We start from the raw sequence: 276,101 nt of genomic DNA on the forward strand, positions 1-276,101 counted from the left end.
CGTAGCACGCTACAGTGATTGTGGGGCCTAGGACACGTGTGATGCTGTAATTAGGGAGGGAGCCAGGAGGACTGTGAACGCCCCCCCCCCCCACCATGCCCGCCTTGGCCTCTGGGGGGGGGGGGGTGCTGGCAAGGTGACCTCAGAATGTTACTATAGGGTGATGAGAGCCAGGCAGACCTCAGAGGAGGAAGCACTTAATAAACGACCCTTTCTAACAGATGTGTCTGCATTAAATGCTCTCCTATCTCCAGGAAAAATAAAGCCTTAGCTCAATGGTGGGTGAGCCGCACTCCGCTTTGACCACATCTGTGCCTTCATTCCCCGCCAGCCAGCGTACTTGCCCCGTGGGACGGGTGGCACCCAGGTAGCTCTAGGCTAATCCTGAGACCTCTTCAGCCCTTGTTCTATATGGTCAGAGCAACAGCGAAAATGCAGTTGGAGAATAGATGGAAACAAGGCAGTGGATCCCCGGCCTGGATCCCATGAGGAGCACACGAAATGCACATTCGTGGAAATGTCTTCCGTGCTGAGGAGAAGTGGAATTCTGAAGTTCCCTGTGCTTCTGAACAGCCACAGCAAGGCAGTAATTTCAACTCACTTGAAGGAGACTCGGGGTGGGGTGTAGGCTGTCACCTGGGGATTTTTAGTTTTTCAACCAAAAAGAAGTTTGATACAGATTGTGCCCAAAGTTTTTACATTCAGTAGCTGGGTAACTTGCAGTTCTCCAAATTTACACGGCCAAAAGTTAGCACTTTGGAGAGTGGGCAGGTGGAACATATGTTAACTCCTGAATAAAGGGTGCAAAGAACCTGGAATCTTCCTGCCTAGCCTTGACAGACACACAAACACAGTTATCTCTAGAGGGGAGGGCGAAACTTCAAGGTCTGCCTTAGAACAGCAGCAGTAGTGTCCGCATAGTGATTTGAGGAAAGTCCCTCCTGACACCAGGTGTGTGGGATCCAAGGAACTAACTGCTCTCTTGTCAGGGACTGAGCTAGTTCCTGATGAGCCCACACGACTGCTGGTTTCTGCTTTCAGACTCTGTGGGAATACAGACTTCCATCTGCAACAGGTTTGGTGCGGGGGCGATGCTGCCACTGCAGGCCGAGCCACCCCTGCCCTCTTGGCTGTCTGGAGCACCTCTGGCAGGGCAACCCTGCCACAGTGCAGTAACTGGACAGAGAAGGTGCTAATTACCCTGATTGGGCTGCTTGGGTCATAGTGAGTACTTCACTTTGGTCCCAGGTTTCAGCACTTAAAAAAAAAAAAAGGAAGTACCTTCCCTGTTCTTCACAGGGCCTCAAATTTCCCTAACTGACCCCATGGTTCTAGGATCTCATTTGATGAGTAGGGCCCTTGTTAAGGACCTAGTGACAATTCACACCTGGCTGACCCAGTGGCTCTTGAGGCCACCTGTTTAAGGGTACAATACCCTTTCTGATAGGGCATTGATCATCTGTTGTCTGAAGGTTTGAGGCCACCTGTTTAAGGGTACAATACCCTTTCTGATAGGGCATTGATCATCTGGTGTCTGAAGGTTTGCTCCCCCCCCACCCCCCAGCCATGACCAAAACGAGGAAGCAGAGCACTGCTCATGGAAACCATTTGTTTTCTCCCCAGGTCATTTACCCACACATCTCTCCAGAAAGTACCACATGAGACCTGGAAATGGACCTCAGGGGAGAAGCCCGACATGGCCTAAAGGTGGTGGCAATGAGAGGGATTTCAACCTTGTAACCTGGACTTCCCTAGGAGAAAAAGTGGTCAAATTGGCCCATGTACTTGGCATTAGATGTACCCAGGTTCTGACTGGTTGGTGGGAGCTTTGATACAGCAATAAGTCCCACCCAATAGTCACAAGTCAAAATTGAGATAATCATTGTCTTCCTGTGGCTAGTCCCAAGCACTGCCCACAGTTTTTTTTCTTTGTTTTTTGTATTTTTCTGAAGCTGGAAATGGGGAGAGACAGTCAGACAGACTCCCGCACGCGCCCGACCAGGATCCACCCGGCACGCCCACCAGGAGCGACGCTCTGCCCCTCGGGGGGGGGGGGTCGCTCTGCCACGACCAGAGCCACTCTAGCACCTGGGGCAGAGGCCAAGGAGCCATCCCCATCACCCGGGCCATCCTCGCTCCAATGGAGCCCCGGCTGCGGGAGGGGAAGAGAGAGACAGAGAGGAAGGAGAGGGGGAGGGGTGGAGAAGCAGATGGGTGCCTCTCCTGTGTGCCCTGGCTGGGAATTGAACCCGGGTCCCCTGCATGCCAGGCCGACGCTCCACCGCTGAGCCAACCGGCCAGGGCCATTTTTTTTTTTGGTTTTTTGTTTGGTTTTTTTTGCCCACACTTTTGAGTAATCACACTAAGGGCTCTACCATGAGGGACTCGTGGGGGTGAACTGATAGTTGTCTGGGCTGTACACTTTTTTTTAAGGGAAGCACAAATGCCAGCTTCTAACGTGAGCACACCATGGATGCCTGGTAGGGAAGGAAATGGGTTTATCCCCATTAAAATTGGCACTAGGGTTAATAAAACATTTAGCTATTTGTCCACAGAGTATGATCAGAATCAGAGATATGTTAGTTCTTCCATAATTTGATCTTGCCACTTGGATTTTCGAAATAAACAGTGTATTTTCGGCAGTTAAAAAAAGACGCTTGCCCTGGCTGGTTGGCTCAGCGGTAGAGCGTCGACCTAGCGTGCGGAGGACCCGGGTTCGATTCCCGGCCAGGGCACATAGGAGAAGCGCCCATTTGCTTCTCCACCCCTCCACCGCGCTTTCCTCTCTGTCTCTCTCTTCCCCTCCCGCAGCCAAGGCTCCATTGGAGCAAAGATGGCCCGGGCGCTGGGCATGGCTCTGTGGCCTCTGCCTCAGGCGCTAGAGTGGCTCTGGTCGCAATATGGCGACGCCCAGGATGGGCAGAGCATCGCCCCCTGGGGGGCAGAGCACCGCCCCTGGTGGGCGTGCCGGGTGGATCCCGGTCGGGCGCATGCGGGAGTCTGTCTGACTGTCTCTCCGTTTCCAGCTTCAGAAAAAAAAAAAAAAAAAAAAAAGACGCTCACCTGAGCAGCATAGTAGAATCAATCGAGTTCAATCATGAACTCTCTTGGAAAGCTTTGGATCAAGGTCATTTCTACAGTTATGGGATCACCTGCAGCCTGCTCATGCTTCATTTCCAGTACACGAAGAAATCCCAGGGGCGGGACCTTGCCTGTCGTTATGGGTTGTGGTTAGGGAGACAATAGAAACGTTTAGTGATTGGCATTGGAAAATCACTTTATCAAGTTATCACATTAGCAGAGACTTCCCCAGATATTCATCTCATGTTGTAGACTGTCCATTCACATATACTTGCTGAGCGCTGGGCATTGATGTCGTATGCCCAGGAAAGACCAGTGAAAACCCAACCAGATCCCTTCACTCTCCTCCCATTCTTAGGGGGAAATGGCACACAGAGCACCCTCCCTGCAGGAGGGTGAGGGCTACAGGTGCTAATGTGAAGGAAGCCCCTCTGGTTTCCTCCCCATGCTCTGTGTTGGGTGCTTTATGGGAGCTGTGATCAGTCCACACCATGGCAATGCAGTCAGAGGGGTGGGTGGCTCAGGACTGAATGTGGCCATAGATTTAAAAACTCTAGGAACTATACCTCTGAGCATCTTTGAAGACACAGAAGCTAGAGTATCTTTGAGGCCAAAAGGGTAAATTGGGGCTGGGTTCCCAGGCACCTGTGAACGGCAGGTACAGGATTCCGGAGGCGAGTGCAGGGCTCCAGGTCCAACATTGTGTAGCAGGGACACTGTGTATTCAGACAAAGGTCAGAGTGAGTCAGGCACATGGGCAATTGGGTTTAAGATCAAAGACATTTGAGATAAAAGGCGCATCGACTCTCCTCGATGCAGGCAGACTGCTTCAGCTGTGGAGAGTGGAGTGCTGAGGCTCTCTTGTCCCCTCACGGATTCCACTTCAGATCGAAAAACAGGTCGGCTTCCCCCCAGGGATTTGTGCTTACAGAGTGCAGTGAGCAGCCAGGCCCCTGTTGCCATGACTCAGAGGCCTCTGAATGCCCTTTTTGTCCAGCTCCTCACAGCCAGGCAGGGCTCAGGGGTCCAGGAGGAAAAGCTGAAACGTGAGAGGCCTTGGCTTTGTACTTTAGGTTTATTTTGGGATAATGATAAAGGCCATGAATCCCAAGGGATGCCAATAGAGCCAGGCTGCGCTTGATGTCTGAATGGGAGCCCAGAACAGCTCCCAGAGAAGGGCCCTGGGTAGTTGCTGCAGGTTTCTAGGCTGCTGGTGCAGAGGATAAGAAGGGAGAGGAGATCCAGAGCATAGGACAGGACACTGAGGTCCCATAGCTAGGCCAGGAGGACAAGAGGACACCCCAGAAGACCACCACAGATTGGTGTCTAATGTGGGGCAGGACCAGGAGAAGGGGACTTAGGGGATTGCTCCGCACTGAAGACATTGGGGGTCATTTACAAAGTCTGAACTTATGTTTTGAACAGGGAATCCAGGGTGGTTACAAACAAGGGGACCACTCAGTGTGTTGCTCACACACTGGCTGTAAGGACGTCTCCATGTCCCCTGCCTTCCTCACAGCCTGCTGTGAAGCCAGTCTTCACTGCAGCTGACATCTCTGTGAAATTATACAAGTAACTACCAACCCATTGGCTATTTTGACATGGTTTGATGTTCACACACTGGCCCCCAACTTAGTCCCTGTCGCTGGTCTTTCGTTTATCGTCAAAGAAGGGTGGGCTAGCCCTGGCCAGGTAGCTTGGTTGGTTAGAGCATCGTCCCAAAACGTAGATATTGCTAGTTTGATCCCATCGGGGCACATATAGGAGCAGACCGATGTTCCTGCCTCTCTCTCCTTTCCTCTCCCATTAAAATCAACAACAACAAAAAAGGTGGCCTATTTATCAAAAACTCACATATCCCCCCCCCCTTTTTTACAGAGGGCAGCACACCATACATTCTCTCCTATGCACTGCTTTGCACCTGTCAGTGAGGGGGTGGGGGGGGTAGTGCTTGGTATCAGCTTGTGGAGCTCTGTGTCCCACTGGTGGGCACATTCGCAGCTTAAGCTCCCCGAGGATAGGGTTCTGTTGGCTTAATGGCTGCTGTCCCAAGCAACTTGGACCCTTTAAGAGAAGCATTGATACCTGATACTGGCCCTTTAACAGGTATGCATTGTAGATTCTAAGAAATGCACTGAGGGCCCTACTAGGTTGCTCAGTGGATAGAGCGTCATCCCAGTTCACTGAGGTTGCTGGTTTGATCCCCAGTCAGGGCACATATTGGAAGCAATCACTGAGTGCACAACTAAGTGGAACAAGGAGTTGATGCTTCCCTCTCGCTCTCCTTTTCTCAGATCAATGGGGAAAAAGAGAAATGGACTCACTGGGTCCAAGGGTATATGAATCCATTATTTTAATAAACTCTATCAAATGGCCCTCCATAGGGGTTATGCCAATGGACACTATCCCACAGCTCTTTCATACATATTTTTAGAAATTCCTCTTTGTTTTTCATTCTGGGTACATTTCCTCATGTATAAGATGCACACTTTTGGGGAAAATTTGGAGTCTAAAAACTGGGCACGTCTTGTCAACTTCCCTAGCCTCCATTTTCTCCATCTTTCTTTCCTCGGGGCCAGGGAGGGAACCTTGCCGGGCCGGATGTGCGCTCTGTACTCAATAAAGCCGTCTGCTATTCCACACTTTGTGGCTCTACCCTCTTCCTTCCTTCTTGGCGGGGAAAAATACCTTACATTTTTGGTGCCAAAAACCTGGAAGGAGTTAGAAGTCTGCAAGGACCACTCCTTTCTCCTCCCCTCCGAGAAAGAACCAGGAGAAAGAACCAGGATCTCCGATCTCCAACCCACTTCGGCACACGGTGCGGTAAGTCCCCTGCCTCCGCCTTCCTCTCAGTTCTTTCTGAGACTCCCTGTCCGAAACTGTAGCTACGTCAGGGAAGTCTTTTCTGTCCGTCTGTCCGAGTGAGTGTGTGCTTGTGGAGACCTCCCCAAGCACATCCACTTTCGTCCGTGGCTGGAACTTGAGTTTTTGGGACGCTAATGCTCAGGTCTGACCACTCTGAGAACTGAGGGGAGCTGTGAGGGCACAGGAATTTCCCTCCCTAAGGAAGAAGAAACTGTTCTTCTCCGCTGTGGCCAGGCCACAGAACCCACTCAATTAGCCTCCTGAAGGGACTTTCGGTGTTAACACCCTCACCAATTTAACTATCGCCAAAAGAGCTGGGAACTGATTGGAGATCTCTTACATACACGGCTCCTAATTATTCACGCACCTGTCCTTAATCTCTGTGCTGCCTGTTCCACTGCGCAGGCCTTTTTCTGGCCAGAGAAACCTCACCTAAAATCTCCACTCCTAATCTTTCCTTCTCCGCGGACTCCAAACTCTCTCTCCCCTCCCTTCGCAAAAACCTGTAAAAAAATAAAGAAACAAACAAACAAACAAACAAAAAACCAAACTGGGCACGTCTTATACAGTGGTTGTGGCATTTCAAATGCCATAGATGGAACTGAGGATGAGGCAATATATGAAGACAGTGATTCGTCATCAAACACAGATGAGGACAAGCTAATGGATGGGAGTTTTGACAGTGATGAGTTGTATGAATTTTATGATGAATAAAACTTGAGTTCAATAACTTTATGTAATACTTTTTTTTTTCAGATTTTGGGCCCCCAAATTAAGGCGTCTTACACATGGGAAATACGGTAACTCCTATTTTGCTCAGCCTACTGATGAAGGCATTCTTTATCTGTTACCATGCTCTTGTCTCTCATATTTTTTATCTGTGGTATATTTTCCACTGGAGACATCAGCCATAGTTATTTTAAATTCTGTGTTTGACAGTTCCAACATCTGGGTCACATCTGGGGCTGGTTCTTTTACTCGCCTTGTCTTTTAAGAGTGAGTTGATTTTAGGCCCTGTCCAGGTAGCTCATTTGGTTAGTGTCAGCCCAACACACTGAGGTTGTGGGTTTAATCCCCGTCAGGAGACATACAAGAATCAACCAATAACATCAGTGAGTGGAGAGATGGATCGATGTTTCTCTCTCCACCTCTCTTCCTCTTATCTAAAAATCAATTAAAAACATTTTTTAAGAGTGGGTTTTTTCTTGTTTTTTATCTCATAATTTTTGATTGAATGTGAAACATGTGGACCAGAGGAGTCTGAGGTAAACTGTGTTAATGTCTCTTGTATGGAGAGTGATTCCTGCCCCCATCCTGGTGGTCTGGGCTGAGGTGAGTTTCTTCCCACCCCCCTGGGGTAGATGGCTCTTCCTGTAGACTGCCCCCAACACAGTGGTTTTCACTGTTGCCTTGAGGGCTGCCCACCCACTGTATTAAGGCTTTGGTTTCCTAGGAGAGAAGGGTCTAGTGGAGTGATGCTTTTCTGGCAGAGGTGACTTTTCCAGGTTTGACAGCTGTGGGAGACCCTCATGAGTTCCTGGTGGAGGTGTGGTGAGAAACTACGAGTGGGTATAGTGGGCATAAGCTCCTTGTGGTGGAGGCTCCTGAGTTTGTCCTCTTATACTACCCATGTGTGGCTGTCAGCAAGTTGCGCAGACATCTCATTTGAATTCTTCCCTGTGCAGGTACACCTGGTGTCTGCGTGAGTGCTGTACTGCGTGAGCCAGTGCTTTCGGCCCCTCTTGGAGGGATTCTTCCCAGAGATGTTAATTAGGCTACTTGCTTTTAAGGTATTCAAGCAAATGCATTACTTGAGATTTATCTTTTTCTTTTCTTGTTTTTAGGGAGGAGTGATGCTCTTTCTAGCTTTCCCTGTCCTAGATGCTGCAAGTGAAACTCACAAGGTGATTTTAAATAAAACAAAGGCAGAATTTTTTTCTTCTTCTTTTCCAAGTGAGAAGAGGGGAGATAGACACCTGCATGCGCCCTGACCACAATCCTTGTCTGGGGCCAATGCCCTGCCCATCTGGAGCCATGCTCGCAACTGAGCTATTTTTAGCACCTGAGGTGGAGGCTCCAGAGCCAAACTCACTGCCTGGAGCTGATGTACTTGAACCAATCAAGCCATGACTGCAGGACGGGAAAAGAGGAAGAGAAAGAGAGAGAGAGAAGGGGGAAGAGTGGAGAAGCAGATGTTTGCTTTTCCTGTGTGCCCTGACCAGGAATTGAATCCAGGACATTCACACGCCAGGCTGACACTCTACCACTGAACCACCTTGCCAGGGCCTAAAGGCAGATTTTTTTTATTTTTCTTTTTTGACAGAGTCAGAGAGAGGGACAGATAGGGGCAGACAGACAGAGAGATGAGAAGCATCAATTCGTCGTTGTGGCCCTTAGTTGTTCATTGATTGCATTCTTATATGTGTCTTGACTGGGGAACTACAGCAGAGTGAGTGACCCCTTACTCAAGCCAGCGACCATGGAGTCATGTCTATGATCCCACGCTCAAGCCAGCAACCCCACACTCAAGCTGGTGAGCCCATGCTCAAGCTGAGGACCTTGGGGTTTCAAACATGGGTCCTCTGCATCCCAGTCCCATGCTCTATCCACTGTGCCACCACCTGGTCAGGCAGTTCCCTTCTTTGCTTTGGGTCTAAATAAATTCTGTCACTTTGAAGTGCAAACCGGTCCCATGGCTACCTGGAACTGTGTCCCCACCTGCATAGCAGGTGGGCTGACTCTGGTCTAAGAGCTCAAGGTCAAGCTCTTAGGGCTTCCTTGTCCCTCTCAAGGTAGATGCTGATAGGCCTCTTCTGGCTCACCCCACAGTGGGCTCAGCTTTGTTCAGAGGCTCGTTAACCCTTTCCTGAGCTGCCTCCTCCCCTGGGCTCCTGTCTGCAGAGCAGTGGGGTTCATAGCATCCAGCATTTTCATGTCACTGCTGCCTTACTCGTGATTCTGTTCGTCGCTGCCATTGACGGGTGACTTTGCTGGGAGGCACACAGAGTGGTAGGATTTAAATGAATTGTGTGTGTGTGTGCACGTGCCCACACATGCCAAGCTTCATTATATGGCTTTTTCTAATTGAGATTCGTGGCAGCCACTACACAAGGACGTCAGTACAGACTCCCCATTCTTGCCTGCACCCCTCCTTGCCTCTCCCACCACCTCCACTTCTGTCTCATAAACTGTGCTCCAGGAGTTGGAGCAACCCACATCTTTCCTTAGCACAGATGTTAGCTGTTCCCAAATGGTGGGCTGTCTAGATATTGCCCTCAGGGAAGGAGCACTTAGCATGAAATGGGGTCTCTTCACTAGCACGTCACCTTGGTGGGTCTCAGCCTGCTCTCAGCTGCAGGTTAAACACTAAAGGTCGCTCTTGACCAGGAACACAGTGCTCTGGCCTTCCCCCCCCCTTCGGTGGGAAACTTGCCGGCATCTGTCAGACTGGTTTTACAAATGGAGAAACTGAGACTGGAAGGTTTTCTTTGTCTTGTTTTCCTCTCTGAGCAGTCTGAGCTTACAGGAGAGGGTTTCTTGAATTCTACCCCTTCAACTCTAATGCCATCATTTCCTGGTTAGGAGGTCACACTGCAGCACAAAGTACCTCTGGCCACCTCGTCCTACAACACAACCTCTAAGGGTAGAAATGCAAAATATTGGTGGTCTCACTGATGCTACAAGTGCCCTGCTGCATAGCTGCAAGAGGCATCATCTGCAGCATGCACTTGAGCCAGGCAAGACACAGCCAGGGTGGCAGGTGTGTGGCCTTGGGGGAGGGCAGGGTGTCTGTGCATAGCATCCCTCCAAGCATCAGCTGGACATGGCTTCCATGTGCTGGCAAGTTTTATAAAACCCTTTTATTTTTTTAATTTAATTTTTTTTTAAAAATATTGATTGTAGTGACAAAGGAAGGGAGAGGAGAAAGAGAGACAGGGACATCAATCTGCTCCTGCATGTGCCTCGACTGGGGATGGAACTGGCAACCTTGTGCTTTGGGACCAACCTAGCCATCTGGCCAAGTCTATGTAAAGCCCTTTTATAACTTCACTTCGTTAGAGAAATTTAATGGTTACCAAGAATATGGACCTATTGCCTGACCTGTGGTGGCTCAATGGATAAAGTATCAACCTGGAATGCTGAGGTTGTCGGTTCAAAACCCCAGGCTTGCCTGGTCAAGGCACATATGGGAGTTGATGCTTCCTTCTCTTCCCCTCTTCTCTCTCCCTTTCCCTCTACTGTCTAAAGTGAACAAATAAAATCTTTTTTAAAAAATGGAACTATTGTGTCTATACTTTGGAATTTGGCAAGCTTTAGGAGAACACAAGTCTGGTTTTATTGTTAATTAAAGTAATTAAAATAATCAGGACTCCATCCCAGTCAGCAGCGTGAGGAAATAAGAAAGAAGCTTTTCTCGGAGTGACTCATGGCTAAAGTGGAAATGGTGTTCTCTAAAGTTTAATAGACTCCCCCTCAAATAACCTCAAAGCTGTTGAAAACAGGCAGCTTTTGGTGTGGTCTGGGGTCTCTCTGAGGTAAGGCCTGGGTGGGAGGGGGAGGGGCAGAACTGCGATACAAGACTGCTAACAGGACACCCTCCCACCCCCACCCCCACAATGTCCTTTTATTAGCCTGTTGTTCCCTGTGGTTCCCTAGTCATCGGAATTCAGAGTGTGAGGCTCCGAGAACTCTCATGCGGACCTCACGGGTTCTTCGTGTTCACGTCCCACACCAGGCCCCGTTCTCTGTGTGTCACAATAAAGAGCGTGGCTGTCCTGAACCGGACCTGAGCAGTCAGCACGGCCCCCCGGCGGGCAGACGGTCCAGAGGGGGCTTCCCTCTCAGGCAGAAAACCGGCGCTTTAGCTAGAGAACAGGACGGCTATCCCGGACGGGGTGCACGTGGAGCCACCTAGTGGTCTCTTCTGCCCTCAGGGCTTTGAAGAGCCCCCAGAAGCAATTGATTTTAGATATAAAAAAAAGGCTTGCAGCCATTTTCTACTGGCTGGGCGTGGGGATCAGGGTCTGCAACAGACTCACCCTTGTCCCCAGGATTTCCTGCCACCTTGGCCAATGACAAGGAAAAATTCTTCCTTTCTGTGCGAGTTCTTGTCCATTTCCATAGAGAGTGTAATGAACTAAGGGACACCCCCACGTGTGCTAGGCAGAAGTGTCAGAGAGAGAGGAGGAGCAGGAGAGGCAGAGGCCGGAGGAAAACCTGAACAGTGAGCCTGAGCTGAAAGCTGGCCTGACTCAACCCTCTGTGAGATCATAGAAATCGAAATCTATATATATTGGTCTCTGCCCCTATTCCTGGCAGAGCTCCTGAAACCCTTGTAAATTCCTAGCACAGGACCATCTTTTGTTCTAATGAGGCAGTCTCTGGGCGGCTCCAGATGGCTTCTGGACTGAGGCTGGTCCCCAGAGAGACCCAGCCATGATTAGAAGCTTGGAATCTCAGCCCCACCCCCATCCTCCAGGAAAGGTGGGGGGAGGTTGGGAGTGGAGTTAACTATCGATCATGCCCAAGTGAGGAAACCTCTATAAAATCCCAAACGTGCGGGGTTGGAAGGGCTTTCATTCCAATGAACACATCCACTCCGGGAGGCTGACGCGTCCCAGCTCCATGGGGACAGACGCTCTGGCACTCAGGACCCTCCCAGACCTCTACCTGGTTTACCTTCATCTGACGGGTCACTCGGACCCTTTACCATATCCTTGAAAAAGCTGGTGAACATATTTCCTTGAATTCTGTGAGCCGCTCTAGCAAATTATTTGAACTGGAGGAGGGAGTCATGGAACTCCCCACCTTGTTGCCAAATCAGGCACAGGTTGTAGGGAACGGGGGAACCTATGATTGAGAATTGGCTTCTCCAGCTGGTTTAGCTCAGTCGGTTCAGAGCATCGTTCCGTTGAAACGACAAATAAATGAACAAATAAAGTGAAGCAACTACAACTTGATGCTTCTCATCTCTGTCCCAAAACAAACAACAAAGCAAGACCGTTCTTCCCACCTGAGGTGATAAGAAAGCCCGTGTCATTATTTGATGGGCCTTGTACAGACGACTGCGGGACTCCCCACCCGGAGGGTTCCCCCTGCTTCGACCCCCGCGTGTGCGGCTCGAGGGTGGTGCTGTGCTGCCCACTGGGGGGGGCCGCGCACGCGTGGCCAAGAAACTTACAAGTCAAATGACACGAAGCATGGAGTTGCTGGGTGTCACTGGCCGCCCCGCTGTTAGGTCGCGCGGAGAAGGAAGCCAGGCCAAACGTGAGGCTCAGACAACTTATTGGGGCGCCTGCGTTCAGAGGGGCCGAGACCCTAAGCCGCGCGGCCGAGCCGACCCAGGACGGGGCCTGGCGGTCTTCCCTCCGCAGAGCGAAGGCTTCTGTTACCTGTGGCGGCTAAACATGGGGGGGCGGTGGTGACAGCCCGAGGCCTGGTTCCAACGCGCGGACACAACCCCGGTCTGTCACCGCAGGTCGTTCTGGGCGGCGCCCGCGGGCCGACCTCCCGTTCTCGGGTTTACACCGATGGTCTGAAGGACGCCGCCTGCGATTTTTAGCGTCTCCCCGGGCTGGAGTTTGTCAGGCTTTCTTCCTGCCTCGCTGTGCGTCGCTGGGCAGGAGTGAAGCAGGAGGGATGCCGCAGTTTTCTCTCAAGCAATGCCGTTTTGAACACGCCTCGCTAACCGCCAAAGCCAACAACAGCTCCGCCTAGCCGGGTGTCAGGCGTTTCCCGCGCTCCGGCCACTGAAGACTGCCGCCCCACGACGCCTCGTCCCGGGCCGCCGACAGCCAATGGGAGGGCGGCTCGGGCCTCAGCCAATCCCCAAGGGGAAGGTTGTGCGAGCCTCAGCCAATGGGAAGGCGAAGCGGGCCGCAGCCAATGGGAAGACGGTGCGGGTCGCAGCCAATGGGAAGGCAGCTCGGGCTTCAGCCAATCCCCAATGGGGAGGCGGTGCGGGCCGCAGCCAATGGGAAGGCGGCGCGGGCCGGACGTACGGAACTGCGGCCGGGTGCAGCGTTCTCGCTATGTCGGACTCTCGCGCTCTGGACGCGGCCGCAGACCCAGGGCCCGGGGGTCGCAAGAGGACATGGTCCGAGCTGCTAGGTAGGTGGGCGCGGGGACCCCGGGCGTAGGAGGGACCGGGCGGAGCGAGCTCCCCTCCGATCCGCGCCTCCTCCAGCCCGACCCGGCAGGCCCCGGTCCTCTGCTTGCAGGCTGCCTTCAGCCAGCTCCGGGCCCGACCCCTGACCCTTCTCGTGACACCGACCCTCCGAACTCTCGGCGCCCAGGCTCCCTGCCCGTTCCGTCCCCGGGTGGTTGTGTATATCCGGCGTGGCGTCGGGAAAGGCTGTTCTGCGAAGGGGGTGTGGTGCCCCGGGAGCGCCCGTGACGGTGGCGTATGGCCTGGGCTCGGCGCCGGGCGCTCGTTTTCGATGGGACCGGGGTCAGGTCGTCGGCGGGGTCACTGAACGGCACTCACGTTGTCTGCACCGGGTCCCGCAGCGGGCAGGGTCAGGAAGCAGAAGGCCGGTCCGGAGCGGGGACAGCAGGTGCAGGCGGCCGCCCTGCGGCTCCTGAGACGCCATCTGAACCTGAGCCAGCTTCTACTCGAGGTAAGGGGCAGAGCCTGGCCGGTGCGGGGGACAGGAGCTCTCCACGGGAGGCGCCTGCAAAGCGCGGGAGGCCTGGGAGGACCCCTCCTAGTGCTGACAGGTAAGGAAAAAAATGGGGCGCTTAATTCTGAGAAGTCTCTAGAAAGCTCCACTTGCTGAGTCGAAGTCTTTCCCGCACACACCGCTAGCTTCTGTGTGCTTCCAGGTCGAAGGCCCATCCTCTGCAAAGCAGCATCTCGGAGGGTGGATGGACGAGTGGGTGGACCGCGGCAGCTCCAGCACGCTCATCGGTGAGTCAGCCGCTGTCTTCCTCCACACCGTGTCATCAGGAGTTCTCTGTAACATTCCGCGATGTGCTCAGGAGAAGCAGAGATCAAACTCCCAGGGTAGGGGGTGCTCTCCTTGCACGTGAGCCACCTGGAGGCAGGTGCTTGTGATTTGCATGGGGAACGTTATGGGTTTGTTACTTAAAAATTCGGTTTGACTCACTTGGGCCAGAAGGAAGCATGTGTCTCTTGGGAAAGGTAGATAGTGGTGCACTCAGGGGATGGTGGAAACTTGGGAGACAGGAAGCCAGAGAGGTTTACTAATTTTGTTGATGTTTGGTTTCTATTGAGATAACTTTAAACAGTAAGCTTGGTAAAATATATTGACTTTTCTCTGCCATATCATGTTTAAATTTGACAAGTTATACATTTTTCTAGGGAGCCTAGCTAAGCCACACTTACCAGCAAGAGAAAGAGACAGAAAGACAGGAAGAGAGAGATGAGAAGTATCCATTCTTTGTTGGGGTGCCATAGTTGTTCATTGATTGCTTTCTCATATATGCCCTGACTGGGGGCTCCAGCTGAGCCAGTGACCTTGGGCTCAGGCCAGCAACTTTGGGCTTCAAGTCAGAGACCTTTTTGGGCTCAAGCCAGCGACCATGGAGTCATGTCTATGATCCCATGCTTAAGTTGGGGACCGCAAGGTTTCAAACCTGGGTCTTCAGCATCCCAGGCCGATGCTCTATCTACTTTACCACCGCCTGGTCAGACTTAGCCATACTCTTGTATGGACTTTAAATCAGGAAATAAGAACTTGCTTAAGAAGCCCTTATCTTTGACCACAGAAATATAAAGAGACCTTTAACTCAAGGATTTTTTAGTTTTTCCTGCTGAAGATGGTGACTGCCATACATACTGGTACTTAATAAAAGAGAAAAAGCCTTGTAAATAAAAAGAAATAACTTTCTCATGGAGACACTAGAAGGACATAGCTAGAAGTTAGTGTTTTCTACCTACTGTGAATTTTTATTTTATTTTATTATTATTTTTTGTATTTTTCTGAAGTCAGAAGCAAGGAGACAGTCAGACAGACTCCTGCAGGTGCTGGACCGAGATCCACCTGGCATGCCCACCAGGGGGCGAGCTCTGTTGCAGCCGGAGCCATTCTAGTGCCTGAGATGGAGGCCACAGAGCCATCCCCAGCGCCTGGGCCAACTTTGCTTCAATGGAGCCTTGGCTGCTGGAGGGGAAGAGAGAGACAGAGAGGAAAGAGAGGGGGAGGGGTAGAGAAGCAGACGGGCACTTTTCCTGTGTGCCCTGGCCGGGAATCAAACCTGGGACTTCCACACACCGGCCTGATACTCTACCGCTGAGCCAACTGGCCAGGGCCTTTCTTTTTACTTTTTACATGGATTTGAGATGGGAAGGGATAGAGAAGCATCAAGTCATTGTTCCACTTAGTTGTACACTCACTGGTTTTTTTTTCTTGCACATGCTGTGGCCAGGGGTCAAACCTGTTATCTCCGTGTGCTGGGATGATGCTCTATCCACTGACCCACCCAGCCAGGGCCTCTACTGTAAATTATTTCTTCACTACAGTAGTTGGTAGTTCCTAATAATGTCATTCGGAATCTATAACTACTGTGAGTGTTTCCAGTGATATATTGGTATGTACTACAGCATCCTATATTTCATTAAAAATATTTATTGATTTTAGAGAGGAAGGGAGAGAAACAGAAAAGTCAATCTGTTCCTGTATGTGTCATGACCAGGGATCAAACCCGCAACCTTGGCATATTGGGATGATGCTCTAACGAACTGAGCTATCTGTCCTGGGCCTACGTAGTTTTAAAAAATTAGTTTTGGAAGTCAAATAACTTAAGGTACTTATAGGCACCGTCTGTTTCCAGGCTGCCCAGTGTTTCTTGCTTTGAGTGCAGACCAGAGGCTGGTGGCTTCCTATGGGCCCAGCACCCAGGTTCCCCTTGGCAGCCCCAGGACAGCACATCTGTGCCTTAGCTGCCCACAGGTGCATGGCATAATATTGGGAAAACACCCATTTTCCACTCAGACATTGTAACATTGGTAGGAGCTGATCTGTCTTTGATGCTGAAGTAATTAGGAAAACAGGAATTCATTAAGAGTCTACTGTAGTTCTTAATTTATTGTGCTCCTTTGGAAAAGATGATAAAATTTTTAGTCAGAATGTATCTGCCAGCCCTGGCCGGTTGGCTCAGTGGTAGAGCATCGGAGTGCAGGAGTCCCGGGTTTGATTCCCGGCCAGGGCACACAGGAGAGGTGCCCATCTGCTTCTCCACCCCTCCCCCTATCCTTCCTCTCTGTCTCTCTCTTCCCCTCCTGCAGCCAAGGCTCCATTGGAGTAGTTTGCCTAGGCGCTGAGGATGGCTCTGTGGCCTCTGCCTCAGGCGCTAGCATGGCTGTGATTGTGGCAGAGCTACGCCCCAAGATGGGCAGAGCATTGCCCCCTGGTGGGCATTCTGGATGGATCCCGGTCAGGCGCATGCGGGACTCTGTCTGATTGCCTCCCCGTTTACAACTTCAGGAAAAAAAAAAAAAAAAAAGAGTGTATCTGCCAAGCTCCCCTGTTCTGTGTCCCAGGAAACTGAAGCATGCATATGCAGTCATGGGCTTCAGTTGTCCTAATCGAGCTGCTTCAGTCTGATGTCGTCTCACTCAGGACCTTGTGTTTCCTCTGGAGATCAGTTCTGCCTTCAAATAGCAATTTTCTGTGGTGCTACAATTTAAAGGTGTTTTAAAGAATTCTTCTGTCTTAGATTTTATAGTGTCTTTCTTGTGTTTTGTGTTGTCTGAAGGCTCCGCTTTGCAGGATCGAGCCTCGCGGCTAGGGATCCCGGTGGCGGTCCTGTCCAGCCAGACGGTGGCCTCCAGCTTTGTGCAGATCTGTGAGGCGCGTGCTGAGCTCTCTCACGGGGTGCTGCTGGACTCGGAGCAAAGAGTAAGGCACGGCACGATGCGGAAACTGGGCTGCTCTCACTTACAAGCTTTGGGGGAGACGGGGCATGTTATGTTTTGGGTATTTGCCCATTTTTAAAAAAAACTTAACCTCTCTTTACAGAAGAAACTGTCTTCCTTGTTAGAAATCGCTGGGCATTTATTAGCACGCAGTATGTTCTCCCGTCTCTCCTTCTGTCAAGAGCTGTGGAAAGTACAGGTAAACCTGAGGCTGTGACTGACTCCAGGGTTTCCTGAGCAGTGTCCTGTTGTTTGGCTGAAGCCAACAGGACTCCCACATTTTTTTAGGAATCCCACCAAGCACCTCATTAGAGAGTGGAGAAAAGTGTTCAGCTGCCTCTGTATGGGAGGGAAGTACCCCCACACACTTGTGTTAGTGTTCACAGGTGCAGAGAAGAGGGGCGACTGGGAATTACCCCCAAACACTGTGTTAGTGTTCACAGGTGCAGAGAAGAGGGGCGACTGTTTCCGGATGGTTGGGAAAGATGCATGGAGCCCAGGAGGAGTGCGGTTTCTGGGAGACGGATGTGTGTGAAGCAGGGTGGCTGAGGGACAGCGTGTCTGTGCTGCAGAGGACAGAAGAGAGATGGGGCCAGACCTCAGAGGGCTGTGCCAGGGGAAGAGTGAGTTGTCCTGGGAGCTATGAGTGGCCTTGAAGGATTCTAGAAGAGATCAGCATGTCCCTTCACATTTTGGAATCTGTGTTGACCACAGTGGAGAAAGCTCTAGGAATGGGTAGTGAAGCTAGACTGGGCGGGTCCTGTGTGAGCCTGCATGTGGTGGAGGCGGGCACAAGGAGGGGAAAGACAGCAATGTGCGGTGTTTTAAAACTGTAGTGGGTGAAACACGTTTTAGGCTGTGCTGTTACTCGACTTGAATTTTCAGTAGAGCTTGGTGGTTAAGAACACAGGCTGAACATTCTGTAGGAAAATGCAGCATGAATAACACTTATTTTTTCAGGATTCTTTGTTGCTCGAAGCTGTGTGGCGTCTTCATACACAAAACATCGTGAGCCTACAAGAGTTCCTGGAAAGGTAATGGTACTATAACATTCCCTTAATATTACATGGCTTATTTTTTTGTAATCTTGTATGATTTATGTATCAAAGCCAAAAATTGCCTGGAGAAACTTACAGCTAACCTTTGAACAGCATGTGTTTGAACTGTACAGGTACACTGATATGTGGATTTTTTTTTCCCGGTAAGTGCAGTCAGCCCTCTGTATCCATGGGCTGTGTATTTAACCAACTGAGAGGTTCATAAAACAGTATTTCCAATCTGTAGCTGGGATTCTGCAGATGCAGTCGGCCAGCTCTGTACATTGTCAGGTGCCACTTTAATGGACTCGAGCATCTGCAGATTTTGGTATTGGTGGGGTCCTGGAAACAGTTGCCTGTGAATAGCAAGGGACAAAGACATTTGGGGGAGTTAAACATTATATACGATTTTCAACCCCCATGTTGTTCATGGGTCGACTGTACTTCATTATTTAAAGAGGACGTTTTTGTTACTGAAGTCTTATTATGCATAGTCTTAGTAATGTTATCTTGGTATAAGATACATCATGTGATAAAGTATTTTTAAAAGTTGAAAAGATGTTCGGGTAAATATGGTTGACAGAATGTGTTCAAGTACTTTTATTTCCTCCTGAAATACCAACACTCAAAGGGATTTTATAAAAAGGCATAACTCATGAAGATGGGAGGGTGTGGAAGAGGACGTGAAGGGAACAGTTTGGAAGCAGCGGGCAGATGAGTGATCAGACTGGATGTGGGCTAGTGCTAAGCCAGCAGTCTGGAAGAAGGGGAACCAATCCAGTTTATTCTTTCTGCAGCAAAGACAGTGATTGATCGCCCCAGGTGCCTCTTGATGTAGGAGTGAAGGAGAGACTCCTTGATTAAAAGCAGGTGCCAGCAGCACTTAGATCCTTAGATGGTCGCTTCCTTGCTCTCGGTCGCTGGGCAGTTACTCCTCCTCTAGTCAAGCAGGAGGCTGGGGTCTGCATGTTTTTCTCTGGTCTGGAAAAACGACATTTCGTGTGGAGGATTGTCAAGCGGATCTGAAAATGCTATGTTGAAACCACTGGTGGTGGCACACATGGGCCAAGTCTGGTTCTTAAGTTGGGTCTTTATACCAAAAACATTGCTGGTGAATCAAAGAAGGGGAAAAAATGATAAAAGCACTAGAAGGAATCTTAGAATTACTCCTTGTGACCTTGAAGTGGGGGAGGCCTGAATGCTCCAATTAAAAATGGACAAAGCATTTCAGTAGTCAGTTTTCCAGAGAATTTGTGCAGGCAGCCAAGCACATAAAGATGCTCAGCACCACTGGAGATCAGGGAGAGGCACACCTACAGGAGGGACAGGTGAGGGCCCTCCCTGCCATTAGGGCTTTGCAGACCACATGGATCGTCACACGGATTTTCCTGCATGGCTGATCACCTTGGTGACAACCTACAGACTATAATTGATGCTATCTTTTCTTTTTGGTCTGATTGTTAGTATGAAACTTTCTTTCCCCTCCCAACAATAGTGTGCTATTTCCAAAAAAGGAAACAACTTGAAATTGATTGTTTCTGATGTTAGCAGCAGGCACCCCTGACAATTTCCTTGTCAGCTGTGACTCTTGGCACAGAAAGCTCAGGGTTGTGAGCTTATTCTCAGTGTCCTAAAGAGATGGGGAAAGAGAACTGCCTGCTGGCTGTGGAGCAGTGGGACAGGTGTGCTGTCTGCTTGTGTCCCCAGCCACGCAGACGTGGAGGCCGTGGAGGCGTGGCTCTTCAGGAACCTGCACTGTCTGTGTGAGCAGGACGTGTCCAGTCAGCATGCGGACATCGCCAGGGATATGCTGTCTGGTAAGTTCATGATGGAGGTGAGTTCTTGGGTAGAATTTAGGTCAGCTTTCTGCTGTGAGGATCTGTGGGAAGCAGAACAGGCCCCCATACCCATGGTGTGTTAATCTAGTATGAAATCACCTTGGGCCAGACCTGTCATGGTGCCTTCGCATTTAACTTGAGTTATGTGCAAAGTTTGGTAAGTCAGCGTGCCGACCCATTGTGTTACCTGTAGCTGGTGTGTTAAGTTAAAAAAATGGAGATGGGCCCTGGCCGGTTGGCTCAGTGGTAGAACGTCGGCCTGGCGTGCAGAAGTCCCTGGTTTGATTCCCGGCCAGGGCACACAGGAGAAGCGCCCATCTGCTTCTCCACCCCTCCCCCTCTCCTTCCTCTCTGTCTCTCTCTTCCCCTCCCGCAGCCGAGGCTCCATTGGAGCAAAGATGGCCCGGGTGCTGAGGATGGCTCCATGGCCTTTGCCTCAGGTGCTAGAATGGCTCTGGTTGAGGCAGAGCGACGCCCCAAGATGGGCAGAGCATCGCCCCCTGGTGGACGTGCCGGGTAGATCCTGGTCGGGCGCATGCGGGAGTCTGTCTGACTGCCTCCCCGTTTCCAGCTTCGGAAAAATGCAAAGAAAAAAAAAAAATGGAGATGATGATTTGCTGAGTGAGGACACATGAGCCCCCACAAGGGGTGGCAGGAGCTCCCTCAGCAGCTCACTTGGGGGAAGTGAGTCCCAGGCCTGTGCTGATGGAGGCACAGTTTCACCCCCACAGAGGATGCATCACAGGAGACAGAGCAGGGGAGGAGCGCTTGTTACTTACAAGGGGGTTGCGGACAGAGGTCACTGACTTCCTGGTCTCAACTCTAATTTACCTTACAAGGTGGTCCAGGAAAAGTGAGGTGGGTGGGAAATCTAAGTTCAGTCCTTATCTAAGTCCAGACTTGGTGTGAACAGGTTTGTCTTAGGCAGCAACTCAGAACCAGTGTCTTCACCACCCAGCCTTCCTGGGCTGCTCTTGGAGTGAGCCCTGCCCTGCTGCTCTCCAAGCCAGTAATCCCTGTGGAGTGAAATCAACATTCAGATGTTCTTCCCAAAACTTTATGAGTCCTGAGTCCTTAATTCAGCCCCAGGTAGTTTAAGTTTAAGTTGGAGATTAAGTAGGAAATCTTTAATTTTAGCCTTATCGACTCTTACAACTATTCAGGATGTATGAGTCCACTTCCTGCCTCATCTCCCAGCATGCAACGCTCGGGGTTCTTCTGTAAAGCTTCCTGTGTTGTGGTGTAGGAGAGGGGCTGGAGAATTCCCAGGAAACCCTTAGAGGCTACTTTTTTTTTTTTTTTTTTTTTGTATTTTTCTGAAGCTAGAAACGGGGAGAGACAGACAGACTCCCGCATGCGCCCGACCGGGATCCACCCGGCACGCCTACCAGGGGGCGACGCTCTGCCCACCAGGGGGCGATGCTCTGCCCCTCCGGGGCGTCGCTCTGTTGCGACCAGAGCCACTCTAGCGCCTGGGGCAGAGGCCAAGGAGCCATCCCCAGCGCCCGGGCCATCTATGCTCCAGTGGAGCCTCAGCTGCAGGAGGGGAAGAGAGAGACAGAGGAAGGAAAAGGGGAGGGGTGGAGAAGCAGATGGGCGCTTTCCTGTGTGCCCTGGCCGGGAATCGAACCTGGGACTTCTGCACGCCAGGCGGACGCTCTACTACTGAGCCAACCGGCCAGGGCCGTAGAGGCTACTTTTTAAAGAGAAATCCCTTACTTATAAACTTGGTTCATTCTAAGTACAGTGGACCCTTGAATGATGCAGAGGTGAGGGGCACCAGTGCCTTACAGAGTCAGATCTGAAAACCGACGTGGGCCCTCTGCATGCTTGGGGTCCCCATCTTGGATTTGGTCTGAGGTTGGTTAACTGGGTGGGAAACCTGGGAGGGCTGCCTGTGTGTTGATTGAAAACAGGCGTGGTTAAGGGAACCTGTGCAGTGCAGACCTGTGGTTCAAGGGTCTGCTGGGTTGGGTTTGGTGAACACTTAATGTGCGGTGTCTGGTGGGCAGTGACCTGCAGGGCTCCTCCGGGCCAGGAGCAGAGTGTCCTCACCGCTACCTGTGGTTCCTTGCCTGCAAGCCCCTGAAGAGAGTGCCTGTGACGCCAGGCTGCTCAGAAGCCACAGTGTATGTAAATACTCTGTTTTTGTGGTTTTCAGATTTTGTGCAAATATTTGTTTCGAGGGGATTTCAGAAAGATTCAGTTCCAAGAAATGTGGAGGCTGAGCGGATACCCCAGGTAGGAGGGAAAATGAAGGAAAGCGTCCAATGGTTGCTGAATAAGCACCGTCCCCAAACCCAACTCCCCATGGTGTTCTTCCTTGGACATCTCTGGACCAGTGAGTGCCTGACCTCGTGATCATGAGATGTCCCCATAGTGTTCCTCTCTGGTCCAGTAGGTGTTAGAAGTGAGAACAGGTCATGATCTGCTCCCATGTCTTCTGGTTTCCAAAACTCAAGGGCAGAGGTGTTCACCATGGCCCAGAACCCGGGCCTGTGCTTTCAGATGAGGGCAGGGGCACTAGTTACGGGGCGCAGCCAGGGCAGCCTCAGTAGGACCTTTCTGTGTGGACAGCACCTGGGCCATCCAGACGTGCCAGAGGTGGGACTAGGGGCCACTGGGATGTGGCTGGCCCTGGGCAGTCTAGGGGCATCACAGTGGACACTTCCAGAAAGTCTACCTTTCACTCTCTCTGGTGTCCTCAGTGTTGGGATAGATTGTCCTCAGTGTTGGGTGTCCTAAAAGGAAATCTCAACAGGGCACCTCTTTGAAAAGTCAATTTTGTATTTGACTATTTTCAGTGGTTTTCAACTTGTTGTGCCGCCAGTATTTTTAAAACACGCAATATCTAGCTGTTTAGTCCAGGGCATGGACCTCTTTGTCCTTAGATGGCCAAATAAAAAATAACAGCCAACACAACAATAGCCGTCTGCTGTGAATGAATCAGAATTGTACCTATTTTGTCAGAGCACCAAAAATATATCTTTTTTCATGCCACAGAATTTTGGTAATGAGCTTGTGCCACAAGATGAAAAAGGTTGAAAATCGCTGCTTTCGAGTAACACTAGCTTTCTAGTGTGGTGTGGGGGTGACGGGTGCCTCTGTTCACAGGTCGCTGTGGCCGTCCTGCAGAGGATGCTGCTGTGTGAGTGCACTACCCTGGGCCCCCGCCGGGAATCACTGTGTGCTCACCGGGAGCTCCCTCTTTTCTGCCTTTCCAGTTCAAGGGTTTTACCTGTTTGTATATGCCTCCTATCGAGTCCTGGTACTGGTAAACCCTTTCTTAATTGTCATTTGGTACTAACTTATCCTCCACTCTTTCTCCTGGCTCAGTTCCTCCAGAGCTGTGAATGGTAACATTTAACAGTGAATTGAGGAACATTTCATTATCTACACATTTTGATTGGTTTTAAAGGCTTCACTGAGATACTTGGAAGCCTGGCGGTCTCGTGCCGTCTGGGGCTTACATAGCCTGGGAAGTCTGTGACTTCTAAGTGGTGGGCTCTTACCAAGGAGCTTGTCCAGAAGCACTTAGTCAGGGGTGGTTTTTGATGGACGGTGATGACATGCTGATGTCTGTTTTCTCTCCATGCTCTGGCATCAGTCGCACTTGAAGCCTTGGCTGCTGGCGTACAGGAGGAGTCCTCAACGCACAAGGCAGTGCAGTGCTGGTACGTTCTCGGGTCCCGGGGTTGGTTCCCGCTAGGTGAGAACTTCTAGGTATTTTGGGCACTCCGAAATACTAACGGGTGATGTGTGAGCACACTTCCTCTGCTGTTGTGTTGGTGTCAGGAGAGATGACAGGAAGAGTTGCTGAGTTTGAGCCCTATGTGTGCCAGACGCTCAGTGCAAGGCTTGGCATAACCCTGCTGTCTGATTCCCATCTCACAGAAGGGGACCCTGAGGCTTTGCAGTGTTGGCAGTGTGCTGGGCCAGGTCCCTGATTGTGGGCCCTCCATCCCAATGTGGTTCTTTTTTTTTTTTTTTTTTTTTTTTTGTATTTTTCTGAAGTTGGAAACAGGGAGGCAGTCAGACAGACTCCCGCATGCACCCGACTGGATTCCACCCAGAACGCCCACCAGGTGGCGATGCTCTGCCCATCTGGGGCGCCACTGTGGCGACCAGAGCCAGTCTAACGCCTGAGGCAGAGGTCATGGAGCCATCCTCAGTGCCCGGGCCATCTTTGCTCCAATGGAGCCTCGGCTGCGGGAGGGAAGAGAGAGACAGAGAGGAAGGAAAGGGGGAGGGGTGGAGAAGCAGATGGGCGCTTCTCCTGTGTGCCCTGGTCGGGAATCGAACCTGGGACTCCTGCACGCCAGGCTGATGCTCTACCACTGAGCCAACCGGCCAGGGCCTCCAATGTGGTTCTTGCTGATCTGTCTGACCTTTCCTCTGTTTTGCCCGACGGTGCTGCTGTTGCCTTCTTGTGGTTTTCTCTTGTTGAGACTACACGTCCTGGATTCTCTTTCAAGGCTGTGGCACGGTGGCCTGGCAGAGAATTACAGGGTTGTGAAAAGGGCAAGCCTGTGAGCCTCTGAGCTGGGCGCCAGGGCCTCACAGTCCAGGGCCGCTTTGCTGGACAGAAATGCCTTTGCTGAGTTGTTTGTGTGCATGGCAACGACGCATCAGTCAGCTGGCAGGGTGACGTTTGGGTCCTGGCAGGCTTCTCCTTTCCTGAGATCCTCTTTCTGCTCCGTTTGCAGGTTCAGTGGATTCAGTGGACACACGTTCCGCAGTATAATTTCAACAGAGTCTCCAAAGAGGTTTTTCAGGCACACGCTGACGCAGATACTCACTCACCAGCCTGTGCTGAAAGGTGGGTCCAGGGCCCAGTGTGTTTGGGTGCCATTGGCCTCCCTTGACAGGAGCATAGGCCCCATGGTGATGCTCTCCGGCACTTTGAGGTCACGGAGGACACTTGATCACAAAGTAACGTTCTCAAAAGCTTAGAATTAAAGACAGGTAGAAAGAAAAACTCATCCTTCTCGTCACCAAAACAGAAATATCTTTAATACGAAATCTTTCTTATGGATTTTTCTAAGTAGTTTTTTTGTTTGTTTGTTTGTTTTTGTTTTTTGTTTTTTTTTACAGAGACAGAGAGTCAGAGAGAGGGATAGACAGACAGGAACCGAGAGAGATGAGACGCAACAATCATTAGTTTTTTCATTGCGGCACCTTAGTTGTTCATTGATTGCTTTCTCATATGTGCCTTGACCGTGGGCCTTCAGCAGACCGAGTAACCCCTTGCTCAATCAAACCAGCCACCTAGGGTCCAAGCTGGTGAGCTTTGCTCAAACCAGATGAGCCCGCGCTCAAGCTGGCGCGCTCGGGGTCTCGAACCTGGGTCCTCCGCATCCCAGTTCGATGCTCTATCCACTGCGCTATCACCTGGTCAGGCTCTAAGTAGTTTTTTGAAAACAATTCAAAATTCTAAGGTTCTGTTTTAATGTCATGTTTCTTTTTTCTTTTTTTTAAGCAAGAGGGATAGACAGGCAGGAAGGGAGAGATGAGAAGCATCAACTCGTAGTTGCGACAGCTTAGTTGTTCATTGGTTGCTTTCTCATGTGCCTTGACGGGGGACTCCAGCTGGGCCAGCAGTCTTGGGCTTAAGCCAGCGGCCATGGGATCAAGTCGGAGATCCCACACTCAAGCCGGAGACCTCAGGGTTTCGAACCTGGTACCTCAGTGTCCCAAGTTGATGCTGTATCCACTGTGCCACCACTGGTCAGGCAAAGCAGCTTTTTATGACTGCTGACTTGAGTTTTCTTGTCTGTTCTCGTGGCAAAGTCTCTGATGCTGTTCAAATGCAGAAGGAGTGGAGCTTCGCGAGGACCCACCCTCTGCTCACCGGCCTGTACCGCAGGGTGAGTTGTGGGGACAGGTGTAAGGGGCCATCGAGATCTTCCACAGAGCTTGTGGTTCCAGTCCTTGTGGAGTGAGCCTGAACTCTCAAAGCCGTCAGCCAGTACTGACGACTGCAGAGAGGAGACAGAAGTGTCCCATTTCAACTTTGTGTCCTGTTCTGCAGGAAGTGGGAGTGTGAGATCCCGCTTCTGCCCAGCAGGGGTTTGGTCTGACAGCCCCGGGTGCTTTGTTTCAGCTCTTTGTACTCCTGAGTCCAGAGGAGCTGATCGCCCACTTACAGGAAGTTCTGGAGACGCACGAGGTGAACTGGCAGCACGTGCTGTCCTGTGTGTCCACACTGGTGATCTGCTTCTCTGGAGCACAGCGGCTGGTAACTGGTGCGCTTTTATGGGTGTCCTGGTGTGTGTGTGTGTGTGTGTGTGTGTGTGTGTGTGTGTGTGTGTGTGAGAGAGAGAGAGAGAGAGAGACACACACACACACACACACACACACATACACGTACTGTTGTAGGCAAAACCCCAGCACCTGGGTGAGCCCATGGGCAGAACCTCAGTGAGGACGGAAGGCGCCCTCTGTCCTGGGGACTGTGCCCTCTTTCGCTCTGCCTGCTGCTCACGTGGTTGCCGTTTGGCTGCCTCTCCTCAGTTTCCAGTCCCTAGAGATTGGCGCTGGGCACGCGAGACAGAACCGGAACTGCTGCTCCGCTGCAGCACGCACACATTTTATTTCTGCCGGTCGCTTTCACCTAGATTGGGTGGCCCGCTTGCTGGCCCGTGCGTTCGAGAGCTTCGACCTGGACAGCATGGTCACCGTGTTCCTGGTTGTGCGTCAGGCTGCGCTGGAGGGTCCCTCCGTGTTCCTGTCCTATGCAGACTGGTTCCAGGTGTGTTACCTTTGCTGACCAGCTGGTGTTCCCAGTAAGTAGTTGGCATGTTCCCCAACTTGCCATGGTAAGAGTTCTGGGGTCAGCTCTGCAGAGACGACACCAAACAAACCCATACGCACCTTGCCTGCCCACCCAGGGCCTGGCCCCTTCCCGGGTTGCCCCTCACCAGCCTTATCTGTCAGGAAGAAGTAGAAGCATGAGGCCGCTGCCTTTGCAGAATGTGGTGGCCGACCGTTTCCTCGTCAGTCCAAGAAGGTGCTTTTCAGGGGCTTCCTGGGGTCTTTGTTTCCTGCCTGCAGAGACCAGGTTTCTTGGGCTCTGGGAGAGTCTGTACCATACCTGGGGCAGGGGACATCTCTTGGACATCAGCTCAGGAGGTCCGACACGTCTAAGTCTGTGATTCTGTAGGAGCCTAGTGTGCCTTTCCACGGAGTGCTCACCTGCCTGCAGTTCCCAAGGGTGGCCGCTCGTCACGGCCTGCGGGAGTCTGGCTGCTCTGTCTGGTGTGTGGGCAGAGGACGGGTCTTGTGGTCTTTCTCCACTGTTTTATCCGCTCGGCACGGCCTGCGGGAGCCTGGCTGCTCTGTCTGGTGTGTGGGCAGAGGACAGGTCTTGTGGTCTTTCTCTCCTGTTTTATCTGCTGCTGTTCCTTCTGTTGACTTGTGCCCCCAGGTCCAGGCCGTTGGCCCAGGACCTCTCAGGAATGTGCATGGGGTCGATGGCAGTGTCCTCGGGACGCTGAGGGACTGTCCCCAGAGCCCCCAGCACTTCCCTGTGTTTGCTTGTCTGCCTGTGCTGAGAGCTCTGCCGGGTGTGATTCGGTCACGACCAGGTGTCCCCAGCCCTGCATGGCTCAGTTCTCAGGACAGCACAGGGCATTGGGGAAGGCTGCACTGCTGTGTCAGGGTTTTTGTTTTGTTTTGTTTTTTAATATCAATTTTATTGTTCCACTTATTTATGCATTCATTGGTTTATTCTTTTTTTTTTTTTTTTTTTACAGAGACAGAGAGTCAGAGAGAGGAATAGACAGGGACAGAAAGACAGGAACGGAGAGAAATGAGAAGCATCAATCATTAGTTTTTCGTTGCGCGTTGCGACACCTTAGTTGTTCATTGATTGCTTTCTCATATGTGCCTTGACTGCGAGCCTTCAGCAGACCGAGTAACCCCTTGCTGGAGCCAGCGACCTTGGGTTCAAGCTGGTGGGATCTTGCTCAAACCAGATGAGCCCACGCTCAAGCTGGCGACCTCGGGGTCTCGAACCTGGGTCCTCTGCATCCCAGTCCGATGCTCTATCCACTGCGCCACCACCTGGTCAGGCTCAGGGTTCTCTGTTTTTCTTTGTTTTGTTTTGTGGGGTTTTCTTTCCATCTTTTCAAGTCAACTTTACTGGGGTATAATGTATATAAAGTGTACTCAGTTTCAGTGAATGGTTGGATGTATTTGACATTTATGCATATGTTCAATGTTTGAAGTTCTATTTTCATCTTTTTCAAGAATCCACATAATTAGACCACTGTGGTGGCAAATTTGAGCCTCTGGGGTTGGGAATATAATTCTTTGCTCCTCACGATATGTACTTGGATATAATTTTCCTAATAATGAAAAGAGCTGCTTTTTTTCTGGAATGATACTAAATACTGCTATTACCCCAGTCTGGGGGTATGCGTGTTATTTTACATAACATCTCAGTGAACTGTGGCTCTGAGGTGGTGGTTCACTTCTGTGCCCATTTTCATTGTAGCATTGAGGCTCCTTCTCGATTGAGTGGGTGTTGCCAAGTCTCGAGACCATTCTGTGTAAATGGGTTAAATGGAGAAAAGGGACCCGCTGGCCTTGAGGAGCATAAGGTGGGAGCAGAATGGCAGTGTGGGGGTCCCGTTTTTATCTAATGGCCTCTGCATCTGTCCACCCCACTGAGGTGTTCAAGAATCAAATTCTCTTTGGGAAAGAGTTGCCGCTGGTCTCGTGGTGATTAAATAGTGACCACAGCGTTGAAAGCTCTGCCAGCCTGTGCTGTGGCAGCAGGCCTGGCTGCAGGACCGGCTGCAGGACCTGGGTTGTGTGGGGTGACGTGTCTGGTTCTCCTTGCTTGCTGGCAGTCCTTGTTGGCAGGGCCAACATTTATTAACCCCACAAAAGCCCTGGCTAGGGTACCTTAGTTGGTTGGAGCACTGTCCCTATACACCAAGGTTGCAGGTTTGATTCCCAGTAGGGGCACCTGCAGGAATCGACCATTGGAATGCATGGATAGGTGGAATGGCAGATTGGTGTTTCTCTCTCTCTGTCACAATAAAAAGAATCTCCCCCCTAGAAAAATTTCCATTCCCCCAGTCACCCCAGGTGTTCTCAGTTTCTGGAAGGTCTGCTTGTTTTGCTGTGATCAGGGCTCTGACCTGAGGGATGCCACCTCCTCTGTGGTGATCCTGTTCATGCAGACAAGTGTGGAAGTTGTGCTCACAGCTGTTGAAGTGGTTTTGTTGGGTGGAGGGAGTATGCTTGCCAAGGAGAGTTAGGCAGTGAGTGACTTGTGCCTCTGACGTTCATAGGACATCATAGTGACTATTTCAGCCCACTTCTTCAGTCAGGGCATCCCTGTGACATTCAGAAATTGTGTGAACCAGGGCTTTGTGGTTTCTTTTCCAGCAGCAGTTTTGTTTTTGAGGTACTGTGTTGATAGGTCCCGGTGTGGACAGAGGGGCATCACTGCCCATGCCTCGTGCCCATCTCCTTCCAGACCTCCTTTGGGAGCACAAGGAGTCACCACTGCAGCAGCAAGAAGGCGCTGGTCTTCCTCTTCAAGTTTCTGTCTGACCTTGTGCCCTTTGAGGCCCCCCGGTACCTGCAGGTGAGAAGCTAGCTGCCACACTTGGGCCACGTCCTCCTCAGTCCAAGGATGTACTTCTGAGTAGGTGCCGGTTAAACGATGCAAATCAACAACAGGGATGTTGGGGTGCACTTGGTGAAAGGCCCCAAACCAGCCCCTTGTCTGTCCCTGGGTGGTGGACTTGTAGGACACAGCCACCGCCCTCCCGTGAGGCAACTCGAGAGCTGGCGCAGGAGAAGGACCCCACTTCTGTTGTTCAGGGTGACGCATCTTCACACTAAAGACTCATCTAGAAGGCTGTGCCCTGAATTGCTAGTGGCCATTAACTTCTAGGCGTGAGAAATCATTTTTATAGGAAGTCTGTATTAATCTCATGATTAAAAGATGCCCTTTCTGTAAGCCTTCCTTTTTATTTGAGAGAGGTGTGCAGAGGAGCTCCTGAGGGTCAGAGGGCCCAGTGCTGCCACAGGACCCTTGCCTGCCCCCTTCTGAAGGCGCCCCTGTGGATGCATGTGGGGACCCTCACCCTGGATTCGTCCTTCCCACCTTCTGCTTTTGCCAACCTGGTCTTTGGCTAGTTTTCTGACTGCTTCATCAGTGCAGACATCTCCCTGGAAGTCAGGAACAGCTGACAGGCTGATGTCCTGCTATGTTGTTGGCTATAGGTGCACATTCTCCACCCGCCCCTTGTCCCGAGCAAGTACCGCTCCCTGCTCACAGATTACATCTCACTGGCCAAGACTCGGCTGACTGACCTGAAGGCAAGTGCTGGCCTCCCCTCCACCTTCCCCTGTAGCCACCGTGTCCATGTGGTCCTCACGTTCTCCTTCGTGTCTTGTCTTCAGGTTTCTATGGAAAACATGGGGCTGTATGAGGATTTGTCCTCAGCCGGAGACGTCACAGAGGTAACTTACTTACCTTGGTGCTGCTGCCTTGGGGGTGCTCTGTGCTCACCAGGCACAGTCTTATTTCCTGGGACTGAGTTTAGCGCTTGAGCCTTTTCTGTGTGGGACCTGGTGTCTGGTGCAGTTGGAACCTGACAGTGACACCAAGGAGCTTGTTCTGGAATAGCCACACTGTTCAGAGCAGGAGCGGGCGGTCACTGTGTGCGGGAAGGGTTGCCTCTTAGGAGAGCTTCATCCACATGGGTTTGAGTGTAAGAATGGTCTGTAAAAACAGAGAGGAGGGTTAACTGCATGCATCTAAACCAAATGTCACATGGTCATGTAGTATGTGTGTTTTTTAAGCCGTTTTATTAAAGAGTTGTGAATTGCTGGAGAGTTGTTACAGAAGCTGTTAAAGTGACTGTTTTAAGTACTTAATGCATTTCTCTTTTAAGGTTTATTGCTGTACTTCTTCCAAATGTCAAAATTTAGTCTTCCTTCTCACCTGGAAATCTTTAGTTGGAGACTTTTCCTGTCCTTGAGGGGCAGCAGCTTGGAACGGCAGGAAGGACACCTGCAGACAGGGTGGCGGTGGCTTCCCAGCAGGGCCCTGCGTTCACTGGGCTGCTCGCTGGTCTGACTTGCTGAGGGCAGAGAGAAGCCGCTGATGCCTCTGCGTGGTTCTGAATGTCCCCGTGCCGTGCATCGAGCTCGGTCCCTTTTACCTCAGAATGACAAGTCTCTTAAGTCTTGTGTTTTGTTTTCTTCCTCCTGCATGGAGCCAGCCCCACAGCCAGGCCTCCCAGGACGTGGAGAAAGCCATCCAGCTGTTTGAGCACACAGGGAAAATTCCCGTGGCTGTCATGGAGGCCAGGTAGGGTCGGGCTGCTCTAGCTGTGTCCTTGTCTGTTTTCAGAAACACATGCAGCAGGGTGGTCACTTGTAGGGAGACCCAGGAGTCCATGTGAATGTCCCAGCGATGGTCCTGAGGCTGACTGGCATGGAGTTCTGCTGTGATGTGTGGTTTCTTTAGAAAAGCATGCAACACCCGTGATCCAGCCAACTGGTGGGCTGAGTGGATTCCACAATGTTCAGAGGGACAATGGTTTATATTAATACTTTATTGGTGACCAGTGTGAAGTCAATACAGGGCGTCGAATAGCAAAATTGTGTTGAATTTGGTACGATTCCAATACTTCTTAAATTCTGATTGCTACCACTGTGGGGCAGCTTTATTTAAGGTATTAATTCTGAGAAATGTCCCAGTTACTGGGATTTTAGATCAGCTCCAAGGACAATGCTCACCTTGACCTGAAGTGGCTCTTGTGGCTTTGGATTAACCCAAATCCATTGTCACACAAGGGGTCAGAACAATGTCCAGATTCCCTAGGACACAAGTTGTCACCAGCACAGACGACCCTTTGCATGAACTAAGACTTATTTATTTATTTATTATTTTATTTTTTTAAGAGATAGAGAGAGAGTCAGAGAGAGGGATAGATAGGAATGCAGAGAGATGAGAAGCATCAATCAGTTTTTCGTTGTGGCACTTTAGTTGTTCATTGATTGCTTTCTCATATGTGCCTTGACCGTGGGGCTACAGCAGACCGAGTAACCCCTTGCTCAAGCCAGCGACCTTGGGTCCAAGCTGGTGAGCTTTTCTCAAACCAGAGGAGCCTGCGCTCAAGCTGGCAACCTCGGGGTCTTGAACCTGGGCCCTCGGCATCCCAGTCCGACGCTCTATCCACTGCGCCACCGCCCGGTCAGGCTGCATGAACTAAGACTTAAAATGTGATAAAACATCATAGCCATGAAACGAGATGACCTATTTGGTGCTGCTCTCTGTGTGGAGACTTACCTTGTGTGGTGTCCACTGAGGTGTCCTGATGCTTCTCTTCTCTTCTTCTCTTCTGTGTTGCAGCATATTCAGGAGGCCCTACTACGTGTCTCACTTTCTGCCTGCCCTGCTCACGCCTCGAGTGGTCAGTATGCGTCTTCACGAACTTGGGACAGAGGTGGCAGGGAGCAAGGACATCCCCGTCTGCATCTCACTGGAATCTCGTGTTTCCTCTCATAGCTCCCGAGCACCCCTGATTCCCGAGTGGCCTTGATCGAGTCCCTGAAGAGGTTTGCAAGGACATTGTTTCTAGTAGGGTTTTGACGATGCAGAGAACTCGGGTCCTTTTGTAGGGATGTGTTTTATTTATAAATACTGGTTCAAAATTAGTTGGTTAAAATTTTTAAAAGAAGATTTTTATTAACACCACTTAACATCATTTTTCAATGAACGTTTAGGTGATGTGTAGGTTTGGGAATTAAAATGTTATTGGTACAAAATCATTGTGAAAGAAGAATTTATGCCAGCTTCGTTTTGGCATTTGCATGGTATAGCTTTTTAATTTTTTGACCCTGATTTCTAGTTTTATCAAAGTTCAATATGGATGCAGAAAAAATCATATAGTTCTAATAAAATTTAAGAAAAACAGCCACCATCCACCCTTCCCTGCCACTTCTTTCTCTGTAGACAGCTATTTTCAACTCTTAGTTGATTTTTTAAATTTTTCTTTATATCTCTAAATAGGATTTTTATTTTGCTACTTATCACTTCTGTTTTAGGAAATATCAATTGATTTTCCACTATGGAAGGTGAGGACCTAGCTTTTTTCCGTTAACACAATTAACTGTTTTTTATGTAATAGTTTTAAAAAGCTCTACTCTTTGTTTCTTAGGGTATATAAATACTGTTCAGAGTTGACTGTTAGGAATCTGGTTGTTTTCCTCTTTCCTCTGGAGTTCCTAGTGGTCTTTGACTCACTTGTACACTCGGCCAGTTGTTTGGAGAGTCTTTCATTCACAGTCAAGTGTCCAGCAGTTACGGCTGGAGAACCGCGTGCAGAGCCTCTGGCCTGCTCCGGGCTGTCAGCTTCTGTCCTTTGAGCACAGCTGTCGTCCGTCCGTTCCCCCTTCGTCATCACCGGGTACCTGGGAGTGTGCTCCGTCTTGCGATAACCCTTCTCTTTTCTGTGTCTGAGCTAATCCTCTTGTTTTGCTCCTTTGCTTTGGCGGAATGCATCCTGTTGTGTTCTTCCTTAAAGGAGAGCTGGGAGGTAAAAAGAAATTCTGACACCTTATTCAGCCCTTGCATTCTCTAGGTAGTTTGGTTGTGTATAGAAATCAAGGCTGGAGGTTGTTTTCCCTCCGGTTCTGGAAAATATTGCTCCATTGACTTCTAGCTTCCAGTGTTGCTGTTGAGGCATTGAAAACCCAGGATTTCTGGCTCTGTACCCTGTGGTTTTCACTGGAAGCCTGCAGTGTCTTGTTTTTTCACTGTGTTCTGAAATCCTATAGTAATGTGTTTTGCTATTGGTCTCATTTCATTTTTTGGCTGGGCACTTGGTGGGCCTTCTAATTTGGAAATTTATGTCCTTTGGTGCTCAGAAATTTTGTCTATATTAAAACATTTTGTTATGAAGAATTTAAGACAAATGTAGAGAGAGTAGTATTTATCACCCTGCTTTAATAGTTACCAACAAAAGGCCAGTTTCATTTCTTCTGAGGCCCTCAGCTCACCCACCCACCATTCTGGGTTATCTTGAAGCCAATGCAGGCACTGAATGCTCCATCTGAGCTTGTTTCACTGCAGGTTGTAACACTTAGCTTGTTTCCTCCTGCTGTTGTTTTTCCTCTTCTTGGAGCTCCTGTTTTTCAGATGTTAGACTTCCTGATTGTCTTCTAATGTTTTTTCTCTGATGACATTTCACGTATCTGGGGTTGTGGGTTTTTCCTGTCCTTCCAGTTCACCTGCCTGTCCTGCCAGTGAGGGTTGCACTCTGCAGTGGGCGCTCTTTTTATGGCTCGGTCCCATCATAGCTGCCATGTTTGCCTTGCCTCTCCCAGTACCGTCTTTTGTTCTCTCTGAATTTCTCCGTTTCCTTTGATCTGTGTTGGTGTTTATTTTTTAAGCTAAAGGCTTTCCAGCACCCGGTCAATAGGTGGTCCCCTCAGTTCCTGCTCGCAGGTTCTGTTCCCTGCCTCATTTGGGGTCCCCCGATGAGATCGCACTCGAGAGCACAGCTGTGCCCTCCTTCTGTGTGTGTCATTGTCACGGTTTGCAGCACTGGTGGGTCAGCTGCTCTCCCGCCTCATGGCTCATGTGGAGGCTTCTTATCCTGCAGGCTGTGCGACTGTCCACACATCCCACACGTGCTGCTACTCACGGCTCCTCCTCTGAGGACGACTCCATGGCTCTCGTCCATGGACTTGTCGCTGTGACCTGAGACAGTGCCAGCTGGGGGTCCTCACTTTGCAGATGCCCATAGGACTTTCTCTGTAATTCTTTGTAGTTTTAACCACATCTGGGTGATCTTGTTTGTATAATTCACTAAAAGTAATATAAGTTAACTTTTAAAATTTGGAAATTTTTGAAACTTGAAGGAGAGAGGTAAAAATCATTTCTAATCTGTGCCCAGTGGAACCACTGCTGGTGGCTGTGAACCAGTGAGGACGGTGGACACTGCAGTGGTTTTTCTAAAACGGTTGTAATGTACAACCGTGTAACTACAGCCACTGCGTCGCACACTTGTGTTCAGTGGTTGATTTTGGAACAGTAAGCTTGGGAATTAGCTCCTTATAGTTGACTTGATTTTTATGTTTTGTTTTGATCCAGAGCAGATAAAATCCCTCCATCTCTGTACTCCACCTACCGCCAAGCCTGCTCTGCTGAGGAGAAGAAGTCAGCAAGTAAGGTTAACAGGTTCTCGGTCACGAGGTGTGTCAGTGACTCCTTGGTCAGTGCTGTCTCGGTAGGTTGTGCTGGCTCCGGCCAGAGCTCTGGATTTAGACTGCCCAACCTGCATCAGCCATGGGCCAGGAGGGCCGGGCGTGACGCCATCGTCACAGCTCTGAGCCTGGAGGCCTGATGTTCCCCGAAGGGGTACATTCCTGACGCAGTGTGTGCCATACAGAATCCACTCTGCTGTCTCTGTGCCCCATTGGGGTGGGGCGGTTTCTCTTTCCTGTCCTGGCTCTTTCCTGTCAGGCTCTAAGTTCAGGAGATCCAGGCCTGTTGTCGGGACTGGTCTGTGACAGCTTTCTGACCATGTGGGTGGTTCTTCTGTGTGTAGGGGGTGTCTTTCTGCTTCTGGGAACCGACATGGACCGAGGTCCATCTGAGGATGTAGAGGTGAGATATCTGTTCCTGACGCAGCTGGGCAGACGTGGAGGTGTGGTCCTGCCCACCTGTCCTGGCCACTAGCAGGGTGGCCTCTGCTGTGCCATCAGGCTGGCTTCCCAGAACTGTCAACGGAAGCAGCTTGTGTTTGCTGGTTTCAGCCCTCTGACATCTTCAGGGCCGGTTAGACTCCTGGGGTTCTGTTTGCTGGAACCCCTGAGCGGGTGAAGGATGAGTGTCCCCGACCTCACACCTGTTAAGTGTAGTACTGAGAACAACAGCTGTACTGGGGGTGTGGCCCCGGTCCCCCTCACCTGGCCCTGGGTCCCCTCACCCAGTCCCCCTCACCCAGTCCCCCTCACCCGGCCCCATGTCCCCCTCACCCGGCCCTGGGTCCCCTCACCCAGTCCCCCTCACCCGGCCCCAGTCCCCCTCACCCAGTCCCCCTCACCTGGCCCTGAGTCCCCTCACCCAGTCCCCCTCACCCAGTCCCCCTCACCCAGTCCCCCTCACCCAGTCCCCCTCACCGGCCACAGTCCCAACTTCTGAGGGCACTTAGAGCGTCTTGTGCTGCACAACTTAACGTGAGGGGCTCGAACAGGAGCCTTAGGTCCTGAGTCCTGGTGTCGTGTGGAGAGACCTGTGTGAGTTCTTGGCACCTGCAGTGTCTTCTCCAGTCACACCAGAATTGAACTTGTCATGCTTTAGAAACATGATTTTTCTTCTTTTCTTTTTTCTTTTTTAACATCTTATGGTAAACAACAATATAACAATGTCGCCTAAAAGTTTGAGAAGCGAGCAAATCGTCCTTGGTGACTGCCTCCTGCCCATCCTTGCTCGCTGTGCTCGTGTGCTTCCATCAGGCACAGACCATGCTTGGTCTTCAGCTTGTTTATAAATGTTCTGACTTTTTATATGATAGCACGCAGCCTCAGGATGGTTTCGTTTCTGCCCTGTGGACAGAGGGACCAGCAGATGACATATTCGGCTGCGTGTGCTTTCTGTCTGGTCTAATTGTTAAAGTCATGCCCCCAACCCTGCATCTCTCAGCTGCAGTCCTGGGAAGAAAGCTGGAACCCGGCTGTGCGGAAGGCTCCCTGGGACTGCTCACAGCTGCACTACGAGAGCTCAGAGCCGCCCTCACAGACCCCGCCCAGTACGATGGTGAGGATGGGCAGTGGGCGGGGCTGTCCACACTGGGGGTTCATGAACTCAGTGGCTGGTCTACCCCCTCGTGGCGGTAGTGGCCAGGGCTTATTCCTGTGAGTCAGCGTGTGGTGGTGAAGCCTGACCGTGGAGCTGACTGGTGTCGAGGGTGTGGCCTCCCTTCAGACAGGATGGGAGACCCGTCGCTCAAGCTGTCACAGACCCTTGGCAGGAGGTGACTCCTGCTGTTTGGCATCCCAGCAGGACAGGGGATGGAGAGGAGGGTGGGTGACGTTACCAGGCGTGGGGTTTTGCTCGTCCCAGTGCCCGAGTGGCCGTGACACTGAGCCCTGAGCTTTGCTGCTGTGTGAGTTGTGAGTGTGCTCTGGAGGAGGGGCCCGGACAGTGCAGAGCCCACAGTCGTGCACAAGTTCATGAAAGAAAACACTGAGCTCCAGCTTTCAGGCTTTTGTGATAGAAAATGCAGAGTCCAAAACAATAGGCCGCATTGTTACCTAGTAAGTGTGACAGACTTTATTTATTATGAATTCATTTTATTCGGGGAGGAAAGACTGCTCCGTGAGAGCCTTGCTGAGGAAATACTGAGGGCTCTGAGTTCCACAGCCTGCCGGGTGCCTGCAGGCCTCAGCTGCAGCTGTGCTGCGTGCGCGATGGGGTTGGGAGTGTGCCTCTCAGAGCGGTGCTCCAGCGGAACGTGGTGTCCAGGGACCCTGGGGCCTGGCGGACCACAGAGCTCCAGTAGAATGGCTGGAAGGGCAGGTCAGCCTTGTTTCCAAAGCCCCAGAGCTTCCATCTCTACGCGGTGTGGTTGGCCCACTAGGCACCCACCTGCCCTCTGGTGCCTGGAGGCTGTGGTGTTTGCCATTGGCACACACAGTGGCAGCTGGGATGCGAGCACGCATTGGGGAGAGGTGGCACGTGATTCAGACAAAGAAGTTAAATAACTGGCGAGGTTTGTGGTGGTGATGTAATGGGTCAACCCTGACACGTGCAGGGCAGGCGTGGTTGGCCTCTGCCGTACCACATGGTCCCCTAGTCTAGTCACTGCCACCTGCAGTGAGCCAGCCCTGGGTGCAGGCAGGCTTCTGCGCCCCCATCAGCCCCCTGGGCACCTCCTCCCCGCACCTCTACTCACCTGACTGGGCTCTTCCGTTTGCAGTTTTATCTGCGCAGGTTGCAGTGGTTTCTGAAAGGCTGAGCTCTGTCCTGGGCCACAGTGAGGACAGCAGCAGCTCTGAGGTCTCGAAGATCCAGCTCAGTGTCCTTGCTCCCAAACTGGAGCAGCGGGAGCAGCAGGTGCGTGTGGGACACCGGAGCTCAGCTGTCGCTCCTGCTGGGCTGTGCTCAAGAACTGAAAGCCCTTCTCTGCACTTTTTCTGCTACGGAAAGTGTGTCCATGGAGCAGACGTCAGGGTGCTCGGTACCCTGCCAGTGTGTGCAAAGAACATGCAGCAGAGGCCGTTGTGGCCCCAAAGCCTAAAATATTTGCTCTCTGCCCTGCTCTGTTCTGTAAAATCTCATGAGTGGAGATTGCCTGATAGCACCTGGCCTGTCATGTTCCCAGGACTGGGAGTGGGGATTCTGTCTTCTGTCCTCTCCAAATGCAAGCCTGTCACTTGTGTTTATGATACAAGACCTGGCACGCTCCTCTCTGGGGCACTGGGCCCTCAGTGACATCTCTTCTCTCAGGTCGTGGATCTCCTGCTGACATCTTTTTGTCAGAACCTAATGGCAGCCTCCAGCTTTGCCCCACCGGACAGGTAGTCTGGGTAGTTAGAGCCGTCCTGGGGACGGTCTGGTGCTCTGGGTGGGCCTCCTTTTGGAGCAGAACTCTCTATGTTCCGTGATGACAGTGGCCATCAGTTCCTAGTTCACTGGCTTCCCGCTGGTGGGGGGCTATGCTGACGTTTATCCGGGGGCGAGGGGAGCTGTGTGTGACAGAAGTCGAGCATTGCTACAAGAGGCTCTGCTTTTAGGGGAGCACCCGGTTCCTACTAAGGCCTCCTCTGTCCAAGGGCTTGTACCCAGACCCTGGGAGGGCTGTGTTGGATGGGGACAGGCCATTGTCTCTGTAGGCAGGGCTCCTGGGCCGCCCGTTTTGTGACGGCCACATGTGGACGCACGCTCCTTCCTGCTGTGCTCGCCAGACTCTGCCAACTTCTCCGTCACCAGGTAGGGCTGCTGCCTCCCTACAGCTGGGAAGTGGGTGCCGCACCCTCCCTCCTGCAGAATCAGTTTTCTGTCCCGTTTTAGGGCCCGAGCCTGAGTGCCTCGCATGTCCTGGGGTTGGCTGCTCTGGCCGTCCACCTTAGTGAGTCCAGGTCTGTGCTCCCGGAGGTTTGTGTGGGTCCTCCTGACCCCGCGAGGGGCCTCTCCATCCCTGAGTTCTTCGACAGCCTCCTGACTTGCCGGTCCAAGGAGTCCTCACTGTTCTGCCTCAAGTGAGTAGCTTTTCATGGTCCTCAGTCACTTGTCTCCTCTGTTGAGAAAAGCGCAGATGGGACTCACAGATAGTGACGATTGGGCGTTTTGGTGTTTATTTTTCCAGAATCTTGTCTGTATGTGTTTATGTGAGAGTGTTTGTTTCTGTTTCTAAAAGTGGAGTCACAGACTGCACTAAACTGCATGTAACGTTGGCACTAGACTGGCACCCTTGCACATTGCTCAGTGTCCTTCGGGCCAGCGAGAGAAGCTCTGTTATGTCTTGGGTTGCAGCCTCTGGTTAGGTTCCTGGCTCCCTGTGCTGAGCAGCCTCTGCAGCTGTTTCTCTAGGTAAAGTCCCTACCTGTGGAATGCCTTGTTCAGAGGTAAACTCATCTTATAGGGCCTTGAGACCCATCATCCTGTAACTCAGGGCCAGCTTACACCCCACAGGTCCCTTAATGCAGTGGTCCCCAACCTTTTTTGGGCCACGGACCAGTTTAATGTCAGAAAATATTTTCATGGACCGGCCTTTAGGGTGGGACGGCTAAATGTATCACGTGACCAAGACAAGTGTCAAGAGTGAGTCTTAGACGGATATAACAGAGGGAATCTGGTCTTTTTTTTTTTTTTTTTGTATTTTTCTGAAGCTAGAAACGGGGAGAGACAGACAGACTCCCGCATGCGCCCGACCAGGATCCACCCGGCACGCCCACCAGGGGGCGATGCTCTGCCCCTCCGGGGCATCGCTCTGCCGTGACCAGAGCCACTCTAGCGCCTGGGGCAGAGGCCAAGGAGCCATCCCCAGCGCCCGGGCCATCTTTGCTCCAATGGAGCCTCAGCTGCGGGAGGGGAAGAGAGAGACAGAGAGGAAGGAGAGGGGGAGGGGTGGAGAGGCAGATGGGCGCCTCTCCTGTGTGCCCTGGCCGGGAATCGAACCCGGGACTTCTGCACGCCAGGCCGACGCTCTACCACTGAGCAAACCGGCCAGGGCCGGAATCTGGTCATTTTTTAAAAATTAAACATCATTCAGACTTAAATAGAAATAAAACGGAAATAATGTAAGTTATTTATTCTTTCTGGTACCGGTCCGTGGCCCAGGGGTTGGGGACCACTGCCTTAAGGCACCGGTGTGCCAGGCCTGGGGTGGGCCCGTCTCCTCCCATCTGTGCCGGGGTGCCTGCTGAGTCAGTGGTTTGGAGCACGCAGGGTGGTAGGTGCTGAGGACAGGTGGGTATGTCGGAGTGAGATCAGCTGCCCGGGTTGGGCAGGGCTTCCTGGTGGGAGGGCTCTGAGGGGCAATTGTTGGCTGGGCTGGGGTCGAGGTTCTATGACAGAGCTGACGAAGGGCGTGAGGAGTGGGAGGGACAAACAGCGGAAATGCTGCCTCAGGCCACTGCCCAGCCGACGTCCACATTGTCCACACCAGGAGGCAGAAGGGCCAGCCCCCACCCTGTCCCCCTCGTGGGCGTTTGGCAACACTGACATGACAGCAGTCCCCACTGGAGTCAATCCTGTAGGCGCCCACTTCCTTGCCGCCTTCCTGACTTCCTCCGGGCCCAGGGTCAGTCTTTCCTCCTCTGAGTCTCAGCCTACAATGTGGACAGAGCTCAGACCAGACAGATGTGACCTGGGGCCACTTCCCCAGTGCTCAGAGCTGAGGCCGAGGGTGGACGCACAGGCCCCCTGGTTTTGAAGGCACACTGGGTGAGATTTACACTTCCCTCTCATCCCTTATGGTGCAGGTCACATTTCTAGGTTAGAATTTGTTTTCCATTTTCAGATTTTGTACTGCGGCAATTTCTTACTCTTTGTGTAAGTTTTCTTCCCAGTCACGTGATGCTTGGTGCAGCTGCTTCTCTCCAGGCCTTATAAAAAAGGTGGGTCTCAGGTTCCTTTTCTCCGTCCTCCTGAGTCTCCGGGCTTTATGCAGGGTTCCCAGGCCCGTGGCCATTGTTTATCAGACTGGCTGCTGGGGCCAGTGCTGCCTTTTCCTCCTGTTCCAAGTTAGAAGGAGAGGTGCAAGATGACAACTTCACGCATTCCTCCCTTTTTAAAAAGAAAGACTGATAGTTATAAAATAGGTAAATTAAAAGATAGCCTGACCAGGTGGTGGCGCAGTGGATAGAGCGTCGGACTGGGATGCCGAGGACCCAGGTTCAAGACCTCAAGGTCGCCAGTTTGAGTGCAGGTTCATCTGGTGAGAGCAAAAAAAGCTCACCAGCTTGGACCCAAGGTCTCTGGCTCAAGCAAGGGGTTACTCAGTCTGCTGAAGGCCCACGGTCAAGGCACATATGAGAAAGCAATCAATGAACAACTAAGGTGTCGCAACGAAAAACTGATGATTGATGCTTCTCATCTCTCCATTCCTGTCTGTCTGTCCCTATCTATCCCTCTCTCTGACTCTCTCTGTCTCTGTAAAAAAATAAAAAAATTTAAAATATATATATAAGTTTTCATTGAAAAGTGTCTTCCCATTCAAAGAATTCCAGATTTCCTCTGGAGAGTTCCTCCTGTGAGTGCTTGTTACACTTACTAGGAGATGAGAAATTTTGAGTGTTAGAGACCTTAAATGTTAGCAGTGCTGAGGTGGCTGCTGCTCCTGCAGAGGTTTTGGGAGCATCGCCTGTGAGGTTTGAACTTGGCTCTCAGTCAAGCTCTGCATTAGGATCGACTGAGACGCTGTAAGAGCCCTGACCGGCTGGTGTTGGTGTGGGAACTTTGTCCCAGGTGCCAGTTAAAAGCACTGGACGAAGAGCAGGGGTGGCCCCAGCAAGGAAGTCCCATCACGCTGTCTAGTCCCAATTCCTGTGTGGTCCAGCCTACACTTGAGAAAAACGGGGGATGTCTCACCTCCTAAAGTGCAAGGGGGTACAAATTAACACGCTGGCCAGGCTTTGCTCCTCCAGCAGATGCCCGTGCCGGCCAAGGCTTGGCGGCGCCGCCCTGTGGAGGGCGGGTCAGTCCCAGCCATTCTGCGTCCAGGCATCAGCCCAGGGAAAGCCTCCTGTGCGCCAAGGGTTTCGAGTAGGTCTGCTCATGGAGGCGCTGTCTGTCACTGGGCGCCCCGCATGCCCCATGAGGGAAGGGCGAGGCCCCCGCAGGTGACATGGGGTCTCTGCGCCCTGCTGTACACAGCCAGGTTATTACTGAACCTCACAGACACATCCCTGTCTCTTTTCAGTTTCAGTTTGTTGTGCTCAGACTGTTCTCAGAAGCCCGAGGCCCTCTCTCTGCAGAGGACACAGGCGGCCTTCCCTGGAGGCCCTTCGGCCTGCCCCCCGCAGACTGGCAGCGAGCCGCCCTCTGTCTGTGGAGACAGACAGCCTTCCAGGAACTGTTGAAAGAGAAGGAATTTCATGTAGGTCCCTCTGCCCTTCCCTTGCTTCTCACCTAGTCCCAACTCCTGGGTTTGTGAGTACAGATCTGGGGCCTGCAGATGTGGTGGACAGGTAGCTGGCCTGACCTAGTCGTACCTGAGCAGCCCAGATGTGGCTTTGGTTGAAATTGTCATTGGGATCATTGTAGCGTCACATGCAGGTGTAAGAAATCAGAGAGAAAGATGCCTGTGCTATTTGCCCGGCTTCCCCCAACAGGAACATTTTGCAAAGAATTTTAAGAGTGAGTAAAACTGTTTCAAACGTGTGCCAGGCTCTGATTTGGGGCCGGGCTTCTCTGAGCACAGTCCTGGGAGCCTCGCCACTCTAGCCAGTGTGGCCCTGCTGCTCCTCTCTGCTTCCCTTTCATAACTTCTTATTTCTTGGGTGTTTGCCTGCTTGTTTTGGTCTTGAGAGAAAAAAAATAATCAATTGTTTTATTTTCTCAATTCTTTTATTGTTAACCATATCATTTATACAAGAGTAGGTCTGACAGTCTTGTTTAATGTGGGAAGCAATGATGTGGGGAATAGCCACACCCACTGATGGCTGGTGCCTCCCCTGAGCCTCTGGGTCACTGTCCTAGCCCTGGGTCATCGTAGCCCTGACCCTGGTTTAACCCTATGCATGTCCCTGAGCACTGCTGCTGTATGTTGCCTGGCTTTGGCCCTTACACCACTGTAACGTGTTTCTGTGACATGCTTTTTGACACTTAGTGTTCGATTCTAAGATTACTCCGCATTGATATGTGGAATTGTTCCAAGGACTTGAAAATAAGAAGTACGCTCCTGTGAGTGTTTGAAGCACAATGTTGTTGCGGTGCTGTTGAGCGCTGCCACAGGCGCCTGCTCACCCCGGCAGTGTGCTGGGGCAGTCGCTCCAAAGGCACCGTGTCCCCGTTTCAGTGAGCTTCACGCTCCCTTCACAGTGAGCAGCAGACCAGCTCTTCATCGAGGCCTGCGGCTGACATCTCAGTCCAGCAGTGGAGGTGGTCAGAGGGGGCGGTATTCTGACCATGTGAGGGTGCTTGCCTGTGGGGTGCTGGTCCACTGGAGCTGTGGTTTCTAGGTTCCCTCTTCATGGTGACACTCAGGTGGTCCTCTTCTCAGTTAACTTACAGGGACTGGGTGCAGCAGGAACTGGAAATTCAACCCGAAGTGGATTTTCTTTCAGGGATGGAAAAGTAAGTGTTTAAAGGGTTCTGCCCTTCAAAATGTTATACCATCTTCTACATTGTCTTAAAGTCTTGAGTTTTGTCGTATCTTTAACATAATGTTCAGTTTAGCATATTACCTATGAGCACAATTTCATTCATTTCTTTTTTTTTGTTTGTTTGTTTTTTGTTTTTTTTTCTGAAGCTGGAAACGGGGAGAGACAATCAGACAGACTCCCGCATGCGCCCGACCGGGATCCACCCGGCACGCCCACCAGGGGCAATGCTCTGCCCACCAGGGGGTGATGCTCTGCCCCTCCGGGGCGTCGCTCTGCCGCGACCAGAGCCACTCCAGCGCCTGGGGCAGAGGCCGAGAAGCCATCCCCAGCGCCCGGGCCATCCTTGCTCCAACGGAGCCTCGGCTGCGGGAGGGGAAGAGAGAGACAGAGAGGAAGGAGGGAGGGGTGGAGAAGCAAATGGGCGCCTCTCCCATGTGCCCTGGCTGGGAATCGAACCCGGGTCCCCCGCACGCCAGGCCGACGCTCTACCGCTGAGCCAACCGGCCAGGGCCTCATTCATTTCTTTAAGAAACATTGAGCTCCAGTTTGCTAGACACTTCTAGAATGTTCTAGAAACTGGGGGATGCCTGGTAAATGAGACATGTCTCTCCATGTGGCCCCTTCTCCCCTGATACTGCTGACTGGTCACTCTGGTCAGGGAACTGCACAGAGCTGACACCCGTGTGGGCCTTGGACAGTACTTGTCTACGTGAGACAGCGGATTGGCGGTAGGCATGTGCTCTGAAGACACCAGGCAGGGCTATGGGAGTGCGTGCCCAGAGAAGGGGCAGCAAGGGCAGCAAGCACACTCTCCCCAAGGTGTGGACGGAGCTATAGGATGTGGTGAGGAGCTGTGATGGGCCTGCCCACATTGTCTGCTCAGGGGTCCCGAGCATGTTCTCAGCTGGTATCTGCTGGCCCACGCGGCCACCTGCCACATGGGAAGAGCACAGGCAGCCCACTGAGAAGGCCGAGGGCTGGGCATGTGCCCAGTGGAGCACCAGCTGTGAGGGGTGGCTCTGAGAGTGGGTCAGTCAAGGTCTGCGGGCTGATAATAGACCATCAGGAGGTCTGGTGTGCTGCTCTGGGCATGGAAGTGGGGTGTTGACAGGGCCTGTGGGTTTGGGGATGCAGGTCAGGGAGGGCATGGGAGTCCAAGGGGGGAGCTGAGGACAAGGGTCAGCCTCGGCCATCCCCCAGCCCCACTGTGCTTTGTGAGGTCAGAGACACTTTCCACTCACATGGAGTGCCACACTTGTTCTGTGGTGTCAGATTTTGGATGGAACAATACAGAAAGTTTGGAAAGGAAAGGCTGTGGCAATGGAAAGAACAGCTAACTGCTTTTCCCAACAACGTGGGTTTTGTTTCCTTGTGCCAGGCCAGCTTTGGGAGGGCTTTGTGTACATGCTCACACACCCTGCCCTTTCTGGCCTCCTCTCTCCAGCAGGAAAGGAAGGGGTTCTTTTTCTGGTGTGAAGGTTTGTGACCGTTTAATGCATCCTGAGCTCACTGCATGTGGACATTGTGTTTGCACCTATTCTGGGGTTTTCTGTTAATTACTAGAAATAGGCCCTGGCCGGTTGGCTCAGTGGTAGAGCGTTGGCCTGGCATGCAGGAGTCCTGGGTTCGATTCCCGGCCAGGGCACACAGGAGAAGCGCCCATCTGCTTCTCCACCCCTCCCCCTCTCCTTCCTCTCTGTCTCTCTCTTCCCCTCCCGCAGCCGAGGCTCCATTGGAGCAAAGTTGGCCCGGGCGCTGAGGATGGCTCTGTGGCCTCTGCCTCAGGAGCTAGAATTGGCTCTGGTTGCAACAGAGCATCGCCCCCTGGTGGGCATGCCGGGTGGATCCTGGTCAGGCGCATGCGGGAGTCTGTCTGACTGCGAGTCTGTCTGACTGCCTCCCCGTTTCTGGCTTTGGAAAAATACAACAACAACAAAAAAATTACTAGAAATACTTGGGTGGATCCGCACAGTTCAGATGGGGAAAGCAGGGGCTGCTCACGGGTGTCCTTGCCCACTCATGTTCGAGTGGGAGTGTCTCTGCTGTGTTTAGTTTGTCCTCAGACCTCCCTGTGGGCAGCTCTCCACATCTGGACACCTGTGCTGTGGATCTGGGGCAGCTCACAGCACCCTGGGAGGACTCCTCTGCCTCTGTTCCCAGCTCAGCGGGTGTGGGTGGCCCCTGAGGGGTTCTTCATTGGTGGTTGAGGGCCTTCCTGCAGCCCCAGGCCGCCTGGTCCCAGCTCTGCAATGCTGTGCCCCTCACCGGAGCTCACGTCTCGCTGCGGGGGCCCCTGCTTGCAGTCATTCTCAGTGCAGACCTGGTGTTTGCTGTGCAGGTGGGACTTCCACCAGTGGGCCATCCACGAGCACTTCCTCCCCATGCCCGCCGCCGCAGGGGGCTGCGATGGAGACCTGGAGACCGCGTGCACCGTCCTTGTCAGCGTGCTCATGGACTTCTGCCAAAGGTCAGGAATGCTGATGCCAAAAGGCATCTTTTCATTTCTGTAGTTCTGAGAATGTTTTTATTTCCCTCAGTTCTATTTGTTATCCAAAGCACAATTGAACATACTTCGATAGCAAGTCTGAGTTTATTTGAAATAAAGGCAAGCTTACTGAACCAGTTTCTTTTGTGTACGTTTGCCAGTGGCAACGACTTCATTTTTCTGCTTTGCCGCCTGAAATTTAGGGTCAGCGAATGTGGTGAGAGGAAGGAGGCATCTTTGTCTTGTCCCTGATCTTAGGAGGAAAGTTTTCAGTTTTTTGTCATTTGGTGTGAGGTTAGCTGTGTGGTTTTCATAACTGCTCTTCTCTTAGCTTGTGGAGTGTTTTTAATCTTGAAAAGGGTATTGAATTTTGTCCAATGCTTTATCTGCATCTATTGATGATACATGGTTGTCTTTTATTCTGTTAATATGTGTATTGTATTAACTGTTTTCTGGATGATGAACCAAGCTCGTGTCCTTGGGCTAAGTCCCAGTAGGTCATAGTACAGAACTGTTTTTATAGGCTGCTGGATGTTGCTCGTATTTTGTCACAGAGAGTTTGCCGTTGATGACTGGGACTGCACGCCACTGTGGAGGCAGGAGGAGAAGCAGGAACGCTACAGAAGTTATGAGATACTCAGAGGCTTTTGTTGTGTTTTTGTTTCAGTTCAAGGAGTTACGGCCATTCAGAGAATTCTGATTTGGTTTTTGGTGGCTACAAGGGAAATGGGGATGTTTTTTCAAGATTGCAGGTGAGTTAGATGTAAAACTTGGTATGCTCACTATGTTAAGCCATCTGTTACTGAGGCATTTGTAGTGAATATCCCTGATGGGTTCCAAGGCAAATGGAGCATGGTGGCCCAGACCCAGAGGGACAGGTGCTCTGTGAATAGGCCCAGTGAACATCATAAAAATACAGAAACCAAAGCTGTAACTCTGGAACCGTCTCCAGGCTTTGGGACACTTGTGAAAGTAGAGGCAGTTAAGAAAATACCAACTCTGGTAATAAAAAGCTTGCTACCCCACTACCTCCTGCTTCACTCTTGGCTGTTCCACTTGGGTGTCTAGAAGTAAGATAAGTGGCTCCACCGGGCGGAGGGCCAGCAGTGCAGTGTCACAGGGTGGGCTGGCACCTTCCCGGGCAGCGGGGCTCTCTCACCCAAGCAGGGGCACCCGGAGAGCAAGCACACGGGGCAGTCAGCGTGCCGCTCTCCTCGAACCTGCCCAGGCGTGAAGGTCAGGCCCACGGTGACGTGGGGAGCCTGCCTTCAGAGGTTCTGTTCTGCAGGGTTCTGCGTGTGGACGTCATGCTTCCTGGTGGCGTTCCTGCTGACTGTCAGTGCCTGGATTTAGGAAATGGGCTTGACGGGGAGGCTGTGGAGGCTGTGGTTTGGAACACTGGGGAAATTGACTTGGAAATGAGTGACAATCCCACAAAAAAGAGACCCAACTGCCTCAGCCCCTCACCTTGACCTCTTGCTCCCCACATTCATCATGACAGATGTAAAAGGAGGAGTGACCAGGGGTGTCAGACAGCTGAGGCCCAGGTGACTGGTGGGGCAGGGATTCGCAGGCTGTGCGGCTGCTCTTGGCAGGCCCCTGAGTGTGGGAGACTGCATGTGTGCACTCAGGTGTCCATCGCATGCCTGCGGTGCAGGTCCTGACCTGTGCGATGCACCCTCCCGTGAGTGCCCGCACATGGTACGTGCAGAGTGAGAGCCAGTGACTGTGGGTGAACCTGGGCAAAAGGTATTCTTTGTACTATTCTTATTTTTGCAATTTTCTAATGATTTCAAGTAAAAAGCCTTCTCCCACTTACCCCTTTGAGCTGCTGTGAAGAACTCTCGCCTAAGCTCATCTCAGGGTCCTGATTGGAGCAGACAGGACGTCTCGGGGACTTTCTGCCTTCACTTGTGGGAACAGAACCACCAGAACTAGAAACGAAAGTGCGTGACTGTGGCGGCCTTGCTTTTCCCTAGGAGATGGCTGCTGACCTGGAGCAGGGCCTGGCAGTGTCCTCTCGGGGACACTTCCTCTTCGGAGTTTTCCGGAGACGGCTCCAGCCTCTGGCAGGCAGGTGGACCATGGCCTCCCACCTCCAGAGACAGCGGGAGCTGCTCATGTACAAATGGTAACAGCACCTGTCACTTGTGCCTGTCCCCCCGACCCCAGCCTGTAATGTGGCATCTTCTCAGGGTCCCGTGGAGAGCAGGGCCCAGAGGTATAAAAGTCACTCTAGAGCAGAGGTCTCAAACTCGCGGCCCGCAGACTAATCCACGAACTACAGTTTCTGGTCGTTTTGTGACACTGAAAAGTTGCGTAACAGTTGCCTTTTGTAGACCTAGTGCGGCCCACCAAACGGCTGTGATCTTGCTCTGCGGCCCACATGCTGAGTTGAGTTTGAGACCCCTGCTCTAGAGTATAGCCTTCCTGCTCAGGCTCAGAATCCCTCTGCTGAAGATGTAGCTGAGAAAACTGTTACAATAAGGAAGACCGTGTATGCTCACAGCGTGTATAATGGGGTCGTGTGCCAGAGTCCTCCAGTTACAGGAGCTGCTCAGACTGGTGCACCTGCTTCTTGTGCAACTTAAATGAAGGTTTTGGTCACACCCTGAGTGTCTGGCCTGGGGTCCAGGTGCTCAGCACAGCCCCAGGCTGGGGCTGGTGGGGGCTGTAGACAAAAAACCCTGTGGTTCCAATAGTGAGTGGGAGTGAGAGGTGGTTCCTTATGGCCCTCAGGGCTGAGTTCCCAGGAAGCCACTTGAGGCTGTGCCTCCACCCTTGACATGCTGCCTCCACTCAGGATCCTACTTGGCCTCCCTCCCTCCGTCCTCATCAGCGTCCCCTGGGCAGAACAGCTGGCCACTCCCGACTGCACCGAGTTCTTCCACTTGGTCAACTTGGAGCTGGTAGGTGCATGCTCGGGACATGGGTGAGGCACGATTTGGTCACTGAGGCGTGGTTCCAGCTGCTCCCCCACCTCCTGGGTGCCCGGCTGCCTGGAGTCCCCTGTGTCAGTGCCAGACGTGTGGGGAGGCGGTGAGCAGGGAAGGTTCCAGGATAGTGTGTAGCCAACCCTCCAGTGCCCACGGTGGTGTTGAGAGCGGGCAGCGGTCCCTACAGCCCCACCTGAGAGACGCCGACCCTGTCCTCCCACCAGGGGCTCCTCTCTCACTGGCCTGGCTTGTTTTGCAGAGAAACTTCTGTTGTCATAGAGGCGCCCTGACGCATGACATCACTGTCCACTTCTTCAGGGTAATGCCCTCTGCCTCCCACCTGGCCTGTGCAGACCGCCTAGGCCGGGTCCCCATGTCCAGTGCTGCTTGGAAGCCAGTCTTCAGGGCCTGGGTTCACCTGCAAACAGCTCAGCCGTGGTACGCTCTCTCCCGCAGGGGCTCCTCAATGCCTGCTCCCGAAGCCGAGACCCCTCGCAGACGGCCGACCTGACCCTGACCGCCTGCCAGACCCAGTGCCCCTTGCTTCTGACCTCTGCCCTGGTAGGCCCAGCCGTCCTTCCAGGCTGTTGTCTGTTTCCCGCTAAAACCTCATCCAGCTACTCGGGGGTGAGCGGGGGAAGAAGCACGTGTCACAACACGGGTGGGTGACAGGCCCAGCGCCTGCCTCAGGCAGCCCAGGAACCTGGACGTGTAGAAGGAGCACGCCCTTCCTGCGTGTCTGGGCGCTTGTCCAGTCACCGCCTGGGCCGTGCGGGCCGAGGTTGGCCAGCAGCAGCCTGTGCTCTCCTCTGGGTGTGCTTTTGTGTTCGCTGCATCTGCCATCTTGGTTGTTGTCACAGGACGGAGAGCAGAGGTCCCCTCAGCCCCCGCTGGCTGTGCTGGTGCGGCCGGTGGGGCCTTCGCTGGCTCTCCTAGCACCCTGACAACACGGCTTTCTCACCCCCTTTCCTATCTCACTGGTGGGATTCTGACACGAGCTGTGTGGGACTCAAACTCCCTCACGGGGTAGTGGTGGGGTGACCTGTCCTGTTTTAAACACCAGCACTCAGTGGGGGTGTTGGAGCCCCCGCTGAGCCCTCAGGGAGTGTGGCTGGCTCCACACAGGCACCGCCTTAGGCACGGCCTCCATCCTGTGTCCTTGGCATGGGGATGAAGGTGCCTCACGGAATGGTTCTGAGCCTCTCTTAAATGGCTCGCATGAGATCTTGCCCTTGACCTTAAGAAGCATTAGATAAATGTGAGCCAGGCTGGGGGCTGTTGGCTGGCAGGGTCGACATCTCTTGCCCAACCTCAGTGGTCACAAAATAGTCACCCTGATCTGTTTGTGACCTCTGTCTGGCAGCTGTGGTGGCCACGCCTGGAGCCCGAGCTCCACTCTCGGTGGAGGGGCCTCCAGAGCCCACTGCCCCGGGCGTTGCAGAGGCTGTGTGAGGCCTGGCAGTTTGCCAGAAGGTAGGTGCTGGCTGTGGGATGTGGGGAGGAAGTTGTGGGCAGTTTTTGCTTGTTTAAATGAGAGGAGGGGAGACAGTGAGACTCCTGCAAGCTCCCTGACTAGGATCCATACGGCAACCCGTCTGGGGCTGATGCTTGAATCAACCGAGCTATTCTCGGCACCTAAGGCCAGTGCTCGAACCAGTCAAGCCTCTGGCTGTGAGAGGGGAGGAGAGAAGGGGGAAGGAAGGGAAGAGAAGCAGATGGTTGCTTCTCACGTGTGCCCTGACCGGGGATCGAATCCAGGACTTCCGCACACTGGGCTGACGCTCTATCCACTGAGCCAAGCAGCCAGGACCCTGGATGATTTTGTTTTGGAGGATCTGCTCTGTTTATCTCTGGACACCTTGGGGTGCTCAAGGCGTGCCTTGTGGGCAGGCTGCGCTGGACCTGTGTGAGAGAGAAGCACAACTAATCTGACGGGTCCCTGAGTGGAAAGTTCAAAAATGTTTTGGGAAAAACTGATTTTAGCCTAAGTGACTGATTAAACCCTGGTTAGGTTTCCTGGCCTGAGCCAGCAACCTGGGTTAGCCCACCCTCCTGGGACTGCTGGGCGGATGCTCTCCTGCATCCGACTGGATGTGCGGTGCTGTGAGGTCGTCAGAAGGAAGTGCCTCTGTCCAGACTCCTTACGTCTCTGACTTTATTTCTGTGTGCACTTGTGTCTCTCTGCAGGGTCAGGGGTGCTCAAAATCTCAGAAAACAGCAAGTCCTGCCCACCAGTCTAATTCTACAGAGCAGATACAGTTCCTTAAACCACTGCACTCTATTCTATTATTAACTTCCAGCCGGTTTTTATTTATTTATTTTACAGGGACAGAGAGTCAGAGAGAGGGATAGACAGGGACAGACAGACAGGAATGGAGAGATGAGAAGCATCAATCATCAGTTTTTCATTGCGAGACCTTAGTTGTTCATTGATTGCTTTCTCATATGTGCCTTGACCGCAGGCCTTCAGCAGACCGAGTGACCCCTTGCTCAAGCCAGTGACCTTGGGTCCAAGCTGGTGAGCTTTTGCTCAAACGAGATGAGCCCGCGCTCAAGCTGGGACCTCAGGGTCTCGGACCTTGGTCCTCTGCATCCCAGTCCGACACTCTCTTCACTGTGCCACCGCCTGGTCAGGCTCCAGCCGGTTTTCAACCTGCTGGAGAGTCTCTCAGCAGTACTGCAGTCAGCAGGGTCCGAGTCGCAGACTGTGGCATGGGCCTTGGTGTTCCAGGCAGCTGGAACCAGGTGCCTGGTCAGGCCTTGCTGCTCCTCGTGTCCAGGGCAGAGGCATGCTGCTAGGATGAGCCCGTGACAGGCTGGGCCCTGCAGACTCCATTTCTGCTGACTGAGCCCCTCGCCGCTCACCTGAGGTGGGCGTGATCCACACCGTGACAGTGTCAGGAACAAGGACCTTTGGTTTTCAGTGGCGACTTGGTTGCCAGGCTCCTGTGGTGACACACGTCTCTTCCTCCCAGCTTCCTGTCCCCTGACACAGAGCCCCCGGACGCAGCACCCCTTCCCCCGGGCCTGGCCTGGGTCTCCGCTGCTGCTCTGCACTTTGCCATTCAACAAGCCGGGAGAGGGAGCCTGAGGAGAGGCCTGGAGAGGCTGCCCTGCCCCAGGGAGGAGGCAAGGACCCTTCCCTACCCCCCTCCCTTCCCTTCCCAGCAAACCCGGTCTTGGTGCTCTGGTCAGTGGTGTTTCTCAGCTCCTGAATCAACTGAGCTTTTCCAAGGACAGACAGGAAGTTTGCGCTTTATTTGGAAGTAAAAGTTACTGAGTTTAAGGGTTTTTTGTTTTTTAAATTAATTTTAGAGAAGGTTGGATAGCGAGACAGAGGAATAAAAACATCTATGTGCTCTGACCGTAATCAAACTTGCAACCTTGGTATATCGGGACAATGCTCTAACCTCTGGTCGGCAAACAGTGGCTCACTAGCCACATGCAGCTCTTTGGCCCCGTGAGTGTGGCTCTTCCACAAAATGCCACGTGCGGGCACTACCTCGATAAGGAATGTACCTACCTATATAGTTTAAGTTTAAAAAATTTGGCTCTCAAAAGAAATTTCAGTCGTTGTACTGTTGATATTTGGCTCTGTTGACTAATGAGTTTGCTGACCACTGCTCTAACCAACCAGGCTCTCTGGCCAGTGGAACTTGTGTCCCTTTCCACAGCCTTGGTTCCTCTGTAGCATCTCAGCAGGGGCTGAGACAGGGCGGGTGGAAGGTGTTCCAGGCCAGCGTCTTGAAACACACCCTTTGGGAGCCGGGGGACCCATCTGGACTCAGAGCACCTGCCTCTCTGAGTTAGAACAGAGCCAGGGTCCATGTCTCAGCTTAGCAGGTGCCTGCCTGCCTGGCAGCTACATCAGTTGCTGAGCCAAGGTATCTTTGTTAATTATAGTTTAAAGTAAAACTACAAATAAGATTCTCCCATGATTGTTTTCAGGTTATTTTTGTCGGATGGGATTTGAGTAGCTCCAAAGCCTTCAGGCCTGGTGTACTGGGGGACACGGTCCATAGAGACCCGACCCAGCCTGGGTGCACCCTTGGGGTTGGGAGAGGTGGGATGGAGCCTGTGGACTTATCTCCAGGGTTTTACAAACACATCTAACCAGGAAGCCTGGGACAAGCCTGGGCTGGTAGCTCACTGCACAGGTAAGCTACCTGCAGCGGAGGCTCACACACCAGGGAGACCCCTGGCAACAGCCTAGTCTAGAGACAAGCACAAAAATGACCCAGTCAGTAATAATTTACCTCCATTAAATTCCCTGTTTAAAAGTGACTGGAAGTTTTTCTGAGAAGATCCCCTTACAGGAAAGGTGCGTGCCCTGGACATGGAAATGGTGATGAGGGGCTGTGGGTGTTTTACACCTAGAGCTGCTCTGTGGGGACAGCCTGGTGCTTCATGCTGCAGTGTCCCTGCCTGTCTTTGCAGCTGCTGGTTGCCCTGTTTTTCTTTTCCTTGATGGACCTGCTGTCGTCACACCTGACCCCACAGGTGCGTTGTCCCTCATCTGCTCAGGAAGCCTCTCCCTGTGGTGCTTGAATCTCCACGTCCCCGGGTGCCAGCTGACCTCCTGAGTCAGGATGGGGGGGAGGGTCTGGAACTTTCCCCAGGTTTCTCAGGAGTCCTGTGGTCACTGAAGTGGGAACCCCTCAGCTATAGGCCTTTGTTTTGATGTCAGAACGTGGGCACCCAGGGTCTCTGGCCACCTCCCACTGCCTGATCCCCCTCCGTCAGAGGCCCTAGGGTGACAGTCTCTGTAGGTTGTCTCCATTTAAGACTTCTAGTGTGAACAAGGAAAGGCTCCCTTCTGTGAGAGGGCCATCCCTCTTCCCCACACGCCCCGCTCTACAGACACTGCTGTCTGAGGTGTGCTCCCTCCTGTGGGTCACAGGCTGTCGACTCCCTGCGGGCTTTGGACGTCTGTGCAGAGATCCTGGGGTTTTTGCAGGAGAAGAAAGTGTCCTGGCTGCCACTCTTCCAGTTGACAGAGACAGGTAAGATACTCATGGAGCTGACTGTAGATGGGTGCCTCCTAGTCACCTGCCGTTGTGAGGAGCGCAGGTGATCCCGCACCATCGGACTGTGACCCCTGACATTTGTCTTTCTCTTCAGAAGCAACTTTCAGATGGTTTTCTTGTAAAGCATATAAACCCCTAATTTCTTGTCAGGACAAAAGCAGTGTAAGCTTGTTTGAACCACAAGAGTTTAGTGGAGTATTGAGGTCCCCAGGGCAGTGTTGGCCGTTGTTTGGGGAAGTCCACCTGCCTGGCCCCCAGAAGCACAGGAGGTCCTTTGAGGACACCAGTCCTGGGGGAGGTGTCCTTGGATGACCGTGAGCCCCTCGGGTTGCAGATGCCGGCCTGGGGCGTGTTCTCCTGCGCCTGTTCCCGGACCAGCACATCAGGCTGCTGCCCGTCGCCTTCTACAGGTAACTCCCTGCTGCTCCGGTCCGGCCACAGCGCCGGCCCTGACCACTGTGGGCCTCGACGGGAGAGCCAGCCTCTCACTTCCTGTGCTGACTGCACTTGTCTCTGGGAGGTCTGTGTCCCCTGACATCCCGTCTTCCCTTCAGCCTCCTCTCTTCCTTTGATGAAGACGTCCTCCTCCAGGACGGCGCCTTCCTGCGCATTGCTGTGGACATGCACCTGAAGCTGTGCTGCCTCTTCGTAGCTGGGGAGACAGGTGCACTCTCGACCGCAGCCGGCAGGAGCCAGCAGCTCCAGGGCCAGGCAGGTGCACGGACGGGCTGTGTCCAGGCTCATGGGGCAAGCTCTCTGGGGCCTGAGGCTGGAGATGGCCTGTCCCAGCACACATGTGGGCACCCTGACCGTGCCTCTGCCCGTCCTCTCTCTAGGGCGACCCTGTCAGCCTGATGATGAAAGCTCGTCTTTTTCTACTGCAGTTGATACCTCGGTGCCCCAGAAAGAGCTTCACAGGCATGGCAGAGGTAACACAGGATGCCTCTGTGATGTTTGTTTTTAAATTTTTTTGTGTGTGACAGAGAGAGGGACAGATAGACAGACAGGAAGGGAGAGAGATGAGCAGCATCAATTCTTCATTGTGGGTCCTTAGTTGTTCATTGATTGCTTTCTCCTATGTGCCTTAATGGGGGCTACAGCAGACTGAGTGACCCCTTGCTAGAGCCAGCAACCTTGGGCTCAAGCTGGTGAGTCTTGCTCAAACCAGATGAGCCTGCGCTGAAGCCAGCGACCTTGGGGTTTCGAACCTAGGTCCTCCATGTTCTAGTCCGATGCTCTATCCACTGCACCACCACCTGGTCAGGCTGGTGTTTGTTTTTAAATCCCAATCACTATGTAAGCACGAGGATGTGGAGGTCCAACACTTGGCCTTGTGGCTGCCATGGCCACTTAATGGTTGGCTGTGGTCACTAGCTGCCCTCTCCCTATGCCCTTGGTGTCAAGTCTGTGCTAAGCCCGGTGTTTTCTTGTAGCTGCTGGCCACTCATGGAGACTGTGACCCAGAAGTCAGTGCCGCCCTCCGGAGCAGGCAGCAGGCCACGTCAGACACTGGCCTCTCCCAGGAGCCCTGTCTCTTCTGATTGGACCCACATATTCACCACTCCTGTTTTTGTTTTTTTCCTGAAGTGAAAAGTGGGGAGGCACAGAGATAGACAGTCCCGCATGTGCCCGACTGGGATCCACCTGGCATGCCCACCAGGAGGCGGGTGCAACGGAGCCATTCTAGTGCCGTAGAGCCATCCTCAGCGCCCAGGCCAACTTTGCTCCAATGGATCCTTGGCTGCGGGAGGGGAAGAGAGAGAGAGAGAGAGAGAGGACAGAGAGGGGGAAGGGTGGAGAAGCAGATGAACACTTCTGTGTGCCCTGGCTGGGAATCAAACCCGGGCCTTCCACACGCCAGGCTGACACTATCACTGAGCCAACCAGCCAGGGATGCACCACTCCTTTGTAAATAATTTATTATGAGCATGATGTGGAGCTCTTGTTGCACTAAAAAGTGGATTACAAATCTCTTTGATTGCTTTAGTGGGGTACAGGAATCAATTTAAAATTTACATCTGGCCCCCAGCTCAGTATTGATAGGAAAATAAACCGCTGGTCCTGGAATGGACGCAGAAAGGTGACCTGGGCCTGGCACTGACCTCCTGCGTTCCAGCACAGGGTGGGGTCCAGTGTGGGGGCTCCAGAGCGAGCAAGACTGTGCTGCAGCTCTCATGGGAGGAACCACGAAAGTCGTGTTCAACCCCATCCGCCACCTGGTGAGTTCAGGTGCTGGTGCGCCCTCAGGTGGGCTCAGGCTTCACGGCCTGACTCTCTGTGGTCCTGGGTGGTGGCTCCAGGGGCAAGGTCTTGTCCTGGGTCTGTGTCAGAGGATGGACCATAGACATGTGCACATTGAGGTTGTGAGCCTTCTCGAACCGCCGGCCACACTGGTCACAGGCAAAGTCCAACTCCGTCTCAGCCTTGTGTTTGGTCATGTGGTACTTGAGGGATGCCCGCTGCCGGCACTGGAACCCGCAGACCTCACACCTGGAAGGCAGAGGAGAGTGAGCAAGGACTTGGGCAACAGTGTGGCCACGAAGCAGCCCTGACCCACACTTACTGCAGAGGCTTGGCTCCCGAGTGCCGCATCTGGTGAACAAGGAGGTGCTTCCGCTGCTTGAAGGTCTGTCCACACTCGTCACAGATGTAGTTCCGCACCTCTGAGGACAGACAGGAGCACAGGCTCCAGTAAGGCCCACCCTCCTGGGATCCCTACACTCGCTGCCCGAGCAGAGGAACTTGCTGACTTAACTGTACTCAGTTGAAATATAGTGCTGACACAATTTGTTATGAGTCCTCTAACCTGTGGCTGGGGCTCCCTCTAAATCTGCTGCACATTTGAAGCCTGTTTTCTTAAACATCACAGAAGGTCTCCGTTTACTGAGCACAAGTTCTTAGCAGAAGTCACATTGTAAGGTCTCAGCTTCTACTACTGTCACCCCCACATTGAATCTACCATGGAGCACCTACTTTGGAAATCAGTTTCTTACACTCTCGATCAGAACATGAATGGTGACACTTTCCACCACCAATTCCACCCCTGGATGTGCACCTAGACAGTGGCCACACATCATTTCACATTCTGCCCGCTCACCTACCAATATCTGAACTAGCCTCTGATGGCTTTTCCCTGTCCAGATGCAGTCCACCTTGATATTCTGTGCTGTCTTCGAGTTTTAAAAATGGTTAATCGTTGTGACCCCTGGTGTCTAGACTGAGACAAAGCTTGAAGACTCAGGATTTTTGTGTCAGGAGCCCAACACACACAAGAACACTTAGAGCAAACACCTCTGGGAAATGGTGTCATTGAAAATAAATGCGACCCAACAATAGAGGGGACAAATATAAAGTAAATCACATAGAATTTTCTCTAGTGGCTCATTTTTACAAAGTTAAAAAATGGGCAAAACTCTTAATATTTGATGTGAGTAAGCTAGTCAGTACAGACATGGGGAGCTGTCTTTTCAGGTGGAGTGCAGGTTTGGGAGCTGCCCTCTGCAGAAGCAGCCCCACGGCAGTCAGATGTGTGTGTGCTTCTCCTGTTTTTTGATCTGTGGGTTGTATGGGTCACACCATTAAAACTGGAGGCAAGCCATGAAACCCCATGCTTGAACCAATAAGAGGGGAAGAGAGATGAGGGGTAGAGGGAGGGGAAGAGAAGCAGATGGTCGCTTCTCATGTGTGTCCTGGCTGCATATCAAATCCAGGACGTCTGCATGCCACACCAGGCCAACACTCAACCCACTGAGCCAACTGGCCAGGGCCTACCTGCTCTGCTTTTATTTCTTACCATTTCTACAATGCATGTGGCTTCCTCTTATAATTCCCAAAGCATGCTATCTTTTAAAGCAATTTAAAAAACCCACCACAGCTTGACAGTGGATAAAGCCTCAACCTGGAAATGCTGAGGTCGCTGGTTCAAAACCCTGGCCTTGCCTGGTCAAAGTGCATGTGGGAGTTGATGCTTCCTGCTCCATCCCCTTTCTCTCTGTTCTCTCCCTCTCTAAAATGAATAAATAAATATATATTTAAAAAATTTAAAACCCACCACAATAAATGTACAGAAAGGCACTGGAATTTCTTTGCTGCTAGTTCTACACTCTGACCAACTAAGCTGTCCTGTGCACCTCATAGACACATGGCCCACGAGGCCCTGAGACGTGGACCCTGGGAGCTGCTCCCACGCGAGGGGCAGGGCACACACCTGTGTGAATGAGCTTCACATGCCGCTGCAGGTAGCGGTCGATCATGAACACCTTGTTGCAGCCAGGGTGGGGGCAGGGCCTCTCGCGGACCTCCTCGTGGTGCTCCTTGATGTGCTTCTGCAGGGTGGGCAAGGCCCTGAGTGCGCAGCTCAGCTGGGACAACAGCTCGCCCACCCTGCAGCACCTGTCGCCTCCCATGGGCCCTGCCCAGTGCCCTTGAAGGAACAGATCTAGCTATTCCTCACTCGGGATGGGTGCTTTCCCAAGAGCGAAGGCTGGTGCACCCTCCTCCATGGAGCACGGTGACAGTGGGGCTGCTCTGTGTCCATTTCCCCAGGCTCGCGGGCGCCTCCCCCGGCTCCCAGAGCACCTGCCTCACCTTCATGCCGTCGGCTCCTCGGTACACGGCTGTGCAGCCCTGGTAGGGGCACTTGTAGATGGGGGGCAGCTCCTCCCTGCAACAGAGTGCACCGTGGAGCTGCTGCCTGGCCACACAGCCCCGGGGCAGCTCCCCCGGCCTCACCTCTCACAGCGCAGCTTGTTCTTCCAGCCCGGCTTCGGTCCTGGCTTTTTTCGGATTTTTGGTTCTTCAGGCTTCTTGGCTTCTTTGCTTCCGTTCTTCTTTCCAGAGACCCTTAAGGAAAAACGGTGCAAGATGCAGTGTGTCCAACCTCTGTGCGCGGCTCTCTTTCCTTCGGGTGCTCTCCTCCCACGGGAGAGGCGGGCTTTTTCCAGTTTCCCGGGCTACATGCTTCCATCCCATGCTAACTGAGGGACCTGAAATGGACCCTGTAACCGAGTCCAGAACAACTCAAGAGGCAGGCCCAGTATTGCCACCTGGGGAGGGCCAAATGTAGGACGATGACCACAGCAACTACAGGAGTGGGTTTTCAGGACTGAAACCTCACTCCCTATGCCTAACATCAAAACTAGTTTGGTGACACCATGGGAAATGGTGGAGTAGGGGAGCTCCACGGGTCAGTCCTTTCACTAGAATAACCACTAAGCTATAAAAAAAGGCCAGAATCGACAAGGAACTCTGGACCTTGATGGGAGACTCACAGCAACCGGGGAAGTCCCTGAGGAAGAAGTGCTGTGTCTGGGAAGAGAGCTATGTGCTCCACCAGCGGCCCCTCCAGGGCCTCAGCTCTGCTGCTGGGGCCAGGGTGGGTGTGAGGGCTCGTCCCCAACAGTGTGGGTCATCAGCCCAGACGCAGCAGCAGCTTTCTGCAGGGTCGATGGGAGGATTAGAGTCATGTACACTTGTTTTCCTCTTTGGACCCAGACATTTAAGGAACTCTGTCAAAAACAGGAGTGTCTGGGGCCCTGGCCGGTTGGCTCAGTGGTAGAGCGTCGGCCTGGTGTGCGGGGGACCCGGGTTCGATTCCCGGCCAGGGCACATAGGGGAAGCGCCCATTTGCTTCTCCAACCCCACCCCCTCCTTCCTCTCTGTCTCTCTCTTCCCCTCCCGCAGCCAAGGCTCCATTGGAGCAAGGATGGTCCGGGCGCTGGGGATGGCTCCTTGGCCTCTGCCCCAGGCACTAGAGTGGCTCTGGTCGCGACAGAGCGATGCCCCAGAGGGGCAGAGCATCGCCCCCTGGTGAGCAGAGCGTCGCCCCTGGTGGGCGTGCCGGGTGGATCCCGGTTGGGCGCATGCGGGAGTCTGACTCTCCCCGTTTCCAGCTTCAGAAAAATACAAAAAACCAAACAAACAAACAAAAAAACTAGGAGTGTCTGGGGCCACATGTGACAAGCCATGGCTGACATCATCCTCAATGATCAGAGACTGGAAGCTTCCCTCTGAGATCAGGAACAAGAAAATAGTACTGGGTATCCTAGCCAGAGAAATTAGGCAAAATAATAATAAAAAAAGCCACCTACATTAGAAAGGAAGAAAAATTGCCTCTAATCACAGATGACATAATCTTCTATGTAAAAACTAAAGAATCTACATACAAAATACATTCAGTAAAGCTACAGGGTATAAAAGTCAACACAAATACCAGTCCTATTTCTATAAGGCAACAACAGGCAACCCAAAAAAGCAAATTAAAATTCATGCAGTCACCGCCTAGTCTGTGGTGGCGCAGTGGATAGAGCATCAATCTGGAACGCTGAGGTTGCCAGTTCAAAACCCTGGGCTTGCCTGGTCAAGGCATATATGAGAAGCAACTACTACGAGTTGATGCTTTCTGGCACCCCATCTCTCTCTCTTACAAAAATAGCAATAAAAATCTTTTTTTAAAAATGACCTATTAAAAAAATTCATGCAGTTATATCAAAAAGAATAAATTTCTTAGGAATAAACTTAACCCAGAAGGTGAAAGACTCGTACACTGAAAACTACAGAACACACTGATGAGAGAAATTAAAGACTTTAATAAAAAGACATCCCATGTTCATGGATCAGAAGGCAATGTTAAGATGGTAATGCTTCTCCCAAAACAATCTACAAGTGCAATTCCTAATAAAATCCCGATGGTGATTTTTGAGAGGAAAAAATTTCTAAGTGTCACACTGAATTTCAAGGGATGCTGAATAAGCAAAACAATTTTAAAAAACAATGTTGGGGGCTCATACTTCCTGATTCCAAAATTTACTACAAATTTCTGAGAAAACACCCTCCCAAGTACAGACTGATTTTTGACAAGGCTGCCAAGACCATTCAGTGGGGAAGGGACAGTCTCTAACAATGTAGGAAAAGGATAATATCCACAAGCAGAAGGAAGCTGGACCCCTAACACACACCACATACAAAAATTAAACGGATCAAAGGCCTGAATATAAGAACTAAAACTATAAAGCTCTTAGAAGAAAACAGGAATATCTTCATGATTGTGGATTTGGCAATGGTTTCTTTTTTTAATTTTTTTTATTTTTTTTACAGGGACAGAGAGAAAGTCAGAGGGATAGATAGGGACAGAAAGACAGGAACGGAGAGAGATGAGAAGCATCAATCATCAGTTTTTCATTGTGACACCTTAGTTGTTCATTGATTGCTTTCTCATATGTGCCATGACCGCGGGCCTTCAGCAGACTGAGTAACCCCTGCTCGAGTCAGTGACCTTGGGTCCATGCTAGTGAGCTTTTTGCTCAAGCCAGATGAGCCCACACTCAAGCTGGCAACCCTGGGGTCTCGAACCTGGGTCCTTCTGCATCCCAGTCAGACGCTCTATCCACTGCACCACCGCCTGGTCAGGCGGCAATGGTTTCTTAAATATGACAAATGCACAGGAAGTGAAAGTAAAAATAGGTAATCTGGACTTCAAAATTAAAATTTTTGTGCACCAAATGACACTATAGAGTAGAATGACCCATTGAATAGGAGGAACTAGCCTACAGCTCAAGAGCAAAAAGACAACCCAATTAAAATATGGGCAAAGGACTTGAACAGACATTTCTCCAAAGATATAAGCATGTGAAAAGATGCTCAACATTACTAACCAGTAGAGAAATGCAAGTCAGAATGACGAGATACCACTTTCTGCCCATTCGGATGACTATTAAAAAGGAAAAGAAAACAATGTTTCAAGGATTTGGAGACACTGGAACACTTGTGCACTGTTGGTGGGAATATAAATGTGCAGTGAAAACTGACTACAGCAGCTCCTCAGAAAGTAAGACGTGATATTACCCCGTGACTCAACAGTCCTACTTCTGAGTATCTACCCAAAGAATTCAACACCAGGACTCAGATATTTGTACACCAGTGTTCAGAGCATTACTAACAATAACCAAATTTTGGTGAAAACCAAAAACAGTGATGAATAGATCAACAAAATATGCTCTAGCCATATAATACAGCAGTGATTTTTTAACCTTTTCCATCTTATGGCACATAAACTACTAAAATTCTGAGCGCAAAGAAGGTATAATTTTGATTCATTCACACTGGATGGCTATTGTGTTGGCTGTTGTCATTTTTTAATTTTTAATTTAATTTAATTTAATTTTTTTTACAGAGACAGAGAGAGGGATAGATAGGGACAGAGAGGCAGAAAGGGAGAGAGATGAGAAGCATCAATTATTAGTTTTTCGTTGCACATTGCGACACCTTAGTTGTTCATTGATTGCTTTCTCGTATGTGCCTTGACTGCGGGCCTTCAGCAGACTGAGTAATCCCTTGCTCCAAGCTGGTGAGCTTTGCTCAAACCAGATGAGCCTGCGCTCAAACTGGCGGCCTCGGGGTCTTGAACCTGGGTCCTCCGCATCCTAGTCCAACGCTCTATCCACTGTGCCACCGCCTGGTCAGGCCTTTTTTTTTTTTTTTTTTAATTTTACTTATTGTATTTTTAAAATATTAAGTATTCTATAAGTACTTTTTGTATTCATAAAATTTTTTTAAATTTACTTATTGATTTATTTTATAAATACTTTTTGTATTTATAAAAATTTTATTTATTGATTTTAGTAAGAGAGAGGGACAGGAACATTGATCTATTCCTTTCTATGCCCTGACCAGGGACTGAACTGGCAACCTCTGGACTTCTGGATGACACTCTAACTGAGCTGTCTGGCCAGGGCTGTTGTCATTTTTTTATTTGGCAATCTAAGGGAAAAGAGATCAGTGCCCCTGAGTAAATAGGTGTTGCATGTTTTAAAAATTCTTGCAGCACACAGGTTGAAAAATGCAGCAATACAGTGTTATTCAGCAATAGAAAGGAATCAAGTTCTGTCACAGGCTACAACATGGTGAATCTCAGAAACATTCTGTTGAGAGAAGCCAGTCACAAAAGGACAAATATTATATAACTCTACTTCTACGAGGTTCCTAGAATGAGTGAGTACCTAGATTAGAGATTGTCAGGGCCTGGGGAAGGAAGAAGTCATTGCTTAATGGGTAGTTTCTGTTTGGGATGAAGAAAAGTTTAGAAATACTGGTGACTGTTGTACAATACTGTGAATGTACTTAATGCCTCAAAGCGTACTCTTAAAAATGGTCAACTTTAGCCTGACCAGGCAGAAGCGCAGTGGATAGAGCGTCGGACTGGGATGTGGAGGACCCAGGTTCGAGACCCCGAGGTCGCCAGCTTGAGCGTGGGCTCATATGGTTTGAGCAGAGCTCACCAGCTTTGACCCAAGGTTGCTGGCTCGAGCAAGGGGTTACTCGGTCTGCTGAAGGCTCGCGGTCAAGGCACATATGAGAAAGCAATCAATGAACAACTAAGGTGTTGCAATGCGCAACGAAAAACTAATAATTGATGCTTCTCATCTCTCTGTTCCTGTCTGTCTGTCCCTGTCTATCCTCTCTCTCTCTCTTAAAAATTTTTTTTTTTTTGCCTGACCAGGTGGTGGCGCAGTGGATAGAGCGTCGGACTGGGATGCGGAAGGACCCAGGTTCGAGACCCCGAGGTCGCCAGCTTGAGCGCAGGCTCATCTGGCTTGAGCAAAGAGCTCACCAGCTTGGACCCAAGGTCGCTGGCTCCAGCAGGGGGTTACTCGGTCTGCTGAAGGCCCACGGTCAAGGCACATGTGAGAAAGCAATCAATGAACAACTAAGAAGTCGCAACTCGCAACGAGAAACTGATGATTGATGCTTCTCATCTCTCTTCGTTCCTGTCTGTCTGTCCCTGTCTATCTCTGCCTCTGTAAAAAAAAAATAATAATAAATAAATAATTTTTTTTTTTTAAATGGTCCAACTTTATGTGTATTTTACCACAAATTTTAAAAAAGTCCTGACCTGTTGTGGCACAGTGGATAGTGACCTAGAACACTGAGGTTGCCGGTTCAAAACCCTGGACTTGCACGGTCAAGGCGCGTATGAGGAGCAACTACGAGCTGATGCTTTCTGCTCTTCCCCCCTGCCTCTCTCTCTAAAATCAATAAATAAAATCTTAAAAAAACCACTGTCTTCGTTAGTACATTAGTATAGTGGTATCCCCATCTGCATTCGGTGTGCTTTACATCCTTTTGGCTTTGTGTGTTTTATGTGGCCTTTGCTGTAATACCAATAAAAAACTTACTTTCTCTTAAAAAGAAAAAGAACTATAAATAATTATTCTCTTTAAAGAGTACATTAAAAGAGCTGTTTTGATGCCTAGACAGGCTTCTCCTCTGCTTGTCTCTCTGACACCGGGCTGTGTGTCCCCTGCTCCCTGGCCTCTACCTCCGAGTGGCACAGGCCCCCTGTCAGAGCTGCACTGTGACTGTGATTGGCCATTTCCTTCCCACTCTAGACCACTCGTGTATGGAGAGCCCGTGGGTTTCACAGGGGGGTCTCTGCAGCCACGGAGGCCGTGCAGGGTTCAGTGCAGCTCGCTGACTCGGATCTCTCCCCAGAGTCGCTGGTTGTCCTCCTGTTTCTCCGTAACCCGTGTCAGAACTTAAAGGAAAAGAAGTTGTGATTGCTTCTCAATCTGTGCTTTATGTTTTCTTGGTGGACTGTGTGAACTGCTGAAGGATGACATCCATGTTGGGCATCAACAACAGCAAGGGCTTGAGTAGTTCCTGACACAGGGTGGGAGCAAACTGACCCAAGTGGAAGAGCCCTGGCTGCCAGGACCCTACGTTCTAACTAGAGACAGAACAAACCCCTGAAAAGACAGGTCAGAGAAGTGACTCAGCGAGGAAGCGGCAGGGAAGCTGAGAACAGCTGTGGGGCCCGATCCCTGAGCCCCTGAAGCTCAGCCCGGGCAGCAGGAAGAAAGCAGGAGTCAGAGGCTGGCAGGTCAACCAGACGGGTGGCTGCAAGCAGGGCCGACACAGGGAAGGCAAGGAGCTCCAGAATGAGGCGGGCTCATTGCCCACGGGGCCCCTGCCACCCTCACGTGGCTGTCTGCTGCCTCACAAGTGACACTGGGACCAGGCCCCAGAGCTGAACCGGGAAGGTCTCAGCTCACTCAGAAGCCACACTGCACTGGGCTTGGCAGGTGGACACAAGAAGTATGTGCTAACGGGAGTCCAGAGGCAGTGCCCAGACCCCCTGCTGGACATGGCCCCCAGCCCAAGGCACCTGCACCCCAGCTGTCCCCTTACTTCTTCTCTGGGTAGGGCTCAAAGGACTCATCTGAGGACTGGGCATTCTGCTTCTTGTCACTGTCATCTTCACTCAGGAAGTCCCTAGGACAGAAGAGAGAACCTTTAGCAAAGTCCTGGGGTGGGTGACAGATCCAGTGTAACTTCCTGTCTAAAGACACCGTATGGATCCCCACATCCCGTGGTTTAAATCTCCTGAAAGGAGAATCCTATAACCCTCAAATCTCTGACCCCGTCTCCTACTAGAAAGGACAAGTCAGGGTCACTGAAGCACAAGATGACGATCCCCCATAAGCCATGCTCTCCTCACACCAGGACCCCAAACTCAGAAGCCTCTCTGTGGGCCCAGGCAGGTGTGAGGACCCCCACAGGTTGTGGGCTTCTCAGTAAGGGGATGTTCAGAACATCACCTCAACCTGTAACTGAGCACCTGTTGAGCGGACAGGTCAGCTGTCAGCCATTTCAAAGGTCATGAAGACTTAGAAAAGCTCTGTCCATCTGTAACCTTCACCCTGAAGTATGAACCACTATTCACTCTGTTAGTAGACAGCCAGGCTGGCAGCATGCCTTCTGCAGGCCACCACCATCAGACAGAGAAAGGCTGAGGCTGGCTGGTGGCCGGCAGGACAGCCTGCAGCCACTCCTGGTCCCACAGGTGTTTCTAGCACACAGAGCCATGGGAGTCCCACCGGAGTTGCACTAAAAACTGCTCTACTCTTCGCCCTAGCAAGCAAGCTCCATGGATGGAGCATCGTCCTGACGTGCGAAGGTTGCCAATTCGATCTCTGGTCAAGGCACATACTGAAGCAGATCAATTTCTTTCTCTCTCAAATCAATCAATAAATTAACAAAAACTGTTCTATTCTATGGACAGGGTTCATCTTCATTCCAGCCATGGCTTGTGCGGTAGGGTGGGAGGGTGTGAGTGGTTCTTGGCTCAGAGGCAAGGGCAGCCCAGAAGCGACAGCCCCAAGTTACACTCTGTCCTGGCCAGAGGCCAGCTCCCTCTGCTCTAGGAAGGCGTGGGGTTAGCACAGAACTCAGGCCTTGAAGGAGGAGACAAGCGGGCAGCAGCAGAGGACGCCTGTGGGACCATCCCAGGAGCTCCACACTGCCCGGTCCTGCTCCCCTGTAGCTGCATCAGGGCAGGTTACGCTCTGGGACCCAGGAAGCCCCCAATCAGGACTGAGAAGGCTGGAAACACCCCCGGCCAGGACACGGGCAGCAAGCCCCTAGGATGGTAGAGTTTGGGTTTCCAAGAAGAAATTTTAGGCTGTTTAAACCCACTCTTCTCTCACCCCTCAGAAAGGTCACTGAACTCGTCTTTTACCCGATCATCCGAGGTTGAAGATGGAAACTGCTTCTCACCCAACTGCCCTGAGAAACAAAGGACAAGGCTCCCGTTACCAACACCGTGGGCAGGCAGAGCTTCCGGCAAGTAGGCATGGCCTGTACGACCACAGGGCCTTCCTTGTTGGGAAGCCTGGGGTCCTCCAGCCCCAAATTCCACCTGCCTCCCAACTCTCTCCCCACAAGGTCCCAGCACAGCTGAGCCCTGGGTCACCCGCATCCAGCACTGGCAGCCAGTGCTGAGCACCAGCACCCCCGAGGTTAAGATTCAGCCCTTTCAGGGTGGGATGATTCACGCTTCGTGGATATTTCAGGACATTAGCAACATCATTGTTCTCAAAGCACTGCATGTGACTTACAAAGCTGTGCAGCCCTAAGGACCCTCCCATAGTCCCCGCTGCCTCCCAGCACATGAGCATCCCCACCTCCCTGAGCCATCCTGGGAGCTGTACTTTGTGGAAGTGCCACAGAGGGCTTGCACTCGGGGCCAAGCACCCCCACGCAGACGGGGCACACACGGCAGCAGACAGCTGGCCTGGCCCTCCTAATGTGGTGCCTGTGAATAGCACCGCCACACCCATGGCGCTGTGGGATCAGGCTGCACACCAGGGCCTGTGTTTCTTCTCCTCACTCGGCAGAGGAGCCTGTCCACACTGGTCTCACTGGGGTGTCACCAGGGCTCTGGCGGAGGCCCAGGACATGACCCAGAACACCCTCAGAGGCACCAGCTGTCCTCTCCCCCACGCCTCACAACAAGGGCCCCATTCTTCTCTCGCCGGTCCCCTGGCCTGAGCAGGCTGAGCAGGCTGGACAGCAGAAAAGCCTGCCTCCACGGACACTGCTGGCACAGGGGCCTCTGCCTCCACAGACACTGCTGGCACAGGGGCCGCAGGCTCCCCTTCTGTCAGATGCCCACACGATACCACCACAACTGCCCAGAACGTTAGAGGCATCCACTTCCTGCTGAGGAGGAATCCTGGTCTAACAGCCTAGAGGAGCCCCCTACCTGGAGCCCCACTCTGGGGGAGGCTTGACTGAGGCACAGGGCTTGGCCCAGGCCCCACAGGGTTGTCATCTGAAGAAGGCTGGGCCACGTCTCTGTCGGGCAGTGTCTCCGTCTCAGCCCAGGCTGTGGTCACTCTGCCCTGGGAGCTTGGAGGGGCAACCCCAGTGGGGTTGGACCTCCGGTGTTGGGTAAGCTGTGGGGCCATCTCCTTGTCCCACGTCCACTTGACTGCCAATGCACTATCCAGCAAGAGAGCCCCGCAGCTGGAGTCGGCGTTCATGGTGTAGTCGTGGCCTTGGTCGCAGCCCCACACGGCCTGGATGACACCACAATACTCGGAGGACAGCGTCCTCTGGAGGCTGGGCAGGGCCCTGCAGCCAGCCGCGTGTCCATGTACCCACCCGACCAAGCCGTGCAGGCCTTCGGCGCTCGAAGTGATCAGATCCACTGAGGAAAGGCACAGAGACAGCAGTCCTGTGGATGGTCAGCACCCAGCCCACTACAAGCCCACCCACACACCACACACCACGTCCTGGGGCACTCACCAAGACATGCTCCATCCTCTGCCTCTGCTGGGGGCTGGGCACCCACCCTGCAAAGGATCAGCATGGCGTGAGTTGGGCCCTGCAGGGAGCATGGTGCAGGCTTGTGCAGGCTCGCTCTCTCCACCTGCCCTCTCCCACATGCAGGCTGATTCTGCCCTCCATGGCCGCCTCCTTGCCCTCAGAGCCACCGCGGCCCTTACCTCCCACACCACCTGCCCTGGGGCTTCCACATCTGCTGCTCCCACACCATGCCCCCCCCCCCCCCACTGCACAGGTGCCCTCCAGGCACTCCCTGTGCGGAGAACAGCACAGCACACACACATGGGCCTTAGCTGAGCACCCCCAAAGGAACAAAGGGAGCACCTACTGTGTGCAGGGCTTCCGGGGACCCACAGGGGACATGTTGACTCTCTGCAGGAAGGACTTGAGGAGGCCGTGGCACTGGTAGAACTGGGCGTGGCAGTTCTTGCAGACAAACTGAGACAGAGCTGGGTCCTGGAGAACGGCCACCCCAAGCAGGTGCTGGAAGTCCCTAACGAAGACACGCTCCCCTGGGGGTGGTCTCTCTGAGCTCTGCCCAGGTGCCCGGCCAGAGATGCTGCGTAGACTCCGCGCAGAGAACTTCCCGTGACAGAGGCGGCAGTGTCCCATGGCAAGAGCCCGGCCTGTTCCTGGGCAAGCACAGGAGATGTTACGTCAGCAGACAGAGCTGCTTGCTGCACAGCACATGCTCCCAGGAGGGGCACCACGTGGACCCGGGGGGGGGGGGAGGCCCATACTCCACCAGGCTCCCAGCTCCTCTAGTGGAGAAGACCCTCCATGCGGCCTCCCGGACACATTCCTAAACACAAGCCTGTGTCTGGACCAGAGGCAGGTTCTGAGGCAGGTTCTGGGCTCCCAGCTGAACACACAGCCTCTGGGAAGATGTGGCCAGTGGAGGGCCTTCTGGCCCCAAAAGACTTTCAAAGAATTCTAAATGTGTCCACAAGGCCAGCATTCCACTGAGACCAAAGCCAGGCAAGGGTACCACAGGAAAAGATAACCACAGGCCATTGCCTGACCCGTGGTGGCGCAGTAGATGAAACATCAACCTGGAGTGCTGAGGTCAACGGTATGAAACCCCAGGTTGGCCTGGTCAAGGCACATACAAGAAGCAACTACCATGAGTTAATGCTTCTGGTTATTCCTCACCCTTCTCTCTCTCTCTTCTCTCTAAAATAAAAAAATTAAAGCTTTTAAAAAAATATCACTACAGGCCAATATCTCTAATGAACATAAATGCAAAAACCTTCAAGAAAACACAAGCAAACCAAATCCAACAATACACTGAAAGGATCCAGTAGGACTAATTCCAGGGTGCAAGGACAGTCCAACATCCAAGCAATGTGATTCACCCCAGTAACAAAATAAAGGACTAGAAATCATACCATCATCTCAGTACATGCAGAAAGTGTAGTTGACAAAGGTCAACATCCATTAATGTTTGAAAAAAAAAACTCAAAAAGTTCTCATCAAAGTGGGTAGAGAGGACATACATCAATATAACAGAGCCTGCACATGTCAAGCTCATAGCTAACACCACACTCAATTGTGAAAACTGAAAACTTTTCTCTCAGATCAGAAACAAGACAAAGATGCCCTCTCTCACCACCTGTATTCAACATAATATTGGAAAGTCCTAGCCAGAGCAATTAGGCAAGAAACACAAACAAAAGGCATCCAAATTGGAAAGAAAGAAGTGAAATTATATTTGCAAATGTCATTATATAAGGAAACCCTAAAACTTCACCAAGAAAACTGTCAGAACTAAAAATTCAGTAAATTCACAATATACAAAAATCAATTGTTTCTATACACTAATAACAAACTAAAAGAAAGAGAAATTAAGAAAACAATCCCATTTACAATTGCATCAAAAAAGAAGAAAATACCTACAAATAAATTTAATGGAGATGAAAGACATGTACACTGAAAACTGTAAGGTACTGATGAGAGAAACTGAAGATACAAATAAATAGAAAAATATTTGGTGAATTTGAAGAATTCATGTTGTTAAAATGTCCCCACTACCCCAAACCATCCAAGACTCAATGCAATCCCCATCAAAATTCCAACAACATTTTTAACTAAATAGAATGAACAATCTTAAATTTTATATGGAACCACAAAAGACCCCCAATAGTCAAAGCAGTCTTGAGAAAGAATAATAAAGCTGGAGGTATCGCAATTCCTTATTTCAAACTGTTTTACAAAGCTAATGTAATCAAAATAGTATAGTACTGGCATAAAAACAGACACATAATGGAAGAATAGATGACCCAGAAATAAACCCATGCATATACAGTCAAATAATCTATGACAAAGAAGACAAGACTATATAATGCGGAAAGGACAGTCTCTTCAATAAATGGTGTTGGCAAAACTGTAAAGCCACATGCAGAAAAATAAAAGACCACTATTTTATGACATACACAAAAATCACTCAAAACTGAAAGACCTGACACCATAAGGTTACCAGAAAAAAACACAGGCAGTAAACTCCTTGACAGTGGTCTCAGTGATGATTAAAAAAAAAAAAAATTGGTGCCTAAAGCAAAGGCAACGAAAGCAAAGGTAAGAGGAACTATATCAAACTAAAAAGTTTCTGCACAGCAAGGAAACTACTGACTATATGAAAAGGCAACCCACTGATGGGAGAAATTATTTGCCAATCAGGTATCTAAGGGGTTATTATTCAAAATATACAAAGAACTCATACAACTCAATAGCAAAAAAACAAAAACAATCTGATTTCTGCCTGACCAGGCGGTGGCGCAGTGGATAGAGCATTGGACTGGGATGCAGAAGGCCCAGGTTCGAGACCCCTAGGTCGCCAGCTTGAACGCAGGCTCATCTGGTTTGAGCAAAAACTGGCCTGAGCCCAAGGTCGCTGGCTCAGAAAGGGGTCACTCAGTCTGCTGGGGTTACTCCATCTGCTGAAGGCCCACGGTCAAGGCATATATGAGAAAGCAATCAATGAACAACTAAGGTGTTGCAACGCTCAAAGAAAAACTAATGATTGATGCTTCTCATCTCTCCGTTCCTGTCTGTCTGTCCCTCTCTCTGACTCTGTAAAAACAAACAAAAAAAAACCTGATTTAAAAATGGACAGAAGATCTGAATCAACATTTTTCCAAAGAAAACATACAGATAGATGGCCACCAAGTACAGTAAGTTCTCACTTAATGTTGTTGTTGGGTTCTTGGAACTGGCGAAAGGACATATAAGGAAACCAACTTTAGAGTAGACTCATTGATATAAACAGAGTTAAGTACCTATGGCATCTCATCCAAGTTATAACAAAACTACACTGACGAAACAATGTTATTTAAGGAACATGAAAAGATGCTCAACATCACTAATCATTAGGGAAATGCAAATCCATACCACAGTAAAATCCCACCTCACACTGGCAAGAATGGCTACCACCAAAAAGAGAACAAATAACAAGTGCTGGTGAGGATGTAGGAAAAGGGAAGCCTTGTGTATTGTTGGTGGGAATGTAAACTGGTTCAGCCACTATGGAAAACAGTATGAAGGTTCCTCAAAAAACTAAAGATGGAGCCCTGGCCAGATAGCTCGCTTGGCTGGAGTACCTGTCCCGAGGTGCGGAGGTTGCCTGTTCAATCCCCAGTCAGGGCACATACAGGAACAGGTGAATGTTCCTGTCTCTCTCTCTCCCTTCCTCTCTCGCTAAAATCAATAAATAAAAATTAAAAAAATTAAAGAGGGAACTGCTGATTCCATTTCTGGTCATATATATGAAGGAAACAAAAACAGTAACTGGAAAAAGTAGTAGCCAAGACCTAAAAACAGCCTAAGTGTCCATCCACGGATGAAAGATAAAAATGTGTATGTGCATGTGCATGTATATCTGTATGCAGATATCTACATAAACTCCTATATAATGGAATATTTAGTCATAAAGAAATAAATCCTGCCATTTGTGGCAACGTGGATTGACCTTAATGTGCAATAAGTCAGGCAGATAAAAACTAATACCATATGATCTTACATATGCAACCAACCAACAAAACAGAAGAAACACCCCAAACTGAACTTATAAACAGAATAGACTGGTGGTTGCCAGGGTGGGAGGAGGTGTTGGTGAATTAGGTGATGGTGGTCAAAAAGTACAAATGACCACTGATAAAAGACTTAAGTCCTGGGGATGCCATGTACAGCAAGCACGGTGACTACAATTAACAACACTGTCCTGTATGTATGAAAGTTGCTAAGAGAGTAGATTTCACAAGTTCTCCTCATAAGAAAAAAAGTTGTCACTGTGAGGTGATGGATGTTAACTACTACAGAAACTGTGATCATTTCACAATATATACAAATACTGAATCGTTATTCTGCCCATCTGAAACGAACATCACGTTATATGTCCATTACAGATCAGTAAAAAAAAAACATTTTAAAAATCCAAACATTTTAAATAAATAAATAAATGTCTCCGCAACTGTGTAAGTTCATAAAGGAAGCTGGAAACTTCGTTCCCTAGCACTGTTTGAGATCAGACGTGAAGGGGCGGTGTCCACCCCACGCCCCTTCTGCCTCGCGGGGTCCCCCGTGTGCCGCACGCAGGTGGATGAAGCCGCCGCCCCCTCTGCCCTCCCCCCAGCCCCCCAGGATGACACGAGAGCAGCGTGAAGCTGAGGGGCACGAGCACACAGGAGGCCACGCGCGCGCTCGGGCACAGACCACGGGGCACAGAACCCACGCCCGGCGGGGCTGGGCGCCTCCCACCCGAAGCCTGGGTTCTGCTGTCACGAGCCGGCCGCTGAGTCGCGGGGGTCGGTAGAGCCATGACCTGCAGGTCAGAGGCCACAGCGCCGGGCTGGGACCGACACCCAGGCCCGGCGCCTGCAGAACCGGAGCGCTGATGACCGCGCGCGGTCGGCAGGGTCAGTGTCTTGCGAAACATCCCCCGCAAGGGCGCGGGCGCCGGCGAGGCCCGGCCCGCCTCCAGCCGCCCAAGGACGCTGCGGGGGAGCGGTCCCCGGGGCCGCGGTCCTCGCCATCCCCGAGCGGGTCGCGGCCCCCGTGCGGCTGGCCGGACCGGACTCACCCGCCTCGTCCACGCCGTCCTCGCCCGCGTCCCCGCAAGCCCGCGCCGGACCCCAGCCCAGCCGCGAAGCCACCAAGGCAGCCGCCTCATCCACACTGGGCCCGCTGCGGGCGGGGCGGCCCCGGGTCCGGCCGCCGCCCAAGCCCCCGCGCTGCCTCGCCGCCCCGGGCGACAGGAAGCGGCCGAGCCGGTCCCGTTTCATGGCGGCGGCCCCGGCGTTCCGCTTCGCTCCTCTCGGCTCTGCTCGGGCCCCGCTCGGCCTCGCTCGGCTCCACTCGGCCCCGCTCGGCTCGCTGTGCCCGGCGGCTTGGCTCCGCTGGGTCTTGCTCAGCCCGGAGCTGTCGTCCGCTCGGCTGGACGGTGCGCGCTCGTTCCCGCCCGACTCCGCCCTTCTGCTCCGCTCCGCTCCCGGGAAGCGGGTGGGCGGGGCGAGGGGCGGGGCCGCGCGGTGGGCGGGGCCGCGCGGTGGGCGGGCCGCAGACGTGGAGTGGAGGGGTCGGTTCTTGAACTCGAGCGTTCTTGGCAACTGCGTGCAGAGGTCGTTAGGGAGCTCCGCCCGCCGCGCCGAGCGCGCGGCGTGGGCGGGGCAGCCGGGAAGTGCGCCCGTGCGGGTCCCGGGTGTTCCGTCGGTCCGCGGCTCGGGCTGCGCCCGCTCCCGCACACTCTTTGTTCCGGTCTTCTGGCCGCCCGCCCCACCTCTGGGGCCGCCAGCACCGCCTCCCCGCCCGGCGCCATGGCCGCTGCGGCCGGGGACGGCGCGGTGAAGCCGCTGCAGTGCGCCATGAAGCTAGCTAATGGGGCCATCGAGCTGGACACCGGCAACCGGCCTCGGGTGAGGCGAGGCGCGGCGGGCACGGCCCTCCCGCGAGGCCGGCGCGGTGGGCGTGGGCGAGGGCGGGGCCGTGGGTGGGCGCCGCCAGGACCCCACGGCGACGGCGGGGCGCTGGGCGCGGGTGTCGGCTGCTGCTGACCTTGGACAGCTCCCTGGCTGTCTGCCCTCGGTTTTCCCGTCTGTTCAGCGAGTCGGGAATTCGAGACGCGCTTTTATTTGTCAAAGGGCTACAGTCGGGTCCGCGGAGCAGCTTTGGGGCTACAATCGGGTCCGCGGAGGAGCCTCCAAAGCGCAGCTGGCGGGCAGCTCCGCGTGCGCACTCCGGGCAGACGCTTAGGGTTAATGAGACTCCCACAGGGGACGGCATCCCGAACGGATTCACTGCGGCCCCTCCGGGCTGTGCCTTCCCCGCCGCCTCCGCCGCAGGCGGGGACGCTGTTCCTCGTTCCGGGAATGGGTGTTGATCCAAGGGTGGCGACCAGGTGGGAGAGCCGGCTGAGCCGCTCTCACGGGGCTGCGCGGGAGCGGGGGGAGCTGCGCGCATCTGGGGAACGCAAGCGGGTGCCCCACAAGTCAGAAATCCTTTCTGGAATCCATTTTATCCTAATCTCTGAGGTGTAGACTTCAACATGAATAATTTGAGAACCGGGATGCAGCACACACAGAACAAAACACCATGCTGTGGCTCCTCTATGCCCTGCTCTTTGTTCAGGGAGCCCCAAACAGTATTCTCACTCCTGAAACTGGCAATATTCTCCTGTTCTAAACTCCTGCGTACCCAGGCAGTGGGGTTCAGGAAAGGAAGTTCCCAGAACCTAAGCCGGAAAGTGAGTCTAAACTTTGCAACATCACTCTCTCACGAACTTCCCAGAACGGCACAGGAAGGAAATTTTTAGCATAGTGAAAAATGACAGCAACTCACAAAGCCGCTTCCCCTGGCCACTGAAGGAGAATCCCAGTTCCTTCCTGTGCTGGAGAGAAAGGCAGTGGGAAGAGGGATGAACACTCAGCCGGGCATCTTTTCCTTCAAGTCTGGAGGAGAGGGACCCTATCAGTGCCCCAGGCAGGCCTGCTAATCAGCTAACCGCCTCAGGCTAGATACTCATGTGTGTCTCAGAGATAAGCAGACAGCACTATTCCCGTGTTTTCTTCTATTCAATTTTTTTTTTTATTTTGTATTAAGTGAGAGTCTGGGAGACACAGAAACAGACTCCCGCATGCATCCTGGCTGGGATTCACTTTGCAAGCCCCCCACAGGGCAATGCTCTGCTCATCTGGGGCCTCTGCTTTGTTGCTCGGCAACTGAGCTATTTCAGCACCTGAGGTGAGGTCATGGAGCTATTTTCAGTGCCTGGGCCAACTTGTTCCAACCATTCAAACCGTAGCTGTGGGACAGAAAGAGAAGGGGGAGGGGTGAAGAAGTAGATGGTCCCTTTTTTATTTTTTTGTGGCAGAGACAGAGTCAGAGAGAGGGACAGATAGGGTCAGACAGACAGGAAGGGAGAGAGATGAGAAACATCAATTCTTTGCTGTGGTTCCTTAGTTGTTCGTTGATTGATTTCTCATATGTGCCTTGACCAGGGGGCTACAGCAGACTGAGTGACCCCTTGCTTGAGCCAGTGACCTTGGGTCCAAGCTGGTGAGCTTTTGCTCAAATCAGATGAGCCCGCGCTCAAGCTGGCAACCTCAGAGTCTCGAACCTGGGTCCTCCACATCCCAGTCTGACGCTCTATCCACTGTGCCACTGCCTGGTCAGGTGATGGTCACTTCTGTGTGCCCTGACCAAGAATCGAACCCGGGTCTTCTATACACCGGGCCGATGCTCCACCACTGAGCCAACCAGCCAGGGCCTGTGTTTCTCACAAGGGCAGCAGGCAGGAGTGATGGAAGCCTTTGTCTCTACTGCCTAACTTCTGCCATTTCTCCTCCTCGGGAACAGGAAGCATATACAGAATACCTGAGAAGCATCCACTATATCTCCCAGGTGCTGCTGGAAGAAGTGGAAACCACCAAAGGTACAGCTCTTGGCCTCACCGCTGCTCCTGGGCGGGGCAGATTTTGGATACCTTTGCCCTTGGTGGGTTTCAGGCCTGGGCATGTGCTGTCCTGCCCACTTGGTCATTAGCAGAAGTTGAATGGGTGGGCACTCAGTAAGCGTGAGCTATCATGGTGTGACGTGGAAACAGGAAAGGACAGGTGCACTGAGGGGTGAGATGAGGAGGGACATGACCACAGAGGGGTGAGCTGAGCAGAGGCTGAGGAAGCGTTCCCAGCAGAGGTGTATGCAAAAGCCCTGAGCTGAGAGTGGGTGTGGGTACAAGGAAGGGCAGGAAGGCTGAAGAGGGTGAGGAGCAGTAGCAGCGGGCAAGGCCGTGGGTAGGACTGGTGCTGTTCTTATGGGAGAATTAGCTCATGGCAGCGCTGTGCAGAGAGGCCAGCACGGTGGCAGAGCCTCCTGGAGGTTCCCACAGTGAGAACACCTGGAGGTAGAAGGGCTTGGGATGTTCTTTAAAGGTGGACCTCACCTGACTTACTGGAGGGGAAGACGAGCTGCTGGTGGGGAGCAGTAAGATGGGGTGCAGGGAAGACTTGTGAAGGAGGGGTAGAGAGCTCCACCACAGCACACTCTACTGGAAGTGTGCAGCAGACCAATGTACAAGTGGCCAGGGAGAGGTGGGGGTCAAAAGAATTGGAGCTGTCCTAGGAAGCCAGTGAGCTTAGCAGAGCTCTGGGCACTCGTATTGAGGACTGGGAGGAGCTTGATGGCAGTAGCCCCTGGGGTAGGCTGGAGGAGAGAGACCCTGAGCAGTCTGGGGGCACTCGGAATTGGGCAGACGGAGGGGTGAGGACAGTTTCAGTGGGCGGATGAGATGAGAGGCTGTCTCTGAAGAAAGAAGGAGGTGGGTCAGGAACTGGGCCTGTGGTGTCCAGGAACTTTTGGGTGGCAGCTGCTATAGTAGTGCTGCTGGTAGAAACAAGGCCCAGAGGAGGGGTGCAGAACGGAAGCCCTGGGGAGGCAGCAGGTGGTTGAGCACAGCCAGAGGCTGGGAAACGGGTGACGAAGCTGCCTCTGTGAAGTGGCCCGTGGCTGGTGGCCCACCTGGAGGAGGGGCTGGAGGCATAAGTGAAGTCCTCAGGAACAAAGGCCCTCTTAGGTAGAAAGGGGGCTCTGATGGTGCAGCTGAGATGAGAGGACAGTCAGTCAGATGCTGGGCTGGCCAAGCTCAGAGCCCCAGGCAGATAGATGGTCAGAGATGAAGGGTAGGTGGACTGTCCCAGGAGTCAGAGGTTAGAAGACAGCAAATGTGCTCTTTTTGTGTGTGTGTGCTCCTGTTTTTATCTCTGCAAGAATCTGGTTAGTGCCTGACCAGGTGGTGGCGCAGTGGGAAGAGTGTCGAACTGGGATGCAGAGGACCCAGGTTAGAGATCCTGAGGTCGCCAGCTTGAGCGCGGGCTCATCTGGTTTGAGCAAAGCTCACCAGCTTGGACCCAAGGTCGCTGGCTCGAGCAATGGGTTACTCGGTCTGCTGCAGCCCCACGGTCAAGGCACATATGAGAAAGCAATCAGTGAACAACTAAGGTCTTGCAACGAAAAACTGATGATTGATGCTTCTCATCTCTCTCCATTCCTGTCTGTCTGTCCCTATCTATCCCTCTCTCTGACACTTTCTCTGTCTCTATAAAAAAAAAAAGAAAAGAAAAGAAAAAGAATCTGGTTAGTGATTGAAGTGATGGTGACCAGTCTTCTTGTCCCTTGCTCCCCAGAACCTGGGGACTCTGTGCCCCTGGATACTTTGAAGATGCTGAAGCTGGCAGAGCAGTGTCTGGAGAGGGCCCAGTCGACAGCTGCCAAGCTGGGTGGGCCAAGCAGAAGGTTTTCCTGGGCATTCCCCCTCAAGTCTGTCTCCTCTGTGGAATGTGGAGCCCTGTGCTGACGTGTGGCTGTGTCTTGCAGGGAAAGCATGCACGAAGCCAGCCGTGCCTGTGGCTGCCCCTGTGCCCTCACCTGCCAGCCGACACCGCCGGGTATACTCAGATGAAGGGGGGAAGCTCCTCCCATTTCTGCCGCCTGAGATCTTCCAGAGGCTTCAAGTGGTAGAGTCGCAAAGCTCTAAGAAGTAAGAGGGGGCAAAATGGGAGGTGGGCTGAATCTGGGTTGGAGGTCAGGCAAAGGGAGCTAACCCTGGTGAGTCCCGGAATAGAATACCCTTGTACCTAGCAGAAACTAAATGGATAAAAGCACCTTCCACTTTCATAAACTAAGTAGCACACAGTCCAAGATAACCAAGAACAAACAGAAGTAAGAATCTACGAAGGAATGACGGCAGAAACAGACCTACAGAGTCTTCAAGTAGAATTATCAGACATTGCTTATAAAATGACCATGGTCTCTGTAATCAGAGAAATGAAAAGCAAGTGTGAAAATACCTACAGGGAAAAAAAAATACCTGCAAGGAACAAGGCCTGGCCTAGCAAATAAAGAACCAAATAGAAACAAAATGAAAAATATAATACCAACATTATTGTTAAAAACTAAGTGGCAACAGTAACAACAAATTACAGTTGATCCTTGAACAACTGAAGGGTTTGGGGCACCAAACACCCTCACAGTAGAGAAACTGAGCATAACTTAAGTTGGCCTCTGAATACATAATTCCCAACAGCAGATTTAAAAAAACAGTTGACCCTTAACATGAGTTTAAACTGTGCCCGTTTATATGTTGATTTTAAGTAAACTTAAAATTTTAAGTATAACCTGCATATCAGTAGACCTGTGCAATTCAAAATTGTGTTGTACAGGGTCAGTTGTATATCTTCCAGTAAAAACCCACACGTGCACAAAATGACAAGTTTCTAACAACAGAGTAGACACAGCTAAAGAGAGAATTAGTGAATTGGATAAGAGGTCAAAGGACATCCATAATGACTCCACACACACACACACACACACACAAAATACAAAAAATTAGGGAGATAGAAGGTCTAACATAAGGTTAGTGAAGTTCCAGAAAAGGAGAAAAAAGACAGGAGAGGTGTGTTATTTGAAGACATAATGGCAGTTTTCTAAAATTGATGAAAAAAGACACAGATGCCAGCATCTCAGGTAGGATAAACAGTAGAACCAGCTTTTCCTGGCCCTGCTGCCGCCAGGCCTCAGGGGCTGTCTTTCAGGCCCCTCCTTTCTCCCAGTGCAGCCCTGAGGCAGGGCCAGGCACAGGACTTCCACCCAGGACAGACTTCCACTCCCCCACCCAGGAAAGCAGGAAGACATGCAAACTGAAAGCACGGTGCTGGGTGGCTCTTGGTAGCTGTTATCCAATAGACATGGTTCTCCCATTTGTGGGTTGCAAACTAATCGGTTTGGCTCACATGGAGCCTTTAAAGTTTCATGTTGTTGCCAAACACAAGATTGCTTTGCATCAAAGTCTGATGTCCAGCTTCCTGTGAAAAGTCAGCAGTCTGGGCAACAGGACACCCCCATTTCAGCGGGGAGGGGTCCAGTCCACCCAGACCTCCTCTCTCCTTTATACTTCCTGCTGGACCCCATCACTATTTCTTCTGCTTCTGGTCTCAGGGCTGGGTCAGGAAGGGTCCTTAGGTCACCAGAGCATTCCTGGGCTTCCTGGGACGGCAGTTTGTCACCATTTCCAGGGAGCTGACACCCCTGGAGGAGGCCTCCCTACAGAATCAGAAGTTGAAGGCTGCATATGAGGCGCGGATGGCTCGTCTGGACCCTAGCCAGGCCCTGCAGAAGACATCGCTGGTGAGTGGGTCCCGGGGAGGTTCTGTGTTGGTGGGGAGAGAAGCAGGCCTTATTCCCCCCTCCCCTCCTAGACCCTGTCCCTGCAGCGGCAGATGATGGAGAACCTGGTGATCGCCAAAGCTCGGGAGGAGACTGTATCCTTTCCATCATTCATGGGGGAGATGCAGAATGTGACCTTGAGCTGAGAGAGAACGAGTGGGGGGAGTACAGGTGACAGGGTTGGGGAATGGGAACAGAATTCTTCCAGCTTCGAGAGGCATGTCCTCAGGGAATGGTCCCCCCACCAACCCCCAGCCTTTGCAAAGACCGTCCTCCTCTCCATCCTTCAAGTCACCTTGGGGCTTGCCTTCCCCCCCAAAGTGGGTGCCCATCCTCTGGCCCTGCTGTGTCCTCTGGCGTGCCTGGTGAGACCCTACCACCTGGAGGGCGGAGGCATCGCCCCTGCCTGCTGGACTCTGTGTCCACTGTGGGCACTGGGTCAGGAAGGGTCCTGTGCTGGCCTGGGCTCAGTGCACGTGTGCAGGGGCCATCAGACACAGCCTTAACTCTCCACCCAGCTGCAGAGGAAGATGGAGGAGCGCCGGCTGCGGCTCCAGGAGGCTGCCAACAGGTGCGCGCAGCCTCAAGGCATCTGGGAGGCTGGTGGGGTCCCCTGCCAGGCGGCCTGAGGCCCCAGCCTGGTCCCTTCTCTGCAGGAGGTTCTGCAGTCAGGTTGCGCTGACGCCGGAGGAGCGGGAGCAGCGAGCCCTCTATGCTGCCATCCTCGAGTACGAGCAAGACCACGTAAGTCCTGTGGGCAGCAAGCGCCCGTGTGTGGTGAGGTTCACGTGCTGTGGTTCCTGAGGGCGGGGTTTGGGGAGGGTCACGTGCTGTGGTTCCTGAGGGCGGGGTTTGGGGAGGGTCACGTGCTGTGGTTCCTGAGGGCGGGGTTTGGGGAGGGTCACCTGCTGTGGTTCCTGAGGGCAGGGGTTTGGGGAGGGTCACGTGCTGTGGTTCCTGAGGGCGGGGGTTTGGGGAGGGTCACGTGCTGTGGTTCCTGAGGGCGGGGGTTTGGGGAGGGTCACCTGCTGTGGTTCCTGAGGGCGGGGTTTGGGGAGGGTCACATGGGCCTGATGGCAATGGCTCTTCCCTACCTCCCAGGGTGTCAGTAGTGAGGCCTGGTCTTTTGGGTGCAGCTGTGGTGAGGGGGTGGGGAGAGAGAAAGGGTGTCCCATCATGGGGGTCCTGCCATGCTCTCCTCCAAGGTGTCCTGTCTTGCAGGACTGGCCAAAGCACTGGAGAGCCAAGCTCAAGAGGAGCCCTGGAGACCTGTCCCTGGTGACCAGCCTGGTGTCCCACCTGCTCAGGTACAAGACCCGAAGGTCCCTGTCCTCTGGCTGCTGGCTGAAGGACTGGTGGGGAAGAGGTGAATGAGGAGGCCTGGGGCTCATGCTCTCTGGCCTCAGGGCACTAGTCCTCTTGCCCCAGTGCTGTTTCATCGGCCACTCACTGCTTTCTCGGAGGTGGGGGGGGGGGTGTCAGGCTTTATGTACAACATTCCCTCTTGAGGAAAGAATACGAGAGGTGCTTCTCTGGACTAGGGAATGTGGGACAAGGGCCAGCTGGCTCAGCCCCTGCAAGGGGACTGCATCCCCTCCAACCTGGGCTCCCCCAGCTGTGCCCACACACGTGGCCTCCACTTCTGCTCACAGCGTTCCCGACCACCCCATCTCGCAGCTCCTGAAGAAGCTCCAGTGTGCCGTGTACCGGGCGCTGTACCCCGTCGTGAGCAGGGGCACCGTGGCCGCCTCAGCCCCAGGCTGCTGCTCCCTGCCCCCTGACGCTGACGGGCTGCTGGCTCCTGGAAGCCGGCGGCTCCGGCCCTCACAGAGCCTCTACTGCATGCTGTCCCCCCCGGAGCCCAGCCTGGCCCCACGGCCCCCTGAAGGGCCCCCTGCTAGCCCCCCCACACCTCCGCTCCAATCCGGGCCTCCCGACAGAGGGTTGGATAGCAGCCCTAAGGGGCCTTCCTCGCCCCTGGCAGGCAAGGACAGCTCTTTTGAGGACCTGGAACAATTCTTGGCCACTTCTGAGAGGTGGGGCCCGGGCCCTGGGGGGTGGCCTGAGCCTCCAACCTCAGGGGTACAGGCGGAGCCGCTGCTGGAGCAGCTGAGGAGCACCGTGACGGACATCCATGATGCTGTTGGTGAGGGCGGGAGCCGCTCTGGGGGGGAGGGAGGGCTGAGCTGTTCTCACTCTGAAGCGGGCAGCAGCTGAGCTAAGCTCTGGGAGGAGGGTCAGCCAGGCCAGCCGTGACCTGCAGAGCCCTCTCCTCCACCCTTCTGTGGCCAAACGTCCTGCTTACCAGACGCACCCACCCTACCTCTGGGAGCAGCGGGGCTGGCTGTGGGGTCTCCTTCCATTACCCATGTTCTCACTGGGTGCCATGGGGAGGTACAGCTGGTCCTTTGCAGCTTTGTGGTTGGGGACAGTCTGCTGTCAGAGCCTCCAGCAGCCCCGTGGTCCTAGCTGTTGGATCAGGTCAGACTCAGTGTCCTTCCAAACCAAGGACTGTCAGCTGTGTGTAGCCTGGTGGTGCTGATGGCTCCTCTGCCCAGCTCTTTGCATTCTGAGAATAGTGTGTGGGTTCCCTAAGGGTAGGGCCCTGGGGTGGCCATGACTTCCAAGTCCCTTCCAAGGAGGAAGGCTTTCAGGGTTTTCTGAGAACCGGCGATGGTGGCATGGCAGTCAGAGGCTTTGTTCTCACTTTGGGCGGGGAGCAGCTCTCTGAGGGACCTGGGGCAGGTTCCCCCCACCCTGCGTCTCAGGGTGGGTTCCCATATCCTTGGGCAGGTCTCCCTCATCCCCAGGGGGGTACCCCATCTCTCTGAGCCTGAGATTTCTTGTCTTCGAATATGCTGCTAACGTTCCTCGGGGTTCCTGCAGTGTGGGGTCCACCTCTTTTCAGGAAGAGCCCATCCTCTGCTCTTCCCAGGCATGCCTCCTCAGCCCCTCGGGGGAGCTGGGTCTGGCCCTGTGAGCACCCAGGGACGAGGGTCTGGACTCCCAGCTCTGATCCTGGCCACATGGACACCTCAGGGGCTGGTGTGAAGGGGAGTGGAAGGAGGGCCAGGCATCTCCCTCCCCACGGAGCCAGTACACTGGCTGTGGCCCTAGCCACACTGAGGCTGGACCTGGGGGGACAGAGAGGAGGTGGTGGGTGGTGGGCTTGTCTGGGTGATGTCCAGGGGCTGCCAGCTGGCCCCAAGTGCCTTGTGCCGGCTCTGTCCCGGCAGACAGGCTGCTTTCGCTGACCCTCCTGGCTTTCGAAGGCCTGAACACGGCCGCCTCCAAGGACCGCTGCCTGGCTTGCATTGAGGAACCGTTCTTCTCCCCGCTGTGGCCCCTGCTGCTGGCCCTCTACAGGTGCTGCCAGCCCGGGTCCTGCACAGCGTCCCCCACATGTCACCGCCCATCCCCATCCCGCACACTCTGCTTCCCCTGGTGCTTACACTGAGGTCATCCTCAGCTGCTGCTGGTTTGCCTGTGGGGCCACATCCACCCTCCTGGGACTTGGGCCCTGGCCAGCTTCCCCCGCCCTGCCTCTGTCCTCAGGGCAGGGTCCCTTGGGCCACTGAGCCTGGCCTCTCTTGGCCCCAGGAGTGTGCACCGCCCCCGGGAGGCCGCCCTGAGCAGGAGCATGGAGCTCTACAGGAACGCGCCCCCAGCAGCTGTCGGCATCCCCGCCAAGTTGCTCCCTCGGGACCCTGAGGCCCCGGGAGCCAGTGCCTACCCCTACTGTGCAGCAGCCCAGGAGCTGGGGCTGCTGGTCCTGGAGAGCTGCCCCCAGAAGAAGCTGGAGTGCATTGGTGAGGGGGTGTTGGGAAGAGGGCGGGGGACGTGGTCAGAGGAGACGGCGTCCTGTCCCAGTGGACGATTCAGGGCCTGTGAGCTTTGTCTCTGAGCTGCAGGTCTTCTGTTGAATGTGGTGCGTCCCATGGGACATGAGTGGTGTGAGTGAGAAACACTTGGGAGGGATCATCCACATGACGGGCGTAGGGGCAGTGCCAGGTGCTCAGAGCTGTTCTGATTGCTGGCTTTCCTGGGACGGACTCCCCTACCCTTCACCCCAAACCTTGCTTCTGTGCTGCAGTCCGGGCCCTGCGGGTCATCTGTGCCTGTGCCGAGGGCTACTACCGGGCCCAGGAGCCTGCACTCGAGGCGGGACCACAGCCTGGCACCGCTGCCATGTGAGTGCTGGGAGGGCACGGCCTGGGCTGGATACTGGGAACATGAGGGGCTGCCCTCAGGGACGGGTGAAGAGAAGACCCTCCTACTCTGCCCCGGACACGAGGGCCACAGTTCCCTGCCCTGCAGGAGGCATCCTCACCCAGGAGGGCACAAGGACTTTGGGCTACAGTCCCGTGGATGACCAAGTCCCACTCCTCTGGGCCAGGCTTCTTAGGGTCAGGGACCCTCTTGCTAATCTGATAAAATTTAAGAGCGCTCATTCCAGAGACGTGCTTGGTCCCTCTGCTGCACACCTGGGGAAGCCACCTAGCTTAATGAAGAGCTTGCTCCCTGTACTCTGCCCCCAGCCCTGGGGTTCCTGCATCTCCTTGCCCCAGCCTCTCTAGGTGGGGTGGGGGTTTCCTCACCTGGGTGCTACCGTGTGGGGCTCTGAGGCCTGGTTCTGCCTCAGTTTCACCTGGACCTGCCTGTGGCCTGCAACCTCCTGTCCTGGTGCTGACCTGAGGCTGGCATTCCCACAGCACCTGCAGAGATGCTCCCTCCTGCCACCCTGCCCCAGGGTCATCCCAAAGCCACTTGTCATTGCAGTCTGGTGGGCGGGCTGTAGCACGGCCTGCCCACACCCAGGGGTCTGCAGGTGACAGATACATCACTAGAAGTGTGAGCTGAGTGTGAGGTCAGCAGGGAGGAGCTCCACCCATGCAGAGGAAAACAGATGGTCTCCCCACTCACCCCAGAGCCAGGGTGCTTGGCCTCAGTGGGAGGTTTCACGGGGGCTCCAGCCTGGCTCCCACAGGTCCCCTTCACCAGGTTGCCATCTGGCTTCCAAGTGAGTTGCTGCAGGCGACCCAGTTCTAGGACTGGAAGTAGTTCCTGGTCTGGTTCCAGCCCTCACTAGGTAGCTCGCTCTTCTGGGCATCTGAGTCCCAGCAGCTGTGCAGTGCCTGGGGGTGTGGAGCAAAGCCACAGCAGGAGCTCATTGTGTGAGAGGCCTCCCAGTCAGACTCAAGACACACTCTGCCCCATGCTCTCTCCAGAGACCAGTAGTCATGGGCCATTGGGTTCTGGGGGTCCCCCAGGGCCTCTCTCCCCACTCAGCTCACTTAGATACCTCTTACAGAGGGTCTGGGGTGCCCGATACGCTGAGCTGAGTGACGCTTGATCTCAGGAGTGAGCAGGCTTCCTGGGACCTGGACCATCCCCTCCATTATCCTGCCCACCAGATTCAGGCAAGCTTGTGAGGTTGCAGCTGTCCCCACTGTCCGCCGTGGGGACTTATTTGGAGATGACTTGGCCGCTCCTAGGTACTTTGTGCAGAGAGAGCAGCCAGCAAGCCCAGGACCACTCCAAGGGCAGAGCTGGGGGTTTGGGGATTGGACAGCATCACTGGCCCCCGGAGCCTCCTGGTCAGCCGTGCCTCTGTCTGACAGCGGTGCTGATGACCTCCTGCCCATCCTGTCCTTCGTGGTGCTGAGAAGTGGCCTCCCCCAGCTGGTGTCCGAGTGTGCTGCTCTGGAGGAGTTCATCCACGAGGGGTAGGAGCCCCGGGCTGGGGAGCTGGGCATGCGTTCCCAGCTGGGGTCCGAGTGTGCTGCTCTCAGGAGTTCATCCACGAGGGGTAGGAGCCCCGGGCTGGGGAGCTGGGCATGCGTCCCCAGCTGGTGTCCGAGTGTGCTGCTCTGGAGGAGTTCATCCACGAGGGGTAGGAGCCCCGGGCTGGGGAGCTGGGCATGCGTTCCCAGCTGGGGTCCGAGTGTGCTGCTCTCAGGAGTTCGTCCACGAGGGGTAGGAGCCCCGGGCTGGGGAGCTGGACATGCGTCCCCAGCTGGGGTCCGATGTGCTGCTCTGGAGGAGTTCTTCCACGAGGGGTAGGAGCCCCGGGCTGGGGAGCTGGGCATGCGTTCCCAGCTGGGGTCCGAGTGTGCTGCTCTCAGGAGTTCGTCCACGAGGGGTAGGAGCCCCGGGCTGGGGAGCTGGGCATGCGTTCCCAGCTGGGGTCCGAGTGTGCTGCTCTGGAGTTCATCCACGAGGGGTAGGAGCCCCGGGCTGGGGAGCTGGACATGCGTCCCCAGCTGGGGTCCGATATGCTGCTCTGGAGGAGTTCGTCCACGAGGGGTAGGAGCCCCGGGCTGGGGAGCTGGGCATGCGTTCCCAGCTGGGGTCCGCCTGTACACATGGCCACAGTCCCCTTCCCAGCCCCTTTGTGCCACCCCTTGCTCACACTGTGTGGGCTGGGGGTGGAGGAGCTGGGGGCCAAGCCCTGAGCACCATCTGCCTGTCCTGCTCAGCCTCCCTGAAATTCCTCTGGGACCTCAGCCTCTAGGTCCTGCTCCCTGAGGGCACATGCCCCTTCTGCAATGCCAGGCCCGCTTGTATCCTCTCCAGTGACGGGTGCTGCCTCCACACAGGTACCTGATTGGAGAAGGGGGCTACTGCCTGACATCACTGCAGAGTGCCCTGAGTTATGTGGAGCTGCTGCCTCGGGGGGCCCTGGGCAAGTAGAGGAGGACGGGGCCTGCGGAGGGCTGTCCAGGAGCCATGTGGACCGAGCCTGCAGCTTTTGTTCCCACCCTAACTCGACATCTGCCCACAGGGGCTGCTCCTGGCAGGATGGGGCTAAGCTGAGTCAGCTCTCAGGAACCAGGCCCTTCTCTTTCCTGTTCCAGCCTCCAGGAAGCCCTGTGCAGGAAACCAGCGCTGTGGGCTCCCTGGGGGCACAAGGGCAGAGCAAGCGCGGGCCTTCTGTGTCCTGTGACAGCTCCCTGAGCCAGTTTCTTGTCAGAGTCACGATGAGAGCTTGTCAGCCCCTGCCCTTGGAGTCTTGGGGCCCAGGTGGTTTGAGACTGCACTGTTTATTTATTGGGCATTGACCACTCCACTCTCCCCTGGAGGCCCAGGCATCCCTGGGGCACCCACCTATGTCTGAGGGCTCTGAGCCACGTTCCCACCCTTGACAGTAGACATTGGACACCCCCTGGCAAGTTCCTAACCATGCACATACCCTGTGGGTCAGTGTGAACCAGAGGGTCAGTGCCTGCCTGTAGCCCACTGTCTGCTCTGACTCGACATGCCTGGCAGCTGCTGACCTGGCTGAAAATAAAGAGGTCACTGATGTCTCACTCTGTGTGGCTTGCCTGCTCCTCACTCACTGGCTGGGTGGAGGCCTAGGCAGCACAGCCACGTCTCCACTGACCAGCAGGAGCCAGACTCCCAGAGACCACTAGCATCTACCACACCAGGCTCGTCCCCCAGGCTGTGCAGGAGGATAGCTCTGGGGTGGCCTTCTTAGGGAAGGATGCTCTGCGGAGCCTAGTGGGTTGGCAGCGTTGGAGGTCACACCTGGGCAGAACCTGAGCCCAGAGCACTCTGCCCAGAGGGCTCTCAGGAGGTTTTGTGGCAAACACTTGGGCGCACCGAGCAATGGTCGCTGCAACAATGGGAGAAGAGAGGGCACACAGTTGGGCCCTACTCATGGGCAGCACCTGCCAGGGAGGGAGGGGCCCCAGCAACCTGGGTGGCCACAGAGATGGGTGGTGTGGATCCAGCCACAGCAGATGCTGGTCATGAGAGCAGTGTCAGGTTCTCTGGGAAAGGCTCTTACAAAACAGTGACAGTTGGCATTTATTGGGCGGGCCAGTGTTCCAGGCCTTCTGCAGGTTTGCCCCTCATGAGAAGCCCGTGAGGTAACAGCCCAGGGAGGTGAAGTGCCTTCTCCTGCTCACATCTCATGGTGATGGGGCTGGGTTTGAGCCTAGCAGGTCAACTTTAGAGGCCAGTGGGCAGCTGGAGCCGCTGTCTTGGGGTCTTTTGTGGGGTGGGGGACCCTGCCCACCAGCGCCCATCGACTCACTCTGCCAGGTAAGGCAGAGCCCCGCCCTGCGTCCGGCATCTAGGTGGCGGGTTCTCCTGCCGGGCGTTCCCGAGGGCCTCCTGGCCAGAGAGCGGGGCACGGCCATCCGAGCCCCGGTGCTCGCCTCGGTGGAACGGGCTGCTGGGACACACCCATTTACTAAGCCCCGCTGTACCCACATTCTTTGGCCGGAGAGTCGGCTGTGAACCGCACGGGCGACGCGGGAGCAGGAGGCCGTACGCGTGCTCGGCGGGGCGGGACTGCGGTGGTCCTCCGGGACCAAAGCCAAGGCCGCTGCCCCCGCGGAAACTAGAACGGCCCCACCCCGCACCGCCCAAGTCAGTCTGGGGGGGTGGGTCCTGGTTCAGGCCCCGCCCCGAGCGTCAGGGCCAAGGCGGAGGAGCGGCGTCGGCTCCTGGCGGGAGCGCAGCGCTGCTGGAGAGGCCCGAGCTGAGCGGCGGGCGTCTGGGCACCGACAGGTAGTGCGGCCACCCGCGGGGCTGACGGCAGGGTCTGGTGGCCAGGGGCTCTCTGTCCGGGAGGGGGCACTTAGCTGGCGGGCGGGGCGGGTTTCCAGGAAGTGGGTTGCTGTAGGTACCCGGGGCCGCTCGGCTGGCGAGGACAAGGTCTCATGGCTGGAGGGGGCCCGTGGACGCTGGGTGGCGGCTCTGGGGGCGCATGGCTGGCGGGGAGCGGCCTCTGGCTCCTAAAACCCTGCCCGCCCGCCAGGATGGGCAGCAGCTCCCTGTCGGAGGACTACCGCCTGTGCTTGGAGCGCGAGCTGCGGCGCGGCCGCGCAGGCGTGTGCGGGGACCCGTCGCTGCGCGCGGTGCTCTGGCAGATTCTGGTGGAAGACTTCGACCTGCACGGGGCGCTGCAGGACGACGCGCTGGCGCTGCTCACCGACGGCCTGTGGGGCCGCGCCGACCTGGCCCCCGCGCTGCGCGGCCTGGCCCGCGCCTTCGAGCTGCTGGAGCTGGCCGCCGTGCACCTGTATCTACTGCCCTGGAGGAAGGAGTTCACCACCATCAAGGTAGGGCGCCGGCCGAGGAGGCCTCCTTGCCCAGTAGTCCGGGAAGAGGGATTTCAGGTGTCCTTAGCCCGGAGATCTCAGGGCTCAGAGCGCGCTAGGAGGCCTGTGTGTGTTGGGGCAGCTCTGGGTCGAGGTCCCCCTGGGCATTCCCAGCGCTGAGAACATAGGCTGGGCGGATCCTGCCCCTTAAAGCTTGTGTCACTGCCCTCCCCAAAAGTGGCCTTTTGGCCCCAGTTGCCATAAATATCATAGGACAGGCACACAGGAGGGACTTGAGGTTCCACAGTCACTCTAATTTCTCCAGGACGTGGCTGGACCATTTATAGAGAAGGAAGCCAGGTGGGTGTACATCTGTGAGGCCGTCAAGGGCTGGGCGGCCAGGCTGGGCACGAACCTAGTTTACCCCTCCACCCAGGTATGGAGGTTGTTGTCAGGCCTTGCCTGGTCCCTATAGGTGAGCTGCCGGCCAGCAGGTGGGGGCCGGTGGCCTGGTGCTTAATTGGGAAGAGTAGGCAGGTGATGATGTCACTGGGCACGTGGGCGAGCTGCCTCCCTCGGTTGCCATGGCAGCAGCAGCCTCTCTGGGGAGGTGAGCTCTGGAGCCCACTGCTCAGAGGACACCAGTTGGTTCGAGGTTCTAGGACTTTTATTAATGCATTCAGAGGGCAAGCCAGGGTCAACTTGGGCTTTGGTGTTGGGCCAATCTGGTTCTGCCCCCTCCTGGCTGTGTGGCTTTGGGCAAGTTCCCTAATCTCTCTGAAACCATAGCACAAACGGACTCAAGACTAGTCCAGTTGAGGTCCGTGCGTTGTAAAGGGAAGGCAAAGCCCCAAGCTCCAAGTACAGTGCTTGCACACAGTAGAGCTGTCATAAAGCTGACGAGGAGGTACTGTCAATATGCCGTGAGCAGAGTAGTGCTCCCAGGCTCCCAGGGTTGTGGAACTGTGGAGCTGGGCGACACAGTCATCATCCTAGCCAGTCTTGGCCTGCTCACACAACTTTGCAGTCCAGAGAGCACATAATCACCTGTCACGCCAGGGTGTCAGCCTGCTGCATGTGAGTCACGCACATGGTGGGCTGCCACACAGTTGGGAAGAAGGTCCGGAAACAGGGAAAGCAGAGTTCAGAGCAGTGTGTGTAGGAGACTACCTGGTCAGAGGAGCAGACAGGCACCTTGGACACTAATCAGAGTAGCTAACCCCAGGGGGACCGACCCAGAAGGCGGCAAGATTTCTCAAGAGTAGGGTCTCTCTTTTGTTGACTTATGAGCCAGGAGAATGGATTCGTTTCTTAAACTGTGATGGCTGGGGCTGCCCCAGTCCATGAGACTCTGGGGGTGGCCCTGAGTGTCAGCACAGCTGCCAGGCACTGTCTAGTCACTTGGCACCTTGCTGCCATCTCGAGGGGGAGTGGTGGCCTCTGATGTTGGCCAAGGCCGAGGGCAGGGCTGGGCGGATGCTGACTAGGTCCCTCCTTTGCAGATGTTCTCAGGGGGCTATGTGCATGTGCTGAAGGGTGCACTGTCAGACGACCTCCTCATCCAGAGCTTCCAGAAGATGGGCTACGTGCCCCGGGACAACCACTGCCTCATGGTGACTGCCTTGCCCCCCGCCTGCCAGCTGGTGCAGGTGGCCCTGGGCTGCTTCGCCCTGCGGCTGGAGTGTGAGATCCTGAGTGAGGTGCTGGCGCAGCTGGGCACCAGTGTGCTGCCCGCCGAGGAGCTGCTGCAGGCACGGCGAGCCAGCGCAGATGTGGCCTCCTGCGTGGCGTGGCTGCAGCAGCGGCTGGCCCGGGAAGAGGAGCCACCACCCCTGCCCCCCCGGGGTTCCCCGGCTATGTACCGGGCCCAGCTGGACCTGTACCGGGACCTGCAGGAGGACGAGGGCTCGGAGGAGGCCAGCCTGTATGGAGGGTCCTCTCCAGGCCCGGCCTCGCCTCCCTCAGAGCCGGCCTACAGGCCTCTGCTCTGGGAGCAGAGTGCCAAACTGTGGGGCACTGGGGGTGAGACCTGGGAGCCCCTGGAGGAGGCTGAGGCGTCGCAGCAAGCCAGCAGCCCACCCTACGGGGCCCTGGAGGAGGAAGAGCTGGCGCCCGGAGACTACCCCTTCCTCTCCCTGCACCGGGAGCTGCTGACTCGGCCTGGGGACCTGGCTGCCTCCAAAGCCCCTGGGAGCCCTGGGCGGGCCAGCCCCCAGCGTGTGCACAGGCCTGTCCCCGAGCCCCCGGGCTACCAGGCACATAGCTGCCTGGCCCCTGGTGCCCTGCCCGCCCTCTGTTGTGACACATGTCGCCAGCTGCACACTGTCCACTGTGCCGCCTTGCCTGCCTGCCGTCTGGGCCACGAGCTGCGTGCACTGATCGGTGACACACAGCAGCGCCTGTGGCTGCAGCGTGCGGAGGTGGACACCCTGCTCTACGACCGCCCCGGGGCCCGGCCTTAGGCCTAGCCAGGCCCCTGGTCAAGGGCTTTCCAGAGTGTTTCTGTGGTGCTTCTCCAGCCCTCATTCCTCCTCAGGCCTGGGCCACTGCTACCCTGGACACAGGAGTCCTGAGCACAGTGACGGGTGTGGAGAGCCCAGGACCTACAAGGAGGAGGTGAGGTCTTGCCTTCTGTGGTAAGATCGTGCCTCAGGCCAGCCCCCATCCCTCGGGACCCAGACCCAGACCCAGACCTGAATGTGCCAGGTGGACAAACCTAGCCTGTGTGCCTGTCAGAGCACCTGAGCCTGTCCCCATGAAGGACCCCCTGCCACTGTAGGGGCCCAGTGGTTGGCTAGTAGTTCCTGACCTGCTCCCTGCAGGTTGTGATTTGGGACATGCTGCCTCCCCCCAAGTGCCCAGGGGGATTCTCCACACAGCAGTGTCCAGAGGAACCTGGAGGAACACTGAGCCTGAGCTCTGCTGGGCCCAGTCTGAGGGCTCTGGCAGGGGCACAGCTGACCTGGCCGTGGAACACCTGGACCCTCCTTGGGGGTGTCACAGGTCAGCACTGAGTGCTGGCTGGACACTGGCCCCATTTGCCCAGTCACAGCTGTGCAGGGGTTGCCCAGATGGGAGTAACAACCTGATCTCAAACCAGAGAGAGGCGGTGCCCAAACTGGAGAACAGAGCAGCCGGCAGTGCTGACGGAGCCTGGACAGACGCAGTCCCCTCTGGCTACCAGCACCCAGGCTTCCCATGAAGCCCACCCCGGGACCAATGGTGAAAGTTTGGCCGGGCACCAAACAGCTGCCCCTGAGGCAGACTCCCGAGGCCACGGCAAGCAGGTGCAGCCCCTCTTCTGGGTCCACTGGCTCACAGAGCTGGAGGGTCTTCTACCTGCCGTGGCCCTCGGGGCAGGTGCCGTCTCCTGCGCCGCCTCTCCCTGCCTGGTGCCCGCGCCGTCCACCCCACCTGCCCTCCTTCCCACACTTGTCACAGGACCGAACCTCAAGTTCATTAAAGGACACTGAACTCACAGCACGTCAGGAGAGCTTTTATCTCTGAGTTCTACAGCACCAATCATGCCCCCGGCCCAGGGTTCTTGCTCCAGTGGTCTCAGGGTGGTCATGGCCTGGACCCCAGTCTACCCCACCCCAGGGGCAGCAGGAGCTGTGTTCTTAGGAACCCTCCTCAAGGGCTCAGGCTGAGGGTGTGCCCGCCCCTGCCCACGAGGCAGGGAGACCTCGGTGATCAAGAGAAGACACAGCACCCTTGAGAGACCTGCATGTCTCAAGCCAGCAAACACCACTAAGATGGGTCCAGTGGGCGCTTTCTGAGTTCTAGGAGCCAAAGGTGTGGCAATGGGCAGGACCCAGTAAGGCCACCAGATGGTGCCACCGCAGCCCAGGCGGGGCCAGCCTCAGGATGCACCCACCCTGCACCATCCCCACGTCCACAGCCATCTGTTCTGGGGCAGGTGCGAGTGGAGGCAGCAGGAACGGGTGTGCTCAGTGAGTCCGGCCGAGGGTTGAGGTGGACCTCAGGACTGGCCTGCCTGGCCTGCAGGCGCCTCCGTGGTCAGGGCCTGCAGCGCTTGCTCTGGCTCTCGGACGTGGCTGGGGCAGCCCGCTTGTTGCGGTGGTGGGGGAAGGTGGGCATGAGCTCTGGCTCACAGGCTGCGGGGAGAGGGAGTCAGCACTGGGTGGGCATCTGAGCCACACTCTGCACTCAGGACGAGCCCCTGGGGCCACCCTGCACCTCCCTCTGCTCCCCTGCTGTGACCTACAGATAGTGTGTGTGGCCAGCACCTAGCTGCTGCCTATGCAGGGCCAACACTCCACTCGGACAGGTCTGGGCTGGGAGCCCACCACACCCCTCTGCAGGAGGTGGGGTCCTTGAGGGGCTCAGTGAGGCTGTCCCAACATCTCCACCCGGGACAGAAGGCCACTAGCCAAGGGCTCTGCAAATAGGGTCTGAGGGGTCTTGGGGACTCACGCAGGGGCTTCTCTTTGAAATAGGAGCTCTCCAGGCAGTCCCCGGCTGTTGCCCTGCAAAGGACAGCCTGCCGTCAACACGAGCCTGGGCCTCAGAGGCTCATCCCTTCCCACTCGGACTCAGCAGCCCTGGCTCCCACTTCCCAACAACAGAAAGGTGGGTGGAAGGAGGGGTCTAGGTCCAGAAACCAACTGGAACCTCAGAATGGGCTCTGTGAACTGAGTGGGCAGAGACCGTAAGAACTGGGCACCTGGCTGCCATGTTCACGTCTGGGAGGGGCCACCTGGCAGCAGGAGCTGTGTTCTCAGGAACCCTCAGGGGCTCAGGCTGAGGGTGTGCCCGCCCCTGCCCACGGGCAGCACACCTTTTCTTCGGGTCGTACATGAACAGCAGGTTCAGCAGACGCAGGCCGGCCTCCGAGAGCCACGGGAACTTGTGCTTCAGGTTGTTGTACGGCTGCTTCCTCAGGCTGTACTGGCTGACCAGCGGCAGCTTGGAGAAACCCTGCAGGAAGCAGGGGCTGGAGCACGGGGCAGACCTGGTGGAGCTGGGGAGGGTCACGGCGGAGGCTGGGTACTCACCGGCCAGATGTTCTCACTGGGCGTCCCCAGCAGCTGTACGATCAAGTCCACCTGGTGGATCTCAGAAGTGCCGGGGAGAAGGGGTTTGTGGGCCAGCAGCTCGGCCAGGACGCAGCCCATGGCCCTGCAGAGCAGAGCAGAGCAGAGCACAGCAGAGCAGGACTTCACTCACACTCCTGTCCCACCACTCCCACGTGACCTGCTGAGGGCGAACTCTGCCCTAGTCTCCCATGTGCCAGGGTCAGAGAACGGGGTGGAGCTCCAGAGATCAGTGTAGTGGCCACACCACTGGGTCCCAGCAGGCCTCTCTGGGGACCCCGAGGGCAGGGCTTGCCTTCTGTTGACCTCAGTGCTAGGGGCCAGTGAGTGCTGAAACAATGTTCTCACACTTCCTTTGGGGGTCCCCGGTGGAGGCCCACCTCCCTAGGAGCAGGGAGCAAAGATGCCAGCCCCACTTCGGTCCCTGCCAGCTCCCACACAATCTCCCCACCCCTCTTCTCACCACATGTCAATGCTTGTGGTCTGCGTGGTGGTTCCCAGCAGGAGTTCGGGGGCTCGGTACCTGTGAAGAAAGCACCCCCTTACATCCGGCAGTTCCTGGGCCCCTACAGGGCACAGTGGAAATGTGCAGCCCACCCACCAGCCACCAGCCCTTCCTGCGAGCCCGAGATGTCCTGGATGGCAGGATTGCAGATGCCACCTAGACCACCCTTCCTGCGATGCTCTGCCCACGCAAGCAGCACTGTGGTAACAGCTGCTTCACTGCAACACGGGTCCTCGGCGGGGTCTACCGTCTGCCCGCTGTATAGATGGGGCTGAAGGACACAGCAGGAGGATGACTCCAGTGTTCACCCCTTAACCACAAGCCTGTCCTGCCCCCTGAAAATGCAGTGAGCAATCACAGAAAGCCAGCTGGACCACCCCACCCTTCAGGCAGGGCACGACCTCCCTTTCCGAGATGGCTCAGAGCCAGGCTGGTCCTGCTGCCAGGGAGCTGCTAGACCCAGCTTCCCTGAGCATGTGCACCTCAGAGGCCTGCAGTGACACCCCGTTTCCCTGCAGCAGGCACGCCAGGTCCCAAGGGACTCACCACAGAGTGACCACCTTGGGCGTCATTGGCTGCACTGGGATGCCATAGGCCCGGGCCAGGCCGAAGTCCGCTGTGACAGGCATAGAAACGGGAAGGAAGGCGTGTCACCCAGTGAGGGGCCAGCTCTGAGCCTGCAGGGTGCTTCTGAGGTCAGATCTGACCCCCACCCCCGGCAGGTGACCCACTCAGAGACACCCACCTGTCTTCACGCAGCCCTTATCGGTCATGAGCAGGTTGGAAACCTTCAGGTCCCTGGGACATAAAGGGAATGTCCAGAAAGTGAGCTCCCGGGGCAGTCTTGTCACCATTACAGTGAGCTCAGAACGTTCTCCCAAACATCTCGTTTGAACTTTTTACAAATGGGGATGTGTGCCCTGGCTGGATAGCTCAGTTGGTTAAGTGTTGTCTCCACATGCAAAGGTTATGGGTTCAATCCCCGGTCAAAGCACATACAGGAACACATCCATGTTCTTGTTTTCCTCTCTCTTTCCCTTCATCTAATATCAATAAAAAAACTTTAAAATTGTAAAAAAAAAAAATTATCAAGGAGGGAAGGCGACACCAGGCACCGGCACAGAGTTCCTGGTACCCTTACGAGGAGGCAGCAGAGCCGTGTCTCAGGCCGCTCTAACCTCTAGGCTTGCCCGAGCTCCCCACCCAGGGCAGCACAAACTCCCCAAGGCACATGGAGCTGCTGTCTGCAGTCCTGCTCTGGGCTCACTAGGTCCCCTTTCACACACACGTCTCAGAATCCCCTGGTGTGGGTCACAAGACTCCAGGCAGGCTCGCCACTGCAGGACTTCTCAGAGCCTTGACTCCTGAGGGGAAGGCAGGTCATGTTCGGTCCCAGACCCTTCCCCAAGAGGATCTGGAGAAAATCCACTGACCGAGGCTGGGTCTGCTCCTGCTCCTCTCCTGGACCCTGGACAACGGTGCACTGGAAGCCAGGGGTCAGCACTGGAGGTCGCCTTCCCCATGTCCAGAACCAGACCTGCCCTCCTCCAGGCTAATGCCATCTCAGCAACCTGAGGCCCTGCCCCCACCCAGACCCAGCTTCCGGAGACCCAGCCTCCTTGGTCCTCCGGAGCTGCCCACCTGTGGATGATGAAGTTCTGATGTAGGTACTGGAGGCCACGAAGCACCTGCAGCACAATACACTTGACCTGTGCAGAGGGCCAGGACGGTCAGGGAGAGCCTATTTGGAACAAATGTGCTGAACAAGGACCTGTGAAGGCCCCCCCAGGGCCCCAACCTCACACCTGAGCCTCAGAGAAGGGCGTTGGCATATTCTCCAGAAGGCTGGCCAGGTCTTGCTCACAGTAACCCATCACCAGGAAGATGCTAGAAGGAAAACAGGAGACACGTGCCACCTCACACCTCCTCCCGTGGGGCCGGGCAGTGGGCCCAGCATGCCCAGTGTGGAGGGCCAGCAGGCGGCTCACCTCTCCAGGTGGTTCCCCACAACCACCTCCTTCAGTTCCACTATATTTGGATGGCGAAGGCGGAGAAGCAATGTGATCTCACGAAGGCTGCTGACAGGGACCCCTGCAAACAAACGTGCCTTAGCAAGTCCACCCCTGATGACTGGACCCCTGCACTCAACCATTTCAACAGGCCCCCACCAGGCCCATGGTAGCCCTCAGTGACCCCCACTCTACTAGTGTCAGGCTCTGCCCGCTACTAGCTCAGGGAGAATCGAGGCCGTCCCAACAAGCACCTTGAACCTTTCCTTTGTCAAATGAAAGGCAGCAGCTCCTTGCACTGACACTGTGTATAGGGTCCACAGTGCAGATGGCACAGCCCTGCGACACAAGCAGCCAGGGAGGTGCAGGAGGAGGCGAGCAGGGGTGCATGGAGCATACTGGGCTGCCTCCTAGGTCTTGAGTGGGGAAGGCCCTATGGGGTGTGAGAAATGAGAAAGATGAGGGAGACAGAGAAGGGGGACTACAGTCTAGGGCAGGGGTCTCCAAACTTTTTACACAGGGGGCCAGTTCACTGTCTCTCAGACCACTGGAGGGCTGCCAAATACAGTGGTCCTCTCACTGACCACCAATGAAAGAGGTGCCCCTTCCAGAAGTGCAATGGGGGCTGGATAAATGGCCTCAGGGGGCCGCATTGTGGCCCGCGGGCCATAGTTTGGGGACGCCTGGTCTAGGGAGTGGGGGTGGCGGTGACAAGCTAGCGCCCCCAGACATCAGCCCTCTTCAGACACCAAGCAGATGCTCCCAGAAGGGCCGCCACACACTCTCAGTACCAAGGGTCCAGTCCTAGGGGGGTTTCAACCTGTACCTTTCTGCCCCTCCCACTTTGAGCTGGAAGTGGCCCAGCATTTCTGCCCTGCTCACCATCCTTCTCCTTGTCCATCCGCACTTTCTTCAGGGCGACAATCTCATCTGTCTGGCTGTCCCGGGCCCGATCTAGGATAGAACCTCATCTGTGATAGACTACAACCTGCTCCCTGATCACACGCCCTTGTGCCACACGGGGGCCTCTTCCCAACATCTCAGGGTTCCCTTTCTCTTCTAGACAACCAGATGCCTAATGACACTTGGTCTTCACTCTGTGTAAGCCAACACCCACAGCCCCACTAGACAGCCACTCTAGGCTGGGTTCAGGGCATCTAGCTGTAACAAGCTTCCTGTGTTTCCCTCTTACAGTCCGTATGCAGGTCACTGCTCTAGCAGGTACTTTACATAGAAAAAAAAAAAAAAAGCTTTATTTTGGACAGAAAGGCTCCCCAGCATTGTGCTGATTTGTGAAAATTCCAAACACTTAGAAGCGGGATGCACACCCATGTTGCAGCTGCTGCAAACCGCAGCTCTGCCTGCTTTTGGAAGTTTTGCACTTCCAAAACTGCTGTAACAGTTAGGGCCACTAATGGTTACATGTTAGTAATCTGATGCTTGTGGTTATTCCAGACAGGTAATCACTTGTACAGGCCTTTGTCCTGGCTCCTTCCAGCCCTAACACAGCTACTGCAGGATTTCCTGAGCCCCTGGACGCCCATCTGGGCCACTCACACACGATGCCGTAGGTGCCTTCCCCGATGCGGTTAAGCTTCTCAAACTCCTTCACACTCCGGCACCGTCCCAGCTGAAAGAGAGAGGTGCTGGCAGTGCGAGGATTTGGCAGCTAATGGAACAACTGAAGATGGATATTTCACACTTAATTTGCACCACTAATGTCTCACTCACCAAAGAGAAAGGTAACCACACACCACACTCTTGGGCTTTTCCGATGAGAAAAGTGGGATGATGATACTGGCCCAGACACTTTGAATGTAATACCAAAGACGGCCTAACCACTTTTCAATCCCATGGTCCAGGCATACTTTGTCTAAAAAAGCAACCCCCACCTAACTATGGTTAAAATTAAAAAGTTCACTTCTTCAGCTGCACTAGCCAGGTGTGAAGTGTTCAACGGTCCCATGTGGCTCGTGGTGGCCAGTGGACGATTCAGAAAACAGAACAGTCCCAACATCACAGCAAGTCTACTGAGCAGCACTGGTCTAAAATATGGTCTGCGAATGGCAAAGCTTCAAGATCTTCATGAAGTCTCTACCAGAGTGGAAATGTTTGTGGTAGTGAATAACTGTCCCTTACATGCAAACATTGTTTCTCCCTTTGAGTCACAAAACACTCTCCAGTGGCATGCAGCCACCAATATGGTGGCCCTGTTCACCTGCCTCCCTTGTAGCAGGTATAATCATATGACTAAATTCTGGCCACCAAGAGACAGCCTGAAAGCTTGGCCCACCTTGTGGAAAATAGCTGCCTCTCTCGGGAAGGTGATGGAAAAAATGAAGTCCTGTACTTGAGGGGGGGGGGGGTGTCTCTCTACCTCCTAGCAGAGCTTGTAATCTAACACACTTTCATAACATGGCACCCTCGTGGGTAGACTGAGTGAGCACCTCTCCTGTGTCTGAGCACATCAGCGAGGTTTGAATGCTCACAGCCCCTCTCTGGCCTTTGTTCTCTTATCCAACCCTTACGCCCCAGCTAGCTGCCTTTCTAGCACCTGAGGAACCAAGTGGCCAAAACTGAAGAAGCCCTTCCATGAACTCACCTCAACCTCCGTTTCCCACCTCATTCCCTTCTCACTTTCTCTTCTCCTGCCACTGCTCATTTCTGCGTGTCCCAATCCTCGCCTCACCTCCCCGCCACCCCTTCCACAAGTACGTCCTGGCCCCAGGTGGACACCACCCTTTCCCTCTGAAATGCCGCTAGTGTTGTCTCGAAGCACCTACTACTGTCCACTTGGCGCTGTCCTCGTCTGGGTGTGCCCTAGCTCCCCTCTGAGAGCAGGGTGCCCCGAGCCAGGCACGCGCCAGCACCGGGGGCGCAGGGGTGGCCCCTGGCGCTCCCTCAGCGGCAGTCTGTTACCGACCCTTACTGGATGCGTGACCTGGCCTTTCAGAGCTCCAGCAAGGACTGAAAACACACAACCCGGCCGCCAGGGTTCAGACCTGCACCTGCAGGAGCTGTCGGCCTTGGTAAAGTCACTCGACTCCCCTGGACTTCACCGTCCTCATCTCTACAAGGCGTCCAGCAATGGTCCCTGCGGCAAAGGGACAGTAACACGGTGCTGTCCCTTTGCCGCACAGAACAGAGCCCACATGGACGCGGCCCGATCCATTCAAAGCCCAGCAGGTGACCACGCCTCCAAGGCTTCCCACGAGTCGACTCTGCTCCTCCTATACAAGGCCCGGCCCAGGAGCAAAACTAAGGGACCACCACGTTGAAGCCTGGAGCCTGCTCTTCCCGAGGAGGCCGCCGGCTTCCGCGCCTGCCGCGCGGAACTCTGGGACTGTCGTTCCCGCCCGTGCCGGAAACCTCGGCGCTGTAGCACGACAGAGGGCCCAGAGCGCTCCGGCCCCGCCCTGACGCCGGCCAGGGCGGATCGACCCCGAGCGACCCCCAGATCGCACCCTGTGTTCTGGAGGCACCGTGAAGAAGCCTTCCTTACGGATACACTTCAGACGGATCTGCTCCGTCTCCGACTCCGGCTCCGCCATGGCGAGCGCGGCACCAGCGTCCCGGGCGCGCAAGCGCAGACGGGGTTTCTCGGCGCCGGCGCGTTGCCAACTTCCGGGCGTTCCCTCGTTGACAACGGTTACCAAGGGAACCGAAGACAGCACCTGCCCAAGCTGGGCCGCTGAGTGACGGCGACTGGAAAAGGGCGGGCCGCGAGGGGCTTCGGAGCTTGGGGGGGGCGGTAGGCGGCGGGACGGACGGCGTGGGCCGGGCCTGCGGGGAAGGACGGGGCGCCGCGCGCGGCGGTGGCGGCCGAGCCAGGCCTCTTGGCACGTGCGCACTGAGCGCCCCGAGGGCTCGCCCTGCCCGACTGTGGCTCGCAGTCCCGCTGCGCGCGGAGCGCAGGGTGGAGTGGGCGGCTGGAGAGCCGTACCTGCGAGGACCGGCCAGTGGGCGCGCCGGTCATCAGGTTAATGCGTCCAAATCATGTACGTTTCCATTTACACTACTAGCTCATTCTAGACTTTATAAAAAATGTTTTCAACGTTATGTTAGTCTCAGGTGCACAGCACGGTGGTTAGACATTTGTGTAACTTACGAAGTGATCCTCAGTTATATTCAGTACCCACCTGGCACCCTCCATGGTTACCACAATATTATTATTCACTGTATTCTGTTCTGTGCCTACATCCTGTGCCATTCTCTGCCAATTTGTACTTTTTAAAAACAGAATCTACTGCGCCACCACCTGGTCAGGCGGTCCATTGTGTTGTGGTTGGGGACATATTCGAGCTCAGCTTTGGAATCTCCAGTGAGGACACCTGTCCCACAGCTGCTGATGTTTTGTTTGGTATTGCCCAGAAGGCATCATCCTGAGCTTTCCAATATCCCATCAAGTCACAGCCAAAGGCCATGCAACTTCCTTCTGTTTTAGCTTCTGCTTGTTATCCTTGTTTTCATGAGTTCGTCCCAGAGAGGTACCCAATCTGTACTTCTCAATCCTTTCACCTTTTCCACCCAGCCACCAATCCCAATTCTGGCAGCTTTCAGTTCATTCTAGCCTTTTTGAATTCACTCATAAACTAAGAATGAGATTACAATTCGTACCGTGGTACATACAGTCTAGATTATTTGAGATGCTTAGGGCACAGGTAGGAGGGCAATTTCTAGGTCCAATAATAGAAATGTAATGGCTACTAGAAACTTTATGGAGAAGGGTAAGCATGCTGACCCTATGGGGTCAGATCCCGATTTGTAAGAGCTCAATATATATATAGTTGTGGCAGTCAGAATGCATAAATATATTGAATAAATATATATAGTGATACTAATAATGTGTTAGTAAGTAATGAGCTGGGTAGCTCAGTTGGTCAGAGCAACCTCCTGATACTCCAAGGTTGCAGGTTCAATCCCCGGTCAGGGCACATACAAGAATCAGCCAATGGCCTGAACTGGTGGTGGTGTAGTGGATGGAGCGTTGATCTGGGATGCTGCTGAGGTCACAGGTTCGAGACCCTGAGGTTGCTGGCTTGAGTGCGGGGTCGATGGCTTGGCTGAAGCCCCTGGGTCAAGGCGCATATGAGAAAGCAATCAATGGAAGAGCTGCAACTAAAGAGCTGATGCTTCTCATCTCTCTCCCTCCCTGCCCCCCACCCCCGCTAGAGAAAACAAATCAACCAATGAATGCATAAATGAGCGGAACAATAAACAGATGTTTCTCCCTTCTCTGTCTTTAAAAATCAATAAAAATAAAAAAAGAACAATGTCAATATGAGATTTATTATTTCTCAGGTTATACCAAAACTAATTGATTGGAAGTCAAATGTATTATTTAATACTAAAAGACCATAATCCCCATAGAGAAATAGAAACTGCGTGTAAAGCCTGCTGACCATTCTAGGAATTAAGGAAGCTAACACTGTTGCCAGAGTAAAGGTAAGACCAGCCCGGGTAGGGCATTCTCTCCAGGCTGACCTGAGCACTGCTGCCAAGGGTGGGTCAGCTGAGGGGTCCCCTCACCATAGGGAGCCCTCATTCACAGCAGAAAGGCCAGGAAGTGTCAGCTCAACATGCCTCTTCCCAGGGCAGCTGTAACAAGGCCACTTCCAAAGTTCTAAGTGCATGGCTGACCCCTCAAATTCCACACTCTCCTTTTGGAGTCTTAATACCTGGGATCAGACTGCAGTCAGAATGGGAGCCTTTAGGCCCTCCAGAGAACATGACACCGTCCAGTTCATTGCTCAGAGCCCCATCTTGTTTTCAAGCATGGGGACAGCTCAGTCACAGCTGCCCCGGGACTCACTGCATGCTCCTTTAGATTGGGAAGGACTTGAACTGAAGGAAGCGAGAGATTCCGTCACTCGGTACAGCCAGGCAGTTCCAACAGGGGGATATGATTTATTCCCTTACGCTCATTTAAGAGCCACTCCTGCCCTCGGCCAAGCTGCCAGCAGCTCTGGGGAAGCTGAGACCATAGTGGTGGTCGGGGGAAACCTGGTCTCCTGAAGACACACCCTTCTGCCACCGCAGCCGAGACTCAGCACGCTGGGGAAGGATGGCTACTTGGGGCGGTCGTTTAATCTGGGCTTTGTCGAACATAGGCGTCTACTGTACTGGGGTTCCGGTGTCGGGAGTAGGGGCCCCATTCTGTCTTCTCCTGAATGGTTCTCTGCTCTTCGCTTTCGATGGAGCTGTCGTCGACTAGTCTCTCGTTTGAGGCTCTAGTGATGATGATCTGCGGGATGGTAGTTTTCCTCTTACTGGACTTTACCTTTGCCTCGGGTTTCTCTACAAGGAAGGAAATTCCAGGTGTTTAGTAAGTCTGTGGAAAAGCAGACAACATCTGTGTCAGAGCCAAAGCACAGGGATTGGGGTCGTGGCCCAGGAAAAAGAAACAGGCGAGATCGAAGCAGTTCAGAACCTCATGTTCAGAACTGGACATGAACATCCCAAAGCTTTAACTAGACAGCCTCGTTCCAGGACAAAAAATGAGACTTCTGCCATCCACCGTGGAGACACTAAGCTGCCAAAGGCTCAGGGAATAGATCTCAAAAATGCAGGTGTGCCCAGAGGTGAAGGTTCAGGTGCAATTTCCAAAGGATTCTAGATCTGGTAAAAAGCTCTCTCTACAGCCTGACCAGGTGGTGGCGCAGTGGATAGAGTGTCGGACTGGGATGCAAAGGACCCAGGTTCGAGACCCCGAGGTCGCCAGCTTGAGTGCGGGCTCATCTGGTTTGAGCAAAGCTCACCGGCTTGAACCCAATGTTGCTGGCTCCAGCAAGGGGTTACTCGGTCTGCTGAAGGCCCACGATCAAGGCACATATGAGAAAGCAATTAATGAACAACTAAGGTGTTGCAATGCGCAATGGAAAACTAATGATTGATGCTTCTCATCTCTCTCCATTCCTGTCTGTCTGTCCCTGTCTATCCCTCTCTCTGACTCACTCCCTGTCTCTGTAAAAAAATAAAATAAAAAATATAAAATAAAAAGATTTATTCAAAAAGCTCTCTCTACAGACAACTTTTATCAGTCAGAATGCTGTACATTTCTGATGTTGGCTGCAATTTCCTAAATTTGTTAAGGTTATAGGGGGTGCATGGCACTTGTGAAATGCTGAGTTTGTCAAATGTTAACAAATCCTGGAGGTTACAGTTTAAGGGACATCCCTTCAGACGTCTGCTGAAGGCTACAGAGAGGTCTTTCTTCTTGTACATATGTGCACTAAATAGAATACTCACATCATCGCATACTTTTAACAAAATGGCTTTGCGGCGTGTGCTTTGTCCCCCTTAACACCTCATGGACCCAGGCACACAGGACAAATAGTGACCGTTCTGAGCCCTGGAGTTATGACAGTAATGACCCATGGCTTATGCAGTGGGTCTTCTTATGACTTGTGTTTTACAGAAGAAGGAAATGAGGCACAGAGAGTTGAAGTCACCTGCCCACAGCTCGTGGCAGAGGGAGATGCCTTGAGCTTCAGGGCTGTGTCCACAACCTCATTTGTTTCAACCACTGCCGAATGACCAGGCCCTGCATTGGGCTCTGAGAGTCTTCTTCCTTTTTATTATTAAGCCAACACTTTTATCATATTCTGCATTTAATTTAAATTGGGGAGTGTATTATTTACATTGATTTATACAAGCTTTTTACATATTAATTTAATTTTATTATTATTTTTTGTATTTTTCTGAAGCTGGAAATGGGGAGAGACAGTCAGACAGACTCCCGCATGCGCCCAACCGGGATCCACCCGGCACGCCCACCAGGGGGCGACGCTGTGCCCACCAGGGGGCGTCGCTCTGTTGCGCCCAGAGCCACTCTAGCGCCTGGGGCAGAGGCCAAGGAGCCATCTCCAGCGCCCGGGCTATCTTTGCTCCAATGGAGCCTCGCTGTGGAAGGGGAAGAGAGAGACAGAGAGGAAGGAGAGGGGGAGGGGTGGAGAAGCAGATGGGCGCTTCTCCTGTGTGCCCTGGCCGGAAGTCGAACCCCGGACTTCTGCACGCCAGGCTGACGCTTTACCACTGAGCCAACCAGCCAGGGCCTACATATTAATTTAAAATAACACACACTGGTTAACAATTGCGTATGGAATGATTCTCCTTGCAGACATTTCCTGTGTGTCTGCACACAGCTGGAGGTGTTCAGGACCACACTGTGGGAGACTGAGTTTTGCAGCTGACCACGTGGTTTGGCTACACCAAGTGTCCTCACACGCATGTCCGCCCACAGGTGTCTGCACACACAGGTGCTCGTACACACAGGTGTCTGCATGAGTGTCCTCACACACACACAAACGGAGCCTTGGCACACATGGGCGCGGCCCCTTTGATGCACTTAATTGACGTAACTGATGTTATTTCTCACTTTGTCTTTTTCAAAGTGTCACAACACACACCCTTGCATTTGTGTATTTGCATACTTATGAGGGCTTATCGATTGGGTAAGCTACTAGCAGGGAAATCTTGGTAAATATTGTCCAATTACTGTCCATAAAGATTCTGTCAGTTTATATTCTCACTAAGAGGCCAGAACAGGATGTATCTCTGCACCCTCCAGATTCTCGTTAGTTGTCTAAGTCTTTTTCTGTGTCACAGTGAAAACAAAAGTGCTGACTCCCACCTCCACTGGTCACCATCAACTGCCCCAAGGCTCTGCCCCTGTGACCAGAGGTTGAGCATGCTTTGCTTGTCTGTGGACAGTGGTATTTATTTTCCTGTGAATGCATACCATAGTCTTTCCACATTTTCTACCATGACCTTTGTTTTTGGTAAGAGGTTTTTCTGTGTTTAGGAACTTGCCCCACTGGTTTGTATGCCAGCAAGACAGTCCCTGGCTTGCTTTCTTCCCTTTGTTGCTTTTTGTAGCAGACGGTCGGATTTCATCAGTCTTTCCCTGTGGTTTTATTTATTTATTTATTTAAATTTTTAAAAGACTTTATTTATTCATTTTAGAGAGGAGAGAAGGAGGAGAGAGAGAGAGAGAGAGAGAAGAGGGGAGGAGCAGGAAGCATCAACTCCCATATGTGCCTTGACCAGGTAATCCCAGGGTTTTGAACCGGCGACCTCAGCATTCCAGGTCGACGCTTTATCCACTGTGCCACCACAGGTCAGGCTTTTCCTGTGGTTTTTAGGGTTTGTCAGTCAAAAGGCATTCCTTACTCAAGACTTACAAAAACATATACCCATTTTCATTTAGTACTTTTATCATCCTATTTTGTTTAACTTTTTGAGACCTATAATAAATTTCCAGCATTTTAGAATTGGTGATTGCAAATGTGTTGGTATCCATGAAGTATATATTTGTCGGTTTTGTAAAGCAGTTTTAAGCATATACAGAAGTAGCAAGAATAGTATAACATGTCTCATGTTACAGACTCGTGGTCAAACTTCACCTCTACCCAGCACCACCACTCTGTTCTGGTCAGGGCAGGTGCCTGGCACCTCACCCCAAACCACAGCCACTTAGAACCACCACTGAATGTATTTCCTCAGAGCTTTACAGGTCAGGATTCAGGACTGGTGCAACTGGGGTTATCACCTGTGGTTTCTCAGGTGACTGCATCAGATGTTGCCCGGAGCTACAGTTTCTGAAGGTTAAGCTAGGCTGGTTGGGCATGCAGGACAGGCAGGGTGGCCATTCACAGGGCTGTAACTGATGCTGGCTTCTGCAAGACTTGTGGCGGTCCCCGGCTGGAAGGCTCAGAGACCAGGACGGCTGATCGCAGCACCTCCACCAGGGGGCAGCTCAAAGCTCCAAGCCCCAGGCCCACTCAGAAGTCACTTCTGCCACTTTCTATTGGTTACAAAAGAATGTCTAGCCTACAGCAATTTGGAGGGTGGGGACGAGACCACCTCCAGGTGGGAGGAGCATCAAGGAGACACCATGGAACAGGAGGTGGGAGAACTTGGGCTGTTTCTGGGAAACACCAGCAGCCACACATGGACATCTTCACTTTGCCACAAACCTCAGACACTGTGTCCACCTATCACATCCATTTAGACTTAAAGAATCTGGGTGCAGCTCTCAGAGACGAGAACTCGCCTATATTCCACGCTCTTTTTTGAGGGGTAATCCACACAAGACAAAACGCACAGTTCTTAAGTGCTCTTGGGTGAGTTTTCACAGTTGTATACACAGTGTAACCACCCAAACAGGATGCAGGGCGTCCCATTACCCTACCACGTCCTGCGGCCCGGTTCCGGTCAGCCAGCACCCCAGGCCCAGTCTAGCAGCCAGTTTGCTTTCTGTTCCGTAGTAGTAAAGCTGACTTTTAATACTTGGATGATACACAGAATTCTTGACTTGTTGGAACTCTCCATTTCCCTGAAGCTGTTATGGTATTAGGTTAATTAAGAAAAACTTAGACTTCCAAGAGCTCTAAACTTTTCCAAATCTAGCAGGAAAATTCCTTGGCTTTAAAATACAGATGTTGCCTCACGGAGCACGCCTGCACCTTTCCCTTCCCACTCTTCCTCCCCCCCAGGTGTGCATCTCCTCGACTCTCAGGGTCCCCACAGACTTGCAACCAGGGGAGCAGTGGGCAGTGGCAGCTTGTCCAAGGGTAACCCCCTGAACCTGTCTTCAAGGACTCCTATTCTCTGACTTCCTAAGGAGCTAAAGCAGCCCCACCTGGGCTCATTTCTTTGCTATAACTTTCTAGAGAGTCAAAGCAGCCCCATCGAGTCTTTCTCCTGTTGCTTCTTCTTCTCTCCTAAACCTTCCTTTTTCACTGTCCCCAGCTTTAATAAACATACTCTCAAAATAAACGTAAAAACATAAAATACAGATGGAAAAGTAGATGCTTGCGCCCTGGTTTCAACGTTCTTCTTGGTGGACTGCCTTCACCTCTGATTCCTGGACGCTGCTTTCTGCCGGGCTGCCAAGACCAGCTCCTCGCCTCCTTCCATGGAGTCTTGTCTGGCGTTACTCAATCTCTGGGCAGCATTTAACGCTGTTCGCTAGTTTTCTTTCTGAACAGCTTATTTTGCGGTATAATTTACATACCATAAGATCCACCTGTTTAAAGCACTCAGTTCAGTGATTTTTAGCAAACTTCCCGGGGTGGGCAGCCGTCGGTCCAGTCGAAGACCTTGTCCCTGTCTGCAGCCAGCCCCCATTCCCACCCTTGGCCTGGGCTTCCCTCTCCACACGTCTGCCTTTTCTGGGCAGTTCACATAAATGGAGTCACAGTGTACGTGGCCTTTACCTGTGGTTCCAGGGTCAGGTTTTGGCGATCCTCTCACACTGCATATGTCAACAGCTTGTCCCGTGCTGCTCCATTTCATGGAGAAACCACATTCTTCACCCTCTTTCTCAAAACTCCATCCTCATTCTTGCTCTCTGACATTTCCCTCTCTGCAGCCATCCTCTCCTCGACCCTCTGACATGTCAGTATGACAGACCCTGTTGGTGCCTTTCCGACAGGCAGTCCCCTGCCCACACCTTCCCTTGCAGGCAAAGGCCCAGCACTGGAATCAGCAGATGAGCCCATTCTGGAGATGGGAGGCAGGTGAGGCCTGCTGGGGAAAGGTTCTCCCTGCTAACACACTAGATGCAGTCCTGTCTGCATGGGACACCTGGAGCTGTCCACCAATCTGGGACCATGGACCCTGAGGGTGACATGGATCCTGAGTGCCCCTGCCTTTGAGTTTCTTTTAATTGGGAGACATCATACCCATAAGCAGTGAAGCCACGTCTGGTTGGCTTTTCTGTGACCTGCAGCCAAAGCCTCCTGACAGACTGGTAGCATCCTCCAAACCTCCTCCCTAGGACGCTGGCCCCTCCTGCGGTCTTCCACCCACAAACGAGTGTTCCTAAACCACGATCTGAAGTCCAGGCCTCGCTCCCAAGCCCACCCAACACGCTCATTTCAAACTGCTTCCTGCCCTTCTGGTCCTCACAGATGCCTCTATCTGAACCTGCCTGAGTCCGTCTCTACCCTCCAGACAAGACTCCTCCTGACCCAGCAACTACTCAATCTCACGGTCACTGCCACCCACCCTACTGGCTCTGATTTCCCTACATCTCATCATATGTCAGGTTCCGCCGGTTCTACCTCCTGGGCCCGTTGTAATTCTCCCTGCCACTGCCTCATTAGCTCCTACCTAATAGCAGCAACGGGCCTGTGACAGGTCTCCTCACTGCCCCTAATAGCCTTTATTCTAGAGACAGATTTTACCAGGGCACAAACCCCATCACATGTCCTTTGTTTTAATTAACAGTCCCATTTCCACATCCCACATGGTAGAATTGACAGAAGACTTTATCTCTGGCAGCTTCTGTGGCCTCATCCCCACCCCCACCCCGCCCATGGGAAGGTCTGGCCACACCGGGCTGTGACAAAGTGAATAAATTAGCCAAACTGTTGCACCCTTTGTCCCACTGAGGTTCTGCTGCCTCCACGATCCGTCTCATTCTCACACAGACTGTGTCCAGCCTGGGACAGCCTTCCTTCCAAGCGTCTGTTCTGGTCTTGAGTATTAAAACACGAGAGTGCGTCCACCCTCCGGGACAACAGCAGCGTGCTGTGTCTGTGCACTGGGTCCCTACCGACTATCTGCTATGCAGGTATCACTTGGCAGCTTCCCTGAACTTCACTGAACTTGTATTTCCCATCTAGAGTTCTGCATCTTCCCCTCGGATATAAAGCTCCTAAGCCTTTCCACCCTTAGGGCGGGCCCCCTGCTGTCGGGGTCGCTCACTTAGGCTCCAGTTGACAACACGCTCAAAATTCTTTGAAGCTGCGACCTCGGGCTCTGTCCCTTTCTGGGTGGGTCCTACCTTCATCCTCTTCAGGTGATGGCCACTGCTGCTTGGCTGTCCCTTTCTTCCGAGAGAAGCCCTCTGCAGGCTTAGTGTCTAGAGGCTTCTCAGAATAGGTGTACCCCTTCTTTTGCTCCTCACCTGGAATATAGGGATAATGAATTCGACCTATGATTTAGTGAATCTAGAGCAATGGATTCATTTCTCTTCAATTGGCTGCTTTGGTTCAGAATGAAACAGGTGGCTTGAAAGGCTTGGCTCACTGCATTTTCCCTAAACTGGACATTTCCATGGAAGAAAAGTTTCCCCGAGGCACGGTCATCAGGAGGGGCGGGGCGCCCAGCAACCCGAGCCCTCGTGAGAGCCGGCCGCTCCAGAGAGACGGCGGGCCGGCGACCCTTTACCTTGCCCGGGTTTGTGTTTGCTTCTGCCAAGTCCCATAGGTGAGCCCGCCGCCCCGCCGGCACAACCCGGGCACCTGCACCTTAGTGGGCACGCAGCGCAAGTGACTCACAGAAGCCGCCGCTCGGCGGCGGCCGCGCGGTCGGTCGCCACGGCAACGCCTAGGCTCGCGAGACCTATCGCCGTCCTCTCGCGAGAGGAGCCGGCCGCCGGAAGTAGGGCTCTACCCGGAAGTTCCCACCGGCAGAGCTGGTCGGCCGTTCGACGCCCCCTGGAGATTCCCGTCCCTCCTCCCCTGCGAGGGCTGCCGCTGCGGGACTGGCCATGGACGGTAAGAGCCGCCGCCCTTCGGGGCGCGGGCGGGGGCTCAGGCGGGCGCCCCAGGCCTCAACCCCGACCCCGCCCCAGGCTCCCGGTCTCCGGTCCCCACCCCCGGTCCCCCGACCCCCAATCCTCAGCGTGCGGCTGCCCTCACCCCCAACTCCGGTACCGGAGAGGGCCCTCGGCGTTCGGGGCCCGGGGATGTCAGGTCAGAGGGCACCGGAAAAGGAAACAGTTGCAGCAGGTGCCCCAGAACCCCGCCAAGAGAAACAGGGGAGCCCAGGCCAGCAGCTCCTCGCCGCCAGGCCGGCCCACGACCGCCCTCTGGGGTGGCGCCTGCCCTCCCATCTGCGGGGACACAGCCGAGGGGCAGCCCGCGCGGCTCGGAACGCCAGAGGATGCTTAAGGGCCGGCGCGAGAGGGAGGTGTTGCAATTCACTTTGTGACAAGTAAAAAGCCACGCCACCGTGTTCTTGTCGTGAAGGGAGTTCTGCACACGTGGCCTGAGATGATGAATAGCCCCCCTACACACACACACACGTGTTGGTGTTTGCTCCGCAGTTCAGAGGAGTTTTGTTTTGCTCATATCACTCTCTTCGGGGTGAGATAACCAAGTGATGCTCCCTGAATCTGTTCGTGCCACTCAAGCCCAGCTAAGAAGGCGGAGGCCACGCCCAGACCAACCCTGCTTTCCCTGCTGTGAGCACACTGTCTCCCCTCCCCGCACCCCCAGTCAGGTGCCCTGTGGTTTCTAGAGTCACAGCTGATGTGGCCTTGACCTCTCTGCACTGAGAGAAACCCCCACTAGGCTCTGCTGGGGCCCGTAGCACCCCTGTTTACAGGACTTGATGTCCTCCTTCTGAATTAGTGTGTAAACCCTTTCAGGGACCACTCTCCAAACTGAGAAATTGATTCAGTTGAGATAGTTTTAAGATGTACTGGGCTCTACCCGGCTCTTGCGTTTTGGTGAATGAGTAGCCGGTTCAGTCCTCAGGGGGTTAGCCACTAACAACACACCGTGTACGTGGTGAGGCACCACAGTCCGGGGCGATGGCTCTGCGCTTTGGTGGCATAAGAGTCACTTCCCTGCTGTTTTCATCCGATGACTTTTGGGGAGAAAGTATGTCACAAGTAGACTTGTCAAGTCCTGAGCCTTACTCAGTTAGAAAAGAATTCCCAGGGACCTTTGTGAAGTTGCATTAATTGCAAACTGCCACCTTGAGTTTTCACTGGGCCACATGCTGCCTCCATGACTTCCTGTGCCTGTACACTCACCCTTGGAGTCAGCTGGTGCCATCCTGGTGTTGCCAGTGAGGAACTGGGGGTTCAGAAGGGCCTGTGGGAGCAAGTGAGGAGCTGGGGGTTCAGAAGGCGCTGTGGGAGCAAGTGAGGAGCTGGGGGTTCAGAAGGCGCTGTGGGAGCAAGTGAGGAGCTGGGGGTTCAGAAGGCGCTGTGGGAGCAAGTGAGGAGCTGGGGGTTCAGAAGGCCCTGTGGGAGCAAGTGAGGAGCTGGGGGTTCAGAAGGCCCTGTGGGAGCAAGTGAGGAGCTGGGGGTTCAGAAGGCGCTGTGGGAGCAAGGGAGCAGAGTTGTGTGCTGGTCCGTCTTCCTGAGGCCCCGCCAGTGCTGTCCACGCCTGTGCTCTGTCCCAGCTCCGCGTGTCTAGAGGGTCTCAGTGAAACTGTTTGCTTGTTGGAAGTACTGCTTGTCACGTTTCTAAAGTCCTCAAACCATCTTCTCTCTTTGCAGATACCCTGTTCCAGTTGAAGGTATGTATTGAATGGCTGTTCACCCTAACCTCATCCTGCTGGTTAGCAAATGGGGACGATGACACGTGTAAATTGCTCTCAGAGGGACAGATTGTGAATTGGTGACTGCTGCACAGCGCTCAGCCAGACTGATGACGGGCTATTGAGTTGCTTGATGGCGTGTTCTTTTCTTGTCTGAGGCTGACAAGAAGACCCTGAGTGGACGGGTCACCTGGGGTCATCATGAGAGCGGAGTGTTATCTTTAAGAAACACAATGGGCGTTAGGCTCCTTCCTTGATGTTCCACTAGGCATTTAAAACTGTGACGTTTTATGGGAGGCTGTTGTGGGTGTTTCTCCTGTCTGGTTGGTGTTAGCACTTCTAGTGAGGTCAGGCCATCTTCTGCTGTGTTTCCCTTAAATGCGTCGTAGTTAACCATCCTGGTTAGGGCGGAATGATGGGCCGGAATGCTGTGCGCCCGCTGCTGGTCTAGCTCAGCACCTGGCTTAGCCGTGGACGGGATGGGCAGGGGCATGGTGGCCTCAGGCACTTTGTCCGCAGCACTGGTGTGGAGGGCACCATGTAGGTCATCAGGCACTTTGTCCGCAGCACTGGTGTAGAAGGCACCATGTAGGTCATCAGGGCCAGATTCCCAGGGCAGGAACATCTGGATTCTTTTCCTTAAGGAATGTAGGAGTGTGAGGTCGACAGACATGAGACCCTTTCTCTGTAACAGGAAGTTCCAAGTGTCAAGTGTGAGGGCAAAACCCAGGGCAGTGGGAGGGCCTGGGGGGCAGTGGGTCCTCCCAGGTGGGTGGTGTTGCAGGCCACGGGAGCACCACTTGTAGGGCCGGTGTTAGGAGACTGTGGGCATTGGGTCACCGGAGTGTGCTCCCCTGCTGGCTTCCTGGTTAAGTGAGGCCTGTTTGGGGGCTCTTGGGGCCACTCTGACCAGGGCTGGGGCGGGGCCACAGGAAGAAGGGACTGTGAGCAGTGTTGAGGCTGGAGGGGGCTGGGTGTGTGAGATCATGCTGCAGCATCCATCTTGCTGCCGCTGGCAGGAGGGTCCAGGACACCTGGCCAAGGAGTGGACTTTGTTTAGAGGTGGGGGAGCTACCTAGGGCTCTGAGGGAGGAATGGGGCCTGGTGTGCGCTTCGGCTTTTGGGGCTCTTGGGGAGGACCAGACCAGAGGTGAATAGATTGTGAGCACCTGTGGGTGGCCAGGCATGCGGGGAGTGAGGCGTGGGTGGACGGGGCAGGGGCGAGGAGGACAGTCCGTCACTGAACTTGCAAAGTAAAAGGGGCAGAGCTTGGTGTGGAGGAGGAGAAAGAAAGCCTGGTGTCCTGCCTGGGTGGACAAGAGTGCCCACTGAAGTGCTCCTTGTGGGTGGGTAGCCTCAGTTCAGAGCAGTGCAGACTCGGGGCTGCAGATACGGGCAGAGAGCTGGGGGAGGGACCTGCCCTGTGCAGTGGTGGCCCTTAGATGCATGCTGCCTGGTACCAGCCGCACCCAGCATTGGATTTAGGTTGTCCCATGTGACAGCTGGGTTGGACGGTGTAGGCTTACAGAGTTTGAAGAAAGGAGAGTTGGCGTGTCAGACATTGGCTTAGAAGCACTTGAGGAATGAGCTGGGTGATTAGGAATTGGGGGGTGACCTTCGAAAGAAGGCTCTGTGCTCTGTTTGCCCAGCAGGCTGGGGTGGCCTGGCTGGTCTGACCCAGGTTTCCGCCTCTGCTCAGTTCACAGCGAAGCAGCTGGAGAAACTGGCCAAGAAGGCGGAGAAGGACTCGAAGGCGGAGCAGGCCAAGGTGAAGAAGGTGAGGTGGCCGCTGCCATGGTTCTCGCTCCTGTGTCTTCTTTTGGGGGTGTCTCTTCCTTACACAGATAGGGTGGGACCCCCCCAAAGCCTACAGTGGCTCTGTCTGCCTACCCAATGTCCAGACGTCCAGAGCAGAAAGTTCAGACATCATCTGAGCCTTTTCTTTGAATGTCCGTGCCTTTTGTCATTTTCAGTGTTCTGAACTTGAGTTTCTCCAAAATTGTGTGGGAAGTGGGCTTCTGACAGTCCCTCCATGACCCCGCCACTCCGAGCCCTCTCTTTCCTGTGCAGGTGGTGTCTCAGGCAGCCGAGCCTGGGCAGAGGGGAGGCAGCCCCTCTGGGGGCTCTGGGAGTCCCTGTGCCCAGCAGGGAGGGTCAGGAGGAAGGGCTGGAGGAGTCTCTGTCACAGCTGTTGGTGGGGGTGTTGGATTTGGTGACTATTCACTCAGATGGTAGTTCCCAGGGCAGAAAGGCCAGAGAGCCCACTCCAGGTCTGAGTCCTTCTGTTCAACTTCTGATTCCTTTGGAATCAGCCTTGTTCACTCTGACTATTGTGGGTTGTGGTGTGAGAGGCTCAGGAGGAAGCTGAAGCGTTGGGGGCAGTGGAGGGACAGGGAGAAGTGGCTGTGTTTCCAGGACTTTCCCATCTAACCCCGCTGTGGGCCGGTCTGGTGACCCTGCACTGGACACCCTGGCTCCTGGGCCGGCTTGGGATTTAGGTGTCTGTGATTTCATGAAGCTCACAGCCCTGCAGAGGGTTGTAAAAGGGGCACACCAGCAGACACACCCCAGGAAAGGCCAGGCCCAAGGCCCCTGAGCAGAGCTGGCCTCACCCCAAATTTCAGGCCCTGCAGCAGAAGAATGTGGAGTGTGCCCGTGTGTACGCGGAGAATGCCATTCGCAAGAAGAATGAAGGCGTCAACTGGCTCCGCATGGCATCCCGTGTGGACGCAGTGGCCTCCAAGGTGCAGACAGCTGTGACCATGAAAGGGGTGAGTGCTTGGCCCACGCCTCATGCACGTGAGTTGCTTCGTCTGCCGGTCTTGTCCGTGGAGCTGACTGGGGCTCTAAGGGCCGAGGTTGGGGGGCATCATTGCAGAGCCCTTTGGGTCTGTTGGGGGGAATTCCCTAACCATAGCAAGTGTGTACCAAAGAGAACACACAGACCAGCGATCCACGGTGTCCTTGGGCTTTCCTGAGTGCCGCGGCCTGGTCTCCTTATGTGCGTCATTTGGTTTACACTTTCCTGGGGACCTGCCAGGGGAGAGAGAGCCCATGGGAACTGAAAGGCCCAGCCTACCTATGGGCTGCTTGGCATGGCCAGGCTGGGTCTTGTTGGCCCAGGTGGGGAGGGTTCCGAGGGTCTGCTCCTGGTGGGGACATCCCTTCCTTCAGCCCATCGCCTCCTCACTGCTTCCTGTGCCAGGTGACCAAGAATATGGCACAGGTGACTAAAGCCCTGGACCGAGCGCTGAGCAGCATGGACCTGCAGAAGGTGTCTGCAGTGATGGACCGGTTCGAGCAGCAGGTGCAGAACTTGGATGTGCACACCTCGGTAGGTTGGCTGTGTCCAGGCGAGTGGGCTGTGTATCGGCAGGTTGGCTCATGTGGCTGCCACACAATGTCCCCTCCCTGGGGTCGGCAAGTGTTCTCTGTGCTGAGTCCCTGTGGGGCCACCTCCAGGGTACCTTGGGCCCTTGTTGGGGGTTCCAGTAACCCACAGAGCTCAAGTAGAGGAGGGCTGGGGGTGCCGGCTCGTCTACAGGTGGGGTGGCCAGAAACGCTCCCTCGGCCCCCAGAGGCTGGAGAGGGCTGGACACGAGCCGCAGGGAGAGCAGTGAGGAGGCTGGAGGGGGAGCAAGCAGGACATGCGGTCAGACGGGGGGCCTTGGCAGGGGCCGATGGCTCTGTAAGGCTCCAGTGGGATGCTGGGCCTGCCTGCACAGAACCTGACCCCCCCTCCAGGTGATGGAGGACTCCATGAGCTCGGCCACCACGCTGACCACACCGCAGGAGCAGGTGGACAGTCTCATCGTGCAGATCGCAGAGGAGAACGGCCTGGAGGTCCTGGACCAGCTCAGCCAGCTGCCCGAGGGCGCATCCGCCGTGGGCGAGAGCTCCGTGCGCAGCCAGGAGGACCAGTTGTCCCGCAGGTGTGTGACCTCCTCATGCTCTGCGGCTGCTTGTGACGGAGCTGCAGCCGACTGGAGACAACTTGTGATGTGGCTTCGACCCCCGGCTCCTGTCCTCGAGGAGAAGCCCGACTCAGAACCCGCCCCCACCCCACAGCACAGCCAGGCCCAGCGGGGCGGGTGGCTCTGTTCTCAGATTCCTGTTTCAGAGAAATGCCCTCTGTGTCGGGGCCCCTGAGCGGCTCTCTGCCCCTCGTCCATGTCCTCACTGGGCAGCAGGCGAGTTGCTCCCGCCACAGCGCCCTGTGCAGCAGGACAGGGTCGTGCAGCTGTTTTCAGAGCCTTTCCCGGTAGCTCAGCCTGAGAAGCAGGTTGCGTGGAAAGGAGGTCCCAGCAGGCCGCGGCCTGAGGGCAGCGAGGGGCCTTGGGCTCTCTGGTGGGCGGCTCACAGGCCCCACCCTCCCTCACCACGGCTTTGTTGTGACTTGCAGGTTGGCTGCCCTGAGGAACTAGGAGCCGCTGCAGGGCACTGCCTCCGGGCTGTGTCCTCCCAGCCGCCTCTGCTGACCCTGCAGCAGCGTCAGCCTTCACTGCTCTCAGCGTATCATCCCTGCCGGCCTGGAACCCTCCTGTCCTCCTAGGCTGGGTGGTGGGTGAGTTTGCACAAACTTCTGACTTCCGTGTGGGTAATTTCTGTGACTCTGGGCCAAGCATCTGGAGAATCAGCGACTCCCTTCTGTGCCCTACCCTGAGGACACTGTGTGGTGGCAGGTGTGCTGCTGGTGTCAGCCAGTGGGCGTCAGGCGGCAGCTGGAGCCCTCCTGGCAGTGGGCAGGGGCTGCCACTCCCCCTGGACAGACACAGGCCCAGGCAGTGCCCCAAGATGCATGGGGGATGCCCTCAGGGGCCCCCAGCAAGCATTCCCTCTGAAGCTTTTGTGGAATGTCCCAGAGGAAGGGTCTCGTCCCCTCCAGCCTGGCCTTGGCCTCTCGCTGAGCCTCTTCAGGTGTGTAGTCCCAAGTTCAGGCGTACCCACTCTGTGACTGTGTCCTCACTCTACCGTTGCCTCTGGAGGCCCCTGGGTGTATGTAGTGACCCCTCGGAGCCCAGCCTGTGCCAGGAACCGACAGCCACAGGGTCACGTCTCCTGACACTCAGCTGCTGTGCCTCCCCAGCAGCCTCTCTGCCTTGTGTTCACACCCTTGACCTTGGAAACCAGAGAGCTGCCCTCAGCAGGGCTTGCTGTGGCCATGCGTCCTGGACAGAGCAGCAGGTCATCCCGGTGACCTCTGGATGGCTTAGAAGTGGCTGCACTTTCTGTTCTTCACGTTCCTGAAGTTTACTTTTTTTTTTTTAAGCTGTTTGGTTTGGTTTTGAGTTTTTTTTGGCTTTGAGGTTTCTTTTTTTGCCAAAATAGGAGGAGTGGGAAGCAGATGGGGAGGGTTGGGTCTGCCACTCCTCGGCGTGAGCTGCTGGGAGCTGCCCAGTGGGTGCTGCCGGGCTGCTCTGTGCACAGCTGACCACCCTTCCCAGCCTTTCCCAGAGGCTCTGGCTGTCCAGTCTGGTTCTTATGAACAGAAACATTGGAGACTATGACCTTGACTTTGTGCTTGTTTCTTCCTGGACTTGAACCTGTGGTGTTCTGTGCAGTGAGTGGTGTTGGGCAAGCTTGGTGGGCCGTGGGGTGAGACCCCAGAGTGGGGGCGGGGTGCTGTCTGGCTTTCTCCTAGGACACCGACCTCGCCTTACTCCCTGGCTGTGGCCCCTCGGGGCGCCCATGTGCTGGGCCTCACAGAAGGTCCTGAGCCCTCTGGACCCAGTGTGGGGAGAGGCCGTGGAGCACGGAGGAGCAGCTCCTACAATGCTGTTGTAAATAAACAAGTTGCTCCCTGAGAAACGGCTCTGGGTTTGCTTTAGTGGCTTTGGGGTGAGGGGAGCCATAGGTGGGCCCTCAGTGTGGCCGTCCAGCCCCCGGTTGGAGGCTGAGGGAATACCTGGAGGAGGGCAGGCGGGAGTCTGGGGACAGCAGATTCCCAGACCAGGCCCAGACAGATGGGATCTAGGGTAAGTTTCTACACTGAAGTAATTTTAAACTTACATAAAAGTGGCAGAGTTCATTGTTTCTGTACTTGTGCAAACCAGCTTCCCTCACGTCCGCTTCCTGGTCAGCCAGACGTGACCAGCTAAAGCAGGAACCACCAGGCGTTAGTGCCTCGTCCCACCTCCGTCCCCCAATATGAGACAGTCCTGTTTCTTTTTTCCTTTTTTTTTTTTTTTTTTTTTTGTTAGAATAAGAGAGAATGAGGAGAGAGACAGGAAGGGGAGATGGGAAGCATCAGCTTGTAGTTGCTGCACTGTAGTTGTTCATTGATAGCTTCTCCTATGTGTCTTGACCGGGGGGTTCCAGCCAAGCCAGTGACCCCTTGCTCAAGCCAGCCACCCTGTGCTGAAGCCGGATGAGCCCGCACTCAAGCCGACAACCTCAGGGTTTCAAACCTGGGTCCTCAGCATCCCAGGCCGACACTATCCACTGTGCCACCGTCTGGTCAGGTCAGACCCCTGTATGTTCTTGTGGGGGCACTTGATGTGCATCTTATCTCTGGTGTGATTTTACTGTGGTTGAGATGATTTCTGGATGAGATTAAAGCCTCTCTCGAGAAAATTGGCAAACCAGGTGAGCTGCAGCCCCCGAGGGATCTTCTCCACAGTCGGACACTCAGGCAGAAACAGCCCGGCCACGGTCGGGGTGCTGGCCGGACTTGCCCAGCTCTGGAGAGAAACCCTCACTTGCCTGTTTTCTCCATTAACATGAATTTGATCCTAAGTGATCAGTAAATTCCCACAAATGTCCCTTTTGGTCACTAGATCCTCCCGGAGAGTGTGCCGTCTGGGAAGGAGAGGCCTCCCTGCCCACTGAGGTCCCCGACTTCCCCCAGGGCCTGGGGGAGCCAGGCACCTGCCTCCTCCACGGGACGTGTGGTCCAGGGGGATTTACACTTGTTTACGGGGGAGTCTGAGGGAACTAACAGCAAAGCACAGGGGCTGCTGGGCCCACGTGGGGCGGGGGCCCCTGAGCAGGGAGTCCCTGCCTTGTCAGGCTGGACTTACGCCCCGTATTGGAGCCTGCCCTGCCCAGAGGGGGTGTTCTCAGGTCTGCAAAGGGCCCTGACGTGTCGGGGTCCCACGATGGAGTCTGTCGCCCACGAGGTGGTTCATCTGGAGACACATCCACTGAGTGTCCAGCAGGAGGCGCTGTCCCCTCCCACCAAGGATCCCGCAGGACACGCTCACTATGTGGGAGGTCCTGCAGGGGCTGCTCTTGAGGGGCCTCGCTTCCAGTCTGTCGTCAGAGGCTGAGCCACGTGGGGTGTGGGCACACGTGTGTGTGAGTGCGCAGCTGTGTACGTGTGTGCAGGCACACCTAGGAGGATGTGGGTGTGTAGGTGTGCATGTGTGTACAAGACAGGGTGGTACCGGAGTCGACTGATTTCTAAAACCTTCCAGCAAGGTCCATGTGCAGCCCGCATCAGACCCTGGGCCCTTTCTGGCCCTGGCCCTGCACTGCTCGGACACTCCTGTGCCTGGATGTCCAGCCAGGGGCGGTTGCACAGACTTTGCCCTGGGACACACAGGAGACCCCTCCAGGGTGACGCAAAGGGGTCAGTACCTTTATTGAGGGTCTACTGTGGGCCTGTGTCCTGAGTTCTCAGACAGGGTGCTACTTCAGGGAGCCTCGCTGCCTGCTCAGGACAGGCCAGTCAGCCCTGTATGGGGAGAGCAGTGTCCCCGGAGTCTGGGCTGCCCCGGTGGCCAGTCTTCCTTGAGCTTCAGGAGCCCAAGCTGTTTGGTCCCCAGAGTGTCATAGAAGACACAGGCTGAGGAGGGTGGCGAGGGAGGCCAGCAGGGCCCACGACTGGTGGTGGAGGCTGGGGGCCCCTGAGTAGCCATAGTTGGTCCTGCAGGAACCCTCCAGCATGTCCTTGATGGGCTCTTCCTCAGGGGCCATTCTGTGGTTGCTTGCCTGCGGACACACACAGGTTGGCTGCCTGCCTGCCTCCCGGGAGAGGGGTGGGTGACAGAGCAGCCCTCCTCACCTGCTCCACCTCCTCAAAGACCCTCAGCAGGTTGTCAGCCAGGGCGCCCTTGATCTCCGCCTCCGTCCACTGCCTCCTGAGCAGCTCGGCGATCAGGTCTGGGTACTTGGACACGTCCTCAAGCCCCGAGGGGAGTCTGCGCAGAGAGCAGAGAGAACCAGGTTCTGCAGCCCTGCGGACGGGTTATAGGGACCCGTCCACCCCAGTCCTGAGGCATGGGGTTCTCAGGGGTGGTTCAGGACGAGACCTGCTGAGGAAGCCCCCAGGACACACTCTGTCCCCCACCTCATGGCAGGTTCGGGGGGGGGGCGGGGTCTTGACCCTCCACTTTTTTATTTTTTTAGATTTTTTAAATTTATTTTTTTAGAGAGAGAGAGAGAGATACAGAGAGAGAGAGAAGGGGGGAGGAGCAGGAAGCATCAACTCCCATATGTGCCTTGACCAGGCGAGCCTGGGGTTTTGAACCAGCAACCTCAGCATTCCAGGTCAATGCTTTTACCCACTGCACCAGCACAGGTCAGGCTTGACCCTCCACTTTACGCACAGGACACAGTCTTGGTCTTTACCTGGAAACACCGTCGAAGTCTCCACCAAAGCCCACTGCGCCAGCTCCGGCCACCTTCTTGATGTGGTCCAGGTGGTCTGCGGGGGAGAGCTGGTGTGGGTCCCGTGGGAGGCCCTCCCCTGCCCAGCCAGGGGCTGCTCGCGCCCACCTACCCGCTACTTGGGACAGGGTGGCCTCCGCTTTGCAGGCGACATAGTCATTGAAGAAATTCACCATCACCAGGCTGCCCGTCTCCTTCTGCTCAGGATAGAGAGGACCAGTGGGCACGGGGGCGCATGAGGACCACCTGTGGGCCCAGGACCCGCCCGGAGCACAGAGGGGCCCTCACCACCAGCTGGAGGATGTCGTCCGGCACATTCCGCCGGTGCTTGCATAGCTCATAGGCAGAGGAGTGGCTGAAGATGACAGGGGCCCTGGACAGCCGCAGAGTGGTGTTCATGGTGGCCACCGACACGTGGGCCAAGTCGATGATGACACCCAGCCGGTTCAGCTCCCTCACCACACTCTGAGGGGACAGGGCGCTCAGGAGACCAGGAGAGCCAGCCCTGGTCATGGGGGTAGATGGCTGCTGCCTTGGGCCAGGCAGGCTGCACACTTGTGTTGGCACAACCTTCTGGGGTTTACTGCTGCCCCCTCAGAGAGGTCCAGGTGGGGGGGAAGGGCATGTGGGTAGGGGCCCCTTGACGAGCAGGTGCTACTGAACCCTTCGAATGGCTTGAAGATTGGGGCCACTCTCTGTGACCAGTGGGTTGCAGCTGAAGACCCACCCTGGGGCGACCCCAGCCAGCTCTGTTTTGCAAATAAGGAAACTGAAGTCCCAGAAAGCAAGAAACTGTCCTGGGTCATGTCTCCTTGGTGACTGTGGTCCTTGCCCCTGCCACTTACCTTCCCAAAGAGTGACAGGCCTTTGCTCTGGGCCTCGTCATCCCCTCTGTCCACTAGCCAGTTGTCGGCCCTGGGAGGGAGGGGAGAGTTCGTCCCTGCCCACTCACATCAGGAAGGAAGTTGTCAGTGGAAGAGCTGTGTCCGAGCCCACCTATGGCCTGCTCCCAGTCCCGGCCCTTCCTGGGGCCACTCACCAGGGCGTATTGCAGCTGTGTGTGAGGGTCAGGTACCGCATCCCCAGGTGGTAGAGTGCCCTCAGGACGCCCAGGCTGCTGTCGATGGAGTGGCCACCTTCCACGCCAACCAGACTGGCCACTTTCCCTTCCTGGAAGGCCTGTCGGATGCCTATGAGCAGAGCCCAGCCGGGGTTGTGGGCACCTGGGCGGCAGGCATGCCTGGGCATCCAGGGAAAGCTTAGACCCGAGGAAGGCCAAGTCGCAGCAGCAGCCTCTGCTCAGGGCTAGGGTGAGGGTGGTGCTGGGCCAGGTAGGTGGGCTGGGCCGGGACACACCTTTGCTGTCGGTGACGCACGTGAAGGTCTCAGGGTACATCTGGCACATGCGGTGGATGACATCGATCTGCTCCAGTGTCCTCTTCACGGCGTCTTTGTTCTGGGTGTCGCAGGGCACGTATGCAGACCAGAACTAGGGGCCACAGCGTGAGGGGCTAGGACCGGAGGCCACACACGTAGGAACGTCTGGCTTCCCTCCAGCCTGGGGAGCCATCCCCACAGCCTGGCCGGCTATCGGATTACCCTCCAAAGACCTATGGTCCCAAGGATAGAGGGGGGTATGCGGCCAGCATGGAGGGGCTGCACCTTAGGACCCAAGGGAGGAGGAGGCTGGGCCCCTACACAGGCGAATGCAGGGCCCGCTGGGCCATACCTGGCCTCCCACAAAACCAGCCCTCAGCTTGGGGATGTTGGTGTGTGTGTCGTTCAGTCTGGTCAGGTTGGCCCCCTCGTGCCGAAGCTGATTGTTGAACTTGGTCAGCAGCTGCCAGGGTAGGTCGTTGTGCCTGGAGGGGGTAGGAGGAGGGGTAGGAGGCGGGTCAGGTCGGCCACGGGAACTTGGGGCTCCAAGCTCTCTACCCGCTTCCAGTTTCTGCTTCTCACTCATGATGAAGGCTGGCCACAGGGCTTGCAGATGACTCGTTACTGAACATACCTGAGCCAGGTACCCTGAGCTGAGAGCCCTACACGGACAGGTCTTCCCTCCAAGGGCCTTTCCTAGGCGTCCTGTTCGTGTGTGTAAGAAACACAGGTCCCGGGAGCCAGTTAGAATGCAGAATCTCAGGCCCAGCCAGACTCCCTAGTCGGGACCTGGGCTTTCCCAGTCCCTGTGTGTTGGTGACAACACACACAGAAGGGTGTACACACACAAGCATACACACATACACAAGATGTTTAGGCAGGCGCCCTCTGGATTCCTAATCTGGTGAGGAGGGGCTGTGAGGATGGTCTGGGCTGGCAGGGGCTTTGTCCTGGGGACACCTGGGCCTTCCGGTGCCACTGCAGGCCGCTTACCACACTCCCCCTTTCTCTGTAAGCTCCATCTCTGACCCTAGAAGCTGCCCCTGCTGTCTGGGACGGGGGAAAGGGTTCTGTGGATTGTGAGGCGTGATGGACACAACAGGGACGGAGCTGGGGGTCAGCACGCCTTTGCTGTCTGAGTGGTGGACAGTGGGCAAGGTCACTCCTCACTAGAGGGCTGGGGGGAGTCCCAACTCGGGGCACTGTCCCTGGGGCAGGGCTGGACAGGGCCTCTGGAGAGGGCATCACTCCTTCCCCTGAGGACCCCAGCCTCTCTAGGAAGCCCAGCCCCACCTTCCAGCGGCCACCGAGAGGGAGCTTTGTCTGCCTTCCGCCCTCAGCCTGTCCCCCCTTCTGCTGGGACCTGAAGTGGGAGTGAGGCTTCCTCCATCCTAGGGTCAACCTGACCAGGCCTACTGTCCTGGAGCCTACCATCTGCCATCCCTATTTTAGGGGCCTGGGCATCGTCCTCAGAGGTGACAGCACCCACTCGAGGGTAACTGGGGTGGTCGTGGGAGGCACGGCCGGTGGCCATTCTCCGCCTTCTCCTTGGTGAAGACCCCCCCTCCATTTTTAGCAGGGCATTTGCCCATCTGAAATAGATGCTTCCTGCCCCCTTCTAGCTGGGCATAGCCATGTAACTAAATCTGTCCTGTGACAGCTTCCAAAAGCTGACCTTGAGAGAGAGCTGTTGCTCACCCTTTGCCCTTTTACTTCTGCTGGGTGGCAGGCAGCTCCGATGGGCGGAGCTGGTGCAGCCACTTTAAACCCAGAGGTGCCACAGGGAACGGTGGCCACGCCTAGTCCCAAGGACTATGGAGCACGGTGGCTGGGCTCCCTCTGGGTCTCTCTGTTGCTGAAGCTACTTATCTGGATCTCTGACCTGCAAGAACAGCTAAGACGAATGGACCCGCTATTACTGGAGTTGATTCTGTCAGCCTAGTCCTAGCTGTCCAGGTCTTGGAACAATCCCAGATCGCCAACTCGCAGCTCCCTGAATATTCCCGACTGTCTGGCCTCTTCCAGCCATCTTACTCCACATGAGGGCCTTTGTACAGCCCCTGCACCTGAACTCAGACCCCTTCTCACTGTGCCCAGCTGCCCAGAGTCCTGGGATGAAGGAGCAGCCCCCGGCTCCTGCTGTGGGCATCCCCCCTGCCCCTGCTGCCTTCCTGCCACACCGCTGGACTCCAAGGCAGAGGCCCCAGTTTCCCGAGCACAGCACGGGTGTGGAGACCCTTGGACTGGACCTTCGGATGCAGAGAGGTCGCAAGGCCCAGGAAGAAGATGAAGGAGATGGGAGGTGAGCAGGCAGGCGGGCAGACATACTCCCTCCTCTGAGGCCACCACGGGTCCCTGTTTCCTCTGCTTCCCTTCCAGGGGCATCCGCCAAACAGTGGCAACTGCACACTCACTGAGCACTTACTGTGTGCCAGCCCCTGAGTGCCAGCGAGTGCAGATGCCACCCTGTGGGCCAGGTGCACGGGGACCCAGTCCCTGTTCTCAGCCCAGAGTCAAGTGCTGCTGCAGGCAAGCTGTGCAGGGATGTGCACACAGAGGTCAGGCGTCCCTGCATACAGCCCTGGGGAGCTGGGGGCGGAGAGTGGGTGCGGGACAAGTGGGGCCGGTGTGAGGTGTGCAGGGCACTGGGAGGTGCAGGGCACACAGGAGCTGTGGGCAGGGGGGGGGGATTGACAGGGCAGACAGGAGGGGGGACTTGTGTCTCCAAGGCCGCCCCCGATCATGAAGCACAGACCAGACCTTGGCTGGGGGAAGCATGGGGTGAGTCTAGCTCACGAGGTGTGCAGCTCAGAGCAGAGCTGGGGAGGGGGGGGGCAGATGTGGATGCGCTGGGAGGGGGAGGGGACAGGTGTGCTCAAGCTGGCTGAGCTCAGAGAAGAGTGACAGGTATTACCAGGGTCTTCGCTGCAGGTGTGGGCACAGCAGAGGCTTGGTTTGGTGTGTGGAAGTGTGGGACCCCCTCCAGGCATCGCAGTCAAGTCAAACGGACCCCATGCTTGCTAGGGTCACCCCAGATGGACACAGAAGAGGGAGGGGCATGAGGAAAGGGTCTCAGGAAGGATGGTTCAGAGGCTGAGAGGGTGCCTCCCAGGGCCTGTGGTGGATGCCACCCTCACCTGCAGCTTCAGGTGAGGAAACGGGCCCGAGAGGGGAAGGTGCACTCTGGGGCCGTGCAGCTGGAGCAAGGCATGACCCCGGCCTGGCACCCAGTGTCCGCAGCCCCAGCACCCACTCGGACCTGGGGCCGTGCAGCTGGAGCAAGGCATGACCCCGGCCAGGCACCCAGTGTCCGCAGCCCCAGCACCCACTCGGACCTGGGGCCGTGCAGCTGGAGCAAGGCATGACCCCGGCCTGGCACCCAGTGTCCGCAGCCCCAGCACCCACTCGGACCTGGGGCCGTGCAGCTGGAGCAAGGCATGACCCCGGCCTGGCACCCAGTGTCCGCAGCCCCAGCACCCACTCGGACCTGGGGCCGTGCAGCTGGAGCAAGGCATGACCCCGGCCTGGCACCCAGTGTCCGCAGCCCCAGCACCCACTCGGACCTGGGACCTGGCCCCCAGGGTGCAGGTGGGGCCAGGATTTGGGGGTGCCCTGGGGACCTCACTGTGGCCTTCTGTTCCGTTCCCTACAGGCCCTCATCTGCAGAGGCCTTTGGCAGCCCCGTTGGAGCCCATGAAGGACCCAGGCCAGCAAACAGCATGGCCCGTGTTAGAGCTGAGGGAACCGAGTCCAGCTGGAGACAGGGTGGCGCCGGCCTCAAGTCAGGGCACGTGGCCTGCTCCCAGCCCCACGCCGAGTGGCCGCTTACCCATCAATGACAGGGGTGTTCCGCATAATCCTCTCTGCCTCCTCCCGCAGCTGGTCTGCAGCGCAGACGGCCACCAGGGCCCAGAGCCACCCGCTGGTCCACATGGCACAGACCCCAGGGCCCTGGTCCGCACGGCTCCGGACCTGCTGTCTTGTGCACGGAGGACAAGCCGCGGCTGGAAGACACAGCAGAGGCCTTTGCTCAGGTGACCGCTGCCAGCAGCCGCCCGTTTGTTGGCATCAGCACATTCCTGGACAGGGTGCAGGATGCAGGACCCGGAACCTGTGGTTGGGCGTTGCTGTCTGGCCCAGGCTGAGGGGCAGTAAGAGGCTGCTGACCCCTGAGGAGTGGCTGGAGTCCAGACAGAAGGACACAGCTCAGAGGCGGCAAGCTCAGGGCCGAGCTATTGCCACCTCCATTGCCAGGACGGGGGCCTGTCTGAGGTCTGCAAATAAGAACTGAAAGTCATCTGAACTCTGCTCCCACCACACCCAGGGCTGGGATCTGCACCCCGACTCACGGGGACCTACATTCCCGCTGGGGACGCCGGCCGAGCACGTCGGTGAGAAACCCAGACCGTCAGCATCTCCTCTGAGCTGGGGTCCCGTCCCGTTGTGCACTCCAGCCCCCTGGCCCTGAGGGCCCGGAGCCCAGCTGTCAGGAGGGCAGCCTGTCTTCCTCACACCGCTGACCCCGCTCTGGCTCTGCCCGCCTGCTCGGCGGCTCAGCTGGCGCAGGGCTGCTGGCCGAGGGGGGTGACAGCCAGGCACCCGGCTGGGGCACAGTGATCAGACCGGTGGCACCAGCCATCTCAGTCATTGCAGTGGGCAGAATTTTAATGCAAGTAGTTTAAAAGAAGAAAACATTTTGCTCAGACGTAATCCACGATGAGCAAAACGCACCACTTCTGAGTGAAGAAAAGGCCGGGGCTCTGACTTCTTTTGCTGGCTCTGATGGTTTCCTGGGGGACATTCATGTAGTGCCTCGCAGCTTCTGCGGCTGCCGGCTCTGATGGGGTTCCACAGGGCTCCGGTTTCCTGGGGGACATTCATGTAGTGCCTCGCAGCTTCTGCGGCTGCCGGCTCTGATGGGGTTCCACAGGGCTCTGATGGTTTCCTGGGGGACATTCATGTAGTGCCTCGTAGCTTCTGCTGCCGGTGTCTCTTGCAAGTTGGTGACAGGAGGGCATTTCATGAAGGGACGCTGTGGGTGTGACCACAGTCCCTCAGGTGCCAGGTGGAGAAACCTCAGCCCACTCAGCCACACTGTGAGGGAGGCTCCCAGTCACCCTTGTTCAACCTTACAGGGATTCCAGACCACAGACAGCAGAGCTCACACAGACGGGAGCCGTCCCACCAGCGGGGGACAAGCCGTCCCACTTGTGCCCTGCGGGGTGGCCAGGTGAGTGCGGCCTGGGCTTCGGAATCAGACCGCTCCGTGAGCAGGTCAGGTCCACAGCTGCCCTCGGCACAGAGGAGGCCACCGCAGTCCCTGCCGCACCGCGGCCCGCGGGTGGAGACCTCTGACACACGCGTGAACCCGTCTGCTCCGCGGGTTTTCCGGTCGGAGTTGCTGGCTGCCTTTGTCCCCCAGCTCCGCCCTTCATAAAACCCGTGGTTTCCGCGCGATCTCTGCACTTCCGTTTCCCTCCCTTTTGGTTCTTGTGACTTATTTTGTCAGAGCCGGTGCTCAAATCCTCCCCTGGATGTGGGGTCTTGGGGAGCAAGTGTCTGTGTCCTCGGGCATCGGCAGGCCAGGCCGGCGCTGTGTCAGACACACTTCTGGGTGATGGAACGCCCCCTCGGAACCCCTGTGTGCGCGGGCTGTGGTGCGGAGCCTGGTGTCGTCCGAGTCCCTCTTCTTTGTGGACGACGTCATCTTGAGTCACCGTGTCACTCTCAGGGTTCTGCAACCTCCCAGCGGCTCGGCAGGCAGGGCTCGGTGGAGGGCCGGGCTGTTCTCAGGAGCTCCGGGCTCGGCACCCCAGCCGACCGACCGACTCACTTTGTCGAGGGACACGTGCGTGTCCTGTCCAGCTCCCGCGCTGACCCTTTTGTCTCCTGTGTTCTCTGTCAGTTTTAGATTTTCTTCTGCTTGTCTCCTGTGTCCTCCCAACACATCCTTGTGTTGTGTCCTTGGGGAATGATGTACATGGAATGTCTCAAGGGTGGTTCCCTGCAGGTCTTGGCTGGTGTGAGCGCTTTCCCAGAGGCACCGGGCTCTGGCTGTGGAAACACTACTGTCTGATACCAGAGGCCTTCGTCTTCTGCTGACTGGGCAGTCTGTGTCCCCAGGACTCATGTTTCTTGTTTATCTGGACCTGTGGTTGTGTTTCCAGTCTTTCCTGAAGCAGCGGGGGGTCCCTGTCCCCTCGACAGGGGTGGGGGAGCCGCTGCACTGGGCCCCCCCTTCCCGCACCCCGGCCCCCGACCTCAGGCTCCGTGCAGAGTGAGAGAGTGGCCGACTTCCAGGGGCTGGGGCCAGAGCTGGACGTGAGCAGGCGTGTTCTCGCTGCGCTTCTGTTTCCGGTCCCGGTCCCGCCCTCCCGCGTCACCTGCCGTAGGCGGGCTCAGGGAGTGCGTGGGGCCTGCACCCCACTTGCTCGTCTCGTGGTGGGAGGGTGCAGCGTTGAGCTCACGCTCTGGAGGTGGTGGCTGGCGTGATGTCTGCATCTGTCTCCTGGAACAGCGCCCGGGAGCCTGGCGTGGCTGGTTCTGCTGGCAACCCTAGCGTGGCCCCGGCCAGACCGAAGCCTTCAGGTGACCCCAGCCCACCTTTGACTTTTCCAGCGGAGGCCCCAGACCCTGATGAATTTGCAGCTCACAAACTCAAAGCTGGTGGCGTCTCCACAGCTTCCAGGTGGTCCTGCCCTGACCTCACTCTCCCTGATGTGGCCGTGCAGCCCTGCTGGCCTCCCTGTGACACCCCGGTTGGCATGTCAGTAGGTCCCTCCCTCAGGGACACCCAGGAGGAAGGTGGCTCCCGCCTTATCTCACTGCCTCCCCACCCAAAAGCCACCCTCTTTCCCCTCGGCCGGGCGGCAGTGACCCCTGCCCCACCCTGCCCTCCATCCATCACCAGAGAACCCCAGGACCCCAGCCTGCCCTCCATCCATCACCAGAGAACCCCAGGACCCCAGCCTGCCCTCCATCCATCACCAGAGAACCCCGGGACCCCAGGCTGCCCTCCATCCATCACCAGAGAGCCCCAGGACCCCAGCCCCACCCTGCCCTCCATCCATCACCAGAGAACCCCAGGACCCCAGCCTGCCCTCTATCCATCACCAGAGAGCCCCAGGACCCCAGGCTGCCGGGCCCTCTGCACTCTGCCCAGGATGCACTCACCTGTTTGTCTCCCCCCAGTTTAAACTCAGGGCCCCCCCCTGGGGTACACAGCAGGTGTCCACGAACTGGCCGGCGTGCCCTCACCCAGGTGCCCTGAGCTCAGCTGTGTCCCGAGTCCCACCTCGGGCCGAGCCTGGTGGTGACACTGGAACCTGCCTCCCAGCGCTCTGTCCCTGCTCAGGAGCTTTGGGGGTTTGTTGCTGTTTTTCTCAAGTTTCATCCCTCCCCTGAGTTTTTCAGCCAGCTTCACTTGCACAAAAAAGCCACCTCTTAAAAAAAAATTCCCCCAGGGGCCTTCGCAACACCACCAGAGCAGGACAAGGGGCCTAATGCCTCACACATGTCAGCTGGTTCTAGTTTCTGTAGACAGAAACGAGGCCTCGGATGGCTTGGACCTCTTGGGCTCAGGCTCCCCTTGACCCACAGGCTGGCCTTGGGCTCAGGGCAGGCAGGATCGCAGGGACTGTGCTGGTGACGAGGCATGGGGGGCCCTTGAGCACTGAGGTGGGGGCTGTCTCAGTGGAAGGGCTGACTTAGTAGATGGCAGCCCTGGGCTGGAGCTCCCCAAAGGCCCCTGGATCCCAAGCCCACAGCGCCCCTGACAGCGGTCAGCTAAGGATTCAGGAGTTCCAACCCAGGTCCTGACTTTCAGGGCCGGACCCCTGGCACCGCCCTCACTCCCCGGGGACCCTGTCCCTGATCCAGGACCGGGGCTCTGGTGTGCATACATGTGACAGTGGGGGGTTCCCCACATTCCCAGCTACCAACCCTCTGGCCGAGCCGCAGGGACTTTCGAAATCAAGGGAATGTCTGCCTCGGACCTGGTCCAGCTGGCGGTGGCTTCACCTAAGTGGTTTCAGAGTGCTGAGGGTGGGGTCGGGGGCACACCCTGGAGAGCTGTTCCAGCCCCACCCAGGGTCCCAGCAGCCAGGTGGAGTCACCGTCTCAGATGGGGGACAGTCCCCAGTTGGGGCGCTGCCATAAAGGGTTCCAAGGCCAGCTTTGGGAGGGAGGGGACACAGGGGTGATCCTGGGGGCCAGGTGGGGGCCCCTCTCACCTCAGTGCTGAGTCGAGTCTGGAGGGAGAAGGGGCTTTGGTTGGAGGAGGCTTCCAAGTAGAAGGGGGCAGGGTTGTGAGAGGGCCGCCCACCGTGGCTCCCCGGCCCTCTGCCCCTGGGCAGGGCTGGCCGGGAACAGGACACAGAAGGTGAGGGCCCAAGAGAGGGGCTGAGGGAGGGCCCTGCTCTCGGGGAGGGGAGGGGAGGACGAGGTTGCATGTGCTCTGGACATCCCTGACTGCGGCCTGGAGAGTGAGGCAGCCCCCGGCTCCACATTTGGGGTGACTCTCCTGCTGGGTCTGCCTCAGCCCTGAGGTCACCAGAGGCTCCTCTGGTGAGACCCTCACTTAGGGACGGAGGGCTCAGGTGTGAGGGAAAGAGGTTTCTACTTCTCATGTGATTACTTTTTGCACTGTTTTTACATTTGGCCACCAGGTCCTCCACACAACTGACGGGGTCCTCGCCCGTTCTGCACCCTGAGCCCTCTGTTCAGGGTGCTCCGCTGGCCCCGAGCCCTCTGTTCAGGGTGCTCCTCTGTTCAGGGTGCTCCGCTGGCCCCGAGCCCTCTGTTCAGGGTGCTCCTCTGTTCAGGGTGCCCCGAGCCCTCTGTTCAGGGTGCTCCGCTGGCCCCGAGCCCTCTGTTCAGGGTGCTCCTCTGTTCAGGGTGCTCCTCTGTTCAGGGTGCCCCGAGCCCTCTGTTCAGGGTGCTCCGCTGGCCCTGAGCCCTCTGTTCAGGGTGCTCCTCTGTTCAGGGTGCTCCTCTGTTCAGGGTGCCCCGAGCCCTCTGTTCAGGGTGCTCCGCTGGCCCCGAGCCCTCTGTTCAGGGTGCTCCTCTGTTCAGGGTGCTCCTCTGTTCAGGGTGCTCCTCTGTTCAGGGTGCCCCGAGCCCTCTGTTCAGGGTGCTCCACTGGCCCTGAGCCCTCTCTCCACCTCCACCCCGGGGTCCGCGTTCTGATAGGACCCGGGATGGAAGGCAGGTTGGGCATGTCGGCAGGTGGCGGGGTGCCGGCCTCTTCTGTGGGTCTCGCGCTCCCCGCTTTCCTATGTGTGGCCCTGGGGGAGGAGGACCCCGGGGAGCATGTACCCGGATTAGGGTGAATAAGGGGACAGGTCAGAGGACCGACGGGGACAGCCATCCACTGGCCCCCGGGGGCCCCTTGGCGAGGCTTCCAGAGGGAGTAGGGGTTGTACACCTTCACGGTGGTGGCGGCTTCTCCTTCTGGGGCTGGCGGCCCTGGGCCCCTAAAGTGTCCCCCACATGTTCCGGCTCAGAGCCCGCGCCTGGGCCCCGCGGGGAAGTCAGGAAGTTGATGGTCCCCGAGTGGGTGCTGGGGACCCCACCAGGCTCCGATGGGGACGGCCTTCCGGGCGAGCCCCTGGGGTGGCCCTGACGGCGGGTTTAGGCTCTGCTGTTGTCACCCTGAGAGGCGTCTTTCCTCTTTGCTGTGTTTTGTAAGGCAGTCTGAGGGGACAGGGGGCACCCCCTCTCTTCCCAGCTTATTTCTCCTGAGACCGATCATGGTTCAGCTGTTAGGATCTCTCCCTGTTTAGTTCACTGCCTGCTGGAGGCTCCGCCTCACAGGGCCTTCTGCTGTCCACTGCCTGCTGTCCCGAGACCAAACCTACCGTCCCCAAGGGCAGAGGTTCTGACCCCACATCTGCCCAGTGGGCTCTCCCCCATTTGAACGGTGGCTCGGGTGGGCCCTGGGCTCACCCGGGGGCCTGTCACCTGCTGGACCGAGTCCCAGTGAGGGACGCCCAGGTGTCTGCTGTTTGGTGGCTGCACCGGGTACATCTGAGAGTACGAGACGCCTATGGGTGAGTTTAGACTAAGTGTTCTCTGTGACCCGCCTGGGCCGCTCCTGGTGGGCCTCATGGTGACTCGGGGGACTTGGCCAGGGTGTCCCTTGAGGGTGAGGTCACGTCCTCGCCTGGCAGTTCTGAGACCTGGGGTTCTCACAGCTGCCCCAGCAGATTCTATAAAGGCCTTTATAGCCCTTATCTGGCGCAGGGAGTTCCTGGTTCATGACCTTGGGAGCCCAGCCCCACCCTCCCACACAGAGCATCAAGGTTGCTGGGCCCGGCCTTGTCCTCGGGGCTGTGGGATGGGGACAGTCTAGATTTGAAGGAGATGTGTATGAAAATGCTTGGGGACTCTTAGGGGCAGTGTGGGGGCCTCAGTATCCTGCCTGTGAAATGAGCCAAGACTTGGCCGGAGGCTGGGTTACTCGGGCTGGGCAGAGGCTCAGGGCTGGTCCCTCTCAAGGCTGCCGGTTCTCCTCAGACCCACACCCCCACGGGCATGAGCCCAGGGCACCCCCACAGCCAGGAGGCAGGGTGTCCTTGCAGCTGGCTTCGTCCCCCCTGCTGACCACACCCCCGTTGCCCTCTGGTGGCCGGCCAGGCTCCTGCGGTGTGACCCAGGAGGTCAGTGACCTGTGGGGGGGTCTGGAGGTTGCTCAGGGACTGTCACCCCGTTTTCCCGCTCTGCAACCCGAGGCACAGACTGCACATGTCCGGGCTGCACAGCTCAGGGCTGGTTCCCGAGAGCACAGACTGCACATGTCCGGGCTGCACAGCTCAGGGCTGGTTCCCGAGAGCACAGACTGCACATGTCCGGGCTGCACAGCTCAGGGCTGGTTCCAGAGAGTACAAGTTGCACGTTCACTGTTTACGTTTTGAAGCACCTAGGACAGTGTGAGGGAAGAAGGGGGCCCTTGACCTCTCCTGCCTGCCTGTCCGTCCAAGGGGGTGTCTGTGTTCCACCCTGAGGCTCTCAGAGCTGCCTCCACCCCAGTGGGCAGTCAGAGGTGACCCAACGTCACTACCTGAACGCTCCTTGCCTTGTGCTTTCTCCCTCAGTCCCTGGTCACCCAGGACTCAGCAGGAGTGCTCTCTGTCCTGCCTGGGCTGCTGGACCCGCTCCTGGTGGGCCTCGTGGGTGATTCGGAGAGGCACACAAGGGACAGAGGCCTCTCCTATTCATAACTTCCAACTGCCTCCTTCCTGGGGCTGGACAGTCTCAGCGATCTCCCCCAAATCTCAGGGCAGAACCTCCCCCTAAGAAAACGATGCTTCTGTACCCTGTGATGGGGCTGCCGAGTGCCCCCCTGCTCGTCCCCATGAACACACGTTAGCCGAGTCCCAAAGGGCGGGCAACCAGGGAGGGACGCTCTGGGCAGAGCGGACAGTGAGAGTGGGCACGTGGGCAGGAGGGGCAGCAGGGGCCTCAGCAGGTCCCTGTCCTGGGACGGAGGGGGCGACTGATTGATAGACGGGCACAGGGGAGAGGTGGGAAGGGCAGCAACCCTCAGTCTCCTGTCTGTCAACGTGGGGCTGACGACACATGTCCCACCTTCTGGAATATTCCATCTGTTTCCCGGCTGCTGGTCCCCAGCCGGGCCTGCTGGGCCCGGGTCCCGGGGCAGGTGCCGGGCTTGGCCACTTCCCCTCCAGACAGCACCTCCCTGGGCAGCAGCGCCCCTCGACCCCAGCCCACTGACGCCCAGCCTACTCACCGTGGCCTCAGAGGTGCAGGCTTGTCCCCCGCCAGGGCTCCGTCACCACAGCTGCCGGGGCTCCGCCCCAGCCACCTGTCTTCCTCCCAGGCCTGTCCCCAGGAAGGTGAAAAGGCCCTATTTCCAGCCACAGCAGCTCTGGTTCTCTGAGTCTGGGGAAGGAAGTGGTGAGGGGGGAGGGGGTGGAAAGAAGTGGTTCTGAGAGAAAGAAGTCGGGCAGGGAGGGTGGAGGGGGTGGGTTGCTTCGCTCAGGGAGATGGCCAGCTCTGGTCATCTTGTCCAGCTTCCAACACAGACCCCCGAGGCTGCCCCTTGTCGGCATCTATAAATGTGTTCATTCTTCTCGCGATATACATTTTCATTGTGAAAATAAGACATGGATACTCACCTGGAGAAATGATGTAAGACTTGTACGTCCGCACAGAAACTTGGACACGAGTGTTCAACAGCGGCCTCATCGCGAAAGCTAACAGTGGGAACAACCCAAGTGTTAATCAGCTGACGATGTACGAACACAATGTGGTCCACCCACACGGTGAGGAATAATACTATGCAGCCATGAAGAAGAAAACCAAAGCCCTGAAAGATGCTACCAGCTGGTGAACCTCGAACGCAGGTGCTAAGGGGAGGAAGCCACGCAAAGGACCACCTCGCGTGTGATTCCGTTGGCGTGCGATGTCCAGAACAGGCAGCCCACAGGGACAGAGAGCGAACGAGTGGCTGCCAGGGTCAGGGAAGCGAGAAGTGGGAGTGACCGCCAAGGGGCACAAGGTCCCCACTTCAGATGATGAAAATGTTCTCACATTAAAGAGTATGGTGGTTGCTTACCTCTGAATCCACTAAAAGGCACTGAGTTGTGTGCACTAAAAGGGTAGATTTTTTGGTATGTGAATTATATCTTGATAAAGCTGTTACCAAAAATATCTGTAGTTTAACCACTTATTACCCACGTCGGGAACTAGACACCAGCCCCCTGGTGCCCTGTTTGTAACTTTCCCCTCTCCTTGTGTTTCTGTAGTTTTCTGTAGTTGCTGGTCTCATTTTCGTGGCTGTATAGTACTCCATGGCTGCCGTTTCCCAGAGCCCAGGCTCTGATACTGGCCCTTTGGCTGTGTGGCAGGTGGCATGTGACCCCAGATGCCACAGCCATATCTCCCTCTGTTGAGAGGTGGGGTCCATGGCCCTCTGTCCGGGTTCGTGACTGTCTTACCCTCAGCAGGAGGTAGTGGGAGGGGCCTGAGTGACTCCCGAGGCCGGTGTTGTATTCTGGACTGATCGTGTCTGCACAATTCATGTGTTGGAACCTGGTGGTATCAGGAGGAGGCCTCTGGGAGGTGACTGGTCATGAGGCAGAGCCCTTGCGATGGGATTAATGCTTTCTTAAGAAGAGAAGAGGCCGTGTGAGGACATAGCAAGAAGGTGGCCACCTATGAGCCAGGAAGAGGACCCTCACCCGACACCTGTGGCAGGTGGGTGTATTGGTGCCCCATTTCACAGTGGGGCTCCCGGACACCAAGGCCACCCAGCTGAGTGAGTGAGACTCAGGCCGAGGGGGTACAGAGCCCAGTCCTACTGGGCATTGAAGACACATGCCTCTTCCACGCTGTGGGTCCACCAAGCGTTCTTCTCACGTCTCTCCTCCAGCCAGGTGAGGGAGGTGTCCAGACTCGGAGGAACAAAGGGTCCACCAGTGCCCGTCCTTGCTGAGGACATTCCTCAGCTGGGACAGGTCCCTGGACCCTGGAGAGGGTGCCTTGGACCAACACTGCTGGCCTACAAAGGCATCTCCACTCAGTGCCAGGGAGGGCACCAGACATCCACCTGTCATCAGGTGCTGATGGACAGACAAAGGGAGGACATTCACTCTTTCACTCTTTTTTTTTTTTTAAAGCTTAGGTTTTTTTTTTTTAATTTTATTTATTTATTCTTTTTTTTTTTTTAGAGAGGAGAGAGAGTTAGAGTGAGAGAGAGAGAGAGAGAAAGGGGGGAGGAGCAGGAAGCATCAACTCCCATATATGCCTTGACCAGGCAAGCCCAGGCTTTTGAACCGGTGACCTCAGCATTCCAGGTCAACGCTTTACCCACTGCGCCACCACAGGTCAGACACACTCTTTCACTCTTGCCTTCCACACTCACTGGACACCAGACAGGCAAGATCCTGAGAACACCTGCATCCAGGAGCTTACACACTTGGAGACAGATGCATGGACTGTGCATCAGGGTGGGCTTCTGGAGGAGGCGGGAGTAGGTAGAGGGACTGGAGTGGTTCAGAGTTGGGCTCTTAAAGGCCCCCTCAGGCTGCAGCCCAGAGAAGGGGTGGGTGTCCAGGGGTCGAGGTGGGGGGTGCAGGGCAATATTGGGGTAGGTTGGGGCTCCTCTTCCCAGGAACAAAGGGGGTCGGCAGCACCTGATGTGGTGGGAGCCTCCCCTCTCCTCCTGGCTTCTCTGGGGAGCTCTGTGTTTCCCTTTTGTTCTCAGGACGTTGCTATCCAATTTGACCTTTCGTCTCTGGGAACTCTTCCCCGGTTTCTGCTCTCTCTTGCAGGTCCTGAGGACCGAGGGATGGACACGCCTGCTGGCCTGTGTCTTCTTTTGAAGGTGAAGATTATGAGTGGGCCGAGCAGGCAGTGTGGCCACAGACTAGCCCCACCTCGGGGGCCTCCAGGGTATTTCTAAGCCCAGGAGGGACATTGGTGGCAGAGGTAAGACCAGGCCCAGCGCCCCCTCCATCCACGGGCTTTCTTTGCCGTTTGTCACAGCAGGAGGCTATGCTGAAGAACAGGACTGAGTTGGCTGTTGGCTGCGTTTCCTGCCCAGTCACCTCTCTGAGTCCCGTAAACAGGGCAGACGGAGGAGGCTGCCTGCCAGCCAAGCTCATTTCAAAGATAAACACCCTGGGAGTGAGTTAAAGTGTGGACAGAGTTGACTCAGTAATAAGTAACGCAAGAGGGCAAAGGCCCCAGCCCCAAGCGGACTTGGTGTGGTTTGCTCAGAGGTGGGGACCAGGGACGCGAGCGGGCACTGGAGGTTGGGGAAGGAGACAGCGACCCGCTGGGGGAAGGGCCCCCACCATGCCTTTGCCTCAGGAGTTGGGTAAGTGGAGTGTGGGCAAGAACTCTGACCTGCTGTCCAAGGCTCCCGATTCCTAATGGAAGTGAACCCAGGTTACCCCTGGCCGTCCGGCAAGTTTCCCAAAACACTACGCTCAACGGGAACCTTGGAAGGTTTATAATATTGTTCTAGTTTCTTTTTTAAGAGGCCTGGAGAAAAAAAAAAAAAAAAGAGCGTCATTTCTTCTGTTTGGGATATTCTCTGACCGAAGAGCTCAGACTAGGGGCAGCTTTGTTGAACCGGAGCAGTTTCATTTCCGGGACAGAAACCACCGACTCCTGAAACTCAAAGCGGTGGGCGATCCAAATTTCACGTTCTGCGTGCGACAAAAATATGTTCTTACAAGTTACCACATTGAAATAAGCCAGTTAGAGAAAGACAAACACCACATGATTTCACTGATGTGTGGACTCCAGTGAACAAAACAAACGATCAAACAAAACGAAACAGGGTCCTGGAGACAGAGAACAGGCTGACGCTGTCAGAGGGGAGGGAGGGTGGGGGGCTGGGTGAACAAGGGGAAGGGACTGAGCAAAGAAAGCAACCCTCACAGACATAGACAGCAGTGTGGTGGTCACCAGAGGGGGAGGGGGAGGGTGGAATGATGCAGAGAGGGCGAAGGGGCGGCAAAGCGTGATAGAAGATGATTTGACTTGGGGTGCTGAACACACCGTACAACATACAGATGATGTGTTATAGAATTGTACACCTGAAACCTGTATAATTTTATAAGTTGATATCACCCCAATAAATTCAATAAAAAATTTAAAAAGTTATCACATTAAAAACGGTGGGAAGGGGCCCTTGCCCACCCTGTGGTGGCAGTGGGTCAAGTGCCCACCTGGAACGCCGAGGTCGCTGGTTAGAAACCCTGGGCGTGTCCAGTCAAGGCACAGATGACGAGCAACTATGAAACAGCTAGGAGTTGATGCTTCCTGCTCATTTCCCTACCCTTCTCTCTGAAATCAATAAATAAAATCTTTTTTCTTGAGAGAGAGAGAGAGAGAGAGAGAGAGAAACAAGAAGGGAGAGAGAGAAGATCAATTCATAGCTGAGACACTTTAGCTGTTCATTGATTGTTTTCTCATATGTGCCTTAATTGGGGGGCTCCAGCCGAGCCAGTGACCCCTTGCTCAAGCCAGCAAGTAATTTGTGAAGAGCAAGTTGGGCTTCAAGCCGGTGTCCTTTTTGAAGGAGAACGCACCTGCTCTTGAGGATGAGCTCAGACTGGGCCTGGGGTCAGCTCACACCTGAGACCCCCCAGGCTGAGCTCCTCAGACTGGGCCCGGGGTCAGCTCACACCTGAGACCCCCCAGGCTGAGCTCCTGGGCAGAGGGTCCAGCTGATGTTCCCTCCCACTTAAAGCAGAATGGGTGTTAGAGCCTCCTGGTCCCAGGAGGAGACTGTGGGAGGTGCAAAGCCACGTGCTAGACCAAGGCTCACTGCTCCATCCGGCCCTCAGAGGGCAGCTGGCTTGGTCTGACCCCGGTTTTAGGTAGACATTGGTTCTGGCCAATTTCCAAGTTTCATCTCCTCCACAGACCCTCAGCTCTGTGGGCCCGTAGCAGGGGAGTGGGGTCTGTCTGTCCGTCCCTGCTGGGAGTGGGGTCTGTCTGTCCGTCCCTGCTGGGAGTGGGGTCTGTCCGTCCATCCCTGCTTCCAGGGAATCCGTCCCCCCCCCCCCCAAGACTGGCTCCTCCCACGACTGGAAAGGCTTCTCTGGTTTAACATGTGCATCTCCTCTTCTCAGAGATGTCAACACTGAGTGACCTCAGGAAACATCTGTCCTGGGCAGGACACCACGGCCGTTGGTCCATGCACCCTGGTTTGGCCAACTCCCAGCATCTGGTCAGAGAGCAGCCCCACACAAAGGGAGGCGACGTGATTGCGGCTGCTCCTGGGTGTCCGAGAGGTCAGAAACAGGGTTCAGTGAAGCTGCTGAAGACAAACCCCCCCATCCCCCCAAAACCTCACGTGTGTACGCGCACACACACATACACGCATACACACCCAGGGCCTGCTGGCTCTGGACCTTGAGTCCTGTCCGCCCTCCCAGCTGTGTCCAGGGCCAGGTGGCTTCAATTTCTTTGAGCCCAGTTCCCCTTCTGTGAAATGCCGCTCACAGTGGGCGGCCACATGGGGTTGTTGTGAGAATTCAATGCAGTGATATTGGAGCCAAGCTTGGCAAGGGCCTGAGCAGGAGAAGGACACACACGGGGCGGGGGTGGGGGTGGGGGGCTCCGTGGCTGCCACAGCTCTTGAGGGGGACGAGGGTCCACTCTGGCGAGGGTCCTGCTGCCCTCGCTCAGGGGCCACACTGACGCAGGAGCGGGGGAGGAAGGAAGACAGCTGTGCCCACGGCCCCCCGTACCAGGGCGGCCCCCCGTACCAGGGCTCTGCGTCTGACAGCCCGGCGCCCCCGCACCAATTACAGGCACTTAGTCACAATTTCCTGTCGCGCTTCCTCTCGGCAGCAGAAGAAAGAACAGCCTTGCCGCTGAGCTGCCCCTGTTCCCGCTCCCTGCAGCCCACGCGGGCTCTGAGGAAGGCAGAGGAGGCCTGGGGGGCGGGGACGCTGACCCCAAGTCCCTGCTCCCCCGCAGAGTGGGGGCACGTTTACAGTCCAAGAGACGGAGCTTTCGCACAATCATCCCACAGAACTAGAGAGAAGCCACACTTTGCAAAAGCGATGTTTATTTACCAAACAGGCGTTCTGTGCCAGGCCCTCGGCATCACCCGTTCAGTTCTCACGGGACCCCTGTGAGGAGGGTGTGTCTGTCGTCTGTCGCTGTGTAAGAGATCACACCAAACTGTGGTGGCTTAGAGCAAGACAAACACGGTGGCTCAGGAACACGGGAGGGACCAGCTGGGTGGTTCTGGCTCAGGGTTACAGTGGGGCACTCACGTAGCGGGAAATGGGTGCTGGCTATTGTTGGGGCCTCCAAAAGCCCCATGGTGGCTTGGCATCCTGGTAGCATGGCCTGGGTACCAAGAGCCAGTGTCTCAAGTGAGGAGGGCAGCAGTGTGGCCTTGGAAGTCACATAGGACTTCCCAAGTCTGCCTGGATTCAACAACAAGGAACACCCACCCCACTTCTTCGTGGGAAGGTGGCCAAGGTATTTTGGACCATGATTGAAAGCAGCTGGAGCCCCCATGTGACAGATGAGGAACGGGGCTTGGAATGAGGTGAGCCGTCTAAGGTCACACTGAAAGTTGGAGCTGGTGTCCCGCCTGACCCTGGACCACTGCTTAACCCACGGTCCCTTGCAAGCATCTCCAGGCTGTTTGCAAGTCTCAAACGCATGCTTTGAGAAAGTGGCCCTCTCCAAATGCTGTGCTGGAGGTAATTTGTGAAGAGCAAGTTGGTCCCAAGGAGCTCTCACTGTGGGCTCCTGGCCCAGGGCACCGTCTCTGGTCTGGTGGCTGAGAAAAGCCACACCCCGTGCTGCAGTGCGGCTCTGCCTTGAGGCGGGAGGGCTGCTGAAGAGCTGGCTGCCCGCTGGTCGGTGTGCAGGCTCCACACCACTGGCAGGGTCTCTCAACCCCGTGGCCTGGGTTCCCTCCCTGGGAGCCGGATAGCACATCCCGTGATGGAAGAAGTTGTGGCAAAGGGTGTAAATCTAGGACTTGCACAGGGTTGGTGGGTCCTGCTTCTGCCACTGACCAGCTGTGGCACCCTGTGCATGCCACTAAACTGCCCTGAGCCTTGCTTTTCCTGTCTGTGAAATGGAAGCATTTGCCAGCCTTCTGGGCCACACTCTGGGCGGCCAGCGACAGAAACCCACCCCAGTGGGCCCGAGCCCAAAGGGAACTCGCGGCTCCTCAATGGGAAGGTCTTGGCTCAGGAGCTGGTTCAGGTGCCGTTTCTCTGTGCTCCACTTCTCCCGTGTTGGCGTCATTCTCAGGTGGGCTTGCCCAGTGGTGGCACAGTGGGCACCAAGGCTCCCGGCTCCCAGCCCACTGGTTTAGCAACCAGAGGAAAAGCCAAAGGTTACCAAAAATCCCAGGACCAAATCTCATTGGCTAGATCAGGTCATGTGCCCCCACCCCCCCAGCCAATCACTGTGGCCAGAGGACAGCATGCTCTCTGATTGGCTAAGCCTGGGTGGAGTCTCCACTAAATATATGGAACTGTGAAGTAATGGGGGGGGAGTGGGGCCCTGAACAAAACTGGGCTGCTCTTAAGAAGGAGATGGGCATCCTGTCAGCCCTGCGCCCTGGGCCATAAGCACTTCCTGTTTCTTGTGCCCCCGGCAGAGGCAGACGGCCTTCTCAGCCTGGGCATCCTGACAGCAGAGCTCTGGACTCTCCCTGCCCCAGCCCACGCCCCAGCAGCCCCTCACACCTGCAGGTGCCCAGCCCCACCGGCCGATGGCAGGGTCTCCTGGCCGCTGCCTTGTTCTTCCCCACCCAACCCTGCCCTGGCCCCCTGGCTGGGGCGTCCTCAGTGGGCTGCTCCTCGCTGCTCTCTGGGGCTTCAGCCTCTGCTCCCTGCCTGCTTCACGGGTCCTGGAAGTGGCCACATCCCACTGAGACAACAGCTCTGGGAGGGTACCACCCTCTGCAGCCAGCTCAGCGGGCCTCTGCCCTGCTGGAGGGCTGCTCCCTGGGCCACCACTGCCCCGTGCTGTGCCTGGACCCTCCCACTCTTTTCGTCTGACCCCTCTGTGCCTTCTGCTTCCCCTAAGATTTCAACTGGCCAGCCTCACAGCTCTGTCCCTGAGTGGAGCCCAGGACCTGTCTGAGGCTTCCTGTCTCTGGAACCATTGTATCATCACACAGGTCTCAGAGCCTGGGTCAGGATGAGGCTGACACTTGCCCCTCCGCCTTGGGGCCCCCAACGTCACCCACCTACCCTGTGCCTAGCTGCCTCCCAGCGTGGGGGAGCTACTTCTCTGTTGTCCTCTTCACTGCCAAAGAGCCCAACGTTGGCCCTTCCAGCATTCAGTGTAGCCAGGTTACCATGGCAATGTCCATTATCCCTGCTTAACAGGAGATGAATCAGAGCTAAAAATAGGCCTCCAGAGTAGATGGACGGATGGATGGGTGAATGGATGGGTGGATGGATGGACAGATGAGTGGATGATGGGTGGGCCAATGGGTAGTGGACCTGAATTCAGGATCAGGACTGTTTGTTTCTCTCAGACGAGATAATTCAGGGGAAATCTCAATTAGAACCCCACTCCTGCAAGGCTGGGAGGCCCTGGCAAGTGGGGCCCCCTTACGCACAGAGCGTATTGCTTGCTGTGCGTAGTAGGTCCTCATAAAGCCAAGTGCAGGCTGAGGTCCCTGGGGGCCCTGCTGGCAGCCCCTCCCCATCTGAGCCTAGCAGGGGTCACTCGGAAGTTGGGCAGCCATTGAGCCCTCTGACCCCCTCCCCCCAGGGTCCAGCCTTCCTGACACCCTCGTGTCGCTGGGAAAGCCCTGCATGCAGTCCAGGAGGGACCCAGTGGGCCTGGGTCTAGAAGATTCCCTGTCCCAGGGATGAGGCTGGAAGGGGCAGACGCTGCTCCTTCCGGTACTGAGGCAGTCCTCCTCTGCAGAGGTGGGGACCAAGGGGCTCAGTAAATGCACAAACTACTGCCAGGAAAAGATGACCTTTTATTGCACCTGAGCTCCCAGCCGCGGCCCCACAATGCAGGTGCTGAGGCAGGGCGCTGAGAGCTGGGGCAGGGAGGGGCAGGAAAGGGCTACAAGCTGGGCACAGAGCAGTCTAACTGTGGGGACAGGGGTCTGGGGGCACCCGGCTTCCTCCATGATGGGGACGCTGCCTGCTGGCCCCTCCCCATGAAGATTAGGTGCAGAGCAGAACCTCCAATCCCTCCTGCTCTCTCCTGAGGCGGGGCTGGGCATGGGGGCTACCACCAGCCCCCACACCTTCAATTCTTGCTTCTGGACTTCCCTTCAGCCTTGGGGGGCCCCAGAGGACCAGTGGTGGGCCTGGGCTGGGGGACAGGAGGCCTGTGGGAGTCAGGGGGAATCGAAGGAACCCCAAGGGTGCTGGAGACAGGAAGCATCCCTGGCTGAACTCCCCTCTCTGCGGGTCCTCATGGTGTGCGGCCCGGGCCACTGTCCTGGGTGTGGGCGCTGAGGCCTCGAGGAGGAAGCTCCTTGTGGCTATAATACTCCACCACCTGCTTGGGCACCTCGGCCAGGACACACTTGGCCAGGGCCGCGGGGGTTGCCTGCGGAGAGGGGACAACGTGCTCATGTTGGTGGCCTTCCCCATCCTCCGTGCCCCTGACCTGGTCACACCCCAGCCTCGTCCTCTAGAGCCTGCCTGCCACATGGTGTGGGATCAGCTTAGGGGACCACAGTGAGGAATTCACCTAGTAGCCAGAGGAGCCTTGGTTAAACATACAGATCCCAACATAGGAGATGGCAGTGCCTCTGGCCGTCCCCACAGCAGTGGACACTGTGAGTGACATCTGATGGGCTCCAGGCCCTGTCCTGAGTGGCATACATGCTCACGTGACGCTCCCCTCAGGGGGCTCCAGCTCGCCAAGCACAGAGAACATGGCCGCAGCAGGCAGGGAGGTGACCTCGTGGCCCAGGTCCCGGCCCCACGCTCCCCAGTGAAGCTGAGTGTCTCAGTGACAGAGCTCCATCGCGTGCGTCCCTGTGACGGGCTTTCCTTTCTGTGGCACTAAGAGGTTTGAGAGACTGGGTTTACGGGCCATGGTGCAAGGCTGTCCTAGGTGTCGCTTGGACATTCTTCCTAACAGAACGCAGCTCCCGTCCGGCTCAGGAGGGGGAGGGGCGGGGCGGCTTGGGCTCTGTCCACTTGGTGCCTGTCCCTCCCAGTTTGCTTCCTGAGTGGGCCCTGCCACAGTCACCGGGACAGTGGGCACCTCTGGGGCTGGGCCCTTGACCCCCAGCCTGTCCCGAGCACTCACGTTCTTGAGCTCCCGGAAAGGCACAAATTGGACGATGTCCCGGAGCGCGGGCTCGCCCCGCGGGGAACGCAGGACGCCATCGTCCCCGTCCAGGACCTGCATGTCCGTGAAGTCGGCGTTGCCCACGCCCACGATGATGATGGACATGGGCAGGTGGGAGGCGCGCACGATGGCCTCCCGCGTGTCCGCCATGTCGGTCACCACGCCGTCCGTCAGGACCAGCAGGATGTAGTATTGCTGGGGACACAGGGGAGGAGTGGAGGCCCCCTTGAGGGCAGCTGCCTCCCCCGCTCTGTCAAGCCCCCAAGTCCAACAACCAGTCTTCTTCCCAGAAGGCCGGAGGCTGACCCAGACACCCCTGAGCCGTGGTTTACAAGCTCCTCTGGAGTGTGTTTGCTGAAGTAGAACACTTAACAGGTACATGACAACCACGGTGCGTCTGAGCCTTGCCCTGTGCACACGCTGCCCAAGGCACCGGTCTCCCGGCACAGATCGAGGACCGAGGCCAGGGAGGAGGGGTCTGCAGGGGGCTCCCCACACCCCGAAGAGACCCTGAGACCTGAGGAACGAAACTTAGAGAGGAGACCCCGGACGACGGGTGGACGTGGGCACGTGGAGAGGAAGGAGTTCACAGGAGGTGTCGCCTCCAGTGTCCCACCCATGAAAGCTCCATGGTGGTCACCGTCAGAGTGTCCCTGCTGTGAGCAGATGTACACAGGGAATTTGGGGAGGGGTGTCAGGAGGTGAGCAGTCGGCTCTCAAATAGTCCAGAAAGAGACAGCAGATACATAGGGGGAGAGGGGGCCAGGCAGGACTCAGCGATCACCGAGTCCGGGGAAAGGGTGTGCCGAAACCATGGTCCTGGTCTCACCACTCTTCTGTGAATTTGATGTTGTTTTCAAAATAAAAGTGAAAAGAAAGCAGCCGATCAGCTGTGCCCAGCACAGACTGGTGTACAAAACACAGAGAGGGGCCCTGGCTGGTTGGCTCAGTGGTAGAGCGTTGGCCTGGTGTGCAGGAGTCCCGGGTTCGATCCCTGGCCAGGGCACACAGGAGAAGTGCCCATCTGCTTCTCCACCCCTCCCACTCTCCTTCCTCTCTGTCTCTCTCTTCCCCTCCCGCAGCCAAGGCTCCATTGGAGCAAGGTTGGCCCTGGCGCTGAGGATGGCTCTGTGGCCTGTGCCTCAGGCGCTAGAATGGCTCTGGTTACAGCAGAGCAACGCCCCAGATGGGCAGAGCATCGCCCCCTGGTGGGCAGAGCGTTGCCCCTGGTGGGCGTGCCGGGTGGATCCCGGTCGGGCGCATGCGGGAGTCTGTCTGACTGCCTCCCCGTTTCCAGCTTCAGAAAAATACAAAAACAAACAAACAAAACACAGAGAGGTCAAGCCGCACAGCCTGGAAGCACAATATTCATTGTGCAAGTCAAGAACACGTGCACACACACGACACCCTATGCACAGCAGAACAATCTCAGTTGCCGGCTGCAGCAGGAGTGGAGGACGGGATGGGAGAGCCGTGGTCCCTCCAGGTGAGAATTCCCCCCGTGGTCCCTCCAGGTGAGAATTCCCCTTGAGCTTTGCGATCAGAAGTGAGCCAGCCGCTTTGGGGCCCCGTGCCTCCCCCCACACCAGCTTCTGCCTTCCAGCCTCAGGGCCTTTGCACGAGCTGTCCCCACCTCACACATAGTCTACCCTCGTCCCCATGCCACCTGCACCCACTGTGTGCAGTGCCCCCCGTGCTGCTGCCCCAGGTACCTACAGAGGCCTCCCCAGTGTGCTCCTCGGCCGCGGCCGTGCGGGCCACCTTGTTGATGATGGGAGCCACGTTGGTGGGGCCGTAGAGCTGGACCCTGGGCAGGCAGTCCTGGTAGGCCTCCACCACACCCTGGATTCCTGTGTGGGGGGGAGGTGGTGAGTCAGGCCCTCTGCGGCCCCCGCCCAGCCTCTCGGGCTCCTACCTTCACACTCGTCGTCCTCAGGGTTGAAATTGATGGCAAAGTCGTGGGACACCTGAGTGAACACAAAAGGGACCTGTCAGCCGGCCCAGCCTCCCGGGACCCCACAGCCTTGCCCTTTGGGAGAGGTAGGTTTGGAGACCCACGTGGGAAGAGCTTCCCTGGAAGGGAGTTCCCAGGACAGATGGCAGACAGGGCTGGGCATTCTCCAGCCCTGGGACCCAGCAGGACCTGAGACCCTGCGTTGCATTACCAATAGGTCCCCCCCATGGTTTTCTGCCTAAGCCAGTTGGACTGTTATTTGTAAGTGGAGGATTCCGGATGAATGTCCTTCTTTTTCTGTCTCCAGAGGTCAAAGTCAGCCCCTCTGCAGGCTGGGAAGCCAGGGTCCCTGCACCTGTCACATGGTAGCAAGTCCCAGTGGAAGGGAAGCCACTAGGGGTTCCAGGACCCAGGAGAACCTCTGCTGGGAGGAGCACGGGGGAGACACCGAGGCCCCGGCCTGCAGCTGTCTTACCTCAAACTTGGGGGGGATCCGGGCTCCAAACCCCAAAGCAGAGAATCTCTTGTCACTGGAAGAGAGGCGGCCCTGTCACACAGGGTCCCCGACTCAGGGGTGGGCCTGTGGGTGCTTTGGGCAACACTCTGAGCAGCCCCTTTGTAACCCAGCCAGGCTCTGTGCCAAGCCCCGGGGGAAACTGAGGCACAGTGTAGTGCAGAGCCTGCTGCGTGCAGGTGGGGACAGAGCCCCTGGATGGCTCTGGCCGTCCCCGATGCTGCCTCCTCCCACTTTGCTCCCGGCCCGGGTGCCTGCTGGGAGGGTGGCTTCTTGCCTGCTGGACAGCTGCCCAACCCGCCCCTGGACAGCAGGCTTGCCCCTTCCTGGCCTCAGTTTACTGCTCTGTAAAGTGGGACTTAGACCCTCCCCATGTCTGCGTGAAGGGTGAGCATGACCCTGTGGTAAAGGACAGCCCCACACGGGCACAGGACTCTGACCCCTGCGCCACCCTGGGAGCCGCACCTGCCTGAGGGTCAGCCACCCGGGTGCCTGGTCTGCCAAGAGGAGCCAGCCCCTCCGGCTGCCACCAGCCGTGCCGTGCGCTCCCGGCCTTGGGTGGGTTCCTTTGGATCAATGAGCATGTCCACGGTGCCCACCCCACGGTCCAGGCCCGAGCTGGAGCCTGGGGCAGGGTGGGCGTGGGAGGACACACCTGTCATAGTCCTGGCAGACCTCGCCCACGGCCACCAGCGCCTGCAGGTACTCGTTGGGCTGGAAGGGGTTGATGTAGTGCAGGGAGCAACTGTTCCGCGGGTCGCCGTTGGAGGCCGTGAAGTCGATGGCCACCTGCGGAGGCCCCCACGGTGACTCCAGAGCCCTTCTCCCGCCTGGCCTGAGGTGGGGTCCTGCACCCCCATTTGACAGGTAACGGAAATCCAGGCTTAGGGAGCATCTCAGCGCGGTTCCCCGGGCCTTGCAGGGATCCCTGTGGGGACACCAGTCGGTGCCTCCTGCGTCCAGAGCCACTCGGCTGGACTCGTGAGCCAGGCAGCGGGAAGGGGCTGGGCACCTCTGAGCTCCCACCGTCTCTGCCACCCTCTCCGAGGAGCCAGCCCTGCGCTCTGGTCCCCGGCACCTGCTCGGTCCTGCCCCTCAGGTGAGTCTGATTGTTCAGTGAAGTGAGGGGGATGGAGGACCGGCAGGAGGGGGCAGAGGACCCTGGGCTCTCTGTCCAGCTGCCCTGCGTCCGTGGTTCTTGAGAGGGCCACACCGCTTCGTGCTGTCATTCCTGTTGTACCTGGGAGTCAATGCCTCCTTGTTCTTTCCTTGTGCATTTTCTCTGTCGCTATGTTTTTGTTGAGAGTGAGTCCTGGCCACCTCCCTCCCGAGGGTGCCGGCTTCCCTGCACAGCAGGAGGACCCTCAAGAACGGGCACACGAAGGACTTTGTGCCTGGGGAGGGGCCTCCAGGTTTGGCAGAAGGGCCTCACCGTCCTCCTATCTCTTCCCACCTCTGTCCTGGATGTCAAACCAACTCTGAGCTCCCTCCAGGCTGGGGAGGGACCACCGGGAGCTGCGGGGCCTGGGTGCTGACCCCCGTCTTTCTGCGGTATGCAGGGGGGCCCCAGGAACTCACTGTGAAGTGGATCTGGCAGCCGCCCATGATGTAGTCCAGGAAGGAGTAAACCCTGGAGAGCTTCCAGGCAGCAGAGTCAGCAGGGTTTGCCCACGACACTACACCCCCCTCCCCCCCGCCCCGCCGCTGAGGCCGGAGCTGTAGGGCTGCAGGGTTGAGGGGGGGGACTGCCGGGTGCCCTCCCCGCTCAGCCCCTCCTCTGTCTCCCTCTCCCCTTCTCCACTCCACCCGTCTCCTCCCCCGTATGTTGGGTACCACCAGGCATGAGGAACAGGCCCTCAAGAGTCCCTCTGACATCGGAGGACTCTGAGATGGGGTCGCTCCTTGCTGTTTGCTGTCGGCAGAGCTTAGACCTTAGACGGGGGCCCGGTCCCGAGGGCAGGTGGGGAGGGTCTTCGGGCTGGGGCTGCACTCACCTTCAAGTCTGCCAGGATGACCACCCCCGAGTTCTTGTAGTGACGCTTCTTCTGTTTGTACTTGGCATTCACGCATTCCCACTGGGCCTGGGGGACAGGGACAGGCAGAGACTCTACCCGGAGTGCCAGCACCAACACCCCACCCTCAGGGGCCTGGGGGACAGGGACAGGCAGAGACCCCACCCGGAGTGCCAGCACCAACACCCCACCCCCAGGGGCCTGGGGGACAGGGACAGGCAGAGACCCCACCCAGAGTGCCAGCACCAGCACCCCACCCCCAGGGGCCTGGGGGACAGGGACAGGCAGAGACCCCACCCGGAGTGCCAGCACCAACACCCCACCCCAAGGGGCCTGGGGGACAGGGACAGGCAGAGACCCCACCCAGAGTGCCAGCACCAGCACCCCACCCCCAGGGGCCTGGGGGACAGGGACAGGCAGAGACCCCACCCAGAGTGCCAGCACCAGCACCCCACCCCAAGGGGCCTGGGGGACAGGGACAGGCAGAGACCCCACCCAGAGTGCCAGCACCAGCACCCCACCCCCAGGGGCCTGGGGGACAGGGACAGGCAGAGACCCCACCCGGAGTGCCAGCACCAGCACCCCACCCCCAGGGGCCTGGGAGGCCCGAGAACGTGTCCTGCTCGGTTTCCCAGCTGTCTCTGCTCTGGCCTCCGGGCAGGTGCGGTGAGTCATAATCGGGTCTTCTCCAGAGGACCCAGCGCCCACCTGCTTCCTGGGCTGCTGCTCCAAGAAGACCCCTCAAAGCCGGGTTAGGACCCGGTTCCCAGAGCCTCAGTGACCGGGAGGGGCCCAGCTTACCTGGTCCTCGCTAAAGGCCCTCTGCATCTCGGCGAAGGTGGTGGTGAATTCTCCGATGAAGTCATGCCTCCCGCGGGAGTCATGATCCCAGACCAGGCACTGTGGAGCCCGGGCCGCTCAGCCGTGTGCACGAGGGCCCAGCCTAGTGTCCCCGGCCCCCGGCCCCCCCTGCCTGGCCGGTCAGCCCCACCTTCAAAGGCCTCGTCTCCTCGCAGCTGCACAGGGAGTTCAGCGACACCTTGAAGGGTTCCCACACTGGGCTGAGGTTGTTCTTCACCACCTGTGGGCGGGGAGGCCGTCTGGGGGTGCTGCCTCAGGCCTGGAGCTGAGTTTCCAGACCTCATCCCTTTGGGAAGCACCTTCGTACCTTTGCCATGTCCCTGGGCCACCTGGGCTTCTTTTTCTTAAATAGACTCTTTTCTAAAAACTGAAATTAATGTATCTAAAGAGGAAATGCTCCCTCACTGCTGTCCCTGAAACGCCTGTCACCTGCAGGTTGTGACAACAATACAATCGCTGAATCCTCCCACTGTCGCTCCACACCCACCGGTTCCCTGTCCACATGGGGATGGTGGGTGCTGGGAGTGCTGACCCCCACAGTCGTGCTATCCGGGGGGCACGGGGGAGGGGCGGGCCGGCTGTCCTGCAGGGAATGTCAGCTCTTCGGGTCACGCCCGCAGCTCCGAGGGCGCCAGGCGTGGACCCTCACCTCCGTCCTGTACACCAGCTGCTCGCTCTGGTCGTCGTTGATGCGGTACAGCTCCAGGAAGGGGTCCGACTTGCTGAAGACATCCTGCAGGGGCAGCGGGGTGTGCGGCTCCAGTGGGCGCCCCGGCCGCACGCTGCACTTTCCTGGCTGCCCCTGCGTTTCCAGAGCCTCTGTCTCCTCGGCCATCAAACGAGGACACAGCTCTCCCTGAGAAGGTCTCAGACAGCCAACGCCTTGCCTGGCCTCTAGAGCCTTCACTGGCTCCCCAGCGCCCTCGCTGTAACTTTCTCTGGCCTCAGGTGCACAGCTGCAGCCAACACCACCCGCTGCCCCCATGGCCTGTCCCCGAGGCTCAGAAAGGGCACAGCCGAGCTCACAGCAATGATGGAAACACCATGATGGCCCCACGTGGGACCCCAAGAGCTGCTCACTGAGCACATGGCTTGTTTCCCCAAGACCAGTTCTGTCCCACATCCTCTCACAGGGGGAAGGCCTTGACGCAGGGGCCCCAGCTGGGCCGGGCGTCTCTCATCCTTCCGCCAGCCCCCAGCCCCAGGAGGGCACCCCACACTCACCTTGTCGTCCAGCTTCCAGGCCCGGAAGGAGAGCTCTACATACCCATTGTTTGTGGAGATGTCCTCAGCTATCACCTGGGCAGGATGAAGCCACAGCTCTGAACTCGAAGGACAGGGCCCACCCCCACCCTTCCCTGACAGAACTGCAGCCCACTGGGGGGAGGCGTCTGAACCCCCCCAGGACCTCTCTAGTCAGCAGGATGGGCGGGGGCTGGGTGAGAGGGCAGTGGCCTCACCGTGATGGTAGATTTGCCCGCATTCCTGCCAAACTTCAGCAGCAGGGGGCGGGTCATCTTCTTCTGGGCCACAATCTGGAAGTCAGGAAGGTCAGGGAAGGGTCGGTCCCTGCCCCCCCTGGGGACCCTGTGTCCTCACCTGGTGGCTTGGTTCCTCCAAACCTGCTGGACAGGGCCCTGTGCCCTCGGGTCTGGCGGTCACCAGTCCAAGGACCGCTCCCGAGATGTCCATCTGTGTGGCCACCTCCTGCTCTGCCCAGCACCCTCACTTCACCACCTCATGGGCCCCCCATTGCCATGAATCAGAGGAAACTGAGGCTCAGGGAGGCGGTGAGAGCGACCATCCAGGGTCACAGGTGGGTGAGCAGGCATGCCTGCTCGTGTGGGCACTGGGCCTGTCAGGCAGCCCGTGGCTGGTACAGCTCCAGGCGGTGGTGCTGGGCTCGGGAGTCAGACTGGAGATGCAGCCCACCTCTTGCCTGCTGGTGCAGAGGACCCCACAGTGTGGACACCGGGGCTGCACCCTTCCTGGGTCTTGTCTCTCCACCCGGCTTCCTCCCCCATCAGACTAGAGCCCTGAGCTGAGGCTGGTGAGGAGACGCAGGGACGCTGGACGCAGCCAGGGGCACCTGCTCAGCGGAGGGCAGTGCTCAGGTGGCTGGGTGTCCTCGTCTGATAAGTGATGACCACCCCCCGTCCGGCTGCCAGAGAACCAATGACTTCCTACGTGGGGGCACTCCACCCTTCAATGGCCAGCGAAGATACCGAGTGCCCTCAGCTGTCACCACGGTGATAGTGGCCCTGACACTTGTTAGTGCTTACCTGCCCCCCCCCCCACGGGCTCCTGTCTGGGGGCAGCTGGGAGGACCGTGGCAGACTGAGCTGAGAGCAGGCAGGAGACAGGCTATTCCCACCCACCCATCAGGGGCTGCCTGGCTAACAGCTGCCAAGCTCTCGGGAACATTCTGTGCAGAAGAGAAAACAGGTCCAGGGGTGGGAAAGCTCTTTGCGAGGTGTGGGGGCTCGTGCAGTGCCCCCCAGATTCTCCCATTGGTGGGCTTCACTTCTGGGATCTCTCATTAGGAGAAATGGACAGCTGGTCTGGTAACAGTTAGTGGCCAGTAGCACTTCCTGCCCGCGGCTCTGGGCTGGTCATGCCGTTCAGTTAGACTGAGCGCTTCAGTAGCCGCTGTGGTGGCTTTGCTCTCAGTGGCCGTGTCCTGGATGAGGAGGGTCAGGCAGAGGTCAGGGACTCGCTCAAGGTCACAGCACTGGGATGTGAGACCAGTATCTCACCCTCCCACCCCCCCCCACCCCCAGGGAATGAGGCTGTGCAGACCTGGGGAGTCGGCTAGGGGGGCTACAGAGCAGGAGGTCCTTGATGGGAGTGTTTGTTGTCTAAAATTTACATGAACATCCAGACATGTGTCCATGGATCTGTAGCCATGCATGTGTGCAGGCATGTGCCTATACATGGGTTCGTGTGCACATATATACACGTTCTTTTTTTCTTTTTTTTTGTATTTTTCTGAAGTTGGAAACGGGGAGGCAGACAGACTCCCGCATGTGCCCGCCCGGGATCCACCCGGCATGCCCACCAGGGGGCAATGCTCTGCCCATCTTGGGGCATCGCTCTGCCGCAATCAGAGCCATTCTAGCGCCTGAGGCAGAGGCCACAGAGCCATCCTCAGCGCCCGGGCAAACCCTGCTCCAATGGAGCCTCGACTGCGGGAGGGGAAGAGAGAGACAGAGAGGAAGGAGAGGGGGAGGGGTGGAGAAGCAGATGGGCGCTTCTCCTGTGTGCCCTGGCCGGGAATCAAACCCGGGACTCCTGCACGCCAGGCTGACGCTCTACCACTGAGCCAACCGGCCAGGGCCTACACATGTTCATTATGTGTGCACGTACACATGTGCCTGTGTATGCATGTATGTACACACATGCCCTGTGCATGCACGTGCATGTGTCCACATTTATATGTGCATGCACATGTGTGTGCATCTGTGTCATGGGTGTGCTATTCTCTTCCATGCTAACGATGGCAGGTGGGAGGCCAGCACCTGGGTGACCTCCTGCCCCACTGCTTTTCCTTGGGGCCGTGTTCTTCCTAATGCCAGTCTTTTTATCTGTGAAATGGGAGAGAGAAGGATGTGCCCTGAACCAGCTCTGGCCCAGGCAGCAAGGGGATGAGTCACACAGACATCATGTTGTGTGAAAGACACCGGACACAAGTGAGAACATCCCGTGTGATTCACGGACACGAGGTTCTAGAACAGGCTGCAGAGGAGTGAGGGTGTCCTGTGCGATTTGGGGATGCTCAGGTGTACACAGGTGTCTAAACTCATCAGTCTCAAGCCTTACAGTCTACATATCCTCTTGTGTGTCAATTAGACTTCAGTGAAAAAAGAAATGCCCTCCCCCCACGGCTTCTGTGGGCACTCAGTGTCGGGCATGTGAGATGCTCCGTGCACAGCCTGGCGCTGGGCTCTTCTTACATGGATGGTGGGGGGCGGGATGCAGTGTCGCCCCTCTACCTGGGGGAGCTGGACGAACAGCCCTGCTGGGCCGGCCTCCATCACAGGGAGGGACAGGGAGGGACAGGGAGGCCTGCGTGCTGATGAAAAGGGCTCCCTCACGCCAGGAAAGTGAAAAGAGCATGTTACAGAACAACGTGTGCAATTTGTGTTTTAAAACCATATAGAGAAAAAATTACACGCTCATTTCCTTTTGTGAGAACACATACTTCTCTCTGGTCGGACGTAGCAGAGCCAGGGCTCAGGGCAGGAGGGAGACAGGTCAGACTTTTATAGTCTCTGAATTGTGATCGTATTACCCAGTTCAAAATGACGCATTTTAAAAAATGACTAATATGGAATTTTAAAGAGAAGTAGCCATGGAGATGGCACAGCTAGGGCGCCCCTCCCGAGGGCCTGTGGAGCCTGTCCCCAGCCACCATGCTGTCACACCAGCTCTCAGGCTAGCCCAGCTGCCTTTCAGCCCTCCCGGGTAGTCTCTCTTGCCCTCGTCTCTCCCAGGGGACAGGGTGCCCACCTGCCCTCGTCCCTCCCCAGGGGACAGGGTGCCCACCTGCCCTCGTCCCTCCCAGGGGGACAGGGTGCCCACCTGCCCTCGTCCCTCCCCAGGGGACAGGGTGCCCACCTGCCCTCGTCCCTCCCAAGGGGACAGGGTGCCCACCTGCCCTCGTCCCTCCCCGGGGGACAGGGTGCCCACCTGCCCTCGTCCCTCCCAGGGGGACAGGGTGCCCACCTGCCCTCGTCCCTCCCCGGGGGACAGGGTGCCCACCTGCCCTCGTCCCTCCCAGGGGACAGGGTGCCCACCTGCCCTCGTCCCTCCCAGGGGACAGGGTGCCCACCTGCCCTCGTCCCTCCCCAGGGGGGACAGGGTGCCCACCTGCCCTCGTCCCTCCCAAGGGGGACAGGGTGCCCACCTGCCCTCGCCTCTCCCCAGGGGACAGGGTGCCCACCTGCCCTCGCCCCTCCCAGGGGGACAGGGTGCCCACCTGCCCTCGTCCCTCCCAAGGGGGACAGGGTGCCCACCTGCCCTCGCCTCTCCCCAGGGGACAGGGTGCCCACCTGCCCTCGTCCCTCCCAGGGGACAGGGTGCCCACCTGCCCTCGTCCCTCCCAGGGGGACAGGGTGCCCACCTGCCCTCGTCCCTCCCAGGGGGACAGGGTGCCCACCTGCCCTCGTCCCTCCCAGGGGGACAGGGTGCCCACCTGCCCTCGTCCCTCCCCGGGGGACAGGGTGCCCACCTGCCCTCGTCCCTCCCAGGGGGACAGGGTGCCCACCTGCCCTCGCCCCTCCCAGGGGACAGGGTGCCCACCTGCCCTCGCCCCTCCCAGGGGACAGGGTGCCCACCTGCCCTCGTCTCTCCCAGGGGACAGGGTGCCCACCTGCCCTCGCCCCTCCCCAGGGGACAGGGTGCCCACCTGCCCTCGCCCCTCCCAAGGGGACAGAGTGCCCACCTGCCCCAAGGTGCACTCCATGCCCCCCAGGAAGTCGTCGTCCTGGAAGCCGAGAGTGCCGGGCCCGTGGCTGTCGTAGACCTCGAAACGCAGCTTCTGTGCCTCCTCAAAGTAGTAGTCGAGGGTGAAGACCTTGGAGAACACGGGGTGCAGGCAGCTCCGGACCACCTCCGTCCTGTCCACCTGCAGCAGCCAGGCGAGCAGACCACAGGGAAGGACTTCCACCAGGCACTCCCCAAGGCCTGGCCCCCAGCCCGCGGACTCCCCTCTCCTGGGGTGTTGACTCCTGGGTCACACCCTGAGAAGCCCCGCCCCCAGCCTGCCTCCACCATCAGGACTCAATTCCAGTGCTGCTGACTCTCCGGAGACCCTGGACACCTCCCTCCCTGAAGTAGAGGTGCCTCCCGGGGATGCAGCTGCTCTGCCTCTCCCCGTCTCATCCCCATGTCACGATGGAGCCACTGAGGCTCATCTCTCTGGGAGAGGTCTAAGTCAAGGACAGAGCCCTGGAACCTGGGCTGGGCAAACCCAAAGCCGGGCTCTCCCCCCAGCACCCAGCGGGACAGGCAGAGAGACTTCAGGGGCAGAGATGTCCCCTGGGTCCAGCTGTTTCCGTCCGAGTCAGCCCCTCCTCCTAGAGCACAATCCCAGCTGGACAGATTTCTGTGGCACCCTCCAGGGTCCCACAAACTCTGGAACCCCAAATGAGGCGTTGTCTGCATTAGGCAGCACTCAAGTCAAGCCACAAGGGCTAATGAGAGTTTTGGGCACAGGGCTCTTCCTGGACGCCCTCTTCAGTGTCCCCACTGCCAGGCAGACACTGGGCTGGGCTGCCTTCCACCCCTGAGATGGGGAATCCTCAGAATTTTTCAGCCCCAGGAGGCTGGTTGCACAGAGATGACAAGAAACCGTGCAAGGTCAGAGCACCTGCCCCTCAGCAGGGGGACCTCAGATGTGCCCCCTCCAGAGTACACCTGGGCTCCTGGTGGCCAACACCAGGGTCTGACGCCCCCACTGCCCTGCTTCCCTTCCCCGCCACTGAAGCCCTGGACCTCCTCTGCCGGCGCCCCTTCGAAGTGAGATGCTGACCGAGGAAGCTCTTTGTACAGCGCAGAGCACCCAGAGCTCCCCACCCGCTCGAAGGAAGGGCTGGGTGGGGAGGTGACAGGTGCCGCGGGCCCAAGGGGAGTCCCCCTCAGGAGCAGAGGGTGCCAAGGGGAGAACCCCAACCCTCAGGGACTAAAACCAGGTAAGCGGGGCGCAGGAACCCGGCCCCGAGTGGCTCCAGGGACGAGGCAATAGGCCGGGAAGCCCTCCGGGGTTTCCGGAGTCCCGAGATCAAGTCCCGGCCCCGGAGCCGCCGCTCCCCTTCCCTGCTCCGAGGCTTTGCGGGCTGAAGGATGAGGACCTGGCACAGAAGCGAAGCTCCTGGTTCTCCCGCGCACAGAGGGGGACCCGTGACCCCAGTCCAGCCCCTGCGTCCCCACCAGGCAGGCCATACCGCTCACTCCTGCGCGCCCTCACTTCCACGCCCCAAGTCAAGCCTCGAGACCCCGCGGGAACCTGGGGGGCACTCCCATCCGAGCACCCCGCTCCTCCGAGAGCCCGGTCCGTCGCTGCAGCCCCCAGCCCGGCCCCCGCCTCGCCCACAGCTCCTGGCACTCTCTCTCCAGACCCGGGAACCTCACCTCGACCCTGCGCGCCCCGGCTCTGGACACCCGGCCCTGCACCGCACTAGCGTGGCGAGCCCACCGTGGTCTCTGCGTCCCCGTCCCCAGCCGTCGCCCGGCCCTACCTGCCCCCACTGGCCCTGCGACTGCAGCAGCAGCACGACGCTGGGGTCGGACTTGGTGAGCGGGTCGCGGTCCAGCAGGTGCCGGCAGCTCAGACGCAGCTCCACCTTCGAGGCGCAGGGCGCGGGCACCACTCCGGGGGCCGCCGCCGCCCCGCGCTCCCAGCACGCGCTCATGTTCCCGGCGCCGGCGCGGGGGACCCGGCTAGGCGCACCGAGGGGCCGCTGCCCGCGAGTCAGCGCCGCCGCGCGGGCTAAAGATGGCCCGGGCAGGCGTGGCCGCGCGTCCCTGCACGGGCGCGGGCACACGTGGCTCCAGCGGCCGCCACCACGCGGGGACTGAGGGGGTGGGGCAGGTGGGACAGAGGACGGGCGGGGCCTGGGCAGGGGAGGAGAAACGGGGGGGGGCAGGGGAGAGGGCAGTGGGAGGGGGCTTGGGCCAGGGGCGCGGGGAAAGGAGGGGCCCAGGAGGGGGTGGGAGCGAGAACTGGGCAAGGGACTGCCAGGTGGGGGGGCCTTGATCCCACAACCCCTCTCCACGACCCTCCCCTGAGGAAGCCCCGCCCAGGTGAAGGGTTGAAGCCAGGGTGCGTCTTCCTGGACTATGCTAACCCCTCAGGGGCCCTGGGCCAAGGTCCCTCTGAGGGAGGAGGGGAGGGAGCAACGGAGCCCCAGCTTAGCACCAAATCCTCGGGCCCCTCCCTGAGCTCTTCAGCCCCACCTTCAGACTCTGAGGTGTTTAGTGATGGCCACCTCAATCCAGTTAGTGAGTGCCTACTGTGTGCCAGCACCTTGCCAGGCTGAGGCTGGAGACAGAAGAGCTGGAGTTCCCTTTCGTGGAACTTGTCACCCAGGAGCAGGGCTGGCCCCTCACTCTCCAGGGATGCCTGGGCTGAGGGCCAGAGTAACCAGGGGTGCCTGGGGCCCTTCCACACCCATCCCCCTCGCTCTCCAGGTGAGCCTGGGGCCCTTCCACACCCATCCCCCTCACTCTCCAGGTGAGCCTGGGGCCCTTCCACACCCATCCCCCTCGCTCTCCAGGTGAGCCTGGGGCCCTTCCACACCCATCCCCCTCGCTCTCCAGGTGAGCCTGGGGCCCTTCCACACCCATCCCCCTCGCTCTCCAGGTGAGCCTGGGGCCCTTCCACACCCATCCCCCTCGCTCTCCAGGTGAGCCTGGGGCCCTTCCACACCCATCCCCCTCGCTCTCCAGGGGTGCCTGGGGCCCTTCCACACCCATCCCCCTCACTCTCCAGGGGTGCCTGGGGCCCTTCCACACCCATCCCCCTCACTCTCCAGGTGAGCCTGGGGCCCTTCCACACCCATCCCCCTCGCTCTCCAGGTGAGCCTGGGGCCCTTCCACACCCATCCCCCTCACTCTCCAGGTGAGCCTGGGGCCCTTCCACACCCATCCCCCTCGCTCTCCAGGTGAGCCTGGGGCCCTTCCACACCCATCCCCCTCGCTCTCCAGGTGAGCCTGGGGCCCTTCCACACCCATCCCCCTCACTCTCCAGGGGTGCCTGGGGCCCTTCCACACCCATCCCCCTCACTCTCCAGGTGAGCCTGGGGCCCTTCCACACCCATCCCCCTCACTCTCCAGGTGAGCCTGGGGCCCTTCCACACCCATCCCCCTCACTCTCCAGGGGTGCCTGGGGCCCTTCCACACCCACCCCCCTCGCTCTCCAGGGGTGCCTGGGGCCCTTCCACACCCATCCCCCTCACTCTCCAGGGGTGCCTGGGCTGAGGGTCAGGGTCTAGCCAGGGGTGCCTGGGGCCCTTCCACACCCATCCCCCAGAGCTGAGTGGCAGTGGGGCTGAGCTCCGTGGGAAGGGGGCCCCACTCTCCCCTGTTCTTCATCCTCCCACCACCTGGTCCGGACAGGGAAGCCCTGCAGGAGAGGGGTGTTGGCAGATCAGAAACCACCTCTCAGCACATTCTCTCTGCAAATTTTTGCCTAAAAATAAGGCACAGACTTGACCAAAAGCCATGGCTGGAGGGAGGCAGGAAGGTGTAAGGCAAAGGGGTCCAGAGACAAGGGGAGCAGAGACCAGGCTCTGTGCACTCGGGCTGCTGAAGGCTCAGCCGGGGCCACCAGGACCCCAGAAGGTGTTCCTGGGGTCAGAGGGCCTGTCACCTGCAGGAGAACATGTCCCTGGGTGGCATTGGGTGTGGGAGGTTGTGCCACAGGGAGGACTCCCCACAAGCAGGATGTAAAGAACAGCGTCCCTGAAGACTGAACAGTGGGATTGTGCCTTGTGTGCCCCTGGATTGTGCCTTGTGAGCCCCTGGATTGTGCCTTGTGAGCCCCTGGATTGTGCCTTGTGTGCCCCTGGATTGTGCCTTGTGAGCCCCCGGATTGTGCCTTGTGTGCCCCCGGATTGTGCCTTGTGAGCCCCTGGATTGTGCCTTGTGTGCCCCTGGATTGTGCCTTGTGAGCCCCTGGATTGTGCCTTGTGAGCCCCTGGATTGTGCCTTGTGTGCCCCTGGATTGTGCCTTGTGAGCCCCCGGATTGTGCCTTGTGTGCCCCCGGATTGTGCCTTGTGAGCCCCTGGATTGTGCCTTGTGTGCCCCTGGATTGTGCCTTGTGAGCCCCTGGATTGTGCCTTGTGAGCCCCTGGATTGTGCCTTGTGTGCCCCTGGATTGTGCCTTGTGAGCCCCTGGATTGTGCCTTGTGTGCCCCCGGATTGTGCCTTGTGTGCCCCTGGATTGTGCCTTGTGTGCCTCTGGATTGTGCCTTGTGTGCCTCTGGATTGTGCCTTGTGTGCCCCTGGATTGTGCCTTGTGTGCCCCTGGATTGTGCCTTGTGAGCCCCTGGATTGTGCCTTGTGTGCCCCCGGATTGTGCCTTGTGTGCCCCTGGATTGTGCCTTGTGTGCCTCTGGATTGTGCCTTGTGTGCCTCTGGATTGTGCCTTGTGTGCCTCTGGATTGTGCCTTGTGAGCCCCTGGATTGTGCCTTGTGAGCCCCTGGAAGGCTTTGAAGAGAAGGCGAAGGTCCCAAGGCCGGATTGAGTGAGTTGGACCCCAGCACCCAGGCTGACTTCCTGAGCCCCTGTCTAATGAAGCGAGGGGTAGGTCACACACAGAGAGGAACGTGGAGCCAATCTGAAGCCCCTTCTCCCGTCCCACCCAGACCCTGTGCCCGCCCCTCTCTGAAGCTGGCCTGGGTTCAGATAGCTTTGGAAACCAGCTTGGAGCTGCTCTGGGCTTACCATCCCCTGTCTCTCCCAGCCCAGCTTTGCAGGGAGGGGGGAGGGGCGCTGAGTCTTTAGCTGCCCAGTTGGGCTGTGGGGACCTCTTGCACTTGCCTCCCAAAGCCAGCTTCCCCAGACCCCCGCCTGGGCTGCGTGCTGGACGGGACTCCTCCGCCATCCTGAGCTTCTATAGGGACAAGGATAGGGAACCCGGGCGAGGGGCTTACTCTGGTGAGCACCCAGCCCCACGAAGGCGCGTGCAGTCGCTCCTGGCAAGGCTCAGGGTCTTCCTGGTCAAGCTGCTCCTGCCGGGCCTTGGGGAACTATCCCGAAGTCTAACCCCCGAGCCCGACTTCAGCACCAAGGACAGCGCAAGCACCGGGCGCTCTTCTCTGGAGCTTCCGTGCCGCCTGCCACGGGGGTAACTCTCCCGGCCCATCCCACGGAAGACGAAAGGAGGGCATCGGTGACGCGCTCAGGGCTGCCCAGAGTGCGCGTGGTGATGCATGGCCCCTGGTTCAGCTCTCAGACAACATATGCTTTCACCATGGTAAGTGATAGGTGACATTTCCACCAGAGGAGAATTCAGAGTTGGGGAGTTAGTTCCAATCTCTGAAGCCCAGAGAGTCTAATGGATCCACGGGGTCTCCAGCCCCATTCCCACAGTGACAGGTCCCATAGTGTTACACTGGGTGTCTGCTTCAGGGCTCAGTGGCTCCCGACAACACCAACAGAGAGAAACTGCACAGGAAAAAGCTGGAGTCCTGTCGCCCTGGGCTTCGGGGCGGGGCCGGTGTGGCCTTCCGGGGGGGTCCGGGGGTGGGGGCAGCCAGCTTGTAGGGCTGCACATCCCCTCTTCACCGGCCAGGATACTCAGGCCCATGGCTGGGCTGGGCTGGGAGGGCAGAGTTCTGGCAGGGAGACGCAGGGAATGAGATGCCTCACTTTATATATGCTGTTGCCATTTTATAAGAAACATTAACACGTGTTCCCTGTTGAAAAACTGGAAATGGGAGACAGCAAGTGAAAATTAAGACCCAGCTCCCAGACATAAACTGCTAACATAGACTTTGAACCCCCATGAAAATCGATTAGTATTTGTTTTTCAAAAAGTTGCTTCTAGCCTGACCTGTGGTGGTGCAGTGGGTAAAGCGTCGACCTAGAATGCTGAAGTCGCCAGTTCAAAACCCCAGGCTCTCCTGGTCAAGGCACATATGGGAGTTGATGCTGTCTGCTCCTCCCCCTTTCTCTCTTTCTGTCTCTCTCTATATATCCTCTCTCTAAAATGAATAAATAAAATCTAAAAAAAAAAAAAATTGCTTCTAACCCTGAGCCCTCACCACACAGGGTTTGCAGACTGCCAGCTGGGGGGACTGCCCCATCACATCTCAGGGCCAAGGTCCTGGGCCCAGGACTGTGCCTGGCACGTAGTAAGTGCTCAGTGAATGTGTGTTCAATGAGGCCAGGCTCCTTCTCTGTGGTAACCTGTTTGTCTCTTTTATAATTCACAGTATTGGATAGCCTTCCCCCATGCCATTGATAGAATACTGTCACCCCCAAAACTCATAATGTTAAAACCCTAACCGCCCAGTGTGATGGAGTCAGGAGGTGGGGCCTGTGGGGGTTATGTCAGGAGGGTGGATCCCTCAGGAAGGGGGTTAGTGCCCTTATGAGAGGCCCCCACAGTGCTCTCTGCCTTCCTACTGCAGAGGACACACAACAGCCATCTGCTGACCAGGCGGGGACTCTCACCAGACACCCAATCTGCTGGCAACTTCATCTTGAACTTCCAGCCTCCAGAGCTGACAAAGAATGTGGTGCCCGTCACAGCAGCTGAACAGGCTGACATTTCACACCGACAGACCTTGGGGCCAAATCTGGCAGCTGCTTGTTTTTTAAATAAAGTTTTATTGGAACACAGCCACAAGTGTCCGTTCAAACAGTGTCTGTGTCTGACTGAGTTATACAAGAGCAGAGCAGAGTCACTGCCCCAGGTGCCGCGTGGCCCAGAAAGCCAGAAATACTATCTTACTATGTGGTCCTTCGAGGAAAGGTTTACCAAGCCCCGGTGAGGACATCTGCCCAGGGACCCTTGGGATGCTGCTCAGACCTGCTCTTCCCCTCTGGTTTCCCTGCCCTGGTTCCCCTGTGCCCAGGGGCCTGTCCTGGGGACCTCTGCACACAGTTGCTCCCAAGAGGGCGGTCTGCTCGCCTATGGTGAGGGATGAGAAAGAGAACGAGAGAGAGAGAGAGAGAGAGAGAGAGAGAGGGAGAGGGAACACCCATTCACCTAATCTTTGCAACCTTCGTCACCCAATCCCAGCCTGACTCCCTTCATTTCTGTCTGTTCAAGGAGCCCACACAGAAGAGCAGGATTAGACCAGGGGCGTGAGTGTCAGGAGGGGGGGGGGCACAGGGCAGGAGCACAGAGACCCCGAGGGACACAGCTGTCTGCAGGGACTTCCAGGGACAATGGTGACAGGATCCAGGGAGGCAGGACGGTCCACAGGGGCTGCGTCTCTAGCTGACAGACGTCCTGGTTTCCTCTCCTCGACTCACCTGGGCTTTTGATGGTATTCTCGGTAAGAGCCAGCCCGGAGGGGGCTCTGCCTTTCCCTGCACTCTCTCTGCGCCTTTCATCAGTGACCCAGTTCTGCCTCCTCCTCCCCAGGAAGCACCGCCCTTTCTGGAGAGTTTCCAGAAGGGCAGGGACTGGCCAGGCCCTGTGCTGTGTTCTCTTTGCCCCCAGCATGATGGGATGGGGAGTCCGTCCACAGACATGGAGGGAGCCCGCTGAGATCCTGCAGCTGGACCTACTGATCTGCACACGTCCCTGGTGACTGCAATCAGCTGGCCAGACCTCAGCACTAGGGAGGAGCCAAGAGAGGACCAGCCACTGAGGGCCACGCTCAAGCCCTTCCCGGGAGAGTGGGTCTGGAGAAGGCTCTGCAAGGCCAGCGTTCTTCCTAGGCTGATGGCCCTTCTCCGAGCCTTGGACCACCAGACAGTCCTCCTGTTGCCTGGCAACAGGTGGCAGTCTTCACTGGCAGCCCTGGGGGGGGGGCGGGGCAGCCTGGATGCTTTAACCAGGGTCCCCAAGCTGCCCCCACCGGCTTTTCTGCACACCCTGCATTTGGCACCTGTTGTATACTATGCTGTTCGCAGGTGAGGGGATAGCACAGCTCCGTCCTGCTCAGTGTAGCGCCTGCAAGGCCCACGTGCAGTAGGTGGTCAGTAAGTGTTTGCCAAATGAGCAAGTCCGCCCTCGGAGCCCTGCCCTCCTGCCCACAGCCTGAGTGGGGCAGACGGCATTTACCTGAGAGGACCTGCTGCCTCTTATGTTCACTGTGGATGTCCCCTCCCAGTGACCCACGAGGCAGACGTGTGGCCACAATGTGACAGCGAGGGCACAGAGGGCCTCAGTCAGAGCCTGTGTCTACTGGTTTTCGTAGCAGAATCTCTGTGAAGGAGGAAAGATATAGGTACGGTCTGTTGTGCTTGACCACGGCTGCATCCCTGCAGCTGGGACCGTGCCTGGCACACAGCCAGTACTCAGTAAATATCCCTCCTCATCTATTTGTCTTGAACAATTCCCTGCACACCCTGTCCCACTCCCCTGGCCCCACCTGTCTGCCTGCCCAATGCCCACACCACGAACCAGCCCCAGCTCACTTGTGGCCCAATGCCCGCTGGGGTGCCCAGGGTGTGGTCAGCACTCGGTGCCTATTGAGAGAAAGTCTCTGACGGTCAGTGCCAGGTGGGCCGAGAGCAGGAGCTGGGTGACCGACTAGTGCAAGACACTGAAATTCCTGGAACTGGGGGTGGGGGCATCCCAACGCCCATGGAGAGGACAGCACGGAGGATGAGCCCCGTCTGGGACAGGGGACAGCTCATCAGCCTGGTCTGGTGGCCATGCCTGTCACGAGGAGCAGGTAGGAGTGAGGTGCCCGTCAGCTCCTGTAGCCTCTTACAGATTCAAGGTCCCCACAAGCCTCCAGCGTGGCTTCTGAGGCTGTAAAGCCAAGAAGAGTAACAATGTCCACTGCAGCGGCCACACTTTGGTCCCGCCACACCACGCAGTCTCCTGAGAGCGAGCGCCCCACCCCTGTAGCTATATCCCAACGACGTCAGCAAGACTAGAGAGGGAGAGAGCAAACTGGAAAGATCGCCAACACGACAGAAGGCAAGTTTCCTTCATATGCAAAGAGCTGCTATGATTCAAGCCCAGGGTGCACATCACAATAGAAAAGTGGGCAAAGGATGTAACAGGCGACACACACACACACTCACACACACACTCACACACACACACACACACACAAAGTAAGTTGCCAGTAGATATGTGAAGAGGCTCAGGTTCACGAACAAACCAAGAAATGCAACTTAAAACAACCCTATTCCAGTTCCCCTATTGACAGGGGATTACCTGAATAATAATAATGCTGGGGTCCCCCACCGGCACGGAGGGGGGAGAGCTGAGTGGAAGCACGAGGGCAGGGCACCCCTGGTGTTAACCTCAGAGCATAATGACACACGAATCCCTTCCGGGGCTTGCAGTGGGCTGCAGGAGGCAGGCCTGTGCCTTCGTTCAAACTTTCTCAACAAAGAGCATAATTTTCTTCTGTAACTTAAAAAAACCCCACAACTTGGCCCTGGCCAGTTGGCTTAGCGGTAGAGCGTCGGCCTGGTGTGCGGGGGACCCGGGTTCGATTCCCGGCCAGGGCACATAGGAGAAGCGCCCATTTGCTTCTCCACCCCCCCTCCTTCCTCTCTGTCTCTCTCTTCCCCTCCCGCAGCCAAGGCTCCATTGGAGCGAGGATGGCCCGGGCGCTGGGGATGGCTCCTTGGCCACTGCCTCAGGCGCTAGAGTGGCTCTGGTCGCGGCAGAGCGACGCCCCGGAGGGACAGAGCATCGCCCCCCCGGTGGGCAGAGCGTCGCCCCTGGTGGGCGTGCTGGGTGGATCCCGGTCGGGCACATGCGGGAGTCTGTCTCTCCCCGTAAGAAAAATTTAATTAAAAAAACAAACAAACAAACAAAAACCCCCCCCACAACTTAACATCCAGAAATCATAAAAGAAAAAATGATAAGTGTAACTACCTATAAACTGGAAACTAGCGATTGGAGGCCCAGAGAAGGGCACCAGCCCTTTGTGCCGGGAGCAACCCCTCGACTCTTTGCCCTGAACTAGGTTGAATCAAGTGGGAAAAAGTTTAAACAACCTGAAACGACCAGTTATCCTTCTAAATTCCGATTCGGAGCAACTGGAAATTAGGGTTAATTTTAATTCTTCCTTTTAAAAAAAATTACATTTGCATATATTGTAACAAAGCAACTACAGGGTACAAAATAAAATTTATCCTGGAGGGAGAGTGATAACCCCCAAGCGTCAAAATTCAGAGATGTGCACACTTTCCCTCCAAAGAAAATATACTGTATGATAACTAAAAAATAATCAGAAAAGGAAAAACACAGCCTTGGAAAGTTAAAGAGAATTCGTAATGCCTTGCCACCGCCTCCCCTCCCCCCAAAAGGGCAAAATAAACACACAGTAAGTAACTTGGGAGATTGTGTGCAAGTCCTACGGAGCCAACGCTGATCAGAAACGGGCGGAGGACCGCGGATGGAGGCGGCAGATCCGCGCGAGCCCGAGCACCCCTGGTGGCCGCCGTAGGCACTGCTGGCGGCACTTGGGGAACCTGTCCCCGAGACGCGTGGCCACCCGCAGTCGTAGTTACAAGGCTCGCCCCCTTTTGAGGCCAAACACGCCTGCGTCCGCAGGAGCCGCGGCTGCAGAAACAGACACGTGGGCGGTGAACGCTTTCAGGGCGACATAAGAAATGACCGCAGTGGTAGCTGCTAAAGCCACAAGAAGGCATCTGTCTGCTCAGGGGCCGGTGCATCTGAGGGGATGGGCTCTGAGAGAGGACCCAGGCTGTGTTCTCGTGGCCTCTGCCCTACCCTGGGCATCACGAAGTAAGTCACCACTGAATTGGGGCTGGGGTGAAACTGCAGCAGGATAGAAGGCAACCGTCTATCTTGCCACCATCCTGCCCTCATTCAGGGGACATCCAGGTGTGTCCTCCAGGGCTGGAACCTGGTCCTGGGATCCTGCTGGCCCAGGGCAGGGTTATGGCCCTAGAGCTGACTGTCACACGGACACAAGGACACAGAGCCCACCAAAGGACCTGTATCCCTACCCAGCTGCATGCTATGGGTCACAACCTGCTGTGTCACCCAGAGCTCATCCAGCTCCCCTGCTGGGGGCGCCTGCAACACCCAACCAAGAGCAAAGGGGAGGAAGGGAGAGGGCTGCTTCACAGCAAACTGGACAAGGGGCCCAGAGTAGCAGCGTCCCCAGTCTGGGTCCCCACCCCACCCTCCATGAGCACAGTCAAGAAGTCATACAATCACACCTGTGCCCGTCTCCTCCACCAGGAATTAGGAGCTGCTCCGTAGTTACCCACTGAAAACACCTGTCCCCTCTGATCTTGCTCTAACTCACCGACGCGTCCTCTCAACCGTTGTTCCCAATACTGTAGCCCCTCACTTGATCTGCGGACAGCCCCCCACCCCATGCTGCTCTCCCTACCCAGCCCCACCTCTGCCCACTCGTGCTGTGAACTGTCCACGGCGAGGGGTGGGTGGCCTGCAGGAACTAACGGCCTCAGTCCTCAAGCACACGCCGCTAGTGTGAGCCTGAAAGTGGGCCCAGGTCCAGGTGGACAACTGACCGAGCCCTGTGAGACCTCCAGCCTGTGGAAACTTTGTGACAATAAATGTGTTATTTTAAGCTTCAACGTGGAGGAAAACCCTCGACACCATCAGTGGGATGAGCGTCCATCTGGTGACTGCACTTCACGCAGCATGCATTTACTACACGCCAATAAGCTGGTTCCTTGATTTTTGACCTTCAAAGAAATGGCTCACCTTGCACAATTTAAAAGAGCTTTATTTAGTATATAATCTCCATACAGTTCAGTACAACAGTTATAAAAGCTCTTGGTAAGAGTTTGCCCACAGGGTGTTAAATATACAGTCGGCCACCCTCTCCTCCAAGGAGCTTCTCTCACGGCAAACGAGCAGGCTCTTCTAGGCCCAAGGCTGTCCTAGAGAAAGTGCCTGTGACATTAGCCAAGCTTTATGATCTGAGAACATCCTAACATCTTCCTATTGATTCCAAGGTTTAAAAAGTGGAATAGTATGCCAATTCAAGTAGGTTTTAGCCAAAGATTAGCTAAAATTGTTACATCTTAGACGAAGTTTATGTGAATGATGTAATCTCAGGTGTCCTTGTCACCTGGCAGTGGGCTCATCCGACATTCACTCCCCCCCCCCCCCCCCCCGGTGGATGTTACAAAGGTGAAGAAAACCATCTCCAAGTGGACAGCTAATGGCTTGAATAACACCCAGTTTTGCTCTGGGATAATATATCTGCAAGGAATTTCCGTTTTTTAAAAGTCTGTGATAGCCTGACCAGGCAGAGGCGCAGTGGATAGAGCGTTGGGCTGGGATGCGGAGGACCCAGGTTCGAGACCCCAAGGTTGCCAGCTTGAGCGTGGGTTCATCTGGTTTGAGCAAAGCTCACCAGCTTGGACCCAAGGTTGCTGGCTCGAGCAAGGGGTTACTCGGTCTGCTGAAGCCCCACGATCAAGGCACATATGAGAAAGCAATCAATGAACAACCAAGGTGTCACAACAAAAAACTGATGATTGATGCTTCTCATCTCTCTGCATTCCTGCCAGTCTGTCCCTATCTATCCCTCTCTCTGACTCTCTGAGTCTGTGATAGAAGTGACTGGAATCTCTCACCTACAGTGGACCCTCCAGCAGCCACCGTGGTCAGTGTCAGCAGTTGGCCGTGTGGTGCTGTGAGCAGGTTCCGGTAGGGAATCCTAACACTTGTGAATCTCCCCGGCATGGGGTCCCCTGATTGTACTTCTGTTCTTGCATAAATCATACCACTGATATATATGATTTGGGTACATTTTAATACCTCTTGGTCCGTTTAGGTTTTTTAAAAGTGGATCAAATACTTAACTAAATGTATAACGCAATCTAAGCTCAGAAGTTTTTCTCAGGTTTGATGTTTACCCAATATTTTATAATTTCCTCAAACATACCCAATTTAAAAGTAATTTTTATGAGCAACTCAGCCTTTATCAAATCAAACCAAACCAAACCCTTCAGGTTACTCTCTTCAGAAGCAAGCCTTTGTTTTTACCCCATTTTTCTAGGTTCCTGTGAACGTGTGGGCACAGGCGTGGAGGCAGGAGGAGCAGCCCCCGGGAGTGGGCTGCTTGGTCACTTCGGGGCGGAGCCTTTGGAGGGACCTGGTGAGCTGTGCAAGGAAAGGGTGAGAGGGTCCTCTGGAGGCCCACTCTGAAGGAAAATCAAGTTACTCCACCCATAAAAACAGCCACAATTGAGGTCATTACCAAATAACAGCAGGCACTGAGATGTGTGTGGTGGGGTCTCGGGCCACAGTCACCTGCTGTGGGCTGGTGGGGGGCAGTAGTCGGTCACTTTCTCTGTCCCCCCATGAGCTCCGTGAGAAGCTAATCAAAGGGAGTGCCGATAGGGACGGACAGTATTTACCATGATTCACTGGGCTTGGTCCCTGGGAAGGAAAAATGCCTACTGCGCACGGGGACAGGGTCCGGGAAGGCGTGTGTGCACGGGGACAGGGTCCTGGAAAGCGTGTGTGCACGGGGGACAGGGTCCTGGAAGGCGTGTGTGCGTGAATTCTGCCTCACAGGGTTTTTTGGCACTGACATTTTTCACTGAAGACTGAGCACCAAAAGTGTCGGCAAGAAGGACCCAGCCTGTGAGAAAAGGGTTCCCAGCCACACGCCGAGGCCTAAGAACTTAATTTAAGCACGTGCTTCTGAGGCTCTAAACACCCAAACGCTTCGATCGATGCAGACGGGAATATTTAAAACAAGTTGAAACCTGTCTGAGGAAGTAGCAGAGGATAAGTAGCCTCCCGTGTGTGGTGCGGTGAGTCCGGCACCACCGAGGGACTGCCGGCCAGTTCAAGTCCCAGCGCCCACAGCGTGTGTGTTGCCCGTGATCCGGACTGCAGTGGTCTCCACCCTTCTGAAGGGACACAGAAGAGAAAATTCAGGAGTTCCGGTTGTCTAAGTGAATAATCCCAGCTACTGTCAATTTTTATTTAAATAAGTTTTGATAAAAGCCGAGTACCCTTGAGCCCAACATGGCAGTGTAAGATTTCTTTTAGAATGCTGCTTAATAAGAAATAACCGGATGTAAAACCATTTGACCTGCACCTGGCTGCCTGAGGTTACCTGTCTCACCACACCCGTAAGGACACAGGTCAGTCTTTCTGCCAGAACAGGGCAGAAAGCTAACCCCACAGTCACCATGGTTAATTAAATACATTATATGCGTTTATCAGCAACGTGTACATGTCCCCATTATAGAAATTAATTATAAAAGCTAAGTCTGAAGACCGTTGTTGGGCAGGGGCGCAGAACCCTCCTGTGTACAAAGAAGCAGGACTTAGAGGCACTTGGTCACCATTTAGGGGGAAGGAATCCCACCACCAGGACCCTCACAGTGAGACTGGTGACCACACTCAAACTTGGTAGGAAAATGTTCTCTGCCAAAAATACTGTATTAGTGAATTAGTTAAGATACAATCTTTTAAAAAATATTCAGACTTTGCCAGGTTCTTGGCTGTAAAAAATACAAAGGCTAAAAACAAAATGTTTACAAAATTTTGCAAACCCAGTGAATTTAAACGAGTAAGAAATAAAGAAAAATTATCTTTCTTGCAGGATAGGTTCAATGGTGTCGGTTAGGTTTTTAAAATAATAACACTGAAGAGTAACAACATACATGGTTACATACACCTTTCTGCTCCTTCAAAGACTTACAGTGTGGAACCTGAAACTGTTCTGTGCACAGCATAACACAAACACACACACACACACACACACACACGCACACAGTGCATGACACAGGTTACACGTCACATTTCAGACAGAGCGCAACAAAAAGTTTCAGTTACATACAAACACCGGACCGTGATTTTTCTGAAATATTAAAAGCATAATTTGAAAACATTATAAAATTTTTAGTTGAAATAGGACAATAAAGAGCTTTTAAAAAGCCCCCAGGTGGTCTTCACTAGTGACATAATATTAAATAATTTAATTACGTGCCCCCTCAATGCATTTCAACCATCACTGTCTGAAGCCAATTGAAAATTCACAGTGTTCACATCCCGCGCCGGCTGTGGGCTTCCGACGTGGTGCCGGTGGGACCCGTGCTGTCTCCCGACCTCGAAGCCCTAAATCACTCTTAGAAAGCTGAGAACATCTGGGCTGGGAACATTAGAGGGAAAGAAAGACGAGACAGAAAAGAACTGAGCTGGTATAAGATACTTCAGAGATGGTAACCATTGTGTAAACATCTGTAGAACTTACTCGTATCACAGCGTTAGGGTTTGAGCTACCTAATTACATAGGAAACGCGGCCTGTTGAGCTTCCTTGTGACGGGGTTTCGCGTATCAAAAACAGAGACTGAGCAGGACGCTGTCACTTGCTCCTGGAGAGCTTGTAAACGTGGAAGGTTTTGTTCTGAAACACCCTGGTGAAGAGCGCGGTGTAGGGGGGCAGGTCTCTCTTGATCTCTTCACAGAAGCGCGGGTGGCCTGCGGCTTTCAGATCTGGGTCGTTCTCTCCTGGGCCATCCATCGTCTGAAGCCGAAACAACACCAAGTAGAAGGTGTTAAAAACAAGCAACCAACAGGCAAACGCATGATAAGAGGCGACACCAGCAGGGGGAGGCGTTGGGCTTCCTTCGTGAAGTTAAGTGACATGATTTCAATGTCAGTGGCTCCTTGAGGATCATCTGGTGCTCCCCCCCCCCCCCGGACCCCGCCCCGGAGGTGAGAGCTGAGGCTGAGACGTATGTGCAGGCACAGGGACCAACTCAGTGGCAAAACTGGAACTGAACTCAATCTCCTTGTTCTGAGGAACGGACGAGACTGTCCAATCACAGAAACAAAATCAGAGAGGCATCAATGGCCGGAGAAAACCGTCCAGCCCCTTCGATGGCCTCATTTAAAATGTTACCCGCCCTGGCCGGTTGGCTCGGTGGTAGAGCGTCGGCCTGGCATGCAGAAGTCCCGGGTTCGATTCCCGGCCAGGGCACACAGGAGAGGCGCCTATCTGCTTCTCCACCCCTCCCCCTCTCCTTCCTCTCTGTCTCTCTCTTCCCTTCCCGCAGCGAGGCTCCATTGGAGCAAAGTTGGCCCGGGCGCTGGGGATGGCTCCTCGGCCTCTGCCCCAGGCGCTAGAGTGGCTCTGGTCGAAACAGAGCGACGCCCGGAGGGGCAGAGCATCACCCCCTGGTGGGCAGAGCATCGCCCCCTGGTGGGTGTGCCGGGTGGATCCCGGTGGGGCGCATGCGGGAGTCTGACTGACTGTCTCTCCCCGTTTCCGGCTTCAGAAAAATACAGAAAAAAAAAAAATGTTACCCACAAACCAAAATGTAAATGCACGTCTTGGGTCTGTACCTCCTCTGAGTTCAAGATAGTTATGGACAGTCCTTTCGCTTGGGCAAAAATCTGAGTCTCAAATTATTATCTTCACCTGTACGGAGGCATTGTTGCCAAATACAGCTGTATACATGTAAGGTACATGATGACCACAGTCCAGTTCATGAACACACGGGGCTGGTGGAAGGAACAACGTGCAGTTATAAGGTGAGTGAATTCTGCACAGCGCGGTGACTACAGTCATAATAATGTGCTGCACCCTTGGGAGGTTTGGTTTAAGTCTCCTGAATCTCTCTCTCTCTCTCTCTTTTTGTATTTTTCTGAAGTGAGAAGTGGGGAGGCAGAGAGACAGACTCCCACATGCGCCCGACCGGGATCCAGCCGGCATGCCCACCAGGGGGTGATGCTCTGCCCATCTGGGGTGTTGCTCCATTGCAACTGGAGCCATTCTAGCACCTGAGGTGGAGGCCATGGAGCCATCTTCAGTGTCCAGGCCAACTTTGCTCCAATGGAGCCTTGGCTGTGGGAGGGGAAGAGAGAGATAGAGAGAAAGGAGAGGGGGAGGGGTAGAGAAGCAGATGGGCGCTTCTTCCTGTGTGCCCTGGCCGGGAATTGAACCTGGGACTTCCACACGCCGGGCCGGCACTCTACTGATGAGCCAACTGGCCAGGGTCAGTCTCCTGAATCTTGAGTTTTGGACAGTCCACTGAGTCTTTCTGGGTTTAGGCTGGTTTGTGGTGTTCTGCCCTGGAGTGTAAGGTGGCCCAAGACAGTATCTCTGTGTCCAGTGGAAAAAGGGGACCCCCAAGGGGAGCAGGGAGATGATGGTATCACTGTCACAGTCACTTGTGAAGAGCTGGACAAACGCTTTAAGCAGAGGCTTTAAGAAGGATGAGATTTTAGCAGCAAAACCTTAAACATGAGTTTTGTGTGGAGCCTCCTGGCAAGGCAGCTGAAGACAGGTGCTCTGCTTGCCATGAACAAGGGACCTAGAGCTCCGCCTGCCCTTGCCCCGTGTGCAGCTCTGCTTGTCGTGAACAAGGGACCTAGAGCTCCGCCTGCCCTTGTCCAGTGTGCAGCTCTGCTTGTCGTGAACAAGGGACCTAGAGCTCCGCCTGCCCTTGCCCCATGTGCAGCTCTGCTTGTCGTGAACAAGGGACCTAGAGCTCCGCCTGCCCTTGCCCCGTGTGCAGCTCTGCTTGTCGTGAACAAGGGACCTAGAGCTCCGCCTGCCCTTGCCCGTGTGCAGCTCTGCTTGTCGTGAACAAGGGACCTGGAGCTCCGCCTGCCCTTGTCCCGTGTGCAGGAGGCAGTGCGGGCGAGTGCCGAGTCACAGTGCCGCCTGGAGGTAGAAAGTCCAGAAATGCCACCAGCACGCAGGACTCCGGGCGGGACCCACCCTCTCGGGGACCGCATGCTCACGTGTCCGTTGGCCACGTCCAGCAGGTCCCGCAGCCGGCAGCCCCGCTGGTGCCTCCGCTCGAAGCAGATGCTGTCCTCCAGGATGACGTAGTGGGTGCCCAGGGCCCGCAGCAGGGCGTGCACCTCCTCCGGAGGCCTCTTCGCGTAGACCTGATAGACCTGCACGTGGGAGACAGGCCCAGAACCACTCAGCTGCCAGGAGGTCAGTTGAGGGACGGTCACGCTATCCATGACCTCTCACGGGGGTGGGACTTCAGCCCTGGACACCCAGCTCCCCACCACGTCCCGTGCAGGCTGTGACCCCAGCACTTCTGGCTGGACGCCCCCCCAGCCCACGAGCGCCCCGGAAGCAGAGAAGGTGCAGCGGACACCCCCCCAGCCCACGAGCGCCCCGGAAGCAGAGAAGGTGCAGTGGACGCCCCCCCAGCCCACGAGCGGCCTGGAAGCAGAGAAGGTGCACCGGACGCCCCCCCAGCCCACGAGCGCCGCGGAAGCAGAGAAGGTGCAGAGCTCTCACCTCCCGGGTTCGAGCCCGCAGGTGGCTGTCCTCGTAGTGGGGGTGGTTGGTCAGGGTCCTCCCTGTGCACAGCTTGACTCCGGCGAGCAGCTGCATGCTTCCAGCAAACACAGCCGCCCCAGGCGTGTTAGAGCTGCAAGACCCCAGAGTCCCAATTAGCCCCACTGCTGGGTTCCTCGTGGACAACATCACACGAGTCTCGGGACCGCCCTGCTCGGGTAGCAGGTGCCTGACGATCAGGAACAAAGCAGGGGCTGCCTGAGACTCTGACCTGCACTCAATCTACTGCACACAACGTTTTGCGTCTGTCTGTGGCTGGGAAGCTCCTGACTGGCTGTCCTGATTGATGGGTTTGCTCTCACAACTGTCTCAGGACCTATGTCTTCCAGGCGAAAGCCTCCTTCCTCCCTCTGGTTCCACCAGAGCAGAGTCTCACAGAAGAGAACTCAAAATGTTACCACTGCCTTTTGTAACTAAATGGCAGCTGATCAAGTCAGTTCCAAGGGGTTTTGCTTAAAACAAGCAAAAGAGATCACAGAGATGACTACAAATTACTTCTCGGAAAAAAGAATTAGTGAAAAGAATGTGGGAAGAAATAGCCAATACTACCCAACACGGGCGGCACGTGTGTCGTGTGGAGACAAGTACATTACACAGTCCTGTCCTTCAGCCCTGGCTACGGAAACTGTGGGCACCGTGAGGGTCACAGGGCACCCCGACACTGAGTCTCGAGCTGTTTCCAAACCCCAGGAGCTGCACATCTCCGCCCCCCATGGGGTGTGAGGAGAGATTCCTGGATTATGGAGACTTTTTCCTTCCCCTACCCTGGAAAAAAAATCTTAGTAATTGATTCAACTCCCTCCCATCTTTTGGAAACCTGGGAGTGACCTGCAAACGGGTGAGGTGTCACGGGCTATAAAGGACATGCCTGTTCCGTAGTCTCAACAGACTCACCTAGATGTCCCGGGCACACTGCCACACGCTCACCCCTTATGTTAGGGAGTCCATGCCTGCCTGGTGACTTGTGATGGGGAGTCTAACTGAAGCCACTAACACCGGACCCTCTGCAGAAAAGCTGAGCAGGCTGCCCTCAGGAGCTCTAGAGGGCAGGGCAGGGCAGGGCAGGGGCTGCGGCTCCTAGGAGAAGCCCCGTAGACTCAGGTGGCCACGAGGGTGCCCCCCACCCCCTGCCGCCCACTCCAGTCTCATGCTAAGACTATAGCCGAGAGTGCCAGTCAGCAGGGCCCGAGCACGTCTGGGAGCTCAAGTGGTGGTGTTTGCAAATCATTCACATCTGAAGATCAAGATCCTCTGTCCAGCAAACGGCATTCCCATTCACTTAGATTCCAAGAAGCTTTCTGAAGCGGTGAAGACAGTGGGTAGAGCGGCTGTGAGCACACAGGGAGTGGCCTCTCTCACGGCAGAGCCCAGAGTGTGGGTCCCGGTGGAAAAGAGCATGACGCTGCGTGTGGCTGCCCAGCAGACCCCGGAACACGGGACAAGCAGGGCTGGGCTTTGTCCCCTCAACCAGCCGTGTCAGGGCACTCCTGACATTTGTCCCACGTGGTTAGGGGAACAGGAGGGTTTAAACGGCAGTGTGTGAGGTGCTGGGTCCTTAGTGGAAAGTTCCAGAAGGTCAGTCTATTCAACGAGTGCCTCCTAAACAGCCCTGGCCACGTGCTCTGTGGTGCTCACCCGTAGTGCGCCATGGCCGCTGACGGCAGCAAGTAGACAAGTGCTAATGACAGAGGCACCATCGTTTCCCACGCCAGCCTGCCTCCTGTCTCCTCTCCCCTGGCGTAAATCAGGTCACTGCAGCTCACGGTACAGTGACATCACTGACCAATGCCCGGAGTGCTCTTTGGGTCCTCTGAGCAACAGACTTTGAATGTGGGAAGGAAACGGGTCTGGTCACAGGTCTGGCAGAGCAGAGACGGAGGCGGGAGCGACGGGGAGCCGGCCTGGTCTGTCCAGTCCGACTGCCGAGGGCTGCAGACCCGTCTCGCTGCTCGACTGACAGGCCCTGGTGCTGGAGCTGGCAGTACCACTCCAACCGTGAGGCTGTCTCAGCACGGTGGTTTGGGATCTATAACAGGGACATGCACAGAGCTGTTTCCAGGGTGTGGTTTATCACTGAGGCAGGGACAGGTGACCGACCTTGTTATCGATCTGTGGCATTACTGAGGGCCTACTATGTGCTGGACTGGCCAACATGCTGCGATAGCCTGTCTTCAAGAAGTCATTCGGCCTCCACAATAAACCAACGATTTGCCTATTACTACTCACGCATGCTTTCTGTGGGCTCTTAGGTCTGCTGAACACCAAACGCATCCGACTGCCTCCCCCCCAAGGATGCTCTGAGAGCTCTGAGCTCCCCCCACATGCATGCCCCTGGTGGGCGGCTGCGGTCCCCAATGCAGCAGCAAGGTGATGTGTGACATGCCTGCTGAATGTTCTTGAGGAATAAAACAGAAAAAGGCTCACTTGACTGTGATGTGCCTCAACATTCGGCCTCATTAGTAAAAGGCAGGAAGGTTAGCAGAAAGGTTGTCCGTTAATCACTAGAGCAGCTGCCCCCTGGATTGCTCACAGGCTTCACTGAGGTTCTTGGTTTTGTTCAAAACAGCAAATGCAAGCACCCTTGTGCTTGTAGAGTGAATTAGAATAGTTCTCTGCACACAGCTGACTCTGAGCCCAGGAGATACGAGCTCAGCCCCAGGGCAAGCTGAAGATCCATTACCGCCACTTTAAACGTTCCTTTACCCATAAAGCGAATGCAAAGTCAGAATAAACGTGCAGAGTGGACAAAAATGAGAAACACACACATGCTTCCTAAACTTCAGAGACTGAGATGCACTGTCTTCTGTGTTTTCCGTGGGAAGCTCGCGGGGACAGGAGCAGGGACTCTGCCCCTCGTGGACAGATGTGGCTGGGCCCTCCTCCTCCGCAGACCCGTTTGCTGACCAGCCTGTGGCCTGTGTCTAGAACAGCTAATGTGCTCTTAAGCACCGGCATGGCACTCCTCCATTAGAGGAAAACAAAGCAGTCTTTCCACGTTTGAACAAATGGTGCACAAAAGGGGAGGGTAATTTGTTTCTATAGCTCCTTGTCGAGCTCCATAGCAGGCTGCCCAGCCTGCAAATAATTTATTCCGTAAGGAATGTCACTAAATAATGACAGGGACCCCACAGGTCAAATGGATTTACATTATATAATTTACATGTCATTCCAGAAAGGCCTGATGGCATTTTGCACAAATACTCTCATTTATTTCTGAAGCTCTAAGCTTCAGAACAAGTTAATTACTGTTGAACGAATGGGTAAACTGAGTATTATAACGTGTGAACATTTGCCTTATCTACACCTCAAAGATTTATAGAATTATGCAAATACGACCAAATGATGCACTGAATCTAAAATGGGCTTACAGGCATTTAAGGTCTGAACCTACTCTACTTCCTCTTTAAAACACAGGGAACAATTCTTCCTCCTGTGATTACGTGCAGAGGAAGTTCGTTCCATTTTCTTAGTCTCAGCACATTGAGAAAATGTTGGGCATGCCGCCTCCATCATCGGGCAGAGACTGTTTCTAGTGACAGTCTCCTCAAGCCAAGCAGTTAAAATGTCACTTCAAATTACTCGAGCCTGCAGGCCTGTTTGAACTGCACCGTGTCAAAGGAGAACTTCAGGCACCAGAAACGAAACACTTTAAAGACACGAAAGAACAAGACACGTGCCACCCAGTGCTGACATGTGGCCTTGCTCACGTGGAAGGGCTGTCTGAGGCACGTCAGGCCTAGGAAAGTGCCCCCTGGGTTCAGCCTGGGGTCTGGTCCAGGCCGGTATCTCAGCTGGTTAGAGTGTCGTCCTGACATGCCGAAGTTGGCGGTTCAATCCCGGGTCAGGGCACACACACGAATCAACCAATGAGTGCATAAGTAAGTGGAACAACAAATCCATATTTCTCTCTCTCTTCCTCTCTCTCTAAAGAGCAATTTTAAAAAAAGCTACTCTGGGTTTTTGACCTTTGTATCTAGGAGACACTGTCAGCAAAAGGGGGTGAACATGAACACACACAGCTCACTGTGCCGGGAAGCACAGACGTGGCGAGAGTGTGCCATGCGGCACAGCCGAGCTGACCGACTGGCCGCACAGGGAAGACGAGTGTTGGCAGCACGTCCTCGCAGGCACGAGAGAAATGTAATTCCAAAGCAGTCTTGGTTTTGTACTTAAATTTAGATCTCTACTCCTCTATGGAACTAAGAAGTGCACAAAATTTTCCTGTACTAAATAGAACTTAAAATTTTTTCCCCACCAAAACCAGTTAAGTCTCTAAATATCTTCTAATGGAGTCAAGAGTCAGATTCTGTAAAACCCACACAGGGCACGTGGAGACCTGGCCGCGTCGTCCACGCCCCCCACCAGACTGCTGGTGCCCCCGTGAGCGTGAGCGTGAGCGCAGCGCTGGGGCCTGAGCGCAGCGGGGACGGAGAGGGAGACGCAGGGCCGGCCCCTCCTCCCGGGAGGCTCCCCACCGCCGCCGTAGAGGTGGCCGGCAGGGCAGCGCCATGGGGCGGAGGCAAAGCACCACGTGCAGGCGGCACGAGAGGCCGTGACTGAGCGCGGATGTCCCGAGAGAAGCTCTCGCTTTTGTTTGCAACGTTGTCTAGGCCTGGTGGGCGCTAGTGTGACCAGCGCCGGTGCGACCGGGAGACTGGGAGACGGTCCGCGAGAACGCTTTCCGCGTTAAAAGTGGGTCAGTTGAACGGTGTTAGAATGGGGTGCTGACGGCGGTCACTGCGAGGGCAGAGCTGCGTCCTCGTCACCCAGGGCCCAACCGCCCCCCCACCCAGAGCCCCTCCCCGGGCGGGGCCTCCCCGTCTTCACCGGGCTGTGGGCGCAAGGATCATGAATGAAAACAAATATTACTAAATACGGAGTTTTGGAGAAACACGTGAGCACGAGACCCCGCCCGAGCAGAACAGGAGCCCCGAGGTCGGCGGGGACTCAGGAGGGCCCCTTAGGGTGGAAGGTGAGGGGTCCTCTTACTTAATCCAACGCATCAGCTCGACTGTGTCTGGGTCATAGAATTCCCTCAACTCCAAGAGCTCATCCAGCATTCCTGGCCAGAACTGAAATTAAAAAACAACACAAAACAAAAACAAAATCCACCCCGCACCCTCCCCTCAGCTGGGGACTTGAGAGCTAGACACAGGCAGCCGGACGGTACACTGGTCACGGCTGCCCTCCAGCCCCCGGGGATGTACGTAGTCTGAGAAGTGTCCACAACCAATTTGAGCCAAAAGGTGATTACGATGAGAGGGGTTGTTGACTTTCTAAAATGAGCTTTTCTCTCACTCAATAAAAACACCGTCATAGGTATTGCTCAAATCTAGTGAAACATTAATTTGGAGATGAGAGGAGCAGCGGACATGAGAAAGCTCACAGAACGTCAGAAAATGTGCCTCTCATCCTGCGACCCGCCCCTCAGGTGGGATGTACCCTGAGGAAGACAGGGGTGCCCGGAGCTGTGCGGGTACAATGTAAGAGTCACACTCGGCCCCCTCCCCCAACAGAACACATCTGTCTAATTCGATAATGAATGAAGCGTTAATGGTTTTCTCAAATGACAATTGGCTAAGAAGATTCCATCATTTGTATCCATCCTAAGGGGACGCTGGGATTCGAGCCCTATGAGGGACAGACGGCCCCTGACAAGGCACCGTGCTTCAGGGATGCAGACTGTGTAATCATGTTATGTAAGAACCGTCACCTAGACCCTACGTGGTGCCGGACTGGCCATCGCTGGGGTAGCCCTGTCCCCTTCTTATCCTCCCATCTCATCTTTGGCCATTTCTACTGCTCATTCTGACCTCATCTCCTGGGGGTGAGGAGGGCCCATGGGAGTTGACACCATGAGTTCCAGGTTCCGGAAGAGACGGAACGAAGGTCCCAGTCAAACGGTGCCTTTGTGATATTTCAATCACCCATTATCCCTACAACTCTGAGAATCCACGGACACCAACCTTTTAATGATCTGTTCTCATTCTCTTGCTCTACATCAGGGGGCCCCAAACTTTTTACACAGGGGGCCAGTTCACTGTCCCTCAGATCTTTGGAGGGCCGCCACATACAGTGCTCCTCTCACTGACCACCAAGGAAACAGGTGCCCCTTCCAAAAGCGCAGCGGGGGCCGGATAAATGGCCTCAGGGGGCTGCATGGGCCTGTGGGCCATAGTTTGGGGACGCCTGCCATTTCTTAAAGCTGTGAATTCAATGGATATTACATCTTTTCTCTAGTTTGAAAGTTGCTGTTCTTAAATTCTAGTAACACTGTCTTGTGGTAAATCCTTAACCAATGTGAAAAAAAGTGTTGAAATAACTACATGTTGTCACTGAATGATCTGCAATAGTTGATATGTAATTTCAGCAACCCAGGTAGGCCATTCATTCATCATGAGGGTAAGACTATTATTCGATTCTTGATTTTAGAGTGGAGACGGGTAAAGGCTCTTCCCTTTTAAACAGGACTATCCTAAGGAGGCCTACAGCAAAATTGGTATTATGAACAGGAACTTTTGAAATCCTCATTACAACTGTGTGTAAAGCTCGAATCGGGCTTTGAAATGAGTTCCTGACACTCACAGAGAAGTCTGCTCATAGCTGGACAGTGAGCTCACTCCAGGGTAACTTATACTCATGAACATTCCTCCCCTGTGACTTCGTGTTGTACAGGCTTTGAGAAGCTGGATGTCTAACCTGCTTCCCACAGTGGTGTCCCCCCCAGTCCAACACTGAGAGGCCAGGCCAGAGGTCTCTGACTCACAGAGGGAACAGCCATAAGGTTTTCCCGGAAATGACCTTTCTCAGCTGTCACCATCCTTCTGTGGCACCGCCCCACGCCAGGGGATGCTTTGCAATGTCCAGAGACATTTCTAGTCATCACAAGTGGAGGGAGGGGCTGCTGGCACCTGGTGGGTAGAAGGCAGGGAGGAGGCTGAACACCGCCACGCCCAGGGTGCTGCCCTGGGACACAGAACTGTCCAGCCAGCACGCCCACACAGGGTCTCTAGGCTCATGGGGCACCGCCACGCCCAGGGTGCTGCCCTGGGACACAGAACTGTCCAGCCAGCACGCCCACACAGGGTCTCTAGGCTCATGGGGCACCGCCACGCCCAGGGTGCTGCCCTGGGACACAGAACTGTCCAGCCAGCACGCCCACACAGGGTCTCTAGGCTCATGGGGCACCGCCACGCCCAGGGTGCTGCCCTGGGACACAGAACTGTCCAGCCAGCACGCCCACACAGGGACTCTAGGCTCATGGGGCACCACCCACCTGGAGGGATGAGGAACACCAGCTTTGGGACTCAGAGCCTGTCCTAACAGTTCCCCAGTGACATTGATGCTGCCTGTCTGGGGACCACCCTGTGATAGCCAGAGCTCCAGAGTGGGGTTTATTTCTTCCACTGGGTCCTCCCTCAGTCCTACCAAGAATAGGGGACTTAAGTCTCCAAACAGCTTTAAAAAAATGAGTAAAACTTAAAATAGGTAGCGGAGACAGCTAAGACTCAGTGGGAAGGCAGCTTGGGACAAGAACAGGGAGGAACTATAGCTTCCTGTGTGGAGCGTCTGAAGGCAAAGCCACCTCATCCTGATGAAGCCTGTGTGTGTTTAATCCTTAAATGTGTGTAAGAAGTTTCGCTTATTTATATGGGAGCAATAAAATGTGCAGAGGCATGGTGGTCAGCATAATCTCGTTCTGTGGTTCCAGTATCTGGGAGTTGGCACAGAGCTCTGCCTGCAACAGGCAATGTTTTGATGGATAGAACAATGCTAGAACATCGTTTTTTGAAATATTTACAATAAAATCATCCAACATAGTGATTATCTAACACTTTTTCTTTTAGCCTAGACCCTTTGCTGCAAATAAAACCTCACGTGAAAACATAAAAGAAAAATGAACCCCAGAGTTGAGCTGCTGTCGCTGACCCTCTGTGGCAAGTCCCCGTCCCCGTGGGCCACCTCCCAGGTCCGGGCTGTGCACAGCAGGCTTCGAGACCCACTGTTCTGATCGAAACAAAGTCTGAAGAAAATCATCTGAATTTTAAAAATACGTAAGATCTTTATTTTAAAGAGTGGCTGAGTTCACTTGGATAAAACACAGTCTGGGCTACCTGCCCAGGTGACAACTCGAGCCTCGATGTCAAAGACGTGACAAAGTGTCACCAGGTCATCGACACGACCAACAACTTGCGTCTCTTCATGGGGGTTCTCAGGCTCGCAGCACAATTAGGGCCGTTTTAGAAATTAGCCAACTGAGAACACGAAGAATCTCATTGTTTCCTACCCAACCTGAATGACGGACAAGGGTGGTCTCCAAGTGCATTCCCTCCTGTGTGGTCAGCCCACACCCGGGGTGACCGGGGCCCCAGCTGACACGCAGCTCATGGTCTCTGACTGTGTTCCCTCCTGTGTGGTCAGCCCACACCCGGGGTGACCAGGGCACCAGCTGACACGCAGCTCATGGTCTCTGACTGCGTTCCCTCCTGTGTGGTCAGCCCACACCCGGGGTGACCGGGGCCCCAGCTGACACGCAGCTCATGGTCTCTGACTGCATTCCCTCCTGTGTGGTCAGCCTACACCCAGGGTGACCAGGGCCCCAGCTGACACGCAGCTCATGGTCTCTGACTGCGTTCCCTCCTGTGTGACCAGCTCACACCCGGGGTGACCGGGGCCCCAGCTGACACGCAGCTCATGGTCTCCGACTGCGTTCCCTCCTGTGTGGTCAGCCCACACCCGGGGTGACCGGGGCCCCAGCTGACACGCAGCTCATGGTCTCTGACTGCATTCCCTCCTGTGTGGTCAGCCCACACCCGGGGTGACCGGGGCCCCAGCTGACACGCAGCTCAGTGTAGTCTTACTCTGTATAAAGCGGGTGACCGGGAAATAAGCTTCCCACTTTATTCACCTCAAAATAGGTCTGAAGACGTATCTTTATTTTCGGAATTTGCATCCGCTGGATATTAAGTCGAAACCAAAATTCACTGGAATGATTAAGCTGTAGTAGTTTCTTGCTCTGTTTTTGATTTTTAAATACTATTTGGGAAACAGCAGCCTTCCTATCAGAGTTAATTGCCACAGAAGCTAAGGAGGTATTTATAATCCCTGCAATCCACTCTGTTCCCCAACTGTACACCAGGTACACTGAGTCAAAGCCATTCATTATTTTGTGTGTGGATTGATGGCAAGAATGGGGAAGATCAGTCTTACCTTATAGCACACATAGAGCAGTATTAACGTTGGAACTGAATACCGCATCATGCACATCTGCATAAGAAAGACATGATTTAGATCACGTGTTCTGAACACTATTGCCTCACAGTTTTGCTTTATAAACATGACCCCCCCCCCATTTTTTTAAGCAACAGAAATATGGTTTAAGGGAGGATTTAATGGAGTATCCAATATGCAAAGCAATCCACCGAGTCAGTGCTAGGGTTGGATCACTCACCAGGTGCCGTGACCTGCACCACGCTGCCCCCCGGTGACGGGAGAGAGCAGGACAGCGCAGAAACGCGTTCACAGGCTATTAACTGTTACCGTGCGCTTATCAGTCATTATTTTTAGGATAACACATTATAGTTACCATAGTGATAGCTCTGGACAATGGGATTACTGGCGGTTTTTAATTTTTCTTTTTGTGATTTTCAGTATTTCCAAATTCTGTACATAATGAGCATATCTAACTTATGGTTCAACGATGAAATGGTGAAATGATTACAAAATAAAATTTAAAAAAATTCCTTAGAACATCATAATGTCTCAGGGATCTATTTCTAGCTTCAAATGTCAGTATTCATTTTTATCAGACGGATGTATGGCAACGACAACGTGAGACAGAATCAGTGTGAAAGAAAGACTGGAGGCCACACAGATGAAGTGAGGAAGGGGTGCACTGACCCTGGCTGGGCTGTACAGGTGGGTGACCTTCAGAAGTAGCCCCCACACTTCAGGGCTGCACAGGCCGGAGGCGGCAAACATGCACATGTGCGGCGTCCACAGGTACTTCATTCTGTACGGACAACAGGCAAAGGTCAGCAGGTGCCTCGTATGCAAATTAAACCTGGGATAGCTGCACTGGTCAAATCTTAGCAGAACCACACAACATCTGCCAGAGGTGAGCTACGGACGTCACTGCCGCCCAAGAACTACTACCGGAGTGAAACAGGAATGAACTGGTGATACATGAGACTGGGTTCTGGGAGGAGACAGAAGACGAGGACACGTTACAGGAGCCATGCCCATTAATGCAGGCGGTGTTGGTTTCTGGCTGCATTGCTAAATTATTTTAGGCAAAGAATGGTTAAATAAAAGAATAAAGTCAGGCAGATAAAGCCCTGGCCAGCTGGCTCGGTGGTAGGGTGTTGGCCCAACGTGTGGAAGTCCCAGGTTTGATTCTTGGCCAGGGCACACAGGAGAGGCGCCCATCTGCTTCTCCACCCCTCCCCCTCTCCTTCCTCTCTGTCTCTCTCTTCCCCTCCCGCAGCCGAGGCTCTATTGGAGCAAAGTTGGCCCCGGGCACTGAGAATGGCTCCATGGCCTCCGCCCCAGATGGGCAGAGCATCACTCCTTGGTGGGCATGCCGGGTAGATCCCGGTCGGGTGCATGCGGGAGTCTCTCTGCCTCCCTTCAGAAAAATAAATAAGTAAGTAAGTAAGTAAGTAAGTCAGCAGATAAAACAAGAATACCTCATTGTGCTCAATGCCAAGAATCCAAACAGAACGGTGTGCACTAAGTTGTAGGTGGTTTCTGGCCTCAGGCTGACAGAGCACTTTCCCGTCTGGTCCCCGGGTGGTTGGCTGGAAGGGTCCGGATGAAATAGCACATGTGTAAGTTAAAGTTGGGTGCAGAATGCCAATTTGGTCAAACCTTTTTTTTTAAAGAAGATACAAGAAACTTATGCTTCCGTACATTTAGAATTATATCCCTAAGATAAAATGAATCAACACTGATGATTTTAACTTGTTCATGAATCTAACAGTACCATAATATAAATGTATTAATAAGTAAAATAAAATGTAACAAATTTCATTTTAATTTAAGTAAAAATTTAAAGTGCTCCAATCTTTTAAATGATAAGAGTAAAAAAAGTCCTTTTGAAAGAACGGAAACTTAAGTGATCTTGAGAGATGTTATACAAGTTACCAGTGTTTTTCAAGTTGCTGCAAATAAGAAAAGGAAACTCCATCCATAAACTTGGAATTCAGTTCCTCCATGAACTAATGACCACATGTTAACCTGCCAGTATGCCCCTCATGTGCTTCTAACATGACTTTTTATCAAACAAGCTACATTAGAGAGGTCCCACCCAGACGGCTGTGATCACCTAACACCCGCTCACCGTCTAGTTCTGCTTTGGGCAGCTGCTTCGTTCAGACGGTCTCCCAGAGTCAGGACCCGAAGCTTGCACACTGCATCCCATCAATGTCTCTCTACATCAGGGGTCCCCAAACTTTTTACACAGGGGGCCAGTTCACTGTCCCTCAGACCAGTGGAGGGTCACCACATACAGTGCTCCTCTCACTGACCACCAATGAAAGAGGTGCCCCTTCTGGAAGTGCGGCGGGGGCCGGATAAATGGGCTCAGGGGACCGCATGCGGCCCGTGGGCCGCAGTTTGGGGACACCTGCTCTACATGACCGTTCAGTCCATTATCAAGTGCTCTCCCTGCCCCGTGAGGCTGTTTACTGGTTGAAGAAAAGGTATCAGTTCCCCTATGAACCAGCCCTGCCTTCTGGGTTTGGCTGGTGGTCTTCTTGTGGGTGGCCAGTGCCTTGCTCTGTGTGATCAGATCCAGAGGTCGGTCATCAGAGCCCAGTGTGCTGTCGGGAAGAAGCACCTCGGGGAGGCGCTCGGTGCTGCATTCCACTGGGGGACACGCCTGTCTACCTGCCTGTCCCCCCTTGGTGGGTTTGACGGTGAGCCGGTATGGACGCTACCCTCTTGTCGGGAGAAGGAAAGGCTGTGCTTTAAGATAAAGTGATACGTCTATAAGGGCCCCTTCACCTTCCTACGCGTCCAACATAGGCAGGCGTGCGTGCGGCTGCCGTGAACTGGGGACTTCCGCTTTCCTGGGGCGCCCCTCTCAGGCGCTTCCCACTCGTACTGACCGCCACAGAAACGTTACATGACACAGACTGGAGTCGGGCTTCCCCATCGAGGGCGGGTCCACCCTAAACGGACATTAGCACCCTATCCTGATACTTTGATTTTTAAATCAGCAGTTTTCCTGCCACGCACGCACAGCCCGGGTGTGTGACGCCCACCACACCTGAGGTTTCGGAAGGCGCCAGCCAGCGCGGCGGCCCCGGTGACACACAGCACGGACAGGTAAGCGTGGAGGAGCAGGGTGTCCGCGAGCCTTCCGAAGGTGTTCAGGGGCAGGAGGCCGAAAGCTTCCTCACACAGGTACAGATTCGCATCAAAGTCTCTAGAGGACACACGGGAAGTGGAAATTAAATTCACTATCAGTAAACTATGGTTTCTTTTCCCTTCAAAATGAGCCTGAAATGAACAGTCAAAGGCACAATGATGACTTAAGTTTTAAAGTCCTTGCTGTTTAATATTAAAAAGTACACAAAGATTATATTTGTTTAAAGAAAAAAAATTAAATTTAACCATACCTTGTTGCTCCAAATCCAAATTTCGCCTTAAGAAATTTAAATATGTGTTCATCTGACTTTAGGTTTAGAATTTTCTGTTGGGGGAACAAAGAGAAATCGCTGTCAGAGCCTCGTGCCGGGTCCCCTGGCCCCTCCAGTGGCCCAGTGCACACCCCGGTCACAGTGCCCCGGTCACAGCACCACCCCACCCCCCCCCCACCCCCCGCCACAGCGCCCCCGCCACAGCGCCCCCCGCCACAGCACCCCTGTCACAGCGCCTCCGCCACACAGCCCCTCCGTCACAGCGCCCCTGCCACAGCGCCCCCCGCCACACAGCGCCCCTGTCACAGCGCCCCCCCCCCCTCCCCGTCACAGCGCGCGGGGGAGCTCAGTGCTCACAGGCTCAGGACAGAGCAGTCCTCAGCAGGGACGCCAAAGCTGTCCCATTTCTTTCCTCCCTTTTTTCTTTTTCTTTTTCTTTTTTTTAGTAGAATCATTTTGTCAAACAGAATCTTACATGTAAGTTTAACATGTAAAGTAGATTAAAAAAAAAGTGCTTCTTTGGTGTCAGGGAGAGGGAGGCCGCTGAAGCCCAATGAGTGTGATGGTTCAGACCAGAAAACCAATAATCTGATCATCTGCAGCCTTGGCGGGTGCACTGCCCACAAGGTGAGTCCAGCTGTGGGGTTTCCAGCTGTGGACCCGTCACACAGGTAGGTCAGACGCAGGGGAACCTCAGGGGGTGAATACACAATAGTGATGATTTTAATTCACCTAGTTTTATGACTTACAAAAATTCATACAACACACATGGGGATTGTCTCATAAGAAAAGTGAAGATAGAAGAGAAAATAAGATGGGTCCAGGAGGGAGGTTAGCAGAGAGGGCACGTTCACGAGAGATGTGCCTGGAGCCGGTCGCACGCGCCGCGCCCAGACGGAGACGCGCGCCGTGTGATCACATTAGACTGACACTAGCGCTCTCAGAGATCTAGCGTGCCGGGACGGAGACGCAACAGAATCAGCAAGTTTTTCTAAATCCTGTCATTGTCATAGCAGGTCACCGGCCAAACATCAAGGGCAACTGGACAGACATGGTCCTTGGGAAGTGAAAACAGTGGCCCCAGCCTGTGCCTCCCGCCAGGGTGGATCCCTGGGCATCGAAAGAAGGTCCCACTGGGTTCTCAGGTGTGCCGACTGCTCTGCCGGATAAGGTTTGAGGAGCAATGAACTGTGTGTGGTTTATGGACTTAGTTACAGGGGTCCGGAGTGGGGTGCTTTTATTTTTGGTAGTCAGCACATAGCGTAGGGCCTCCGCGGTCCTATGCAAGAGGCGTCGGCACGTGCCTGAGCGCGTGTCCTGTCCCGAGACCGGCCTTCCAGGGGTCAGTCACCACAGTAAGGTGCATGGTTCTGGGAGGACAGCTAGTGTATTGATTAACTTATCCCAATAAAAATCATGTAAGAAAACGATCTCTAAAAAGTGGAATTTTTAAAATTGAGAGTTACTTGTTTAATGCTTTAAAAGTTGAACTTTCAGAAAGTTTAATAACTCAAAAGTTGAGTGCAAGGTAGGACATGTTAAAGAGTAAATAGAAAGGACTAAAGTCAAGAAAATAATCCTGTTACTGAAACAAAGTTAAAACCAAGCCTGTTTGAATTAAAACTGTAACTCTTTAGCAATGCTAAATTAAATACTTCATTTTATTAACCTACCTTAATAACGTTGTTGAGTAAAAGCGTCAAGCACAAAACCATAAATAAATGTAATAATAGTTTCACAAGCCTATTAAGGAAGTTTCCAGTTTTCAGATTTTTCTAGAAATTAAAAGAGTTGAATTTTAATTCTTAAATTTTAATATAACTTCATAAACACTTAAGATTACTTAAGGATTTAAAACATTAGATCATGCAACATATAGGGAAAATATAACATTGTTTTACATTGTTTTAATATTTGTAATTTTCTGAAAGTAAATGAATCCTTTAATAAGCTTTATAAAATGGAAAAATGTGTCCTTTTTTTTTTAAAGACCTTTGTAACCAGAGGATGGAATATGTTACTTATAAGGTACTCAGGATATACTGATTGAACAAGTCTTTTGATCATTTATCCATTAAGTTATAAATCACAGATGTAGCTATCATCCAATTAAATAAAAGATCTATGAGTACACAAAAACGTCAGTGGTGCTCTTTGATATATACTAATATTTTTTATAACTCTCAGATTTTATAACTTTACAGATTATCACAGTATCTAGAGGTCAAATATGAGTGATATTTACTTATCACTAAGGATAAAAGGATGAATGAGAACTAATGTTTTTGATAGTCAGCAAAAAGCCTGTTTCTAACAGCTTTTGTGACAGTTTGTCTATAACAGCTCTCATAAGACTAATAAGAAAAAGGGTTTACTCTTCCCAAAGTGGAAAACAAAATGACTTCTTGATGGAAAAAAGTTCATAAGAAGTGTTTCTCATATGCTTATGAGAAAGAAAACAGGCTTTGTGATATTATTAAGGAAAAAACAACTGACTCTTATATCTCAAGTAAATTTAAGAAACTCTCATTTAGAAGTCAAAAGATCAGGTGGATGTTCTCAAACATGACACCCCAGGAAATATCCCATCATTGATAAAGGTGTTTCTTTGGATTTTGAAGATTTTTACGAGTTAATTTTGATTCATTATGAATCAGTAACAAGGGGTGGGCGTGCGCACACTGGCAGGAGGCCCCTGCACACAGCTGCAGTTCTGACCCTCAGGTTCACGCACAGACTCAAGTTTAACCATTTTCTCTTTTATTTCTGTAAATCCATGGCATTCGAATAAGCATCTTTGGTTTATCCCTGAACTGAATTAAGATTCTAGTTCTCAGAGAAGTAATAAAATTGGAATGCTAACCACACACTTAAAAAAAGAAAGAAAAAAAAGAAAAGAAAAAGCAAATAAAGCCCTTCTTGCTTTTTTTGTAGGAATTTGGTCCTCAGTTTTCCTTTGCGGCATGAAAATAAGTTCCTACAAACCACGCTACTCAAAAAAATTTACAGACCAAAAGAAAAAAAAATCCTACCTGAAACTTTCTTACAATTAATACCGAAAGGTTAAAACTGATAAGCAACGATCCAAGAATCATGGGATTAAAAAACTGCAGGGTGCAGACCAGGACCAGCGCTGCCAACTGTATCAGGTAGAGCCGTGTCGCCTGCAACAGCCGGAGAGAGACAGAGAGGCAGTTAGAAGGAGACCAGCATATGGTGTCTAGTTACAGACCCACAGAGAGCACACCCACTCCACCTAATACAAGCTAAAAGAGATACTAACTCCTTTACTTCTGTTTCCTTAATGTCAACCACGAAACATCTAAAATGTAACCAAGTGAAAACATAGTGGATGCCCTGAAGCAGAGGGAGCAGATGATGCTCTAAGTAGTACATTCTGGCAGAAAAGCCGCGTGGCCTTCCTGTGGGGACAGCTCATGGGTAAGGCAGGGACGCTCACACCGGCCTCGGTGCCGCGGGAACTGCACACAGGCCAGATGAGGTGACGTGTGGAGACCATGGAAGAACGTGCCAGTGACAGCCCTGGGCGTGATTAAAACGGAAAGAAGCAAAATGCAGCCCACCTGGACGCAGAAAAATGCCTCAAAAACAGAAAGAATAAAGAGCGGATACTCTTTCTTAGTCACGCCGGCTTATGAAAAATTTCACTTTTATTCAGCAGAAAATCACATTCCCCCTTGTTTTGTTTTCTAACCTCAAAGGAAACAGACCCACGTCAGCATTTAAAAGTAAGGCCTGATGCAGGCACGTGAGGACACACACAAGGGTGATGATTACTCATTTCATGGGGGAGTCAACAGGGATTCACACTCAAGCTGGTTAAACGTTACTGTGAAAATTTTATAAAGTGCCACAGAAAGTTGTTACATGCCCATTGATTTCCTTGGAGGAAAAAAAAAAAGACAGCACATCATCACACATTTCAAAAGAGCTGTCTTATAAATTAAAATGTAAGTCATCTCTATAAAGGACCATGGCATTAGATATCTGTGCTCCAAATAAATCCACCATCTAGTGTACAGTCAGCAGCACAAGAATGTATGAAGCTGGGGGCACGAGGCTGCGTGAAGGATCGGCCCCAGACAGCACACTCCCAGGAGCCGAAGCAGCGCCGTTCTCCGTGGATACGTGCGCGCTCCGCGCCTTCCGCAGCCACAGCTCCAGATGAGACCCCGCCGCGGGCGGCGCTCACCTTCAGGGCCGGCAGCATGTCCAGGGAGTCCAGCGCAAACAGCCCCAGCGCCTGCACCAGCATTGTAAACTGATTGAACTGCCACGTCAGACTGAAGATGAAAGTTGATAGGAAAATGGCGAGGAGGGTCAGCCTCTGTGAACGGAAAACCTTGGAGTGACTTACATGTCGCCTCGCAGACAAGTTTCCAAGAGCAGCAAGATCTCTACGACCAAAGAGAAAAACCATGGATGGTTCCTCTGAAAACCCTCTGCCTTTATTCTGTAAGCTCCAAATACCCTGGCGTGACACTGGCACATACATGTTCACACGTGGTGTGTGAGCCCCAGCGAATCCCGAGGTGCTACTGCTCCAAATCACATCTCAGGAGCAGGGGTGCAAGAACTGACAGCTTTGCAGACGTCGTCTGTGAACCTGCTGCCACCATTTAAGGCTACACAGAGCACCTTTTTAACAAGAATGAAACCATTTTCTTGGCAAAGGAGGAAAAGGCCCAGAAGAAGACTTAATTTAACTCGAGTTTAAGAACTGGTCATGAACTAAGGACTGTCCCCAGGCTGCGGGAGACCAGGCACGTCTCGACTTCTGAAGCTTGCACAGAAACACGAAGCACTGCACACACTCACCTCAGCCCGAGGCCGCAGGGCTGGTCTCAGGAAGTAGGTGACAGCCGCTCCCTGAACTGCGAGGAACGGCAGCGCCCAGTTCTCCCGCAGCGGGACGGTGAACTCCACCCTGGTCGTGTCGACTCTGCACAAAGAAGACACAGTGGCCACAGCCGTCACTTGCACTGCGACCACCTCCAGGCGTCCTAAAGGGACAGATGTGTTACACTAGGGACAGTTAGGTTCTGGTTGTCGGTGCTCAGTAACAACCTGTTCTTCTTGCCATTATCCTTGTGACATAAAATCAGCAGTGAGACAATTCAGGTGACCTGTCTGTACATACAACCAAGTGGTGGATCTGGGCACCCCCTACGGGGGCTCGTGTGGCCTGCTCACACTGCGCCAGGGTCATGAGCGCACCCTCCCTGTCCCCTCAGTGCTTTATACTGGAGCCCTCAGTCTGTCCCTGCTGGCCATTTCCGCAAGCTCCTTGCCTTCCTTGAATGTGACCCCGTAGCGGGCTAGTACAGGCCAGTTTTCATCTCTTTACAGCTTGCATCAGAACGATCCCTACACACACTAGGCAGTCAATAAACATCTTTCATTTACTCTTAATACGAACAATAAACTTGACTTTCATTTACTCTTAAAAGGAATAATGTTAGACTAACATATTAAAAGGCAGCATAACACAGGTCTCATACCCTATGTCTGAATTCTGACCAAGACTCAGCTGTGTGTATATTGATATAAATATATATAAAAATATATATGCCTTGATCTCTCTCTATATTCTTGTATATATAATGATGTTTTAAGTTAACCTGTAACCTTCAATTTCCTCATCTCTAGAATGGTGATAATACTATCTCCTCTACAGGGTTGTAGGTGGAGCGCAGAGCGCATTCCTAGCAGCTGTGGCTGATGCAATGCTGTGAGACTACTCCAGCACCTGAAACCCTCCCGGGCACACCCAGGAGGGAGCTCACCTGCTATAAGGAAGTGACTTAGCGCCAACCACGCAGCTCCCTGATCTTTTTAGCCATTGGCTGTGAAGGACACGCTATAACACCCTATGGGCTGAACCTGTGTCTATAAGCTAGCTTACTTCCTGAATAAAGCGGATCTGCGTCACTGAACCTGGTCCCCGGAGTCGGGTCTCTGCGTCTCCGTGGTCCTCACCTCCGGTGGGCCTTGTCCACAAGGGTTGTTAAAAGAATACACAGAAAGCATTTTGCAGAGTACTTGGCATGAAGTAATCATTCACTAAAGTTGTAATCAAAAGGAATCTTTTTTTAAGATTATAAAATAAAATCAGTGTTAGAACTTGTGTTTGAGTTTGTCAGACTTCTACTCAGTATTGGTGTCACCACTGTAGGTCAGGCAACTTTTTAATATATCTCGAATAGGTTTTTTTTTTTAAAAAAAATGCTATTTCATTGTGCTCCAGTATTTAGAAATAGATGAACAATGTATGAGTTCCTTGCATTTATACAGTTCTTTATGCTTTGATAATTATGAACTGCACACAACCCTATTAAGGTGACTAGTGAAGACACCAGGGAACACCTTGAAGAGGTGGGATGTGGCTGGAGAAACACTGACCACACAGCAAAGCGGTGAAAGGGCTGGGTTGTTACAAATGACTCTGGACTTGCAGCTCCACCTTCTGCTCCTCAGCTGGACATACACGAACGCAGGATGTTCTTGCTAAATAAGACAAACGGCACTAGGCAAAAACTCTCACACAAACCACTGTGGTGGAACAACTGTCTCTGAACTGGAAATGAAGAAACTTCACTTTTGCTCACATTTGATAAAGGGCGGTCAACACACTGGTCCCGACTCACCTGTTGGTCACGTACCAGAGCGCGGCCAGGAGTCCCGAGAGCCACGTCCCGCTAAGGAGCCAGCTGGTTACATACAGAGCTGCCACATAGACTGCTTGCAGTCCGAATAAGGTGTAAATATAAAAGTAAACTGGCTCTAAATATTTCTGTAAAAGGGAACGATAAAAATTATTTGTCAGGGAAGCCCTAGTCCTTCTCTTTGCCATTTAGAAAACAACAGTAGAAATCTAATATTCAGAAGCTTCATGTTTGGTAATAAGCCTCTGTCACTCCAGGTGCAGAAGCGGAAGGTAGTCCCAACCCACCAAGGACTGGGGACCCATTCTTCAGCTGAATTTACACCTAATTTTGTCCATTTCACCTTAGTCCCCTGAAAAGCAGTCATTGTGATTTGTTAATTTTCCAATTTTTTTTTTTAAATTTAAATAAGTGAGGAGGATTTGCATGTTCCCACATGGAAATATGTATCCCTTCTAGATCACACACATGTACTGTGAGCCAGGAAGCAATTCCATGGACAAAGTATCTTATAAAACATAAATAAAGAGCAAAGTTCACGATATTTATGAAGCTGATATGGATACTGTTGTTTTCATACCAAGCCAGTCGAAGATCAGAATAACATATGTAACACTTTAACCTGAAACGGCAGGTTTGAGGTTCCTCTGCTGGTAACAGCTCAGTGCCACAGAACACAACATACCTGGATGGGCAGAACTCTGTATAAGACACTGAGCAGAACCTCTTGGTAAATATTCATTCGCTGAAGGAGATTAATGGTCCTCATAGATTCGGTTTTGTTATCATACATTAAGCCATGAAAACCTAAGGTTGATATTTGAAAAATCAGGAAAAATAATTACAATGGAAATTATTCATATATTCAAAACTAGTCAGAGATTCTTTAGCATGTGCCCAGCTGTGGAGTGGACAACACCATGTAGGAAGCGTTCTTCCCGCAACCAGAACCTGATCCCAGCAGGCCTCCAGACCTCACTGCCAGGAACAGGACGTTCAGGCAACAGAGGGCCGGAGATGCCCCCGGGGGCCCCAGCTAAGTCCTGAACATGGCAGACTCCACCCACTACACGAATCCATGTTTTCAACAACCAAAAAAATTATAAGAAAAAATGGATAAAAAGGTATAGATGAAAAAAAAAAAACACTTAGAGATATAGCGAATGATTGTAATATAGGAACCTTGTTTGGTTCTCAAAAACTACACTAAAAATCTGTAAGACCTGGAAATCCATGATAGCGCCCTCTCTTTTTATTTAAAAATTTCTGGAATAATAATCTTAGCAAATGAAAACTGAATTCACAGTGATATTTAAAAAGAAGCTATTATATTCACCTTCACAGTTTCTCAACGTGAACCAGCATTTTGGGCCTGTTAATTCTTTGCTGCGGGGACCAATTTATGCTGTCTCTGTTTGAAGGCACCATCTCTGATACATACTGCCGACTCCTGGTCAACAGGGCAGGCTCTAGTGGGCTCACCTTAGCTTGCCTTTTTTTGTATCCACTGTGCCTGGGGGGCCATGTAATAGTTGATGAGAAAAAGGTTTTTTATACAACAGAGTTCCAGCTAATAAATACAGAAGGAAAGACAGAATTAGAATGCCACCCTGTAGCTCTACCGAAATAATGGATGGAGGCGGTAATCCTCAAATGGCCGCTGAAACCATTACGTCAAACTGCCTATCCACAGATTTGACTTTATGGCCCCAAAAGAAAGATAACCAAAACCTTGTGTCTCTTATCGTGATCAAGTGAGAAGTATGAAACGTCACCTATGAAGAATTCTTGCCAAACATATACCTGAACCCAAGAGAGTCCAGGATGGGCAGCTGCCCTGTGTCATGTCACACGCACGTCAGCATGTGCCACATAGGGGGTCCTCCTGGGCATCAGCGGAAGTGGAGGTAAAGAGTGTGGGCCCTACACACTTGGGGCAACAGCAAAATCAAGGAATGAATGGGTGCTAGGGACGGTTGTCTTCATCAGTATTATCAAAATGCCTCATTTATACAATACTCCCTTCCTCTTCCAAAACAAAGACCTCTTCCAAAAACGACTGTGAGAAAAGTCAGCTGCAAAGCAAGGAATCGTAGACCGATTAATTTGGGGGTGGGGTAGAGCTGAGTGGAAAGAAAGGAGGGTTACATAAAATGTTGCACAGTTTCTTCTAGAGCAGAATATCTTCGTGGACTGACTGTTCTTTAACAAGGAAGAACTGCACACGTTCAAAGAAAAAAAACGATACAAGTGCTACGGGGCATTTAACACGCTTTTGCGCAAAAGTGGTTTTTGGCTGAAATAGTGAGAAGACTGCGGTGGATCCCACATCAATCGCGTTAGCGGGGTTACCTTGCAGGAGACTGGGCGCCTGCAGCATTTGCTTGTAGTAGGAATAGTAGAGCCCACACTCCGTCCGGAAGGAGATCTCACGCTCCACTTCCTGAAATGAAGGTAGGTCTGTGGGTTTACACGACCGAGTTCAGTTTAAGTATCTATTGTCACTATAGAAACAGGACATAAAATTACAACTTAAAAGGAAAACGACTCTGCAAACATAGTCTTAAGAAATCTTGGCAAATAAAAAAATAAGAAGGCTGATAATTGCTGAAGCTGGGTGTATACTATAGGGGTTGATTGTACTGTTTGTTCTACAGTGTGTCCGTAAAGTCATGGTACACTTTTGACCGGTCACAGGAAAGCAACAAAAGACTATAGAAATGTGAAATCTGCACCAAATAAAAGAAAAACTCCCAGTTTCATACCTATTCAGTGCAGTTCGATGTGGGCTCACGCACAGATGTTTTAGGGCTCCTTAGGTAGCTATCCCGTATAGCCTCTACAGACTCGTCACTGACTGATGGCCTACCAGAACGGGGTTTCTCCACCAAACTGCCGGTTTCCTAACAGCCGTGGGCTGCTCCGCTGTATACATGGTGTTACGTCATCATCTGCACATGCACACATGCTGCCACATCATCCTACAGAAACTGGGAGGGTTTTTTATTTGGTGCAGATTTCACATTTCTATTGTCTTTTGTTGCTTTCCTGTAACCGGTCAAAAGTGCACCATGACTTTACGGACACTCTGTATTTATTTTTGTAGATGTTTAAAATTTTCTATAACAAAGCATTTAAAAAATGGAGACAAATAGTTTCATTTAGTTAATGTTTCAGAGTTAGCATTTTTCTTGTATTTCACACAAATTAAAATTTAAAAAATACCAACATTCTTACATAACATTAGTGAGAAAGAAAATACAAACACATAAAAATCTCCAACTGAAAAGCACTGTAAGTGCATTAGATACCTGCCTAAAAGCTAACAGTATTATATAAGATAAATGATTTTAGATATTTTTAGTAAAAAAGGGGCAGATCTTTTACATATGAAATTTACTTTGACAAGTGGAAAGATGTTCATGTAGGAAAATGGATACGAGACATTTAATCTTTTACATAAACAGTCAATTTTATAACTAAAATTTATAGCAACTGCTATTAGTCAATTTGGTTATAATATGCTTTTATAAAATTTGAAATATGCAGGCAATTGGCAATCAGGATGGGGAGGCCTTCTGGAATAATCCCATTAATACTCTTAGATCGGAGTATATGAATGTATCTATATGTAAAACACTGCAAATGAACAAAGAATTATAATCTAAGTCACTATAGATTCCTTTACACCAGCATTAAAAAACCCAGGTCCTAGAATCAGCAACACATTGTCTAAAATGTGTCCCCACCTAAGTCTTCCTGTTACAGCCAGTCCGTGTTCCACAGACCGAGTTCCCTGGGGAAGGTGATAAAGGCAGCACATCAGACTTTCTCACAGATAAACTTCTTCCAGCACATTTGTATCACCCCCCCCCCCAACTCTTTTTCAAATAGTAATAAATATTTCATTAAAAGAACCACTCATGCTATTTATCTTCAGACCTGGAAAGTATTTCTTCTACCCTTTAAATATTTCTCTTATTCTTTAAAAAAAAAGTATTATAAATCAATAAATGAATAAAGCATTGAATGACCTAAGAGGATAACCGACCAGTTATTGACCTTGAGAAGCAAACAATTACGTTGTATTCTTGTTGACTCTTTCGTATTTTTTTCTTTTAAATTAAATTTAAAAAATTTTTTTTGGTGACAGAGACAGAGAAAGATAGGTAAGGACAGACAGTCAGGAAGGGAGAGATGAGAAGCATCAGTTCTTTGTTGCGGCACCTCAGTTGTTCATTGACTGCTTTTTCATATGTGCCTGGACAGGGTAGGGGGGCTACAGCAGTCCAAGTGACCCCTTGCTCAAGCCAGTGACTTTGGGCTCAAGCTGGTGAGCCTTGCTCAAACCAGATAAGCCCACACTCAAGCTGGCGACCTTGGAGTTTCGAACCTGGGTCTTCTGCATCCCAGTCCGACGCTCTATCCACTGCGCCACTGCCTGGTCTGGCTATCTTTGCTGACTCTTTAAAAAAGATGGGAGGAGGGGTAGGTAGCACGCCTTATATAATGAGCTTCCTTTCATAGAAAAAAAAATTATCTGGGAAAAACAAACATTGAAAAGAAGGCCTGGTCAGGTTCTGAAATCTAATTTCATGAGCACATTTGCGTTGTAAAAACGAAACTATGAAGTGATGTGCCTCTTTCAGCATTTACATTTGCTATCGATTTGTGATGTTAACCTTTCGTAGCGGTCATGTGTCATGTTCATCCATTCATCCTTAACCTTTGAGAAAAATGGCTTGATTGCTTTATCTGATAACATATCACTCTTTTCTAGAATGTTCAAACTCCTAGTTGGTCAAGTAACTATAGAGGCTGTGAATTGGTGTTAACTGAGCCAATATTCACTTTCTTCCAGGCAAATAAAAGAAAGACATTAAGTTTAATTACATTCCTTTTCTTCTCTCCAGCTGCCTTAAAGTGTTCAAAGGACGGCTGCCTTCAATGGAATGTTCTCAGGGCAAACCTACCCCCCCCAAACCAAACTGGAGAGTGACACCAGTCATTCTCAGGTGGCTCTGAGACCAGCAGATTGACCTCGTAAATGTGGGGAAGGAAGAGACCCTGCTCAAAGTGCCAGCAGCAGAGGGCTTTTGCGGCCTCCCCCCTCAAACACACCCGGAGGTTCGTAATTAGTGAAAAAGCATCCGAACATGATGAATTGGTGATCCGGGCACCAGCTGCATGGAACCAAATGCCACACTTTATCAGACAGACATTTGCAAGTTTTACATCTGCTTCCTGCTAAGGCAACATCTGCTTCACTCATTCAGACACTTCCCCAGTCCTACAGCAATCTACACGCCGCTGGTGGATTGCGCCAGCAACCATGCACACCAATAAGCATCGCCCTCTAAAGACTGCCGCGTGAGCAAATTCTCCCCGTTTTATGGCGTAGGGGCCACCGCGGAGGGAGTGCTGAGAGAGGGCAGCATCTCTACAGACAATGGTAGGCAGAAGTGGAAAGACAAAAGAAATGTATTCTCAAGGAAGTGTACACCTAAAACCATTTGGTAGTAATGTATATAGTAATTTAACAGAAGCATTAAAAGGCAAAAACATCACACACACAAAAAAATGACAGCCCAGAATAAATGTTGTGCATCTTTGGCAGCACGAAGGGTAACAAACCCTTTTAGACAAATGACACCAAATTGGCAGAGGAAACCTATTGTTCATCTTTTAAAATCTCCTAACTGCCCTCCAAATAATTAGGCGGCAGGTCGCGGGGAAGGCATGTGAAGATTAACCTGATACGTGCAATCTGCTTTTGAATTAAGTTAAACAGTCATCTCACCAAGAAACAGGAGCTCACAGTGAGAAAGCTGTTCCCAAAGTCCGTCACCGGGAAGCGTGCCCTCAGCAAACATGCTCATGGCACATACACAGTTCACTGTCTGCTTAAATTCATGTCCATCTGTTAGAACGGCGATTCTACACTGGTGTGCCGCAGCATTTTTAAAAATGCAATACCTGACTGTTTAGTCAGGGGCCCTGACTTCTTTTCTTAGATTGTCAAATAAAAAAAAAAAATGACAACAGCTAACACAACAATAGCCATCAAGTGTGAGTGAATCAAAATTGCACCTAACTTGGCCTGGCCGGGCAGCCTTCCTGGGCAGAGCGCTGTCCCCACACTCAGGTCGTGGGCTTCATTCCTGGTCAGGGCACACACAGGAACTAACCAGTGAGTGCATAAATAAGTGGAATAACACATCGATGTTTTTCTTTTTCTCTTCTTTCCTCTCTCTCTCTCTCTCTCAAAAAAAAAAAAAAAAAGATACCTATTGTTTTTTCAGATCGGCAAAAATATATTTTTTGATATGCTGCAGAATTTTAGTAATTAGTTTATGTGTGTGCTGTGGGATGAGAGGTTGAAAACTGCTGTGCTGGTTTGAACGGTTCCTGCCCTCGAGGTGATGGAGGCTGGGCCGTGAGAGCATGGCCGAGCTTCTGAGTGACCTGGACTACTGTGGACAGGACGGCGCTCCCACTGGGCCGACGCTGAGGCCACCGTCAGTCCTGGTCCTGCCGCGGTTTCCACACTTGCAAACCGACCCTACTGATGTGGACGCCTTGCTTTGCAAGAGTATTCAGTGGGAAGATACACAAACTCTGTAATACGAAATAAGTAAGAGTGCCAGTGGGAAATGTCAGCACAGGGAGACAAAGGCTGAAGGCATTGAGTCACTCGAGTACTTTCAGCCAAATGAGTTAGCTTTTCTTGCCACAGGGCATTTATTTTGCTAGGGAAACAAAAAGGTGTAAGAATTATAGTTCTTGACCCCAAGAGATTTATTTTTCAATGAGAAAGAATATATAATGCATCTTTTTTTTTTTTGTATTTTTCTGAAGTGAGAAGCAGTGAGGAGACATCAGACAGACTCCCGCATGTGCCCGACCGGGATCCACCCGGCACACCCACCATGGGGCGATGCCCTGTCCATCTGGGGCATTGCTCTGTTGCAACCAGAGCCACTCTAGTGCCTGAGGCAGAGGCCATGGAGCCATCCTCAGCGCCCGGGGCCAACTTTGCTCCAATGGAGCCTTGGCTGCAGGAGGAGAAGAGGGAGAGAGAGGAGAGGGGGAAGGTTGGAGAAGCAGATGGGCGCTTCTCCTGTGTGCCCTGGGCGGGAATCGAACCTGGGACTTCCACACGCTGGGCCGACGCTCTACCACTGAGCCAACTGGCCAGGGCCAGAATAATGCATCTTTTAAAAAATGAAATGACTTCAAGGAGAGGGAATGAAGAGCTGTTTGCCTGAACCAGCCTCCCTGCTGGGCTCTGTGCTTCTAATTGGTCTCTTCCTCCTTCATGAATTCATTTGTTCATTCCACAAATACCTGCTGACCAACATGGGACAAGCATTCCTCTGCTGGGAGATGCAGCAGGGAACAAAAGAGGCGCAAACCTCTGCCTTCAGGAGCCTGCTGGTCAGACAGAGGGCCCGCGGACACTGGGGAGCAGTGAGGAAGGCAGTGTGGTTTGAGTGGAGGAAGGGAGGCAGCTAGTCAGGTCGGGAGACTGTTTCGCCTCTTGAATCTCCTGTTACTTGTCCCCTCCCCACTACGCCTGGCTAACCCTCCTCATCCTCCAGGTCTCACTGACATCACGTCCTTCAGAAACCTTCCCTGCCTCATCCTGGGCCAGGCCGCCCTCCTGCGCACTCCTACCATTCTCTGAACCTGTCACAGCGCGGACCTCATGTGCGCTGGGCTGCCCGCACGTGCATCCCTTGCTCAGGACTGACAACTTACAGGCAGGGGCTTGTCTTAGTGGGTGGTGCTGCCACAGAGGACAGTGCCCACGGGCATGTTGTTGCAGGGGCCGAGTATGAACTGACCACGTGCATTTACTTTACTGGAAGGTCTGCGGGCGAATTCAGAGGCTCTGTTATTCCTCTGTGTCCCCACAGTGTTTAAATCAGTGCTCAGAACAGGTGCCCCACAGATACCAGGTGAAGGTCTAATGTCTTCTCTAACCTGGTGAGAGTGAAGAGGGAAAAATCAGCGGTGCTCAGGTCTCTTGAGATGGGGTGTATTTACTTGAGGATGAACTGAGCTCACAGTTGGAAGTTGAGTTTCGTGATCTCCTCAACACGTCTCCTCACTCTTCAGTTACCAGCACTTCCCTCCAGCATGTGCCCACACAGGGATATTTTTAAGCCATTATTCAAAATACTTGTGTTAATTAAGTAAGCATTAAACTCCTTAGTTCTAGGGAATCTGTTTACAAGCCCAACATTTCAGAGATACAGGTGAATAAAATATTTTTTCTTGATAAGAAAAACGAGCAGTTGTCACTGAAGAATAAGAATCATTATTCTTTTCTGTCATGATAATTTGTATAAAGGTATATAGTATGGGTACATACTATGCCATAGCATACTAGAGAGCTAGTCAGCTAAGTTAAATTTGTCATTTCAGTAAGGGAACCAAAGCTCAAAATATTTTGGAAAACTCCATGGAAAACTATTTTCAGATGCTGCATTAATTTTTCTGAATACTCTCACAGATGATATATCTTGATCACTGAAGGTGAATTTTATGGTTGTAAGCAGCTAGTCCACAGAAGCCACAGTATTAAATATATATATATTTTTTGTATTTTTCTGAAGCTGGAAACGGGGAGAGACAGTCAGACAGACTCCCGCATGCGCCCGACCGGGATCCACCCGGCACGCCCACCAGGGGCGATGCTCTGCCCACCAGGGGGCGATGCTCTGCCCCTCGGTGGGGGGGGGTTGCTCTGCCGCGACCAGAGCCACTCTAGCGCCTGGGGCAGAGGCCAAGGAGCCATCCCCAGCGCCCGGGCCATCTTTGCTCCAATGGAGCCTTGGCTGCGGGAGGGGAAGAGAGAGACAGAGAGGAAGGAGGGGGTGGGGGTGGAGAAGCAAATGGGTGCTTCTCCTATGTGCCCTGGCCGGGAATTGAACCCGGGTCCCCCGCACGCCAGGCTGACGCTCTACCGCTGAGCCAACCGGCCAGGGCCTTAAATATTTATTAAACATTATGACACTATGGATCAAAAACAAGGTGTATCTGGTTCAAAAGCACTGCCAAATTGTAAGTTTCTTTCATAATATAATTGTTCTGAAAACAATGCCAAATTAAAAACATCTAGAAATGCTTTAAAAGAGAGAGAGAAAAGAAAGACAACAGGAAACCGGTGTTCAGAACACCACAGGACTCCCCTGAGGATGTGACGAGAATTAAGGTTCCTTCCCCGGGAAAGTACGGCTGAGCCCCAGCCATGTGCACGCGGCGAGGCATGGGCACACACTGCGGTCATCTGTGGAGGCTCCACCCCTCAGAGCACCGTCTTTCAGATTTCTTTCCTTTTTTAAAAACCGTCCTCTACTGAAGAAAAAGTTTTATACTGTGACCCAATTTGTACATCTCCACATATAATCAGAAAGCTTCACAGACAAACCTGCCCCCTAGCATATGTGACAGGACTCTCCTGGACTTGATTTCATGAAGAAAAAAATGTTACTCATGACCTACGGCACCAACTTCACAATCCAGTTTGGAAAGTACTGGTTTAGAGTAACTGCTGCTTCCCTGGTGCAAGTTATGAAACTCACTTGATTGTAAGAATTCTGATCTCATTTCAAACTAACAAAAAGACAGTCTTTTTTACTGCCAAACTTTCTCAGAGACGGTATTCTTTGTGGGAAAGCTGCCTTGTGTTGGTCACTCTCACAGGACACAGTGATGAGTACAACATGCAAGGGCCGTGGAAACCCCATACCTTAATGTTAGAAAACCATAAGTCATTTTCATGTAAAGTGGCCAGGTAGACAGAAGTCAGGAGTCCAGTGCAAAGGGCAATGGCTCCACCGATCGTAAATGACAGAATCTTCCAGAATCTTCTGCAGGAACCACCTTTGGGAAAAATCAAACAGATGAATAACTAAGTCAGTAAGAAACTGAACAGTCTTCCCTCAAACCACCAAGTAGGCTAAGTCCCAGCTGCCGGCCCCGGGGGAGTGCCCTGTCCCCAGCAGACAGGCAGGTTCCTTCCGTGATTCTCAGTCCTGCTGACAGTTTTCCCAGCGTGTCTAACCCCTCACTTGTCCATCCTGCCAACGGGAATGTGGGCCCTTGGTGCAGCAGTCTGTGATCCTATCCATCTTACTGCTCAGAGCCTATGTCTGGCAGTCAAACCACCACAGTGTAACCAGGAAATGTGTTAAATGGAGGAATAATGGGTTACATGTCTGGGAGTTAAATGGTTTGCTCACAACTTTGTAATCCAGTTACCATTTGACTGGTAACTCTAAATCTAGGCATACACTCCCCAAACAAATAAAAGTTGTAATCAAACATTTGGCCACAATTCTGTCTGTACAGGGGAAAGGTTAAAAAAAAAATAAAACCCGTCTAAATATTCAACATGGAATCAGTAAAGTAAGTTATGCAATAGCTGCATAATGACTGCACTTTTACTGGCAATATTTTTTAAAATGACTGATTTACAAGATGTTCAGAACATAATAAGAAAGATACTGCGTGTAGGTTAGTGATTTTGTAAAACCACACGGGAATGTTTATAGGTATACATATGCAGAGAACATGTAGACAGCAAGGATGAATGCCCTGGGTCGTAGTCTCAGGATGGGTGGGTTTGTGGGGATATTTTTTCTATTTTGCTTTTCTTTAGTGTTCAGGTTTTTTTTTCTGACATAAATAAACAGTGCTTTGGCAAAACAAACAATCCCCAAAGTTATGTTTTAATTTAAAAATCAAACTTGAATTTGCGTTGACCGGGTCTTCAGAAGGTACCCTGTCTTGTCCAAAACTGCTATAACTGAGTTGGATGACCTGACTTCTCGGCACAGACTACTCTTATTTTATAATTGTGTTCCCCCAAATTATTCGCTGTGGTTGGTTAAGAACTGATGCAGCTGCGGTTAACGTAACATCTGTCAGGTACCCAAATGGCTGGCAGACATGGAATTTTCATTCTTGCTTTAATAAAAATCTTGACCTTTGGAGGAAGTGGTTGGTGATTTAACGCCATGGGTGTAGCAGCAACACACACTCAACAAGTCTCCAGCATTTCATAGACATCTTACCAAATTCTGACCCTCTGTCCCACCAACCCCCGCCCCCCCCCAAATTAAAACAAGAGGAAATTTTAGGAATTTGGCTGGAAACAAAGAATGAAAACAGTTTGACCTGACCAGGTGGTGGCGCTGTGGATAGAGGGTCGGCCTAGGATGCTGAGGACCCAGGCTTGAAATCCTGAGGTCACTGGCTTGAGTGTGGGATCATTGACATGACCCCATGGTCGCTGGCTTGAGTTCAAGGTCACTGGTTCAGTTGGAGCCCCCCCCTCCCCACTCCCATTCAAGGCACATATAAGAAATCAATCAATGAAAACTAAGGTGCCGCCAACTAGGAGTTGATGCTTCTCATTTCCCTTTCTGTCTGTCCCTGTCAGTCTGTCTCGCTAAAAACAAAACAAATAAAAACCGGTTTGAGTCACGTGCCAATACGTGAATGAAACGAAACCCCCCTGCAGAGACCAGACCAGAGAGCTGTTCCCAGAGTCAGGACCCACCCGGCACAGCCCCCAGCTGCTGAGGATGTGAGAACCTCCTCACCCATGCTGGGCCGTGGCTCACACAATCAGAACTGCAACACTCGTATTATCAAATCACAATAAAGCCATCCGTAACAGTAAAACGTGGGAGTGTCAGAACGAGTTTCCTCAACCATGAGGTCTCACTGCGTTCTTCTGCTGTGGGACTGACATTTAACACGCAGAGAAATGAGAGTAATCCTGAATGCTGCTTTAATTCGTCACCTACCGGATGACAAATTATCTTCCAGTGTCACTTTCTCCTGTGGGGCGGCACCATCCTCAGACACTTCTGTGGCTTTGGCTCCTTTCCTTTGCCTGATGGACATCATGGTGTCAAAGGCTCCCATGCATGGCTCTTCCCACCAATCCTGTAGACAGCACCCAAATCAGCAGAGTGACTGGCCACCCACGTATCAGCACCGCCTTGCCCCAGCGCGCCCTGGGCCTGGTGACCTTCCTCACCGCTTTCCTGTCCTCCTGCTACATCTCCACTTGACGGCAAAGCTCCCCTGACCCCTCAAAAAGAACCTCTGAGTAACGTGCTTGTGAAGCGCCCTGGTACGAGGCAGGTACACTGCCGAGACCCAGCAGCCCCTGCCGGTTCTTGTCCCTTCCTGAGCTGCCCTTTACCGTGCAGGTCACCTAACTGTCGTGCATAATATTCCCACAGCTGCATGCCACCGGAGGTGTCCACTTGCAAGCTCGTTGATAGCCTGGTCATTAGAACTGAACCATGGCTTGTGTCCAGTGTGGATGTCAAGGCCAGCGCTCCCTATCCCCCGAACGGTGCCCATCGGGCGCTGTCCCTGGACACTGGCCTCGGCCATCGGAAGGTGGACGGCACTCCGCTAGTTATCTGTCTGGCATGAGTGATGCTGGCCAGTGGTGCTTTGGACAGGTTATGAATCCCTAAAGGCAAACTACTTGCTCCAGAGAGAAGACAAACCCACACCACGCCATTCATTCATTCGTCAGTTAACTCATTCATTCACTCAATCACGCCTTTATTCGTCCATCCATCCATCCATCCATCCATCTATTCGTCCGTTCACTCTCTCATTCCTCACTCATGCCTTTATTCGTCCGTCCATCCATCAATCCATCCATCCATCCATCCATCCATTATTCCATCCATCCATCCATTCATTCGTCCGTTCACTCTCTCATTCACTCACTCATGCCTTCGTCCGTCCGTCCGTCCGTCCGTCCATCCATCCATCCATTCCTGCAATCATTCATTCGCTCGATCACACAAAACCACGCGCTCCACAGCGCACGCAGGACGAGCCCCCGCACGCAGAGGCTGTCGGAGCTCCGCAATCAGCCCCGCACGGCCGCGGCACGAGCTTCCGGTCAACCGAGAAGGCCCGGCGCCCAGCGCGCGAAGGAACGGAGCGGCGCCGGTCACCGCAGACCAGCACGGCCGGGCCCACGGAGCACACACCTACGCTCAGCTGTCCTCGCGCCGCTCCGGGCGGGGCGCCGCGGGCCCGGGGACGGCGACGATCGAGAGCCGCGTGGTGTCGTTCGCCGCCCGGGAAATGCGGCCTGGGATTGTCAGCAGCCCGGGAAGGGGGCGCGTCGGGGAGGCCGGCTGCTGCGGCCGCGCCCATAGGTTCGCGGAGCTGTCCTTCAGCACGGACCCGCCCCTTACGGCGCCCCGCCTCGTCCCGCCCCCGGAAACATGGGACGAATTTCCGGTTGCCACCCGTACGGCGCCGACCGGAAAGGAAACAGTGTAGTTCCGGTCACCATGGTAGCGGGGCGAGCTCTGCTCCGGGAGGAGCGGGCGTTTTCCCCGGTGCCCGCCAGCTCATGCTCTTGGCGGTGGGTGCGGAGGCCTCGGCCGGGCAGTGCTTGTCCGCCCCCACGCGCATTCTTATAAACCGCGTTACGAAACATGGCGTTCCGCTCCGTGCGTCGGCTTTGCTGTGGACCAGGTGGGCAGTGGTTTAGGATAGTGCCGTTTATGGCGACTTAGCACAGGTGCGCCATTGTCCAGTGACTCCATGAAATAAATAAAATGGACAACACCGTCGATTTCGTTTCGCTTTCCTCTGGACACTTGGAATTCTTCACCCCTGTTGACTGTGCTTCTCTCTCACCTGTACGTCTTTCATTTCCGTTCTTAGAGTAAGAGGCCTCTTCTGGCACGAGGACACAAATGGCCAAGTTATTCAATTAAAGCCGACGATGATGCTTTTACCACGTAAGCTTGTCGTCAAAAGTGACGATTCCGAGGCGTTGGCTGTTCCTGTCCGCAGACCAGTGGTCTTGGCTGGTCTTTCCAGTTGGTCCCTCTGGACTGGTCCAGTGTCCTCTGCAGATATGTGCTCAGCAGTCGTCTATAAAGTCCTAGAAGTGGACATTCCTTACTAACAGATGCCAAGGCATATTTGTCTACGCCTTGGTGTCTCTGTAGAAAGAAGCAGGACTTCCAGTCAGAAATGTATATGTTTCCAACACTCAAATTCAGATGTTTTTTATCATGCCTTAAATCATGGCCAATCCAGCCATGGGCTGGGTTTTCACTAACATTCAAACCTTCCCCACCAGCCTACCAGTGGGTGTTGATCAGCTAGCCCACAGAACTCTATGCATAAGAATTCACAGCATGACGTTATGGGAAAACATAGATTTCTAAAAACTGGAAATTTAATTTTATTGGCCAAGTTTTACCAGAACTCACTTGGGACAGGCGACAAAGACCCCCACCCCCCACCCCTCCATTCATTACAAACGAAGTTTTAAACATCGCTACACAGCACACTGGAGCCTCTTTGTCAGCATTTGTGTGAGCTGAGCACATGGTCACCCCAGCTGGGCATGGATTCTGAGGAGGCTTAGGGTTTGGAACCTGTGTGGTGGCTCTGTACGGACTCCACACCATCATGACAGGCCAGCCATGTCCCACTGCTTTGTGTGCAAAAGAGCTGAGAAAATGGGCACTGCCTTGAAACCACGAGTTTCCTACCATTTCAATATTTCGCCTTATGACTGTTTTTGTGTAACATCAATGTTAGCTGTAGAGCCTCAGAAATACAGCCTCAGATCTGAATCACCACCTGCTGTGCGTTTTCTCATCAGCCTGAAATAGGCGTTTCTCATACCTTTATGGTTGGAAATACTGGATCGAAACAGGCCTGCAGATCTAAATGAGAGTGATGGATGTGCCTATTTCAGGAAAATGCAATCCATTATTTATGAAACATGGATACTAAAATTAGTGACAGGACAAGTAGGAAAACCAAGGATCTGCAGATGCGTACTATGATGACACCAGTTAGCACTGAACAGTGGGCGTGGGGACCATACCATTGGACCTGCACGGTTGTCAGGAGGAAAACAATTCAAGATTGTTTACAGCATTATTTATTATTTAACTGTGCCGTTATTTTAAACAAATTGTGTGTGGCTTTCAATAGCAGAGATGATAACACTGAGTTATGAATTATAGATGAGGTCTGTAGAAGACCAGGAACACTTATAAAAATTACAGAGGGGGAAGTAATGTAATTTAGTCATAAAATGGTGCTATAAAAAGCTTTCTTCCTGGTAGCTTAAAAGCACAGATCATCCCATTGTCCCAGTTCAGAGGTCTGCAAACTTTTTTTTTACCAGCCAACTACTGTCAAATGTATAGTAAATAATTTGGGCGTTGTCGGCGATATAATCTGTCACAACTTCTCAGTGCCGCTGTCCGACCTTGGAAATAGCCATAGACAGTATGTAAACGAATGGGCATGGCCATGTTCCAGTGACATTTTATTTACAGGAACGGTGGCCGCCAGATTTGACACAAGGGCTGTAATTGAATCCCTGCTCAGGACCAGCACCATCCAACAGCAATACAACATGAGCTGTGTATGTAAAAATTTCTAGTTGTGACATTAAAAAAAAAAAAAAAAAAAATGAAAACAAGTGAAATTACTCTTAATGATATATTTTATTTAACCCAAAATATCATTTCAACATGTAATCAATATAAAAACTATTGAGATACAGTACTTCACATTTTTTGTATTAACTCTTTGAAACTGTATGTACTGCACACTAGACCATAGCAGTCATGTTTCTGTGCTGTGGTGACCAGACAGCATACTGCGTTCTGGACCGCTCACGCTGGAGTTCTTCTACAGTGACTCTGGAGCTTAGTGCATAATGGTGGAGTCTGGTTCTTGAAAGACGGGGGACTTAACTGTTGCCCCTAGGGAGACGGGATGAGGAGCTGCAGCTATTGTGAGGGGACATTTGGCCTCGGACATGCTAAGATGAGGTGGCCCAGGATACTCAGGCACAAATGGACAGCCAGACCAATGATATGGTTGGAGGATGTTCACTTCACTTCCCAATGCAACAAAAATCTAATGTGAAAAAACATCGGATGCAGGCTACAAAATGACCAAGATGTGGGCACATATGCCACCTCTGGCCATCAATAAAGAACGCTAATTGTCACGAACAGAGCTAGTCTTGAGCACTTTGTACAAGAATTTAAAGCATATGAGGATGTGACCTGGAACACAGGTTGAAGAACGTGTCGCAAGAAAAAACTTTCAAAGTTAGACTGAATTTTTACAATGATTACAACAATCTAAATGTGTTGTCCAATACCTTTGCGTGATGCAGTATGCTAGTCAGTTTAATGAGTTCCCAGAGGGTGATCACAAGCCTTAGCTGAACCCTTGGGAAATTCATGATATAAACCTAACTTTCTAAGTGATTAAAACAATATTTCCAAGAGAAGCACGGGTATAACCTTTTGTTAATAAAAGTTTGAGGCAAGTATTTTTAACAAAAAAAAATTTATTACCAAAATACAATATTAAAGTCAATACATGACAAACTCCTATAAAGCAAAATAAATTATTTTAACATTGTACAGTATTTCCAAAGGTAGTCGGAGCACGGCAGACCTGGCTTCACTGTAAGCAGGTGAACCCTTCTGCCACGAACACAATCCTAGAGTTTTAGGCATTAAGGCATGCAGCTTGCTGTGCAGGGTAACTTTACAAAATGCAAATCATCCTATTTTTAATAGGATACAGTGTCAGAATTAACTGTAGTCTTTGCATGTCAGTGTTCCAGAAAATTTTAGACTTTGGCTATAGAAGCAATGCCATAGTGTTACACAATACTTATTTCTTAAAAAAATACATGTATGTATTCATGTCCATGAATAGCAAACTCAAGTTTCTATTAAATATATTTTATAGAATATTACTTAGAGCACCTTGCTGTACAATAAAAAAAGATTAAATAAGTGCCTATGAAAACTAAAAAATATACTAAGTCACAACAGGGAAGTCTGCTTGTCTTCACCAAGCCTCTTACATTGCAGGAGATATGATGTAAACGTGGGTGCCTGTCACCTGCTTCGTGAGGAGGGACAGAAAAGTAACCAGGCCACTGACAGCTACCTCCCACAGGATGAAAGACCTAGGACAGAGGCTTTGTAAGTGTCACCACCGTGCACTGCCTCCAGATCACCTGGAACATGGGTATGGCGCTGCAGAGCCCAGAACACTGGGACACCAGCCATGTTCTGGATTATTAGAGAAAGAAAAAAATGACGGAGCCTTGAAAAGTGTGACTTATAATCATGATCACAACACATTATCCTCCCCTCCCCACCTCTGCCTTATCCAGTAAGTTTATTTGAAAAACTCTTTTCACTATCAAGTCTTCTTAGACTTAAGTGTTCTGAATGAAAAACAAAATTCTATAGGCTTTATCTGGCAAAAGCTCCGTGTTGGTAAATAAAATGTTATTCCTAGGAAGGGAATTCCTGCTGATTATGTTAACACCCATCTCTTCTACAATTACCACTGCATATTTAGTCTGCATGATTACTTTTAGAAATAATTATTCTTGGTAGACACTTAAGGCTGGCCACAAACAGTGACAAGTAGGTACAGGACACCCTTGGCCTGTGGCTCCCCCTACAGGCAAGGAGAGGGCTTTTGAGGGTGTTCTAAGCCTGATGAACATTTAAAGAGGGAACTTCTGGGTTAGTTATTTCCCCATGAGCAAGCAAAAATTTAAATCCACGATTCCAAGTGGAAAAATTTAAGTAACAATCAATGGAAACCATTTTAAATAAATGAAGAAAGGTGATTTAAAAATTAACTTAGAATTTTTCGAATGTTTTTTGGTTATGAGTATTTTTCAAATGATCACATAAAATTAAAGCCGAGAAAAACTTGTAAAACAAAATTCTTTTGGGGTTGTTAATTTTCAGAATCACAGCTTTTTTAAAGAAACACAGAGTCCCAGCTCCCAGCAATAGAAGAGTGGACTGGGTGGTGGTGATTGAAGTGAAAACAGGCCACTTAAAATATTTTATTTGAATTTGAAATGAAATATAATTGTTTTGATTCTGAAAATAGGAGAAAATAAATACAAATCTACATGCAGTGGACTTGGGGGATTTAACTTACTATATATAAATTCATCTTTGTAAAAACCACAAACCAGAAATGGGACTGACCTTCATAGATAAGGTATAGCTTACCTAAATTATGAGCTGCAAAGTTACAATCAATTCTGTGCGTTTAAAAATCATCATGAGAATGAAATTAAAAAACAAATCAATGTTTCCAGATGCCTGGCCCCACTTAGACAGTTCCTAATGTCATCTTAAAAATGTTAATTCATTCAATTTACACCTGGACTTTGGGAAGAGAATTCTTTCCTAAAAGGTGTCTACAGAGGGTCACATTCAGAAACTGTCTTCCCCGTTCCTGGCACCACGGCTGGCGGGGAGCGATTCCGGAAGAGCACCACGAGGAGGCCAGCACGGCATGGCACTACCTCTGACTTGTGGGCACAATCTACTTTAATAAAACAAGGCATAAATAAATGACCAAACTACAAAAGCAAAAACAAACACCCTGTTCTCTTCACTCTTCAAATGAATTATAATACAAAGTGTGTAGAGAAGTCACAGCTATCTGATGGCGAGTTTACAGCAAAAGTGTGTTGTTTGGTTCCCCATGGGTCCTAGCGCACGTTGATAAAACGGAATTTCCTAGAGAGGAGGCTTCCATAGGCTTGCCAAATAGTTTGTTCACAAAAGTTTTACAAACACCCTGAATTGTCACCACATTTTTGCCACTTTTGGTTATGTCTCATACGCTAAATATAACTAAATAAACTTCAGGAAAGTAAAATCTCAAAGCAGCCCTCCTTTTAAGGGGGCTCTGGATCTCACCCTTCTTCCCCCAAATGCTTTTTATTTAAGAGTTCAAACTACTTCCAAGACCTGATGATCAAATGCAAATCTGCGTTCTTCGTTGCTTGAACAGACTCAGAGCAAGGCTCCTCTGGTTCAGAAGAGGGGGCGAGAAGCCCGCGTAGAGACCACGTGGAGACCCGTCAAACACGGAGCAGAACCACTGGGAAGTAACTGCTGGTGCTGGGACTCAGTTTTATGAACCTTGAGATTTGGCCAAGTCTGGTGGGTTCACTGATTTCTCCCTGTGCCCACAGGAAGTCCCCTGAAAATTTAAGCCAGTGATTTCCTCCTTAAACGCCTATTTACAATCTAGATTTGGATTTGGAGGTCTCTTTTCTTTCTTTCCTTCTTCTTAAAGGAGTAAAGCAATATACCTCAGGTTGAGTATCTGATTAATTCCTTTCCGTTTGGGGGCAGATGTAGGCAGAAGTGTCAAAGTCCTCCTGCAGAGAGCACCCCCCACTGCCCACAGGAAGCCCCTCAAACTGTGAAGGAAGAAAACCAAGCTCTGCTTGAGGCTGGGGCACTTTCATAACAACGAGTTTAGAACAGTTCCCAAAAACCCTTTCTTAACTCTTTTGCTTGCATCTGCACACTATAATAAGCTTTTGATAATAAATACGCTCAATGCTAATAAGAGGTAACAGAGGGTTCATACAAGATTACATCTTTGCTTCCTCCTCAATCCATTTCCCTCACTCAAAATATTTAAATATTATTACTGCTTATCCATTTGGAATTCCTTTTGTTACATTACACATTTGGTTCCAAAGTCACACCTGTCATCTCCTTCCACACCCGCTCGCCCGCCGGGTCTGGTGGGCAGCCTGGCGCCCGGGTGCGCTGTGGGGAGGGCGCCCTGCGTCTAGCTGGTGCTCAGAGCTGGGCTGTGCTCCCTGTTGAGGATGATGCTGACGATCTCTCCCTCGTGCTCCTTCATGTGCTCCAGCAGGTTCTCTTTGCTGGTGGATTCAAAACCACAGATACAGCAACAGAAGAGTAAGACGCAATACTCCATACCTGGAGGGGCCACGCTGGGGCTCTTTTCTAGACTACATGAGGTATGACTTGTCGGGCTCAGAGTCTCGTTCTCAGTGGGAGCCTGGGGAGCCAGCTCTGAGGGCGACACCAGGCTGTCTGCACTCCCTGTGAGAGGGTCAGCTCTTTCTTCAGTGCTGGCTAACACAGTCTTCCTGGGGGACTTCCCTGGGACCCTTAAGAGGCAAACAGAAGCACCAGATGTTGAGCGGGTGAGCACGCAGGACCTCGCCTGCAGGGGATGGGGTGGGGGGTGGGCTGGGTACCTGCCGCTCTGGGAGATGGCGTCGTTAATGGCCTTGTTCACTTGCTCGTAGTTGTAGTTCTGGTCGCTCGCGTGCTTCCACATGTGCGACTTGAGCGAGGGCGGGTGGCTGCACACGTACCCACACAGGGAGCACCTGCAGCGGGGGACGGACACCACGTGACCCTGACAGCACCCGTAAGAGCAAGGACATTGCAATAAGGGTCAATGCCCTGCATTTCACTGAGCTAAGAGACAGAATGACTTTACAAGCTAACATGTCCTGGAATGGATATCCTAGAAACAATGAAATAAAGTATTTTATTATGAAGAATTTATAAAAATCAGACAAATATCCCAGATTACGTTGGCTATTATAGTGTTTGGAAAGATTTATAATATAATAATCCACTAAATCTATGCTCTAATTTAACCACATGTATAAAAATATACAAAATCAATATTCTACACTACTCTATTTCTTAAGAAAGCAAAACATAATTAAACAACGTGCTTATTTATAGAGCCACAGAAAATGGAAGTAGTCCTGAAAAGCTTCAACACTTTATATTTCATAAATAAAAAAGATAAAAAGCTTCTATTGGAAATAAGAACTGTCTCATGTATTGGGCACACTTGGTAAAGTCTGAACTGTGTACTTGAGAAGAGAGTGAACACTTTTCAGGCACTTTAGGGTTACCCAGATCCCTCTCTAGTGACAGCACATTAGCGTGGAACACTGTCGCAATGATAAACCAATATCGATACGTCAGTAACTAAAGTCTACCAGCTGATTCTAGAAGAGGGGTGTGGGTGTGGGTGTGGGTGAGGGACGCAGACCCCAAACCACATTCACAGGGACACTTGCAGCTCAAACCCGCCTTGCTCAGGGTCAGCTACTCGCAGACCAAGCTGCTCTGTGACAGACGGACACACTGACTCCATGTAAACAAGCAGTTCATCCTCAAGAGACAACTTTAAGAATGATTTCTATTTATCAGCCTATCTCCATCAACCAAGAATGCCACTTTCTGAAAACATGTATTAGAATTGGCCTCTGAGAAATCAAGTAACAAAATAAAATTAAATGACCTTACTCTACACACAATAGATTAATTTCCAAAAACAGGATCTTTCACAGGAAATTTTATTGCTTTTAAGTGTTAAGAATCTTCTGCTGGAATACTTGAGTACTCAGTGCCTGAATTATTGAAAATTGTTACATAATTTTATGAAACTGAAATCACAAAACTTACAGACACAGGCATCTTCCTGTATTTCAACCAGAAGGAAATGTCTATTGTCCTAGGACTCATGCTTAAAATTCAGTCTTTAACAAACTAAATAAGGCTCATAAAACCAGTATATGAAAGTTTCTTAGCGCTTAACCCATGTTCAATCAAGTGTTTGAATTTTAATAACTTCTGCTTTTCCTTCATTATAAAGTATTTTAGCACAAGCATCAGAACACCAGGATCAGCACACTCACCTGTATGGCTTGTCAGAGTTATGGGTTCGTCTGTGATTTCTGACCCCGACGTATGTCGTACTTGTGTAATCACACACGTCACATCTGTACTGTTTTGGGACTGAAGTCTTGTTCTCTAGACAAGGCATTTTAGAGTTTTAGTGACACGCCTTAGTTAGGTTCAAACGGCAGCATTTACATCCCAGTGTAGATGAGTATTTACACCACACAGTATTAATACTCATCAAGGGTTTCTCACTGTTTGATAAGATAACAGTTTGAACATGGCTTTCCAGGTTCTCCCACACCTGAACTAGAAGCAGACGTAAACGGAACACCACCTGACCTATAGACATAAACACACTGCGCTGGTTTCTACATCACCTTGTGCAAACTTCTAACATAATGAACTTGATGCCAGCTGCCTTGCTGACTACACAGCAGCGGCGTAAACCAGAGATCCACTGTTCATGTGAAAGGTGTTAGTTTAATCAATATTGGGTACATTGTCTTAAGGAAAGTGATTTGCCAACAAGCTGTAATTTAATACCAGGATCTAATATTACAAAGTATGGGGCCCTGGCCGGTTGGCTCAGTGGTAGAGCATCGGCCTGGCGTGCGGAAGTCCCGGGTTCAATTCCCGGCCAGGGTACACAGGAGAAGCGCCCATCTGCTTCTCCACCCCTCCCCCTCTCCTTCCTCTCTGTCTCTCTCTTCCCCTTCCGCAGCCGAGGCTCCACTGGAGCAAAGATGGCCCGGGCGCTGGGGATGGCTCCTTGGCCTCTGCCCCAGGCGCTAGAGTGGCTCTGGTCGCAACAGAGCGATGCCCCGGAGGGGCAGAGCGTCGCCCCCTGGTGGGCATGCCAGGTGGATCCTAGTCGGGTGCATGCGGGAGTCTGTCTGACTGTCTCTCCCCGTTTCCAGCTTCAGAAAAATACAACCCCCCCCCAAAAAAAAACAAAATATGGCTACAAAGTATAGGTAACAAACTGAACACAAACGACCTAGTGCAGGGGTCCCCAAACTTTTTACACAGGGGGCCAGTTCACTGTCCCTCAGACCGTTGGAGGGCTGGACTATAAAAAAACTATGAACAAATCCCTATGCACACTGCACATATCTTATTTTAAAGTAAAAAAACAAAACAGGAACAAATACAATATTTAAAATAAAGAACAAGTAAATTTAAATCAACAAACTGACCAGTATTTCAATGGGAACTATGCTCCTCTCACTGACTACCAATGAAAGAGGTGCCTCTTCCGGAAGTGCGGCGGGCCGGATAAATGGCCTCAGGGGGCCGCATGCACCTAGTTTGGGGACCCTTGACCTTAGTGCTTTTCAGTCTGTTTGTAACTGTCAGCTGTCAATGCAACAAGGGAGGAAAGCACCCATCTGCTGTGACGTGTCATGCAATGCTGTGTCAGGACAACCAGCACTCTCACAGGTCATGAGGACAAAGGTTATAACCAGTGTGGACACGCAGCCCGCTGAATCCCCAGGTCACTCTGCGACAGAGCTGGGTGGCTGAGCCCCAGGGAGCCTGGGACTGCACAGCTCCATGCACCTGCACCTGACCCTGGGACTGCACAGCCCCATGCACCTGCACCTGACCCTGGGACTGCACAGCCCCATGCACCTGCACCTGACCCTGGGACTGCACAGCTCCATGCACCTGCACCTGACCCTGGGACTGCACAGCTCCATGCACCTGCACCTGACCCTGGGACTGCACAGCTCCATGCACCTGCACCTGACCCTGGGACTGCACAGCCCCATGCACCTGCACCTGACCCTGGGACTGCACAGCTCCATACACCTGCACCTGACCCTGGGACTGCACAGCTCCATGCACCTGCACCTGACCCTGGGACTGCACAGCTCCATGCACCTGCACCTGACCCTGGGACTGCACAGCTCCATGCACCTGCACCTGACCCTGGGACTGCACAGCTCCATGCACCTGCACCTGACCCTGGGACTGCACAGCTCCATGCACCTGCACCTGACCCTGGGACTGCACAGCTCCATGCACCTGCACCTGACCCTGGGACTGCATAGCTCCATGCACCTGCACCTGACCCTGGGACTGCACAGCTCCATACACCTGCACCTGACCCTGGGACTGCACAGCCCCATGCACCTGCACCTGACCCTGTTCCTGGAGGTACCCAGCCTCTGTCCACTCTGTGAGCACCAAGTCCATGGCCACCCACAGCCTGACCGCTGGACAGGGCAGAGCAGGAGGATGTGCAGGGACAGCACTGCTTGCGGCTCTGCTGGAGTCTCAGCACAAGAAGGTGAAGTGGAGGACAAAAGCCAACCTACACCGAAACTTAACGAAACAAAGACAACCCTTAAGTTAAATGCAAGCTTTCTAAAATGGACATTTTCTTTTGCTAGTAACTACTTTTGCCAGGCAGAACAAAATGACCTAGTTTCCACACACTGATCATGATTATAATCTAAGTATTACTCTTAATTGGTAGGTTAAAAACTTGGACTTGATTTTAAGTGGCACTATTCCAAATACAGTAAAAAACAATGTCCCTGAAACGTGAAGTGTGACGCGTCAGATGGTGGAACACGAGGATGCTGATCGACCCTGGAAAGAACGGCGGCCGAGGGCTGTGTGCACGCAGGAGGGGGCTGCACTCCGCAGGCAGCTGCTGCTGGTCCCCTGGCGGCCTCGGCCGTGCCCTCACTGTCCTCAGCACTGTGTGATCACGGCACGTCATTCCCCTGGGGGGGCCTGGTGTTCTCCTCCGCAAGAGGAGTGGCGGGCGGTCAGCACACCCAGGACACTGCGATCCTTCCCCACCGTGCCTGTGGCTTCCTCATTTCCGTGTGATGTCTGCCATATCAGTGGCTGTGGACTCCTTGTGGGCAGGGACTGCCTGCTGCTTACAGTGACCCCCAGGGCTGCAAACCTGCAGTTTGCCATTAGGAACAACCTACTTAAATCTCACAGGGAAATGCACACAGGTGGGAACGCACTGCCGGCGGCTCTGCTGGAGCCCGCCTGTCTCCTCAGCACCCAGCACCGGGTCCTGCAGCACTGCCTCTGGGTCCAGGACCCTGCACCCCTGAGCTGCAAACATGCCCTGAGGTATCTGTGTTGTCATAATGGGCAGAGACTGGGACTCAGGGCACGTCTCCCTACTTCTTTAATGAGATCATCAAAGTTAACAAGTGTCAGTAAACGCAAGTAATTTTTCCCTCCTTTGTGGGCTAAAAACATGTCCTTTGGCCCGACAACCAGATTTTGGAAGCTGTCACCCTGAGTGAATATGGCCCCATGAGAGTAAGAACACAGGAGGCTGTCTGTCATCTGAGTTGTCACACACACTACAATGACAGAGGTGAGCGAGCAGAGCCGGTGGGGGCAGCACGGCTGCCATGCGAACCCTTCCCTCCACCCTGGGAGCCTGCAGAACAGAGTACGGGGAGCTCATCGTAAAATAATGAACTGGTTACTTTAATTTTGAGCTCACATGTTAATCTTTTTATTAAATTGTGAGTTTTAATTTGTTTACAACCATTATTGCTTCTGAAGGTGTTCCAGCTGTGTCACCACAGGTGGCGCTGCTGAGTGGGACTGACTCCGCCCTGCCCCGGGGGAGTCACGGCCCAAAGCCAGGGGCTGTGAGGTGCCTCCTGCGCAGGGACAGGGGCGCAGGCCCAGGCTCTGCGCAGGGAGACTCGCTGCTCTAGCGGAGCCCTCGCTCGCAGATGCTCCGTCATCAACTCCTCTGTCTGGGAGACGTCTGCAGGGGTGACAGTTGCTTGACAAGGGATGCTGGTGTCACATCAGTCCTTTTAGGAACACTCTAGAGTCGCTTATGCTTTCTGGGGTGTAATTTTTTTTTTTTTGTATTTTTCTGAAGCTGGAAACAGGGAGAGACAGTCAAACAGACTCCCGCATGCGCCCGACCAGAATCCACCCGGCACGCCAGGGCGACGCTCTGCCCACCAGGGGGCGATGCTCTGCCCCTCCAGGGCGTCACTCTTTTGCGACCAGAGCCACTCCAGCGCCTGGGGCAGAGGCCAAGGAGCCATCCCCAGCGCCCGGGCCATCTTTGCTCCAGTGGAGCCTCGGCTGCGGGAGGGGAAGAGAGAGACAGAGAGGAAGGAGAGGGGGAGGGGTGGAGAAGCAGATGGGCGCTTCTCCTGTGTGCCCTGGCCGGGAATCGAACCCGGGACTTCTGCACGCCAGGCTGACGCTCTACCGCTGAGCCAACCGGCCAGGGCCCTCTGGGGTGTAATTAATGAACAATACAGTCAAATGTTTTACTCTGCAGCTGTTTCTGACTCTGAGTCTCAGGAAATCTACAAAGGGAAGTCACCCGAATGTGTTTATTTCCCGTGAACTCTGCAGCACACGGAGCATCTCAGTCCAAGGGAGCTGGTGCGAGGCAGCACGCTCAGCAGCACGCTCAGCAGCACGACTCAGCAGCACGACTCAGCAGCTTTATCCCTCATTCTCGGGACGCGGTGCCCGCCTTCTCATGGGACTCTAATTAAATCTTTTGATTCTAATATTCTTGTTAGCAGGAACTTGGCCGACTGGTACCTAACCTGTACATAAAAGAATCTGGTGCCTTTTTTTTAAAGAGTGCCAATTCTTGGTTAAGGTAAGACCACAGCAGGGCCTCAGTTAGAGTCTGAGGTGGGGCTGCCATCTGTGAGCTGTGCTCAGCAGGTCAGCTGCTCCTGGGGGGGGGGCTGTTTCCACACCGTGGCTTCTCTGGCTTGCTAGCGTGTGCCCCAAGGTTTATGTTGCTCTGGGCTCTCGTAGGACAGCAGGAATGTCCACGCCATCTCCAACGACAGGGTGGAGCCACGCATGTCCTAACAGACTGCCTCGTTCAGCATCCGAGCTTCCCGGGCACAGAGACCACAGCACCAGACGGGGGAGGGCAGGTGCAGCCCCAGTCCTGAGCGCGACCCCCACTGCTGGGCGCGCCAGTGCAGCCTGGGCACGCAATGCACACGTACCTTCCGGGGCACACTTCGCCTCAGCTGTGTCCCTGCAGACCCTTGCGACCCCCACTGCTGGGTGCGCCAGTGCAGCCTGGGCACGCAATGCACACGTACCTTCCGGGGCACACTTCGCCTCAGCTGTGTCCCTGCAGACCCTTGCGACCCCCACTGCTGGGTGCGCCAGTGCAGCCTGGGCACGCAATGCACACGTACCTTCCGGGGCACACTTCGCCTCAGCTGTGTCCCTGGGGACCCTTGTGACCCCCACTGCTGGGTGTGCCAGTGCAGCCTGGGCACGCAATGCACACGTACCTTCCGGGGCACACTTCGCCTCAGCTGTGTCCCTGGGGACCCTTGCGACCCCCACTGCTGGGTGTGCCAGTGCAGCCTGGGCACACAACGCACACGTACCTTCCGGGGCACACTTTGCCTCAGCTGTGTCCCTGGGGACCCTTGGCTCCACAGGAGCTGCTGCAGACAAGGGGTCTGGAAGACTGTGCTGCTCTCTCTCATGGTTCCTCAGCTGACTCTACAAACAAAGAGAAATTAACAGGCAATTTCCAGTGAATACACTGCAGTCACAGGAGGCTGTGGAAGGAGCAACTGCTGTCACGGCCTGGAATCTACAACACATCGCCCAGATTTCAAATGCAAAGGTGCTCAGAGGTTATCGGACACACCGGACAGCTTAGGGAAAGAAACACGCCAGGAGAATCATCAGAAAGGCAGTGCTTTCCACGTCCTCGAGAGCATGGTGCCACCATCTGGGCCTGCCCCCATCTGAACGCCTCCGTGTCCAGTGGCCTGAGGCCACCCCACACTTTAGGAGGGAATCTGAGTGGACTGGAATCTCACTCAAAGGCCTTTATTCCTTGATTGCTGTTTGACTACCAGCTGGACCCCAATCCTGGGGATCCGAGAGAAAAAGTCCACATCCCCGTTTATTGGTGAGCCCTTTAGGATACCAAAAATATATATGCATACTTTTCAAATAGTCAATATTACACTGAAGAAAAGTTCTAAATCAACGATCCAATGAATGGAAGTGTCCTTTACAAAACACAGCATTCCATGCTGGTTGTTGGTTTCAAGTCACATAGGCAAAGTGACCCTTGGAAGCCCCTCACTCTGCCCATAGAGCTGAGTGACCACACGGCTCTGCTGCCACTGCTCAGTGTCTCCCAGAGCGCCTCAGGCCGCCTTCCCTTCTGCGTGAGAGGAGCTCTGTGGTCAGCTGAGCATAGCTGAAGTGAACGGCTTGCATTTTGGGGCCACGGATGGTGAAACACGGGTACTTCTTGTGTTGCTGACGTGGGGTTAAGTCTGCAATCGTGTGTGAGTGTGACGTCCTGCACTGCACATTCCCGTGCTTTAAAACCCACACATGTTGTAAAGACCCACTGAGACCCTACAGCCAGGAACAGAGGCTGGTGTGGGGAGCAGGCAGGGGGTCCCGATGACCCAGCTCTCAGCCCCAGTGTTGACGCTGACTCGCTGCGACCCCCCTGGCCAACGACCAGACCTTTCTGGGCCTGTTTCTTGATCTACCAAGTGCGGGTGGACTGCAGCTCCCAGGCCCACCCCCGCCGTGAGGCTCTGAGGTCCTGGGGAGCGGAGCCCGCCTACCTTGTAGTGGAAACCCTCCGCGCAGCGCTTGCACTGGTAGAGCCGCGCCTTGCAGTGGTGGATCATGTGGCTCTCCAGCTCCTTGCTGCTGTCGGCCACGTGCTCGCAGATGGGACACTGGTAGGGCTGCCTCTGCCGATGGACGCGCAGGTGCTGCTTGATGTAGCCCTTGTTCCCGCTGGAGTAGTGGCAGAGGCGGCAGCGGTAGGGCCGCTCTGCGTGCGGGACGTACTCCACCATGCCGCCGGCCAGGCCGGCCTCGCCGCTGGGCTGGCACTGCGCGTTGTCCTGCAGCTCCCTCAGGATGTCCTCGTCCGAGGCGTTCTGGTCCGTCCTTTCCCTCAGCTTCTCAATGACGGTGAGCAGGGACACGCTGATGCCTGTCTTCACCTGCCCATCGGACAGTTCCTGCCTGCCCTCCGGGAGGGCCACCAAGGGGCAGCTGCTTTGGTTAAAGCCAGTTAATCCATTCGAAGCGTGTTTAAGTGGTGACATTATTTTAGAATATGCTGCCAATGTGCCGTCTACCTGCCTCTGGCCAGTATCCGGGTCTAAGAGGTTCACACTTCCATAGTGTCCGAGGTTGGCTCTGGTTAGCTCGGCAGCTCTGATCGGCATAGTGACCAGGGCTTCAGCCGCTAGAGAGTGCAGTCTAAGGGACTCAGAGTTTGTTCTCCTGCGGCCTGGGGGGGCGTTCTCGTCAGGGGCCAGTCCCTGGTGGATGAACTCGCTCTCCTTCTTCTCCGTGCTGCTCCAGCCTATGACCAGCCCCCCGATATCGACAGCACACTGCTCTGCACGGTAAACTTCACCCCGTCCTTCGCACCCCGCCTGGGCTCCCGTGGGGGCCAGGCCGCTCCGCTCTTCCACGCCAGCGCTCACGAGGAAAGGCTTCTGCGACCCGGTCTCCTCAGCGCTGGGCAAGCGCTCCACTATCACGTTGACATGGCCTTTTTTATTGGGGCTGCTGCTGATGATCTTCTGCGCCGAGGAAAGGAGGCTGTCGGCCACCAGACTCTCCTCGGCGTCAGAAATCACCTCGAGCACGTCCTCCTCGTTAGGGTCGAGGGTCACCGGCTGGCTGAGGCCAGCGCCCCTCTCTGCTCCCTGCTCTACAGCAGACGCAGAGGACAGTGGCTCTGAGCTGCAGATCTGCACCTGCACGGACGGCCCGTTGTGGATACTCAGCTCGTTCTCTCCGATGGCGATGACCACGGCATCGACCCTGCCAGGAGCCGCAGCCACGGAAGAGTCCAGCAAGCCCAGGGGCTCGTTCTCGTTCTCAAATATCGGGTAGGAGCAGTCAACCTCCCCGGCGTGCTTCCAGGCGTGCGTTTTCAGCATCCTCTGCTGTCCGCAGGTGTAGCTGCAGAACAGGCACCGATACATGCCGTACTGCTCGTAGGCGTACCACTTCCTCCTCCCCACGTCCGCCTCGGCTGCGGCCGGGGCCGCATGCGGCTGTGGACTGCTCACACTAACGGGGAGGTCAGGAGTGGCCTCATTCTTCCTCTCAGCGGGTCTCGGGCACACGGAGTTGGAGGGGCTCATGCACAGTTGGGATTTGGGCTGACCGTGACTGTTGGCATCGTTTTCATGGTCATTTACTACGTGAGCTTCAAGTTCCTCTTGGCTTTTAGATGTAATATGGCACTCTGAGCACATCAGGATGACTTCATTCTGTTGACCATGCTGCTTGATATGGTCTTTTAACACAGGAAAGGACGAGGACAGAAACTTGCAAAGGCTACACTGGTAAGACATAGCCTTCCCGTCATTCTGGGCAAGGTCTGGGCTAAAAGCTATTTGTGACAGCCCAGCCGTTCTAATGTCAGCAGCAGGCGGCTGGGCGACTTTAGCTGGAATCTCACCGAGTTCTGGGGTGTCAGGAGAGCGTGTCCCAGCACTTGAACGTGAGCGCTTCTTTCCAATTAAAAGACATTTTTGTGACTTTTCATGTTCCACAATCTTGCTTAACCTCTGGATAACATGGATTAATGGGTCTGTTTTGACTGTACTTTGTTCATCAATTTCCAGGGAAGAACTGATGACAGTTTCAGCCGTCAATATAGCTTCCTGCTCCCCAATATCTGGCACCAGCATGGTGACACTGCTGCCCTCTTCCATATCTAGAAAGAGTAACAAACAACAGAGAGATGCCAGGTCACAGGACAGTCACAAGTGTGCAGCTCAGGAGACCTGATGAGTCTCAGAGCACAAGCTGACCTACTATCTTCCACTAGGAGCCATGTGTGGATGTATCGCTATCCCCACAGAGACCCGAATGGTTCAGAATTTCTCTTTGGAACGCTAGCTCCCATCAGGACTGAGGATGGAGAGCTCTGCCTTCTTCATGTCTTTCTCTGGAAAAGACTTCACCACTCTGCACCTCCTTTTATCTTCACTTCCTTTCCCTCCCACATCTAGCCGGACCCAATCAGTGCCGGCCCAATCAGTGCCTGACCCAATCAGTGCCGGCCCAATCAGCTGTGCCTGCACAACTGGTGAAGGAACACAGCCATTCCCGGGGCTCACAGAACCACCTTCAGTGACTATGAAACACCACCCCTAGGGCCAATACATGACTGATACAGACAGCTTCTCACACAAAATATAATTGTAGCGTTTTACTAAAATCATAAGTTTGTTTTTCTTCCCTGCAAATTTTGGAATTGTGAACATATAACAATTAACTTCCTGGAAAGGGCACAGTGAACCTTGAGAAGTGCTATGCAAACGAAATGAAAGAAAAGCAATGATCCAGTTCCTTCTTTTACTTCCTTTATCTCCCTGAAGATGAACCACAAACTATGCTGTGGCTTTTCCAGAGGTCGCATTAGTGGTCAACTATCACTCATATATTTGTTTTTTCCCCTGAAAGGGAAAGAGGCATCAGAGATGGAAACTACTGACACCCTCGCTGTGCTCAGGTCCACATATGCACGCAATCCTTAGAAAGTGTTACCTGCAGGTTCTCGTGATGCGTCGTGGCCAAGGAAGTCTCCACAGAAAATACAATCTTCTAACCTGAATCTGAAACACTCTATTTCCTGACTACTTTCATTTCAAGAACTCCCTTTGGCTTAAAGTGAGATTAATTTGTTGACTTGGAGCACATTTTTCAGATTAGGCTTTTACCCCCAGCAACAATTTTTTTTGTTTTTAATCATAGGTGCATTTTGGAATCTTACAACATTCAATAAATGCCAGCAAAATTTTTAGTAGCACTAGCTGTAGCCCGAAGACCAGCCACAGGCTCTGAATCCTTACGTCAGGTGAACACGGCCCATGCTAGGATTCTACTGGACCCCGCGCTCGACGGCCTCAGCTCGCTCTCCCACCCCCCTCGCAGCAGCCCCGCCTTCCCGTGTCCTGTTCTCAGTACCCTCACTTTCGTGTCTAAGTCCACTCCAGCGGAGGTGCGAACATGCTGCTCTCGGCTTCTCGGGTGTCCCCTCTTCCCCTGTGTCCTGTTCTCAGTACCCTCACTTTCGTGTCTAAGTCCACTCCAGCGGAGGTGCGAACATGCTGCTCTCGGCTTCTCGGGTGTCCCCTCTTCCCCTGTGTCCTGTTCTCAGTACCCTCACTTTCGTGTCTAAGTCCACTCCAGCGGAGGTGCGAACATGCTGCTCTCGGCTTCTCCGTGCCCCCTCTTCCCCTGTGTCCTGCTCTCAGTACCCTCACTTTCCCGTCTAAGTCCACTCCAGCGGAGGTGCGAACATGCTGCTCTCGGCTTCTCGGGTGCCCCGCCTTCCCCCTCCTCCTCCCCCCCCTCTGCACTCATGGCGGGGTGCACTCCAGCCTTGACAACGAGGACAACTGGCCCAGTGACCCTGTATCCCCTCTCCCCCCTCTCAAAGATGTAGATGCTCCTTGACTTACAAGTCGAAAAATTACTCAATACTACACTGTAGTCTGGGCTGTTTACCTTTGTGATCAAGGGGTGACCTGGAGCGGCTGCTGTCCAGAATCACAGGGAGTATCTATTATATGCACATTACCAGCCCAGGAAAAGGTCAAAACACAAAGTACGGAGCATACTGGATGTCTTGCTTCTGCACATCTTCCTCATGCAGGGAGAACAGGGTTTTAAATCTGTTCTCAACCACAGTCACTAAAGAAGCACCAGTGTGGGAACAATTAGTTTCTTTAGAAAAATACTTTGTGACTTTCTAAGTCACTTTACTGCCTATGAATTTCACATTTTTGGGTCAAGGAGAGCTGTGAGTCTTTGTGTGACTAGCAATTTCCCTTCAGGGCCTTCATTCAAGGCTCTATTTCTCTAGCTCAGTTGTCAACTACAAGTCAGTGAAGTAATAGTTAACAACAGTATCCTGGAACTCAATCTCTTGTGCAAGACTTGGTGCGTTACTGCAGATCTAAGGCCTCTTTCCTAGGAAATGAGACCTCCAGGGGTTGACTGATAACTGGAGTTTAACTGTGCTCACCCACAGGCTACACAGGTGACTCACGCTTCCCTCTTCAGAGCAGGAGGGAGGCAGAGTGTGCCCACCGCTCCTGTGGTTAGTTCAGCGTGCACCTTCAGAAGTGAACTGAAGAGGAGGCGTTATCTCATCTCAAGAAAAACACGTAACAAAACAGCCTGACAAGACGCTCACATGCTGAAAGCCGTGTGTGCTCAGGAACATCTCCCATGCAGCAGATGCCCTGCTTCCAGGGCACTGACGTGCCTCCCTGTGGAGCTGCACACACATGGGAGATACAGAAACTGCAGCTCTAACACAGAGAGGAGGACATGAAATACACCAGGTGACACTTGAAAAACCAGTTTGGGCATGCGCGAAAAAATCAACAGAGGAGTTAAGTCTCATTGAAACAAAGTCTCTGTTAAACAGGTTAGATAAACAGCTTGTAATAAAGTTTACAGAGAGGGAGTTTACTTGACCTTAAGGCTAATTCTTTAAATTTTCACAAAAAAGCTCACTCAGGCCATCAATGCACATAAATATATAAGACTGCATGTCAAGTGAAGTAAAATTTACTTGAGTAACAGGAGATGAAAATAAGGACCACAATCCCAGTGGCTTGATGATAATGGCAACACGGATTACGATAATCTGCATACTATGCATGGTCTCCAAGATCAACGTGAGAGCAACTGTAAAACTCTTACTATGGTGGGAGGCTGGTGGAGCGGGTGCGAATAAAAGAAGATTGACAGGTTGTGTAATGGGGCGATGAGCACCTATCAGTTCATTATACTATTCTACTTGTACAAATGGTTACATGTTTTACATAAAAAGTTACTGGAAAAAAATTTTAATGAGCAAGGCACCAAGTAAAGTGCCAGGAAGTATGGAAAAAATTTAAATTTACAGTTCTCATAGTTTAAAACATTTGGAAGTTTAAACAATCAACGGCTTTTAAACAATGCAATAGTACACAAAGTAGAAACATCAGAAGGCGACAAACAGTGATGACCAAATCCTAGCAGAGACTGAAGACAACTTTTATGGTCTAGAAAGCTAAGCAAGGCTTCCTGAAGAGGTAAGGTAGGTATACACTGAATTCCAGATGACACCCTCCACTGGCCCCTCTAGGCTCTGTCCCAGAGGGAGAACATCTCTGGAAACCCTGCGCTCTGGTTTCTGGGGCAGTTATGTCAACAGGGAGCCATGACAGAAGACCAGCAGCAGAGTGACATCAAGATACTCATTTCCCCGGCCTCTTCCTCCCAGGTCACCTTGAACTGGCCGTGTCCCTTCAGGCAGGCAGAGTGCTCTCTCTACCAGATGCTCCTGGTCCTGAGCCCTCTCCCTCCTCCTGAGCTGCTCCAGGTAACTCTGTGGTCCCACTGGTTTGTCTGCCCATGTCCTACACACTGACCATGAGCATCTTTGTCAACACATCCTCCTTGAATTATGCAACTTTGAGGGTGCAATTCGCTTTCTTGAAATTCTGTTGAAACAAGGATGTGACTGACAGGAGAGTAGCCACAACGTCATGTTTTCAAAAGTGAGAACGAGCGTGCTACTGAGGGGCTGTGAAATGACCAGCATGACTGAGTCTGGAGACTTACTGGGAGCAGGAAAGACTAGATAGAGGCATCAGCTAACAGTGGTTTCTTGTTTGCAGTCTTCCCCATAACATCAAGAGACCAAGAGTATCAAATTGTTACAAATAAATAAAGTTGTATCTCACACCAGAAAAGTTCTACTACCTTTTCCCACTGAATCTCAAATCTTTTTCCAGATAATAGTATTCCATAGGCAAAAGCTTATAACTGACATCTTTTGAGCTAAATTAGCTCAGTTGTCCTTAATCCTAGGGATTTTCTATTTGGTTTATTTGTATATCTAATTAGTTCCTTTCAGGAATAGCAGCCATCAGTATGGTAATCAAAGTAAAATCAAGCTGAACGATTCATGCGGCCTGATGGGACTGGAGGAAGGCTGTAACTTTTCTGTGTATGTACAAAGACAGTTAGTTCAATATGTTATAAAGAACCTTTACTTTCAAAGTAAGAATTTGCTCTTTTCCACCTAGAAAAAATACTGTGCTCTAAGAAATGACCAATTCCCCATTCTTCTAGATTACTGTACTTCTAAAATTCAAAACATTAACTTTGTTCCAGCCAAAAGGAAGGCAGGGGGACATACACTCATGGGTTTCTATCCTAGAGGAACATCAGTTAGCCGTGTGACCTCAGGTGAGTCCGTTTCTGTGGGCTTTACAGCAGTACACACAAAAGCAGAGTGGGATGAACTTGTGTCCCTGAGTTATAAACCACCTGCAAAAAATTACCCCGAAACTGCTTATGCATTATAGATTTATCTTAGTGTCAGCTTTAATTTATTTGAATTAAAATCTCCTCAGCTTAATGTGATTATTAATTGCCACCAAGAAAAAAAAACCCCAGCATAAATTTCACAGCATAAAATTTCTTAGCTGGCATTAGCCTGAGGATTACCTAGTTTGGCAGCTGCAGTGAAGACATACGGTCTAGCCAGTGTTAACTGATATTCACACTGAACATGTATTGAGCACCTGTAGTGTGTCACATAAGGTGCTGGAGATATGAAGATGGACAAGGGGCCCTTTGCCCCTGTCAGTACCTGTGCAGATTCTGGGCATTCCACATTAATTCCTGGTAATATTAACCCTTTTTTGCAGATGAGGGATCTGAGGCTCACAGATACAAAGTAATAAATGGTTAAGAATTGGAACCCACGTGCTTATGCTTCTAAATCTACCCTTTCTCACTACCCCAATTTCCTCTTATTTCCCAGTGAGAACAAAAGTGTATGAAGTAGGCGACACTTGAAAGAGTCAGCCCGGCACAGCGACCTTGTGTCCAGCACGTGTGTTTGATCTTCCGGAAGGGCCAGGTGGTGTTACATAATTTCACAAATAAGGAAACACTCAGGTGTGTTTTAAGTGGCTTACTCAAAGTTACATGGTGGCTAAGTGGCAGAGCCAGTGCCTTTCAAATCAGTTCCTGATACGAAGAGACCCCCTGGGTCAATCTGCACAACCCAGCTGTGGCGGCCAAGCAGGGAAGTGTGTATGTGTAGCAGCCTGGTGAGTCAAAGTAACGGGTTTGGGGGCAGCGAAACGTTTCTCCGTCCTCTGGGTCGGAAGGAACCCAGCTCCGCGGTGCGCACTCACGTGCCCGGCGGACCAGGCGGACTTGAGGATTCCGTACAAGTGACAAGGGACGCGGCTGTGGGACCCTCTCCGAGAACCTGCGTGTCGGGCTTCCGCTCGGGCTTGGCCTAACGGACCCGAGCGGCCGTGGCTCCAGGCCCGCCGCCGCGTGCGCAGCGAGGCCCCCGGGGCTGCTCCGGACGGGGCTCCGCGGACTCGCCCGGCCCCGGGCTGCCCACGCGGCCCCGCGCGCCCCCCGGGGGACCGGGGCGATCGGGGGGCGCCCCCCAAGCCAGAGCCCCCCGAGTCCGCGCACGGGCGCGCCCCCGAAGGGGGCCCCGCAGGCCGGCACCGAGGTCCCCGCGGGCCCGTCACCGAGGTCCCTGCGGGCCCGTCACCGAGGTCCCCGCGGGCCGTCACCGAGGTCCCCGCGGGCGGACGGCCGGGCGGCGGGACCGGGGCGCGGGGGCCGCGGGCGCGCGGGGGTCCGGGGTAGCGGCGCGGGGCGGCCCCCAGGGCGCGGTACCTGCGATCGGGCGGCGGCTGCTGCTCCGCGGGCCTCGTGGGGCCGGCCGGGCGCCCCCGCGCCCTCGCCCTCGTCTCCTCCCGCCGCGATCGCCGCTCGGCGCCGTCTTTCCCCCGCTTTTCAGCTCCCCGCTGGAGCTCCAAGATGGCGGCGCAGGACGGGTCACGTGATCCGGGGCGATCAGGTGACCGGGAGGGGCGGGGCCCACGCAGGCCACGCCCACGGGTCCTGGGGGGCGGGGCGAGTGGGCGGTGGGTTGTCCCGGACGCAGCGCTGCCTTCGGGGTCGCGGGGCGGAGTCGGCGTGTGTCACCTGCGTCTGTCCACGTCGCTGGGGTGTTGCGCCAGCGCTGTCGCTGCGTCACCCCCGTGGGGCTCCGCGTCCTCCGCAGCCTCAGCATTCGGTGTAGCTTTTGGTTGGGCTGGACCCTTTAGTGGCTGAAATGCAGAGAGAGGTCCAGCTCGGTCCCCGGCTCACAGTCACGGGGGCCCGGAGAGGGCAGGGCTGGCGGGGGGATGTCTCTTTGAGGCCTGGAGGATTTTCAGCTGCGGGCCACACCTGGCAGCTTCGCCCGGGAACGCGGCCTCCGTCTGCGGAGGGCCCCGGGTGGCTGTCACTGGGGTCTGTCTGGTTCATGACAAACACACCAGGGTCATGAGCGGCGCTGTCAACAGGGTCACGCAGGAAGTGAGGAAAGCATTGCTCTCAGCTTCAGCCAGGATGTTGGACGCGGTGGTGCATTCAGAAGGACGCCGCTGGGCACTCGGGTCTGGACTCAGCAGGTGGACCACCACCAGTGGGGAGACAGGAAGACTGAGGAGTTGGTCACAGTGATGGACTGAGACACCTCTGGGACCTTGAAGGTGCACTGGAGTCTCTGGAGCAGGTTGGGCTCCCGTCAGATGGAAGGAAGGGCGCACAGAACTCAGAGTCACTGTGCAGACAGGTCAGTAGTTCCTCAGGCATGTGACTGTCCCTCTCTCTACGCAGTCGCCTGAACTTGGTGGTTGGGAAGCACCAGTTAGCATTCTGCTATTTTACAGAATATTTTGCCAGTTGGACCAAATACCTAAGAAGGAAAACTAAATGGTTGAATAATTATTTTCAGTCAATGAGGCTGAACAGGAGACTAGCAAGGAAGCGTAGAAGGAGAAAACTGAGGAAAACCAGAAATACCTAAGAAGAGGAACGTGAGACCCGTCAGTATGAGAGTTCCTTCCTTTCTCTTTTGCTGCCAACACGAGCAATCCTAGCTGGTAACACCCCGAAGAGAGGCTTTTCTGTGGTAACTAACGTCTGTGAATCTGAAAGTGGGCAGAACCGAAGTCAGAGAAGTATTGGATCAGGGAGGAGAGCAGAAACATCGTGGAGAAACCGTAACATAAAGAAAATAAGGGAATTCTAAAGCGAATGAAGGCAAGTAACTGAAGCTTTGAAGTCCCTGTGCTCATCAGCTGTTTCCAACGGCCCTGTCAGCACCAGGTTAGATAGACTCCTCCTGGCTGTCCTTCCAGCTCAGCAGTGTGGACTGTGACTGGTTTGGGCTATGAATTGTGGGCAGAAACGAGGGATGCTATGTCCATACTGGAGCATTTAGTGGCCAGTGCAATCTTGTCCAGAGTCCTTGTTCACTGCTGGCCCGATGACCAGGTAGTGTTTGACATGGTCACCCTGCCAGCCTTTATTTTAGAATTAGACTGAAGAGTTGAGTCCCCAGCTGACCCACAATGATGGCTCTGGAGGGTGAGGCAGCCACTGAGGTTTTGGAGCTGTTTGTTACTGCAGCATGACAGCCACTGCTGACTGAGACACCTCCTCTGTTCCCTGAAGTCACTGGAAGAGGCGGAACCGCCGGGAAGAAACCATTCCAGGAAGACAGGAAGGGTAATAGGAGAATCAGCACCTCATCCTTGAAGACGGAGAATGTATCAGATGAAAACAAAGTCCAACAGAAAAACCTAGGTAACTGAAAAAGACCAGTGCAGCAGAACCTCAGTATATCTCTCTCCGATACACAAGCTACCCAGAAAAATTACCATTTTTAAGTCAGAGGAGTGCAAAGAAATTCAGATGAAGTTTCATTGGACTTGTAGACTTCCCACTGAAACTCTTCGAAGCATTTTCTGCTTGCCACAGAATGTTATTTATCATGATTTAATTAACCGATCATAGTAAGATTCAGTGTGACAGATAGGAAGCTCGCTTACTGAGTTATCTAGCAGCTACTCGGTGGAATCTGATTCTGTCTCTAGATGAGCAATGACCCAGACAACTGGGTCCCTATCTTCACACATCTCATTATTCCACTTTGGGATCATTAATTAGTTGATGAGGTTAAAGGTTTTGCTTCTTCTACAAGCCTCACGGGTCTCTTTGTTCTACAGCCGGAGTCGGATAATACGTGGGGTTTACCTGTCAGCCCCCAAACGGAGCACTGTTTAGATTTTGGGACTACGGAAGGGCAGCGTAGGGAGTAAGTTGCTAAGGTGATGACTGGGTTGTAAGGTGAGCGAGACACTGAACCAGTTGGAACTTGAGAAGGCCAACTCGCTTCCCAGGCACGATACTTAGGAAGGACACCTTGTCTTTGGTGTAAGAAGATTAGATTAGATTTCCTTTGACGGGGTTAATCGTGTATGTCTTTGGCACAGCACGGAAAATCGGAGGAGACAAGTCAGGCTGTCTTTCTTTTAGTTGTAATTTTTATCATGACCTTTTTTTAAAAAAAAAACACTTTGAATATCCTGACTCCAGAAAGGATAGGTTGTGGAAGAGTGAGGGGAGGCGGGAAGGCTAAAAGGGGCAGGGGGCCGGTGGCAGGTGTGGTGTTGTGGTTAAGAAGAGAAACAGACACTTCCCCCAACTTTCTGTTTCACTCCCATGAGATTAGGAGGGCTCCATGTTTCTGATGTTTTCTTCCTGTCTGTAAAACAAGAGTTCAATCAGTCCTCTTTTATTTTCTTCTTCTTCTTCTTTTTTTTTTTAGCTTCAGATGTCTGGTCTATGAAAGTAGGGAGTGTAATGACAGGAGTCCCCCAGCTTCCAAATGGGCCTTCGTCATTCAGAGTGATGATAAGGCCTGATTTTATTAGTGAATGAGAAGGCTGCTTGACGTAAGTCAGAAGGAAGTTAAGATGAAAAGACATGATATATTATCAGATATACAGCTGTCAGTAACAAATTAACATTAGCCCTGGGTTCTTTACACTTTGCATCCTGAATATACACCTAGAAGTACTTTGTAATTATAGTTCAGGTCTTGGGAATCATCATAAATTATCCATCTGTCATTCATTCTCTGCTAAAAGCCGCAGACCTACATTATTTCAGCAGCGCACCGACATGTCACGTGTCACGTGCTGTGAGGCACACATGTTAATTCCTCTTATGGAATACCTCAGAAGGACACGCCACAACCGACGGTGACTGGGAACAGCTGGGGGAAGAGCTGGGGTCGGCTCTGGCTGACCTGGGTCTTGCTTAACCTTCAGCTCCGCTGCTCTGGGTCTCAGTGGCCGGCTGGTTTAGAAGAGGCCCAGGGAGGAGCTCAGACTGTCGTGTAACATCTAGAGCAGCCCTGCTGTCCGGGTGGTGGTGGGATTCTGTGTAGAGAGTTCCCTTAGTTTCTGGGATGCTGTCTGGCACCCAGGACAGGGGAGGAAGGACCAGAGTCCGGGCTGGTGACACCTAGTGGCCTGTCTGGAATGTGCGGTGCAGCCATAGAGCACTCCCTGGAAAGCTCGGCCCTGCCAGGTTACGCAGGCGCAACCCCGCATCAGTGCGAACGTTCGGTTTCTGGCAGAGTCCCTGGAGTCGTGCTGATTGACGGTTGGGCTCCAGGAGCGGCACCAGCCGGCTGGGGGCGGGGACGCCGCGGGCTGTTGGAAGGCGCTGGGAGGCTCCTCGCAGTCGGGTTGGCATATGCGGCCGACGTGTGCGCGGCTCCGCGAGGCTTGGCCGGGCTGCGCGGCGGGGCACGGAGCGCGTCTCCGCCAGACTGTCTCTCTGCCTCGGCGCAGGCTGGTTATTGGAACGCTCAGGCAGATTTCCGTCGTCTCTGTCAATAAGTCAGTCTCTCCTCCACGGGGGGAATGGAAATGAGGTTTTTGCGGCCTCCCGGCCCTGTCTCCTTTGGCCACTTCATCTGCCCAGGCGCCTCCTCTGAGTCGGGCCGACACCCTGTTGACAGGTAATACCACCTGCTTCTGAACAAGACAACGTGATTCTAATAGGGTCCGGTTAAATCCTCCGCACAGAAGCAGTCTCCTTAGCCCAGTGACCGTTATTGATGGGAGGCACAGAGAGAGAAAATGAAAAGGAGGAGGAGAAGAAGATGAGAAAAGGCACTTAGGAACAAAAGTAACTGCTCGTCAAACCGCGAGGGCTTCGCCGAGGGGTAATCCCGTGGCCTAAGACGCATCGTCTGTTACTTTGACAGCCCGTCTTGGGGTGATAGACGGGAGGACCCAACATCATCACTGCTGGCCAGGAGTTCCGCGTCGAGCTTCCTGAAGACGCCAGCAGATGTATAACCCAGGCGGCACGACTCTTCCCTCTGATGCCGACCAGCTCAGAGTTCCTCGTGGACCGTGGAAGACCGAGCGGAAGAACACTGTTCAGCGTGTGAATGCCTGCGATGTTTCCTTCATTGAGAGAGAGACGCGAGTGAGAAAGGGCAGGGAAGATGCCTGTGGCCGCCCGGAGGCCATCAACACCCGGCTGTCCATACCCTATCCTATCCGCTTGTGAGGCCAGAGGGGCCCGTTAGAAGCTCCATCGGGCTGTCGTAGAGCGGAGGCCCCGCTGAAATCCAGTGGCACCTCCAGAATCAAGGCGCGAGCCAGGCCGCAGGGCACACCCGGGCTCCAGAGCAGGTGGCAGGCTGCCGTTCACTCACCTCCCGCACCAGCACCCCCTCCTCAGCTCTCACCTCTGGGGCGCAGGGAAGGAGACTCCCTGTGCCCAGTGATGGGGAGAAAGCCCGAGCCGAGTTTATGAATGGGTGAGCCGGGCTTGGCATGTGGAGGGCGATGGCTCCACGTGAATGGGAGCGAGACGTGAGGGTGGACACAGGACTTCTGTCTGCATCACGCCGGACGCCTCTGCCTGGTGCAGAGGGCTGGAGTGGGGTCCAGGAGCGGACTGGCCAGAGGGATGTTGGGGCTGGTCCTGGCCCAGGCAGAGACAGGCAGCAGACACTGGTGGGGGCCGTCCTGGTGCAGGGTCTGTGTTAGAGGCTCAGCTTGTCTCGTGTCACACATCTTTGTGAACTTAGCTCTGTGGTCACTCATTGTGTCTGTAATCCCTGCCTCACCTCTGTCTCCCTTGGTGGCAATGAGCTCCAGGAACCAGGGAGCTTGTCAGTCTTGTTCACTGACATCTCTCCTCCCCTGAGCCTAGAATAGGACCTGGAAAGTTATCTACACTCAGTAGATACTGATCGAATGAAAAAAGGGTTTTCATTCAGCAGACACACTCCCAGGCATGGACTTCATCTGAGAAGCTACTTAAAAGCAATTTTGTTTTTTGAAGATTGGGCCTCAGATTAATAGCTAGGGGCCTGTAAAAGAGATGGTCTCCAATTAGGGACCTGGGAGTTGCCCTCAGAAAGGCCCTAGGATTCTGGTGATAGATGGAGTTTGACCTTGACCTTGCAAACCCATGAGTACTCAGTAGTAGCTGTGTGATGTAGGGCAAGGTAGTTAACCTCTCTGTGCTCTGTTATTTCATCCGTAACAAAGAAAAGTGATGTCTCTCTCATGGGGCTGTTCAAAAGTTGAAAGGACCGTCTTGGGTACGCAGCAGCAATGTATTTACTCAGAGTGAATATTCCACCAGCAATGGTGTGTCATGGTGGCAACAGTTCAGACTGGGATGATTGAACAGGGTGTGGAGTGCAGGGTCAGGGAGCACCTCCGCTCTTCAGCGTGTCCTGGGTGGGGAGCACGGACCGCTCTGGCTTCAGCACTGACGACAGGCGCACGCGGGGCACCAGACACACTAACCCGATGCCACAGGACCCACAGAGGGTGGCCAGTCACCCAGCTACTCTAAAATCAGCTCGTCAGTCCTGGGTTGGATGTGAGACCGGCTGGGCATGTCACAGACAACTCTGTGAGTTTCAGCCCATTTTTTCCCTACATGCTGATTTTGTTGGCAACTGAATTTGTGCTAACACCCTAGGATTTTGTTACATTTTTTGGTTAAGAAGTCCAGAAGACTTTGGACTTGGCTTTGAAGAAACTGAAAGTGAATTGAATTTGCATTATTTAAGGGGCTTATTCAGACGAACACTTCTCTCTCTTCAGATTTAAGATTTTAAAGGCTCAGGAGTTGCTATTTCAGCAACAACAATGATATCTAGGGTTTGGTCTCGATGGGTTTAATCTTAGATCTACATCCTTAACATTTTGAAAAATGGGGGTGCTGACACATTCATTCAGCCCAACCTGTCTGGACGGAAGGAAAGGAAGGACAAGCTGGAGTGGCTCCCGTTCTCGTCTGAGAAAGCGACCGTCCGTCCGTCCGTCCGTCTCAGACCTCAGCAGCCCACTGTGCTGAGTGTGTGCATGTTTCCCCAACCTGCTGACCCGACAGGTGCTGTCGTCTTCTCTGCTCTCCTGGTCGACCCTCATCCGCGTGGAGAGAGCTGGGGTCTCAGGTTCTGGCTCCCCGTGATTTCCATTCTTTGATGAGCTAAGGGAAGAGTCTGGTGGTTCACCTCATCTCCATCCTGTTTCCTTCCTTCCTTCCTTCCTTCCTTCCTTCCTTCCTTCCTTCCTTCCTTCCCTCCCTCCTTCCTTTCCTTCCCTCCCTTCCTCCCTCCCTCTTTCCTCCCTCCCTCCCTCCCTCTTTCCTCCCTCCCTCCCTCCCTCCTTCCCTCCTTCCTTCCTTCCCTTCCTTCCTTCCTTCCTTCCTTCCTTCCTTCCTTCCTTCCTTCTCTTTCTTTTCTTCCCCTCCCTCCCTCCCTCCCTCCCTCCCTCCCTCCCTCCCTCCCTCCCTCCCTCCCTCCCTCCCTCCCTTCCTTCCTTCCTTCCTTCCTTCCTTCCTTCCTTCCTTCCTTCCTTCCTTCCTTCTCTTTCTTTTCTTCCCCTCCCTCCCTCCCTCCCTCCCTCCCTCCCTCCCTCCCTCCCTCCCTCCCTCCCTCCCTCCCTCCCTTCCTTCCTTCCTTCCTTCCTTCCTTCCTTCTCTTTGACATGGCCAGCCAAACCACACAGGTTTCAAGGGCACAACTCACTAACACATCATCTGCACACCGCATCACGCCTCCTCCGCCCCGTGCAAAGTCTCTTTCTGCCCTATTACCCCCCCCTTTACTCCCTCCCCTGCCACCCCCTTTCCCTCTCGCTGTCGCCGCCCTGCTGTCTGTGTCCATGTGTTTTGCATCTACATTTTTTGGCTTATAATCCCTTCACCTTCTTCCACCCAGTCCCCTCACTCCACTCTGACCGCTATCCACCTGTCCCAGGTATCCGTGCCTCTGTTTCTTTTCTGCTCATCCGTTTATTGTGTTCATTAGGTCCCACATGTCAGTGAGATTGTAGAGTGTTTCTCTGACTGGCTTATTTCACTTAACATAATGCTCTCCAGGTTCATTCACGCTGTTCCAAAAGGAAGGATTTTTTTTATGGCTGAGTAGTATTCCATTGTGTAAACGTCCTACAGCTTTTTTTTTTTTTAAGATTTTATTTATTCATTATAGAGAGGAGAGAGAGAGAGAGAGAGAGAGAGAGAGAGAGAGAGAGAGAAAGGGGAGGAGCAGGAAGCATCAACTCCCATATGTGCCTTGACCAGGCAAGCCCAGGGTTTTGAACCGGCAACCTCAGTGTTTCCAGGTTGATGCTTTATCCACTGCGCCACCACAGGTCAGGCCCCTACAGCTTTTTAATCCAATCCTCTCCTGATGGGCACTTGGGCTGCTTCCAGATCTTGGCCATTGTAAATCCATCCTCTGTGTGTGTGTGTGTGTGTGTGTGTGTGTGTGTTTTACCAGATTCTTTTAAATGTATGATTCTCCTGACCTTACAGCTTTGACTGTCAGACTCGGGGCAGCTTTGGTCTGTCAGTCACCTAACAGTCAGATTGAGTGGCTTCTGGGCACCACCTTGGTCATGTGGGTGCTCCACGGGGTTGAGGTGAGAATGAGAGGGACCCAAGAGGCAGGACACCTGGGGTAAGCCCATGACAACTGTGTGTATTTAGAAGACACCACACTTTCATGTTAAGGGGAAATAAATGATACATGGAACTATCTGTGAACTAACCGGAAACATTCGCAACAATTCAGATGATGTTTCAGCTTCCTCTCAGCATGAGAATGCTCTGATTTTTGTGCAGATTAAAATTAGTACCCTGCTGTGATGACATGACGCACACTAACCTTGGTGCCGGCAAAGGAAGTGTAGAGTTTTTTTTTTTTTAATGTTCTAGTGAGAACAGTGCAGAATAGAACTGTCCCCATGGTGAACATGAGCTGACCCTCGGCGGGGTCCCGTCAGGAGGTATGTTTCCGGTTTGCAGACTGAGCCTGGCTCGCTGCGCCATTCTGGGACGCGGGCCCTGGCCACTTAGCCCTCTGGTTATCCTTTCCGTTTCAGCCCCTTTCTCTCTTCAGCGTGTCTGTCCAGTTTCCTGACGTAGCAAGCAGCAGCCTGTGCAGGGCTGATGTATGGTCAGGCTGTCAGCTCCACCATATGGATCGTCCTTGAATCTGCTCCCTTGTGATGGCACCTAAATGTCTCCAGTGGCTTCTCACAAAGACCCCAGCCTTTGTCCGGGCTTCGCGGGCTGTCCCGACGTCCCTGCCACACCCCAGCTTTGGCCCCATCACACCTGCTCACCCGGAAATGTGCTGGTTGGTTTCCCAGCTGCAACGACAGGTTCCTCCTGTTGCTTTTCTCTCCTCTTCCTGGGGTCGTCACTTCCTCTTCCTCAGGTCTCACCAAGGAGCCACGTTCCCAGGGAAGCCTTCCTTGACCTCCGTGACCAGGTCACAGTTCTGGCCACAGCGGCCGGTTGTGTGGTTGTTGCATCGAAGTCAATCCCTGTCCCTGAATGGCGAGTTCTTTGAGGTCATGTCCCTGAATGGCGAGTTCTTTGAGGTCAGCCAGCGTGCTGTGTTAGCCTAGTGCCCGGCACCCGTAGATGTTCCCGAGGACACAATACACGGTGAGGAACGCAGTGGAGCCCGTCTCAGTGACGGAGATGCTTGTGGTGCGGCTGGTGCATCAGCCCAGTGTCTCTGACTTAGTCCGGGCAGGCTGCTGTAACGGAACACTGGGGCCTGGGGGCGGGGGGCCCGAGACCACGGCACCAGCATTCCACCTGCTTCCTGGTTCACAGATGGTGTCTTCTTACTGTCCTCAGTGGCGAAGGGACAAGAGAGCCCTCTAGTGTCCCTTTTATAAAGGTACCAGTTCTCTTTATGAGAGCTCCACCCTCATGATGACCTAATCACCCCTCCCAGAGACCCCCACCTCCAGACTATCCTTTAAGGCAGTGGTCCCCAACCTTTTTTGGGCCACGGATCGGTTTAATATCAGAAAATATTTTCACGGATCGGCCTTTAGGGTGGGATGGATAAATGTATCACGTGACCGAGACAAGCGTCAAGAATGAGTCTTAGACGGATGTGACAGAGGGAATCTGGTCATTTTTAAAAAATAAAACATTGTTCAGACTTAAATATAAATAAAACGGAAATAATGTAAGTTATTTATTTTTTTCTCTGTGGACCGGTACCAAATGGCCCACGGACCGGTACCAGTTCGTGGCTCGGGGGTTGGGGACCACTGCTTTAAGGGATAGGTTCCAACACATGCACTGTGGAGGGACACGGCACCTAGCCTGTGGGACCCCGTTTGATTATGTAAAATATAGAACTAGACAATAGGCAACATGGGTTACAATAGAAGGTTCTAGAGCCCACTGAGAAAATTCTGATTTAAGTGAATAATTCACATCACCAGGCTTCCGCGATGAGTGGAGAGTAGAACATTCCAGCCGCTTGAATGGCCTCACTACTCCTGTACATTAACGCTGGAATGGTGAAGGCACCGGGCTCAGCCCACTGCGCACTGATGGGTGAGAATTCCCGTGGTGCCCTGGAATGGGGGGGGGATGGGCGAGAATTCCCGTGGTGCCCTGGAATGGGGGGGGGGATGGGTGAGAATTCCCGTGGTGCCCTGGAATGGGGGGGGATGGGTGAGAATTCCCGTGGTGCCCTGGAATGGGGGGGGGATGGGCGAGAATTCCCGTGGTGCCCTGGAATGGGGGGGGGATGGGCGAGAATTCCCGTGGTGCCCTGGAATGAGGGGGGGTCTGCATCCTCACAGCTCTGGGGAGGAGCTACACCCCCTTTCCCCCACAGAAAAAATGTCCCAAAACTCATTAGCCTCCCTAATCTCCCGTTAATGTAGTGTTTATTATTGTCATCTATATGGGTTAGATTGTAGGGGACACTTAATTTGGAGCAGAGATTTGTAATTTGTGACCTACATTGAAAGGAAAATGGAGGTGACTCCAGGGGACCCAGGGTTAGTGTGCAAAGCCGTCCCCGGGCGTTCTTGTGTACCAGCTTTTGTATGAACCCTTGATTTCAAAGTCGGGAGAGAGCGCAGCAGCGTGGGAGATGCCGTTTCCGGGCTGGAGGGCCGGGCTTTGTTTCGTGCCTCCATCAGCGAAGAGCTGTGTGGCCTTGGGCAGGTCCCTTCACCTCTCTGTGCCCAGCCCCTCACCTTTAACATGCAAAGAATTACAGTCTAGACTTCACTGTCCCGTTATGTGGGTTCTTTTTTTATAGGTGAGTGCCCTGGGGTGCCTGACGCCCTGTGGAAAGTGTGGCTGCAGCGTGGGGATGGTCACTCCTGGACGTGGAGGGCAGTGCTTCCACCCATTCTGATGCCTGGGTGGGATCCAGAGCTCCCAACCTCTTCAATACTTGTTTTTATTTATTTTTTTTATTTTTATTTTTTTTCTTTTTCTGAAGCTGGAAACGGGGAGAGACAGCCAGACAGAGTCGCGCATGCGCCCGACCAGGATCCACCCGGCACGCCCACCAGGGGGTGACGCTCTGCCCACCAGGGGGCGATGCTCTGCCCCTCCGGGGCGTCGCTCTGTTGCGACCAGAGTCACTCTAGCGCCTGGGGCAGAGGCCAAGGAGCCATCCCCAGCGCCCGGGCCATCTTTTGCTCCAATGGAACCTCGCTGCGGGAGGGAAAGAGAGAGACAGAGAGGAAGGAGAGGGGGAGGGGTAGAGAAGCAAATGGGCGCTTCTCCTATGTGCCCTGGCCGGGAATCGAACCCGGGTCCCCCGCACGCCAGGCCGACGCTCTACCACTGAGCCAACCGGCCAGGGCCATCTTCAATACTTGTTTTAAGTTGGGAAGCCCCCACTGTGTGGTGGTGTGGGCTGGCGGAGATGCCAGGGGAAAGGTCTTCCCTCAGGGAAGTCATGATCTTGCTGGAGAGAAGCTCTCTAAGCACAGCCGCAGAAGATTCTGAATCCATTCCTCCATTCGTTCGTTCAACTCATGTCTCTCGGCACCGGCTCTGTGTGTGTGGGGCTGTGAACAGCTAGACAGCAGAGCTGGGGAGTGAGGGCGAGCGAGAGGACAGGAGGCCCAGGGGGTGGTCACCGTTGTAGAGAAATGGGTGTTTGGGGGAGGCTGCCCCAAGGGAGACCAGCAGGGTGAGATCCAAGACTTGAGTGTCCCAGCTCGGGGACCACAAGGAGAAGGGAGCCTGGGCAGAGCTACCCCAAGCGCAAGAGAGCCAAGAGGGTCCTCCTGGGCTGGGCAGCGTGGCTGGCAGAGCAGAAGCGGAGGGCAGCTCTCTACCTTGGGGTTCAGGAGGCGAGGACGGCTCACCTCCCACAGCCTGTGAGGGTGACAGGGAGCTGCGGCAGTCCCTGCGGTCTGTGCTCCGGGGGTCGTGCCGGTGGCTCCCTCTCCTCTCCCTCTCAGCGCCAAGGCTGATGCGGGCAGGACGCCAGCGCCAGCCCAAGAGCAAACGGGGTTTTCAAAGGTTGTCAGGGCATTTTGGCAACCAGTTCCCGAGATGAACAAAGTATCTTGTCTGGCAATTGCAATTAATGGCCCTGCTATTCAAGCATATCCGTCAATAAATCTCCTCTAATAACCGATGGGGCTCAGCCATGGTTATGTCTCTAAATTGAGCCCAGGGTAGTTGGCTGTGACTCTGACCTTACCAGGGTCAGCCTGCTTGCTGATTGCTGTGTGACTCCACATCCCAGGAATTAGTGTCCCTCCAAGCGGTGGGCATGGTGCCAGCTGAGACACAACTCGACCCCTTGCCCTCACTGCTTGGGGACTTCCTGTAAGTCTTTCCGAATGCTGAATAAAAACCTTCAGAATCCTGCCAGGTCAACAGTGGCAGCAACGAACCCCGTCCAACCCGCTTTTGTGCCACGCTGGGGTGTGGTCAGCAGGGAGACCCCACCTTGGATCGCGATCGCCTCTGTTGTTTAGCGCAGGCCTCACCTCAGTCCCTCCTCCTGGGGGATCCCAGGCCCACACCCCATCTGTGGGAGTCTTTGTCCTCCCCTGCTGGCCTGCTTCTGCTGCTCGCCCCGTTACGGGCTCTGGTTCTGGAGGCTGTGGCCCTCACGTCAGAGCTCAGATCCGCCCCATTTCCTCACCTCACAATACACCTGTGTCCTCAGGGGGTCTTGGGTTTCTAGAAAACCATCTCGGAACTGAGTCTGGAACACCGGATGAGGTGGGGGCGCATTCAAGAGGATCACAGGCAGTTACACAGAAGGTGGAAGAAGGAATCTGGAGGCTCAAACAGTCTCTCAGCCTGACCAGGCAGTGGCACGGTGGATAAAATGTCGGGCTGGGATGCGGAGGACCCAGGTTTGAAACCCCGAAGCCGCCAGCTTGAGTGCAGGCTCATCTGGTTTGAGCAAGGCTCACCAGCTTGAACCCAAGGTCGCTGGCTTGAGGAAGGGGTCACTCACTCTGCTGTAGCCCCCCCCCCCCCGATCAAGGCACATATGAGAAAGCAATCAATGAGAAAGTAAGGTGCCACAATGAAGAATCGATGCTTCTCATCTCTCTCCCTTCCTGTCTGTCTGTCCCTCTCTCTGTTTCTGTCTCTGTCACACACACACAAAAATAATCTCTCAATTCATTAAGGAAAAAAAAAAAAGAAAGAAAATGGAGATGTATTTCCTGACACCGTTGGGCCCATCAGCTTTCCAGACTCCGGCATTCTCCGCCCACTATTTTTTGCATCTTTCTCTTCTTCCCTGTTTATGTGAGAATGGCTATTACAGAACTGTAGAGCAGGCAAGGTCTTAGGGATGGAGGGCAGGGGCGTGGCAGGGGGGTCTGCGTGGCTGTAGTGTAGGAGCAAGGACCCAGCGGTCCTGATGGCCCTGCACCACCGCCCTTCCTGGGGACCCGCTCACAGGGCGTGGCAGGGCTTCCCATGGGACCTGCTCCCTGTGAGTCTGGAGAAAGGACTTCCCATGGGACCTGCTCCCTGTGAGTCTGGAGAAAGGACTTCCCATGGGACCTGCTCCCTGTGAGTCTGGAGAAAGGACTTCCCATGGGACCTGCTCCCTGTGAGTCTGGAAAAAGGACTTCACAGGTGACCTGCTCCCTGTGAGTCTGGAAAAAGGACTTCCCATGGGACCTGCTCCCTGTGAGTCTGGAGAAAGGACTTCCCATGGGACCTGCTCCCTGTGAGTCTGGAGAAAGGACTTCCCATGGGACCTGCTCCTGTGAGTCTGGAGAAAGGACTTCACAGGTGACCTGCTCCCTGTGAGTCTGGAGAAAGGACTTCCCATGGGACCTGCTCCCTGTGAGTCTGGAGAAAGGACTTCCCATGGGACCTGCTCCCTGTGAGTCTGGAGAAAGGGAGAGGACTCCCACATGCCAGAACTTGACAAAGGCATTTGTTTAAAATGAAATGACCCTGGTTTATTGTGTTGCCTCTTTTTCAATAACTCCATGTGTAATAAAAACGATGGCGACTGTTTTCAAAATGGATCGAGTTGGTGAAACCTGCTGAGTCAGTACGGAAACACAGACGGGCACCGTGCCCTCCGTCACCGTGCCGCCATATTATAAACACATTGGGTGGTGGTTGATGGAATGTGAGCTACGGGGCGATGTCAAGTAGAATTTAGGCTTCCCTGTTAATGACGCATCACTGAAAGGGCTCATAAAAGAGGCACCCCCCCACAGTATTCTCCCTCATCAGAATGCGTCCAGGCGTCCAGACTCTGTCCCAAGTGTCCCCCCTGCCTCCTGGCCAGTGCTGCTGTCGGGATGCAGAGCAGGGGCTAGCTGCACACAGCCAGCTCTCTGCTGAGCGTGAGTTCTGGCAGAGGGTGGCCGGCCGGCGGGCTGTCCACCGCGATGCTGCTGCCTCACACTCATGTGTCTGGAGCACACACAGCGTGTACCTGGCAAGTCAGGCTGCACGCTGCCGCAGGAACAGGGGGCTGGCTCCTCTTCTCCTGACTTTAAAAACGAGGGAGAGGTGATCCCCAGAGAGGGACGAAATTGAAAAGAGAACTGAGGACTGGAAAAGTCAGAGGAGAATGAGTGGAAAGAGGAGAGAGCCGGAAGGAAGGGGCTCTGGCAGCCTCAGCCGGGAAGGGACCACTGTGGAGGCCCAGCGTCCGCAGCCCCGGCCCCAGCCCGCCTTCCCGGGACCCATTCCTACCCCCTTCTCTCCGAACCTCCTTTGCTTTTCTGCATAATTTGGCTTTCCCTTTGAATTATTACAATCTAAAGCAGTTTTAAAAAATATTTTATTTTTATTTACCCCTTTCAAGCAGTTAATACGTATGGCAAGTATAGCAGTCAAGACGAAAGCAGGTCAAGGTGAAAATGAAGTCTCTCTTCCTCTCCACCACTAGCCCCCAGCTTTCCCGCAGAGGCACCATTCATGGTTAATCACTTATTGCATTTCTTACACGACTTCTTCCCGTGCAGCCACACACACACACACACACACACACACGCGCGCGCGCGCTCACGGCTCCGCACGCTGCTTCTTTTCCCACCCGAGGCCTGTGATCTTGGAAACCGCGCCGTGTGGGTGGGCTGAGCCGCCTTGTTGATTCCAAAAGCTGCACAGACCCCGGCGACGGATCTGCTATAATTTTCTTTACACGTCTTCCGTTGATGGACCTTTAGTTTGTGTCCAATGTTTTGCTGTCGTGGGTTTCCTGGTACAAACATCTCTGTGGGCACGGATGTATACATCTGAAAAATAAATTTTTAGAAATAGGGTCGCCGGTCAGAGGGTATAGGCATCTTCAAGTCTGAGAAATATCCCCGCGCTCCCCCGGTTTCTGATTCGCAGCGCCGCCCGTGCCAACCCCGTGTGCTCGGAGTTGATCTTTGACAATCTGTCAGGCACAACACGCATCCCCGAGCCCGCCGGCTCCCTGGCAAGTCCTCCTCCAGGAACGGTTCGTTCGTGTTCAGGGGAATGTTGATAAATCCCTTTGGAAGAGAGTCAGGTTTAGAGAGGTCACCAACTGGGAAAGATTGAAGAAGGAGAGGAAAAAAAAGCCAAGCGGGCTTCACGAGAGAAAAATAAAACTCCAGGACGCACTGTTCCTCCAGACGCCGCTGTGCGCGGATGGCGCCCTGTCACCGGGCGTCTTCTGCACAGATGGTCCTTCACTCTGAAGAGCTGACACGTCTTCCCCCGGACGGGATATCAGAGCCCTTCCTCCCGCGGACCCGGCTCCCACAGCGCCGGCGGGCGTCCCTGGAGTGTACTTGCATTGCAGAGTGCTCATAAGACACATTGTTTCATTGCAAATAGAAGTTGAGATTGACCGCGACCGGACCGCAAGGCGGGGGGCGTCTTCACCCGCTCAAACCTCCCCTCTCCCGTGTGCTGTGGGGGCGTGTTAGACCCGAGCGAGCAGTTCATGTTCAGGAGTGACCTTGAGGTGGCAGCAACGTTGCATTCAATCCCGGGGCGGCCCCCAGTCCGTGACGAAGTGAAAGTAAAAATCGCAATAAATCAGAATAATCCTGATAGTTATAATTTTATTATCAGAGCATTAAGTCAATAAAACGGATCTGCCGAGCCATTTGCATTGTGTACAGTTTTACTGGGTATTCCGTGGGTCTTACAACGCGTGCTTAAGACAACAACGGGAAGGAACCGGCGGTAAATTGTGCAAAAGCTGGGATTTATCTCACGCTGTAGCCACCAAGCGAGATTCTGTTTGCATCCTTTGCATTGTAAAACATTCTTTTGCTGACTTTTAACATAGCATGCCTGCCACACTGTATTTAGGACCCTGTTGTCTGATTACTTATTTTCCTGCAGGTGGTGTGGCCCTTTTTCATTTCTGATTTTTACATAAGAAGGTCATCTAATATATGGTATCCTTTCAGGAAAGGAGAATGTGTTGTTTTAAATAATGAGGAATAATGAAACTTATTTATGAAGGAAGTCAGAAAAATTTATTGTGGAATCACTACACGGGAAACATGCAAATTAAAAAAACCCTGCTTAATAGCATATTCATTACCAGGGAGCTTCCAAGTAATGAAATAGTTGTGTAAAAGGCAGGGTATTAGGTGATGTAATATTGCTTATATCAGGTACAATATGGGATTACTGCACCTTTTTTTGTCTTGTCAATTGCTATTAGATTATCATAATATTACTGTGTAATGACTTAAGGTGCAAGACACTAAAAATGTTTACATTTCTACATATTTATGCAACTTTCTTTTTTTTTACTCATTTCTTGCGATGGATTGCGACATGCAAGTTGTAGGAAGTTGGAAAAGAGACACTGAATGTGTCCTTAGTTTGATCATGTTAATGATGTGCTGATGATCACTTTGGTCTTGATGAAACTTTTGTAAAAAAATACACAGGCGAGGCACATTATGGTGGCGTGCAGACATTGGGCTGGAAGTCAAGAGGCTGGGCTGCTGTCCAACTCTGTGGCCCGGGTGAGTGGCGTGGTCCTGGGCTTTGGTCACTTCGTCTGTGCAGGGAGCTGGCGTTGCAGCGAATGTGTGTTGTATGCAGAGGCTGGAGGTTGTGTTGGGGGCCGGGGATCCTGAGATGACTAGATGCAGCCAGGCCATGGGGCTCACATTCCAGTGGAGAAAGATGGTGTAGAGCTGCCAGTCCTGAGTGGTGGGTGGTGGGGGTCCCGGCGGCTGCTCACGGCTCATGGAACGGAACCGAGGACTTACTCTGCATCAGGCGCTTGGGGAGTCCTTTACGTGCGTTGTGTCTTTCAACCCTCTCCTTAACCCTTTTTTACGGAGGAATTATGGCCATCCCCATCTTACAGATGAGCAAATCGAGGTTCAGAGACTTGACCCTTATTAAGAGCACTTAGTTAATAGACAGCGAGCTGAGATTTGTACACGAGCCCCCACCACATGCCTCACCATGTCCACAAGGTTCTTTGTTTCCCTTTTGTTCTCACACAGAAAATTCCCTTTATCTGAAGAACGTATTGGACTGACTGCTGCCTTGTCTCTCATATGATACCCCCAGAGACGGGGCAGGCAGCTTAGACAGAGGAAACCCAAACCCAGAGGACAGTAAACAGAAGTGACCTTGGTTTCATTCAGGGTCTGGGTCCTCTGTTAGGTCCCTCTGGGTTATTTCCTGACTCAGAGTGGAAAGGGGTCTTCTTAGTGACTACTCAGGCCCCCAAGAAGAGGTGCCGTGCAACATTTGAGAGCAGGTCCTCACGTCAGACTGCCTGGGTCACATCCTAGGGATAAGACACTGAATGTCTCAGCTCCTGTCCGTCATCCCCCAAATGGGGATACCAACCGGGACATCCTTGTATCCTGCTTGCAGACTTGTCTGAAGATTAAAATAGTCCTGGCGGTGGCTTGACCCCAGAATCTGGCACGTTGGAAAGGCTCAATAAGTGTTTTCCACACTGTTATTATTGCAAATGGCCTTTTCTTCTTGGGCAATGGCATAAATAGTTATGTCATAGGAAACCAAAAAAAAAAAATAATTAAATTAGAAGCTCACATTTTATCTGAATGCAACGGATACAAGGATCAAAGTAATTTATAGTTAAATGTAAACAGCCCAGGAAGGAGAGGAGGAATGCCTTTTGGTGAGAACAGCCAGCTCTGTGGAGCGCAGATAAGTTGATTATTAGATAAAACACTTATTCCTTTTTCACCAGAAGTATTGATTTAATTTTGGTGACAGTGTCCATTTGAGGGGGCTGACTGAATATGTTGGAAAGTATTTGTGTAAAAGGGTCTAGCAAGATGAGTTCTGTGAGTGGTTCTCAGGAGGACAGGGTTTGTGGGCTTCAGAACTGGCCTGTGTCTGGCTGCTCCCTGTGTGCTGATGTGTGTCACCCTCTCGAAGCTAGGGGTCCAGCCAGAACCCAGTCCTCTGTCTATATTGGACTCCAGAGAAGCTCTTGTCTGTCACTTTACAAAGCCACATATTTCCTTAATAATGCTTATTTTATATGTAATGAAACCATCCTGCAAACACATCACCAAATGAAAGATAAGTCCCAAGTGGCTTGCCGATACTGAGAGGGGCATAAGGGAAATGCCTTCTTTTGGAAAATGATTGTATTTGCTTGAAATATTAGATCACAGATACTAGATCACAGAACACATAAAAACAATACATGGTTCTCCAGGGCCAGCTTGTCAGGGTGCACGCACTGGGTGGAGAGCCAATGAGCTCTGCATCCGCTAGGCATGGCTGGGTGGGCATAGCTGTGTGGGCATGGCTGGGAGGATCACTCTGCTGATGGGAGTTGGAGCCCGTGCTCCGAGCTGCTTGTTGGGTGCTTCCTAAGTTTCCTGACAGTACCTGTCTGCTTACAGAATTCTTTCTATTTTTGGTAGTTGAAAGGGACAATGCAACTTGTCAGAAAATCAATGAACAGCCTGGCTCCTGGTACTTTGAAGGTGTCATGCACACACACCCATGTACACTTATGCCCACAGCACTCGCAGACACACGCATGTTCTTCCCTGAGTTCTCCAAGCTAAGGAGGCCTTTCTCTGTCTTCGCAAGTCAAAAACACTTGTTCATGTTGCCACCCAAACCTCTTGTTATTGTCACTTAAGTTTCAGACGTGGATGGAGCGTGGCCTTTGGCTTCTCCTAGAGGTGCAGGGAGAATTATCCTGTGCAGACAAGAGCTCGGGCACTTCTCATGCCCAGAGGTGAGCGTTGTCAGCCTTTATGTTTCTTATGGGTTGGCCCCCCCCAAACCCCTGAAACAACAACAAACAAACAGGGAACCCCTTGTTTCCCTCTCAACAATGAGGGGAAGACTGACAGTGATCACTCATTTCCATCATAGGCTTGTTTAAGGCAAAACACTCCAGAAGTTACTGTGAGGTTCTTTGCTTCTTCACACCCCACGTAACCCACTAGCAGGTCTTCTCGGCTCCATCTAAAAAAGAAAAACAAGAACTCCAAACAAAACCAAGTCCAGCCACATTTCTCACCCCATCCCAGACTGCCACCCTGCCCTGGGCACCTGTGAGAACCTCTTCTCAGTCTCCCTGCTGCCACACCTGCCTCCTACAGTCCACCTCCAGACAGTGGCCAGTCATCTTTCAAAAGTGTCAGTCCGGTGGTGTCACTGTTCTGCTTGGAAATCCTCAGGGTTTCCCAGTGCCCTTGGAATGCAATCCAAACTTCTTGACAAGACTCCTGCCTCTTACTGCTCTTACCCAGTGCCAGGCCTCCCTGTGCCCAACCCTCACAGAACTTCCTGTCCTGGAAGTCACCAATGGGCTGTGGGAAGTCACCACAGGCTGTTACAGATGCTCAGGATGCTCTTTCCCTGCTATTTGCATGGATGGCTTTATCTAAGCCTGTGGGTCTCTATTTAAAGGTCACCTCCTCAGAGAGGCCTTCCCTGACTACCCAGGCTATACTAGTGGCCTCTCTGACTCTTCCAATGTCTCTCAATCACTCTGTCCTGGATTAAAAAAACAAACAAACAGCATGTACAGTGTGCAGAGTCGCCTTTTCTGTGATAATTGTCAGTCTCCCCTTATCAGTATGTAATTATCCAGTGCTCCGCAGAGGAACGGGTACCTGATTAGCCGGTATCAGCTGAGAGGGGGTTCAGCACCACGGACAGCGCCCAGGCCTCCTAACGGGAGGGCCACGGAGCCCTTTCTCTGTTTGTGGTCTCCCCACCCCCCATATTGGTCCTTGACTTACTTCCCTCTCTCCTGAGTGTTTCTGGGTGAGAAGGCTTTTCACGTGTTACCTTCTATTCTTTGTCAAAAGTGGCCTTGCCGTCTGTGACGGTTCCCCAACAGCAGAGGGCAGAGCAGGGTGCCCTGTTAACACTCAGGGTTTGTCTGCAGCGCTCGTCTGTCCCCGACGACAAGGAGTCGAAGGGGTCCCAGCCCAGGATGGCGCCTGCAAATCAGGAGAGACTACCTCTGCTGAAAAGTCAGGTCACTGGCCCTTCCGGGAAGCGGTGCTGCCTACAAGCTCCTCCGCCCAGTTGCCGCAAAGATGCAGGTGACAAAGTGGGAGGAGTGTGGGTGAGCGTCAGCGGGGAGGGGCTGTCAGGCCTCCCACGGGCAGCCATGTGCGGTGGAAATGTCTGTGTCTCAGCAGGTACCCTCTCACGGTGGCAGTGGTTTGCTTTTTTTTTTTTTTTTTTTTTTGTATTTTTCTGAAGCTGGAAACGGGGAGGCAGTCAGACAGACTCCCGCATGAGCCCGACCGGGATCCACCCGACACGCCTACCAGGGGGTGATACTCTGCCCACCAGGGGGCGATGTTCTGCCCCTCTGGGGCATTGCTCTGTTGCAACCAGGGCCATTCTAGCGCCTAAGGCAGAGGCCATGGAGCCATCCTCAGCGCCCGGGCCATCTTTGCTCCAATGGAGCCTCGGCTGTGGGAGGGAAAGAGAGAGACAGAGAGGAAGGAGAGGGGGAGGGGTGGAGAAGCAGATGGGCGCCTCTCCTGTGTGCCCTGGCTGGGAATCGAACCCGGGACTCCTGCACACCAGGCCGACGCTCTACCACTGAGCCAACCAGCCAGGGCCAGTGGTTTGCTTTATTGTAGGAGAAGAGTGAGTATTCACAGAAGGACACCCACTGCTCTAGCCAGAGAAATTCTCACGGGCCTGGGTGGAGGGTACGGTCAGACACTCTCTGCCCCTGGAAGGAGAAGGTTCTGTCCACAGCAGCTGACGTCCCTGGGCTCCCAGCTCCGAGATTGGATGGGTGAACGCCTGGGCGGGGGGGGCAGGCAAAGAACTTGTGTTGGGTGCAATCAACTTGGGAGACGATGGCAGGGAGCTCGGCGATGGAGAAAACTCAGCGCTGACAGTCGGCCGTGCACATGAAGCGATCTCACACGTCAACCTGAGCAGCTCTTTGCACATGTAACTGGTGAGAAAATTCGTCACATGGTGGCGGCAGCCAGCAGGCAGGCACATTCTATGCAGATACACCAACGCTCTGCTGATAGCCACTGCCTCAGGTTGCATTGTGGGGGGCGTGTGGCCTCAGGTGTCGCCCCCCTGGACCCAGCTTCTGTGCTTTCTCATACATGACTTGTTGTTTAGACGCAGGATGCCTGTCCCCTCACGGGCGAGCCAGGCTTGAGAAAGGCACAGGTGTGTCTCTGCAAGGGTGCGGGGTCCCCACACCAGAGTCCCCAAAGCCTTGGTGGACCTCGATTAGATTGTGGACCCTTTGAGAGCTGGTGGGCACTATCCTGTTGGGATGTGTTGCACTGCTTAAAGGGGTTGAGATGACTCCATGAAGGTTAACATGTGACAAGTGTGTGTGTGTGTCACCCTGCATACCGATGGAGTCACACACAGCGTGTGGCTGAACCTGCGTGGGCAAGGCTGAACACTGGGGAGTTCTGAAGCAACAGCCGTTGATCTTTGCGCGTGGGCGTGGCTGCAGGTGGAGGCAGGGCCTCCCGCGGCGGCAGCCAGCGCTGCGGTCCCGGGTTCACACTCCCGACAGCCTGTGAAGGCGGCGCTTCTGGTGGGGCTCACGCGTCTGGGTGCCTGGGCTCAGACTGCGAGAATCCGCGGCCTCGGCGAGCCACCGGAGTCCTCCTGGCAGCCTCGGAGGCGTGGGCTGCTGCCAGATCACCGCTCCAGACGAACGTGTGAGTGCTCCAACCCAACCCGATCCAACCCAGCCCAGCAGTGCTTTCTAAAAAGCAAAGGCAAATCTTTAGAAACAGAGGGAAAGATGCTTTTACGGATTATTTTTTTTTTCCAACTCCTAGAAGCTACCCCAAATTTCCGACTGGATTGAACCTGCTAGGATTTCCTGCACGGTCCTGAGGTCCAGGGTGTGTTCGAGCTATGCAGTTGCCGTGGGGGAGAAGGGATAGGTTCTGACTGTTTCCCCGGGAAGTACCCTCAGATGCCATTGCTTTATTCTGCACCAAATCCACCAAGAGCGCACTCCCTACCACCTCAATACAGAGAAAGGCCCAGTCGCATATTTATAAGCTAAAAATAAACAGCACAAAATTCTTAGCATCTTGCCATCTGAGTGAAACTCAGGCAGATAGTTTATGGCTCTTGTGTGAACACATGAAGACACTTGGGGAGTCCACCATGCGGCTCCAGGAAGCTGTCGGATAGGGTTTCCTAGATGTCTCCACAACCCTTGGGGCGTTCATTAGAACACAGGCGCGGCCCTGGCCAGTTGGCTCAGTGGTAGAGCGTCGGCCTGGCGTGCGGAAGTCCCAGGTTTGATTCCCAGCCAGGGCACACAGGAGAGGAGCCCATCTGCTTCTCCACCCCTCCCCCTCTCCTTCCTCTCTGTCTCTCTCTTCCCCTCCCGCAGCCGAGGCTCCATTGGAGCAAAAGATGGCTCTGTGGCCTCTGCCTCAGGCGCTAGAATGGCCCTGGTTGCAACAGAGCAACGCCCCAGATGGGCAGAGCATCGCCCCCTGGTGGGCGTGCCGGGTGGATCCCGGTCGGGCGCATGCAGGAGTCTGTGTGCCTGCCTCCCCGTTTCCAGCTTCAGAAAAATACAAAAAAAAAAAAAAACCCAAACAAACAAACAAACAAACAAACAAAAAAAACACAGGCACCACATAGCATTTCTCCTCACTGGGGTTGTTTCGTGACCAGGTGTTCAGGCTCCTGCATTTTACCAATATCACATTTTCTTAGCAAGCCACATGCTGAGATTCCGACTGGTCCCCACAAGGAGAGTCATGCTGAAGAACCTTATGCAATAGCACGCCCCTTTGTCCTGACAGTCAGCATGTGCACGGACGTCCACAGTGGGAGGAAAGAGTGCTGACGTAAGTTCTCTGAGTTTGGCTTTTTATTTTTTACAGAGCCATATTTTCGGGTTTCAGTTACCCTATCGTAAGCCAAGGGGTATTATACACCTCAGCGTTTCGGTAACACGAAGGCACTGACTTCTAAGATAATGACTATTGCTTCTGCTGCAGTCTGCTCTTAAAGGCGCCCTGGGAATATTTCAAACTTATCAGGCTTTTGACCTCTCAGGCTTTATCTATGTAATTCTAAAACATATTGTCATTCCAATAGGAAACTAAAAAAAAAAAAAAAAAAAAAAAAAGAAAGAAAAGAAAAAGAAAAAGCAATTAACCAGTCGCCTAGTGTTGTATAGATAAGAAGATCTAATCAACCTCATCTCTCATCTTTGATTTGGTTTGATTGATTAACTAATTACACATTTATTGAGCTGGGCCTCCAGGGTGCTGCTGTGCTGTGTCTCATACTCAGGGGCCTGAAGAGGTGAATGCTGCCCACAAGGGGTGCTGAGGAGAAGAGGCCACACACAACGCCCTCGCCACCAGGTGTGAGGAGGGCCTCTTCCTAATCTACCTCCGCCCCAAAAGATGTGCCCTTGGGGGTCAGAAGCCTCGGGGTCGACCACGGCCGGCTATGGCAGGTTCTCTCGGAGCACGGACGCTGTGCACACAGGTGTGGCCAGGAGGATCAAGAGGGAACAGAAGTCCTACTGTCATCGCTGGTGGGGATGTTAATTAGTACACATTCCAGGGAGTACAATACAGTCACGTCTATTAAATTATAAGATGCACATACCCTTTGACACAGCCATTCAGATTTTAGGATTTGATCTTAAGGATAGAGCCACACATGCACTAACGAGGCATGTTCAGAGATATTTGTTATTAATTCAACTTATTAAATATTCAGTGAGCTCCTGCTGCATTCTAGGCACTGGAGTAATGGCAGTGAACAGAACTGACTGGTTCTTACCCTCTGGGAACTTATATTTCTAGGGAGGGAGGCAGATGATAAATATACACAAGCAACACGCCCAGAAGTCAGGCAGGGTGACCGTGCATCCCAGGTGGCCTGGGACAGTCACACTTAGGTTCCATTATAGTTGTTGATAGCACCCCTTCTACTCTCAGAAGTGTCTCAGTCTGCACACACCACAGGCCACCCTGACGTGGTGCTGACAAGTGCTATGAGAGAAAAAATAAAGTAGAAAAAAAAAGGGAAGGACTGACCAAAGTAGGGGCTGTTTTAGGTGTTCTTTATTGCAGACGGCTCACGTTGGTGAAATCCCAACCAACCAATGGAATACAGAACAAAGAAACAGCCTGAATGTCCATCCGTTGGAGACTGGCTAGTAACTTGTTATCTTTTCGCACTAGAACAGGGGTCGGGAAACTTTTTTGGTTGAGAGAGCCATGAACGCCACAACATATTTTAAAATGTAATTCCGTGAGAGCCATATAACGACCCGTGTACATTATTCATTATCCAATAGAAATTTAGTGTTGTCCCAGAGGACAGCTGTGATTGGCTCCAGCCACCTGCAACCATGAACATGAGCGGTAGGAAATAAATGAATTGTAATACATGAGAATGTTTTATATTTTTAACATTTTTTTTTTATTAAAGATTTGTCTGCAAGCCAGATGCAGCCATCAAAAGAGCCACATCTGGCTCGTGAGCCAGAGGTTCCCGACCGGTGCACTAGAATACCATGTAGCTGGGTTTCCTGCTGTGGGACAGTCTCCAGGATACATTGTTACCTTAATGCAAAGAAGAAGGTGCACAGAAGCTTCCATCTAACTCAGAGAAGCTCAGGCAGTGAGGAAACTCTGGCAGCGTGGTGGCGTTTGCAGAAGGGGGTTGGGAACTGAGGTCGGATGAAGGGAGGCTTGCTTTTCACTCTACAATGACTTACGCCCTTTGACTTTTAAAAAGTGATGTCATATATTCCCTATTTGACAATAATGATAGGGAAGAGAAAGAGCCTATGGCACTTGGAGTGGACAGAAGTGCAGGCATCTGGGACAGGGCTCACACTTTGCCTCATTAGATCCCCTAGGTAACTTCAGGACACACAGTGCTACTCCCAGTATTTCTGGAGTACATGTCCAGTAATCATTTTTTAATGACTCAGTGAATCTATAATATTTCACATCAACTCCAAGTCCCCTGATTTCTTTGGCTAGATGTTGGAGTTGATCTTTCTGGCCAGGGCTGTACCGTGGCTCTGCTCGACCCCACCCAAACAGTGTAGTGGGAAAAGCCTGAGACTGTCCCCTGTGACTGTCATGTAGCCCAGGATGAGACATATAGTTGGCCTTTGGTAGATGCCAGTACCTTCCACCTGCAAGGACACAGGTCATTCTCGCTTTAACTGGGGTGCCAGCTTATTGGTCAGGAGACTGCTTTCTACCTAGTCGGAGCCTAAATCAACCCAGAACAGAGTTGAGTACATTATCTCATCTGAGCCCAACTTTTGAAAGATTCAATTTTTCTAATTTCCCTCCGGGTCTCGCACTGAGTCAGTGACTGATTAGCTCTAGAAGAGTTGTATTTATAGCACCAATTAATTAATACAGGTAGAGAGCAGGGAGGATGGGGCACTGGCAGATTGCAGTGTCTTCCGGTGACTTCCCGGCTCAGGCCGGGACCGCAGCACGTGAACTCGCGGGCGAAGACGCGCCCTCACAGGCGGACCGTTTTCCAAAGCATCAAGCCGACTGCGGAAGGCAGAACTTGATGCAGGAGGCAGCGTGTCAGCGACAGACGGTCCCATTTGGTTTCTATTTACATCGGCACATATGGTGACGGTGGGTAAGGGGTTCAGGCATATCCGTGTCTGCTCCTGCAGGGCGCCTCGGTGGGGGGTGAATGCCGTGGCGGGTGTGGTCTTCCAGCCGCCCTGCTTCTCTTGAGAGGAAGCGGGGAGACAGACCAGCAGGATCAGGGAGCCCAGAGGGGGTGGCGTGCTTCATTCTGTTTCACTCGTGGGAGTCTCTGGAGCCCTTAGAAAATGCAGGGTTGGCATGGAGGCCGAGACAGAATTGGTGGCCCCAAAGCCTGGCTGCAGAGCATGTGATTTGGAGCCGCCTTCTCGGTTCTTCATGTAGTGAGAGGAGCCACAGAGAAGGATTTGTGGCTACCAGGGTCCCAAGGTCCAGGAGGTCTGAGAGGGCAATGGTGGGTCTGCACCCAGCTCAAGGCCTCGCCAGCTGGGATGGATGCCGGGGATGTTTTGGGCAATACCAGACCCGGGCAGGGTACCTCCAGAGGTCTGCTGAGTCCTGAGCCCCTTCAGTCCTGGCTGAGCCTACACCCAAGTGGAAATGCCAACAACCCTAACTGAAATGCTTCTCCTCTGAAATGCCCCTCTTGGCCCAGAAAACAGCTCCAGGGGCTACGTGGGAGGAGGCTGGGGCTTCATGTTTTCTGGGAAAGAGTCTGCCTCACTCAGGTGCGGACCTGGCAGTCTCTCAGCAGGGTTGTCAGCAGCTCAGGTGTAACTTGGAGAAAGGCCCCTGCAGGTGAGAGGCCCTGCAGTCTCTGCTGGGCTTGGAGGCCAGATCTCGGTGCACGAGTGTCCTGACCAGGGGCTAACATGCAGTCAACAACCAGCACTACTGTATAGAGTGCCCCGTTTCTCCATGCAGAGGACCATGGGCTTCCTTGTGACAGCCTTTGTTGTGCCAACAAAGAGGTGACCTCACATCTATAGTGTCCCAGGAGGAAGGGCCTCTCTGGGCCCCCTGGACACTTGCTCCAAGAGTAAGTTAACTGTGTCCGTGGGCATTAAATCAGTAAAATTCCATGTCCATTTCTAAAGTGACTTTCTTTTTATTCAGTGTGAGAGGAGGGGAGGCAGAGAGCCAGACTCCCGCATGTGCCCTGATCGGGATCCACCCGGCATGCCCACTAGGGGGCGATGCTCTGCCCATCTGGGGCGTTGCTCTATTGCTCAGCAACCAAGCTCTTCTTAGTGCCTGAGGCAGAGGTCATGGAGCCATCTTCAGTATCTGAGGCCAGCTTGCTCCAATGGAGCCATGGCTGCGGGAGGGGAAGAGAGAGAGAGAGAGAAGTGAGAGGGGGCGGGGTGGAGAAGCAGATGGGTTCCTCTCCTGTGTGCCCTGGCCAGGAATTGAACCTGGAACATCCACATGCCAGCTGATGCTCTACCACTAAGCCAACTGGCCAGGGGCTCTACAGGGAATCTGACACAGGGAATTGAACACAAAGGTGTTGGGAGAGTGGGAGAGACAAGAAATTAAAGTTACCCAGAGACTATATGTGAGGAAGTGGCGCCCACCCTGGGGCTAGAGGACTCACAGGGTTCGTAGCCACTGCTGCCCTTCCTGCTGGAGAAGAGCTAGAAGCCCGGCCTTCCACTTTCCTCCGGTGCCTCCTCCCAGCAGACATGCCCGTGTCATCCCCGGAAGGAGGGCAGGCAGTGTGCAGGCACTAGCCGCAGCCGCAGGGAGCCGAGAGCCTGCAGTCACTGGTGCCCGTCCTGCTTTCCCTTGTGGCCTAAACCCCGAAGAGGAGAGAACATCACAGATACTTACTTTATAACCACTAAGCGTCAGGCTCTGCTGGCCCCAGGGACGCACAAGGAGCAAAACAGAATTCCTGCTTGGATGGAGGTCGGGGGCTCGGAGAAACAGTGCGTACTGTGAGCTAGGTATGTACACGGACGGCCCCACTGGCTCTTGCAACAAGCTGCTGAGTTTTCCAACGAGGAGACGGAGGCTCGTCCTGGGACGGGTGACTTACCGAGATCACATCCCCCGGGAAGCTCACTGCTGTCCTTTGGGAACCGGAGGAGTCCTTGCCCATGTGTGGGGTGGGGCTTGCATGCCAACCAGGTGAGGAGCCTTTGAAAGGTCTGCCCTAGACCCTGTGTTCTCACCACAAGATGCGTGGTCTGAGCAACAATGGTCCATGCCACTGCCCCATCTCCAGTGTCTCCCAGCCCATGCTGGCTTGTCCCTCCTCGGACTCCTAGTGGAGTCACCTGCACTTCTTTCTGTCTGGTCCCCATGGAGCGCAGTAGCCGTTACTCCTGACATTTCCGTGCCAAAGCCTCTTTTGTTCCCCGCGGCGCTGGAGATGGGGCCCAGCATACCCATTTTTCTCTCCTGGACCTGGCAACAGCTTTCTGCACATAAGTGCTCGGAAAGACATTATTCATGTAAATCACCTGTATAGAAAGACTAGACCATGCAGCTCACACTTGGCAGCCTACAAACGTCAACTCAGCCAATGGGACAGAGAGCGGGGACTTGAACAGGTATTTGTACACCCGTGTTCACAGCGGCGTTAATTCACAACAGCGAAGGGATGGAGGGCGCCCAAGTGTCCGTTCACAGACGACGGATAAACAAAACGTGGTGCATGCATACAATGGAGCATTCCTCAGCCTAGGGAGGGAGGGGAATCCTGGCACACACGCTACAACATGGATACACCGCGAGGACATTGTGCCGAGTGAACAAAGCCAGTCACAGGAAGACAGACACGGTGTGATTCCACTTGTGTGACGAGGTACCTGGAGTCCTCACACTCGTGGAGATAGAAGCTGGAGGGTGGTTTCTGATGAGGTACCTGGAGTCCTCACACTCGTGGAGACAGAAGCTGGAGGGTGGTTTCCAGGGACTGGGGGGCGGCAGGGGATTGGGGTGTTTATTTAACGGGTAGAGTTTCAGTTTTGGGAAGACGGAGAAAGCTCTAGAGATGGATGGTGGTGATGGCTGCATCCCAAAGTGGATGTTCCTGCTGCCACTGAGCTGTGCACTTGGACTTGTTAAACGGTAGCTTCATGCTGTGTGTGTTTTACCGCTCTAGGAAGAGCAGACTCAGGGTTCTGCTTTGTGGTACCCTGGTTCGGGATGGCTCTGACCCTTCCAGCCCATCGAGCCCGTTTGGAAATGTTTTCCAGCGGCAGAAGGAGGAGCCTCTCTGTGCTCCCCGCTGGGCCAGGTCTGGGCTCAGGTTCCGGGCTCCTCGTCCTCAGGCTGCGGGAGGGCGTGGTGGGCACTGCTGTCCTGGCTGATGGGGCTGCGTGCCACCTCCCAGCAGCTGGGCCTGTGTGCCCCTGGGCCTGCGTGCCCCTGGGTCTGTCTGCCCCTGGGTCTGTCTGCCCCTGGGCCTGTCTGCCCCTGGGCCTGTCTTCCCCTGGGTCTGTCTGCCCCTGGGTCTGTCTGCCCCTGGGTCTGTCTTCCCCTGGGTCTGTCTGCCCCTGGGTCTGTCTGCCCCTGGGTCTGTGTGCCCCTGGGTCTGTCTGCCCCTGGGTCTGTCTGCCCCTGGGTCTGTCTGCCCCTGGGTCTGTCTGCCCCTGGGTCTGTCTTCCCCTGGGTCTGTCTGCCCCTGGGTCTGTGTGCCCCTGGGTCTGTCTGCCCCTGGGTCTGTGTGCCCCTGGGCCTGTCTGTCCCTGGGTCTGTCTGCCCCTGGGTCTGTCTTCCCCTGGGTCTGTCTGCCCCTGGGTCTGTGTGCCCCTGGGTCTGTGTGTCCCTGGGCCTGTCTGCCCCTGGGCCTGTCTGCCCCTGGGCCTGTGTGCCCCTGGGCCTGTGTGCCCCTGGGTCTGTGTGCCCCTGGGCCTGTGTGCCCCTGGGCCTGTGTGCCCCTGGGTCTGTCTGCCCCTGGGTCTGTCTGCCCCTGGGTCTGTGTGCCCCTGGGTCTGTCTGCCCCTGGGTCTGTCTGCCCCTGGGTCTGTCTGCCCCTGGGCCTGTCTGACCCTGGGCCTGTCTCAGGGAGAACACGCGCTACCACACGGAACCGAACGCCCGTGGATCTCCGGGAGCCACGGAGCAGCCATGTGGGGCGTGTTCGCGGGTCTTTGCAGGACCCTGTGGGAGGGAGAGCCAGCCGCAAAGCAGAGCATGACCTCATTTGCCCTAGAAAAATATGAATCCCGGCTAACTTTTCCCTTCCTCCCAAACATGCAGTAAATGTTTATCTCCACGCAGACTTCCCGATGCACCGCGGCTGCCCTGGCTCCCCGAGTGCACCCGCAGATTTAAGAGCTTCATAAACCCCTTCCAGCCCGCGGCTGCCGTGGACTTCCGTGCAGCTGCCCTCGTGTGAGACGGGGGGGGGCGGGGGGCAGCTGCCCTCGTGTGAGACGGGGGTGAGCGGGGGGCAGCTGCCCTCGTGTGAGACGGGGGGGGGGCGGGGGGCAGCTGCCCTCGTGTGAGACGGGGGGGGCGGGGGGCAGCTGCTCTCGTGTGAGATGGGGGGGGCAGCTGCCCTCGTGTGAGACGGGGGGGGGCGGGGGGCAGCTGCCCTCGTGTGAGACGGGGGGGGCGGGGGGCAGCTGCCCTCGTGTGAGACGGGGGGGGGCGGGGGGCAGCTGCTCTCGTGTGAGACGGGGGTGAGCGGGGGGGCAGCTGCCCTCGTGTGAGACGGGGGGGGGGCGGGGGGCAGCTGCCCTCGTGTGAGACGGGGGGGGCGGGGGGCAGCTGCCCTCGTGTGAGACGGGGGGGGCGGGGGGCAGCTGCCCTCGTGTGAGACGGGGGGGGGTGAGCGGGGGGCAGCTGCCCTCGTGTGAGACGGGGGGGGGGTGAGCGGGGGGCAGCTGCCCTCGTGTGAGATGGGGGGGGTGAGCGGGGGGCAGCTGCCCTCGTGTGAGACGGGGGTGAGTGGGGGGCAGCTGCCCTCGTGTGAGACGGGGGGGGCAGCTGCCCTCGTGTGAGATGGGGGGGCAGCTGCCCTCGTGTGAGATGGTGGGGGCTCACAGACCGTCTTTTTTAAGTGTGGTCACTGATTGGTCTGAGAGCTAATTATCGACAGATCGCAATAAAGAAGTGTATTTATTGCCCAAGCAGGTGAGTCAACAACACCCCTTAAGACACCCGAGCCTTGGATCTGAAGGAACTTACTCCTCTGTGGGCACAAAACGCCGTTCTCTCCTGCCCTGTGCTCGTCCCCAGCACGTTGCTCATGCACAGGCAGCTGAGGGGCCTCGGTTTGGGACCAGCAAGGCACTGTCGGGGTGCCTCGTGAGGTTGTCACCCCTAAAACCTGGCCGGCAGGGGCTCACTCACGTGGGCAGTACACCAAGGCCTGCCCATGAAGGACGAAGGTCCAATGTCCTCCGCCACCTGCAGTGTCAGCCGGGGTGTGACGGCTTCTGCTTCTGCCCACCTTCTGTCCCACCCACTCTCCCCCCAGATGTCACCGTAGCCCAAACCTCACCTCCCTTTTGTAATTATTATTTCTAATTGTGTTAAAATTAAAATTGTACGTGTCAACGTGAAATGCACCATCTTAGCCATTGTTAAGTGTCCAGTTTGACGGCACGAGGGACAGTCACAGGGATGTGCAGCCATCACCACCGTCCTCTCTGGAATGCTGTTCATTTTGCAAACCTGAAACTCTGCCCCATGAAACACTAGCCCCCTCCCCCCTCCCCCAGCCCCTGACAGCCACCACTTACTTCCTGTCTCTGTGAACTTGACCCCTCCAGGGTCTTCGTGTCAGTAGGGTCGTTCAGTAACATCGCTGGGTCGTACGGTAATTTTATTTTTATTTTCTGAGGGACACCCACACCATTTTCCTTGGTGGCTGTAACACCTCCCACCCCCACTGGCATCATGAGGGCACTTTTACTACACTTGCTCACACACCTGTTATTTTATTTTTTAGCAAGAGAGACAGAGAACAGAGAGAGGGACAGATAGAGACAGACAGACAGGAAGGAAGAGAGATGCGAAGCATCAATTCTTCGTGTGGCCCCTTAGTTGTTCAATGATTGCGTCCTCATGTGTGCCTTGACTGGGGGACTACAGCAGAACAAGTGATCCCTTGCTCAAGCCAACAGCCTTGGGTTCAAACCAGTGACCTTTGGGTTCAAACCAGTGACCTTTGGGTTCAAGCCGGATGAGCCCTTGCTCAAGCAGGCAACCTCAGGGTTTTGAACCTGGGTCCTCTGCATCCCAGTCCGATGCTCTGTCCACTGTGCCACCGCCTGGTCAGGCCTGTTATTTTTTTTTTTTATTGTAACCCTCCTGGAAGGTGTGAGGAGTTATCTCATCCTGGTTCTGATTTACACGTCCCTAATGATTAGTGACATCAAGTGACATCAGTGACATCGTTTCATGTGTGTAGGTCTTTCTTTGAGAATATATATATCTATTCAAAGTAAATGAAAAAATAAAATTAGATTGTTTGCTTTTTTTTTTGCTGTTGAGTTCTAGGGCTTCTTTATTCAAGATATTAACCCCTTAGTGGATGCATTAGATTTGCAAATATTTCCTTCATTCCATGGATTGCCTCTTCATTCTGTGGATTCTATCTTTTGTTGAACTGACGTTTTAAATTCTGGTGACGTCTAATTTATCTCTTTCCTTTTATTGTCCAATTTATCTCTTTTGTTTTGGTGTAGTATCCAAGAAATCATCGTTAAAGCTTTTCCTGTGGTTTTTTTTTCCCCGAAGATTTTTTATAGTTTTAGGTCCTATGGTTAGGTAGTGCCTCCATTTTGAGTTCATTTTGTGTCGGTTAGGAGTCAAGGGGCCAGCTCCCTTCTCCTGCAGGTGGACGCCCCTTTTTGCAGCACCACTTGTGGAGAAGACCGGCCTTTCCCTACTGAGTGGTCTTGGCATCCTTGTGACCGATCATTGAAGGGTTTACTTCCAGGCCCTCTGTTCTGGCCATGGGTCTACGGGTCTGTCTCTATGCCCACACCGCACTCCTTGCCTTGGGATTGCTTTGGAGGAAGTTTGAAATCAGGAGGTGTGAGGACTTCAACTGCGTCCTTGTTTTCAAGGTTGTTTCGGCCGCGCAGAGGGCCAGCACCAGGGTGAGGCGAGCAGGGAGGAGCCAACGCGTGGAGTGTGGTCAGCGCTCAGCGTCAGGTGCCATCCCTGCGTCTGCCCCACCCGGAGTGAGCGTCCCCTTACCTGTGGTAGCCTGGGCACCGCCTCGCCCCCCTCAGCCTGGGCACCGCCTGGCCCCGCTGCCCCCAGTCTGCAGCCACACCCTCCTCCTTTCCGCTCGCTGTGCACTTGGCCTCCTTGTTCTACGTGGCACTGTCGTCTGGCTGCCCTCACGGTGGTGAGGACCTTCCCTGGCCTGGTTCTCGGATGTCGGTGTGTCTGCATGCCCCAGCGGGGTTCGGCACACAGCAGGGACTCCGGATCTGTTGGGTGGATGAGTCTGCCCTGTTGACAGGCACATAGGACAGCACCCTTCTGTGTGTGGGGGTTCCCCTGCCAGTGATGCCGCTGAGGAACTCGGGCCTCTGCCCTCGGCACTGAGGAGGGCTCCTCGCTGCCTGCGCAGTCCAAGTGCAGAGTGCCGCCCGCAGCCGCTGCGCTGGACACCCAGGCAGCTCTGGGCCCTGGGCCCTTCTCACTCCCCCAACTGTATTTCTTACCGTGAGGGGAGCAGAGCTGAGGCATTGCCCTGCATTTAAGATGGCTCGACCCCAATTTTATCATTCACCTTTCTTCCGGCGGGGCCTCCGATGCTGTTTTATGTTGCCGTGGTGAGGATCCCGCTCATGTTGACTAAGCTAAAAGCAACCTTGTGTATAGAGCATGTAAGGTTTTCCTCAACAGAATAGAAAATGCCAACACAAGTGGTGCATTTCAAAGCATGTGCATGAACTTTGGCTTTCTGGACTAATTTTCTCCCCCTAGGTAATGCCTTCTTCTTTTTTTTTTTTTTTTGTGACAGAGAAAGTCAGAGAGAGGGACAGACAGACGGGGAGGGAGAGAGATGAGAAGCATCAACATCAACTCTTCATTGAGGCTCCTTAGTTGTTCATTGATTGCTTTCTCATATGTGCCTTGGCCAAAGGGCCACAGCAGATTGGGTGACCCCTTGCTCCAGCCAGTGATCTTAGGCTCGAGCTGGTGAGCCTTGTTCAAACCAGATGGGCCCACACTCAAGCTAGCAACCTTGGGGTCTTGAACCTGGGTCCTCTGCATCCCAGTCTGATGCTCTATCCACTACGCCATTGCCTGGTCAGGCGGTAACGCCTTTTTTTTGAAGTCCAGGAAGATAGTTTTATGTGATGTTTGTAACTGATGTAAAGGAACACAGTTGATCTACGCCTATTGCAGTGGTCCCCAACCTATTTTTGGGCCACGGACTGGTTTAATGTCAGAAAATATTTTCACGGACCGGCCTTTAGGGTGGGACGGATAAATGTATCACGTGACCGAGACAAGTGTCAAGAGTGAGTCTTAGACAGATGTAACAGAGGGAATCTGGTCATTTAAAAAAAATAAAACATCATTCAGACTTAAATATAAATAAAACAGAAATAATGTAAGTTATTTATTCTTTCTCTGCGGACTGGTACCAAATGGCCCATGGACCGGTACCGGTCCACGGCCCGGGGGTTGGGGACCACTGCCCTAGAGTAACTCACAGAACCCTCATGCCATTCCACAAGCTAAGTCCTGATCTTATTCCTGTCTTTCAGATGAGGAAGTCGAGGCATGGATGGGTAACTTGCCCAAGGTCTCCCCGCCGGTAAGTGGAAACCCCACGACTGACCGCAGTTGTGGAACCCAAGCCGAGTTTCCACCGAGTCAAGTTCAGATCAGGTGCTCCGTTCTGGTGCTGCATCCGTCTCACCTGGACTGAGAGGCGGGAGGCGGCCTCAGGACCACACACAGCGCAGCAGAGCAGTCTCTGCCCCTGGGGCGTGTGTGTGTGTGTGTGTGTGTGTGTGTGTGTGTGTGTGTGTGTGACAAGGGGGGTGCTACAAAGAGTGCAGCGTTGCAAAAGTAGTTGGGAAAGAAACAAGTAGGGAACAAATCGCAACCCTGTGGCAGACGATTAGGTTTAAATACAGCCAACTAAACTGTGCCATTAAAAAGCAGAGCATCAGATGGAGTTCAAAAATCAATATGCAACCAATGCTGTCTGTCCGAGATGTTTTAAACAAAGAGGAATAGGTGGAATGTGAAGGGATGGGAAAATGACAGGAAGGACACAGGAAGCTTGTTCGACTATGTTCATATCAGTCGAATGGGCCTTGGCAGAGTGGCCTTCTGTAGCAGGTGTCCTATAGGTTCAGTGGCACAGCCTCCTTAGTGACCTGCGCTGGGAAGTCCAGGTGTGTCCCCAAGTGGACGGTGTGCCCCCTTCTGTTGTGCACACTGTTGTCAACGGGAAGGATGGACTCCCAGGCCAGTGGGCTGCAAGGACAGGCACTGACCGCAGCAGAGGAACTGCTGGGCAGGGGCTGACCCCCTGGAACAGGGCTTGCTTCCGTGGGGCTCTGGTGACACTCTGGTGAGTATGTCATTCATGGAGGTGGTTAAGTGCTGCTCTGATGTGATCTGAAACTATCTACCAGGTGACCTGGCTCTGGGGTCCTTCCAGGAGGTGCAGGCCAAGGTCAGCTGCCACCGGTGTTCTGCCCGGGGCCACCCAGCATGAGCTACAGGCGACCTGCAGATGGCTGCTACTGGGGCTGGGAGGTGCCTGGAAGAGGCCAAACTATGAACCAAGGCCAGCTGTCACTCATGTGGGGCCTGGGGCCACTTCTTGAGAGGCATGAGACATGCTGAGGCCAGATGCTGCTTGTTTGCGGTTTGTAAACCTTTGAGAGATTTAAGGAAAGTCTGAGGCATGAACCAAGACAGGCCATTTGTGGAAAAGCCACTGGAAAGGGCTTGAGTGGGCTCACAGGTTGGGTGGAATGGGGCCTCAGGGAATCACCAGGATGAGAGGAACACTGATTGCCAGGTGGATGGTGACTAGGGTCTGGTGCCCGCCTGTCGGCTCTGTGGGGAGTACTCTGCCAGCTCCCTGATTCTGGACAATTCATTTCCTCCTCTCAGGTCCCTGGTGCCTTTCACACTGTGGCCCCAGCTCTGGAGCTCAGGACGAGGGAGTCTGGGTAAGGAATGCCTGGAACTCAGGCAGCCTTCGTCTCCCTCAGCCACAGTCCCTGCTGGTTTGTACAGCCAGGTGGGGAGACTTCTCTTCCCAAGCACTGGAACCCTGGGTGCGGAGGGGCTGGTGTGGGGGACCCTTCACTCTGCGGCCCAGACATCCCTCCTCTTTCTATCCTTAGTTATACAACTCCTGTTCGGCTAGACTTCCCGAGATGTTGAATGATGGTTGTTCTGTAGTTGTGATTTTGACGTGGCTGTGGGAGGAGGCGAGTACCGTGTTTACCTGGGCCGCCACCTTGACTGGAAGCCCGAAGATGTCTTCTTCATCTTCAGTTTTCAGCAGGTTGACTTTGATGTGATCCAGGTGTAGCTGTCTTTGTATTCGTGCTATTTGGGATTCACTGAGCCCCTTGGCTTACAGATTCATACTTTCCAGAAAACTTGGTTGTTATTCCTTCACATAGTGTTCTGTCTTCTCTCTTCCCTTCCCATCCTGGACTCTCGTACATGTATGTCAGACTATGTCATATTGTCCCCATAGGTTCCCTCCGGCTCTGTTCCGTTTTTCCTCAACATCTTTCTCTCTGTTCTATTGATCTGTCTTCAAGTTCACCGACTTTCATCTGCGGCCTCCAATTTTCTGTTAAGCCTGTCTGCACAGAGCTTGAATTTCAGGCTTGTATTTCTCAGGTCCTGCCTCTTTCATTTCACGGACGTCCTTGAGGGGATAGGTCAGCTATTCAGTCATTTTGATGATCTTTTTTAAGTCCTTGACCACATCTTTCTAAAGCTGCTTAAAAAACCTTTTCTTGCTAATTTCAACATGTGGGTCACCTTGGGGTCAGTTTCTATGGAATGTTTTTCATTTTTTTAAATTAAAAATTGATGTCGATGCTTATTTTTATGCATAGTAATCTTTGAGTGGGTAGTGGACATTGTGATGGTGCATTGTGGGGATTCCACATGGTGTCAGCTTTCTGCATAGAGGGTTAACTTTCGTTCTGTCTGGCAGTTACATGACCAGTGGATCCTTTCTGTCTTGTTGGATTTATTGTGGTTAGAATCTATTTTTTTTTTTTGTATTTTTCTGAAGCTGGAAACGAGGAGAGACAGTCAGACAGACTCCCGCATGCGCCCGACGGGGAACCACCCGGCATGCCCACCAGGGGCGACACTCTGCCCACCAGGGGGCGATGCTCTGCTCCTCTGGGGCGTCGCTCTGCCGCGACCAGAGCCACTCCAGCGCCTGGGGCAGAGGCCAAGGAGCCATCCCCAGCGCCTGGGCCATCTTTGCTCCAATGGAGCCTTGGCTGCGGGAGGGGAAGAGAGAGACAGAGAGGAAGGAGGGGGTGGGGGTGGAGAAGCAAATGGGCGCTTCTCCTGTGTGCCCTGGACGGGAATCGAACCCGGGTCCCCCGCACGCCAAGCCGACGCTCTACCACTGAGCCAACCGTCCAGGGCCTAGAATCTATTTTAATTCTGCACTTGCCTTGGCTTTGGGGCTGTGGCCCTTACTTTGGAGGCATGGTCTTCTGGAGATTTCAGCTGGAGGCTTGGCGTATGCACAGAAGCTGCTCTGTCTGGCTTTGCCGATGGGCCAGTGTCCAGTGGCCACGCACAACCTCAGTGTCATCAGGCCACTTTCTGCCCTAACACAGGACATGTCTTCCAGGCTTCCTGGAATCTCATTTTGCTCATGCACACCCCAGCCCTCAGCCAAGGTCCTGTGGTGACCCCCCCAACCAGATTTGTGAGGCCTGTCTTTGTGAAGTTCCCTCTTTTATGCTGTTCTGCTCCACACAGTTCCTCCACTTCAACAGCCTGGAACTTGGCTTTCTGCTTCTTCAGGTTCATGCAACTGCTGTCCTGTTGGACTCCTCATCCTTGGCCCAGGGTAGAAAGGTGCCCCTCCCCCACCTGCCCCAGCAGAAATCCAGAGGAATGATAGGGTTCACTTCCTGTGGCTGTCTTCTCTTAAAATCACCGTCTTGCTCTGTCTGTTGTCCAGTGGCTGAGAACAGTTGCCTCATGTATTTCTCTAGTGTTATCATTGTTTTTGGCAGAGGGCGAGTCTTATTTCAGTTATTCTGTCATGGCTGGAAGCTGAAGTTCTTCAAGCTTTTTTTTTTTTTTTTTAAAGAGAAGACGTTATTCAAAATATAAATGCTGCTGGTTTTTGTTGACTTTAGTGTTTTTAATTTAAGCAGGGCCTGTTTAGTTTATGGGTAGATTAGATGTGATTTAATTCTTTCTATGATTCTTGAAAGGCCTTTAATTAAGAACCAACTTTCTTACTCTTTTATGGATTCTTGCTGTATTGGCCAAGAGTTTGCTTAAAGGCTTTTAATCACTGTAAAAAAAAAATAGAGGACTGGATGAAGAAGATGGGGCACATATACACCATGGTATACTGTTCAGCCAGGAGAAATGATGACATCGGATCACTTACAGAGGAATGGTGGAGTCTTGGTAGCATTGTGCGGGGTGAAATAAGCGAATTGGAAAAAAACAGGAACTGCAGGATTCCATACATTGGTGGGACATAAAAGCAAGACTAAGAGGCATGGACAGGAGTGTGGTGGTTACGGGGGGTGGGGGGAGGGAAGGAGGGAGAGGGGGAGGGGGAGGGGTACAGAGAGAACTGGATGGAGGGTGGTGGAGGACGATCTCTCTTCGGGTGATGGGTATGCAACAGAACTAAATGACAAGATAACCTGGAAATGTTTTCTTTGAATGTATGTACCCTGATTTATTTATTTATTTTATTTATTTATTTTTGTCCTTTTTTTTTTTTTTTTTCATTTTTCTGAAGCTGGAAACGGGGAGAGACAGTCAGACAGACTCCCGCATGCGCCCGACTGGGATCCACCCGGCATGCCCACCAGGGGCTACGCTCTGCCCACCAGGGGGTGATAATCTGCCCATCCTGGGCGTCGCCATGTTGCGACCAGAGCCACTCTAGCGCCTGAGGCAGAGGCCACAGAGCCATCCCCAGCGCCCGGGCCATCTTTGCTCCAGTGGAGCCTTGGCTGCGGGAGGGGAAGAGAGAGACAGAGAGGAAAGCGCGGCGGAGGGGTGGAGAAGCAAATGGGCGCTTCTCCTGTGTGCCCTGGCCGGGAATCGAACCCGGGTCCTCCGCACGCTAGGCCGACGCTCTACCGCTGAGCCAACCGGCCATACCCTGATTTATTGATGTCACCCCATTAAAATAAAAATTTATTTATAAAAAAAAAAGAACCAACTTCTTTTATTCATAATTGCGGACACAGATTGACATTTGTGCTAAGCTGTTAAGGAATGAACCCTGGGCTGGCGGTCGGGAGAGCTGGACCCCTCAGCTCTGATGTCTATGAAGTGAATCAAACGAGCTCTCTGTCTCCAGGTCTCTCCTCACTCTGCTTGTCCAAGACTGTTGGATTGAAGCCTCACTTTCATTCTTTTCTGATAGCAAGCTTTCCTTAGAGGGTTTGGACGGCAGAGATGCTGGGATGCTGGACTCCTGAGTGGTTGGATCAGTCAGAAAGAAAAAAAAAAAAAAAAGGAGATCTAAAGGCAGAAAAGCAAAATTGAATCAATTGACAATTCTGCGTAAGTCAACCTTCATCATGAAAAAGAACATTGATAAAAAAGTTTGTGCAACCAGACAGGCACCATCCTTGCTACACCTTTGCTGATGATGGCCCTGCTTCAAGCACCTGTTTTGTTCTAGATCTGGAATCCATACTTAGACTCTCTCTCTCTTTTCTCAATCTTTCTCTCTCACTCTTTTTTTTTTTTTTTTTTGATACATTATGTCCTTTTTTCCTCACAACAACAATCAGGGAAGTCTTACTATTCTTATTTTACAGATGAAAAAACTGAGGATCAGAAAGATTAGTGACCCCCCCTAGTCACATACTAGCGCTGTGGACATGATCGAAGCCCAGGTGTCTCTAACTTGCTTCCACTGCATTCCTAACATGACTGGGAGATTTGTTTCTATCTTAACACCAGGTGGCTGTAATATTGGCCCAAAGGACCCACGGCTTCTTGTTAATTCCTAACATGGGTATATTGTCTTACGTTTGCAGAGCACTTTTGTGTATAAAGATCCCATTTGATTATTACAAAAACATTACAATGATGGTTCCTTACAGATCAGGAACCTGAGCTCATTGAAGCTCTGTAAAGAGACACACGCAGCTTAGGGAGTGATGAAACCAGGGTTTGAACTGAGCTCTGCCCCCTGGCTGGGCAGCCCAGTGGGTCGGAGCATCATCCACATGCACTGAGGTTGTGGGTTCGACCTCCATTCAATGAATGCATAAATAAGTGGAACAACGAACTGCTGTTTCTCTTTCTCTCTCAAGTCAACAAATAAAAAATAAATAAATAACCTGAGCTCTCGCTGCCTCCCCAGTCCTGCACAGGGACTCCTCTGGGTCCGGTTGGGAGCAGAGCTGGACCGATCGAGGCAGTCGCGCTCGTGGCGAAGGAGCTCAGGCAGGCGTGGCTGCTGTTGGGACAGTCCGTCGGCACCATGGGACGATTGTGCCTTCACATGCGGGAGGACAGCTTCTCCCCGAGGTAGAAACCCAACAGAAGTATCGGCTTGTGTATCAGAATGTCCCCCACAGTAACCAAATGACCACCAGGAAGAGATTGGCTGCACACTGTCTTTGGTCTTTTCCAGCTGCTATGACAAGTGGGCACAGACTGGGTGGCTTCCGGAGCTTTCCTGACCTCATAGCAGGTGCTTGAGTGTGTTTTCTGTGGCAATAATGAGAAGAGCTGTACACTGATGACTTGGGCATTTCCCCCTGGGTATGTTGTATTTCAACAAAGAGAGTTGAATGAGTACAAAAGAGAAGACACTGACGTGAAAACTAAGTGGTTTGGTTAAAACATAAAATCTTGGAACAGGTGTCTTTCTGGGTTTATCTATCTTCCAGAAAGCGATGACTTAAGCAGACTTGTAATCTTAATTAAGATTTTAGAAAATTTATAAAGCAGCATTTTGGTCCTTCAGTTCATCTCATTGTTCTAGCTCTTGTCTAGGGAGTTTTTAATCACCCGGCTTACCTATGCTTTGGAACAGGTGAGAGGCAGCTATTAAAATCCCAGACATGAGTGGATGCGAGTCCCACCTCTGGGAGTGCTTTGTGTGGCCGTGTGCAGTCTGCGTGCTGGAAGGCACTGGCGCCCAGCACAAGTGAGCGGCCACAGTCTCTCCTCACACTGGTTGTGAGCGTTGGGAATGGTACCTTGCTCAACAAGATTGGAGATGTTTTTGGTATTTTTCTGAAGTTAGAAGTAGGGAGGCAGTCAGACAGACTCCTACATACACCCGACTGGGATCCACCCGGCACGCCCACCAGGGGGCGATACTCTGCTCATCTGGGGTGTTGCTCCATTGTAACTGAGCCATTCTAGTGCCTGAGGCAGAGGCCACGGAGCCATTCTCAGCGCTGGGGCCAACTTTGCTCCAGTGGAGCCTTGGCTGCGGGAGGGGAAGAGAGAGACAGAGAGGAAGGAGAAGGGGAAGGGTGGAGAAACAGATGGGAGCTTCTCCTGTGTGCCTTGGCTGGGAATCGAACCCGGGACTTTTACACTCTGGGCTGATGCTCTACCACTGAGCCAACCGGCCAGGGCCAAGATTGGAGATTTTTGGTCTAACCAAAAACTAGGTCTCACGATGCTTTGAAGTGGGCATTTGTTGCATTTTACACCCCAACACCCACTCCTCCTGGTTTCCCTGACTGGGGCTCACACATTAGCTCTGCAGGTGCACATGCCTCCATCAAGCTGGTGTCCTCCTGCTGGAGGGCATGTGACCCAGTCTAAGCCAATCCGTGCACTTCCTAACCCTCTGGCTCGGTGACTGGCTCAGGAGCACCACATGACTCTGTTCACTGCAGTGGGGCCAAAGGTCTCAGTGTGAGCTCTGGTTAGGACTCACCTGGCCACACCGGGGAGAGAGTGACCCCCAGGAAGAGCAGGCAGGGGTCGGCAATTCACAGCTTTCACTAGTGGGAGCCAACACATTCTCTTTTTCTCCAAGGCTTTCAGGTTGGGTTTTCTGTCCCTGGCAACCCAAAGTGTCCCAAGTGCCACACCGTCTGGGGGTCTCTGACTCACCTCTACCTCTGGGTCTGTTCCATGCCGTGAAGGAAGGCGGCCATTCGAGTGCCCACCCTCTCGTGGACGTGGAGGAGAAATTCCTGGGCTCCACGGCTTGCAGAACGCCTTTGGCCCGGAGGTGACGTGGGCAATGATAACAGTGCCCACGGCACCCCCCCTTCCCCCAACCTCCCAGCAGCTGCAGGGCAAGTTCACACGTCTTCTGCCAGCAGGACGCGGCAAACAGGACGCGGCAAACACTGCAGCTCCGCGGTAAGTGTGAGAAACCCACGTCCCGAGCAGTTGGGTGGCGTGTCTTCTTAGCAGCTTCGCTCCGCAGGAGCCTCCCAAACTTTGCTCTGGGTGTGCGTGCGTGTGTGTGTGTGCGTGTGTGTGTGTGTGCGCGTGTGTGTGAGTGGGAGGGCTTGGACTCCCTTCCTCTTTTGTTATGAGGGAGAACAGGGAGCAGATTGGAGAAGGTTGTAACACTTCCGCAGCCCGGTCCCGGTGCCGATTTCCCAGCGCCGGCTGCCAGTTGGCGTCTGGCTCCCGTGCCTCTTTGATTTGTGTCTTTTCTGTAGAGCGGCCAAACTTCAGAGAGGAGGAGGAGAGGAGACTCTGATTTTAATAGTGGGAGCAAGGTGTAATTTCTTACGAAGAGAGGGAACGCACCTGCCTTCTCGTTTGAGGTCAGAAAATAAGAATCTGCCCAGGGCTCTCTTCACCAATTTAAAAACTAAGAACAGGGTGCTGGGTCCCCCCCTCCAACCCCAAGTGATGATCTCGTGGTTTTATAAGATATGACTGCTTGGTGTGTGTGTGTGTGTGTGTGTGGTGTTAAGTCAGGTAGGTATTACATTAAGAAATAAAGATAAGCAGAATTAAAAAAAAATTCCAAGCTTTTAAACAAGTACAACAGATCCAACCAAACAGATCCTCTAAATGTTATCACCAGTCGTGATTTTTCCTTTTCGAAGGAGTTGAGAATATTACCCAAAGGTCGAGCGTCAGCATGCCAGAACCAGAGCCCACCGCAGAGAGCTGGGCTGAGACAATGAGCTCCTGTGATGGAACTCACGGCTGGGAGGGCTGCAGGGGGTGCGGGAGTCACTGCAGGGTGAGGAGTGACCACGGAGACGGCGGCCGACCCCCACAGTGTCCCCCGTGGGAGGGCTGGAGGGTGAGGAGTGACCACGGAGACGGCGGCCGACACCCCCAGTGTCCCCCGTGGGAGGGCTGGAGGGTGAGGAGTGACCACGGAGACGGCGGCCGACCCCCACAGTGTCCCCCGTGGGAGGGCTGGGGGGGTGCAGGAGTCACTGCAGGGTGAGGAGTGACCACGGAGACGGCGGCCGACCCCCACAGTGTCCCCCTGCCACCGGCTGGACGGTCCTCGCCTGCCTGACTCGTATCAAGGGCTCCCGGGGGAAAACCGGCCCCCATGCCTCTGTAGGAACGTTTTCCACCTTGGGCACCCCCCGCCCCGGCCCCCCTGCGAATAAAGCAAATTTATTCCATCAGCCGAAATGATGTCGCTCCGCAGAATGTCAGCCTGTGGTGGGTGTGCGGGTGGCGGGGGACCCCAGGCAGAGCCTGGCCCACAGCGACATGGCTCCCCAGTGCCTGGCACATAGTAGGGGCTCCGTCCCTGTCCCGAAGCCCCGGGGTTCCATTTGTCTGGTTTTGAAACGTACAATTCCGTGTCCCCCTCTGTGCCTCCCGCCCAACGCCACCTCCACGATGCCCACTTCCTCCACCTGGCTCCCTTGGTGTCCCCTGTCCTCATGTTCTCCCTGGCGCTCTGGGCAGTGCCTGCTGGGCCGTGACCTCCCAGGGGCAGCTGGAGGGGTCTGGACCTTGGTTCTAGCCCTGACGGAGGGGCAGGTACCTCACACTAACACCGATGCCTTAGTTTCCCTTTCTTTCAAGGTCAGGACAACACTTATCTTTTCTCCTCTTGCAGAGATGATGACGTTAAACCCAGACGGTAGCCTGTGAAGGTAATTAGGAGAAAGGCTCAGTGTACATCCATCACTGCGATTAGCAGCCTCGTTATTACTTTTATGAGGGCCCTCCGTGATCACACCCTTCTGTTGAGGACGCAATCTAGGGACGGGCAAGAGATAAAAGCTGCGCCGACCTGCAACCTTGGGTAGAAAAATCCCCTCATTCTGTTTCCTTTTTTTTTTTTTTTTTTTTTTTTCCAGGAGAGAACGTGGTGTGATCGGGTCATTGCATGTAAAATGCTCTAAGAATGGGATCTGTACCTCATCATTTTAAAATTCCGCCGTTCCCGAGCCTCTCCCCTCAGCCCGTCTCTATCTATCTTCCCGGTCTTGCCTTCATTGGGCACCACATTTTTATTGATAGATTGCAGGGAGCAGGAGATGCATTGGTGGCGTGGAGACAGTTCAGAATGCAGAGCGCTGTGGCTTTGCATATCATTACACCTAGCTCGCTTTCTGCCTCCCGAAAGCTGTCGATTTGTGCATTATTGCTATTCAGCCTGACAAATGACAGTAATTGTTCTTAAGTTGAAGAGCCGGTTTAATACGCTGTCTGGCCTGGGAATTTCCCGAGCACCAGGGTTAAGCTGGTGCTCCACTCGAGCTCGCAAAATGGCCCCTTTTTTCATCTCAGACTATGGAGTTAATTGAATTACTAGCTATTCATGCAGTTTGTAGCCTTGATTCTAAAGATACCACGAGTGTGTAGGGGAGGGAGAGACTTTCCAGGGCCCCGGGGAACGTGGTCCGGCGTCAAGGACACAGCCCCCTTCCCCGAGCGGAGAGCAGGCCACCTTCGCAACACAGTTGTCTCTCCTGCCCCTGGGCCTGTGGTTGGCTGTTTGGGGTCCTGCTACCCATTGTCCTGGGCAGCAGCCCGGTGTGGATGCTGCAAAGCGGATTCTCTGAGGCGGGGGTTGAATGTTTTCTAATACTGGGAAATCAGAGCACTGGGCTGCTCGCCTTTGACTTTGCCTGGAAGTTCTGCTTCCCTGAAGAAGTGCCGTTAAGTGGGTAAGAACATGAAAGAGTGCGCCAGGCGGATAAGAGGAACGGGCTGGGAGTGGAAGGAGCTTGGCATGTTGGAGGCCTGAGGAAGGAGGCGCCGGCCAGCAGGCAGGTCCCATGGGCCTTGGTGGCAGCTGGGACTCGATCCTGAGACCCACGGAGTCAGCGAAGGGTTTCGCTGGATGAAGGGCCTGGTGAACCCTTTCCGGAGCTTCGCAAAGAACGATGCCGTTTTCCTGGTTATCCAGAAACCTCAACTCTGCCGTCGTGTGAATAAGAAGTTAAGGACTTAGATTCGTTGTTGACTTATTTACAGATCGGTGGTATAGAATACTCCGTACTTAAAAAAAAAAAAATCATCATTTCGGAAACTTCCACTTTAAGTCCAGGATAGGCCACGTGGTCTAAATTATGAGGGAGGTTCAAATGCTCACAGGGAAGATAAGGCCCAGCTATGATCCTGCAGATGAGGCGAGGTCGGCCTCAGGGGGCTGCCAGAGGCATTGTGGGCCTGTGAGTCCGGGCCTGGCCCACGTCTGTGCGTGTTCTCTCAGGCTAGAGTCTGCGGGACACACAGGGTCAGCCGAAGGACCAGGCTGGGGCAGGCGCAGGGCCAGGGGACCCATGTGGCCAGCTGTTGGCACTAGTGAGGCTTGGAGATGCACGTGGTGACCGGGTCCTTGTGAAGTTGCCTTCTCAAACTTGCCTCTGCGTTTTGGGACCCCATCTTAGCCCCTGGCTCGTCAGAGTGCTGGAAGCGTCCCCTCCCTGGGATCACTCTCACCCACCTCGGGCTGCCGGGCTCCCAGCAGTCAGGGCTGTGGCCACACAGGACAGGGGTGAAGAGTAAGCAGGGCTCTCAAGACACCCCATGCCCGGTTCTCATCGTAAAGCCTGAGGGAGGCACACACTCAATGCCGTCGAGTGGTTTGGGACCCTGACACGCCTCCGCAGGTGTGTTGGAAAGCGGAGGTCAGGTTTCAGGGGTGCTTCCTGTTCAGCCAAAGCTGGGAAAGACCACCCATTCTGGAGTTGCAGACCCACCCCTCCTGGGAGCTGGAGCCAGAGCGAGCTCCTCTAGGGCCGCACACCCACCCAGTTGTAACACCAGCTGTCAGCACACACACACTGCTTAATTTTGAAATCATGCCACAGACAGAATAAAAAACACCACGCTCGAGTTAAAGTGGGGAAAAACGAACAAAGGATTTCTGAGGCAGAGCAGAGGGACAGTGTGTAGGAAGCTCGAGGACCTGGGAGTGATGTCCCGGAGCCCGTGGGGCGGGCGGCCCTGACCCCCGGGCAGGCCCCACGTTAGAACAGCCAGCGTCTGTGGGTATATCCGACCCCTCCTTCCCTTGCTGGTCTGGCATGTGAAATTTGGCCAATAGCCGACTCAAGGAAGCTGCAACCCCCCGCCCCCGCCCCTTTTATGTCAAGTGTTTAAAGATCTGAGCAGAAGGGAAGGAGGATGTTCCCACCCCCTTGCCTCGCTGTTCCTGGGCCCCTCCCGGAGGCCCGGCACGCAGCCCCCTGCGCAGTGGATGGGGAAGCACTTAGATATTCCATGCCACTCTTGTATGTATTTTTAAAAGCAGACCCAAGCTTCAAGTGAAATGCAGAGCAGCAGCCCTTCTGCCTGTCACAGCGTGTGGAGTGTGTCTGAACTACCTAACGGGGAGGAGGCCTGCGTCACCAGCTCTCTCCCCCCCGCGGCGGGGGTGGGGGTGGGGGGCCGTGGGGCGGGGCCGGCGGTGGTGCCGCCTCCTCTGGGGGGAACCCTCCGACCTGGTGCTTCGTTAGACACTTGGGTCTCCAAGTTCACGTCCGGGCGCTCCCGGTGCCTCCTGTGGACCCGCCTACGCTTGGTTCCTGGGCAACCAGGTCACACACAGGCCTCGGTTCTCTCTCTCCGTGCGCCTCTGCCCAGTCTTCGTCCCCGCGGTGGGCGGCGGTGCCCTGAGCGCACAGGTCGTGTTCCATTTATCTGTGTATGGCTTCGCACGACGTGGCACCTGTTTGGAAATGGTGTTTGGAATGCTGACCTTTCTTTCTTCTCTCATCTTTCCCTGGCCGCTCAGCTGGCGTCTTGGACCCAATGCCCACTCCTCAGCTGACCTGTTCTGCGCCTCTTTGTGCCCGGCATCTGCGAGACTCTAAGGCTGAGGTATGCGGGCCACCTGGGTGTGTGATCTGGGGTGCCCCAGGGCTGCCCTCGCCAGGAGCAAAGTGTCTGGCAGTGCAGTGGTGGCTGTCTCAGCCGCTGAGACCTCCCCAGATACAGTGGGCAAGGTGGTGGGGACGAAGGTTGGGGACCCCTGCCTCTCCCACAGGGGACAGTAGGCTTCTGCACTTGGAAGCGCCTGGAGGTTGGATTCGCACGCAGATTTACCTGCCGGGAAAACCTCAGTGGGTGAGGTGGGTGCGCG

General features: G+C 53.9%; 11 protein-coding genes across 20 annotated transcripts; 4 read left to right on the forward strand and 7 right to left on the reverse strand.

Moving 5' to 3' along the window:
- The first annotated feature begins 12,977 nt into the window (after positions 1 to 12,977).
- FANCA (FA complementation group A) lies at positions 12,978 to 55,694 on the forward strand. The gene is made up of 43 exons (XM_066348908.1): positions 12,978 to 13,056; positions 13,456 to 13,565; positions 13,771 to 13,855; positions 16,666 to 16,808; positions 16,929 to 17,024; positions 17,786 to 17,859; positions 19,570 to 19,679; positions 21,862 to 21,941; positions 22,815 to 22,848; positions 23,308 to 23,374; positions 24,407 to 24,519; positions 25,491 to 25,567; positions 25,804 to 25,945; positions 26,318 to 26,451; positions 29,191 to 29,301; positions 29,946 to 30,041; positions 30,126 to 30,185; positions 30,950 to 31,038; positions 32,086 to 32,146; positions 32,242 to 32,291; positions 34,831 to 34,904; positions 36,385 to 36,498; positions 37,661 to 37,797; positions 38,191 to 38,261; positions 38,577 to 38,673; positions 38,755 to 38,942; positions 40,706 to 40,802; positions 42,107 to 42,283; positions 43,409 to 43,482; positions 45,850 to 45,978; positions 46,664 to 46,748; positions 47,976 to 48,127; positions 48,800 to 48,905; positions 49,192 to 49,251; positions 49,389 to 49,493; positions 50,296 to 50,405; positions 51,908 to 52,061; positions 53,370 to 53,432; positions 53,833 to 53,935; positions 54,294 to 54,369; positions 54,514 to 54,670; positions 54,796 to 54,888; positions 55,393 to 55,694. The coding sequence occupies exons 1-43, from the start codon at positions 12,978 to 12,980 to the stop codon at positions 55,498 to 55,500; spliced, it is 4,341 nt and encodes a 1,446-aa protein (XP_066205005.1). The 3' UTR covers positions 55,501 to 55,694.
- Positions 55,695 to 55,872: 178 nt separating this feature from the next.
- ZNF276 (zinc finger protein 276) lies at positions 55,873 to 73,562 on the reverse strand. 3 transcript variants are annotated; one of them, XM_066348897.1, is made up of 11 exons: positions 73,158 to 73,562; positions 68,412 to 68,715; positions 68,045 to 68,091; positions 67,500 to 67,973; positions 66,442 to 66,520; positions 65,144 to 65,227; positions 58,691 to 58,801; positions 58,547 to 58,622; positions 58,167 to 58,284; positions 56,523 to 56,622; positions 55,873 to 56,449 (listed from the first exon to the last, which is right to left on the reverse strand). In XM_066348897.1, exons 1-11 carry the CDS (start codon positions 73,357 to 73,359, stop codon positions 56,203 to 56,205), a joined length of 1,842 nt encoding a protein of 613 aa, XP_066204994.1. In that variant the 5' UTR covers positions 73,360 to 73,562; the 3' UTR covers positions 55,873 to 56,202. The 3 variants fall into 3 exon arrangements, with proteins under 3 accessions (XP_066204994.1, XP_066204996.1, XP_066204995.1); XM_066348899.1 differs by having other exon boundaries at positions 55,874 to 56,449; positions 67,500 to 67,815; XM_066348898.1 differs by having other exon boundaries at positions 55,874 to 56,449; positions 67,500 to 67,946; positions 73,158 to 73,561.
- Positions 73,563 to 73,686: 124 nt separating this feature from the next.
- VPS9D1 (VPS9 domain containing 1) lies at positions 73,687 to 87,102 on the forward strand. Its single transcript, XM_066348896.1, has 15 exons — positions 73,687 to 73,989; positions 75,929 to 76,004; positions 77,755 to 77,847; positions 77,945 to 78,107; positions 79,642 to 79,753; positions 79,825 to 79,887; positions 80,311 to 80,363; positions 80,449 to 80,536; positions 81,014 to 81,099; positions 81,445 to 81,938; positions 83,029 to 83,158; positions 83,393 to 83,601; positions 83,886 to 83,982; positions 85,414 to 85,518; positions 86,392 to 87,102. The coding sequence occupies exons 1-15, from the start codon at positions 73,891 to 73,893 to the stop codon at positions 86,483 to 86,485; spliced, it is 1,962 nt and encodes a 653-aa protein (XP_066204993.1). The 5' UTR covers positions 73,687 to 73,890; the 3' UTR covers positions 86,486 to 87,102.
- Positions 87,103 to 87,169: 67 nt separating this feature from the next.
- Positions 87,170 to 92,323, forward strand: SPATA2L (spermatogenesis associated 2 like). Of its 2 annotated transcripts, XM_066348901.1 has the most exons (3): positions 87,170 to 88,312; positions 88,563 to 88,866; positions 90,348 to 92,323. In XM_066348901.1, exons 2-3 carry the CDS (start codon positions 88,564 to 88,566, stop codon positions 91,305 to 91,307), a joined length of 1,263 nt encoding a protein of 420 aa, XP_066204998.1. In that variant the 5' UTR covers positions 87,170 to 88,312; position 88,563; the 3' UTR covers positions 91,308 to 92,323. The 2 variants fall into 2 exon arrangements, with proteins under 2 accessions (XP_066204998.1, XP_066204997.1); XM_066348900.1 differs by lacking the exon at positions 87,170 to 88,312 and having other exon boundaries at positions 88,388 to 88,866.
- A 3-nt stretch (positions 92,324 to 92,326) lies between these two features.
- On the reverse strand, positions 92,327 to 100,019 carry CDK10 (cyclin dependent kinase 10). Of its 5 annotated transcripts, none has more exons than XM_066348905.1 (13): positions 99,919 to 100,019; positions 97,974 to 98,046; positions 97,299 to 97,370; positions 96,396 to 96,498; positions 96,213 to 96,294; positions 96,049 to 96,116; positions 95,153 to 95,205; positions 94,954 to 95,023; positions 94,366 to 94,425; positions 93,864 to 93,987; positions 93,647 to 93,786; positions 93,283 to 93,335; positions 92,327 to 92,963 (listed from the first exon to the last, which is right to left on the reverse strand). In XM_066348905.1, exons 3-13 carry the CDS (start codon positions 97,315 to 97,317, stop codon positions 92,866 to 92,868), a joined length of 870 nt encoding a protein of 289 aa, XP_066205002.1. In that variant the 5' UTR covers positions 97,318 to 97,370; positions 97,974 to 98,046; positions 99,919 to 100,019; the 3' UTR covers positions 92,327 to 92,865. The 5 variants fall into 5 exon arrangements, with proteins under 5 accessions (XP_066205002.1, XP_066205001.1, XP_066205000.1 ...); XM_066348904.1 differs by having other exon boundaries at positions 97,974 to 98,097; positions 99,881 to 100,019; XM_066348903.1 differs by having other exon boundaries at positions 99,881 to 100,013.
- Positions 100,020 to 101,686: 1,667 nt separating this feature from the next.
- Positions 101,687 to 109,723, reverse strand: SPATA33 (spermatogenesis associated 33). Its single transcript, XM_066349759.1, has 3 exons — positions 109,596 to 109,723; positions 109,210 to 109,332; positions 101,687 to 102,713 (listed from the first exon to the last, which is right to left on the reverse strand). The coding sequence occupies exons 1-3, from the start codon at positions 109,630 to 109,632 to the stop codon at positions 102,502 to 102,504; spliced, it is 372 nt and encodes a 123-aa protein (XP_066205856.1). The 5' UTR covers positions 109,633 to 109,723; the 3' UTR covers positions 101,687 to 102,501.
- A 71-nt stretch (positions 109,724 to 109,794) lies between these two features.
- CHMP1A (charged multivesicular body protein 1A) lies at positions 109,795 to 117,509 on the forward strand. Its single transcript, XM_066349176.1, has 7 exons — positions 109,795 to 109,924; positions 111,661 to 111,680; positions 113,401 to 113,478; positions 114,326 to 114,472; positions 114,907 to 115,035; positions 115,446 to 115,633; positions 116,104 to 117,509. The coding sequence occupies exons 1-7, from the start codon at positions 109,918 to 109,920 to the stop codon at positions 116,123 to 116,125; spliced, it is 591 nt and encodes a 196-aa protein (XP_066205273.1). The 5' UTR covers positions 109,795 to 109,917; the 3' UTR covers positions 116,126 to 117,509.
- A 1,750-nt stretch (positions 117,510 to 119,259) lies between these two features.
- Positions 119,260 to 133,587, reverse strand: DPEP1 (dipeptidase 1). Its single transcript, XM_066348463.1, has 11 exons — positions 133,438 to 133,587; positions 125,518 to 125,692; positions 122,041 to 122,173; positions 121,668 to 121,800; positions 121,351 to 121,501; positions 121,157 to 121,226; positions 120,600 to 120,776; positions 120,424 to 120,508; positions 120,273 to 120,348; positions 119,707 to 119,842; positions 119,260 to 119,633 (listed from the first exon to the last, which is right to left on the reverse strand). Exons 2-11 carry the CDS (start codon positions 125,619 to 125,621, stop codon positions 119,472 to 119,474), a joined length of 1,227 nt encoding a protein of 408 aa, XP_066204560.1. The 5' UTR covers positions 125,622 to 125,692; positions 133,438 to 133,587; the 3' UTR covers positions 119,260 to 119,471.
- An 8,542-nt stretch (positions 133,588 to 142,129) lies between these two features.
- Positions 142,130 to 156,307, reverse strand: CPNE7 (copine 7). Its single transcript, XM_066348462.1, has 15 exons — positions 156,066 to 156,307; positions 154,271 to 154,453; positions 150,288 to 150,362; positions 150,052 to 150,126; positions 149,477 to 149,560; positions 148,958 to 149,047; positions 148,768 to 148,866; positions 147,949 to 148,035; positions 147,533 to 147,592; positions 146,610 to 146,743; positions 145,916 to 145,970; positions 145,402 to 145,453; positions 145,203 to 145,336; positions 143,445 to 143,681; positions 142,130 to 142,733 (listed from the first exon to the last, which is right to left on the reverse strand). Exons 1-15 carry the CDS (start codon positions 156,237 to 156,239, stop codon positions 142,596 to 142,598), a joined length of 1,677 nt encoding a protein of 558 aa, XP_066204559.1. The 5' UTR covers positions 156,240 to 156,307; the 3' UTR covers positions 142,130 to 142,595.
- An 11,299-nt stretch (positions 156,308 to 167,606) lies between these two features.
- DPY19L3 (dpy-19 like C-mannosyltransferase 3) lies at positions 167,607 to 205,281 on the reverse strand. 2 transcript variants are annotated; one of them, XM_066348410.1, is made up of 19 exons: positions 205,152 to 205,281; positions 203,934 to 204,075; positions 201,869 to 202,002; positions 194,464 to 194,554; positions 192,797 to 192,918; positions 192,094 to 192,239; positions 190,265 to 190,388; positions 189,639 to 189,773; positions 188,458 to 188,589; positions 187,099 to 187,200; positions 185,405 to 185,478; positions 185,053 to 185,211; positions 183,470 to 183,580; positions 182,682 to 182,793; positions 181,992 to 182,048; positions 177,771 to 177,853; positions 172,722 to 172,854; positions 172,205 to 172,363; positions 167,607 to 169,979 (listed from the first exon to the last, which is right to left on the reverse strand). In XM_066348410.1, the coding sequence occupies exons 2-19, from the start codon at positions 204,052 to 204,054 to the stop codon at positions 169,818 to 169,820; spliced, it is 2,157 nt and encodes a 718-aa protein (XP_066204507.1). In that variant the 5' UTR covers positions 204,055 to 204,075; positions 205,152 to 205,281; the 3' UTR covers positions 167,607 to 169,817. The 2 variants fall into 2 exon arrangements, 1 of the variants encoding a protein (XP_066204507.1); XR_010746966.1 differs by lacking the exons at positions 167,607 to 169,979; positions 172,205 to 172,363 and adding an exon at positions 174,565 to 174,807 and having other exon boundaries at positions 172,733 to 172,854.
- A 2,383-nt stretch (positions 205,282 to 207,664) lies between these two features.
- ZNF507 (zinc finger protein 507) lies at positions 207,665 to 228,571 on the reverse strand. 2 transcript variants are annotated; one of them, XM_066348195.1, is made up of 6 exons: positions 228,438 to 228,571; positions 220,304 to 222,432; positions 219,089 to 219,206; positions 213,716 to 213,830; positions 212,249 to 212,383; positions 207,665 to 212,158 (listed from the first exon to the last, which is right to left on the reverse strand). In XM_066348195.1, the coding sequence occupies exons 2-6, from the start codon at positions 222,428 to 222,430 to the stop codon at positions 211,810 to 211,812; spliced, it is 2,844 nt and encodes a 947-aa protein (XP_066204292.1). In that variant the 5' UTR covers positions 222,431 to 222,432; positions 228,438 to 228,571; the 3' UTR covers positions 207,665 to 211,809. The 2 variants fall into 2 exon arrangements, with proteins under 2 accessions (XP_066204292.1, XP_066204293.1); XM_066348196.1 differs by lacking the exons at positions 207,665 to 212,158; positions 212,249 to 212,383 and adding an exon at positions 212,396 to 212,523.
- Between the last annotated feature and the right edge of the window lie 47,530 nt (positions 228,572 to 276,101).

This window comes from Saccopteryx leptura, chromosome 9 (genome assembly GCF_036850995.1).
Source record: "Saccopteryx leptura isolate mSacLep1 chromosome 9, mSacLep1_pri_phased_curated, whole genome shotgun sequence".
Classification (NCBI taxonomy): domain Eukaryota; kingdom Metazoa; phylum Chordata; class Mammalia; order Chiroptera; family Emballonuridae; genus Saccopteryx; species Saccopteryx leptura.

What these genes read in the sequence shown, in the direction of transcription:
- FANCA (XM_066348908.1), top strand. Translation starts at nt 12,978, where the DNA reads ATGTCGGACTCTCGCGCTCTGGACGCGGCCGCAGACCCAGGGCCCGGG. An exon ending in CTCCAGGCCTTATAAAAAAG is followed by an intron (nt 40,803 to 42,106) that starts GTGGGTCTCAGG and finishes GTCTCTTTTCAG; the next exon opens with TTTCAGTTTGTTGTGCTCAG. An exon ending in TGAAAGAGAAGGAATTTCAT is followed by an intron (nt 42,284 to 43,408) that starts GTAGGTCCCTCT and finishes TCCTCTTCTCAG; the next exon opens with TTAACTTACAGGGACTGGGT.
- ZNF276 (XM_066348897.1), bottom strand. Translation starts at nt 73,359, where the DNA reads ATGAAACGGGACCGGCTCGGCCGCTTCCTGTCGCCCGGGGCGGCGAGG. An exon ending in CCCCCAGAGTGGGGCTCCAG is followed by an intron (nt 66,521 to 67,499) that starts GTAGGGGGCTCC and finishes TTTGTTTCTCAG; the next exon opens with GGCAGTTGGGTGAGAAGCAG. An exon ending in GAGCCCTACCCAGAGAAGAA is followed by an intron (nt 58,802 to 65,143) that starts GTAAGGGGACAG and finishes TTTTTCCTTAAG; the next exon opens with GGTCTCTGGAAAGAAGAACG.
- VPS9D1 (XM_066348896.1), top strand. Translation starts at nt 73,891, where the DNA reads ATGGCCGCTGCGGCCGGGGACGGCGCGGTGAAGCCGCTGCAGTGCGCC. An exon ending in GAGTCGCAAAGCTCTAAGAA is followed by an intron (nt 78,108 to 79,641) that starts GTAAGAGGGGGC and finishes CACCATTTCCAG; the next exon opens with GGAGCTGACACCCCTGGAGG. An exon ending in CTGGTGTCCCACCTGCTCAG is followed by an intron (nt 81,100 to 81,444) that starts GTACAAGACCCG and finishes TTCTGCTCACAG; the next exon opens with CGTTCCCGACCACCCCATCT.
- SPATA2L (XM_066348900.1), top strand. Translation starts at nt 88,465, where the DNA reads ATGGCTGGAGGGGGCCCGTGGACGCTGGGTGGCGGCTCTGGGGGCGCA. An exon ending in AGGAGTTCACCACCATCAAG is followed by an intron (nt 88,867 to 90,347) that starts GTAGGGCGCCGG and finishes CCTCCTTTGCAG; the next exon opens with ATGTTCTCAGGGGGCTATGT.
- CDK10 (XM_066348903.1), bottom strand. Translation starts at nt 99,967, where the DNA reads ATGGCGGAGCCGGAGTCGGAGACGGAGCAGATCCGTCTGAAGTGTATC. An exon ending in ACCACAAGCATTGACATGTG is followed by an intron (nt 93,988 to 94,365) that starts GTGAGAAGAGGG and finishes TCTGCTCTGCAG; the next exon opens with GGCCATGGGCTGCGTCCTGG. An exon ending in ATGTACGACCCGAAGAAAAG is followed by an intron (nt 93,336 to 93,646) that starts GTGTGCTGCCCG and finishes TGTCCTTTGCAG; the next exon opens with GGCAACAGCCGGGGACTGCC.
- SPATA33 (XM_066349759.1), bottom strand. Translation starts at nt 109,632, where the DNA reads ATGGGACTTGGCAGAAGCAAACACAAACCCGGGCAAG. An exon ending in CAAACACAAACCCGGGCAAG is followed by an intron (nt 109,333 to 109,595) that starts GTAAAGGGTCGC and finishes CCTATATTCCAG; the next exon opens with GTGAGGAGCAAAAGAAGGGG. An exon ending in ATCACCTGAAGAGGATGAAG is followed by an intron (nt 102,714 to 109,209) that starts GTAGGACCCACC and finishes CCTTCCTTGTAG; the next exon opens with AGAAACCCGAGGCAAAGGTA.
- CHMP1A (XM_066349176.1), top strand. An exon ending in ATACCCTGTTCCAGTTGAAG is followed by an intron (nt 111,681 to 113,400) that starts GTATGTATTGAA and finishes GCCTCTGCTCAG; the next exon opens with TTCACAGCGAAGCAGCTGGA. An exon ending in CAGCTGTGACCATGAAAGGG is followed by an intron (nt 114,473 to 114,906) that starts GTGAGTGCTTGG and finishes TTCCTGTGCCAG; the next exon opens with GTGACCAAGAATATGGCACA.
- DPEP1 (XM_066348463.1), bottom strand. Translation starts at nt 125,621, where the DNA reads ATGTGGACCAGCGGGTGGCTCTGGGCCCTGGTGGCCGTCTGCGCTGCA. An exon ending in GTGCGTCACCGACAGCAAAG is followed by an intron (nt 121,502 to 121,667) that starts GTGTGTCCCGGC and finishes CTCTGCTCATAG; the next exon opens with GCATCCGACAGGCCTTCCAG. An exon ending in GCCTGTCACTCTTTGGGAAG is followed by an intron (nt 120,777 to 121,156) that starts GTAAGTGGCAGG and finishes CTGTCCCCTCAG; the next exon opens with AGTGTGGTGAGGGAGCTGAA.
- CPNE7 (XM_066348462.1), bottom strand. Translation starts at nt 156,239, where the DNA reads ATGAGCGCGTGCTGGGAGCGCGGGGCGGCGGCGGCCCCCGGAGTGGTG. An exon ending in GGGCCTTTAGCGAGGACCAG is followed by an intron (nt 148,036 to 148,767) that starts GTAAGCTGGGCC and finishes CCTGTCCCCCAG; the next exon opens with GCCCAGTGGGAATGCGTGAA. An exon ending in GCTGCCAGATCCACTTCACA is followed by an intron (nt 146,744 to 147,532) that starts GTGAGTTCCTGG and finishes GGGCCTCCGCAG; the next exon opens with GTGGCCATCGACTTCACGGC.
- DPY19L3 (XM_066348410.1), bottom strand. Translation starts at nt 204,054, where the DNA reads ATGGGAGCCTTTGACACCATGATGTCCATCAGGCAAAGGAAAGGAGCC. An exon ending in ACATGCTGCCGGCCCTGAAG is followed by an intron (nt 188,590 to 189,638) that starts GTGAGCGCCGCC and finishes CGGCTGTTGCAG; the next exon opens with GCGACACGGCTCTACCTGAT. An exon ending in TAATTGTAAGAAAGTTTCAG is followed by an intron (nt 187,201 to 188,457) that starts GTAGGATTTTTT and finishes TTTAATTTCTAG; the next exon opens with AAAAATCTGAAAACTGGAAA.
- ZNF507 (XM_066348195.1), bottom strand. Translation starts at nt 222,430, where the DNA reads ATGGAAGAGGGCAGCAGTGTCACCATGCTGGTGCCAGATATTGGGGAG. An exon ending in CGGAGGGTTTCCACTACAAG is followed by an intron (nt 219,207 to 220,303) that starts GTAGGCGGGCTC and finishes CTTTGTTTGTAG; the next exon opens with AGTCAGCTGAGGAACCATGA. An exon ending in AACTCTGACAAGCCATACAG is followed by an intron (nt 212,384 to 213,715) that starts GTGAGTGTGCTG and finishes CCCCCGCTGCAG; the next exon opens with GTGCTCCCTGTGTGGGTACG.